Consider the following 219246-nt stretch of genomic DNA (forward strand, 5'->3'; position numbering starts at 1 on the left):
CACATGGACGGAGTCATTTCTTGAGCATATGGCACCTGTTCCATACTAGGATTTAGGCTCCTTCTTCATTTCCCTTTATTTCAAGGGAATCATGGCCATCATGTTCTCCCTCCAACACGTTGCCCAGACATTTCCATTGGCTAGAACTCTTCCCAAACCCAGCTTACACCCCCCTACTGGTGTCACTTGCTAGATCAGTGAATGGCTGAGCAGAAACACAGACGTCTCCAGCCACAGGAGTTCAGGTAGTGGATGCCTAAGCCTTTCGCCACTATCTGGGCTACCAAGTTCACCACCCCTTCTCCTGTCCCCAGAAACAGGGGTGAGGCAAGATGGGAATAATTCCTATGGCCCATGTGCATTGCAAGGTACTGGCCTTCCCTTGAGTAAAATGGTTTAATGGTGTGATGTGCCTGCAACCCTGGGAGCTTGTGCTGCAATTCCTGTCAGCTTCCACTAAGCAGGGTTAGACCAGGTCACTACTTAAACAAGAAGGCTTCACCTTTCCAGGCAGTGGTGTTGATTATTCAGTTGGCTGTAATCAGCCCTCTGGATCAGCTGCGGACCAGTGCTGCAGAATCAGCACATCTTTTGGGCAAAAGGCAGAACTGTGCTCTGACAATTTCGATGCATTTAAGATGGTGCAGCACTATTGGTTAGAACAAGGGTAGTAATGAGAAGTTGCAGAAATTTTATTCAATGGATTTATGAAAAATGGCTGCTTTCTATGGAAAATTGGAAAACACCAAACATCTGAAAAATTTTAGCTTACGCCATGAACTTCAGTTGAGAAAGGCCTCCATGGTGTGGCATCAGAGTTGCAATTAGGGTGCCCCATGCTCCCATTCTTCTCTACTCTAATGGCCAGGTTCTCCAACTGGCCTCACCACAGCCCATCACCCAGCATACAGAACATGGTGCATCATGGAAGATGTAGTGGAGCCAGGGAACCCAGCCCCTAGAGAATAGAGATGAAGCAGCTGAACTACCAGCCCCGAAGCAGCATTTTCAGCCTTCAGTTTTTCCCCCACCAGAAAGCCCCTTGAAAGGTTTTGGGGAAAGGTTTTTTTTTGGTATAGATTTCTATACTAGTATTTTTTTCCTGATCCAGCTCTATTGTTAATAGCTTTGTTTTGACCATATTCTAGCTTGGGTAATGAAACCCCACCTAGTTCCAGTCCCACTGCAACAGCACTGGGACATGGTATTTACTTCCTGCCCTAAACAGCTATTACACCCATCCACAGTAGCTGCCCAAGCAGTGGAACATAGCTGCATGTCAGTTGCGGGGGCAGCGATCCCTGTACATTCCCTTACCTGCTTCACAGGCCACAGGGCCGTTTTGTGTCTGTAAAGACTCCTCAGATGATATACATGACATAGAAACGCAAAGTATTAGTATCCCAACACGCAGGAGTTTATAGGAGAGAGAAGCCTAACCCAGCCCCTCCTTGAAAACTTCCAGTCTGGCTCCAAGACACCACTGAAGTCAGTGGAGTCTTTCCCCTGACTTACAAAGCCCACTATTTCAACCCATCTGTTTTACAGGCGCCTGGCCGTGCCGGGGACGACGTCTGTTAATCTGATGCACAGGTTGCTCCTGAAGCCCTGCTAGGACAGAATACCTGACTGGAGTCCAGGGAGCTCTCTGCATCTGGGGGGTGTAGATCAGAGGTTGATTATTAACAGCAATGGGCAGTATGGGGGGGCGAGGGGAGGAAAGAGGAAACTGGAAGGAGGAAGGGGAGGGAGCAGCAAGAGTGATCCAGGACACACTATTGTGCCCTACAGCTAGAATCTCTTCTGGAAACCCTGTTTCTTTCACCCGGGCAAGAGGCTGAAGAATCAGATCTCAAGGTGGAGCCTGCTGCCACCTGGTGGTGACAATATAGTACTGCACAAAAATCATACAGCAGATCAGAGACACAATACCGATGACCACCACTTAAACGGAACCCAGTCTGATCACATACCTGGTTTCTCAAAGCAAATTCCGTGCCTGGGGGGCTCTCGTGCTAGCATTTGGGTTAGATTTTTTTTTTTTACTGGAGCATTTCCATTACCAGATTACTCTGCCTTCTCCCTAGTACCATTCACAATTCCTTCCCTCATGCACGAGCACTCTGGAGGCCCTCACTTCTTTCCCTTCCCAGTAACCCCATCCTAAGATGCTTGAATTCGTTGGCTGGGATGAGTGGCAAGAGCTGGCAGCACTATCGCGAGTTTGGCTTTACTGTGGTTTCCTGGATTTAATCTTTTCATGCACGTTGCCCTCAATTCGTGCAGCGGTCAGGGAGTAGAACAGACAGTAGCTAGTAACAAAACCCTTGACGAAGACTGATACGAGTAGACCGAACAGATCAACCAAAACTGCAGTATAAGAAGGAAAAGGATTTATTTTGCTGTTGTGATCAGAGGATGGTGCAGATGAACTGAGAAAAACACCCCACTTATTGGCTACTCTGCAGCCAGGTAAGGAGGGAGACAATTCAACTACAAATGGCCCCAGTCATCTTGTCTTCAGGTGGTGTTTTTATGGAGCAGTTTACATTAATTTTGTAGTGTTCTGTAGGGGTCTGCAAGGGTCTAATGTGGGATCCCCCCCCATTGTATTTGTAAATATGGGAATGTGGTCAAGTGTGAACTTCACTTCACCAGTAAAGTTCATCCCTTTTCATTTGTTGTGGTTCAAGCACACTACCGAGAACAGTGTGACACTGAGCTTTTGGAACCATCCTGAAAATCTAGTCCTCTGGTTGACATGTCCAACCCATTAGCTGGACAGTTCCCGCAGCATAATATGAAGATTACTGAAGAGTGTGGTGGGCAGGCACGTGAGCACACCCATACACACCCCAATCACCAGTTGCGCCATCTCACCTGGGCACTTGTTACACCCGAATGCGACAGTCAAAAAGTGCTGTGCAAGACAGTGACCAGGAAAACTCAATAGCAGTTTTCAAAACTCTGCGGATCCTGTATTTTTCCTTCCAAATGCCCAACAGCAGACTCTTCAGTAGAGGTAAAATTTTAACTGTTTTTAAAAGGATCACCTTGATTTAGAATTTTCCTTTTACCCAGAGGAAATAGACAAAACCTTTAGGGGTGTCTTTCAGCCTTTTCAGAAACGTTATACACCAAATTTCACAACAGAGTCCATATTTGGAACCCAGTTATAAACCCCTGAGACAGACCCAGGATTTCTAATGACCATATTAGCAGATTCCAAACTATATCCTCCACAAGGCACCAATTCTGGAAACACTTGTGCACTTGCTTAACTTTACCAGTTAAAACACACATGGTAGTATTAGCACAGGGGTTCTAAACTGGGGGGTCACAAGGTTATTACATGGGGGGGTTGCAAATGGTCAGCCTCCACCCTAAACCCCGCTTTGCCTCCAGCATTTATAATGGTGTTAAATATATTATAAAAAGTGTTTTTATAAAGGGGGGGGGGGGAAGAAATCACACTCAGAGGCTTGCTATATGAAAGGGGTCACCAGTACAAAAATCTGAGAACCACTGCATTAGCAGGATTGACACCTGCACTGATCATCTGATCTCAGTGCAATACATAGTACTAAGTAATCGTTCTATTCCCTTTGTACAATGTTGTGTAAAGCCAGTGGAGGCAATGTTGTGTATACTTAGCTGTGTAGTAACATGCAAAATGTCAAAATTAAAGAGATTCTACCACCAAAAGAAAGTTACAAAATAGAACAGTGCTATGTAGTTTCATTTGTTTATTTTAAAACATTAAACCCAAGCTGAATAGAAACCACAAGTTACATTTAGGTGTTTTTTTTTTTAGTATTTTCAAAACAAAAGTTACAGTAAAAAATAGCTACGGTACAATCAATAAAACTACAGAAGAAAAAGGAAAGATACAAAATGGGCTCACTTCAGTTTAACCCTCACAATTTAAAAACGTTTTAGGTAAGTGCAGGAATACTTGAAAGGAACTAGCAGGTCCAAAGGTTTAAAAAAAGTATATATTTATATATTATACATATATGTATATAAAGTGGTATGATATACAGCCATTATGGTTAAGAATAAAAACAAAAGAATTACAAAAAGGCCAGTTACATGTTCACCAGTAAGTTTCCGTGCACAGTGTCAAAAACAAAATTAAAAACTTCTCTCTTAAAGATGATAGTTAACTAAACCCACAGGGACTTCCCAGTTCACGCTTGCTAACAAGGGACCCGAGGCATATGATTCAACAGCTGGGCCACTAGGGTTTGATCCAAAGATGACTGAAGTCAATAGGAGTCTTTCCCATTGACTTTGGATCTCAGGCCCCTGGAGACATCTGCTGGTTGATTCGCAATGTGAACGTGGGAGGGAGGGAGTTTGGAATTGCATGAGGAGAGATGCGGTACTGAACGCAGAGTGCCTAGAAAGACCCCAATGGCAGGAGTTACCCTCTCTAGAATAAAACTTCACACTTCGCATATTGTCAGGTCTATCATTTTCCATTTCCTTTTGTCCAAGCCCTCAGATTGATGGGCAGTTTCATAGATCTCAGAAATAAATGATTAACTCATGCCTCCTGTCAATGATCCCCAACCCTCCCCACCGGTGGGTATCCCCCATTTTTACAAGGGGAAGCTGAGGCACAGAGACACAAAGTGTTTGCCCACAAAGTCACATAGCAAACAAGCAGCAGTCCGGAATAAGAGCGACAAGTCCCAGCTCCCAGTCCTGTGCTTTAATCACTGGGCAACTCTCCTTCTCCACACTTGGTGGAGCCACACACTGATAGCTGAGGGGCAGCAGGAGGCTCTACTCATCTGTTTGGAAGGTCGGCCCACGCTCAGGTTAGGAACTGAGAGCATTTAGAATTTTCTGCCTCCTGATGCTACCACACCAACAGTGCATAGGTCACTCCCCGACGTCAGCCTCTAGTTAAAGCGGGAGAGACTGGGAGTGCAAGGTGAATCATCTTGGGTGAAATGCAGGGCCAGGGCAGGGTGCCCTGCCAAGTCCTCTTTCTTGAGGAGCAGCAGAGTCTGTCCTAGTGATTGGTGGGGGAATGTTCCACCTGACTCTGTTTGCACAGTTGTGGGAGAGTGGGGCTTCTTGGCACAGTGCAAGTGAGTGGATGCCTGGCTTCCCTCAATACTCCTGGCTGCAGGCTGCCTCTAGCAAGGAGCCTTTCACTCTCTCTGGAATAGAGAGTCCACAGTGCTAGTGCCTCCCACCCACAGTCCCAGCTCTTCCAGGCTGCTCCGGCAGAAATACACCACCCAGGAAAAAGGCTAGAGGGAAGGAGTGCTAGGATAGCCAATATGCACTCTCTCTCTCAGTTCCTTTTGGATTTCTGGCCACATTCAGGGAACAGATCCTGGAGTTCCTGGTTGTGGAGCCAATGTCTTCCTGCATGATGCGCCAATACTATCCAGGTGTATCTTGCCTGGTAATGAAGGACCTTGCAATGCAAGGAAAGAAAAGGCCACAAGGAGGAGAGTTCCCTTCTCCCCCAAAGCTACACTGTCCCTTTAGGCACCATGAGGATCTCCATTTCCTTGCTTCATTCATCCCTCTGCTCCCCAGGTCCTGCCATGTAACCATCACCCTTCTGACAGAGGATGGGAACCCACCTACCCTTAAATCAGCTTTAAGGGGCCCGGTCAGCAGAGTGATGAGCTCCCGTTTCTCCCTCCTAAGGGGCAGTGTGCTGTCTCTTCACTGACCTCAAGCCTTGGCTGTCCCTGGGGAGAGAAAGAAACCGGATCTAGGAGTCAAAGATGGGTTTTATCTATATAAACATTTGTACCATGGACACCATTCTGCTGAGCAAGTGCCTACATCTGCTACCCACATCACGGTGCCAAGAATAATGAGCAGAGCACAAGGCCGGCCCCTGGAAGCTGTTCTTTCCGGGAAAGCCTGAGCTGTGCACATGAACATTACACATTCTAAGGGCAACTTGTGTGTGACCCCACCTCTGGGGCCATTCCAAAAACTCCCCTCATGCAAATCAGCCAGTTCAAAGCACTTAAATGGACACCCCCCTGTGCCCACAGAGCTGGCTATACAAATTAATGATACCTAATTAATAATGGGGAGAACTCAAAGAGGATGGGGGTAATCAAATCCCCTCCCCCGGTCAGGTTTGGTCACATGATGGATGCTGCGATCTCCATTTGAACCCTTTTATCAGCAAGTAAAATGAATTCAGTTAATATTACATACAGGATACAAACACTACAGTTATATTCCCAAGACAGCACAAGAAATTCACAGCCAAGTCTTGATTCGATTTCCTTTACAATTACAATGCAGTTCTGAACACTGGACACAAGAGTCCAACATGCTATTTACATTTCACATTGTGGAGATGTTGGTGTGCTAGAAAGGTCTCAGTTCCAAAATCAAAACATCGTTTGTACATGACGATGGAGTGGAAAGAAAGCAAACAAACCAGACAAGCCGATGACGGTTTGCACTAAAAAACGTAAGTCTTTGCTGCTGTCACCTTTCTAACCACACAGGAGCTGCCTCCTGTTTTGCTGTCAGCAAGGTGCCCGGAGATCAGAGTCTCTCAGTTCCCCTGAATTTTGGAGCCATGTACTAATAAGCAATCATGTGGCTTGGTTCTGAGATGATTGTGTGCTGTTGAGAAGTCAGCTGGGACAAGTCCCACATTAAAATGCAATACAAATTACAGAAGAAGAAAAAAAAGACACTCCATTTTCTTTTTTTTATACTCACTGTATCAGACTCCCATAACCAGTAGGGCCACTTACAACAGATTACTCTTTGCCAGTAAGCTCCTGCTGTTCACCTATGGGGGGTGGGGGAGGGGAGAGACTCTGGGAGATCTTGAATTTTGAGATGTCTACTTCTTGGCCATGCTGTGCCCACATGTGTTCATGGTTTGCACACAGACTATACCAGAGACTGGTCACTTAGACTACAGCAATCACTTCACACCCATACTAATGAGCACATGCTACTGGCTCTGCAGCAGATCCATTTGGACCAACCCCTAGAAGTGCCACACTGTTGCCCAATGACGCATATAAAAAAATAAATAGAAATGTGTTAAAATAGAGAGGTCCCTGCATCACATGCAGTGGGACAGCAGGGCTCTGTGACTCTTTACAAAAATGCAAAATCCATGTCAATTAAAGGAAGTCCTGGGTGGAACCACACAGTACACAGAGCACACTGCAGTCTTGTTCTGCTGGCCATGTAGAGAGCACACAGTGTCCCACAGAGTTCTTCCTTAATACACTTTAAAGTCACAGAGCACAGACCTCCAATCAGCAACTGGCTATAGCCTTTGAGCCCTGTTAGAATTTGTTCTGGACAGTACAACCGATTAAGCTAAGCCTGGGAAGGAAGCAAGCTAAGGCAGTTTCCAGCCTGGATTCTGCACTGAAAGGTATTGGCTCTTTGTTATTACCAGTATTGGCACTTCTGGCTCTGGCATGCTGCACCTGACTTCTCCTAAGGCCCAGTGGGAAAACCCATGTGTTCTTTGTACAGCAAAAGCTGCCAACAGATGCACCTGTTTGAAGTTTATTTCCTGCTTTATGCTCTTCCAACACTTACCTTACAGGACTAAGGCCATGCTACTGAGAGGCATGCAGCAGATTTTCGGGTGGTTCTTCTAAATCTAAGAGCCTGAAGTATTTGAGTCTGGGCTGCCTCTAGCTGACAGACAACATGGGAAACAGTCCAATCGACTAGGGGAAAAACAGGGATTTGTTTCTCTCTAAAATGATGAAGTGTGGTTTCAGTTTTCCCCACTCAGTCATACCAGCTGCTGTGAGCATCCAACTGTCCAGAGGCTTGTAAGCCAGCAGTGCCACATGCTTGCATGCCACCCACCATGCACATGCAGCTCTCACACCAGGCTTTAAGGGATCTGTGATGGAACATAACTAGCGTTTACCCTGAGACCTCCTCTCCCAGAAAAGCTGGTCAGTGTGCTACTTTTCTTCCTTCTTTCTTCCCCCTTCCTCCAAAGGTTGGAGGCTACTCCATTAGTGGCTTCTATCTATCTCCTTGAGATGTCTCAAAATATCCCTTTTCTTGGAGTATGCAACTCCCCCAGAGGAAGTATTGGCATCCTAGTTAATCATCCGTGGAATATACAAAATGTTCCCAGAGTGGTGATAACTCACCCCTAGTAAAGGGAAAAGGACAAGATCTGGAGAAGTCTGACATCATCGTCCAGAGCAAAGGCAGATTGCTAGGCTGACTGGTCCACATTATGGACATTCACTATACAGAGCAAACTAAAAGACGAGAAATGAGTTCTCCTTTGATGCATTCCAGATATTATGGTGCTAGATTTGAACCACGTTTGTCCCGTGGCCCACCTACGATGAATGAGATTTTGTACTTTACTTCTGTTTCTTGCTTAAGCCTCCCTAAGCAACTAGGTTAAGACAGCTTGCACAGAAAGGGAAAATTCAAAAGGACGATTCTTTTACCGACTTGAGTACAAAGTTCATATCCATTTATCGCACGGCTGCGCGTTGGAGTCTTTGCTAGTAAAAAGTGGTTTATGTCCTGTAGAGCACCATTCTTCAACAGAAAGTAGGATGCTGCCCCCTGCAGGGACACTCCATTGCACCGTGGCCCACGCACAGTGTGCTAGGAGATACTAGGAGTTTATTCACATGTGCCTTGTGTATGGCAGTTAGTGGTTAGCAGTTATGACCAGGGGAAAAAAAAACCCACAAAAACCCAACACCTCCCCCCGCCCCCAACATTCACGTTTTAAGACTCTTGTTTTTTGATCCTGGAGCGCAGAACCAAGGAAGCAGCAACCTTGCTGCTCTTATGACAAGCTTTGGGCTGAGGCCCTGGGATCCTCCTCTAAAGCCAATGCCTCGAGACTTGACTTTTCTACTCCAAACATTAACGGAAGAGTCCAGCAATCCGTCACAATAACTCCTTGCATTTGCTATATGTTCACTGGAGCTTATCATCTCTCTTGCTCTCGCAAGTTGACTGTCCCATGAGACCTAGTGCCAGGCTAGAGATTTGAAACTATTTAGTGCAAAAAACCCTAAGTCTTGCAAGTCTTTTCCCGGAAAAATTTGGCACCAAGTGAATTGCTGGCTCCTGTGTGTTCTGTGTGCACCCAGTCTCACAAAAGCAGCACCCAGAATGCCATGTGAGTACAGGGGCTTCCCTGATGGAGCAGAAAGGTCAGGCTCACAGCAATGGGCAGGCAGGGGTGCATCTGGGACAGCTGGCTGGTGCTGAAAACCACCTACTCCTCAAGAATGCAAAAGCTGGTTATAAAGAGGAAAGAAAAAGCTTATTTAAAGTCACCAGAGGCGAGAGTGGAGCCCAGCTAAAAGTAGGTATTCAGTGACACAGGATGAGGGCCTCCGCACAAGGTATCAGGCAAGAAGACTAGGTGCACACGAATTAAGAGTGTACATTGGTATGGCTTTCCTGATCTGTACAGTATAGCCATGGGCTCAGAGCCTCTGCTTCTTCAGTGCCCTGCAGACTGAGTAGCTCCGCTGGATCACCACACAGAACTGAAGATCTGCAACATTTTTCCACCCATTTCCTCTGTGGAATGGGAGAGGGTAGGGGAGACAGAAGTAAAAATATTTGCAAATGTTTCCTGATAGACTGTTGACAAAGCTGGTCCCAAGTAGGTGAATCCCAGACAAACTGGTGATCTTGTGCAGGTGCTTGTTCTCTCTCCAGGTACAACTAGGTATAGGTTTAATTTGAAAGGGGCTTCCATTCAGATTGGCAATACACAGGTACCAGGTTGGAGAGGTTGTCTGTATTGGAGAAGCAGGAGTTGCACTGGGTTTGGGACAGGAAAGCAGGGTTGTTCTACACGGACAGCACAGGGTAGCAGCAGTTGGCACATTTGTTTAGTTTTACCACGTCTGCGTTATGTTTTTAATGCACACTGTCAGAGTCTGGGCGAGGTTGGTTGGTAGCGAGGTATTTGGCTCTCATGCTGGAGGTGTACTGGAGGAAGACAAAAAAAAAACACAGTAAGTCAGAATGATTGATGTGAACTCTGAAGACTATTAGCACCTCCTAGCTAACTTGTGTTGGTGTTTACAGCTTACCAATGAGCCTTGAGCATGGTCCTCTGAGGCTCTAACAACCAATCTTTCATAGGCCATTACGCAGTCAAGTCCGAGTGACTAACGCTTTTACTCCTGCTACAGAAAGAGAGGCTGGCTGAGGCCTTCAGCTAAGGACTAGCTGATTTAGTCAAGCTCCCTAGCAAGATGGAAATACCAGCATCAAGAAGCAATATACATAATTTTATTCAAGTATTTTGAACACAAGAGAAGAATGTGGGTGTAATGCATGTATAAAAACCCACCTGTCAGGATTTCAGTGGCTCAGCAGTCAGATTGCCACTTCAGCCCTGTAGAAGATGGTGAGGTTGGGGTGGAGGTATGTTTCATGTTCTCAGGAGAACAAAGAAGATGTCAATAGACCATATGCATCATGACAAGAATAGCTTAGAAGAGGACAATGAGGTTATGCACAGGGCAGTCATCTGTCCACAAAGGATAACCACAAGGCTGGAACTAGACTGATATCCACTAACAATAACTGGATGGTTAGTATCAAAACCTGGCTTTGGGCACAGGTTTTCCTACAGCCTGGCAGTAATAAAGACTGATTCTGGAGTGAAGGTGGAAATTCATGGTGGCTAGATTATTTTTTGAAAACAGCTCCAAAGGAATCTGATAGCTGAATGATATGAACTCATCCAAAGCATCTTCAGTTTTGCTACAACACAGCAATGAAACCCTCAACACCAAGACTTGTACACAGCAGTAATGATAGAGACACCGCGCCTTCATGCCAGCTTAAAGCTCCCACCATAAACATTGTTACTGTTTCCACGTGGAATTTCATCTTGTGTCACCATGGGGTTAATATGCTTTACAGCTGGACAAAGAGAAAACACAGATGTCAGCAGAGTTAATTCCTGCTCCCCTCCTTTACAAAGAGCTGCTATAAACTTTGTTTTTACTTCCTGATAATGCTGTTCACAAACTGATTGTTCAACCATTAAGCTGTGTCACTTAAAGTAGCAAGTTTACCTGGCCAAAAAACCAGATGTGTAGTTATATAACTAAGTGTAAACATTAAACTCCATTATGATGAATCTTTCCCATTTGACAAGACCATTGTGAAGTGTTCTGTACCTGCACAGCAGAGACCAGAGCACTATGTACAGTAACAGCATTTTGCCATTATTCCATCAGTATCTAGGAATAAAAGTGTATCATAGAAGAGCTCACCACCTCTGAGCAGAGCACAGGGATCCCCAGTTGTATTAGCTTGTAGAGATGTTGATGCTTTGTTTGTATACTCACTGACTGCTCATTTTTAAGTGCCTTCCTGCATCAGAAATGTTCAGCCTGAGAGAGGACATGGGTGTTGTGGTAACAATGACCCAGCCCAATACTAGCATATAAACATAGAAGAGTGTCTGTCTCTCTCTCTCTCTCTCGGGTCATCTTATCTGTGCTCTCACTATTGAGAAAAGGACTGAAAAAGAGTCTAGCAGTACTATGGATGATGTTCTAGACAGGTGTGTCCCAATGCCCCCAAAAATAAAGAAGTTCAGGACTCTGATAGAAACACACAGAAGAGTTAAATGCAGTAAGCACAACAAAGTTCTCCTCCGAGGAACCCATACAAGAGTAGAGTATTTCAGGGACAGCAGGCAGAGCTGGATTTCCCCACTGGCGTCACTCAAAGCAGGAGTCTTAAAAAGGTGAATTTTTCAGACAGTAGCACTCCATCTGTGTTGTGCGGGTGGGTGAGAAGCAGGGCGGGAGAAGAGAAGTGGATGACTGCACAAATTCAATCCACCAAGGTTCTTAAAGGCAGTGTTTAGATAAAGAATCTAGGAACACATTTTTCACATCCCTTCCTAGAGAGATCATACACGTAGACCTGCAGCCGCCATCTATAGAAGAATTGTTGAATCAAAAGAACAGCAATCTAGTGAGGTGCATTAAAGGATGTACCAGATACACCCAGTGGCATGCAGAGGCCAAAAGATATTGAACCTGCTCCAATTTATCCACGATACAGAAGTCTGAATAGCACCAAGAAATAGAATAATTCAAACTAAAGGGAAAATTGGATAGAAAGTAAAACAGAAGGTATTGTTTTAAATTCAAGCCTACCTTAAAACCACCGTAAGATGTCATACAAGCTGATAAAAGCCATGGAAGTCAGAGTTAAGGCTGATGTTCTCAATTCATGCATATTGCGCCTTAGGTTGTGTCCACATTAGAATTTTTAACCAACTTCGTAACCAGTTACAGGCAAGGTTAGCTCTACATAGGGTTGTGCGTCCACACACAACATAGTTAGAACTTGGTAGTAAGGCAGCTAACAGTGTTTTGCTCTTCTGGAGTCAGAAAGACACATGATGTCTTCTTGTAACCAGGTCACTTCACTGTTTTGGGAGTGCGTACGGAACCCCTAGCAGAATTGGCTAGTCCTGAGAGCACGTTACCCCACATGCTACAGATACTACTCCTGCATCGCACTTCCGAGGCAGCACAGGGGAAGAGCTCAGAGAGATGCTAACATCAAGGCAGGTAGATGCAGGTGCCCCATTGGTGATGTCAGGAGAACTGCCAGAGGGACACAACCTGAACTGTGTTACCTGTAACCATCCAACTACGTAGAAAGCCACTATTAAGAGTTATAGTGTGGACAGACATTTGGGGAAACAAAAAACAAAAAAACAGTTCACAGCTAAGTTAAAGACAAAGTACCATCCTCAAGTCAGTGTTAGCTGGACATTGCCGGTCTGTGACACAACCCTAACGTTATTTCAAGGTAGACTGTTGTAGTTAATTTCCTTAAAAAAAAAAAAAACAACAAAAAACAGCTTTCATAGAAGGTTATAAAATCATGTATTATGGATCCTTCCAGCATTCTGGCTAGGACTCTCCAGGTGCCTATATACCTATATTTATTCTTTTTAAAACCACATAAGCAATACAAATTTTAACATGTATTTTCATCATTTTGTTAGCTACCATATCGGGCCATCATGAACCACCCAGTAGATGGATATTTTGATTGTCCTGAGGTCCTGTGCTTTGACATACATCATCGATCATAACAGTCAGCGAGAACTACTATAGTACTGTGTACATTTTTGTGTTTTAGCATTTCTGCAAAAAAAAGTGTACTCTCCCCACCCCCAATGAATTAACCACCCCCCCCCCCCACTATGGGGGAAAAAAATGCAGACAAGTTCTGCAAGCACACATTGGTTAAGTAGGTGCCCAACAAATACACTTTGCAGGCACAAAAATTCTTGGCCGCAAAAAACTGACGTGCACAGAGTTATGACTTTAAAAGGCCGTATTTGAATGTAAACCAGGTAAATCTTGTGGTCTTTGAAGACCACTGGTACTTCACAGCTATCACAAACTATACTGCAAGACTGTACCATGTATATGCACCACTCCCATCCAATATAACCCCTGGGGGCAGGGGAGGAATACAGTACTTGTATACGGTGGCTCCCTTTCAAAAATGCTAAAAACCCAAGGCTTACCCTAGTTTAATTAGCTGCAAATTGAAGCTTCAAGGCTTGTATTTTATTTATTTTTAAAGTTCGACCCAAGTATCTTAGACACCTTTGGGTGCAATTAAAAACAAAACAAAAACAAAACCAAAAACCTGCCTTTTTTCAGGGCAGGGAGACAGGGCCAGCCAGTGGATCCTGAAATCGCAGAGTTCTAGTTTTTAAAGAGAACTATAGTTAGAAGCAGGGTTTAAAGATGAGTGCAATTTGTGAGATCTTTGAGAGAGTGCAAGAACCTTTTATTTTTGCAAAGCCACATATGACTCTTGGCCTGACCTTGGTACTCAGAAAAGATTCTAGGCTGAGACTTTGTCAAGTTTCAGTCCTGAGAATATTTTAAGTCTCGAGTCAAATCCCTGTAAAACAAAAGTTTACAATAAATAGTGTTGATAGACCCTTAAATACAATGCTGCTAAGAGCGCCACTATAATACCTGCAGGAATAAGGAAACAGGAAAGCACCAAGCTCGGATGCCCAAGGAAGGTCTCTGCAAGAGTGCTATAAGAGTGGAGAAAGCTGTGACATTCTGGAGAGCACTAGCATCATGCATTAATTGTTCATGTAGATTTCCATTCATACACTGTCACAGAGTGCACCAAGGCAAAACTGTATTTCCCCCCCATAATTCAGCCAGCATCTTAGAAATCCCCAAGCACATCACAAAGCAGAGCAGACAAATGGCAAGGCGGCAGACCAAGCAGTGACATGAGAGAATGGGTATCTAGTGTGAGGTGACAGCAGAGAAGCCCCAGCAGGAATGGCGGATGTGGAAGAGGAGCAGCAGTTTTATGTACAAGTATGCTGGGGACAGGATGTAAACTGTGGACCATACCAACCCAATTGGAAAGAATCCTGCATTCCAAATGGTGCTAATGTTTCCACTTCGTTTCAATGGTGATTAGAGTTTTCTTTGGACTGAGCGCAATGTACTTTATCCAGTTACAATGTGTTGCTCAGGAATTCAGATTACACACCATACTCCTCAACTCGACCAAGTCGCACAGTTCATGAGCTACAACTACAAGACCTGGTACCAACCACTTACTCATTGCTACTGCAACTAGTTCTGGTTGCCGACCACTATGGGGAGGGAAAGAATACGGGCTATCCTGGAGACTGGTTGTAACAGCAGCATATTAATTCCTCCGACAATGAAGCAGTGCAAGGAAAGGACTCACTGGCACGCCATCCACAGTGTATGCAGGAAATTGAGGGAATGTTTTTGGCATACGGAAGTGTTGAAACAGAACTAGGCAGAATCAAGAATTTTAGGGCTTGTGTCTGGACATCAGGGGAAAGTTGCTTACTTGTAACCCTGAATGCAAGGATAAAATGGAAAGCTACATATGTGAGCTCGCAGTACAGCTGGTGGTTCTAACAAGCAATGTGTAGGAGCAATTGTTTGGTTTTAAGAGTCTATGGCAGAATCTAATGAAAGTGGCAGAAAAATCTCTGGTTTTAGCACATGCCATTGTATCAGTGAGCAAAGGAGTAGTGATAAACGCTCAAGGGAAGCCAGAGGTGGTAACAGACAGCCAGTCCTTATTAAAAGACAGCTATGTTGGATCCACATTATCGTTACCAAGTGGATACCCAGGATGGGGGTAATTCTACCTTGTGCTTAGTGTGTGGAATACTTTTGGTTTGGCACACTCTCTGGTGCCAAGTGTAGATACTCTTCTTCAACTTGGAATCTGTGGATTAAAGCAGCAGTGACTTTGGCTCCACTCTGAGGTGTGGCTCCCTGGCAAGGCTTCTTGTATGCATTCCGACAGCCACGGTGAAATGTTGATATTGCTCCTTTAGTCGGCACCAGAGCACCCTGGTTAGCTTCAACCCTTGGCAGGAGGGAATGCGGGGAGGTGCAGGGAGAAGGAATGTGAAGAAATAAGGCACTGGCCTAGGGTAAATAGTGCAGGGATGGAGGGGCGGGTGGGAGTGGAGGAGGGGTTGAGCGAGAAGGACCTTATTTCAGTACCTGTTCCATTTGAGGGCGCGGTTACCAGTACGTCCGTGCACTGTCCGAGGGCTTAAACTGCCAGCTCATATGGCTGCTACTGTCCATGGCAGCCAAATACAACTGTGATGATGCAGGAGAGAGAGAGAAAAAGAGAGTGCAGCCTCAACGTGCATGAAAAACACAGTGCAAGCAAGTGACACGCTGTGGTGTGTGCCAGTGATAGAGAGGGCTCTACCACCCTACAGGAATAGCCCTGGGACAAGGAGGAGAACGATGAAAGGAATGACGGGGAAAAAAGAACAGATAAACAATGCAGTAGGTGATAATCCTAGAAGAGCTAATTTTGTCTTGGTTTTCATAATCTGTTTCCACAATCAAAGCGGAGCAGGATACTTCAGTCCTGGCCATGCACTGTCTCTTTACTCTGCTTGGGTGGCTCCTTTTTGCAGATCTCTGACCCCCTCAAACAGGGGCGCATGAACACAGATTTTTTTCTGTGCAACCCCCAACAGCAGAAATCTTTGCTGACTAAATGGGCTCAGCCTTTTCTTCCACTCCTGAAATAGCCTCAATTGCTTAATACAGAGATCTGCCTACATAGACTCTGGAGCATCCTCTCTACCCCACTGTCTGCCTAGGTGGCAAGCACAAAGGGATCCATTCCCTTTCCCCTACCCATGTGGTGTGTGAACACCCTCAGACAGTCCCTTCCACTCTCTGGGGTTTCTGAAGGAGAATGTACATCCCATTTCCTCCTCTGCTTGGGTTCCCCCTTGTGGTCCAGGTAGGGAAGCTGATACATTCGCCATCCCACCTCCCACACTTAGACATAATGTCCCCCCGCATAGCCCTTCTCTCTGGCTGCCCCAAGTTAAATTCCTTTGAAAACACCCTTACCAGCATCTCTCCTCAGAAACAGATGGAAGCACCAAGATTTAGCTCCACATTCAGGGCCATTAATGCAACCAGCTACTGAAGAACCAGGGAATCCTCTCCTCATGGTTAGAGCTCCTGCAGAAAGAAGCCTCCTTTTTCTGAGGCAGAAGAGCTATGGGGTAGGAAATGCTGTGTGGCAAGACCTTGCCTCAGAGGAATAGGATGAACAGGTCTGTGCAGTGTTAAAGGGACAGTGCATTTGCTGTAACAGAGAATTCCAGCAATACAGCAGCAGTTTATGACACCGCACTGAAAGCTGCGGCTGATCTTTCTCTGGAGCCAGCTCCATTACCCAGAGCAGATAATGCTTTCTAAGCTCAAGTGCTGAATGTCAGGGACCTGGAACAAGTGTTTTTTTTTTTCCATTCTAAGCAAGCTTCAAGAAGTTTGGCCAGTTTATGAGAAGTATAAAAATAAGTGCTGGCATTCCTGTTTGCCTCTTCTAAATTTAGAAGAGAGAGTCTTTTGTTGTATGAAGGCCCCACTCAGTGAACTGAGCTTAGCCCCTATGGTGTGGGTTTTCATTAATTTTAATGGATGGCCTGTTATGTATGCTATGCTGCATCCTCAGGAACTGTTAGCAGGTTGGTTAGTTAGCATTCTGATGGCCCATGGCAAAAGGTGGTATTGTGGTAATGAGATTACAGCATCTGGAGAGAGAGGTGAATACTCATCTAATTTTTTTTTTTTAAATGCATAAATAAAAATCCATACTTTACTCGATAGATTAAAATGGCTCAGAGGCCACTTCAAGCTCCTGATTACCAAAGAACCTTCCATGAAAGAATTTTTTCTCCTTAGGAAATTAGATACAAAAGAATTCGAAAGTTGTGAAATGAAAATAAAACCCTTCAAAAAGGAAAACTTCATCCTCTTGTTTTCACAGTGTAAGGTAAGGAGAGATTCCGCATTACCTTTGGGTTTACTGGTTCAGCAGTTTATTTTGCAAACTTAAAGGATCGACCCCACAAGCAGTTAGTAACTGTGTGAGAGAGACACCCATCTCACGGAAGTCACACAAAGTTACTCACAAGCTTCAGTGGTGGCAGGATAGGCCAAGAGCGATTTTTATATTTAATTTGATCTTTTTCATACATACCATGCCCCAAGTAGCATCTGGGCTTTTATTTTCAATGGCAGCTTAGACATGCCTTGTCTGTTAAGTTTTTCACCATTTATGGACCAGATCTTCTGCCTTGAGCCGCATAATCAGCTCCCCCTGAAGTACATAGGAGTGGCATGTGCATATCCCCAAAGCAGAACTTGGCCTCGGATGTTGAAGCAGAGAGAAGCAATAAAGACACTTACTGAGGGAGGTGGAGACTCCCGGCCAATCAGAGGCGTGTTCTCACAGCGGGGATTCTGGAAGTTTGCATTCTGGCTCCTATGAAAGGGAAATATACATGGTGATAAAAGGACACATGGCCCATTCCCCAGCAGAGAGACTTTGGAACTGGCACAGGATAACCCACAATGCAGGGCACTATTACCTCCCACAGACGCTCACTGGAAGCATCATAATTCAATTCCCTGGAATGCTTTCCCTACATGCCAAATGGGTCACTTCTACCTTAATCAATGGGACACTAACATGGGTGCCTGTCCATCTCAGAGTACACTCGTATTCCATTTATGAAGTACTCATCTCAGAGTACCTGCGATTTTTTTTTTTTTAATGTAGAGCTAAACGAAGCCATCCTCCCTGCTCAAAAGTTAACAGCCACAATAAAGGTGGGAGAACGAAATAGATGAACCAATCCAACACAGACAGTCCTTGCAGCCAGCCAGACACTCCCAGGGCAGGAGCTCTGTAGAAGGGATACCTCAACTCAGACTGCCCTGCCTGAACTAGATGGATCTGGAAAGCAAAGACTGTTGACCTCAGCTGCCTTGGGGAGGACAGTCTAAAGCTGCTGTCATGTGGATTTCCACCACTTGGGAGGCTTAACACTTCTCTTGCAAAGCAGTTACTTCTGAACAGTCTTTAAGGAACAAGGCTCGTAATGAAAACTGGTGACACTTAACGCCATGCCTTCCATAGGCAACACTGTAAATCCTCTAATACAAGGCAACTCAGTATTTTCTAGTCATCTACCTCATGTAGTTATTTCTATTAGAGAACATAAACACTTGCCAATGCCGCAAGTAAAAAGATCACTAAGATCAAGCGATATAAACAGAACCTTTTATCACTCTTCCTCTCAGGCTTATCACACTGCTGTTAGTGAGCTTGTTCATTTCCCAGTGCAGCTGCTGCAGAAAGTGTACATTAGCTATGCTGTGCAACGGACACCCGCAACAAAAGTACCAAGCATTTTGGATGGAGATAGCTACAACATGGCTCCTCTCCTCGGTCCTGGCTACTCACATGTACTCCGTGACAGGAGCATTGCTGACTGTATGCGCTGCCGCTGGAATGCTGGTCTCACTGCCATAGCTACTCCCACAGCTATAGAGGCTGGGCATGTGCACCCTGTACAGATTATCGTGGGTTTGTCTGTTCCCTTGCGCAGCAGATTCCTCCTCCCCATCATCATTTGAGCTCCTGTAGGAAAGAAAGTTTATCCTAATAGCCTAGAATTGTTATGTTAGTGGGGCCTGCAAGAAACCAGAGCACATGGTAATCCCAGTAACCTTCTAATCCTCCTCCACACATCCCCCCTAACAGCCAGTCAGCGTGTGCCTCAATATGGCAGCATAGATACAGACCCCAGCAAGCACCTCCTCCCCAACCACTAGAGTGACTCAGGCCTCCCACAAATACCATCTGGACTTTCTCAGACTGCAACATTTTCCATATTGTCCCAAAGTCCTTCCCACAGGGCCTGGCAGATAACGCAACTCCACAGCTCCCCCAACCATATAAACTGGAGTGTGGACACACCCAAGAACACTCAGCACTTGTTTAAACAGGGCACTGGTTACAGTATTAACCTAATACCAGGTCTCCCTCATACACCATACTGAAGTTGCACTTTGCCATGCATGTCTATTTCTTGAACTGATTTCCAGAGGTCTTCCATGTGACATACCACAAGATAAGAAGGTTGATTCTGTAGTAGTTCTATACCATGAACTCCCACTGAAGACAATGAGAACTCCATTCAGAGTGGCTACAAAAAAGGTCCCTTTCTACTTCAGTGTGTAGAACAAAAAATTTTTTGGAAGCCAGTGCAGTAGGGCTTAGCTACTGTGGGATTAAGGCATTTTTGCCTAGGCTATTCCTTCTTATCCTAAACAGAGCCCTTGCTACTTTAAATATCTGATTTTGATGTATTTGTTTGGACTATTGTTCTCTTGGGGTCAATGTTCATATCTATACCTTTGGGGTTATAAAAGGTAAGTCTCATCCTACATTTTGTAGGAATGGAAGGATTGATTTGATGAGAAACATGAACTTTATGAACTGAGTTAGTTCTTAGTCACTTTTTTCAAAGGAGAACTGTACATCAAGCTCTATGTAACAATGGTACCACCTTATTCAACAGATCTCCCCTTTGTGTGCAACAGTTATATATTTGTTAAAATCTGCAGATGTATTTTTGCTATTTTTACTCTTAAGCCCTGCAGAGCCCCACAGCTATGAGAGGGACATCTGAATCTTATTTCTTCCCGGATAACAACATTGCCTAGTAATTGGAAGAATCTGTTCCATCTGTGTAAACCCAGTGAAAACAAGAGATTGGAAGAATTTGCCCTGCAGAATCTTCACTACTAGCAACAATGCATGTGGGGGAAAAAAAACACAACACAGATCAAGTTTGCAGTTGGGAGAAAAGTTTGTTAACAGGACACATTTAATATGCAATCAATGAGAAAAATCACTTCTCGGGGCACTGCTACACACCAAACCTTCAGCTGAAGGCCAACTGGAAGTCAAGCAGAATACCCAAGGGAGAAACAGACTAGTAAAACTATTCTCTACCTGCTGACTTAAGATTTCAGAGAAACCACATCTGCTTCTTTTTCCTCTGAGCTGTCTAAACCGAACACATCTTGTTTTTCCCTGGTGCAGTATTCCTTAACCACCTTGATTCCTCTTCCCTCCCTGACATGTAGTCCCACCCCTAGCCAAATGATCTAAAGCAGTGAGCAACCTATCAGGAGCAGACAACATGCGCCTCCAGTGAGGTTGTCATGAAATGATAATACCTATTTTTTAAACAGCACTTTTCAATCAGATTTCAAAGCGCTTTACAAGAGAGATCAGTACCATTTTCCTCATTTTACAAGATGCAGGAATCTCATATTCTGAGCCACACAGTATAGCTCATTGTTAGGCCACTGGAGTCGATTTCAGAACAGTGTGTGTTTATCAGAGGCATAGGTGAACACTAGGTTACTCCTCAAACCGAGCCATGTAATTCTGGACTAAGCAGGTGACAGCAACAGAGCTGGCTTATAAATCTGAAGAGAGACACACCTAACCCCCCCATATGCCTGGTATGTATATCTTAATCCTTGGAATGCTGTTCTAAATATTTACAGAAATCAAACCACACTGCTAGACCACTTAAGATTTTGTTGATTATAATAAAAAAAAATCTAGAATTGCTTTTAGAAAAAGAGTGTGAAAGGGAACACTAGGCAACCTCAAATCCAGACACCACAGTTCCCACTAGCTGAACGCTGTACACATTACGTTAACACTGGCAAACCCAACAGATTGCAAGTCAGTGTGGACTCCTGCACAGCCTACACCTCTGCTTCAGTTTGGAAGAGCAGATACAGGTATAATTGCCCATCACTTGAATAGGATGGTATGGAAATTTTCAGGCTATCGCAATATTACATCACGGTTGCGCAACTAATTAACCTAATTCTGGCCCTTCCAATCCCCCTTTATGATATTCTCAATATAGGGATATTGGATACTACACTGGACAAGTCAATTTCTGATAGGAAACATTCCACACTGGCAGGGAGCTGGACCAAACAGAATGACATCTCCAATGTCTAGGATTAGAAGACAAGTTATCGCACGTCTTGTCAGTTGCTGTTAGTGTCAGTGCCACAAGGTGACAGTAAAGTTTTACTAAAAGGAGGCAGATACTGTATTTTACCCCTAAGAGAAGCCAGTCCCTGAACTGGGTGCAGAGAGTACAGGTCCCAGCTTGATAAGTAGACCTGCTGTTTACTGCTGCACATGGAAAGAGCATCAAGACCTCCAGTTGTTTTCTGAAGACATACTGATATATTTCCAAGTGCCCTTTAAACACAAACCAGGAAGGGCAGCCCTCACCACCCCAGGAAGTCTTCCTGATGCATTTGAGTGCCTCTAGTTCTGTACACTGAGCCTTGGACACTGTTAAAATCACCTAAATCGTATTTAGAACATGAACGTTTGTTGAACACCACAGGGTACTTTTCAAACAAATGAAAGCTAAAACGCCAATGCATCATGTTGTACAGAAACCAATGAGATGACAACTGGCCCTATGACAGATGGACCAATATATCCTAGTCTCATAACATAAGAATGGCCATACTGGGTCAGACCCAAGGTCCATCTAGCCTAGTATCCTGTTTTCCGACAGTGGTCAATGTCAGAAGCCCCAGGGAATGAAGAGAACAGGTAATCAAGTGATCCATCCTGTCGCCAATTCCCAGCTTCTAGCAAACAGGGGTTAGGGACACCATCCCTGCCCATCCTGGCTAACAGCTATTGATGGACCTAGCCTCCATGAATTTATCTAGTTCTTTTCTGAACCCTGTTCTAGCCTTGGCCTTCAACATCCTTTGGCAAAAAGAGTTCCACAGGTTGACTGAGCATCTCACCTTTAGTTACCACCACTACATATCCATTAGAAATAGCAACAGGTCTCAGATTCCTTTAGTGCCACAAAATAATAGATGCACTTTTTATTTGGTCATCTCATTACTGCTGGGGCCATATCCTGCTCACATTAGTCATGCAGTTAAGTCCCATTGAAGTCAGTGGAATTGAGGGAGTAAGGTGAGCAGGACCTTATCCTCACCACTTCAGGTCTCTCTCCCAGTACTAGGAAAACACCCCTCCCAGTAAATGCGACGAAAGATAATAGGTATTGTACAGTTCAAGTACTGCTGTCCTCTGCCACCCTAGAGCTATACCATTAATCTCTAACTCAGACTAATAGAAGTCTCACTCTGCACACCATCAAATACCCTCTATGGTGCCTATATACAGAGTTATACAGTAAAAAGGTTCTGATTTAAACTGACCAAGTTAAGGCCAACAAATCCTCCTCCCTTTGGGCCTACGTTTTATAACATCTTATCCCTCATGCTCTTAAAGCACACATGGTAGCTTTCATTAGGAAACAGCTCTATAACCCAACAGTGTGAGCTGACTGTATCTAATCCCACTGCTTACCTTTTTTGCTGCCAAGTGTGCGGGATGCTGCACACAATGGAACTGAACATGAGAGCCGTGACAAAGGAGAAGAGAACCAGGTAAATGAGCCCTTCCACTCCATCATAGCAGAAGCCTGTCAGAGCCTGGACGTAATCCTAAAGGGAGAAATTAAGCAGAGCCTCTTGGGTCACCATAAAAAGTAACACTGCAATTTCCATATTCCAAAAATCCCATCACCTGGATTCTGGCTCACCACCTAAAAACTGAGCCATTTTCCACAATGCAATTTGCTAGGTTTCACTGGACTCAAGGTTTTTAAAAGCTAACCAACCCCCTTGTTTTTACACAGGGCTCCATTCAGGAACAGATGTACAGTGTATTCTCAGCCATACATATAAAAAAGGAAGATCAAGATAAGTCTGCCTGTTCCATAGTTTCACTATTACTCATGAAATCAGTAGATGTCAATTTCCAGTTCTGCAGCTCTTCCACCCAGTGCCCCACTACCCTTGTGCACAGCTAGACCTGGACTATAAATTTAACTGTAGAAGAAGTAGCAAAGCCAAACCAACGGTCTACTGTATTTTGATGCGCCAGAGGTACTCTGACCTTCAAAGAGCTCAGCACTCTGGGGCTCTGTATCCGCACAAGACAGTGGATATTTGTCAGCTCCAGACACTGATTCTCCATACTCACCAAATGAAGACTACGACAGTCTACCAGTGCAGTCAGGTGCTGCAAATTGATCTCGGTGGAGTTTAGAACCTCCTGTATCCGAGTAAGGTACTCCTGTAAGCAACAAGCTAGAGATTAGTAGAATAAAAGGGCTTTGCAAGAGCTTACTTAGGGCCTCATGTTGAGGGGACACATACTTTACTTGTCCAGTGCTTTCAGAAGGTAAGTTCAAGATGTTTTACCTTGGAGGTGGGGTACTCTCTGATGGCTGACCTGAGCAGCTCCAACACATCATCCTGCATTTCCACCAGGGCTTTGTGACTTCCTGACAGCTTCTATTCAAAATGAACATGAACATGGTCAGTCTTGAGGGGGAAGCCAGGCTATGCACAACAGAGGAATTTAGGAACTGCCATTGCCAAGTACGGAGATATCATCTACGTGACCGGTGAGCCAGGGTAAACTAGCAGCATCTCACAGCTGCAGTGACACTCCACATAACCCACTTCTTCAGCTCTAAAAGCACAGGATGGAATCAGCTTTCTAGTCTGTACTTTTTCTGGTCTCCTCAAATATACACAAATACAGCCAAGGTCAGATTAGTGGGAAAGAAAGTGATTCCACTCAAGCTCCACCTACAATCCCAAGCTCCTCCCACACATAGCAGCTAGATTTTTCCGTAAAAAATTATCAGTAGTGAAATAAAGAAAACGTAGAAAACACACCCCACTAAGGTAAGTTCACACTCTTCAGCAGCATGACCAAAAGCGTCTCTGATGGCATGATGCCACATTTTAAGGAGATTTTAGGCAGGCAGAACGTAGTTACCCAAACTGCATTTTATCTGGAAGATTAACATCTCTGCTCTTGGGAAAAAAGTGCCGCATAAGCAAAAAGTAAAACTATGGTCCTGACCACATCTCATCTGAGCAGCAGCACCTCCAACAACACTGTGTGTGCCTGACCTAAGAAATGTGAACCTCTTATTGCACCAATACCACTTCTCACAGCCCCTGGAAAGTTTCCCAGTCAAGTACTGACCAAATCCAACCTTGCTTCCCTTTGGAGAGCTGAGGAGATCACAACCAGAGATTGCACAACTACAGGCCACAAGCTAAAACCACCATTAGATCTGAAAGTCCTTTCCTTTTACCAAAGAAGGGATGACTCAGCTGAGAAAAGCCCTGATGTTTAGACCAAGCTAACAATCTCTAGGACCGATTTAACATTTTAAATCCAGCCTCACTGAAATGCAGCTTGTGGCAACAGAAGGGTGTGAGCTGAGATACTCACCTGCTGAAAGGGGTTTGGATATCCAGCATTACAGGCAAGGTAATAGCGCAGAGTATCTATCAAGAGAGAGAAATAGAAATCAGGCTATATTTATTTTTCCCCCCCCACTCTGAGCCTTCTTATGCTTGCTGCAAGGGAAGATTTAATTCTAAGAGCATTAGTAGTGATACGCTGTGTGATAGGCAAAGTGTGAGCGGACCCACTTTCTTCCCTCCTCTGTGGTGTTACAGAGCATGGAAGACACCAAAGGGAAGTTGGCTACATTCTGCAATAAAGGAAAAGCATGCTAAAAGCTGACCCTATTGCATTTTTTCCCCCCAATAAATAGAGTGAGACTTTCCCACCTATGCAGGAAAGTGAGCCATGAGGACAGAACCACTAATGCTGTGCAGAATCAAAGCAGCCACCATACTCGGTGGCACTCAGACAAGACACTGGGCTGGAGTCTGAGATTTGATTTCTGTGATCCTATGTTAGGAGAAAGAATTACACTAACATGGAAGAGAGCGCGCACACCGGTGCGTATGCTACACATCTGCCGTAAGCACAGCTGCCTGAACACACATTTTTACACAAGAGAAAGAAAGGAGACATCTTTGCAACATGGATTTACTCTGCCTTACTTGAAGGAGCAGCTGGTTATTAAACAGTACTCTGTGGAGGGGATGTAGGGGGGGGCACAGCCTGGAAAGTGCCTGAGGAAGAAATGGAGGCTGGAGCTGCAGAATGGAAGACTTCTAGCATAAATTAGAGATGAATCATACTCTTCCCTTACTAGTATTTGCACACTTATTAAAACCCAGCTTTTAATCATGCACTGTTTCTTTCATACCGCTCTCCTTGCTTGCTCAGAAAGGTGCTTTCTGCACATAGCCAACAGAGTTTACTGCAGGTTTTACCCACAGGAAAACTCCTCCTGCAGTGGAGCATGCCTGGGTACTGGAAACAGGGGTGGTTCTTGCGAACAAGGCAATATCACCAGACTTCCTCATAGCACCCCTAAACGTTACTGAAACTTGCCCTGTGCTAAAATCAGCCTCTGACAGAGTCATGCCCTGCCAGCTAGCCCCAATACAGTGGCCACCACTAGCTGGGAAATACAGTTAGCCCTATACATTGACAGGTCAGCCTGTCAAATGCATGGAAATGTAGTCCTGATCCTTCTTTTTAGGGTACGCCGGATACCCACCTAGACCTCTTCAAGGGCTTACCAGTTTGAGGGATGGAGAAATTAGCACATGCAAGTTACACATCAGGATTCCCTTAGGCCATCCTTGATGAGGCCACAGAGGGGATTTTTGTAAATGACCCTTTATCTTTCCACAACTCCCATCCCTTCAGACTCCTTTTTAACGTGTTTACAGATCTCAGTTCCTCTCCAGCATTCATTTTGCCAACCTCTCTTGCCTCTTCTCAGAATGGAAGGCAGTTTAGAATAGCCATGCATAAAACAGACAACTCTTCTCTACCACACACAAAAATAATAATCGGGGCATTTTGCAGATTGATCTTTTTCCTACACACTATGAAGACTCATTGAGAGAGAAGTGACTTTTCCAACTACTCCTCACTGTGGGACTCAAAAGGAAAAACAGAGAAAGTAAAAGCCATGTGAGGGAGCCAACAAGTAAGATGAGTAGGCCTGCTCCTGCTGCACTTACCATCAATATTGCATGCACCTTTCATCGTGCCTGTATGCACACTGGGACTGAGCAGTACAACGCAGCTTGTCAGCTCCTGCATGCTAGCAATGGAACCTGACAGCTGTTGTTTATAATTCATTAGCCTACTTTGGGACTGCTTCCACCAGCTGCTCCATCTCTCCCCATTGAATTTTGCTCTGGGACGACTTATCTACAGCTCAGCCGAGCCATTAAACAGCAATTAGTAAAAACCGGGCAGATAATAGGATAGCGTGTGCTACTGAATGGATCATGCCACGAGTGGATTGTGCGCACACTCTGAATCAGAAGGGATTGCTTATTCCCGGCTTACATTAGCAAACAGACCTTTCCTGAGCAAGAATATCATACATAGTCACTGGGCTGTTTTATCCCCAACTTGAGGGTACTGTGGACCAGGGCCGCCCAGAGGGAGGGGCAAAGGGGGCAATTTGCCCCGGGCCCCGGGCTCTGCAGGGGCCCCCAAGAGAAGAGCGGAGGCTCCCGCCTCCGCCCCTCTCCTGGAGCCTCAGCGCATCAAGCGCCGAGTCTCCGGCCGAGCCCCTGAGCCCCGCCCCGCTCCGAGCCGCGTGATGAGGGGGCGGGGCTGGGAGCTCCAACAGGGCCTGAGCCCCGCCCCGCTCAGAGCAGCGTGGGGAGGCGGGGCTGCGAGCTCGGGCTGAGCTCCCAGCCCCGCCCCTCACCACGCGGCTCTGAGCGGGCGGAGCTGGCCCCGCCAGACGCTCGGGTAAGAGGCTGGGGCGGGGAAGCGGGACCCACCGCGCCGCCCGGCGCAGCCGGTCTTGGCGGCGGGGCCCCTTCTGTTCCGGGACCCGCCGCGAAGTGCCCAGGCCCGCGGCGGGACCCCCGCCGCTGAATTACCGCCGAGACCGGGCTGCGCCGGCGGCAATTCGGCGGCGGGGGCTCCCGCCGCTGGTCTTCGGGCGGGTCCTGGAACGGAAGGGCCCCCCGCCGCCGAAGACCCCGGGCCCCCGGAATCCTCTGGGCGGCCCTGCTGTGGACTGCCAGATGGAACAGCACCAAGTTGCACAATCCCCACCATGCCCATGAAGCTTCACATGGCAAACTGTCCAAAAGCTTCCCAGTCATATTTTGGACACTGTGGGCCTGGCATCAAAGTTTACTGGCTTCAATTCATGTGATTACTAGTGCTCTGTTCAGAAGTGAATTTCTTCCCCATCCACCCCAATCTCTGGATTGTGGCATCCTAACTACTAGCTCGTTTTGGTGGTAAGACATTAGAACCTACTGACTTACCCATTTTATGAGAGATATCTAAACTGCCAGTCATTTAGTCTAGCAAAGATTGTAGGAGTAGATTCTTTACTGCACTGAGCACAGCTCTGCTGCAGGGAAGAAGTGGGGAAGCCTGCTGAGAAGCAAGTTGCGGCTCCCAGTGCAAGTTTGAATATCTGCTCCAAACTATGGACTTGCATAAAATCCCTAAATCACCCCACGCTAGCCAAGGACAGATATTAAAGTGCTCTGCTCCTGCCACACCCCCTTTCCAGCCCCTCACTCCCTCCCCCCACCCCCTCCAGCAACCCCTTATGCTGGAGATAGATTAGCACATGGGCTGATGTGGAAGGTGGCTACATCACCCCAGCTGGCTTTATGCTGGCATTCAGCTGGGTTCAACCTTGTTATAGGCTGAAACTGAGGTGTGAATACTTCCTTCATTTAAGACTGCTGCAAGGGACAGATAAGGGGCCACACCTAAAATAAGGCTGAACGAACATAGGCAGGGGGTAGAATAGGCCAGCAGAGGTTAAGCTTCCCCTGTGGTGCAGCGGCCGACACTCTGACTTTCAGAGCACAGATGCCTGGGTCATGGTGGCCCCCCTCCATCTGCTGCATCCCTCCTACTGGTGAGCAGCAAGTGGTAATTAGGGGTACCTGGGGGCAGCGAACAAGTTGGGTGGGGTGAGCACTCGGCTCAGGGAGAGGGGTGGAGAGCAGAAGTGGCGGGGACCTCGCAGGGAAGAGGGGTGTGGAGGAGAGGAGGGATGAGTGCGGCAGGCAGTGGGGGACTAGGAGCAGGGATAGAGTCACAGTCTGGGCACCAGGGGAGCTTTCAGCACTAGGGCCGGTCTCCCCAAATGCGGGAGGCACACATCGCCCATGCGAATGAAGTCTGCCTAGAAACTAGCACCACGTGGGCAGAGGGTTCCACTGGATATTTTTCTGAGAACAAGCACGTATGCGAACACATACAGGTTGAAAGAAGTTTGAGCATGTAAGTGGAGAAACTGCTCCTTTTGTTCTTGGTTTCTCCTGCATTCAGAGAAGCAGGACTTGGTCTATTCCTTATAAACAAACACGACTGCATCCAAGAAAATACCAGACTCCATCATCCAGTTGGAAGTAAAAATTGAACACTCCCAGTTTGACTAGTTGCTCTGGTCCAAAAGGGGTAACGGTGACAAAGAGTTTTCATACACAAGGGGAATTCTCCCAACATCTGTCCAGAATACGGCCCTCCAATTCTGTCAGCTGCCATAAGCACATTGATGGCAACTTCATCGGTTCTCAAAAGTCATCTTTCCACCCCTTCAGGGGACATGTCAGTTTAGTTTTATCCTTTCAACCAATCCCTAAAGTCTGGAGGTGGTTTTTGAAACTGGCCTTTAAGCTGTTTCCAAGGGAAGGGTCATACTTGCAGCTGCTTGTGCCTGCTGCTGCTGGCAGCAATCCTCCTGACCCACTTTCTATGGGAAAAGGAAGATAAAGAGCAGAAATAAGGCAAGGGAACAATTTGATAAAAGCGTCAATTGAAATCCTCCCTAGAAAGGAAATTGAAACAGGCTACCAGCAACAAATTAACTTTAATCTGCTAGAACCTGCTTCTCACTTCTGCATATGTAGAAGCCTTACAGTTCATAATTTTATAATGTGATGGTGTTGAAGCCCAGGAGAATTGCAGTATGGCCTCTGGGTATGCACCTTAAAACTAGAGGGAATTCTGTATGCTAGGATGGTCAGAGAACAAGCAGCATGGGCTGTTTACAAAAGGTCACTTTTGTTAAATAAATAGAGTCAGACCTTGGCCCAACTGGCTTGCCATAAACCTGCAACTCTTCGGCCATTCCTCACATTTACCTCACTGGTCTCTCTCTGCATTTCACATACTGTGCTCTGAAGAGATCATAGTAAGAAGATGCACTGTCTCCATTCAGTTTCGTTACTGGGAACTGTGGAAGTTTCAGTGGTGATAATTAAAATGGGAGAAAGTAGCTTCCCCCCCGGTAGCCATACTGCCCAAGTGGTATTGTCACATTCCCACTTACTATCTAGTTTCCTCAGAACTAGGGATGGACAGAAAAGGGAGGTTTTGCATGGTATTTATACAGCTTTTGAATAGAAGGTTTCAACCTCACCTCAAGTGGGGGGGGGGAGGGGGGGAGAGAGGAAGGCAAGCAGAAGTCAAACTTTTGGTTAGAAAAGGACTAAGTTAAACATCAGTCAACCTGATTGCTGTTTGACTTACTAATTAGCTGAAGCTTTTTAAGGGCAAGTCAGTGAAACCACAAAGTGGAATCTGGGTTCTAAACTTGGTGAAAAACAAAAACCCATTCATAGCTCTGAAGACTCAACTGTGTCTATGAACCCCATACAAACTCCAGTAGTGGCAACAAACCGCGGCACCTCCTGCCCCATGCCTCAACCCTGACTATCTCCAGGGTTCATTCAGTCTGGTTTCTGTGCTGAGATAGTCAGTAAGAGGCCATCTAGGCTAGCAATTTTTGCAACATGAACATCTGTCCACTAATAACTGATGAAAGCCAAATTCACTTCACACTGACCACTGAACAGCAAGATATTCACAGCTTTCAGTCTCTGCCAAACTTGACTGGATTTGAGGTGAAAAGCTCCATTACCCACCCCCTAAGCAATGTAGGCCCTCAGATAAGATAGTCTGATCCAGATGCAGCGAGCCAGTAAAATAATCTGGAGAGAAGTCTTCTTTTTGGCTAAAGAGATTATACCTTTTTATTTAATGTGATGTAATAAATCATTTGGTAGTAACAATATCAGAGAAAGGGAATGAGGCTAGAAGATGGCCTCCTGCTTTAAGAATAAACATGTTGGCTGCACCATGGCTTTTTTTTAAAACTAGCAAAAAGAGGTGATTATCTAGTCAGTGTTCAATTCCATTGGCTCTCTCTCAATTAATGAATACCAGATAAGCCAGACACACACTAGCCTCACACAAAATGATTAAGTTTCTCTCCTCTTCTAGGAGATTTGTTTTAAGAATTCTGGTCCATTTTTTGCAGCAGTAAATAAACTGGAGTCTTCCCTTTAGCTCAAGAGTGGTGACAATAGTGATGCTTTTAATCAGATTATTTCCAGTGCCATTAGTTCTGCTTAGATTTGAAAACTGCTGAAAATACTAACACAGAAGCAGTTTTAGTCCTGCTGCCCAGCTTCTCCAGGAAAATACCTCCTTTTCCTAGAAAGGGCCTGCAATTTACACACAAGTTATTGCATCAAATAAATGAACCTAGGCCACACAGCTACATGGACAACCTTGGACTGCCTGTCATGTCAGCAGGGCTGGGAGGCTGCCTTCTTAGCCCTCTGACTGAAGAAAAACGGGGAGGTGACCTGGCATTACCAAGACTCTGCTTAAATTTGGATGGGGCACTGATTAAGTTCCAAGAAGGGAGCCTTATCTAGGCATCAGCCAAATAGACTGTGTTTCAAGGGCAAACACCTGTAAGGGTGATAAAACCCACTGGGATCCAGAGTTTCTTTCATCCTTGAACCAACAAATAGGGTACAAGTACTGAAGACAAGTAAACAAAATAAGGGATATTCTGAACTTAACCTTACTGTTGGGAAAAAACAACAACAACATTTACCTAGCATGGTTAGGAGTAATGCAGAACAGGATGATAGCCAAAGGATTAGTACAAAGTAAGCCTCCTGGAAGAAGAGAGAATCTTTTCCTAGTTGGTGTTCTTTGCACTACACACTTTGTATACAGTTGTTTTCACTGCTTCTTTTGCATAGTTAGCTAGTCTCCCCACCATTTAAAAAAAAAAGGGTGACTATTCTGAATATACTGGTGTGTAAGGGAAGATTTCCCAGTATTACACTCGTTAGAGAGGTCAGCATTTATTTTGCTGAACTTAGGGAGATGAATTAAACCTTCCATCAAAGTTTGGTGTCACATGGATGCACTAGTGCAGTTATGATGTAATGTGTCTTTCATACCTGGCATTACTAAAAATGTTTTCTAGGTTATATTTCTGATATCACACTTATAATCCTGCAGCAGGCACTTCATGAGTCCAAAAATTGTCAGAAGTTAAAAACGGACATACATACATATTTGCATTCCTTTGTCTGGATATTGGAGGCAATGATTAGTGTCTTGCTCATTGCAATTTTATATTTAAGAAAATTACTAGAGAAGAAAGAAGAAATAGACTAAAGAGAGAGTCCTGCTTCAAGCTGATGATACGCCTTAAGTTACTGTTTTTAGATGCACCCTTGCTGGTGCACATCACACACTTGATAATGAGGACAAGGGCTATCTGCCTAGCACCCTGGAAATAGGAATAGGAAATGCAGTTGCAGAACTCGTAGGAAGAGACTAAACTTGCATCACTTCAAGTTTAGTCTCTTCCTTGTGTTTAGCCATTTCCTCCATGCAGTCCAATGTGATGGAATGCTCAGGAATGAAGCCATTAAGACCAACTCATTGCTTAAAAAGGGAGAGGGAGCTCATGAACAAATTAAATCACCTCCCATGAGCCTTGGTTGATCTTTTAGTGACCCAGTACAGAACAGGCCACACTGCTAACTACAATCTCATGGCAAAGCCTGTAGTTCCTACTCCCTTCAGTGTCCCATTTAGACCCATCTACTAGCCTTATGGAACCTTCAGAACTGCTATGCTAAACTTAGTTGTGCTGGCACAACCAACTATGATACCCATTTAATTGAAGGGTCTGCTGCCCCTATTGAGGAGAAGCAGGAGCTTCAACTAGCAGCAGGAATCTTAACCTCCAAAGCAATTATTCAGTTTGGGAAAATTAACAGGCTCCAATCAGGCAAGGTCAAGTGAAAGAGGAACATACAAGGTGCCTCCTTAGGGTGAATTCCTTTGCTTTTTCAGGGTTATCTTCACTGTTATCAATGAGCTATTAAACTGGTTCCCGGTACCGTACCCATGCTGTAACTGCATACAGCTGAATCAGTGAACAGTCAGGAATAGCTGTTTCCCGTCTACCCATTTGTCACCTTTAGTGAAAATTAAGAGCAGCTGCCTAGTGTCTAAAGTCAGTCTTGGTCATCTTTTCAATTGAGAGATCATTCTCATTTTGCACAGGCCTGGATCACTGTGCAAAGAAATGAAATAAGGCAATGAGTTCACTGTGATTACAGGGCTCCTGTAGTTAAGACTTCTATAAACAAAGGAGCTGGAATCCCTTCCTTCCTTTCCCACAGTGTTTGATCAATAAGGCATTCCAAGATTGAGACTGAGGGTGAGAATATTAACAGACTTTTACACAGAATTTTACCTCCTTCCACAAACATTTCCTGTTTCCAATCTCTGAACCACCAGCCATCAGCAGAGTAACGTTTCTAATTCCTTATCAGTTTCACAGTACTCTGTTAATAGCAGAGACACAGATATAAAACAGCAACACACAGCCAGAAGGCTGGGATTTGGAGCTTTATACTTATGAAATTTCTTTAAAATGTTTCATAAAACAAAACTGAAGCTGCATAGTTGTTAACATCTCCCTTTACAGGCCAATCCTAATTGCTCCCTAGAATTATGTTTGACCATAAAGAGAGCTGGACCGGGGGGGAAGGGATAGCTCAGTGGTTTGAGCATTGGCCTGCTAAACCCAGGGTTGTGAGTTCAATCCTTGAGGGGGCCACTTAGGGATCTGGGGCAAAATCAGTACTTGGTCCTGCTAGTGAAGGCAGGGGGCTGGATTTGATGATCTTTCAGGGCCCCTTCCAGCTCTGAGATATCGCCATATATATATTTTGACTTGGAGCATAAGATAGATGTGTAAGATAATCATCAAAGCAGCATAGGGTCAGGTTAACTCTCTCATCCAGCCCTAAAGATCCCTCTTCTTTAGGTTGAGAACAGAATCACATACCAACTGAATAGCCAGCCACTGCTCTCCAGAGGCTCATACAGCAATCGGTTCCTCTACCTACTACTGGATCATAATTCTGAGCAGCAGTTTAACAATGTGTACTTTCAGCTACTGGAGCTCAAATTGGAGGCCCCACTCATTTTACTATGCTCCTCCATCTAGATTGGGAGTGACAAATCCAAAAGCCATTAAAGCACCGCTTACGTAAAGTGCTCCATTATCCCTTTGTCATGAGGGTGTCATGGTGTGCGGCTGCTAAGTGTAATAAAAGTGGCATGAGCTCTTGCTTCCCATGGCTATGAGGTATTTATGCAATGACCCCAAGGCAGGAAAACCTTGATTGCAGTAACTAATCATGTGTTTTCAGGAAGATTTGCAGGATTTATTTGGAGGGTGGGCTGAGAAGGTCAAAGGCGACATTTTCTATTTACCTGGCTGAACCCTTCTATTTTAAAGGCAGATGAGAATTAACGACAACGAAAGCTGTATAAATAGGTTAGCTTGTAAAACTAGGCTGCCAGCTGGACTATGTTCTCTAGAACCCCCACAAAAAGTCTTGCAAGGAGTCCAACACTTAATGTAAACATCACTTTTTGCTAGAGTGCAACTATCCAAATGATCAAAATATTTTAAGGAATACTATTTTCATACTTCAGCTTGCAACCTGGCGTCTCCGGTAAATCCTTTTACACAAATGTAATCGCTCCTAATACAGGATAAGTACACAAATTAGGATGATTCTGGTACAACAATCAGCACTGGAATGAGAACAAAACCGGCACTAAGTAGTCGAAGTTAAACACTATTCTGGGAGGGAAATTCATACTACTCTCTGCAATGTTGTTTTGGCCCGTTTGGCTGCTGAACTGAATATGAGAGGGTCCAGTTTACATTCACAACCAGAAGAAATAGAATCTCCTTTAATTAAAAAGGAATCTTGGATGCTAGGAAGTATGGAAACAGCCAACACAAGTCTAAACCCCAAATTCAGATTTCCTGCATCTATGAATTTCCATTCACAGCTAAAAAGAATTAAGACACAGAATGAAAAAGGAGAGGTCACTGAATGTGTGTCTGAAAGAAAAAAATTGGGGGGGGAGGGGGAGGTTCCTGTAGGGTCTTGGCTTTTCAGATCCTGAATTGTCTCTGCTTTCCCCAGCATTTTATCTCCGCCTCAAATACTAGGCCACCAGCACTACCCTCAGTCCCAGCTTCTGCTACTATGCTGAGTATCTGAGCCAGTCACAATCCTAGTACTTACCAGTACTGAGCACTGCATGATCCTCCACTATTTTAGAGATGTAGGCATCAGGGTTAACACAGAAGTCACTGGAGCCCTGGAGAGAAGAAAAAGGAACGTCAATTACACCATACAAAGGCTCAGCCATATCTATGTCAGGGAATCCTCCATTAGAGGCTCTCGAGCTTGGGGATACGCCAGAAGGCAGGCCCCATAAGTCATCTCTCTCCACCTCCCGCCAGAAGCAGTTTCTACAGATCTATTGCCCAGCCTTGCAGCAGAGTGGAGCTGGGATACTAGCTAGCAAACTGCACTATGGAGGTATAGTTTCTGAACCTGTTTCACATGTTATTTACTAGGACAGCTACTGAAAACCAGAAGTCCCGTGAAGACACAAGCACTGGGAGTCATTTATTCATGTGCCCAATAAATCTGCAGCGTCGGGTGTGGGAAAGTTGGACCAGAGCCACTTACCACTGAAACAGCCAGCTCCAGACCCAAGGATCCCCAACTGACAATTAGAGCAAGCACCCCTAGAAGACACACCCTGCAAAAGGAACAAGAGACAGATAAGATGGCTGATATATTGGCTCCAATTCAAACACCCAAATGCTTTAAACAAGGGCTTCTTGGAATTCAAAAGTAATAACCAGTTTTTCATTTGTGTAATTAGCAATGTGAAAGAGACAGTCCTAGCGTCTTGTATACAAATTGTATTTGGAATACAAAACCCTGCATACCAGCATGCATTACTTACACTAAGAATGAAGCAGTCCAGGGCCATAGTAACCAAAAGTAGTAAATCTAAGAGGTTGTTCAGTGGCCTGTATCATTTGATTGGAAGCCTCCCCCCCACAGGCCTCTATCCAGTTCCTAGCAGGACACTGACAGCCTCAGCAAGGCAATCAAGGATTAAATGGGCACAGAGGCTAGAAGCAGCCCTTAGAAGCACATTGGCAAGGAGATGTTTGTATTCCTGTCATCTGTGCTGGACCTACTCTTTGGGGAGAAGACTGCTGTTTTAAATAATGCTAATCTGGCATCTCATGAGAACAAGGATGTAAAAGTATTTGAATTCCTAAAGTAGAGAGGATACAAGCAAGGGAGGCATGTCCAGTGTTACACACTAACAGGCATGACTGGATCCCACAAAAAGCCCCTTCCCTCTCCCACCACCCCCTTCATTACTGGTCTTGACACTTGCTAGTGGAAGTAAGAAGGGGATGGGGAAGAGACCAGATCTACCTGGAAAGTTACTCCATGTTTTAGATATCACCCCCTTCCCCAGCTGTCCTATTAGATTTTCTAAATCCTCCTCTGATCTACCCAAGTACTGCCCTTCACCTAACCTACCTAGTCAGACCGTTTTGCAGCATCATAGGTTTTCCACTGCTCTTTGGAAATGACAGACAACAGGACTTTTGATCTAAATAGTAAAAATCTGAATAAGATTTCTGAAATAAATTGGGCAGTCAGCATTCAGACACTGCTGGGCAGCTTTTCAACATGGTGCCTGTGGATGGCAACATGCAAGTCCCCTCAAAGGGAGTTCTGAAATTCATTCCTTACATATGGTCCTGACGTTCCACCCCCAAACAAAGCTAGTGGGCTCCACCACAGTCAGTCAATTCCTAGTCTTCCTGGTGTCAAGTACTCAGAGAAGCAAAGGAAATAAGATCCAACGCACAGTATATCAGCCCACAGCTCAGTCAGAAAAGAGAGTTAACATCTATTACACGCTAGATTCATAAATTCCTTGGCCAGAAGGGATCATTGTGCTCCTCTAGTCTGACCTCCTGTATAACACAGGCCCTAGAACTTTCAAGAGCAATTATTTTCGGAACTAGAGCATCTCTCTTTTAGAAAAACATCCAACTTTGGTTTTAAATTTGCCCGTGATGAAGACTAATGCAGGACCCTGGGTAAATTGTTCCAATGGCTAATTACTCACACTGTTACAAGTTTACACCTTATTTCCAAGCCGAATGAGTCTGGCTTCAACTTCAAGCCATTGGATGAGTTATCCCTTTCTCTGCTAGATTGAAGAGCTTGGGAACAAATATTTGTTCCCTACATAGATATGTATAAACTGTAATTAACCCCTAAGCCTTCTCTTTGGTAAGATACAAACCCTCTAGCAAGAGATACTTTCACATCTCCAAAAAAACCCATCAGTTCTCCCAGTTTAAGAGAAACCTAGATTCCCAACCCATGTGCTCCATCTTTTGGGCCAGAATGGACTAGTTGAGATATCCTAGCAGAATGATTATATTCCAATAGCTAGCGGAGGAGCAGAAGCCACTAAATGTACATTAACAGTACCATTATAATCTGGGGAAGAGGGTGGATGAAGAGGAAAGGTGGCATTAGTAATCATAAACTAGTCTACCGGTTATCCCAAATTCCAGGCCTCTGGAATTAACAGTATGAGTGTACAAGAAGTCAGAATATAATGGCTGTTTCATAAAAAAGGGAAAAAAACAACTGTTCATGATTGAGATCTTTACCTTGATATTCATTGCCATATTTTGTTAAAGTAAATTAAATACCCAGTGCATTAGGATCATCTGAATAGTAAACCAGGGAAGAGCTATTAGTTTTGTTGTGTGATATCAGACCCAGATTAAAATAGAAGAAGAAAAGAATAGTTTTTTTTTTTTGCAATTCATCAAATCAATAAAAAAAAAAAAATCAGCATAAAAAAAAAAAACTTTGAAAAAAAAAAGCTTTTTTTATACACTGCATTATATTAGTATGCGGTGTGGCTTATTTCATAAAAGAAATGAAGGCTCAGCAATACACAACCTCTGGACAGTACTCTGCTATCCAGCCTGAGTCTTGCTCCACTTCTGGGCAGAGTGGTTGTGAAAACTATCAGATTTGTATATTAAGAAGGTTCTGCTGTATTGTGACATATGGATAAGGTGGCGTTGTAGACTGACATGTTCAGTCAATCAGTTCACTATGGAGCATTTGGTGTTTTAATGTAAGTGAAGGGGATTGGGTCAGTAACAGTTTGACTAGAAGATCTACAACTGGCATTTCACCATCTTGCGTGGCTGTAAAACACGAGTTCTTTATTCTGTGAACTTCCTTTGGGGAATGCCTTAATTTGAGACTCTGGCTAATAAAGAATGAGTTTCTAATCTGAACTGCGGGTTTACCATCTGTGCATACATTTGCAATTTTGTCCCTTATAACATACCAGGCATGTAATCTGGCAGGTAACTAAAGTCTGAATATACAATGCAATTACTACCATGCTAGGGCACTGTGATAAACATGGCCAAGGAGCCATCATGGTATCAAATTTCCATAATGTTTGCAGATACAGTGTGATCCTAGCCAAATATGCAAGGATGAAAACCATGTCAGAAGATGGCTGGGGGAAATACAGTTTTATTTTAACATGATGCCCCAGCACGGTCGAAATATCTGCAATGTACATGTGAATAAAGTTGATGCACATGACTAGTTCTACTCTCACTCACTCTCTCACTCACTCACTCCCCTCCCCCACCCACCCCTCTTGCTTCGCAGCAGTTTCAGTGGCCTTCACAGTGAAGTTTCATGTCTAGTATCAGAGAAGCAGCCGTGTTAGTCTGATTCTGTAAAAGCAGCAAAGAATCCTGTGGCACCTTATAGGCTAACAGACAGTCTATAAGGTGCCACAGGATTCTTTGCTGCAGTTTCATGTCTGCTGAAGTGTCACAGCCAAGGCCAGAGGAAAGGTAATACGACAAATCAGGCATACTACCAAGATGTGTGTTAAGGTGCAAGGCTGGAGACTGCATGCACAATATTAATAACCAGGTTTAAACCCCACCCCCATACACCTATCTGGAGCATCAATGGATTCTTCTTTTTTAAAAAAGGCCATTTTAAATCTTGAGAGGGTCTTCAATTGGGGTGACAGTACCATGCATTGCAGCTTTCCTGCCTTGGGTAAGTGAGCCAGAAAGAGGTTTGCGGTGCTAACTATTGGAATCGAGGCACTCTCAGGAATAAACTTCCTTGTCTTTTTGACACTAAAGCTGGATGTTAGATAGATTTCTTCTGCCCCCCCCCAAAAAAAATCCTGTGACTGTATCCCAGATGTTGTCCTAACCCTGTCAGTTTAGAGAGGCTCTGCAGCGCTAGCTCGAATTGGTAAGCATGAGATCAGCCATCATTGCACTCTACAAATACTACTCAGCAGCCCATGCATGGATCCAACGGCACAGTCCAAAGGACTCAACTTGCTATTGTTAATCTTCTGCCTGCATCTCCTCGAGAACTGTCTCAGTGACAGGACTTACCCAATGAGAATGGCCTTGGAATTTCTAATTAGTCCAAAGAGCACCAGCAAACAGATCAGTACATGGAATAGAAGTAGGCCCAGGTATCCCAGCCACCTGCAATATATGGAAACATAGTCTGAAGACAAAAATTGGTGTCTAGAGAAGAGGCGAGCATGTCTTGAGAAAAAACACTTGGCTCTCCCCCACCACGGTCAAGCCTAGCAAGTAAAATTCACTACTAGTTACTAATGATGAACTGCACTACTCAGATCACATAACTAGTCTAGTGTCCTCAGCTAGCTTGCTCTGGTAAACAGGTGTGAGAAAGTGTTTGCAAGAGTGACCAAAGCATTAAGATGTTCAATAACATGCTTCAAACTTAAAAAGGTGACTGGTCTACACAGCTGGACACTATACAGAAAGAGTAAATACAACAATAGTCCATGAAGTTTAGTTTGATCTATTTCTGCCTAAAGAATAAGAGCACTTCTGGACAGAGGGGACTCCTGGAGTACCTCTGAGTACAGACTATCTATTCATTTCTCTCCCAAATAGTGATGGTCAATTCTGCACATCTCCAGCGGCGGCTGCGTAACAAGGCCTCTGTATCGTGACTGCATTATAGAGTGTGGCAGGCCTTCATCTATAGAATGTCCAGAGAGCGAGGCAGCAAAGTGAAAAAGCTAACCCCATGCCAGCACCAGAGTGTGAGCAACACAACTTAATGGACTCTACCTGCAAAAGTAACACTCCATCTGCTGATTAAGTCAAGTCACATCTGTTCTACTATGTTTTTACCAAGACTCGGCACACTTTTGCTCAGGAAAACAACCCCAATAAAGACAGATCTAAAACCCCTGCTGGTGTATAACAAACCTATAGATCAACTAGCTGGAAACGTCTTTACAAGTTGATCTGACCTGAAAGACATAAGCTTTAGCATCCATCCATCATGGCCCAACACACACGTCATATGGATGTCACATCAACGGTAGAGGCCAACATGTTGCTCACCTGTACCAGTCATATAGATCAATCTGAACAGCCAGTTCCTCTAATGACAGTTCCTCATTCTTCCAGAAAGGGATCTCTGTTGTTTGCCTAACCAAATCATCCAAGAGGCCCTGGAGTTTCTGGATGATGTGCAGGTAATCAGTCCGTTTCATGAACATCTCCTCAAGGATCAGCAGGTTCGGCTCTAAGGTTTGGTTCAGGGCCACTGCAGTGTCTAACACCTGTGGATCAGACAGAAGAACAAGGGGGTGGGGAGAGAACCATTTACAAGAGACTCTGCCAGTCTACAAAGAAAACGAGGGAGGGTGGAGATAGGGATTATCACTGCCAACAAGTGAGAGAATTTCCAGATTACTGCACCAAGGCTCTTCCAGACTCTGGGACCATCTATCTTCACAGGTAACTTACAATGAGGGAGTCACAACTTCTGATTCATTTGGCACTGAAGATGGAGGTAAGCCACAAAATACCACCATAAACCTAGAGAAGATTCACCAGGGCTGGGCAGGAAAGAGAATAAGCTTATTTCCCTGCTTTTAATCAGGCTCCTTTGCTTTACTTTGGGATGGATTGCAAAGCAGAGGCTTCCTTTTAAGCCACAAGTCAGCGTGCACTGGAAGCCCACTGTGGTGTTGGGATAACAATAGGTAGACCAAGACTGCAGAGAAGTAACAAAATGAAAGCCCCTAGAGGCAGCATACCTGAAGCACAATATGGCAAATCACCATATTTATTAACAGTACCATTTACTACAGAGCTACTGTTCTCTGCTTTTGGCCTGGCACCTCTTCTGCAGGCGGAGGAGTGCTAATGAGAAGCTGTTTTTAAACCACACACAATCGTGAGAGAGCACTTCTTCATTTAACATGTTTCTAAAAATATCAAAGCAAATTGGACTGAAGAAATTATCTCCCCATTAATGGAAATTGTGGCAAACACTTCTCAATTCAGAGACTAACAAAAGAAGGACAGACTGATGCAGATGGAAACATCTGCCTCACACACCTCAATTCCTTGTACAGTCCTTCCCTGTACTTACCCGGTCTTGGACCCCAGCCACTGTGCGGTTTGCATGTCGCAGTGAGTATGTCAACCGGTGGATGCCGTCACTGGTCTCCCCATTTCCATAGAAGCCAACAGCGATGCCAGCGCTGTGGACAGAAGAGCAAGGAAGGGCTGGTTTACAGCAAGAGTTTATCTATGCAAGTTACTGTTGTTTCTTCCAGCACTCCTACCCTCCCACCAGGATTTCCCTCAGGAGGAGAGCAGCATGCTTTCAGCTCTGGGGTAATGACACTATCCCTATTCACTAGGACAGATGGAAAGATAAGGAACTGATTTGGTGACCCTGAAAATCAGATTTGATATGCTACAAGTGTAACTGTGGGCTCTGTTCAGCGTCTCTAGGCTGCGTGACATGCACCCTTTTGTTAGGGGTAGGAAAAGAGTAGTTTATGGCCCAGCTATGAGAGTTAGTTGCAGGGCAAACAGAATTCAAACCTCACCATGGGCTATCTGGATTATCATCTAACCAAATTCTCCCGCCCCAAGAACTACCCTGAGGTACTGCTGTGCACTGCTAAATAGGTGCCACATTCCAACCCGTTCACACTCACTGTTGAAAAGCCTTACTTAGGCCATGTCTATACAACAGAGCTGCAGCTGCACCGCTGCAGCGTGTCTGGTGAAGACACTCTATACCAATAGGAGGGAGCTCTCCCATCAGCATAGAAAATCCACACCTGTGAGTGGCAGAAGCTATGGTGGAAGAGCTCCTCTTGCCAAAGTAGCGCTGTGCACATGAGCACTTAAACCAACATACCTCATGTCGCTCAGGCAGGTGTCTTATTCACACCCCCAAGCAACAGAAGTTATCCTGACATTACAACAGTAAGACAGGCTGCAGTGTAGACAGAGACCCCATGCCTCAGGCATGTGTGCACTAATTACTTTGCTCCAGACCCATCTTATTAACCCCTCCTCTTTATTCTAAAATATAAAACTGCATCAGCATCTACTTTGACCAGTCCTCTCACAGCATCAAGGTTTCTAATGGGGATTATGGTATTAAGATAGCAGGGACTTGTAACCACTGAGGCACAAGTTTAGAAAAAATAAAAAGTTGATGTTCAAAGCACGAGAATTTAGTTTGGAATCATTCAGACTCTTACTGATATCTAACCTGGGCTCTGGTCACACAGACCCATTTTCCAGTCAAAACTATGATTAGTTCTTTTGGAATCCATTAACCAAAAGGAGGCAGAGCATGCAACCAAGGAACAGCAATGGAAATGGGACGGGTATCTCCAAGTCAGTGACACCTCCTTGCTTCCATCAGGCAATCACACCAGAGAGACTTTCAGTGATTTCCCTTTCCATTCCTCCCTCACCCAAATCCATCCACCCAGTTCTGTCCCCAGTAGGATGGGGTGGGGGGGGGGGGGAGAGGGGGTGAGGAAGAGAGAAGGAAGGTATGGAGTCAACTTAGGCAACAGGTTGCCTAAATTATGGCAATTCTTGTGTTTTTTTTTTTTTAAACTTCTTGTTCCCATTTCAGATTTTGGGCCTTCACACAAAGGTGGGAAAGATTCCTGGTGCTACGGTGGCCCTCAAGATGCCATGTTTACTTGTTTCATTGGGTGTTTTTAGGTCTCTAGCTAGCATCCAAGCTGAACATCTAAATTTCTCTCCACCAACTTTCTGCCAGTCCCTGGGTTACAGCCACTGCCCTGGAGGTTTGATGGTGGTATAGGAAGGAAGTACTCCAAACAAAAATCTTCAGAACCAGTCTGACAGTGTTGCTGCTATATTCAGCAGAGAGGTCACTGAAGGACATTAAGCACACCCTCCTCCTTCCAGCATTTACCTTTTTAGAAAAGGACATCAAACATCCTCAACAGTAGGCAGCCAAGAATGGGCAATGGGCAGTGGGAGAAGAGCGATAGTGGACTTTTGCACATGGATCCGTCCTGGCAAGTATGCCAAGCTGTCTTCCAAATTGCTAGTTCAGATAAATTCCTCCTTTGCGGCATTAAAAAAAATAAAAAATAGCCCCCTCTTCCTAGTCTTACCATGTTAAAAAGGTACAGCAGGACAGCGTATCTAGCCCTGACTGCATCACTACTTGTTCTCACAGACGCAGAAAACAGAAGCAGAGATCACACACTCATGCAGCTGCTCTGCTTCCAGTCTGTCAGTCCCATGGATTTTCCCAGCAATCAGGACCTTCATAAATTATGAAGGGCTTGGCCTGTAAAAGCCTTAGTTGAGGAGTTTTCCACAGAGGGAGTAGCTGACCTACATCTTGATTGCTTCAGGAAGAGGCAGAAGGCATACAATTCTAATGACATTTACAGTCCTAGTACAGGAAAGCGATTCAATTCCCATGAACTCTTTTCCACAGAAGCATTTTCATCATGTAAATGGAATTGGTAATTATACAGAGAAAACCCTCCAGATTCCTCCCCTGCTGGAATTTATCTTTGACAGTAGCTGTAACTCCAGGATGAGTGTTAGTCATGAGCAAAGCGAACTAGAAGCTGACAGTCCAGGGCTATGTCCTATGTGAGAAGAAGCTTGGAGCCATGCCACTGCACTACACACATCAGCCCCGCCAACCCCATGTTTAGTAGCCAAAGAAAGTAGCTGCGCACCAGGGCGGGGGGGGGGGAGACAGACACTGAGCAGATTGTTTTGTCGTCTAAATTGAGTCCGTTCTAGACCATTCTTAAGAATGGAGCAGCGTAGATTTGATCCCTACAGTTTTTGTAGGGCCACTATTTTGCAGCAAACCACAGCTGCATTAGAGTCACTCCTCCAGAACAGACTTGATCAGTGCAGGAGTCAGCTGCTTAGAAACAGCACCCTTAAGCAGTAGGGGACCCTTTGTACTTAATAAGGGGGCACAGCCAAGTGCCTGAGCCAATTTTACTGTATCCTGTTCAGTTTATAAATACTGACTCTAGACAGTTGAGCAGCCAGCCGCGTAAGAGACGGACATACGCTAAGCCGTCAGAGGGTTCCAGAGCTGCGGGCACTAGAGCAGTGGTTAGTCTCTTGCTTCCCTGACAAAGGAAGCAGATGTTCACATGAGTGCCCTTCTCCCACCAAGAGACAGCAACTTCCATGGGAAGGAAATCTATTAAGACATTCAATATCAGGACTGGAGGATAAAGGAAATTCAAAATTAAAAGATACCACTGAAGTCTGCAAGTCAAGACGTCTGTCATACATCCACTGTGGGCTAAAGACGGTATTAATTATACCGCCACGAAGAACTATTCAATCCCGTTCTTTGTCAATAAACCACTGAAATACAGAAGTTCTTTTTACAGAAGCAAGTTTCACAACATGTCCGTTCCTTTTCCTACCATAATGGAGGGAAGGAAGCTCAGTGCCTGCAAGGGTTGCTGTGCTCTGGTCCCAGCTGTGAGAAAGAATGAGCTGTCACAGGTCAGGGGAAGGCAGCTGGAGGAGATTAGAGAGAAAGTAATGGGGATGCCACTGGGGAATCCTAGCCAAAAGAAGTCTGTCTTAGTAAATATTCTTACCTAGATTTATATAAGACACTAATGTAATAACTGCTTAAAGAAAGTACATTGAGTACCATAGCAGAGGCACCTGTCCTGTGGGGCTGGCAGGGGGTGGCTCCCTGCTCCCAAGTGTTGTGACCTCTATGGTCGCAGGGCCACTCACTCAAATTTGGCCCCACTGGCAGCCTGTCATTGTGACAGAGGGGGGGCTGGGCCAAACCTGAGTGTGACACCCCCTGCAGCAAGGAGCAGAATCCAGGCAGCCCTGCAGGACAGAGCTGTAGGAGTCACCACTGTGAGAAGTCTGATTTCAGGTGCCCATCTAAAGCAGCCTTTAAGTGTCAACATAGATGCAGAGTGCTGACAACTCCAGGTAAAGTCATCTGAAACCTGGGCTCAAGGCAACTCAGCTTGGGCACCCAAAAATGGTGGAAAAAAATTAGAAACCACTTTTGAAAAGTGTGTCTTAGCAAGCATTTGCCTGAAGTTTGTAGGAGCAGTTGGGGGGGGGGGGGTGTTGAGGCCACTGGGCTCTGTAAATGGAGGCACTATTTGCCATCTGCTGGAAAATTTCTTTTCTTTGCATTAGAACGTAAATATTTGTTCTATTACACAAACCAGATATGCATTGGAGAACACAGGAAGGTTCTGAAGAGGTATATTCTGTGGTTGAGTGTAAGCAGACCTGCCAATTGCAGAGCACTGTGCTCTAGGGCTCAATACTCCCACACCTCACAGTGTGAAGGAGACATACTTTGCACCACTTAGCATGACTCCTCCCGGCAAGAACAGGCTCAGTGTGTGTCAGGGACAGAGCTACAATGAGGTAGTCACATTAGAGCCCATGGAGGTTATGGGAGCCCAATCTGCCTTAGTCACTAGAGTAGTTATAGGTTTCAGAGTAGCAGCCATGTTAGTCTGTATCCATAAAAAGAACACGAGTACTTGTGGCACCTTAGAGACTAACACATTTATTTGTTATCTGTAGTTATGCCAGTCTACCTACAGGCAGGCAGGGCAGGAAGTGGCCCCCAGCCAGCTGGGTTCCCACAGAAGCACTCCTGCGCCTACCCCAACCGCACCCCACCACAGCATGAGCTGCTTGTGGTGATGCTCAGACCACACCTGCCACACTATGCTTTTGCCTGTTCCCCCAGGCCCTTGCTCTGGATTCAGACCATGGCCATTGCTTCACGCAATGAAGAGCTCATCCAAAAAGTTGCAGGGCCTGCACAAGGGGCCAGGGGGACCCAGGTACTGTTGTGGTGGACAAGTGCAGCCCCTGATCAGAGTTCATCTCTTTATTCTGTTACAAAGTGCTTCTCCTAAGTAGGCTAGATTCACAGGTGCACTCTAGCGCCTATGTAACTCTGATAATGATTTTCCATTGTCAACTTAGCGTGTTTAGCCAGTCAAACTGGGTTTATGGAGTGGCCCCAAAGTAACTGGAGCATAGCAGTTACCTGTGCCTCATTAAGGCAGGATCAAACTCTACCTGAATAGCGTATCTTAGAGGTATTTTGAGAGGTTAGATATTGGCGAGGGCTGGCTCTTTATTTACGTCAGGTAACATTTCTATAAAATGTAAGCAGACAACCCATAATAATGTAAAATGGATTGGATATCAGGATCTTTGAAAAGTGCTGAGGAGGTGGTGGTTTAAAAAAATTTTTTTTTAAATAACTTGGCAGTATGGATCCTTGTTTGGTTTTGTGACAGAGACCACATTTATGACACCATTTGTTTGCATTTAGTGCCCAGCGACATGATTTGTGAACACAAAGCAAATGCTGCTCGTGCTCAAATGGCAAGTGTTCCATGGGCAAGATTGTGGGTGTGGGTATGAAGATTCGGGGTTTGATTCCCCACTGAATTACTCCCCCATCTTTTACAGCGGTAGTGCCAGTAGAGCTGCACCAACTTGAAACTGCAGGAACAATGGTGACGCACGCGCTAAGGCTTTTTGACCTACTACATGTGTGCTTTGGATATGCTTTGCTACTTAGTTAGAAGTTCAGCACATAAAAGCTGAGTTACAGGTGTTTTATACATATTGTATCAACATTTACTAATGCATGAAGTCTCAACTGCTGTTGCACAGATTTTTCCATTAGATAAAATGTACTGGTAAAGCGTTAGTTAGGTTTTGAATACAGGTGCTTTACCTTACTCAAACATCCAAAACAAGATAGATTTTTGGAGACACTCACACTGACAGAATTACCAACTTGAGATCATGTCTGCAGAGCTCCTGCACCATAAAATTTAGCACTAGCTCACTGAACAGTGAGATTTTTGTATAAACGTGTGAAGAGAACTTGCGTTTAGACAGCCTGCATATTGTGTTGGGGTATTTATTGACAAGACACATACGTTCTGATTTTCCATGTTGGTAAAGGTAAGCAACATTTGAGGATTTCAGAATTGGGAAGGGGGACCCCTAATCTATTTTTGCATCAGGGCCTTCACTACGCTCCTGGTGTGTCTCAATCAGTTTTCCTATCCAGGAGGAAAACTACTGTAATATTGGGCCTTCAGGGTGCAGGGCTTGAAGTGAGAAACACACTCACGCCCCCAATGTGCAAGACTGATCACCAGGCTTCCTAAGTATTCAGAAACGACAAAGGCAGCTCATGGAGCAACTGGCTCTCTGGGAAGAAGATACTACACAGATGAGTAAGTCTAGCAATGTTGTTATTTGGAGTGCTTATATAGTCCAGAGTTAGCTTATTCTCAAGTAGGAGGACAGCTATCAGTCACAACTGTGTTCTCTTTATTTGAAAGGAGATTCAATGATTAGACATAGTGAACCTTTCACTGTCTGCACAGCCAAGCTATACATTTTCATCTTTGCACAAAAGTGGTAGCATCCACTCCTCACATCATCAACAGTCCATGTTGGCCAGCTTTGCTAAACAAGCAGAATTTCTCTGTAATCATCCTAGAACAAGCCAGAGGTCAATTACATATTCTTTCTCCAGCTGCTGGAAGACAGACATCTGGAGTAGTCGTATTCCCAGTCACCCTAAAATACATTGGCATCTGCCAGTCTGCCACCTTTAGTTCTTCGAGTCCTGCGACAGAATATATACCCAGTCAACTAGTCTGAATAGCACTACAAGCTAATCTGACATCTAGACCCTTTTTAAAGTGCAGAGAAATCAAAGGGTTGTCCATACTGTGTGTGTTCCTTAGCCAGCCATAAACTCTCCTGTACTCCCACCTCTAGCAGTAGGATGTCTGAAAAAAACAGGCAATTTACCAGAGCTGCAGGTTGCAAAAACCGAGAGAAAGCAACATTTGGACAACACCTTCAATCACCACCAGCGATTATGAACTACTGTTTCATGAGCTAGCCAGTTATCAATTCGGTGGGGTGGGAGAGGGGCAAATGTAAAATAAATGAAGAGTCTAGCAAGAATTTTCCTGAGAGGAAGAAGGAAAGAAGAAGATATTGCTTGGACAAATCACAAACCTTTGCTGTAATGACACACTCCTCTCAATTCATGCTTGACAAAAACAGCTAGACTATCACACATTGAAGCAGCTAGTTGAGATTTCAGAAGAGATTCTCTAGATTACTTTCAAACACCAGTTTTTTGTGGGGTGTATCAGTAGTAATTTTGGTGCAAAGCCTTAACCTTTTACCTGCCTACTTTGGGAGGCACGAAACCCACAACAACAACATTTCCCTTCTCACCCTTTCTACAGTTTAAAAACCTCACTACTGCAGATGTCTTGGACACAAAACCACTGCATAACAATAGCTACCAAGAGCCTGCAGCAGCAATTTATAAATAGCATCATTTAAGCTCCTATAAGAAAAAGTTAGGAACACAGCACTTCCAAATAAATTGGGAGTTGATGTTCATGCAGCTAAAGCTCCTGGGTCCACGAACAAGCAAGGTGACTGGGAGTTTAGATTTATTCTCTGAAAAAACTATTTGCCTCTCTTTCCACTCAATACATCTCTATTTGCCTAGAAAGGCACAGTTACTCTCTGAACAGAAGCCACTGTGTGACAAGATGCCAGCCCTTCTCAAACATCGTGAATCTCAGCCTTTAAAGGTGAATCCATCCCCAGTTTTCTATGCTCACAATAGAATGCACTGGTCTGCTTCACTGTGTTTGCTCCAGCACTTCAGAGGGTTTCTATTCTCTTTGCCCTGTGCCTGGAAAGAGAAAATGTGAACATGTACAGAGTACAAGCTAATCCCTTCTCAGGCAACTAAGCCCCTTATCCACAGAATACAGCCCCGCCACCATGCGAACCTGAATGCTGCAGTCCAAACAGCCACCTACTCACCAGGTGAGGAGAAAAAGGGGGAAGGAAAAGACAATCCCCTCCCCATTTCTCTCCCTTTGCTTTCCTCAGAAGTGAAGAATTCCCTGCAAGTTCAAACACTGGAAGGAGGAGAACTATAAACCAAAGCAAAAGCCCCATAATGATTCTCCCAGGCTTCTAGCTGTTCACAGTGCTGATTCACTAGAACTGCACCTGATCAGTGTTTTCAGAACAGCACAAGTGAAAATTTAGGCCTGATCTGACTGACATAGTAGTTTTGCATGGTCAAGGAATGCATGATCTTCTCCCAAGTATTCTCAGAATACTTTAAGAGTTAGAAACAATGATGATGCATGGTAATCTAATACTGTAGAGTTGCATAGTATTTCTAACCATAAATCACTACGACCACACCTAGGAGATCATCTCCACAGCAGGACTAGTTTTGGGAGTATGCACCATGGACACTGGAGACACTGATCAGCCCAAGTGCTGTCAAGAAAGGGCAGAGACTGATCTACATGCAGAGGTACTTACTCACAGTTCACAGGCTGCAGTGTATTGTTTTTGCCACACTGTCCAAATGAAGCCCCAGGTTTGTTTCAGAAATTGTTTAACTGAGTTCTCTATTTCCTAACTCCTGCCACTAACTTTTTGGAAGGCAGGGTTCCTGGTCTGCACCAACCCAAAAGCAGAATCCAATAGGACTGTATTATCTTTCCCCATTATCCACATGCTACCCATCTCCCCCATCTCCCTCAAATGTTTCTGGCATTAAAACATTAGTGGCTGACACTAGCAACATCACCAGTGATCCTTAAGGCAGTGCAGCAGTCTTACCGAAGGGATAAAAATGGAGCAATCAGGATTGCAAGCACTGGATACCATTTACATAGGAAGAAATCCTTATTCCAAACTCCAAGAGGAAGAGCCATGCTTTTTTACTCCTAAATCCACCTAACCAATATATTTATTTCCTTAGGGAAACCTGCTTCCAATGTAAATTCCTGACTAAGCCTGCATCCATTTTAATTAGGTGATAAGCCTCTCAGGACAGGGTCCTAGTTTAACTGCTAGTAAATGGCAAATACCTTGCTGCTATTATGGCACTTTATAGTCATCATCATAATGACTCAAACCATTATGCAGTAAGGTGTGGAATAGCAATCAGAAAAGTCTATGCTGGATTTTAAAGTTAGGAGGAGTACACTAAAAGAGAGGAGGCTGTTTCCAACAATACCCTGTATCCAATATATTGAGTCACTGCGTCGGTAGCTGATGCTCAGCATATGTATGGTGTGGGAGGGATGCAGTGGAGGAAGTAGCAGTGACAAAATTGGTGACGTTAATTTACCCTACCGACAAAACGTAAACTCACCTGCAGACAAGGGTCGCTATGATAACACACCAAGCAGTGCAGCAGCAATCCGCATTTAAGTGCTCTTCACTTTTTCGATGGCGGCAGCACAGCCAGAATGAGTAGAACAGGAGGAAGAGGAGATCCAGAGCAAGGCAGGACAGGGCAACACCACCAAACAGCAACAAAGCCTGAGGAAGACAAAAATAAATAAATAAAATAAAGAATCAGTTACATCAGAGGCACCTCCACAGCATAAACACATGGCAGACAGATGATTTATCTGAGTCCCAGGGATTTTGCACTCATGGAATGGGTCACAGACTCCTCCCCTTGACACAAGACTTTATGGGCTTGGCTACACTTGTCTGTAAAGCCACCACCAGCGCTGTAACTTACTCCCCGTCCACACTGGCAAGGCACATACAGCGCTGCATGTACTCCACCTCGACGAGAGGAATAAAGAGAACAGCGTTGCTGTTGCAGTGCTGGGGTGCCAGTGTAAATAATGATTAATCTTACTACGCTGTAACTGACCTCTGGAACCTTCCCATAATGCTTTTAAGTAAAGATAACACTTTGTTTTGTTGTGATGCCTCTCTTTGTTTTGTTGTGAACTCAGGGCTCCTGGAGCTGCTTATCTAAAAAACAAACAGCCACTGTTTGCAGTGAATGAGCAGAGGCAGGGGGATCCCTTTGGAATGTCCACAGCTAGTGTTTGCTTGAGGAGAGAAGCAGGGGGGGGGGGGTCAGTTTTGGAGCAGCTGCTTATCTGGTCTGTGAGGAAAAAAACAAAGAAGGCTATTTGCATTTAGTGAATGAGACAGTGGTGGGGGGAGTGGCGGAACTTGCAAGGCAGGGAGCTGACACTGTCAGCTCCAAAAATCCACTCTGTCTCCCCTCTCTGTCTGCCCACGCTCCCTGTCACACTCCACCTCACCCCCCTCTTTTGAAAAGCACATTGCAGCCACTTGAACGCTGGGATAGCTGCCCATAATGCACCAATCCCAACACCGCTGCAAATGCAGCCACACTGCCGGGGTGGCTCCAGGCCCCAGCACGCCAAGCGTGTGCTTGGGGCAGCATGCCGCGGGGGGCGCTCTGCCGGTTGCCAGGAGGGTGGCAGGTGGCTCCGGCAGACCCTCCACAGGCGTGCCTGCAGGAGGTCCACTGGAGCTGCAGGAGCAGCGAGCGGTAGAGCCCTCCCCGCGGAATGCCGCCGTGCTTGGGGTGGCGAAATGGCTAGAGCCACCCCTGCACACTGCAGTGCTGGTAGCTGTCAGTGTGGCCACACTGCAGTGCTTTCCCTACACAGCTGTATGAAGACAGCTTTAACTCCCAGCGCTGTACAGCTGCAAGTGTAGCCAAACCCTATGAAACTAAGGCCTTGGCTACACTTGCAAATTTGCAGTGCTGCAGCAGGGTGTGAAAACACACCCTCTCCAGCGCTGCAAATTGCAGCGCTGCAAAGCGCCAGTGTGGTCAAAGCCCCAGCGCTGGGAGCACAGCTCCCAGCGCTGTACGTTATTCCCCACAGGGAAGTGGAGTACGTACAGCGCTGGGAGAGCTCTCTCCCAGCACTGGTGCTTTGACTACACTTAGCGCTTCAAAGTGCTGCCGCGGCAGCGCTTTGAAGTGCAAGTGTAGCCAAAGCCTAAGCTTATTCATTAAACAGATACATTCACAAGTGGATGTGTGGAGTAAGCCACAAATAATGAATGTACTATTGTCTTTCTGAGTCTAAGACACATGAGTCAAGATTTGACCTTTAATCCAGAGCAGAGATCAGTACTGGGGCAACTGGTCGAACTGTACAGCTACCAATACAAGAGTTTGTTCCCATTTCTGCAGGTCTCTTAATCTTCACAAATAAAATATTCCCTCCAAAATAAATGGTAGAGCAGGGGTCGGCAACCTTTCAGAAGCGGTATGCCGAGTCTTCATTTAGTCACTCTAATTTAAGGTTTTGCGTGCCGGTAATACATTTTAATGTTTTTAGAAGGTCTCTTTCTATAAGTCCATATTATATAAACTAAGCTATTGTATGTAAAAGTAAACATGGTTTAAGAAGCATAATTTAAAATTAAATTAAAATGCTGATCTTATGCCGCCAGCCTGCTCAGCTTGCTGCCAGTCTGGGGTTCTGTTCACCTAGGCCAGCAAGCAGGCTGATCAGGGCCTGCAGCTGGGACCCCAGACCTGGGGAAGGGGATTCGGGGTCAGGGAAGAAGGCTGAGTGTGTTGGGGTGGAGGGGTCAGGGCAGAGGGCTGGCTGTGTGTTGGGTGGGGTTCAGGGCTGGGGATGGGGTGCAGGGCAGAAGGCTGAGTGTGTGTTGGGGTGGAGGGGTCAGGGCAGAGGGCTGGCTGTGTGTTGGGTGGGGTTCAGGGCTGGGGGATGGGACTGTGGAGAAGCAGGGCAGAAGGCTGGGTGTGTGTTGGGTGGGGGGGGGATGCAGGACAGAGGGCTGGGTGTGTGTTGGGGTGGTTCAAGGCTGGGGCTGTGGAGATGCAGGGCAGAAGGCTGGGTGTGTGTTGGGTGGGGGGGATGCAGGGCAGAAGGCTGGGTGTGGGGGGGTCAGGGCAGAGGGCTGGGGTGCTCGGCTCGTAGGGGTGCTCCCTGCCCTGAGCAGGGGGCTGGAAGGGATGTGTGCCCTATTCCACCCTCTTCCCCAAGGCTCCATCCCTACTTCTCTCTGCATCCTCTACGGAGCTGTGTGCACACGGCTGCTCTTCCCCCTCCCCCTTGCTAGGACCATCAGCCGATTGGTGCAGGGAAGGAGAGGGGGCGGGGAAGGAAAGCACCACGCTGGGGGAGGACCAAGCTTCTGCCTTCTGCCCCCACAGGGGAGAGCAGTGGGCGGGGGGGCTGAGTTAGGCTGGGGGCCGGGACTGAGGCAGGCAGCTGCGTGCTGCTCAAAAATCGGCTCGTGTGCCGCAGGTTGCCGACCCCTGTGGTAGAGCAACACTAACACTAGAAATCCAAGTGCATGAGTGGGTTTGAAACAGGAGGGTGGAATTTATTATCCACACTTGAAAGAGAGTCTCTGCTTTTAAAAATCAATCCCCAGTGCAGCAGTATCTTGGAGGCTCAAGCTGGGCCTGTATGGTCCCACATACTGTACAGAGACAAAAACAATTATCTAGATAATACCAATGGAGATGGGAATATACAATAAATTTGAAATGCTCACAATCAGAACTAGTTTGTGTGTCTGCTTCTATTAATGTCTGTGGTTTCCTTCAACAATACCCAATTAGAAACACGAGTGCAGTGTTAACGCCAAATTTCTCATCAGAATCTCAGTAAAACTAGATTCATTAACAAAAAACAAATGCTCCATTCAGAACATTCTAACCTCAAATCCACACTTTTCCACATTAATGTAATAAACGAGATTCTTCAGCTGATTGCATTTAGTCACCAACATCCAAATTCTAACCAGAAAGCAAATAAAATTTAGGAATGGCTTTAATATCTGGAATGGGGCCCAAGGATTTAGTGCTGACCCAACAGTCCTAGTAGACTGCAGTTTAGATACAGATCTGTACCAGCATGGGCAAAACAAAGGATTTTTAAATCAATGTCATCTCCCTGATCTCTCTCTCCCCTCCCCTCTTCTCTCACTACAATCCCACACTATATTACAAAAGAGATTTGTGGTGGTTTTTTTATTTAAAAAACCCCCACACATATAACTCCTACCTGGTCAGACAACTGAGCTGAGGAACGTTGCAGTTGCATGAAATGTGGATTTAAGCAAGGGCTGTTACACCATGGACAAAATGCCAAGGTAACCTCAGGGAGGGTTTATAGATTGTATTTTCCTTCCCACCCTCTTTTTGTTTTATAGCTACCCCCAGCTGCATTAGTGTCCTGGGAAGTCTTGCAAGCTGCACAGTTCACTGTACTTCCAATCAAACTTGTGTCTGTGTTGGCACAACTTGGTACTTGTCAACCATACATCATGAGATTTGCATCAGTTTACAGCCTGTCTGTGGGACTGCAAGTAGCCCACATGGCAGCATAGTATAATCATCAAGGCTTTGACAATAAATCCACAGCATTTGCCAGAAGAAAATAACTACAGGTGATTAATGCATACCTAACAAGACAGCACAGAAAGATATACAGATCATACCAAGAATCACACACATAGCTGAATCTATCAAAATGGGGGCAGGGAGGACAGAAGGGAGAGTTTATTCCCTTCATTAGATCATACCACATGGTGGGTGTGCTGTTAAGAGTTTCTGAACAGAGAGGTGTCTTCAACAGGGCAACTGTATTCCCACTTCCCAAGGCCTGCCATCTACCAGCATATAGTACTCAACTAAACACACCTGCCATACTGAGATTCCGTTACAATACCTAAGGTACAGTCCCAGGCAAACTGCACAAGAAAACAAAATTCCCCCTTCAATGGATACGCTCAGAGAAGCATTACTGCCTGAAACAGGAGCCTCACTAATAATCCATCCCTTTCCAGCACACCATAGTCTTTCTTCAATGGTGAAGGTTTCACGCTGCAGCTCAGCATGCAGAGATATCTTCCCCCATAACAATGTTTGGATGCGACAAGCGACTAGAACCAATCAAAAGAGTCAGGACTGTGAAGTGAAGTTTTAAATTTGTTTCACTGTAAATATTCAGCTGAATGGGAATGGGAGTATGCCAAGGTTCTGTGTGTTCATGTCAGAGAGAAAGTGGGTGTTTTCAGCTAATGGACATACATGATTTCATTTTTTTTATGGTGTAAGACTGGAGTTGCTAATCCTTCCAACAAAACAATTTAGGACCCAGAGACAGGATGGCAGTGAAACAGGGCTGCCCAAAGGATTCCGGGGGTCTGGGACAAAGCAATTTCGGGGGCCCCTTCCATAAAAAAAAGTTGCAATACTATATTCTTGTGGGGCAAATTGCCCCACTTGCTGCTGCCACCACCACCCCCCCGGCTGTCCTGCAGTGAACGACTAGCTTCAACTGAAGACAAGTCAGTGCTTGCTTGCCAGGATTAAACTACTAGTATTTAAAGAGGGACTGCAAGGCAGGATAAAACCCTTAGTCACTTTATCCTGCAACACTAAATCTGGGACGCTGTTATTCAAGGCTACATTATTCTGAGTAAATTTAAAATTATGCACTTGGCTTTTCACCGTGGAGAGCAGAGATTCCTCAAGCTATCAGAACCATTATCGTAAATGATGCAGGAACCATACTTATCTGGAGACAGCCTGAAGGGGCAACATTTTACCACTGGAGCGACACTTCTGGCAGAAGCCAAAAATTGAGCAGTCCTTGAATGCGAGTGTAAATCTAAGCAGTATCAGACAGATTGGCAGATGTAGCTACACTGTAGCAGCAACCTTTCAAAATAAAAACAGTAGCAGTGCATACGGAAGCAGTGATTGTGCAGCACTGCTAGGATAGAAACAACCAAATGAAACTGGTTTCAGAGAGATTCAGTACTCTGGAACTGCCATCCTTTGAGTCTGGAGTGGACAGCACCACAGGCTTTGTGCTATTTAAAGGCTGGCCTGACTCTAGGACAGGTCAGATAGATTCCTGGTGTTGAGTACCATTAACAAAATAAACAGAAGCAACAAGTATCCAGATCCCAATGCCAAGAAAGGGAGAAGTCCCAAAGCAAGAGAGGGTACCAGGGCAACAAACTGCCACCACTCAGTGGATGGCTAGCACTATCTGGGCACTTGCAAGATCATCCACATGACCCTACTGAAGGGACCATCACTGTGAAGGGAGAGGGTAGTTCAGTTTCCAGAACGCTGCACTTCTTGACCTCTACTAAGATCACATCAACAGGGGAGGGGGGGTAATTAGTGCCAAGGGTAACTGGTTTTATTGATGCGCACCCCTATCCTTTGGAAAGAGCCGAGGCCATCAACTCGTCGTTCTGAGGCCAGAGGTTCCCCAACTGTGATCCAGAGAGAGATAACTGGTCAAGTGGTTTTGGTTCTCCTTTTTTTCTAGCTGCTACACAAAATACTTTAACAGCAACTTCTTATATGGAGAAGTGATCTGTGTAATAGCATATGGACAAGAGGTCTACAAGGTAACAGGAGAGAAAGTAAGATGATCCTACCTGTAAGGGAGCTTGAGAAGCCCTCACCTGGGCCACTAAACAGCTTCAACATGGTAACTTTCAGTCACTACTCCTCAAATCAGAATTTAAACTTGCGGCCTGGAAGAGAAGAGCTCCCCATCTAGTCAGTCAAAGCCAATCCAGTGCCCAAAGATCATTTTTAGGGATAGACAGAGTATATTGAAATCAAAAGATCCTTCCCTCTGAAAGGTTTTGTAACAGAGGGTAGGATGACGCAGGTGCAAGGGTTAACATTTCCATTTAGTTTGCAGCTATGGGTTCCCCACTTTTGATTTTACAACAGTAAAAGGGAGGATTTTATTTGCTTAAAAAAAAAACCACACATTTTTACTGAGCAACCAAAACTTGTTCAAAGATTGCTGCTGCAGACAGGAGGAAGAGGTCTGGAAGGTTGGTTTTGGGCACACAATTTCTTATTTCAAGTCCTATTAAGGCTACATTAACTTCAGATTTCCCCCATTTCCTGGTGCCAGTTCTATTTACTGGCAACAACTGGCTGCTGTGCCAGTGAACAGATTAAAATAATCTCCCGGGGGATACACCACTATTTTAGTAAAGAATGGAGCTTCACTAAAATCTTCCGAAGCAGGACACTAAAGCCTTCATGTATCCTTGAAAAGCAACAGCATAAAGTACTTACTGGAAGAGCTAACTTTCCCTCATCACAACCTATCGATCCATGAGTGAGTCAGTCATTTTCACTACCATAGTAAAATATAGTGCTAGTTATATGGCCTCAACACCAAACCAAGAGAGATGCACTTGATCTGCATATTGGACTTTCCATAAGGCCCAAACTAAAACCACCCACTTACTTTACACTTCAGGAACACTTCACCTGCATTACAGTAGTGGATGAAGTGTAACTGTTAGTGAGACGCTATCCAGTCTACAGTGACATTTGGTCCAGACTAAACTACAGAGACAAGATTTCAACGAGCAAACTTTCTGAGTTAGGTGCAGTGATAAGAATTTGGCTGCAATATACTTGTGTTGCATCTTCCACCCATGAGCTAAAAAATTGCTTCTGCTTAAAATTCAACTATTTCAGTCCAGTGGACAGTTATGGGTTTTAAACTAAATGTCTACAGTTTGAGAGGGTCCCAACAGTACAGTTAGTTTAATCACTGCTGGACTGTGAACTATTTATAGTTTACTTTATAATTAGCCTTTGCCAGAAGAAAGCTTTCCCTGGAATCTATGACTAACGTTCCTTCCGGATATACACACAGCAACTTGAGATATAAAATAAAAGCGGGGCGGTTAAAGGAGTGTGGGAAGAGAAAGATGCTCATCCAGAAGAACAAATGAAGCAAACTGGTCCACTGCCAATAGAGCACTCATATCTATTTATTCCAGTGAGTGATACCAGTAAGGAGTGTGGTGGGGTGAGAGACACGACATCCTGAGGATATAAAGTAGCCCCGGAGCTATTTCCTCCACCTTTGCCTCTGGTACAAAGAGGGCCAGCACACCTCGCTCATTAAGAAGCCCAGTAGGGAGTCCCATTTCTCCTATCCACTGCAAACACTAACCATCGCCTTTCAGTGCTGACAGTTTCTTAAAGCTGGTAATGTGAAGGAAGCAGCTGACCTTCCAGCTCTTCCCCAGACCATGCGATAGTTTATCTTAATTCACTTTAGTAGGTTTAATGTATTGTAATTAGTCTGCTTTAAGTGTGCAGCTTTCATTAATTCAGATTAATTTTCCTGAGTGTCTGCACATAGATTAACTGCAGTCTCAGGGCTTGAGTTTGACTAAGCATCCATCACTGCCCTTCCCCCTGCCCCTCTGGCCCCCATTTTACAATGAATACATTCAGCACTAGAGGCCTGTATTCCAGTCTGGCCAGTGTACATGAGACAAATTGTTGCCGCTTAAAGGTACGTGGGCTCCAGAAGTTGACTAGTCAGAGGTCTTGCCAGATCTTTGTAGAACGCCAGGGCTGCAACAAAGGGTGATGCAGGTAAGGTTGGACCCCTTAATTACCACAGGTCACATGGGGGCAAGGTCTAGAATTCATTCCAGTGGCCCCCAGTACAAAACAAAATGTTAGCTAATAAGAATCCAAACCACCCAGTACAAAGGATTAATTTAGCATGAAGCTGGTATTTTCTCTAACTGCACATTCAAACCCAAGCCATACTAATCAGCAATGGAATACTCGTGTTCCAATGGGTTAAAATTAAACTACAACCTATTCTTTCCCTCAGTTCTTACCACACACTCTAATCTCCATTTTACAGCAAGGAAACACTCCCTTACTGTAAGGGTGGGGGGATCCCTCTCAACTGGTTACTCTTATCCTGTTTCTCTGTAATGACGGCTGAAAACCTCCACACGCTATGGAAAGAATAAGACACTCTCCAAATTCAGCTTCTATGACAGGTCCCCACAGACTAAAATCTTTATTAAATGAGGCTTAGCTCAGAACTGGCAGCTTATCAAATGAGATTCTCGCTGAAAAGGTGGATTTCCTTTCTGGGGCTTTTGCAAATTCCCTTCCAGGAATCTAACAAAACAGATGCATCAGTGTTAAAGCAGTTATTTGTATTCCACTTTTGCAGGATTGGGATAAAAATGGTCAGGGGAATGGGCCTTCACCTTCAGAAGCTACCCCTTTCCCATATTCCCGATGGTACAGATCAGATTGGTAACATTGTTTGGAGACAACCTGCAGCTATCTGCAATACTTAAGATAAAGGGACTCTCCACTGGCAAGGGGATAGCCTAGAGGACCCAAGGGGTCTCTTCCATCACTAGTGTGTATGGTTCATAGTTCCATACCTCAACTACTACAGGTTTATACCATTTCTGACAATGTAAATACACAATGGATTAGCACATCTATTCCTGGCCCACAATGGGTTCCTCCATTTGAAATGTTACCTCCTTAGACAGACAGTTCTACTTTGTTAAAAAGTTAAAACCAAAACCTCCTCACTAAGTAGTTTGCCAGCAAACTAGAAACTGGAAAGCAGTTGTGATGAACCAGGAAAGTGTGTTTATTAATACAGTACAGGTTCCTGTGTGGTTGTTTATGAGGAGTTACTTGCTATGGAGTTAGATCAAGAGGGAGAGGTAAAGAAACCAAGAACAGGTGAAACAATGGCCCAGATAAAGAACACCCCCGCAAAATGCAAATACCCTTTATAGCCATGAGAAAAGACTTCACAGGCCCAGACCAGGTGACATGCTGAGAAGAGCGATCAAAGGGAGCACTAAACTCTTAACCTTGGTCTATGCTTCCAACTTCTGTTGGTATAACTACATCGCTCAGCTTTTGATTTCCCACACCCCTGAGTGTTGTAGTTATACTGACCTAACTCCAGGTGCAGTAGACAGCACTATGCTGACAGGCAGGCTATTCACATAGACATACATATCACCTCTCAGGGAGGTGGAGTAACTACACTGATGGGAGATACTCTCCCATCAGCATAGGTAGCATCTTCACCAAGTGCTGCAGTGGTGCAGCTGTGCCCCTGCAGTGCTGTAAGTGTAGACAAGCCCTTAGAAAACTTCAAATGCTTTAGAGAGGAAGTTTTGGTGAGTAGGGGAGATTACCCAGCGTATCAGTGAAAGAGCTCACAAGCTGACACAGACTGGGAGATATAGGACCTGACAGCAGGCAGGTTCTCTAAGCAGGCCTAGGCATCTAGCCGAGGAGCAGCTAAGAGCCACGTGGTTAGGTCTCTGTGCTACCTTTAACCCACATCTCTGAAAGCTGTATTCCTGCTGTTAATATTAACACTGTGAGAAGCAGCTTTGTGGTGCCTGACTATTAACCACTAATCTCAACTCCCAGGGAAAAAAAAAGTCAACCACAGGGCTTAAATGCCAACTGGACCTGCTGAAAGTCAGGGTTGGTACACAGGGGGCTGTAACCCAAGTCTTGGTGTAAGGGTGGGCAAGTTGAGAGACTGAGGCCTGCCACCTATGGGGTGCACTCAGGGGAGACCCACAACAAGGACAGCAGTACAGTTAGTCCAGTTAAAAGAAAGTATTAGTGTCCATACAAGTCAGAGACAAACAAGCACTAGCCGTTAGCCAGGTAGTGCAAGCTCCACTGCCAACACTTCCCCCCCAAACACAGCTCTGCTTATGGAGTTCAATTCTGCTATTCCAAGTCTGAATGTCTCAATGGCAAGACTCAGTGGTGCCAAGCTGCCTGTTGTGTACACAAAGCACTAGAAACGTACCAAGTCATTTTTACCCAAGCACATGATCCAAACACTAGCGGTCTTAAATATTTTAAAGGAAGGAAAAAATACTTCTGGGTGGAGTCAGTGTCTTAATCCCACTCCTCTCCTGCCCCACCAGCCAACCCCCTTCCTGTAAGTCTCTTCATTCTAAACATTTAAATGGAATTAAAAAGAGGCACCCCAATTTCTACCAGTTCCAGTCCTTGGGTCACTGGAGGAAGTGGGGGGGAGAAAAAAAAGGTACCACACACATCCAGTGTCTGCACATTCATAGAACTAGCTCTGTACCAAAGCCAGAATTTGAAGCCAAGACTCCAGATGTAAGAAATCAATCCTCTCTCATACACACACGGAATTTCATTTTGAGCTAGCCACTGATTCAGCCCTTCACCTCTTAATTTGGTAAACTCCTCTGAGCATCTACCAGACCCATGCACTCCACACATAAAAGAAGAGAGAGTAGTTCAGGCATGAATAACTAATAACTCCTGGCACACATGGAGATTTGTTACCACCTACTCTCACTGAAGGAGGTTTGGCTCATGACATTAGTGTTCCCGGTTACTAGTGTGACCACAGTTAGCAATGTCATGCATAACGGGGCAAGGGACAAGGTGAAATGCAGAGTCTTAATAGTCTGTTCCCGACACCCCTCTGGAAGTGCTAGATGTATGTCACTACACACAGAATGGTGTCATTAGGGAGACCACCTGCCATCCCAATTACAGGGCAGGCACTGCTGAGGTCTGAAGGAAGTGGTAGCACTTGGTATATAAGGAATACCTAAGAGATGGTCCAGACGCTACTGGAGACTAGAAAAAGAGAGTTAATTTATTCTCCCTCCTGCAGAGTCTGTTTTTGTCCTCAGGGAGTATGGGATCCTCTTAGAAACCCTCTTCGACCTGAGCATGCACCACACTGCATAACTTCAAGGGCGCTCTGCTATGGCATACTTGCATCCAGCAGAGATAGATGGATGCAGCTCTCCATAATTGTAGTCATCCCTGCTCCTCTGGTCAGCCCAGAATGCCTTTCCCAGTGAACTCTGTATATAAAGAGCCCCCACCCTTACCAGTATGAGGGCAAGAGACCAAATTCAGGATCACAGCAGTTTGTTCCCCTCCACTGTGGCCAAATGATTAAAAGATTACTTTAGCTGGAACTGCGTTTAAACACAGTTTAAATTACTCCCTGAGACCCAGCATAGATGGGGCCTTTAAGAGAGGGCTCTCCCCAAAGTGGGCAGAGGTGGAAAGTCACTGATTTTTCCCAATGGAGACAGCCTGTGAAGGTCACTATCTGGAAGTCAAATACGAAGGTCTGGAGGACAGCCTTACACAAAAGAACAAGGAGCAAGGGCAGCTAGCCAGATCTACATGGGACAGAAACAAAACAAGCTTTATCCAGTCACAGAAAGTTAGCTGAATGGAAATCCATCAGTGAAGAAGATATTTTTCCATAAGTGTGACAGCTGTAGATAATACAGCTCAACCTGTTTCCCTTTAAATACAAATTAGGCTGCTTTGAGTATCTTCAAGGATTCAGTACCATATGCAGTATTTGAAAAGCTCTGCTATGGAAAGAAGCCACTTTACAGTGTATGTCTTAAATATACACATGCACTTGCAGATCTAATTAGTGTATGCGCACATGTGTGACTGTTCTTCCAATATACCTTGTTCTCTCTGCTAATGGCATCTCCACCTAAAAACAAAGCCATTCCTCAACATTGAGTACCTCACTATTTGGAGGCTTATCAAGAGAAGCTGAAAGGGAAGTGGTTTGAATAGATCTCATCCTGTAACGAACGCAAAAGAAAAAAGCTTCCATAGAAGAGTGAAGACTACACAGTTTCCATCACAACAGGAGTTTTGGTTGTGCAGGTTTTTTTTTTGTTTTGTTTTTAAGTGCAGATCTACTCTGAAGAACAATGGAAAAAAAACACCCTATCACACTTTGGGGTTTGAAGTTTGCCACCATTAATGGTGTTCCAGTTTACAGGGACGGGGGGAGGACATGCTAGTTACCAGTCCTACAAACTCACCTCATTACAGAAGAGTCAAGCTGGGCTCTTCCTTCTTTCCCATCGCCTCCCCTAAAAAGCTTTGACAGAACAAATCATATCCTTTGTGATCTCTCTCACCCCTTGCCTTCAAACAATTTTGCACAGCTGTAGCAATGCTGTTGCTTAGGCACAAGGGGGAAAAGAATCCAGCTCACTTCCCGAACTCAGATGGCTCATCAGGGCTAATAGGAATTAAAAAACAGTAAGATATATTTTGCCCCTAAACTGAGCAGATGATGATTTCACGTAGGGAGCAGATCTGCCAGACAGAGTGGTGCTATTTTTACCCAATAACTTTTCAGACTACAACCATGCTTTATATGGCAGGACTAAAGAATGACTTCATTACAGTCTAAGTATCTACATGGGGAATAAATATTTAATAACAGGCTCTTCAGTTTAATGCAGAAAGGTATAACAATCCAATGGCTAAAAGTTGAAAATTCAAACTGGAAATAAGGCACACATTAAACAATGAGAGTAATTAACCACTGGAACAATTTACAAAGAGTCATGGTGGATTCTCCATCGCTGATAATTTTTATATCAAGATCAGATGTTTTTCTAAAATATATGATCCAGGAATTACTTTGGGGATGTTCTCTGGCCAGGAGATCAGACTAGATCACCACAATGATCCCTGCTGGCTTTGGAATCGATGACTTTCAGAAGTTTGCACAAGCGGAAGAAGGATGCCATCAAAGGTGGCGTTCATTTCTCTCTGCAACAGTTACTATTTGCAAAAACACAGCAAACATCTGAGTATGTTCAAAGAAGTTGTGACTTGACACAAGGAATTATAATTCTTACCATCAGAGTGGAATTAGAAGTAATGCATAGCAGATGCTGGTGAAGCATCACAAATTTATTCACATGACAGATAGGAAATGGGAAGAGTCCAGGGCTAGAGAAGCGTGGGAATGTGATGTGCCCCTGGAATGTGAGCTCTATGCTGTGCCAATGGGGTTTATGGGGTCCTTAGATCATTTCTAGAAAGACGTTTCACCTCTGAAATGATGACATACAATACTGCTGTGAGGAACCATTTGAAGAAATTCATCTTAATCCTCCTTAGGTTTCTAAATATAAATTTTTTTTAGAGGTCCACTGCTGTCTACTCTCTGATCAAAGATAGCATTGAAACAGTTTTTATGAGGCTATGAAAGTTGTGTAGTTAGTGCAGCCTGCTAACTATGGAGGACCTTCCACAGATGGGTGACCTTCCACAGACGAAATACACACAAATCCACTGCAAACCAGCCCACTCGACCCTCTCTTTTAAAATAAGCCATTTAAGGCCAACTTTAATAGGGTAGCTGCTCTGGAGGAAGATGCCAGGTTTTAAACAGAAAACAGAAGAGAAAAAGCAATACTTCTGTGATGGTAGGTTATTTTAAACTATGACTCGGAGGACTGGAGAGGGGAGGAGAGATAATACAGACCCCATGTCTACTGACTATGTGGAATTTAAGTGACCCAGCATGAATGAACAGTGTAGCAGGCTGTTACAGATATACTGTGTCTAAATGTCTAACAATCAAGTGCAGCACTCTTCACTTGAAATGGGCACAAATCTTCAGAACTTCCCCTTCAAAAGCATTTGTAGCTGTATAGGAAGGAATTTTTCTCCTTGCCTTCTGGCATGGGTTATTTGGGGGAGGAGGAGAAGGGGGACCACACAAAAAAGGTAAAGCTTGTTTAGGTGCAGGAAAGGAAAAGCTTTTCCCATCTGCTCTCCCCTTTACGGAGTGGGGACGAAGAAGAGGGAGGAAAACAGCTCACAAAAGGATATATGTCTACACTACTCACTAAGCTCCAAGACAAAGGCAACTGATTTAGCATTAATGAGCCTTCGACTCTAGAAATGAACAAAACAAAAAAACCTTTACCACTTAGAGCCTGTAACATACAGGAAGCAGCAAGATCAAAGCTATCAAAGCCAGCCAAGACCCACCACAGTCACAGCTGGAGACACTGTTTCTGCACCACTGACAAGACTGGAAGCCTCATTAACCACTTCTTTGTCTCAGCACTGCAGACTAGGAAAAGCAGGCTATACAGCTGAGAGGCCTGGTGCAGGCTCCTCACCAATTGCTGGAAGTGACTAGGGCCTCCAGCAAGCTACACTAAAGGGAAATATAGTTTTAAATAGAGACACCTTCCTTCACTTAGCATCACAAAACTCCAGACATCTTCTCGGCAACCAGAGGCAGTCGGACAGTATGTCCCTAAGATGAGCATTCTGGCAAGCGGTCAACACTCATGATGAGTCACTCTGCTGCTTCTGTCCAGTTATGATCATCAGAGAGGACCATATGCTCTTAAGTATCATTCATAAGAGAATAGATAGGCACTGAAGTGAGATACTTTTAGATCCAACTATGTAACAGCAGCTTGAGAGCAGTTACAGGGTAAACAGGGTGCCACAAGGCGGGGGGGGGGGGGGAGATCTGCTTCTAGAATAATCATCAAGAATGGAAGTCTATAGTTCCGCCACTTTAAAAAAGTGGCGTTGAAGTTGATCCCCTTTCATTCAAAGCAAAACTATTAATTTATGTTACAGCTCATCTGCCCATGAAGTTAAAAACGGTCAATGCCAATGGGCCTAAATATTATAGCCACCAGCTTTGTGTAAGTCTTCAGGCATGTGTATTCCTCCCATTGCACAATTCCTCTGCCCTGCATGCAAAGTTCTGCGGAGCCTGCAGGATACTGGACTATCTCACAGAACAAGTTTCTTCCCGAAGTGAACTAAATAGACTGAACAATTCATTAAATAGTCTGCAGTGTTATTTGCACTAGCAACCAGAAACATCTAAATGACAGGTAGACTAGAAAAAACCACCCACCCAGCCCCCCTCTAAGGATGCCTCCAGCCTGCTCAGGACAACACCATCACTGGAATTGCTCCTGCATAGATGGTTCAGAACAACTATTTACACGCAGTAAGTTTCCCGATCTGTTTCACAGGAAGGGTTTTCCTGGTGTCTGTTTAGAGGCTCCACCTACACTGGCCTCATAGCTGTGTCTGAAGAGCGACTGTCTAAAGTGGTTTACAATGCAGTCTGACAAGACTAGTGTGAATGGAGCCAAATCCCATTTAAAAAAAGTTTCAAATATTTTAACATCCATCCACAGCAGCCAGTCAAACTTTGTCATAACGCAGTTTAGCTGAAGCCATGTTTAGACACTGTTCCTAAAACACAGCTGAGACAAAAGACGACTGGGACACTACTGTTCCAATAACCTCCCTGGAGCTCGGAACGTGAAGAAAGCTGGTGATTAGCCTGCCATTTAGAGTCAGATTTTAACCTAACTGCGCACAGCAGCGGGCTTGCAAGCAGAGACAAAGCAGGTCCTTTCTCTTCCCACCCATCCACCCACTTCTATTCCATATCATAAAGGGAGGGCAGCAGTACAACACTTAAGCTTAAGTAGCTTAGAGATAGGCTTCTGAAATGTACAGATATAGCCAAAGGAGCACAGAACTCTTTTCCAGGCAGACCTGAAGCTAGAGACCGGGGTGAGGCAAAAAGAGAAGAAAACAAAAAACCAAAACCTACCAAAAACTTGTAGGGAGAATGCACTTCAACATTAACTCTGCAAATCAGGGAGGAGAAAGCACTAAGCAGCATGCATGCAGTGGGAAAGGGGATTAGAAAATTAGCTTGAAAACATGCATCTAGTAAAGTGCCATAGTCTGCATGGACCCTGAATCTTCAATTTTATTAAGAGGTTTAAACAATAAACAAAAACACACAAAAAAATGAACGGTACAGAGTTTAAGCATAGAAGTTTCCGGTTATCAGGGAACAACATACAGATTATCAAGGGATGCAAAGTTTGGTTTAAGATCGGATGGCATAAGGAATACATAATCTGCAATATCCCTGACTAGGGGTAAAAGTTAATGGGTCAAAGTACAGACATTAAGATATGAGGGTATGTTGTTCATATAATGGCTATGTTCAGGTGTGGAGTATAATGAGTGGATATGAGGAGGAGGATTACTACACGCTCTCCAAGAAGCCAACATGGTACAGGTGTCCAGATTTCGTAAGACAAGGGCAAGCTGTGTATACTACATGCCTGGGACACAGTCATACACCCAGGGCAGCACAGGTCTCACATGTCAAATTTCACTAGATTCCCCTCCTCCAGCAGAGCTCTGAGTTCTGCTCAGCTAAAGGGCTACACTGGCAACTTTTCAGAAGCTCTCATATTGCAGCAGATTGCATGAAACTCCAATTGCATATGGCAGCAATGAATCAGGAGAGACTAGGTCCCATCATACTAGGATGCAAGAAGCCCAAATATCAGTGGGGCAATTGTCCAGTAAACTGTGATTGACTGTTTCTGCCTTGACTGCAGAAGGCTTCTTTCTGCTATTGAGTCTCTCCCTCAGGCTTGTGTATGGACTCAGTTGTGTAGATCTATTATTCTTACTCCCCTCCTCCCACAGGGAAAAAGGGTAGCAAATACAGCAGAACCTCAAAGTTATGGACACCTCGGGAATGGAGGTTTCTGAAGCATTCATAACTCTGAACAAAACGCAGCTCCGGCTCCAGCAGTCCACACTCCGGGCCAGGTTCCAGAGGCAGCTCCCTTCCCAGGTAGGGCAAGCTCGGCCCCTTCCCAACTGGGGGTGGGTAGATGTCTCTGTGTAAGTGTAAAAACTGTACCCATTACAGGAAAGCAGCGTAGATCCCAGTGCTGCTCCTGCCTGCAAATCTCAGCCTCTTCAACTCCTACCTGTAAGTGGATACCCTGCGTGTGGGGGTGGGGACAGGCCACCCAGATGGGCCTACCTTTAAAATGCAATACAGGCACAGTACAGTATTTGCTTCCTTCCCCCCCCTCACCTGCTGCTGCCTGATTGGTTACTTCCAGTTTCACTGTCAGTCTGTAGCTCTGGTGTTCGCATCTTTGAAGTTCTACTGTAAGTTAAATGCTTCAGACTGATCAAACTAGGGACAGAGTTATTCAGTGGGCAGTACTGCCTCGATGCTGTGCTGCTGATTGGCTGATAAATTTCACAGCTGCACAGCAACATGAAAACCTAATGAGGTGGGAGGTTGGCAGCGTGCATGGGAGCTTGCACCTCAATCCTTCCTCCGCTACATGCCTGCTTCGGCACTCTGGATAATCATAATAATGATCTTTCAATCCAGAGGTCAGGGGAAAAAACAATTGCAGCAGGCAGCGCCTTTGCACAAAAGCGGAAACAAAACAGTTGAATCGTGTCAGCTTAAGTAGACACGATTCAATTTTAGACAAGCACACAGCATGATCCTGTTCTCTTCTGTTCCCTTCTCTTCTCCCCCCTGCCCCAAGAGGTGAGGCTGGGAATACAGTATGTGGATTTGCAGAGGAGGAGGGAACAGAAGACAGACAGCCCACCTGCTTCCTCACAACAATGCCAAAGGCTGCTCAAGACACCCGTTCACCACCAGTGGGCCAAGCCAGATCTATTATCCTATTTACAATGTTGACACTGTAAGAATGCTACCTGAAAATGAGTCACAGTTTAGGTAAATCAATTGTAAAGCAGGAACTCAAGCACTGACCCCCTGAAAAGACAGGTTGCTGGGCAGCACTATCATCAATGTAGATTTTTCTCTCCACTAACCAAGAAAGGGAGCACAGCAATCACAGAATAGCAAGGTGCAGCTCTGTTCTAGATTCCCAGACTGCAGCGACATGAGTCAGACCAGAAGTTTTTCCAATATCCAACAAGCATCGTGTTCTCCCAGATTCAAGTGCAAGGAGGGCTTGTAGAATTGGCATACTGTGCTATGTTACTTGATCCAGTGGTTTGACCACTACAGCCATACAAAAACTGAAACAAGACATGGTCCACTGCCTTGCCTACAGATTGTAACAATTCCAGGGTGCCCAACTATAGGGACATTTACCAGGTTTAAGAGGCAAAGACCAACCACGTCACTAAAGATTTCCTCCAATAGCCCCCACCTACCAAAACCAGTATTAGTTGGTAAGTGATGAGACATGACTAATGGAGAAGACCTGACTGAGGAGGGGGGAAAACTGCTGCAACTGGGGAAGAAGGAGATGGAGATAAAAATATACTGAATGACTGCTTTCTATGACTAACAGACACCATGGCGACAGGCACCTTAGGAGCTCTAGTTCAGGGCTGTGCCTAATTTGCATAAAGTGGAGCAGACTGCACAGGACTACTGACACCAGCATGAAGGATACCCCGACCCAAAATCTGAAACCAAAATGGAATGACCTTTCTACAGGCTACATCATATATGGTCCTGGACCGGACTGTGGAACTCCTTAAGTCGTTTGGGTCCTGAATACCTGGAGAAAACCGCCCATCATTATGGAGCTGAAAAGTAGATGAAGTGGTTGTTCTCTGATCTGTGTGGGGAAAGAGGTTCTCTAAACTAGCGGTTACCAAACATCTGCAGAAAGCTGTCTGGTCACACGGTTCTGGCTTTCATCCTCTTTCTCAACTAAGAGAGCAGACTGAAAGGGATAATTACATCAACAGGGCTGTTTCCACTTTTGTTCACTTAAAAAAAAGTAGTCACACTAAAAATACATCCACAGGTACATTTGATACAAGCAATTGAGACTGGGTGGGAAAAGCATCTATGCCCCACTATGAAGATGGGTGTTATGAATGCAAGTACTACACATCTAATGCTGGCTAGTCTCAAGATGCTGTCTTGTCCTCTTCCACCAGGCTGCAAATAATCTAAGAGCATATGTGGAGGAACACACACACACACACACACACACACACGACTGCTGGTTTTAAAAGCTACTACAGTACTTTCAATGAATGGCCACTACATGTTGTAAAAATCCATTAACACACTGTCACCACCTTGGCCTCTGCATCTGCCCCTGACCATGACAAATGGATATGAGGCAGGAGAGGGGATGAGAAAGTGCCAGTTTCTCTTCCCTTCTGCCATCATTCATATAACTGACTGTATGCTCAGGCTGCCTGCAGTCCTAGGACTGTAATGCCCCTCCCCCAAAGCAATGGGTGAAACAGAGTTCTGAAGATGGAAAAGTTCTACAGTGCCACAGCTTGTAATGAAACTCAAAGCAAGTCTTAGAAAAATGGGCAAGGTATTGAAACAAGTGAGAGGTATTCCGCCCCCCCACACACAGCTAAATGGGAATGTCACTAGAGCTCCAAGCACTATGTGAACTCTACTAGGCAAGCAAGGCAAGAAGGTAGTGAAAATGGAAATAACTTTTGAAGAGTTACTGTACAAACAGATCTGAAAAGACATTGAAGACAGCAAAACTGAGTGCAGAGATACAGTAAAGTGGACAGACAAAGATTAGAAGCAGCATTTGTCATCACTCAAAAGCAGTAGCTATAGTTAGCATACTCAGAATCATTGGATGAATAAAGTTTGCAGCAGTAACTTACAAGGCTATTTCCAGCTCCTCAAAGCAAAAAAGTTAGAAGTGCAATTTTAAGAAGTGGTGTCTAGCACTGATGCAGCGTTTAGCTCTCAGTGTTAGATACAACCCTTGAGTGCTCTCCAGGGGTCTTATGCTGATGTAGAATTTCCCCACCACTACCACTAGAGTGATGGAAATGCTACAGTGGACAGGCACTAGCGATTAGTTATGCTATTGTGTAGACCTGCTCTTAGCAGGCTTGGACAACAGTGGCTAACATCAGTTGCCCGTCTATTCCAGTGCTCCCCTGTTGCTACTGCCAGTTTATTTGCAGACGTAGAACCACCAGTAGCACCCTGGCGAAATTTCAGCACAGAGGCCAGTGTAGACATTCCCAGAGATAAGTGGGAACTGTAAGAACAGAAAAATAAAAGGGAAGAATGACAAGGGCCACATTCATCAGGAGGTACTCCTCAAACGAGGGTCTGACTCAGCTCTCTGTGGAGCCCATCACTACTTACCATTTGTACAGTGTTTGATGATATCAAAGCACTATCTTTATATAGTGCTACTTGATCCATCAGTTAACGTCACATATCCACTAGAGTTGCTGTCTAGCCACCCACAAGAGAAGTTGGAACAAACTTCAACTCAGGGACAAAGTACATTATTGCTGACTGAGTATTTCTAGCCCCCAGGAGCAAAGGGGGCAAGCTTTGACCCTCAAAAACAGAAGTTAGGAAAAGGTGCCCCTTAATATCTAAATACAAGTGAACAGCTGCAATAGTTAGAAAGCTGTATTCAGCTCAGAGGAGTGCATCCACTGCTGTTACTCACGCTACTAGGTTAGCAGCAAGTAAAAATCCATAACTGATCAAACAGTTCAAAACTCCTTAAGTGATGGAGGTTATACAGGCTTTGCTCTCAGGGATATTGCATTGTAATAGCACTCTATAGCGTTTCCTCTCAAAAAGCTGTGGTGGGTCAAGCTGGTTCTTACTAACTTGTGTACAAGGTCTTCAACCAGGTTCAATCAAGTTAGAATAATTAAGATCTTGAGAGTGGTCTTTTCACCAAATCTTTTAACCAGGACAGATAAATTTGAGTGCAGGGTTTTCCCCACCAGCCAGAAAACTCCAGTAGTTTTTGTACCAGTTGTACAGCTAAGCCATGTGAAAATACCAAATCAGCGTGTTGTCTATGGCCATATGTGGCCAGCATCTCTGATGTCAGGACCTTGGTAGCTCAGACAAGAAGGCCATAAACTACTTACTCCATCTACTGTACCACGGTGTTTAAGCAAGACTTCTCCCTTCCCCTTGGTGTATTGTTTGACTCCTTAATGATCTCTTCACAACAGAGAAAGGCGCTCCTACGTTTGGAAAGCACCTATCACATTGTGAGCACTATTGTAGTATAACTAGCTATATGAGTAGCCTTTCTAAACTCACGCTTAGCAAAACGACAAAAATCAATCAGGGTATTCCAATATTAAGTCCACAGAACTGCTCTATTGACACAAAAAAGTCTGTCTGCCCACGTTACCGAGGAGGGACTTCAAAGCTGAAATGTTATTCTCAACTCCTGCCTACATTATGGAAGGCATTTTCTATCTCACAGCTACTGTCTCCCAAAATACCTCACGCTCATGTTGTGGGAGCAATTGGAGGAATGGCACAGGTGCCTGGTAATCTGTTGTTTTGACAGAGATACTTCAAATGGTATTGTGGCATTGGTTTTTAATCAGCAACTCCCAATGAGAAAATTGTTAAGTGGTGAGTCTTGTGCTGAGCAGCACCTGCAGTTTGAGAGGGAAGTCTTCTCATGTGACAGTGCACTGCCACACCCACCATTTGTTACCAGGTACAACTGAGGCACTCTTACCATTACCCACAGAATCAGGCTGCAGCTCTTTCACTGGCAATAGGGAGGAATCATCCACATTCAGACATGTTCACCACTGTGCTCTCACCACACTCTCAGATAGAACTTCAGAGCCACATCCCAGCTATTTCTATTGACCTAGCAAAGAAGAGATTATTGGGCAGTATTCACTGCAATGCACAAGTGCGTAGGAAATCTAAGTAATCCATAATGTCTACCGCTTTGGCTATACCACGCTCTGACATATGAGCCCATGGAGCTCTGAGCATCTAGTTTAACCCTCTCATACCATGGCATTGTCAGAGATGGAAAATCCTTTCATCCAGATGTTCTGTATCTTTTAAGACAGATTATTTTCATTTCACCTAGTGGTCTACCAATATTGTAATATTTAAAAACACTATTGACCTCAATCTTTTTATTAAGAGTTTACTCCACTTGCTTAGCCACACATGGCATGTATATTAAACCACAATTGCCTGAACTGCAATTTTCCTTTCCAAATGTGTTTTCTGGTTCACCACACAGATGTAGGCTACAAATCATATTAATAAAGTTAGCTATTCTATAACCTATTAGATAAATAGCTGACAAAATTTACTGGGTTGATATTGGCATGATGGCCACAAGAACAAATACACAATGAAAAGAATGGGTGGCACTTAGGACGAAACTGGTCATGTACCATCCCAATCATTGCACCACAGTTCTGGCTGGTACAGTGCTAGTAAAAAAAAGTCACCACCAAGCTTTATGAATGAGCCCTACTGGAAGGCTGAACATGGGCCATATATAAACCAGTCTGAAGAGGGCCGGATATGGAGGAGAATTACTTGTAAAAAACATTGACAAATGCAACATATTACTTCTGCCCCTATGTTAACCACCATCTACAATCCTTTAGCTACTCTGCAGAGAGCCAGCCAAACTTACACTTCAGGTTGAAGGTTTTGGGCAACCTTCCTCAAAAAGCTGTATTTCTATAAACGCCTCCACAGAGGTCTGGTTTCTGGAGGCATCACTAAATGGACCAGAATCAAAAAGGATTTGCACAAAAAGTTGTTGCTTTTTGGCACCATGCATTAGTGGTGAACAGGGTAAAGAATGTTCCACTTGCCTGTCTGTTAAAAGGTACAGCTCAAAGAGGCAGTTTGTAGCTATCATGACTGATGAGTTCCTACTCAATAAGCCAATCCCCATCTTCCCCTTCCTTGTTCATTATGTGCTGCCCAACTCATTTCCAGGTTAGGTTCTAGCAGGAAGAGCTACTTCAACCAGAAAAGAAATATTGAATTCTGAGCATCTACAAGTCACCAATACTGCATTGCATTAAAAAGCAATAGCTACTTGGAAATAAGGCTCCAGATTGAAGGAAAGGTGCTGTTATTTCTAATACTCCTAGCCTATTTGAAAGGCTGCTCCCTCCACAGTTACATTTTAAATTTCTCCCTAACGTTTTATAAACAAAACTAGTTTTGGTCTCAGAGAGGCAGTCTCAAAAATCAGACCATTCCTGCCCAGGCTCCTCCAAGTTGGTCCTCAAGTAAACATCTGATACTTTACATATCAGTATTTCTTCCCAAAATTCGGTTCCTGGGAGAGCAAAGTAGAAAAGAAATAAGACTGAATATATTTCTTTATCAGGCCTGAAGTTTCTATGGGTACACAGGGCTGGAAAACAAGTTTTACCGAGATGGACAGGCTAGAATCACCTCACAGTCCTGCATCTTCTTTTCGAGCTCATGACTCTTTTAGAGGTGTAACTCAGCAACAAGCTGCAGCATACAGCCAGAATCACAGCAACAGGAACCCACCGAACAGAGTGCACTCTACTTTTGAGAATAAGCGGAGTTAGAACTCATGACTTCAGGAAAATCACAGAATGGGGGATATTCACCATCACCCCCCCCACACACAGAGGGAGGCAGCAGCTGAATTAGTGTTTGCTTTGCACACCTCTAAGGGCAGCCATACAGAGGTGGGAAGAGGGCCTAAAACAAGTTGTTTGGAGCACAGAAACAGTGTTCATACAGAGATCAGGAGCGTAACAGGGCAGGGTAGATAGTCTAGTACTGAGAGAGCAGATCATGAAGAATAAGTGAAATGCATCAATATAGGAGTGCTCCAACACTCACACAAAATAAACCTACAATATGAAGGCACGAGGGAGCCACCGTTATATATGATCTTATCACTTCAGAAGCTTTAGTAACCCCCACTGATCTGCAGATGCGTGCATGCACCCACAAGGCCTGCGTGACAGTGAGCGTATCCACCTACATGAAGGTTTATTTCATGATGTACAAATCTGGCAACTGCTCAGACAGCTGTGCATTAAGAACAGTTCAAATAAAGAATTTGTATGTATACTTTCAGAACACCCCCTGGCAGAGCCAAGATGAGCTTCCACAGTTCATGGGTTGTTCCACCAGTGTGGCATCCCTTATGGTTGCCAGGGCTTTAAGCACCACATACAGAAGGAAGGAGCAACAGCAACACAGAGCTCTTTGTAGACATGCTGGGTTTTCTTGTGACTATTTAATAAACGCAAGACAGGGAGAGGAGAACTGTTCTCAGAGCTACTATTGTGTTGTTTACATGTTATAAATGACAAGTATGCGACAAGTGTGGCCCTTCATTCAGAGGAATGAGATGCAGGGACAGAAGGGAGAATAGGTCAGAAAGGAGCACGCTGATCCTTGTTTCTTACCAGGAGTACTCCTTGTCCGACAGGAACTCTCTAGCCCACACAAAAAAGCCTCAACAAGTAACCAGAAACTAAAAGCGCCTGTCATTGGTAGTATAATGGTTTGTTCTACTGACTTTACCACTTCAGCTGCACTTCTGACTTCAGAAGAGAAACCCACAAATAGCAGGAAACAACAAGTGTACATGCCAAGTCCAGAAGTGCGGTTTTCTACGATAGCTAAAAATTAAAAACCACTGTTTTGTAAAGGCAGAAATTGTTCAGGAAGCTTTTCATAATACCAGCATGTTTTCTGCATTTTGCCTATTGATTGAAAGATAAACCACTCCAAAGGGGCATTTGACACTTCACCCAGAACACCAACGGCTTCCTCCAGTCAAACATTGAAGCCCCACTTGTCATGAGAAAGTTACCTAAAGCATAGCTCCACAATACACCCATCTCTTCCTTGAGGAAGAAAGGAGATTCATCAGCTTGCCACTGATTTAGTGAGAAACCATACTCATGCCAGGTCCTAGCTACCGGACTACCAAGGTAAATGTTTAGCACTTCACTGTCAAAGTGAATTGTGTACAATAATTCCTTCACTGTACAGTAACTCCTCACTTAACACTAGCTATGTTGCTGAAAAATACAACTTAAGTGAAACGATGTTAAGCTAATCCAATTTTCCTATAAGATTTAATGTAAACGCGGGGGGTTAGGTTCCAAAGAAATTTTTTGGGAGCAGACAAAAGGCATTATATACTGTACTGTACTGTGGTGGGGAGGTGTCCCTGGCTTACCCCTGGGGCTCAGGGCTGGGGGTGCAGGGTCTGGGAGGGAGTTAGGGTGAGAGAGGGCACTCAGGGCAGGGGTGCGGGAGGAGTCACCCAGGGCTGGGGCAGGCAGGATGTGCAAAGCACTTACCTGGGGCACTTACCTGAAGCAGCAATTTTCCCCTTCAAAGCTGGCTGGAGAGAAGTGGCACTTTGAAGGGGGAAGCGCTGCTTCTCTCGGGACGCTGGCTGCACGGCTGCCCCTGCTCCTCCTGAGTCCTCTGGCCCATGCTCACAGGGCCGCATTCTGAAAGGAGCTTTAGAGCTGCAGGCCAGGCCCTGCAGCCCTTAAAGCCCCTGCGTTCCGGGTGGCCCTGCCTGCAGGGCGGGGCGTGCGCAGCTTCCCCGCTCGCTCCTTCCCAGAAAGTCCTAAGCGCTGCCAAAGAGCTGTTTGGCAGCAGGGGAAGTGCTGGGAGGGACGGGGAGGTGGCGGCGAAGAGGAACTTGTGCAATGCTCCCTTGTATAAAAAAAGCCAGCCAAACAATGTTATAAGGGAGCATGCACAACCTTAAACGAGTATGTTCCCTAATGGAGCAGCGACGTAACTTCGAAACAACATTAAGTGGGAGGACGTTAAGTGAGGAGTTACTGTATTGATCTAGAAGCTCTGTGCCTTGGTTTCCCTTATGTCAAGAGGTATTCAGTGTCAGAGCTAGGATTAGAAGTCAAATTCCCAGCCCGCCGTTCAGGCCACTAAACTGTGCCTCTCACTAGTAAGTAATTCCTCAGAAAGCAGAGTTTCTTTCCACTCCCCTTAACTCCAGAATCTCTTCCTATCCTCAGTTTTAGGGCTTATCTGCACAAGCAAATGTAGAGTAACGGGAGACATAACATGGTCTGCACACTGCAGGGTCTTGCCTATATAGACAGGTGAAAACCATGTTATGGCGATGAGCTACAGCCCGTGTCTTCTAAGGTTGTTCAGAAACACTGGTTGGTTATTTACACACAAGACCAAAATGTGTCCCAACAAGTTCAGAGCACTGATGTTGTAACAATCCCACAGAAACATACAAGTTCACAGCCAGGTTACTAGACAAACTCATAATTAAGAGGAGGCGGCCCCATTAATCTCTTCCATCGGAATGTCATCTTGCTTCCCAATTATAACACCCCTAAGATGTGCTCTTTAGTAGAGGATTAGCTCAGCCCAGTGCTAGGTTTTGGTATTGATCTTATCTGAGAGAGGGTACTATGGAAGTGACATTTGTTTCATAGCACCTAGGAGCCCTCACCCTGAACCAGGACATTTATAATCCATGTATCATACCAGTGACATCTCCTGAGAGTTAAACCTGAGATGCCACTGAAATACCTAATGGTAAACTGTTCAATGTATTGACCTGGTCTTAAAAACAAACAAAACAAACCACCACCACTCTCATAAAGCGCCACACTGTGAATGATACACAAATAAGAATCCCATAAAGAGAATTGTTGAGATTATACAGTTAAGCACAAGAGAATCAGGAAAGGATAATTCAATTTTCATTCAGCATGAACTGTGCCACCTTGTGTGTATAAGGTGCAGGACTCTTGTCACATGCTATTACTCAGGTACCATTTTCTCTACACCCTTAGATATTTGTAGCATCTTTATATTATACTTAAGCCACTTTCACTATCATAAATGGTCCAGTATATTTTTATTGGCTTTGACTTCTTATATAATATCTTAGTAGTTTGATTAAAAAGCAAATGTGTAATAGATTACAAACAGTACAACCTTACTCAAGTGCAGTTCAATGGATGAGAGAGCTAGCTAGGGAGTTAACTGAACTGGAATCCTCAGTAGCCTATGCATAGCATCAAGTTTTCAACATTACTCTGTTGTATGTTATCCAAGAAGGGTTACGGTGTGCTTTTTATAAAGTTGACTCGCGTCCTGTCTAGCATAGACAAGAGTACGTAGACTGTGAACCACTTAGAGGTTGTGAAAAAAAAATACTATTGTAGAGAAGTGGAATATGATTGTTTACAGGACCATTTTAATGTACACACATGGGGCAGAGGTAGGACTGCACAGAACCAAAACTGTTCTACGATGGCATTGCATGGTTCATAAACCAGGAAAGATTTGTTTTCATCAACTTTTACATTTTGAAAAAGCTCTACTTCCCCAGTACTCAAAACTACTCAGCTTGCAAAAGAAATTGGCAATAGTAAGTTTCTTAGCTATGCACTTTGCAAGCGAAGTGAACCATCCAAACGGTCCCCCCCCCCCCCGAAAAAAAGAAAATTCTCTTGATCGAAAATTTTCCATCATCCCTACAGTTTGTTGGTTTTAAAACCAACATTCTGTATCTATATGGTCTGTCTTTAAAAGACAAAAAGGTGAACTTCCCAAGGTGCCCGCCCAAATGAGAGGAAGAATGCCTAGAACATCCAACTTCTCTATTGTATTAGAAGTAGTCTGTCAAGACAGAGCATAAACAAGGGTGCATTTTTATATTTCTTTGCTTCAGTTAAAGCAACTGTAAAAAGTGCGCTACCTCTTGTTGCAAGCACTGCTAGCACTAACTTCAGTCTCTGCACCCAACCCATTTTGGACTCCAATAAAATCCTTCTGCAATTTACTGGTATAAAGAGGAATCTAACTTTTCAAGCAGCCCCAGCTTTTCTATTCAGTAAGGGCATGAAAATGTACAAGACAGCAGATTTATAAATCACTTGATTATAATTTCAGAGGGAAACACTCTGCTCTTATCTGCACAGCTTCAAGCTGCCCTTGCGATGCTAATCCAGTAACAGGCTAACACTTTCAAAGATGCCTCAGAGGGATGCTGTGGAGAATAAAATCCTTCACCGTTTGGTTTTGGTAGTTTCTTTGGAAACATTTCCTTCTGATGCAGCATCTGTTTCTCAGGGTATATCTTCACTGCTGAGTGCTGCTTGAACACACTTCCCTAGGTTTATAGCTATTTATAGGCAGGGCTGGGAGTGCTACCTACTAAGGTTGCCCAACACTCCCATTGTTTTTACAGTCGCTTATAACTTTGCCAAACTGTTTACACTGAAGTCTGCCCAGCACAGTGTCTACCTGAAGCTGAATTTTTTTTTGAAAGATTTAGCCAAAAGGGTTCAGTTGTTGCCAAGAACAAAGTTGAGGAACATAGATTTAGGGCCTGTGGGCCACAGGGATGCACCTTTCGCTGTTCCTGTGAAAATCCACCCAAATTTGGCCAGGCATTAAGCCTTAAAAAAAGGCTGCAGTTCACACATGCTCAGTAGAGACTTTACGATTTAGTAGCCAGTCTTCAAAGATTCCATGTGGTCTCCACATGCTCTATCCCCTCACAGCACTTGGGGCTAACCAGACTGCAATCTGCATCTCCAGAGTAACGACCTTCCCTGCAATTGCTGCTCTAGGCCAGGACTGGGCATCAGAACAGAGAGCCTGTCACTCCTGTGCGCTCAGTGACCTGTGACAAGTCAGGGCTTGTCGATATGTCTAGTTAATAAATGGCAAGCTGGGGCATGAATGTATAATACAGTAGCTTGCCACACAAAGTGGCTGTGTGGACTCTTCCACTGAGGGCTAAAAGCTCTGTAATGTACCTTGACATAGTTCCATTTCAAGCTTCTAGTGTACAGCAGCAGGGTCCACACTAGGGTGACCAGATGTCCCTATTTTATAGAGGGAGTCCCAATTTTTAGGTCTCTTATATAGGCTCCTATTACCCCCCACTCCCTGTCCTGATTTTTCACATTTGCTGTCTGTTCACCCTAGCCCACACAGCCAGTCAGTATGCTGTATACTGACAACCTGGCTTGCCACACGCTAACTAGCCACATGCACTAGACCAGTGGTCACCAACTCATCTATCCTGGAGCCTCTGCCAGTTGATCACAATCTCCAGACTGCTAAAAGTTGCCTCTGATCCTGACTGAATGGCCCCAAGTCCCTCTGAGCTTGTCCAAGTGCTGCTCCAGGTGAATCAATTGAGGAGCTGAACTTGACCTGGCACAGTGGGGCTCAGGCAGGGCGCCTGCCTGCTGTGGTCCCCATGGGTTCCCAGAAGCAACTGGCTGCTGGCATGTCTCTGCAGCCCTGGAGGGGCAGAGGGTCTCCATGCACTGCCTGCGCCCACAATTGCTGCCCCCACAACTCCCATTGGCTGCTTCCTGGCCAATGGGAGCTGTGGGGACAGTGCTGGGGACAGTGCACAGAGACCCACTGCCCCCCCAGAGCCATGGAGACATGCCAGCAGTCAGCCACTTCCGGAAGCAACATGGGGCCACGGCATGCAGGCAGCCTGCCCAAGCCCCACTGCACCGCAAACTGGGAGCCGCCTGTGGTAAGTGCCTCCTTGCCTATCTCGCACTCCCTCCCGCACCCCAACCCCTTCCCCCATCCTGGAGTCCCCCTTACACCCAAACTCCCTCCCAGAGCTTTCACCCCAACCCCCTGCCCCAGGCTCAACCCAGAGCCCCCTCCCACACTCTGAACCCCTCGGCCCCAGCCCAGAGCATGCATCCCCTCCCTACCCTGGTGAAAGTTAGTGAGGGTGGAGGAGAGCTAGTGTGACGGAGGGAGGGGGCAGGGTAGATCCTGTGTTGATCTTAAACTTAAAAAAAAAAAAAGTGGTCTTGTGTAAAAAGAGTAGAGACCACTGCAGGAAAATCTTAATACTGGAATTTTCTTAATGCTTGCTTTGCAATCTTAATGTAGTCTAGGTGTGATTTGTACATATGTATTTGTGAGACATAAGAACGTAAGAACAGCCATACTGGGTCAGACCAAAAGGTCCATCAAGCCCAGTATCTTGTCCTCTGACACTGGCCAATGGCAGGTGCCCCAAAGGGAATGAACAGACAGGTTATCATCAAGTGATCCATGCCCTGTCACCCAATTCAGATTCTGGTAAACAGAGGCTAGAGACACCATTCCTGCCCATCCTGGCTAATAGATTCATGGAAGATAGCCATTGATCGACCTATCTAGCTCCCTTTTGAACCCTGTTATAGTATTGGCCTTCACAACACCCTCTGGCAAGGAGTTCCAGAGGTTGACAGTGCATTGCGTGAAAAAATACTGTGTGCTTGTTTTAAACCTGCTACCTATTAATTTCATTTGGTGGGCCCTTGTTCTTCTATTATGAGAAGGAGTAAACAACACTTCCTTTACTTTCTCTATACCGCTCATAATTTTGTAGACCTATCATATCCCCCCTTAGTCACCTCTTTTCCAAGCTGAAAAGTCCCAGTCTTATTAATCTCTCCTCCTACGGAAGCTGTTCTATACCCCTAATCATTTTTGTTGCCCTTTCCTGAACCTTTTACAATACATCTTTTTTGAGATGGGGCGACCACATCTGCACACTATTCAAGGTGTGGGCATGCCATAGATTTATATAGAGGCAATATGATATTTTCTATCCCTTTCTTGATGATTCAACATTCTGTTCACATTTTTGACTGCCGTTGCACATTGAGTGGCTCTTTTCAGAGAACTATCCACAATGACTCCAAGATCTTTCTTGAGTGATAACAGCTAATTTAGACCCCATCGCTGTATAAGTATAGTTAGGATGATGTTTTCCAACGTGCATCACTTTGCATTTATCAACATTAAATTTCATCTGCCATTTTGTTGCCCAGTCACCCAGTCTTGTGAGATCCTTCTACAGCTCTTCAGTCTGCCCGGGACTTAACTCTCTTGAGCAGTTTTGTATCACCTGCAAAATTTTGCCACCTCACTGTTTACCTGTTTTTCCAGATCATTTATGAATATGTTAAATAGGACTGGGCCCAGATCCCTGAGGGACACCACTATTTACCTCTCTCCATTCTGAAAATTGACTATTTATTCCTACCCTTTGTCTCCTATCTTTTAAACCAGTTACCAATCCACGAGAGAACCTTCCCTCTTATCCCATGACTGCTTCTTTTGCTTAAGAGCCTTTGGTGAGGGACCTTGTAAAAGGTTCTCTGAAAATCTAAAGACACTATATCTACTGGATCTCCCTTGTCCACATGTGTGTTGATCCCCCTCAAATAATTCTAGTAGATTGGTGAGGCATGATTTCCCTTTACAAAAAAACCATGTTAACTATTTCCCAACAAATTATGTTCATCTATGTGTGTCTGACAATTGTGTTTGTTATGATAGTTTCAACCAATTTGCCCGGTACTGAAATCAGGCTTACTGGCCTGTAGTTGCCAGGGTCACTTCTAGAGCCCTCTCTAAAAACTGGCGTCACATTAGCTATCCTCCAGTCATTTGGTACAGAAGCTGATTTAAATGATAGGGTACAGAGGACAGTTCATAGTCTTGCAATTTCACATTTGAGTTCCTTCAGAACTCTTGGGTGAATACCATCAGGTCCCAGAGACTTATTACTGTTTAGTTTATCAACTTGTTCCCAAACCTACTCTAATGACACCTCAATATGGGACGGTTCCTCAGATCTGTCACCCAAAAAGAATGGCTCAGGTTTGGGAATCTCCCTCACATCCTCAACAGCGAAGACCAATGCAAAGAATTCATTTAGTTTCTCTGCAATCACCTTATCTTCGAGTGCTCCTTTAGCATCACAATTGTCCACTGGCCCCACTGGCTGTTTAGCAAGCTTTCTGCATCTGATGTATTTTAAAAAATAATTTCCTATTACTTTTGGAGTCTTTGGCTAACTGTTCTTCAAATTCTTTTTTGGTCTTTATTATATTTTTAAATTTCATTTGCCAGAGTTTATGCTCTTTTCTATTTTCCTCATTAGGATTTATCGTCTACTTTTTAAAAGGATGCCTTTTTGCCTCTCACTGCTTCTTTTACTTTGTTGTTTAACCACAGTGGCTCTTTTTGGTTCTCTATGTTTAAATTGGGGAACACATTTAAGTTGAGCCTCTATTACGGTGTCCTTAAAAAGTTCCCACGCAGCTTGCAGAGATTTAACTTTTGGTACGGTACCTTTTAAGTTTGGTTTCGCTAACCTCCTCATTTTTGTGTAGTTCCCCTTTCTGAAATTAAATGCTGCAGTGTTGGGCCACTGTTTCAAAGAGATACACAAAGCAACATGCAAGATAGCACTGGATGCGTGTATATCCAAACAGCTATTTAAAACACACAGCTGGAAGATAGATATCTTATCCAAGAACTGTCCTTGGTATCCAGGTATGGGGAGGGAACATCTCCCGCAAGCCTCTTTCCTCAACATTGGAGACTTGGTCTCCAGAACAGTTACCATTTCCACTTTGCATTTTATTGAGAAATTGAAGCTACATACTGAGCGCAGATTTAAACAGGTTTTCCCTGCATTTCTATACAACTATTTCCACCACACTGCTCAGACCTAGTTCACACTTCACCTTGAGCATTTGAGAAATGCTCAATCAGAACAGGAAAAAAAACTTTCCTCTTATCAGATTGGAGCCTCACTGTTAAGATTAGCTAGCTTGAAACATTGTCCCTAACACTTCTGGGGTTTAATTTAAATTTTTTAAACTGAAGATAAGTGTCAGCACTTCAGGATGGGGAGAAGCATTACTCACTAGTGCAGAATAAAAAGGTTCAATAAGAGGAAATGAATCCACTCTATTTAGGCTGTGGAAAGCAGAATGCTCCAAGTTCACATGCCATAAAGCCCTTGAAAAGTCATGTCACTCTGATTGCTCCAGACGGTTACAGCACTCCAAGTTTCCTCATGTTCAGCACCAACTGTACAGATGATCAACAGTTCTGAAGACAAGCCAAATTCTGGCTAGAGGGAACAGCCTTAATCCTTCTATCTTGTGGTGTCCACCTAGCTTTCCACACACCAGTTGGGATCAACACCGTCATGCTGCGTTCACACCCTGACTTGCCACACTGTCGTATTTTTGCAGTAATATTATGTTCACAGCAGAACTGTGAAAGTATTTATAAGTCACAGTTAAACACATTCATTTCAGATGTCTCGAGCAAGAATGCAGCTAGGCATATCTTGCTTGAGAGAATGAAGTCCTTCGCCAGGAATAAGTTTGGCAAAGTAACGCGGAAATCAACGTACTTAGATCAACTTACCGTGGTGTCTTCCCCGCAGTGAGTCGACTGCTGCCGCTCCCCAGTAGACTCTGCCTGCGCCTCTTGCGGCGCTGGAGTACAGGAGTCAATGGGAGAGGGCTCTGAGGTTGATTTATTGCATCTAGACTAGACAAGATAAAATTGATCCCCGCTGGATTGATCGCTGCCCGCCAATCCGGCGGGCAGTGTAGACATATCCCTAGTCTTTCTTTGCCCCACATTGGCACAAGAATATTGGTGGGGCAGGGCAAAAGGTGGGAGCAGAAGTTGAAAGTAGTTGGGTAAGCAGAAGCCCAACTTGACAATTTTCATTCCCCCTCCTGCCCCCCTGGGCCTTCTCTCCCCTCCCAAAAGAAGATGGGGGTCTTAGCCACATAGAAAAAAAGTTTAAAAGCTTAAACTTTTGAGGAAAATGATTTTACTACCGACCACACGAGACCTCCAGCATACATCTCCCAAGTTGAAGTTCCCCATAAACAGTTTTTCTTCCCAATCCATTAGACAGGCACTTCAATCATGTTAAATATCTTCCAATGTGGATTGTATTCTTTGGGGGTTGGGAAGAGAAAGCTGAATACAAAGGTGGTTGGGGGGGGGAAGGGGCAGAAAAACCTAAAGACCACAACAGAGCTTTTAAAAACGTCTCACTGCAATCCATTCCCTCATCAAGATGCCCGAGAGGCTATGACTACATTACAGAGCTTGCAGAGGCACGGCTGCCAGTGTAGATGCTCTAAGCCAACAGGAGAGAGTTCTCCCATTGACTTAGCTACCACTGCTCGCAAGGGCTGGAATAATTATGTCAGCAGGAAAACCTCTCCCACCAACATCGCGCTATCCACACCAGCACTTAGATCGGTGTAAATTAAGTCACTCAGGTGGGTGGCTTAGTCACACCCAACTGACATAATATATACACAAAAGTAACCTATAGTGTGTACATAGCCCTAGTAAGGTATGCTGTGATGGGGGGAGGGAGAAAGAGGGTAAGTGAGCAGAAAGTAGTCCCTCTATTGACACATAAGTAATGGGCCTGTGATAAGTCTTAGCACAGCACTAACAGGCTAGTATTTGCCTGGAATACCCCCACCCCATCAGCAGGTGTTAACCCATTTGGGAAGATTTCAGTGAGTCTAACAGCCAACTGGTTACACCATCTGAACATAGGAGGTGGTGGAAGCAATTCTCTAGCAAAAGGATTTAAAGCACAGCCTTGGGGTAGGATCCCCAAAAGCAATGAAACAGAGGTTTGAGTTGAACACACCACACACAAGGCCAGTATGTGTTGACTGTTTCTAGAATAGGTTTGGAAAGGTACCTGCTCACAAGAACATGCTGCACACGACTGCAGGGTGCACAGCACATTTCATTGTCGTCGCCCCAGTAGCTCCCTGGTATGCAAAACCTGACAGAAGACAGTTGGCAATAGTTACATGTGTGACGCAGTCTCGTTAGTCTTGATGAGCCTGCAAAAAGACTTGACAACTCAGCTATTTACGGTTGCAAGAGCAACCAATAGGCCATTTTTGTAATGAGGACTACTAAAGAGGACTGGATTCTGTTCTCTCACATTTTACATCAGCTTCCAGATAAGCAAACCAAGATCCAACCAACCCAAGAAGAGGAAACAAAAAACCAAAACACGCAACCAAGTTTGGGAACGTAGTCACAACTGTCTTCTCACACACAGTTATGCAGAGATAGTTATACTTAACTCCAGAAACCATGTTTTAATACAACACTTCAAGCTCAATTTGTGCCTCTTTAGAGTGAGTCCAAAAAAACCCTATATTAGCTAACACATAAAATCCTGGTGAATACAAGGACATAAAAAGCTGTAGTCTGACTAGAAGGTTGTATTCTGAACGTCTGTCACTCTGTATTTACCCTTCCTATTTCTACAGTACAGAGGATATTTCCATGCAGATAGGATCTTTGTTTCTTAAATTCATCATCTGCTCAGTCATCCTTAAGTAGACATCATAAACCTGTTTATGGCAGTTATTTAGATCATGGAAGTTATTATGCTTTCATGAGATTCATTCCTGAATGTAATATGACAAACAAACTTTGTTTTCATGTATATATTTGAGGCTATCCCAATGTAAAGTGGAGGTGAACAACTGTATCCAAAGGCAGAATTTGATCATAAGGAACGGGATTCTCTCTACCCCCACATACCCTCCAGAGTTTTCCCTGAAGCATCTGGGGAGGGGTGGGGGTCTTTGTTTTCATGCTTCTGCTCATACTATTGTAAAATCACTGAGAATCTTAGGGTTGAATGGTACCGCCTGCCATTTTTCAGGGCTCTTGGAAACATTTTAGTTTCAAGTACAGCAAGATGAAATATGCTTAGTCCAAAGATCAGGGTGTGGAAAATGACAAGTCCAAAAACCATATAACCACCCCATTCCTTTATCCTCCTGTTTGTAGCTTTACTGCAGCTATGATTCAGAAAGAACAGAAGCAAGAGAAAGAGTTTCAGATATGACGAACTCTGAAACGCATGACTAACCCAGCTTGAACTAGCAGAGTCAACTACGTGCCTGGCATACGTAACTCTGCTTGGAAACCTATTTGCAAGAGAGACAGAAGTAGGAGGCTATCTTGGTGTCTGCTGGAAATAAAAGTAGACCACAGCCAAGATGCTGCATAAAATAATCTTAGATCCCATTCCTTGGAGGCAGTTGAGAAAAACCTACAAGACTCTTTCCTGCCTACCCAAGTACTGCTTAATGATGATATTTGAAGGGCTTTTAATACACACTCACACCACAAGTTCCCCTTCCACAGTATAGCAAAAATGTCTACGTTCAGTGGTTAGCTTCAGTTCCGTTTGCTGATCAGGGAAATATATCTCAGCACCACTAGTCATGTTGTGCTATAGATTGAGCCCCTACAAATCTGCAACATAGGTGGTCTGATGGTATGTTTGCTAGGATATTTCCCAGATACACCCTATCCAGGGAAACTGTGCTAGAATCCCAAGAACCATCACCATTTTTAAATATGGTTGCAACTAGTTCTTGTCTCAGTAAGGATCAGGCTTTTAGTAGACACATCAACTTCAGGAAATATAGCTTCCTACAGAGGTGTAGGGGACACAGAGTTGTTGAGCACTTCAGGAGACAAAGAGATTGAGGCAACTCATGGGAAGGGTACAAAGGGTCACGTGCCCCTCCAGCAGCAGGCCTGGAGGGGAGAGGACAGGGTGGGCCCCGCGCCAAAAGAGAAGCAGCACAACCAGAGCCTCTTCCAGCCACGCTGCCTGGGACACTGCCCAACGCGGCGCAACAGCTGACTGGGAGAGCATCTGGCTGCAACAGCAGCAGGCTGCCCCCCCCACAGGCTCAGCTTCTGGGGACAGCTGCTGAGTGAGCAGGAGCCCCCCCCCCCCGACATGCTTAGAGTCAGCTCCTTTCTCCAGAAGTCAAGCCTGGGCAGGATGTGGGCTGCCACTGCCGCCTCCCCAGCAAGACTCTCTCACAGCCAGCTATTGCTGTGCACAGAGCATGTGGGGCGGGGTGGGGGGATGACTCCTACTTGGTCAGCCACTGTCCCGGAAGCCAAGCCTGGATGGGAGGCAACCCACTGCCTTGGTAGCCAGGTATTCTCCCAGGCAACTGCTGTGCTGCTCCAGGCAGTATCCAGGAGTGGTTCCAGGGCCTGGCTGCTAGGGAGAACAGCTGAACATGCTGGAGGAGCCAACACAGCAGGAGGACATACCTCTGCCCCCAAGACAACATGGGTGGGGAGTTCACATGTCCTCCCCTTTAGCTGGTGCACCCCCAGGGCACCACTCATCTTCCACAAGCACGCAAATTAAAAAATAAAAAAAAAAGTCTTGCTACACACAATAAAAACAAAGCTAAATATCTGCTTTGTTTTCATGTGCTTTAATGCACGTTATGAAGTCATTACACAAGCAAAAAAACCATGATATATAATCCAGTGAATTCCAAGCAACAAGGGACCAATATCAGAGCCAGCCAACTGATAATTGTGTGCATCCCCAACATTGGAAACTCATGCAAGGCTAGCCACCTAGTTTGGGGCCATGGTTACATTACACCAAGGTTGAGACGTGATGAAAGAATAGTTGATGTACACACACACTTTTTTTTAATTTTTAAATTAATGTTTTAGAAGAGTGCTTGATATTCAGAAGATTGGCAAACATGTCAAGAATTGTTATGCTGTTCAACAAGAACAGGCTTCTGAAGGGGAGAAATTTCAGAGGACAGTTACAAAAAACTGTTAACTAGATACACTACAATAAAGGAGATACAGATAAGGCCAGTAAATTTCTGAAGAGGCATTTTTTAAACGACAGCTTGCAAAACATGGGGAAGTCACTCACATTCCAGTTTTATTTGAGCCTGGTTAACCAATATCCTTACAAGTGTTTTGTTATCTATTTATTTCACCAATGGGGTATCGTCAACAAGAAAGTTATAGTAAGCACAGGAAAAAAAACCCATTTTAATTTAGAAACTGGGTTTCAAGTGCTAGTCCTAGATTATACTGTCACCTGTTCCTGACCAGGACTAGGGCCTAGTCCATGTTGATTGAAGACCGATTCAGCGCTGTCCTCTGAATGATTATTACTGCTTGGACTGGTTTTGTAATTCTGTGCTGCACTGGGAAAGTGTCAAAAATGGGTCAACCAAGAGGGGGAGGGAAGAGGAAGATTCCATGGCTCACAAGAGCCCATTACATGGGTATTACAGCAGTAGCTCAGAAGCAGCAGCACTGCAAACAAGGTTTCCTTGGGGGCTAAAAGTCTGTCTGCTATAGAAATGCTTTACAGGTAGCTAGCTGTATTTCACTGGATGCAAGAATGTGCAGGCCAATAGACAAGGATAAAAGAGGTGGGGAGACAAAATGTTTCCTCATGTGTAGATTTGGCAAGTAATTCTCTGGGTAAGAATTTCATATTGGCGGGGGGGAGGGAGGGGGAGAAAGGAAGAGGAAAAAAAACGCAATTCAAATCAGTAGCAAGTTCACCTACTTTCATTCATTCAATACCCTGCTTCTTCCCACATCCAACAGCTGAAGCCCCCACAGCCCCAGGAGAGAAGTCTGGCAGGCAATGCAGAGGCTAAAGCTAAGCAGGATGAATAAAAAGCAGCAGAGCCAGGGGAAGTGTCCAACCTGGTTATTTACACCCCAGTAGAATGCTCCTAGCATTCTGTACAGGCTCACACTGCAGCTCTAGGGCTGCATTCTAAAATGCACACACTGGGAGCATATCAATCCATCCTGGTGGAGCATATGTCCATTCAGCGACCGTCTCTCCAGCAAGGGGACTGGACACATTTTAGATTAATATTAATAGAGGATAAGCCCAAGGCTGTGAAAGAGCTTAATATGCTTTTCCTAAGAGCCTATGTTTGAAATTTATTTTTCCTTTAACCTGCAGAAGACAGAAAAAGCTCAAACCAGCAGTCAAGAGTTTCAGTGACAAGCCTGTTAAAATACTCTGCCTGCAGTGATCAACCATCACATTTGATATTCCAACCTCTCTCATGCCCAGCATGAATTCTATCCACAGTGGATGAAAGGTGATCACTTTAACTCTTTAGTGAACAGCCTGAACACCACAATTCTACAGTTAGTAGGACTGAGTCTATTTGGTCAAGTTATTAGATTTGCCACCTGGGTAATAAAATCCCTTAGACCTAGATCAGTCTAGGAGTGCTCCACAGAGAATTTTCAGTTTTAGACACTGAAACAAAAATGTAACCTTCCATAGCTGTGTATTACACAGACTTCTGAATTAGTGGTAGTCCAAGAGATTGCAGAAGCAGGCAGCCTTATTACATTAATAAATAATGGACTAGTCAGAGGGAACCACACAATTTGAAACACTAAAGGGAAACAAATCTTTGGCCAAGGTCCTGCAGCCTTTTGAGAGAGAGAGAGAGAGATATTAGATATAGATAAAATAAATAAAAAGACACACCCTTATCCAAGTTGATACTCCATTAAAATCAGGAACAAAACCACAAAAAGTTCTTGTTACCTGTGCGCTCTCTGCTTTCCACTCCGCCTGGGCATAGATACATGGGACTAAATAACCAAGTTCACAAGTGAATAGAACCACACACGTCATTTTCAGTTTCAAGGGGGGGAGAAGAGGACACATTCTAACAACTGATTTTTGTGAAGACATTTCCATCCATAATGAGTTATTGCGTCTCCCCACCACCCATTCCCAGACTTCAAAATAGATTTCTTACACTTGAGGCATGAATAGGCCTATTTATCAGATTTGTCTAAACAGAACAGTGACCAGACAGCTACTTAAGAGTGAATAGGGATATCACTTTGGTATTGTCCACACTACTCTAATCAAGGGAGCATTAGTATAGACAGGCTGCCAGTGCTAGTTTAGAGGATAGTCAGAACTGTCCCATTGTTTTGCATTTGCTTCCTCTATAGGGGAAGGAATCAAGTAGCTACCATCTGTACTGTAACTGGATGAGACGTTAAAAAAAATCCAGCCAGCCACCTCTTCCACCTCAGAGTAAACACTCACTTTTAAAGTCAATGACAACACCTTTTCTACACTAAATTGTTACTCCCATTGTTGGGAACCTTCTTATAAAGTTATACCTATAACAGTCAGCACCAAACTTGGCAGATGATTTTTACTCAAAGAAGGAAAAAAAATGTTATAAAGGCCCTATTTGCTTTTATATTGAAGGACTAGCTGATTGCACATCCCATGAAAGACATGTTTGAAGGCACTCCACCCTTTCCTCTTTCTGCTACTATTCAGTGTCAGGAGGCAAGATGTTGTCAGAGGTCAGTCATCAACAACTCCCAGTCTCTTCCTTAGTTTCTGTACACATTGACAATTTATTTTGAATGCAGATCTGAAAGCTAAACCAAATCTGATTAAAAGCCTATTACGTGCACATCCCCTGGATCAGACCTTCAATGGTTTACTAAACAGAGTGTTCCTAGGTATTGGCACACATGCTATGCTGTTTAATTTGAACCACCCCCCCCCCCCCACCACACACACACTCTCTCTGAAGGAGCAAACCACCAAAAGATTTCCCCAATGGTCTTCAAGTTATCATTGTAGCTCTCACCCTTAATAATCAGGGTGCTGAAAGGACACTACAGGAGAAGGGTCGGGGGGGGGGGGGCGGGGAACACAGATGCCAACAGCAGATATGTTCTCCATCACACTCTGGTCTGACATGCCCTAGACACGGTCACTCAGACCACTAACAGTCAGATCAAAGCTGGCAAGGGAATGCCAACACCTTTTACGCAGCTGAATACAAATGCTTTCTGAAGCTGTTACAAAACACATACCAGCAGCCTTTGAATACAGAAACAGCTAGATACTGTGTAACAGGCTATCCAAAATGCTGACTTAGCTACTTTCATTCAATACCCTTCCCCCACCCAACTTCAACAATTTCAGTTCAGCTTGAGGCTTCCAGAGAACAGGCAGAAATTGAAAACAGATTTCTCCTAAAGCACAGCTTGAGTTTCATGAATTCTATTACTCTCAACTTTCTCAGCATTTCCTGGAGGGAGTACAAGGGGGAGGGAAGAGCAGGAGGCCAGTCATATCCCACCCTTTCTCTGACTGAGCTTGCCTGCAAAAGCAATATACACCAAAACCCTCTTGCCATAGTCTTCTCATCCACCCACAAGAATGTCAGATTGTCTTTAAAGATGAAGGATTCTGAAAGGGGGGGGGGCACGAGGAAGGGGGGAGAAAAGAAATTTGCTAGTTCCTTATGAACTGCAAGCTAGTTGAATGCAAACAGAGGACAGGCCAGCAGTTCCAATCTGCATTACTTCTGCAGATCTCTGTCAGTGAAAGCATGTGCTTCAAACATCAGCACTTTACTATTAGCTCACTCCAGATGCAAATACCCATTAATATCAACATCAGCAAGCCACTTTTGTTTTACCAGGACACTGAATCTTCTAAGAGACTGAACTAGAATTCCACGTATACCAGGTAGTGCCTACATACTAACCCACCAAGGAACAAGAGGTGAGGTGAGGAGATGACCAAAGCGCACACATCCAAACAAGAGGAAGACGGTAGGAAAAGTCATTGAAGGGAGGGAAGGAAGAGCTTGAAGCAACAGTAGTGTACACATGGGGAAGTGTTGCTTTATACTTTCAACCAGATGGTATATTTAAGTCATAACCCCATGCCCCATTATTAGATGTACTTTTAGTTTGTAGATTACTAAAATCATGAATCTTCAAGGGGCAGACAACAGGGAATTAGCTAATTTGTTTAGATAAGCAATTAATTATAGCTCAAGTCAGTTTGGGATCATTCATGAATTTATAAGTGCAACTATTTGTTCACAGTTTTGGCATAACCACTTTTACCTTTGGTGCCACCCACCCACTCTGTCTGAACAAGCAACACACTGTACACATAGGCCAATAAGTGTTCAGGTGAACCTCTCCCATGAGGAAGCACTCGATTAGTCAAGAGAAGTTGGTTTCAACTTGAAGTTGAATTTTATAATGAAGTTTTAACTCCAACTTTGAATGGAAGGCTTGCTTATTAAAGATCTATGCAGCATGCACGAACAGAAGCATTTTGGAGGCCAAAAGGAATTTTCCCTGCACACAGCAGGGACAAACATCAATATTAGTCTACCCTATAAAAATGGACTTATATACTACCTGAAATGAAACTTCTCATCTTCTAGAAATGTGGTGAAGCTAAATTAGATGTGCACACCTAGGCATGATTTGGTCATCCAGGAAAAAGTATTATTCCTCATCCCTAGTCTCCATGCCTCAAAGGACCCTCTCCAACAGAAACTTGAGGAATATCCCCTACTGCACCATCTTGGGCAATCTGCATAACACTTGTATTCGGGATCACATCAATAACTGCTACTCAGATTATTCAACTGGAATTGACAGTTGTCTGATTTGAATGAGATGTTGATTCCTGTGAACCTATAAATAATCATTGCAATATTAAGTATTGACATCCACAACTGTATTCATTGTTCAGTTTATTGATGGGGCACTTGTCTTAAAGAACCCTTAAAGCCTCTTCATTGTTCTGAAAACATGAAAATCATGTTTCTTTAAAAGGAAATCAAGCTAGCAGCTGACTTGTTATAGCTGATTAATACAGATAACATGCCATTTGCATCAGTGTCAGCACCACTCAAACATCCCATAATCACAAAAAGAGACCTTACTGTAATGCATATGTGGTAGCCAACTGGTTTCATATCACTGTATCCCAATGCTTACATAAGAGTAGAAATTGGTGCAAGAACCTTAACCGGGCTTCTTAGAGTTCAGTATTTAAAACATGAAAGTTAACAATCTATAAGTTTTTGGCAGCGAAAGTATCCTTGCAGCATTAAGCACACATTAGCACAGGTTTTCTTGTGGGGGAGGGCAGTTAGGTCACCAGACCCTGAGGCCTGTGGGTTCTAGCAGACAGACCATGACACACACAGCCTATGAAAAAGGAGAAACAGACTCATGACCTTCTTCCTGATTCAGCAACTGGACAGGACTTCAGGTCCAGGGAGGGTCCCAATTCTTCAGCTAGGGTTGAAAACAGCTGGGCATACTGAGGACCCATAAGACTGAGTGCTTGTTCTGAGCTGAACTGGTAACTGCAAGGAATCCCCTTAAATGAGTTGGTTGCAGGATTGCTCCTGCTAGAATCCACACGAGGGTGAACCCTGGTAAGCTTATTAGCAGGCATGTCACTTCTTTTATTGTTAAAGATTTTCTCTGTAATGCTTTTTACCTTACAAATAAAGTAGTCTTGCACAAGAAGCATGTGGGGTATCTTGTAATGGTAGGAATTACACCTGTTGACCCATCTCTGAAGAGAAAACAGGAAGTGTCCTTAGGCAACTTGTGTGTGCTGTGAATGATAGTGAAGGCAGGGAACTGTGTAGCCTGGAAGACATTCCAGTCAGAAGGGAGAGGTGCACAGATCTACTTCCAGAAAGGCAACAGCCAGGAAGCTGGAAGCCTGAGAGCAGGTGTCTTTGTTGGGACACTGAAGGGGAACTACAGCAGCAGTTGCCCTGAACAGTGACAGTCCCCATCCATCACAGCACTGAAGTGACTTCTCTTCTGGTCCTGTGTGGAGCACCAGTACCTTGTGCACTCTGGAATGTGCAAACTGAAGACAGGAAGTCACCCCCCCCCCCCAAGATCTTGTGCAGAAATAGTAATAAAAGATTTGTCTAATAAGAGGACATCAAACACCGAGAGTGAAATCTGACTTAAGGGGAAGCCAATTTTTATTCAAAGTGATTTTTGCTCACATGTCAAACTCAGAGCTAAACCTCTCCCCATTGCTTCAGTTAAGGAGAGCCTCCAGTCCTCATATGAGTCTTCTATAAGGAGAGCTTCAGAAGGATGGGGAAAACCAAGACAAGATTCTGCATTCCCATTATTTCCAGAGTAGTTAAAAACCCAACCTGAAGCTCAGATGTTTGGATATCCAAGGAGCCAAAACCTGCACAAACCCAGGCATACTGTGCCATGCTCCTCCCCATTTCAAAATCCCCTTTACTGGAAAACCAACCCAAGCTGCAGGACTGGAGATTGCAACTTCCACTTAATATCAGAAGACCCAACAGGAAAACAAGAAGGGGAGCAGGGGACCTAGCAGCTATCAAGAGCTCATTCTTATGCCCTTTGTAGAAATTAGTCTCACACACACCTCAGACATAACTGACTGAGGCCTGGTCTACACTTGGGGCGAGGGGGGGGAAATGTAAGATATGCAAATTCAGCTACGAGAATAGCATAGCTGAAGTCAACGTATCTTATTTCAACTTACCTCCCGTCCTCACAGCACAGGATCGATGGCCGCGGCTCCCCCGTCGACTCCGCTTCCGCCTCTCGCCCTGATGGAGTTCTGGAGTCAACGGGGAGCGCGTTCAGGGAAATCTATCGCATCTAGACAAGATGCGATAAATTGATCGCTACCCGCCATGGACGTACCCATAATCTCAATCTGAGGAGCACCAATAGGTTTCTCTCCCAACATTAATACTCCCCTGGCCTTCAGGTCTATCTTCCTTCCCCACTAGCCATAGCCATTTGTAATTTCTGATGGACTCCAGGACTGGAATGACATACAGCACACTACTGTGAGCTCCACCACAACAAAGGCCTGCAGAGATAACAGGTGGCACAAGACAGCAATTCAGGGCCTTACCTTTTGCGCACGGGTAATGAAAAAGCAAGCTACTACCTCAAAAGACCAGGCAGATACTAGACCTAAACCTCTGTTTACAATGTTCAAAAGGAAATCTATGCCCCCAAGCACTGGTGAGAAGGGACAAGGAAGCAAGAAACTAATCCTGGTGCACAGCTCCTTAACACACATTTCAAAGCCGTGGATTAATTAGGGCAAAGCCACCTAGATTCCCACCCTTAATCTCCAGTGTCACGTCTAATGGGATATATTCTTCTGAGTGAGAATTTCTCACTCTCTCAGAATGCAAAAGAAAGTCTATTAAAAAAAATCCCACACAAGCTTCTGCTTGAAACTGTACTGATGTATTGGCTCAGAATTAAACATTTAAACAAGGGCTTTGCATAAGACATAAGGCAAGAAAATGCCTATCCAAAGAAAGGCAAAGCAGCAAAGGATGAAGAGCAGAGTCAGTTCTGCTTGCCATTCATTCATCCTCTGACACCAGAAGTCAGTTTCAGAAGCTAGATTCAAGAGTCCTCTGGCAATGTAAAATTGTGTTTGTGAGCTGCACCTAATATACTACCCAAGCCTTCAGTTTTTGCCCTGGGAAAGAGGGATAGAAATACAGCCACCTCTAAACACTGGAATATTTATACCCATCTGTACTCAGATCTGAAAATTGACAAGATTTATAGCAATAAGCAACACTGCCCCCCAGCTCCTCCCCAACCTTAAAAAAAATAAAAAATAAAAAAATTTCATATAGCAACAGGCATGATTCCTTCTAGATATACAAAGTGATAAGTGCACCATGTTCAATTCACCAGGCCAAGGAAATGAAGACCATTTCAGGAACTCTCAGCATTTTGAAACACAAAATAATTAAGACCAACAAGATCACCCTCTTCCAACACTTGACAGCTGTCTGCTTAAGGACTACACCTACACTATAGGCATAACTACTTACTTAAACTCCAAAAAGGAAACAGAACTAGTAAGACAAATGCAAGCAGCTCAGTGCAGAAACACGACCAGAGGATTTATAAATAAGGCATCAGTTTGTGATTTTTTTTAAAAAAAGATTTAATTCTTAAATTTGACCTACACCAGATAAATACAAGGATGTAAAAAGCCTGACCATACTCTGCAAGAGTCTCTCCAGCAGGAAAAAAGGGTTTCAATTTACATCAGCTGATTAGACTTCTAATGCTTTTAACTTAAGTTTTTATTCCAGCTAAGACCCAGCCGGATACTTTCTAACAGACATATGCTCTGTAAAGATTTCCTAAAACCAGAGCTCAACAGTTCTGGTAAGACAATGTGCATTCTCCAGAATGAAGTTAACATTAATCCCACATTCTGCCTTGATGAGATGGGCAAGAGTTAGACCTTCCTCTAGCCAAGTAGCCATTTGCATGCACCATGATCTGTTAAAATGATGCATTCTCAGCAACTGTTGTTCTGATTAGCTTACCCCTAATCAGAAGTTTGTTGTTTCCAGCAACAGACAGTTCTCAGGGGACTAGCTGAAAATGCAGGGGTGCAGCCTGGATCAGTGAGCAAGGGACCCTGCAGACAGAAAGCTGGCAAGAGTTCACTGTCTCCTGACTATACACACCAGATGTTGCTACAGAGCTAAATGCACAGCCCACACAAACCTCAACTTGCATGGTTTGCTAGAAAAGCTTTTTAAATACCTTATGTTGCTACACCATGCTACCACCTCCACACCCCTGTATGAACAAAGAATGACAATCAGGCTGCAATATCCATCCGCTGACAGAGGCATAATAGCTACTCAATTTTAGTCCATGGGAAACTGGGGGAGGCACCACAGTTTTGAGAGACCTAAACGCAACTTTAGCTTCATTGGAGAGCAACAATGAATGGATTCCCACAACCCAGCCTCTCCTGATATTACAGAAAATAATTAATGCTACCTCAGGCTAATAGAACTGACCTGGAAAACAGGCCATCTATCCTTGAAAGAAACTTCAAGACTAACCCATCGAGAAGAGGCAGATTACCCTCTGACTTTGAGCCAACTGGTAACAGGACAAGAACACATCATCCAACTCCATGTGTTTTGAATTTACAGAAATGCTCTTGGGTTTCAGGATTGGAGTGAGATGCCAATACAGTAGAGGAGTTCTACAACAATGTCTCTAATCCAAGTTCTTTGGCAGCTTAGTCTGCACCGAGTTTCTCCATCCAAGAAATACTCAAAAAAAAAAAAAAGTTACGTGTAGGGCGAGGACCTTGTACAGCCAGAAAGTACCAGATGGAATCTGTCTTGCTGAACTCCCTCCCGCCTCAAAATCTACACAAAAAAACATGCACTAAACTGAAGTCTGCAAACCAAAGCGAAGCATCAGTAGAATTTAACATAGCACCAAGCTAGTCCATCTCCAGAATCCTGGTACAGCAAGCTGACCATTAGCCTGACTAGCAGAGTTGCCAGACGGTACTACAACAGACGAGCTCTGGTAGAGGTGGAGGTGTACCCAAGGGAACAGCTGGGTGACATCACAGTAGGGATTGCCCCCAGAGGAGAGAATTAGTCTAGTGTAGACCCAGTGCCACCATCACTTCAACTCCATCAGTGGTGGAAAGAATGGCATAAACAATTGTTTAACTGGGTTATCACCATGTCATCTAACCTTGTTCAGAGCAGGTATAGGTGACATGACTACTCAAATGCCAGAGGCTGCCTGCACTCTATCTATTCTAGACCGCAATTGTGAGGAGGCCTATTCTAGCTCCTTTCCAAGGAACCACACAGGTGGTAGTAATGGTGGAATTTAAGAAAAACAGTTTAGACAAAGCCTATGATGCTGTAGTTAGATCCTTTTAGAACAAAATGCTCTACAGGTGCAAGATAATCTAGTCACAAGTGAAATAGACTTCAGTGGACTTTGCCATTTTGCAGTGATTCAGAGATGTTTTATCAGCTTTCTGCAAGAGCTAAATTGAGGTAATGACTAAGGCATAAAAGTAAAGCTGTGGGTAAGCTTTAATAGCCCTTATTTGTTCATAAATAGGCTTAGCAGAATTCTTTAATTGACAAATACCTATATTTTTTAAGCATTTATCAACTTAAATGTTCAAAGTTGTGGGAAATTAGAGAGCGGTCAGACATTCTTTAACACTAGTAAACAGATTCAGAGAGTTAAAGCTTTATAACTGTTAAAATATACAACTTGTCAACATCTCATGTCAAAATTATAGAAAGTAAATATCCTTAAATCAAATTCTAATTAGTTCTCAAGCAGCATTTCTTATTTTGCCTACTTATAAACTTCAATCAATGGAAATATGTCAGTTTGTGTGTGTGCGTGGTGAAATCCATGTTTGCCAACATTACCAATCAAAATCTAATCCTTCCAAGTCTATTTATAAAACACCACACATCCGAGTGCTTACAAGAGTTAAGAACAGTTATAGTAAAATACGTTAACAGCTACTATTGAAGCTTCCCTTTTGATGGTATTGGTACCAAGCAGCAGTCACTCCTAGGACATCCCATTAGCAACAGCTCTGCTGTGTTAAGAAGCCTCTTAAGGATTTCAGCTCATCCTTCCAGTAGGCAAGACATTCCTGAAAGAGGCTTCTGGCTAGCTCTACTCTCAGCACCATAAATTGAGTGGTGGAACACTCAAGCCACCTGGGCAAATAAATGAACAGCTTTTACATTCCTACATTGCTTTAGTCAGGGACAATAGCACAAGCTGCAGAGAAACCTTACCGATCTGGTGGACTGGATCCAAGGGTAATTTGACAGCATTGATATGACCATCTCCTGGAAATTCATTAAGACAGTAAAAAGCATAGGAACTGGAGATAGTACTGCACTGTCAAAAGCAACATAGGCTCGGTTCCATTTCCCACCTTATGACTTGCTGCAAAATAAGCTTTAAAGGAACACTGCAGTATGACTCAGGAGGAGGATACAGCTGAAACAACTGCTTATAACTCAAGATATAATGGTTATACCTCACTGATCCATGCAAGGGGTGAACTGGTCTATCCGATAGGATACCCCTGGGCAGGGTTCTCTCAAATGCGGCCACCATAGGCTTTTCTTGCTGCCACAGCTTTCTGGGTTATGGGAGGGAGGGGAAAAAAAAAAAAAGAGAGGAAGTAACCCTCCCCCAGGGCTACCAGCAGGGGCTGGTCTCTGTCCCCTTCTGGAGCCACAAATTGTAGGAGCAGGCGGCCAGTGTGAGTTCCCCACCTTCCTGGGGAGTGTAGGGCTCGGGCTTCAGGCTTAAGCCCTGGGGTGGTGGGTGACAGGCTCCACCCCGCAGCTGCAGGGCTCCAGGCTCACCTCTCCACACACTCCCGGCCCTCACTACCTCCTCCAGTCCTCACCTGTGCACCAGGGGCCACAGGCTCTCACTCTGGGCTCACCTCCCCCATCTCCCCTCCCTCCCATCTATCCCCCTATCATCTCTTGGTCCCCTACTCACCTCGTCATCCAGAGCTTAATTTGTCCCTCAGCTTGAGTAAATCTGCTGTGAAACGTGATATTAACAATTATACAAAATCTCATTTTTCACAGCAGACTTACTAGCTAGCAAGTCTTAAAAAAAAAACCCAAAACAACCAAAAATCACACACACCCCACCAAAACATTCAAAGCACCTTGTGTTTCTATTCTGTTTAGGTCCAATAATGAATAGACAACTGAATTTTTTTTTACTTGAGTTTGAAAAAAACCTTACATCAGTTACAATGATTTGGACATGTGCATATTTATTTGTTTTTCACAAAGTTAAAGTATTTTAGGAAAAATTGTCAGAGCGGCCATCAGCAAGAATTAGCGGCCGCACTCTGGGGCCATCCAAAAATTTGTTGTGAGAACCACTGCTCTAGAGAATGATTTCAGTAGATGCAACCCTCAAAGCAACACATGGAAACCAGAAACATGAAAGTAGAGTCCCTCCCCAGAAACAGAAATACCTCTTCCCTCATCCTAATCTAGTTAGCAGTTGCATAACTACTGTCTCCTTTCCTTGTCTCCCCTAGTTACATATCCAACTCTATATATGGAGGAATGCACAATCTACTGCAATTGACGTGAAGCATTTAAAAGGCCACTACGGACTTTAGGTAGTAACACCAGTAGAGAAAATGAGAAGCTCTTCAATAACAACCAACCTAACCCACCCTGGAGGGCTCATTCTCCTCTTCCCGCACAGCCTGTTCTAACCTGTCAGTTGAACATATAGTGAAAGAAGATGGGAGGGCATGAAAAGCCAACACCACAGATTGTTTAGAGTCTTTCAACAGCCAACAGAGGGTATAGCCATACACACACCCACACACACACACCCCTGTGTCAGACAGACTATGGCACACTGTTGCCACAAGGATACCTCATGTTCTCAGACAAAAAGGATGTAGTCCCAGTTACAACACAATGGTCACAGCTTTCTCCAGGCAAACAAGCATAGAGTATTCCCTCCCCTCAGAGACAGGACAGCACTGTCTCACTACATGCAGAACAGAGCCACCAATTACAAGCTCCACATGTGCATACACAAGGGTCCCAGTAGACACAGGAAGGATTCAGACTTCAAAGACAAGCAGAATGGATTGAACTTAAAACCACCATGAGCATTACACAGGTTTCAGCAGACATCAAATAGAAACCATTTAGCACAATGGAAGCTTACTCATTACACTAATCATAGCAGATGGAAAGACCTATTTGGATCTTGCCAATTCACCTGAAAAAAAAAAAAACAAAGCAGCCACACTACACTTACAAAACACAGGCTACATCGATACTATGTTTGATATGCCACCATTCTGTGCTACGTTACAGTGGCCATTAAAGCCCAGGCATTTCCTGTATTCCTATTTGGATGAAACAGGGTGATCTTGAAACTGTTCTCTTGTATCCATCTTTATTAGTCTATTTAAGGGAAACTGCAAATATCCTCTTTTCTTCAACTAAGAAAGTTCTTCTCCTCCCCCCCGGGCTGATGAAGGAACAGGATGCAGTTTCCTTAAGAAAATATTTCCATTCCAATTCTGATTTACTCAGAAGCCCTGCTGGTAAGTGTGTGGATATCAGCTCATGACAAGGGTCTAACTATCTAGTGGCTTAACAATTCTCAGGAAACTGATAAAAGCATATTCTCCTGTCCTTTCTTACTGAAGATAGGAGAGCAAAAGGATAGAGTGCACCTATGACGTTTCCAGCATTACTGTCAGTTCCAGTTAGCTACAAGCTGCCACACTGCATGCTTATATTTAATATAGGTAGTTTTTCCTAGGTACTGAAAACCAGGGGGCAAGGGAAAAACGCACCAGCAGGAAAACCAGGGGAGCAGGGGAAAATGCTCAGAGGAAAAAAAACTGCAAATTCCAAGAACCAGTTTAAACAGAAGTGCCTATATTAAGTACTTAAAGTGCATGAAGAATGGAGCATGTTAAGTTACTTGTGTTGTATTAAGCAGGGGGAGGGAGGGGAGATAAGTCAGTGTGAACTGTAAATGGAGCAAAAGGATATTTGAATTCATACTCAAAATACTGATAAAACAAGCATTCAAACCAGGAGACCTTCAGACCAATTTATAGAGGAAGGGAGTGTTTGCAATGTTACTTTGACCACCAGGTTAAATTTTCTAGTTTTACTGTATTATATTATGCTTTGCACACATGCACGCAAATCATTGACATGTCTTTCCATTTACAGAATCAGAGCATCTTTATTACAGAGTCAGCAACAGGATGGAACACCGCTACTATCTTTACATTTGTTGATGGAGCGGCAGAGGTTATGTGCTATACATAAACAGCACTGAAGTAGGCAGGGTTGACATTCAAAACACACAACTTACATCCTTGATTTCTGGTTTGACAAGAGTTAAAATAGCCATATAGCAATGGCAAAAACAAGTCCTTAACTAGCACACACTCTTCTTGCATCTGTGTGAGGCAGGAACAACAAGAGGTTTACCAACCCCAAGAGACTTCACTGTCACACTAAGCCTCAACAGAACGACTGTGAGAAAGTATTTTATAATACATGCACAGAGGATACAGTACTTGGAAATACTGCTTCTATTTTAAACTATTAAAAACAAAACACAAGCATATCAGATATATATTCAGTGATTGACTAGTGTGTTTCTTTCATAACAATCCAAGAACAGTTTCCCCAACCTACACTTGTGTTTCTCCTCTTCAATACCTCACACTCTTTGTTTCACTACAGGAGGCAACTACCTCAGACCAAAGAAGTGAGCTAAAATCATTGGAAATATGTAGAGGGTTTTTGTTTTTTGTTTTTTTTTAAACAAAAACATTGCACATCTTGATTTCTCCTCCAACCAAGGAAATTCAGACGAGTTAAGAAAAGAAAGACCAAGGTTGAAGCTCAGAAGACAATTTTGCTCTCAGATTCATAGACATTTTTGTAGCCAACTACCCCCTCCCACAAAAAAACAAACAAAAAACACATATGAGAGAGACCCAAGAATAGTCTTTGCTATAATCAATCCCGCAATCTGAAGCTACTTAAAAATAAAAATACTGCTAGCTAAAATATTCCTATAGCATCTCTCTTTACAGTAGGGAAGCACTGCTTAGATGCCTTCCCATTTCTGCATTATGGTATTGTGGTGCCCTACAGAACTAAGTATATATTCAGTGAAGCAAAATGGTGTTTTCAAAGCCAAAGAGTGTGGCACAATGAGGCAGTTGAATCACTGCAGCTCCAGTCTAAGATGGCAGCAGAGAACACAGATGTTAGAATATACAGATCCACTCCACTATCGTTCCAATTAGATAGCAAGTCACCTAAGTACAGGGTAAGCAAGGCAAAGGACACAAGTATCCTGCCAGTGTCTTCTCACACACTTGGTCCTATGTAGCCACTAAGCCATCTGTTGTCTACCAAGCATTTTAGATGGCTTCAGAAAGAGAGACTGAACATGTCACTGAGTCCCAACAAAGGCAGGGTGCTGAACTCTCTGAACCACCGCTCCAATCCTACGTAGGATGGGCTATTTTGTACAAAGTGGCACCCCAGCTGTTAGGCAAGCCAAGGACTTATTCAGCCACAGGACAGAAGGCAACGCGCTTGTGCCTCACCTGGGCAGCATCACCCTTCCAGCCCCGAGGAGCCATCTCCCCATCCCCGTTTGGCAGCTGGGCCCAAGGGGCTGGTGTTTTACCCTCCCCGAGAGGAGGAAGAGCTTCAGCTGCTCTCAAAGGAACTCAGGGTCTGCGCTCATTGTTCCAGGGGCTAAATAATTTCCTGCCTCTCTCCGGTGGCGGGGGGGGGGCGGGCGGGGAGAACAACAGAAGAGATGTATTATAGACTACAGGCAAAGAAGACAACCTGCCCCACGGCTGATCTACCTCGGGGTGGGGTGGAAGATGCCCTCCGGTGGGCCCCCCCCCCGGATACCCTCCCCCACCTGCCCCTGGGCGGATCTACCCCGGTGGGGGCCCCCCGCAGGACAGACACTGCCCCCCCGGGGTGGATCTACCCCATGGGGTGGGAAAGGGGCAGCACACGCCAAGCCCCCCGGGGGCTGCCTGAGGAGACCCTCCCCCCACAGCCGGCCCCTCACCTGCTGGTACTCGGCGTCCTCCGGGCGGAAGTCGGCGCTGGCGGCCTCCCAGCGCAGGCTGAAGTGCGGCAGGCGGTGCAGGAGACTCACCCACCAGGGCGGCGAGTAGCTGACCCCCGCCATGCCCGGCCCGGCCCGGCCCTGCCGACCGCTCCCTCCGAGACCCGAGCCGCGGCCCCCGCTTCACCCGCCGCCGCCTGTCGCTGCCATGAGGGGGGGGAGGGAAGGAAGGAAGCGCCGCCGGCTCCGCTCTCCCGCGCTGGCTCCCCGGACTCAGGCGGCCGGGCCCCCGCTGCTGCCGGGCGGCGCCCTCCCCCGCATGGCGGTGCCGGCTCGGCCCAGGTGAGCGGCTCCCTCCCGTGCGGGCTCCGCGCTGCCAGCCCGGGCCGCTCGCTCGCTCGCTCTTTGTTCGCGGAGACTCCCCGCCTCCCGGCTGGCCCCGCCCTCCCGCTTCCCATTGGTGCCGCCCGCCGCCGCCGGCCACGCCCCCGGGCGCCTTCCGTGAGACGAGTGTGCGGGGTCTCAGGCCGGGGGCGGGGGGCTTCGGCCCAGGCCTGTGGCAGCGACGGGCCACGGCACCATCATCCCATCAGGTCACTGCACCATCACTGCTGCTCCTAAGGTGACCAGGTGGCCTGATTTTATAGGGACAGTCCCGATTTTTGGGTCTTTTTCTTACATAGGCTCCTGTTACCCCCCACCCCTTGTCCCGATTTTTCACACTTGCTGTCTGGTCACCCTAGCTGCACCATCATGCCACTGCACCGCACCATCGCCACCATGCCAGTGCACGATCACGCCGCACCACTGCACCACCACGCCACTCCACTGCCACGACACTGCACCATCATGAGACCACATCACTATGCCACTGCACCGCCACATTGCTGCACCGTCACATCACATCACATCACGACATGGCCACCATGCCCATGCATCATGATACCACGGACACCTCTTCACTGAATGGCCACCACATACCCTACCACTGTGCATTGTCATGGCACTGCACCAACACCACACACGCCAAACCGTGCAACCATGCATCACCAACACAAGCTGTGGTACCACACACCTTCATGGTACTTCTACACCACCATAGGATATCACAGTATGCACCAACATGGGCCGGCACCAATGTTCCATCTAATTTTTCCCACCCATGTGCGGAATGAATTTTGTTGTGTAACAAAATTCATGTGGCAGGGTGGGGCTGAGGGGTTTGGCAGGGGGAGGGGCTCAGAGCTGAGGTAGAGGATTGGGGTGCGGGGGAGGGGTGAGGGCTCCAGCTGGGGGTGCGGGCTCTGGGGTGGGACTGGGGATGAGGGGTTTGGGGTGCAGTGGGGCTACCCGGGGCTACAGTGGGGAGAGAGGACTCCTCCCAGCTCTCCCACCCCGCAGCAGCAGCAGGTTCAGGGTCAGGCTGGATCAAGGTATCATGTCCCTGAACCATTATATGCCAAATACCATCATTACACTCTATTACAACCATTCACTGTTGCTCCATATTACTCTGCAGGTGTGTAAGCACCATCACCACCACGCTTCAGTACGTCTTTCCACATCACCATGGCGCCGCCATTACATACCTGCAACTTCTCATCACATCATTACATTGCCATACAAGTGCGTGTGACATTACTTACTCATGTAATGCTGACATGTCTTTGACCTTGCCTTCTCTAACATATATACATAGCAATATATACTGAAAAACAAAAAAACTAAAACGCTACCCAAACAAGTTACTCCAGTGCTCAAGTTTCTGCCCCAGGGAAGAAGATGAGAGAACAAACAACATGTCATAGATGTATAGTTACATTACTTAATGTACTACTGAAAGGCACTCAGATACTACAGTGATGAGCATAGCATAAGGAACCATGTAGAACAACAGGTGTTGCTATGAATCATCATAAGGCACCATCGTACATTATGGAGAGCAATCATACCACTGTGCAACATTAAGCAATCTCCAGTTCTGGGATTATCACAAACACTCCACACCCATTCCAGAATTTTACTTTCTTCCCTAATGCCTCATCTACAAATAAATAAATAAATAACAAATCAGTTCCTAAACTCTTTAAATGGTCTACATTACAAAATGTAATGTCAGATTTTGAGAGGTATTTAGGCACCTAAATGTACCTATCTGCATCATGTAGTATATGTTTGTACAGCACCTAGCACAATGGGACTCAACCTGGTTGACATCTTTAGTCATTACTTCTAGGTAAATATTGGAATAATAAAATCATCTAGTTATAGTTAAACCCCTGGTCAGCATGATATCAACTAATTTGGTTCTTCACAATCATATTTGTGCACAATAACCTTTTGTACTACAGACAAGTCTAAAGAACAAATGTTTTAAAGGAGGAAGGATGTGTGTACAATTTCCAGAACGTGTGCAATAATCCTAGAAAGTGACAGAGAAAGCAACAAAATTGAAAGTTAACTCAGAAATTACAATTACATCTTTTGGCTAGCAGGTTATTTAACAGTGATAGCTAAATGTAGAGAAGCCATCCTCTGCATCTCTTCCCACATCTTTCCTCCTACTCCCAATCTCTTCTCTCCTGCCCCCAAAATCAAACCTGCACAGTGCAGCTGATGCCTAAATCCAGCTCATTTTACTTCCATCTGAAGCTGAGCTCTCTGCACTAAGGGAAACTAAATGACGCTTAGTCAGTTTCATTCTCTGTGCTAGGAGAGCTGTTCTTAAAACTTGACAGGAGCTAGAGTTAAACTGACTGTGCGCTCGTCATGTTCTACCAGAAGAAGAAACACCAAAGTGTTCAGTCCTCCCACCCTTCTTGGGCAAGAAACAAAAACACAATCTAAAATGGTTGTGTTGATTTCTCACCTGCAGTGCTGGAATTGATAGGTTTTTTCCCCCAAATAATCAATTTGAATATAGGTCAAAATTAGGGCTAAACTCTGCCAGATTCTCTAAACAGACTATTTGTATGTAAAGTTCTTTGCCCCAGGTATGAAATTACAGATCCTCTGTCTTTCTCCATTTCACTAGTCAATAGGAAAACAGTATTAGAATAATTAGATGGTTCTCAGAAGACAGAGAAGCTAGTAGTGGGATAGCTCAGGGACTGGATTCATGCCCAGTATCTGAATCAGGGTTGTTCAATATATTTATTAATGGTTTGAAGGGGAAAGTGGATAAACTGTTGATGAAGATTACTGACAATACAGAACTATTTCGTTTAGGAAAAACTAAGGAGAATCATGAGTAACTTCAGATGGATCTAAGTACATTAGGGAACCAGGCAGCACTGTGAAAGATGATTTTAAACTTTCATAACTGTAATGTAATTAATATTGGGCAAAATAATCTAAACTTGTGCATGCTGAGGGGTTCTAAATTTGCAGGAGTGCCCGAAGAAAGAGAACGAGGAACATATGTGAGAAATTCAAAAGTAAAGAGGATTGGATAACTCTGATCTTTAAGAACAAGCTACCTAAGCTCATTAAAGGTTAACCCAATCTCACATTAATTGCTTGCAAGGATCAGTACAGAATGTCCTTTTTCCTTAAACACAAATGTTGTACAGCATTCCACATTCATGTAGGTACATTATCTAGAGGAGGGAGTACTCTCCTCTGAAGCACCAAAACATTGAGTCTTAGTTAATGATAGAAGCAGAATAGTGAGCTTGATGGAGTAATACTCTGATCCACTTTGGCAAATATGGTCAGTATTTATACTTTTTCAAATGTAATATAGAGTTTTTAGTGAGCAGCAGGTATAGTATGTCAAACATAATACAGACGAATAAATAAAGTCAATGGTTTTGTTTATTCCAAATTGAACAAGGAGTTACTAGCATACCTCGTGTGGTGTACAGAAATGCACAGATATGGAACAATGAAGACAAGAACTCCAAGGGTGTAATCTTGACCCCCATAAAAGTCAGAGGGTGTTTTAATGTTGACTTTAGACTCAAGTATTTAGAAATAGGCAAGTGTTAAAAAGTATTAAGTCCCCATCCTACTTGTTTATTAGAGGTATTTATATGGCCCTCATCCCTGTAGTATCTGAGCCCCTCATGATCTTTAATGTCTTTCTCCTCACAACACCCCTGTAAGGTAAAGTACCACCGTCAGACCTTTTTTTCAGATGGGGAATAGAGACACAGAAAGACTTGCCCAGAGGAAGTCTGTAGCAGAGCAAGGACTTGAACCTGCTAGGTATCTTAAGTTCTCTCCTGAAAACATGTAAACACCTTAACTGTTGAAATTCATACCCACTTTTCTATCCTCCAAACCCATTCACGAGTTTTTTTTTTTAATAGTCAGATTCCAAGGCCAACATGAGTCATTTTGCTAATCTCATCTGACTTGCTGTGAAACACAGGCCATAAAACTTCCTCAAAATAATTTCTACAGTATATTCAGTCATTCAGGTTCCCATTGTCTTTCCAGATCTTCCATTCATATGGGTAGGTTCCAGACAGTCCTTTAACAACCCATTCATACTTCCCCAGTCAGTTATGTGACACAAACACCTCATGTCTTCTGCTCTGCCCCAAGAGCAGCTTTTAAACTTTCTAGCACCACTGGGTAACAAGCTCTAGTCAAGCAAGTCACTGCCATGAATAGAATTCATACAAATATTACAGAGGATTCCCACTTTGTCACATCTTTTCCCCTCTGACACAGAACCAAGCAGGGTCACTTTATCCAGTCACCCGGGGAAGTTCAAACTCACAATTATTATCATTGGATGCCCAAACCAATTTCCCATCCCCTTGATAGCTGTCCTACTAGGCACTTTCAAGATTCTTACAGCAGAGTTTTCACAACACAGGACACAGCAATTTCACACTTTACCTTAGGTCTTGAGATGACACTAGTAGCGTGCACATGACATGCTCTAGATCAAAAGGAATTATTGTGAAGAAGTTCTATGGCCTGTGTTTTACAACAAGTTAGACCAGATGATCACAATGATCCCTTCTACCTTCGGAATCTATTAATCCAAACAAATTTCTGGCATTCTTTAGGTCCTGAGCCAAAGCCCATTGAAGTTAATTAAAAGACACAAATTACATGGGCTTTGGACTGGGTCCTTAATTTGATTTGGTGGACAATCAGTACATAAATCAGACCCTTGCATTAAATAAACCCCTAAATATTTAAGTATGAATTGACTATTATGCATAGCACAACAGATCATGTGTTGTGCTCTTAACAGAGTCATTCATACATTGTGACTTACCTAAGGTCTTCAACCTGATTAAGCTGGAGGGTCCTTTCACATTCTCTAACAAACAAAAATTAAATAACACTATTTTTAGATTCAAAAAGTAAGAAGTGGAGTGTATCCTCTTGGGAAATGTACTGAAAACTAAGTAAATTATCTGACTAGCTTCAGGACCTTGCAGTAAATAGGGATGATAAATAACAAGCAGCCAGTGCCCACAAGCAGGAACAGTGGAAATCACAATTTCACCAGCCTCATTACAAAGATTATATTGTTTTCTATGGAGATTAAAACTTGTAAAAAAATGTTTGTTGTTTTTCATTATAAAGGAATGTTCCCATATGTAAGTGAATTCTTACTGTAGAGAGGCACGTGGTCTATTATTATTGCAGGAGCTCTCAAACTTTTCTATAGTACAGACCACATTTTAATACAGAGATCATCTCATGGACCACCTGCCTCCCACTGGTAATCACAGGAACCACGCATTCTCAGCTGTGACTGTAGAACATCCTTGTGGCAACACATGAACTGATTACATGAAAGAGTGAACGCAACATGTTTTAAGTATAACTTAGTGCAATTTAGCAGCTGGAAAAAATAAAACAGCCAGCACCATGTGACCAGCCAGTTTTTCATGAGCCACCAATAAGCATTCCACAGACCACAGTTTGAGAATCACTGGTCAATTTAAATAATTTTAGAATTAGGAGCAATTATGACATAAATCAAGCTACAAAATCTGTAAATAGCTTAGTTTCTCTATTTGAAAATGAGTATAAAACCTACAACTTTATCCTCTAAATACGAGCAGATGAGTATGGACCATGGACACTTTTATTTTCACTGAGAGGTTTTACCATGTTATCCAAAAGCAATTTAGGATTTTACAGTGTCTGCACCAGTATAGCTTATATAGATATGGAAAGCAAAAGACTAAAATGGGCTCTTTGAAAAACTAGGATAAAATGTTAGTTTCTGTAAATGTTTTGAAATATATAGTTGATTTTAATGTCTTTTTTTTTTTTTTTTTACTGAGAAGGGGCTTTCTGCATAGACCAAAACAGTTTAAAGGAATCCTTATCATCAACGGTAAGTAGATTTTAAAACACAGAGGATTCAGGGCTAGACATACAGTAGCATTGCTAAAAAGGAGTAATTATGAACTATAAAAGCCCAGACCCTTCAGCCCCTTTGTAAGAAAAATTCCCATTTTCCTGCACAAGGACTGCAGGATTCTGGTCAAAGTGTTTTGCTTCATTTTGTTTTGTTTTGTTTTAAGTGCCATCAAGGAGGAGGCAGACATTATTTTGGATTCACACATTTTAAGATTTTTTACCGTTAGTTCAACAAGCTGCAATTGACAATCCTAGGACAAGTAGCTGACAGAGCTCATTGTGAAAGCTGGAAATATCCTCATGCAGGTAACCAGTGGCAAGGTATTTATGTCTCATAATTATAAGCTGAAATGTTCTTGGTTGGAATCCGGCCTACAGATGTTCCTGCCCATGGACAGAAAAAAAATCTCTTCTGCATCCACCAAGCTCTCAGTCAGCAATAAATTGAACATAGAGCCATCAAAACAACATTGAGACCTAGTTTGACAGCACTGCTGTAAATCATTCCAAAGTATTTCAGTCTGTTTGAATTACAACAAGCTGAATACAATTAAGTAAGAGTATAAATGACAGAATAACAATAGTATCATCATGAGGATCAAAGTGGTATACAAGCTGTCGCTCCTGTAGGCTGAAGAATGGTAGTAAACATGCCTCACCTGCAGTTGTATGCTACAAGAGAGAACTGGACATAAAGATGTTGGAATGAGGGCTGGGTTAAAGGGAACAAAGAGGTATCAATGCTTTGAAGCTGCCTCATAAAATCAGTAACAGGTGTAAGGGAAAATATAATGCAGAGAAAAAGATGCACTCTTTAATCTAGGACAGTTGCTCTTAACTGTTCCGGATTACCTCTTTCAGAAGTCTGATTTGTCTTGCGTACCCCCAAGTTTCATCTCACTTAAAAACGACTTGCTTACAAAATCAGGCTTAAAAATACAAAAAAGTGACAGCACACTATTACTGAAAAATAGCTGACTTTCTCATTTTTACCATATAATTATAAAATAAATCAATTGAAATATAAATATTGTACTTACATTTCAGTGTATAGTTTATAGAGCATTGTCTGTAATATGAAATTTTAATTTGTACTAACTTTGCTAGTGCTTTTTATGTAGCCTGTTGTAAAGTAGGCAAGTATCTAAATGAGTTGATGTACCCTCTGGAAGACCTCTGCGTACCCCGAGGAGTATGTGTACCCCTCGTTGAGAACCACTGATCTAGGAAGTAGAGATCAAGTACAGTATTTAATACTAGGCGTATTTCTATTATAGAGGAGCTATGGTATTTCCTATGATTGAAGGCAGAAGGGACTCTGATCGCTTAGATTTTTTTTTATCTCTTACGTGAGCCTATTTAGGTAATTCTTGATTACATGAAAACCAATGGCTGTCGGCCCCCATTGATTAGTTTTTAGTGGCCTCTTCCCCGTCTAATTTTTCTTTTAAAGGGTATTTCTCCCGCTATCACCAAAACAAATGAATAGAATAACCACAATAGCCACAATAGGAATAGAAGACGCAAGTAATTCACCTTTACATAAAAAAAGTTCCGCAATCAGTTGGAGCCAACTTCAAATGTCATCTTGTTAGATGGCAATCCTGCTGAAAAAATGGTCCTTGAGAGATTTAGTTACTTACAGTTTGCTAATGTGCAGCAGTAGCAACAATTTTGTAATTCATTAGCTTTGTTAAAGATTCACCAGATACAATCAGTCAATCAATCAATAAAAGGAACAGATTTCCAAAATGAAAGGTATTGAAGAGACAGTGAGATTAAGGCCAATGTAAACCTTCAAAACAAGACATGCAACAGGGTGGCCCACTTCAGCCCATGATATAGCTTGAAAAAATGCAAATAGACCTAGTAAATATAAAAGCACTTACTCTTCATGGGACTCTCTTGCGTCAGCCAAACCATTCGTACATTTTTCTTTACTTATTCAATGTAATTCTTTCTGGTTGTGCTATAGAAGCATATTACGCAACAAGTAGGCCCACACCCCTGGATGTTATGTTTTGAGTTTGGATAATTCAGACTATATCATGCTGTGAAGCCCATACTAGCGTATTGTTTATCAGATCTTGCATGTGGTAGGAAAGATTTTACCCCACATACAGATTTAAAAAATGCAGGCTTGTACTGTGACTAATGCTAGGAGGTCATTTTATGACCCTCTTGAGGCTGGGGGCTAAACTACAGGACATCAGTGAGAAGTCAGTATGACGTGTATTTCAGCAGCATTTCTGCCATCCTACTCCATCTTGGGAAATGCTAGGATGCCACCTTCTAATTATGCAAAATCCAAACTGACTTTGCCCTTGCCCCTCCACAAATTATATGCCCTATGTCAAGCCAGGACCTTCTCGCCTGCTGAGTCAAATTGTGCTCCTGGGGTCAGGGCTGGGAAACTGTAGGATTCCACTCACTGAGCTTCCTCTGCATTTTTCTGTTGAGCGGAAAAACCAACCACTACCCAGAGGCTGGTCCCCAAGCCCCACAGATCATCCTGTGCCTCCATATTAGCCTTGGGTCCCCATAGTCCCTACTCCCTCTAACGAAGCCACACTGCCAGGGCTGTCCCCTCAGCCCATCCTCCCTTAAGGGGAGTTCCCCAGCACGGAGGAGGGAGGGGCTGAAGCAAGTAATACATGGCTACAGGGCTTTCCTCTCTTAACTGCAGTTATCATGGTCGTCTCATTTCCTGGCACTGGTTGATTTTCCCTCTTCATATAGTGGAATGCCAGCTCTCCCTATTTTCCATGGGACTCTTCACCAAGTCGCTCTTTTTAGCAAAAAACAGAGACACCCACGCACAATTCCTTCTCTCTTATCTCCCAACACAGTTTAAACATCCAGAAATGATGGGGATGAAGGCAGATTAACCCCAAATCTTTGCAACCCTGGGATTCTTATTCCTGCCTGCTTTCTAGCAGATTGCGGAGCCTACTGCTAAGTGTATTGTTCTGTGCATTTCCACCATTGCCTGGTCTTAAAGCAGAGCGCTCCATGGTTCTGGTGAATCCAGACTACTCCTGCAGGCATTTTGCACCAAAAAATTAAAAATTCTGCACACAATATTTTAAAATTCTGCACATTTTATTTGTCAAAACACTACATAATCATGCCAGTTTCAATTATTTTGGGAATTTATTTCAAAATACCTGTCAGCAAGTATGTCTGTAACATAGGATGACCAGACAGCAAATGTGAAAAATCGGGACAGGGGGTGGAGGGTAATAGGAGCCTATATAAGAAAAAGACCAAAAAATCGGGACTGTCCCTATAAAATCGGGACATCTGGTCACCCTACTGTAACAATACAGACACCCACAAAAATTCCCCCAAAAGTAGAAAGTTAAAGAAACCCCTATGACAACCTAGTTTCTGTTCTCTGCCGCCTCCCCGAGCCCAATCAGGGGTCAGACACCTACAACCTCTTTCCCACTCAGAACCCAGCCATGCCCCCATGTCAATACACCTGAACTCCCTGGGCCCCAGAGCCCAGTCACAGGGTCCCCTCAGATCAGATAACCACACCCCCTCCCCACAGAGTCCAGTCAAGGGACCTCCTTGCCCAGACACCTGCCCACTCCCTCCCAGAGCCCAGCCATGCCCCGCCCCCAGCCCAGACACCTGCCCCATTACCCCTCAGAGCCAGGAATCCAGAGGGAGAAACAGCCTGATGCTGGGTCCAGGGCTTGTGTGAAGTTTCCTGTGCGCTGCCATCTCCTTCTCTCAGGGTGTGCGGGGAACTGCAGCTGCTCGGAACCCTGTAATTCCCTTCCCTCCCTCTGGCAGTGTCTTCTACGGTGAGCTGGGCTCTGCTGGGTCCAGTGGCCCCTAGTGGTGGCCAGCAGCATTGCAGCCATTTCTCTGGGGGAAAGGAAATTCTGCATGCACAATATCAATTTCTGAAAAATTCTGCATTCCGTAGTGGCGCAGAATTCCCCCAGGAGTAATCCAGGCCCAGGTTAGTCTTAATCCACCCATAATAGGAAAGGAGATTACTGAGAAGTCAGTCCACTTCTATCAGCATCAAGAACCCAGGAAACCTGCACACTTCATCTTTCTCTGCTTACAGTAAGTGCTTCATGCAGTTGGCATGAAGTTTCTTTTTAGTCTTACCCTTGCATTTTATGCCATAACACAGAGATACAGATGAAACTTCTTGTTGGCTGCACAAAGCAGGAAAAACTGAGGCAGTGGCAGTTTTGGTTTTAACAGTACATTTTCAGGATTCTTCCTTTCAACAGAACACCAGAAACAAATATGTGACATATGAATCTATCGTCTCTGCCAATTTCACTTGTGCTTTGGACAGAGTCAAAGAATGTCTTTCATCCTTAATTCCCCTCCTCTCTCTACTTACTTAGATGAGGACATTAGGAGTAGAGTTAACACAAACTTTACCCCATTCCCATCTTCATTTTTCTACCACTCCATCTCCTCATTTGTCCTGTGGAACATAAAAAGAGGGACTAGGCACACCTGGTGCAGCAAGACAACCTCTGGCATAGGGTTGAACAATGACCCAACTGAAAATATAGTGACCACATCTTTAATGCATTATGAGTTAGGGTAATAACGCAATCAGAGGCAGTTACTGATGCAATTATGCATGAACAATTAATTTATAAACATAAACTTTATTTATAAAGTTCAATAATTAGAGGATAATATATAGCAATTGATTTTAAATCCAAAAGATCTCCGTATAAATTATGTACAACATTTGCACAGTTCTAAATAAAATATTTAAAAGATCATAAAATATATTTGCTCTTCCTAGTGTTCCAAGGTTAATACATTTAATCTACATTAAAAACTGCTTTTGTTTGGAATTGTTTTTTTAATTCTTTGCAGAACACAATAAACATATCAGGCCTAGATGCCACGTTTAAAATGTATTTACAAGCATAGGCACTTCAGGACCAAGAAGAAAATGGAGGAGATGTAGTCTCAAGAAAGTTGTATTCTGACTAAAACACACACAAACGCACACTAATGTCCATTTTGTCATCCAATAGATTTAAAATGGGCAACACTGGCACAGAGAGCACTTCTACAACAGCAAAATGGAAAATTTGCAATTAGATTAGATAGGTTATAATGGAGTTTAATTTTAATTCAGGCCTTGAAGCCCTTACGAGGTTATCAGTGCCTTCTGCAGCAAACATTTATTTCTCAGGACTTGAATGAATTTTTATAGGAACTGTGTCTAGACAGGTCTGAGCTACGCTGATTTTCATTTCCTGGTCTCCATGGTGGGTTTGCTGGGAGAAAGAGGATGTAGGGCTGTGATCTACTTTGAGTATTCCTTCCTTCAAGCCTCCTCTCAGCTTTTTTGTTACTGACACTCAAAGACATATAGGAATAAAATAAAGCTCGCAATGTTAGTCGGTGTTTATATATTGCTTTCAATGTATTCCTTTAATAAATAAAATAAAATAAAGCAACAGTAAAAGCTACTAATATTGTAGCTTTTTCCTTTCTGCCCATATCAGGTCAGGGCTCTGATATAAAATGAATGCAGTTACTTTCCAAACTAAGAGGTGAGCAGGAGTGCAGTACTCAAGGGAACATCATTTTTTTGACAGCTCAGATTTCAAACTTTAAATTAGTCTCCCTCCAAACACATTTTGATTTCTCCCACCCTACACAAAGTTGTGTCTCCTTTACCCCGAACTCACTCTGTGCGTCAGAGAGATATTCCCTCCACTCTATCCTGGAACTTGTCTGCTGATGCTAATATCTGACTGCAAATAGCCTTTTAAAATGATTCACTGCTTAGTGAATATGAAAGCCTCTCTGCTCTGTATCTGGTTCCTAATGCTTTGTTATATAGCACTTTATTGCTGCCTACTATTTTAAGAGAGTATTCTATCCATTATATTCACCATCCAAGCATCTCCCCACAGAGTAGAGGCTGGGAAGCCATTCTGGTCCAGTCTTGGCCCTAGCACATGCCATGTACCACACACTATCCCCTTAATCGGTCAGAGCCCTGAGCTCTTTCTAGTCTCTACAGGCATATCCATGGCACTTAACCACGGTGTAAGACCTAAAATTTTAGACATAAGCAACTTTTACAGACCTACCACCACTTTAACTAGCTGACAATCTCTCTCATAGTTTATGTGACTGTTTCAGAAAAAGAAGGAAAACATCTTCTTTCAGCTTCAGCCAACATAACTGTTTTTCTCCCCTCCCCCGATGATATCACGTGACTGCAGTAACCGCAGGAATACCCTATCCAATGGGAGTGTAAATGACATTCTACAGACTGCATTGGGTATGGAGAGCTCCCAACAACTGCTGCTGGAAATAGTGCAGACAGCATTTCCACTGATGGAATTAAATGAAATCAGCTGCACTGTGCTGCAGCCATCCAGTTTCCTCTTTGGCTGAAAGTACTGGCATGGACTATGATAAACCTCAGATAAAGCACAGTCTCAGTCTCCTGATTGCAATGAAGAACTGACTTATTAGTATTCAGCATAACAATGCTGACTGACTTTTAATTTAAAAAAGAGAAGGAGGGAGAGAATGTGATAAAAATCTTATATCTAGACGTGTGGTTTGGGTGTACAAGGGACTCAAGAACGCCTGGATGACATCCTTAGCAAGCAGCAACTAAATGCAGTGTTAGCCCTCTACTCAGGAGAATGGGTGGACTCCCTAAGAATCCTATTGAGTTACCGAACATATTTACAGAATATTTACAAACATGCGACTGCTTTCTGATGTATGCGACATCTATTTGTACTCCTGCTCAATCAACACTGAATGAAGGCGCATTTAAAAAGTATATTTTCTTTAGTTACAGTCAGCATTAGAATGCAATATTCCTTTTCACGCCCCACAAATTGCATGTGTGTGTAAGCAGTCCTGTGATTTATTGACAGCTCGACTTCTCTGCCACTATGGAGGAAACATGGGACAAGGTTAGATAGAGGACTGAGAATCAAGAGCGCAACAGAAAGTCGGTGTGGCCTTGGGTAGGTCACTTAACCACTCTGTGCCACAGTTTCTTGATAATAATCTTTACCTCCTTCACAGGGGTGAAAAATTCATTAATGTTTATAAATCATGTTATGAACCTCAGATAGAAGATGACATACAGGTGAAAAATAATTTCAGATTTTATAATACAGTAGTGTTCAGCAGATTGAGCCATCTGTATAGATGACATTTCAGACATTGAAAAGTACAGTAAGCTAAAACAGAACACATAACAGTGTATTTCCTCTGTGAAATATTTTCACACATTAAAGATAACCTTGCATAATCCACTTGTGGTTCTGCTTTGCTCCACTTACATATCGAAGGATCCCTCACACAACACTCCCCACCATTATGCATTCTCTCCATGGATACTATTATAGTAAATGTAATGGGTTACATGGTTACATATTTCACAGACAATGCAGTACACAATACGTACTATAAAATACATAATTGGTAAATGCAATAATTTAAGTTCAACTGCAGACACACTTATGGTATAATACACTTATGACAGAGATAGCTTTCTAAAAGCCTTAAACTAAGTTCTGCACATAATGGATATATTTAGCACAAAAAAATAAAATTAAGTATCTATTAAATAAATAGAGAGGATCTTATGACATTGGTTTCGCTCAGCACAGACAAGCTGATGATCACAAACATGCATTCGAGAACACTGTGCATGCATCCTCTTGCCCAATGCATGCAGTTCCTTCCTATCTCTATCTTCATCTCTTGTAGCCACATCTACTCTACATTAAAGTCAATGGGACTATTCACATGAGTAAAAACTGGACAACAGTTGCAGGATTGGGCCTCTAGATTGTAAACTCTCTAGGGCAAGGACCTTCTCTTCTTTCCTAACTGTGAAGCGTTATGCACATCAAAGCACTGTAAGGATCCTGCTGATGCACAACTATTGAACAGTGTAATTCCCCCATTCTCAATAAGAACAGGAAAGAAATACAGTAATGAGGTTAGAGAGATACAGTCAGTAGAGAGGTTATATAAAACTGAATGATTTTTCATGGCTGAAATAACAATGGCTTTAAGGTGACATTGCCCCTTTTAACCCTCTACTTGCTTTATCTTGCCAGAAAGAAGAAAACATTTTCTTTTGTTTGTGAGCCAGGCCTGCAGAAGGGAATGAGAAGAACCCCCCCGAACTTAGAAGTGGGAGTAATTTTTCTTCACCAGCAGGGATGGAGAGACTACATTATCATCCGAATCGTCTGAGTGAGCCTCATCCAAAGGCGGAGAGAATATGGGCTGCAACTGGTCCTGGGAGGACAAGACTGAAATAACCACAAAGAAGACAGGGGCATCAATAAACATCATTGACAAAACCAGGCCCTTGTGGGAAGTATAATATCTCTGGGCCAGTAGATTACCACAGTGACCTACTGTTAAGAATAATTCTGTTCCCTCTTTTCCTGCATACAACTCTTATCTTTCCCCTTTCCTGAAAGAGCATGGCAAGCATTAAACTGACATACTGACCATGATTGATTTGTCTTATTGTCACGAAATCTTCTCAAGTGGTTACACACCATAAAATAAAGCAATTTGAGACCGAAGTCATCTCACATCATAAAAACAGATATTTATTAGCAGGCTAGAAAAGGAAAAATTGACCCAAGCAAGATCAAGTTAAGTGGAAATGTCATGGAGAGGCCTTCAGACAGTCATGCATAAAGAAATGGGAGACAGATGGCTGAGGACAATGATTTCTGAGTCGCAATGCACTATAAAGTACCATACATAAATATGTAGGTACAGCATGTAAATATTAACAACAAAAAACTGTCACCAGACTATGTTTTATCTTTTTAAAAAATTATATATATATTTTTTGGATGAATGGAGGAAGGTCCTTCACTTAACTTGATGGCATTCTTCTATAGACTCCCGGAAAGAAAGAAAAGTACTAAGAATGTTGCGGGGGGAAAAGTCATGCATGCAGAGCCCATGAAATGGGGGACCCTGGCACGGGGGGAAAAGACACACAGAGCCCCTGCGAGAGGGGGCTGGGGGATCGGACAATTCCCTGAAATAGAGGGGGACGGGAAGATGGTACACAGGGACTTTGTGTGTGGTGGTGGTGGTGGGGGGGACTGGAGGAAAGCAAGACTCTTCTGGTGTGTGTGCAATGTGTTCAGCCTACAGAAGCTATCAAGTGTGCACCCCCGCCCCCAGTTAAATGCACCTATGTACATTCTGTGTGGACTGCTGCTGAAAAGATGAGGGAAGATTTTCAGAAAAATGGTTTATGAACTAATAATACTGAGGATAGTAGCAAATAAAGGGAACTCTCAGAAGCTGACATAGTAATAAAAAGATGCGACTCCCACAATAAACTGCTTGTTTCTAAACGGTCAGTCTTTGCCTCTCTAATAAGACATACCTGATCCATTTACCTGGTAACTTTGCTGGTACATACTATCTTGCTCTTTTTCCCCCCTTTTTGTGCTCCTTTTAGGTTTTAGGCTCCTTGGGCTCACTCTAAGTCTGTGTTTGTACAGAGTTTAGCCCAATAGGGTCCTTATTCTGATTGGGGTCTTTGGGTATTATTGCAATACAAATAAATAATAATCACCGCTAAGCAGCTTGAGTTAGTTTAGCTGTGTTCCGAGAGTCCATTATATACCACTACAGAGGTGGGAAGAGATGCCACTCTAGTTAAATCATGAAGCCAGAAATGTAGAGCTCCACCCTGAGATGGAGAAGGAAGTTATAAACCAATGAGTTTCACATATTGTGGGTTGTCACCCTGTAGTGAGTCGGTGTGGCTCCCCTCCTGCCCAGCAGAGGGAGTGCCCCAGCAGATACCCAAGTGGGCGGAGCCACTGCTGCCTGTTCCCGCCCCCCGGAAGTCAAGGGGCGGGACAGGAAGTATAAAAGCCGGCCGCCAGAGCTCAGTCAGGGCCCAGCCGCCGCAGGGAGCAGACATGCCGCTGGGAGCTCGCGACTGGGAACCCTCCAGGACTCGAGGCAGTTGCCCTGACCAGCTGGAGCTTCCCTGCGCCCGCTACGAGGAGGAGCCGCTGGAGCCCCCCCCGCACCCGCTACTGGGAGGAGCCGCTGGAACTCCCCCGTGCCCGCTACGAGGAGGAGCCATCAGAGCCTCCCCGTCCCTGCTGTTACCCGGAGGAGCTGCCCGAGCATGCCGGGCCGGACTTCCCCGAGGAGCTGCCGGACCTGCCACCAAGCCCTGGTTGAGAGGAGCCCATGCTCGTTGACTGGCCTGGAACCGGTGCCACAGATGAGGTAGGCCCTGAGGGGGAAAGTGGAAGTAGCCCGGGGGCAGCTGACCCCAGTCAGGCTACAGACACATACGAGCCTATGTCAGTGTGTTGCGGTCAGGACCCCACTGACCTGCAGCGGTGATAGCCGCTGCTAGGGCCCCGGGCTGGGACGCAGTGGAGTGGGTGGGCCTGCGTCCCCCCTGCCACCCCACTCACGGGTGGCAGTTTTCCCCCTCACCCAACGCTCAGGTGTAAGGACCTGGGCCTATATATGGTTTGCTGCTCAGCCCCTGCACCAAAGGGCCTGAGCTTTCCTGAACTCTTTGTGGCTGCTCAGCCCCCTGCACCAGAGGGCCTGAGCCTCCTTGAACTGTTGAACTGAGGACGTGTAGTGAGCTGGTGTGGCTCCCCTCCTGCCCAGGAGGGTAGAGCCCCGGCGCAACCCTCTTACACACCCCTAATCTACACAACGTTATGGGAAGGAACAAATGTGACTGAACAAGTAGGATCTTATTGAATACATTTAAAAATCAGTCTTTAAAGACTGTTTGCTTATCTTCAGAAAGTTCTGGACTTGAAATAGTTACAGAAGTCACAGGAAGTGAAGGCCTTGAATAAAATATCACTTATTTTAGCATTTTCCACACAGTGAAATTTTACCTCTCTATTTATAGCTCAATCTAGTTTTTCAAAGAGAAGGTTAAGAGGTGACTTCATTAAAGTTTATAAACTAAATACCTATATAGGGAACAAAAATTTGATAATGGGCTCTTTAGCCTACCAGACAAAGGTAACAGGATCCAATGGTTGGAAGTTAAAGCTAAACAATTTCAGACTAGAAATAAGGCACACATTATTAACTGAGGAAAATTAGCCATTGTAACAATTTACCAAGGGTTCTGACAAATTCTCCACCATTGGCAATTTTTAAATCAAGACTGGATTTTTTTCTAAAATATATCCTCTAGTTTAAACACAAATTAATTCAGGGAAAGTCGTATGGCTTATGTTATAAGATGGTCAGACAAAATGACCACAGTGGTTCCTTTTGAATCAAGTAGAGACAATACAATGAAAGCCAAGATGCCACTAAACCTGAACTGATTCTAGCCTACATCCAAGTCCTCTTTAACACTTCAGCATTTACAAGTCATCTGAAAAGAATGCCAAAGGACAGGGTAACTAAATGACTTCTTGCAAAATGTATTTCCACAGAACACTTACAGTGGATCAAAAATATAGAGGTCATCAAATGCAAGTTTGAGGTTGGAAGATATGAGGTGAAGAGCTCATTCAGCAGCTGAATGATTTAAAGCTATCAAGTCCCTTCATAGGTGTGAGATGACCAGCAAAGAGCATTATTGCACTGAGGGCCTATTTCACTAGCAGATGATTAGATCAGGCATCAGCTAAGAGTTAGGGTAGTTGAACTTTTAGTGAATGGATTTAAATGGTTAAATTATAACCAACTGCAGAATAGTCAGAGTCACTCATCAAGAGGGTATTTATGACAGAGCATTCTCCTTCGTTCGGTAGTTAGCTGTATTTGCCTTTTGGGAGGATTTGGTTATGCTATCTATAAATGACCATGTCTAAAGGCAAAGAGTCCAAAGAGACATGTAGTATCGAGCCCGAAAACAACCTCTGTTAGATTTATATTCACGTGTATGCTTGCTCTCTCTTCAGTGGCAAGCTAAATATTTTCTAACCTCCAAGAGTGTTTTGAAAAATCTGCCACTTTCTTAGGGGCAATGAACAAACACCCCTTTGCCTTCCGCCTCTTTCTTCCAATACTCACCAGAAGAGGGCTGCAAGGAGGAAAGTTTGTGATCCCTTGATCTCCTCTCTCCCCCTTCAGCAGTAAGTTCCTCCACAACTTCTTCACTGGTCACTTCACTGTCTTCATCATCTGGAATAATTCAGCAATCAGAAACCTCATGACTGCACAGTGATGGTGCTCTATTATTATTAATTATTTGTATTATAGCAGCACTAGTAAGCCAGATTTTCTAGAGTAAAGTTATTTTTATTTACCTGGTCTCCCTTGTACTTGTAGACAGCTGAAAAGACATTACCACATCTATCTGGCTGACTGGGGATGCTTCTTTATGATCAGATAAATCTATTTCCTTTATGCAAGAAAGGTGAAATCCTCCCAAGTCCCAGCTTCTCCATGGTTGAAGTCTGAAATGTCATGGAAACTCCCAAGGTACATCTACATGCTGGGGCTGAGCTGGAAGCAGACAGGCTGCACAGAGGAACACAATATCCTCTTGGATACTACCCTTTTACCCCTAGAGGTGGTCACTCCAACTCAAGGTTGTGACAAACAGGCAGGGCAGTATGTGGGGAACTTGCATTCACACTGTCCGGGTATCTATTTTGTGGTTACAAGATTTCAAACTTCAAGACTACCAATCTTTCACTAGACCTAAAGCTCTCTTTAAAAATTGTGAGAGTGCCCATTCATAGCCCACATACTTCTGAACATAGAGGGAAATGAGATTACCGGGAGAGGTTGATGTGAAGGCTGAAGATAAAGGTTTCCTGAGTGCTGATGAGATTTGTTTCTTCTTCCTATTGGAAACAGCAGGGAATGTTCTTTCACTTGAAGCTCTGGAGACAGAGGACCTGCAAAAGATGCACTGCATTACCATGAAGCAGGAATCACTAATCCACCTGCAGAGCTGCAGGCAGGAAACATGAGACAGATACAGTTGAAAGACAGACAGACAGAAACTATAACAACTCACAGAGATGACAACATGTAAACCAGAAGAGATTGCACAGGTGGACTTTATGTTACAACTACCTCCTTGTTTCATCTCCCAAGGAACAATGTTGGGCAGCGTGGATGACGTGAACCTGCTCTGTATTACTTTATTGATCTATGGTTGTCCGATTACTTTATTGCTTTATATGCTCTATGACTGTCTGATTGCTGTAAGGATGCTTCCTGACTATATGATGCTAAGTCAAAAGGGGCTTTTAGGAAAAACAAGCAGGAAACAAAAGTGATTCTGGCAATTACAGGCCAGTCAGCCTGACTTCAGTACTGGGCAAACTGGTTGAAACTATAGTAAAGAACAGAATTGTCAGACACATAGATGAACATAATTTGTTGGGGAGGAGTCAACAGGCTTTTTGTAAATGGAAATCATGCCTCACCAATCTACTACAATTATTTGAGGGGGTCAACAAGCATGTGGACAAGGGAGATCCAGTGGATATACTGTACTTAGATTTTCAGAAAGCCTTTGACAAGGTCCCTCACCAAAGACTATTAAGCAAATTAAGCTGTCATGAGATAAGAGGGAGGGTCCTCTCATGGATTCATAACTGGTTAAAAGATAGGAAACAAATGGTAGGAATAAATGGTCAATTTTCAGAATGGAGAGAGGTAAAGAGTGGTGTCTATACTGGGGTCTCTACTGGGACCAGTACTGGTCAACATATTCATAAATGATCTGGAAAAAGAGGTAAACAGTGAGGTGTCAAAATTTGCAGATGATACAAAACTACTCAAGATAGTTAAGTACAAAGCAGACTGCGAAAAGCTACAAAGGGATCTCACAAAATTGGGTGATTGGGCAACAACATGGCAGATGAAATTCAGTGTTGATAAATGCAAAGTAATGCACATTGGAAAGCATAATCCCAACTATATATATAAAATGATGGGGTCTAAATTAGCGGTTAAAACTCAAGAAAGAGATCTTGGAGTCATTGTGAATAGTTCTCTGAAAACATCCACTCAATGTGAAGCGGCAGTCAAAAAAGTGAACAGAATGTTGGGAATCATTAATACGGGGATAGATAAGACAGAAAATATCATATTGCTTCTATATAAATCCATGGTACACCTACATCTTGAATACTGAAAATAGATGTGGTCACCCCATCTCAAAAAAGATATATTGGATTTGGAAAAGGTTTAGAAAAGGGCAACAAAAATGATTAAGGGTATGGAACAGCTTCTGTATGAGAAGCGATTAATAAGATTGGGACTTTTCAGCTTGGAAGAGAGACATGATAGAGATTTATAAAATCATGACTGGTGTAGAGAAAGTAAATAAGGAAGTGTTATTTACTCCTTCTCATTATACAAGAACTAGAGGTCACCAAATGAAATTAATAGGCAGCTGGTTAAAAACAAACAAAAGGAAGTATTTCTTCACACAATGCACAGTCAACATGTGGACCTCTTTGCCAGAGGATGTTGTGAAGGCTAAGACTATAACAGGGTTCAAAAAAGAACGAAATAAATTCATGGAGGCTAGGACCATCAATGGCTATTAGCCAGGATGGGCAGGGACAGTATCCTTAGCCTCTGTTTACCAGAATCTGGGACTGGGTGACAGGGGATGGATCACTTGATGACTACCTGTTCTGTTCATTCCCCCTGGGGCACCTGGCATCGGCCACTGTCAGAAGACAGGATACTGGGCTGTATGGACCTTTGGTCTGACCCAGTATGGCCGTTCTTATTTTCTTCAAGAAAACACTTCATGAGTCTTTAAGAAAACGAGGTCCGGGCTATTAATTGGTCTGAGAACCACGGCTCCAATAAAGTTAAAAGACTGATTCTGCCAGGGCTCGGGGCCTACGATCAAAAGGATACTAAAAAGTTTAAAAGTCCCTCATACTGGCTTGTCCAGAAGAACAGGTCCAGACACAGAGGGGTTCTGCAGAGGGAGCCTGAAGAAACTGGGTTACCTGGCTAACATCAGGGGACAGGCCTGCACAGAATCGTAGGGCTGAAAGGGACCACGAGAAGTCTTCTAGTCCAGTCCCCTGGACTGAAGGCAGGACTAAGTATTAGGTAGGCCATCTCTGATTCTACAGCCTCTCTAGGCAATTTATTCCAGTGCTCAACTACCCTGACAGTTAGGAAGTTTTTCCTAATGTCCAACCTAAACTGCGTTTGCTGCAATTTAAGCCCATTGCTTCTTGCCCTATCCTCAGAGGTTAACAAGAACAATTTTTCTCCCTCCTCCTTGTAACAATCTTTTATATACTTGAAAACTATTATCATGTCCCCTCTCAGTCTTCTCTTCTCCAGACTAAACAAACCCAATTTTTCCCTCATAAGTCATGTTTTCTAGACCTTTTAATCATTTTTGTTGCTCTCCTCTGGACTTTCTACAATTTGTCCACATCTTTCCTGAAATGTGGCACCCAGAACTGGACACAATACTCCAGTTGAGGCCGTATCAGTGTGGAGTACAGTGGGAGAATTACTTCTTATGTCTTCTTTACAACACACCTGCTAATACATCCCAGAATAATGTTTGCTTTTTTTCACCCAACAGAGTTACACTGACGACTCATATTTAGCTTGTGATCCACTATGACCTCCAGGTCCTTTTGACAGTATTCCTTCCTAGGCAGTCATTTCCCATTTTGTATGTGTGCATTTGATTGTTCCTTCAAAAGTGGAGTACTTTGCATTTGTTCTTATTGAATTTCATCCTATTTACTTCAGACCATTTATCCCGTTTGTCTAGATCGTTTTGAATTAGAGTCCGATCCTCCAAAACACTTGTAACCCCTTCCAGCTTGATATCATCCGCAAACTTTATAAAGGTGTACTCTCTATGCCATTATCTAAAAATGACTGATGAAGATATTGAACAGTACTGGACCCAGGACCAATCCATGTGGGCGGAGGCACCAACTTTGTGATTTCCCTGGGGGTGCTAAACCCGTGCTTCGCCACAGGCCCCGCTCCCACTCCACCCCTTCTCCCAAGCCCCCGCCTCTTCCTGTCCCATCTCCACCTCTTTCCGCCCCACGGCTGAACAGCTGATTACCGGCAGGTGGGGGACACTGGGGGCGAGGGGGAAAAGCCAATCCGCAGGGCTGACGGTGAGTGCTGAGCATCCACTATTTTTTTTCTGTGGGTGTTTCAGCCCCAGAGCAACCATGGAGTTGGCACCTATGCCTGTGGGACCCCACCTAATATGCCTTCCAGTTTGACTGTGAACCACCTTCTGGGAACAGTTATGTACCCACCTTATAGTAGCTTCATCTAGATTGTATTTCCCTAGTTTGTTTATGAGAAGGTCATGAGAGACAGTATCAAAAGCCTTACTAAAGTCAAGATATACCACATCTACCACTTCCCCACTATCCACAAGGCTTGTTATCATGTCAAAAAAAGCCATTAGGTTGGTTTGACACAATGCATGTAAACTGTTTATTGTTTTAAAATCCTTGTTCTCTTGCTCTATGCAGTGTTCCCACTATTAAAAATACACCATACAGAGTTTAGAAAATGCTTTCTGGTCACTCATCATAGACTATTTGTCACAGGCAGCCCCCAGAGTGCAGAGGTGTAGTGGCTGGGGGCTGCCTGTGACAAATAATCCTGCTGAGGAAGTCAGGGTTAGTACATAGGGATATTAGTGTGGGAGAATCATATGATTCCATTCTGAGAGAGGAAAAAGCTTGGGCTTGTCACCTGAGGGGTGAGCTCTGACAGTAGTGCGGCTTGCCCTGTAACCATGATAGCATCTAAAGCTTTGAGGACAGTAAACCATGGAAAGAGAGGAAATGATTTTCGATACAGTCGTACATCTAAAAAATTAACAAATCTGTGTTCCTGCTGAGGAAAGCCACTGGGCTGCACATGAGATTCCATTCTAGCCTTTTCCCCTTAAGATTAGGGCTTTAGACTCCCCTACACTAGCCAAGCACAGTAGCCCTGAGCACTGATTACTATACCTTTCACATATGTAACAATCATTTTCTACACTTATTTTCCCCACCTCTAAAGGACAAAAACAATGAGAATACCTGAGGAGATTACAGTTGCAACAAGAACCCTTGCAGAAATAGAAGGATGGGGAATTTTTGTTGCATGCCCCTCCTACGCATTTTACTTGTGAACTGTTCATACTGAACATACCTATTGCTCCAAGGGGCTCTCTCTTTTGCTGCCTTGGAGCCTCTACTACAATTTTACATCGATATAGCCATGCAGATAAGTAACAATACTGTATCCTGGTGGAGACACCTGCTCCTGACTTACCTTTCCTCATGCTCTCCTTTACGTGCTAAGTGAGCCCTGAAAACTGATTGGATGAATGTCACAACCTCCTCATCCTCCTTGAAGTCAGAAGACAAGCTCAAAGGGCTGGACCCGTGAGACATGTTGGGGCCCTGCAGTGTAAAGAGACCATAGGAAAAAATTAGCCTTTTAACAAATTCCTTGCCAACATAACCGCACCTTTGACATTTTTATTATTGATTGTGAATGTGGTGTCACCGGGCAGTGAGCAAGCATTTAATTTCTTTTGGGTTGCAGCCCAGGGGGGTTTTACTAGACTTCTATTGATCCAATGACAATCTGTCATCATACAGTTGTTAAACAACTACACAACAGATAAAGGGTAGGCAGCTGAAATGAATGTTAAATGATTTCAGTGGTATTGTGGGCAGGACTCGTCCTCAAGCTAAGGGAGTTAAGGCAATCTCTAAAATGGGTCTGACCTCTGTATAAAGCAGAAGTTTGTCAGTGCCGCCAAACTGAGCTGAAGCTGAGCTTAAATATTATAATGTGTAGTGAGATGGAGGGCCTGGCTAGAGAATTCTTCATTCATTTTAGAATCCCTAGATCTAAATGGCTACTTAGGAAACCAGAAACCAGCATCTAAAATGTGTAATCAGGGAGGAAGTCTTTTTATATTCAGAGCCTGGCACTCAGGGCCAAGTGTGACATGATTTAAGAAATACACTGCAAATCTTCAGCAGAGCATGCTGGATACCAGACTCCAAATCAACCATCATTTTCAACTTCTTGTTTCTAAAGCACGATGAGTAATGTTTGCCTAGCACTAGGACTCCATGAGTGCAGGGTGCAGTGCAGCTTTTGAAAAGGCTGCACCCTAACAATATAACCCTTTACTCTTACTTGATGACAGAACCAGATAAAGAAAGCCAGCAGCTTGGATACAGGTGGCAGCTTACTGCACAGAGATACTATGGCTTTATTTCTCAGGAGGACTATGAAGTAGATGGGCTTAACACATTTTGGAATTTAAATGACACCACACACCAAAGTATTAAAAAAGCCCGCTGGATGAGTTACAGAACCAAACCTGGAAGGCTTGGAAGCCTAGTACTTTGCATTGTAAACTGACTGTAAATAACGGGAAAATGAAGGAGCACATTGTGTCTATGTCCCCACTTGCCCCCACAGTTACCTTATTTCCAAGGCTATGCATGGCGGGAGATTTTCGCCTGAGTGTGTTATTCAATAACAATTTCTGCCGAGCTAAATGTCCCCTGAAAGCTGCCTGAATCACAACAGCCGCCTAGCAGGAAGAGAGATAAATGGATGTTAACTGCCTTGAAAGATAGCAGCTACAAATTAAAGTAGTGTCCAGAGGGAAAAAGGCATTACAGGAGAGAGAACTATTTTCCCTGTGCAATGACAACTGTTTAATGTGCAGGCATTTCCCCTCTAATCAAGAGGCACCCTTAACCACTTCACATGTGCTGGTCTGGAATCCAAAAGGGTTCCAACCTATAAATTATAAAAGAACTGCACAGACATACAACTCCACAGTAAATTTAACCTGAGAATCTGCACATTATGGAGCCTGTCAAATGCAATTAAATTCAAGCTACCAACATTAGCCCATATTTCACAGATACAACAATGTAGTCATATTCCCATCTTAGATCCCAGCTATCCAGCAGGTGTTGCTGCTTGATAACATCATCAGAAACCAAGTGGAGTCTGGCAAATATTCTGGTGATTATGTTAAACAAACGTTCTTCCTCTCTGCTAAGGGATTTTAATTCTGAACTAGGTCCTCAAATATCAGAAGATATCAAGGGTATAAAATGACATTTTAAAATCGCCATTCTGATAGATGTTATATACAGTTTCACACCGGAAGAGCATGGAAAGAGCTTTGGCACTTCTCATCCTTCTCTTTACTAACCTACTCAAAGCAGATTTTCAAAGGCTAAAGAAGAAAATGCATATTATATTATGTTGTGCTAGCTGAGAAATAGTATACAATCATGCCATTAAGAACTCTATTACAATGAGGGCTGGTCATAAATTTTCTATCAACCCTGTCAAAACAGTTGAGTTTTCAACAATTTTTTTTTTGTGAGAAATGTCTGCTTTCTGTGGAAAATTTTTGATTGTTTTGTCAAAAATCTAAGCACCTGTTAAACAAACTACTTCAATTCAGCTATTCAGCTATGTTGCCTCATGGGAGCTTTATTTCAGTCTCCTCCAATGCCCAGTGTCCTTTATGAGCTGGGCTACCCAGCTGAACTATATCTCCCATGATGCACCCTACCCAGGGACTTGGGTAATACAATGGCCTTCCCTCACCATGAGGGGTGACTGTGGTGCATCATCCAGGCATCAGGAACCGGGTAGGAAGTAGCTCAGGGAGACTAGTTGTGGTATCAAATGGGGTGTTTTGGGGCAGATTCCCCACTGACGGGCATATTTGCCACTCACAGGTCCCTGAGCTGGGATCCGGTGGAGTAGGTCCACCTACCCGACCGCCACCCACTCTGGGGTGATGGTCCACTCCCCTGACAGGCCACTAGGCCATGCAGCCCCACATAAGGGGCAGTTATGCTGACTCAGGCCACTAGGACATGCAGCCCTGAGAGAGGGTGACTTTACTGACTCTTGCCACTAGGCCATACCGCCTTGCTGAGCCAGGCAGCCACAGTGACTCTGAGCACTAGGTGATGTACCCCGGCCGAACCAGAGAGCCATATTGACGCAGGCCATTAGGTCCCATAGCTCTGTGGGAAGGGGTTGTCACCCTGACTCTAGCCATTGGGCCACACAACCTTGAGAGAGAGAGAGAGAGCAGCCACAATGATTTTTACTGCAAGGCCACACAGTGATGTTTCACTCCATATTCTTTATGAAAATATGCTTATGATATGAATATGACATAACTGAGATGTACTTTATACAAGATGGGTCTTGTAAGATATAATTGGAAAGGTTATAATTTACTGAATTGATTATCCAATTCATATGCCTATATCATTTGTATCTAGAGCTAGGAATATTGACTATGTATCTGTATTTCAACTATGCTACTTTGGGTGACGTCTACTGCTAACACTACAGGTAGAACAATGGAAAAGCCAGACAGGGTGGATGGCCCATCAGCGAGGACAATGGACTGTGAAAAGGGTTGGCCTTCCTGCAGCCATTCCATACTGCCACAGACTCATGCAATACTTGCTGTGATACTACAAAGTCAGGTGGTCTTGTCACCTGATACTAAACATTACTGGGGACTTCTTGTAACTTTCCACTGGGGGGGTGTCAAGTTTTGGAAACAAAGGATTCCCGCCTTATTTAAAGCCTATTTAAGGGTGGGGAGGAAGGCAAACGTGGCTCCTCCTCTCCATGGCCTATCTGCCCAAGAAGAAAGACTGCTAAAGCCACCTGAAGGGAAGGCAGGGGGGAGTCCAGACTGAGACAGGGGTCCAATCTGAGAAGAAATATAACTGGAACTCTGAACCTCAGAAACTTTGCAACCTGCCTAAAATAACATTTAGGGTAAGAAATTACATTTTCTAACTTGTTTTTTAAGTATATTGAGCTTAGCTTGCATACTTTGTTTCATTTGTTCAGTAATCTGCTTTGTTCTGTCTGTTATCTCTTATATTCACTTAAAATTCACCATTTGTAGTTAATGAACATATTGCTTGATTATGGTGAATTCCCCAAGAGGGGACGGGGCATGCTTGCCTTGCGACAGGCACTTCTTAATGAGGGCTGTTTCCATGTCAAATGTCTACATCCAGCCTTTTTGAAGATAAAAAGGCTGCAAGAATTATTTTATTGTAATGGGAAAACTTTTCTCCATCTCACCAACAGTTCCTTATACTCAAAAGTGCCAGAACCATTTTTGCTTCCATTTTCCAAAAGGATGCATCTTTTGGCAGAGACCACGTATAGAAAATCTGAACTCAAAAGGAGAAAGTTTAGGTAAGTAATGAACAACTGAAGAGAGGATGTCAGAAGGTAAACTGTCACACAACCTGAACTATTAGTATAGCAATCACTAGTGCTCCTGCTCATAATAAAATCACTTTCAAAATTACATAAAACTACTTGTTTATACTTTTTTATTACAAAGTGAACCTGAATTGTCATAGCAGCAAAGAATCCTGTGGCACCTTATAGACTAACAGACGTTTTGCAGCATGAGCTTTCGTGGGTGAATACCCACTTCGTTTGCTGCTTTTACAGATCCAGACTAACACGGCTACCCCTCTGATACCTGAATTGTCATTTTATTGGTGCGATACACACTCACCTGATCCAGAGCAATTTCTTCTTTCTGAAATGGAGAAAACTTCTAAATTAACATCATAAGGATTTATGGCTTTTATTTAATAAAAGATTACTCCGAAAGGTCTCATATTTTCTTACAGCTACTACAAAGACATCCCAAAACAACTGAAAAGCCCAGTTTTTCTTCCCTGGGGAAGCTTTTTGGAATTGGATTTTTTGGGGGATTGTTTATTCTTTAGCTTGATAGTGGATTTTTTTATGTTCCCCTATTTCTAACCCCTGAAATCATGGATATAGAGATGCATAATTTACTTTGTTTGTTCATAAAACAAAATTTAATATAAGCTATTCTTTTAATTTGTCACGTTATCCTAGCTGGATGAAACTCAGGCTAAGGAATTTCCAGGTTTGCAGTGATGGTTTAAGTGGCACAGAATCATCCCTCTGAACCATACTGAGTTACAAAGACCACCACTCATTTTAGCTCCACATATACCGACAGTATTATCCTACGTGAACCTGGACTGGCCACACCATTTACTTCTGCAAATTACTGATCTCAGAAACGCTAAGCCATGGAACGGATTTCCCCAAAACTTTTTATAATACCTTCCAAAATAATTTAAAACCCCTTTATTTCATGCACTTTACTTTATTATTTTTCATTGCATCATTTATTTTGCTTCTGTCACACATTTTAAAAATCAGGTTCTCACATTTGGGCCCTGACTGGTTGTGTTATGAAAAGAATGTCTTAATTCCACTTCTTTCTCTGTCCTCAACATCCTGAGCACTGGTTTCCAACTCTGGCACTTAAATACAAGTTCCAAAAACTTGTAATGTCTTGCATTTCTGGTTTATCTCACTTACGGTACTCAGAGCTGGCTGGAAAATAGGTTTTCTTTCTGAGAAAAATGTTGATGAAAACGAAAAAAAAAATTCCAAGTTATCAATTGAAAATTTCAAATTTTCAGGGAAAAATCAAACATATTTAAATTCTGAAATGTCACCAGGGTGCCTGATGGTAGTTGTAGTTTGGGTTCCTCATGCTCCCTTTCTCCTCTATAGGCTGGGATCCCTGGTAAGACAACATCTTCCATGGGAAATCTCTTGGTGAGGGAGGCCATATACTAGGGGAATCACATGTCTGTGATGAGTCAGGGGAGAAGTCAAGCTGGAGAGCCCAGCCCAGAGGAGGATGGGAACATGAGTCAGTTTAACTACAATTCCCAAGGAACAGTGCAGCAGCATTTTAGAATCAAAATAGTTCAGTTTTTAGCCAAAAATTTAAAAATACTCAGTTTCTGGGTTTGTTTTTGGTTTTTTTGGACAAAAATATCAAAATTTTCCACAGAAAGCAGACAATTATGAAAAAAGTCATTTTAATAAAAAACCAAATTTTCCATTAAAGTACAGTTTCAGTGGAAATTTTCAGACCAATTCTAGTACTCTGTACTCCTTTATCCTAGTCCTGGCTACTACAGACACCTTTCCTATTAATTCAGTCAAGTCATGCCTGCTCCTAGCAAAATTCACATTCACTGTTAGAATGCCAGCAGAGTTTCCAGCATACAGGATGACAGAAATGAAAAGAACTATCCTTAATCAGTGGCCCTGAAGAAATGAGAAATATCCAGGGGAAGAAGGAAAGTCAGACATTTAGTTATGCTTGCATCGGTGCTCTGATTCCTGATGCTCATCAGCAGCCTACTCAATATCCAGAAATGAAGGTGAAGTAGCAGGAAATTAAAAAAAAAACAACAACAAAACCTCTCTGTCCATTTATAAGAATTTCACCTTGTTTCTGTATGCCTTCCACTGGCTCTGGATGAGTTTGGCTGCTTGTTCCTTCCTGTTGTCTTCTTTGCCCTGATGAAAGCAGGCAAATGAAGGCTGTGAAGGCAAAACACTTGAATGTAGTGTACATACTAAATGGGATTGCTGGCATGTGATTCTTTCTGGAGGTGTAAGACAGCAAGGACTGGAAAGAAAGAGGGAGATCAACAGGAGAAGAAATCATTTCCTCACATGATGTAGGGAAGTTGGAGCAGAAAATCTCATTTTAAAAGATATCTGCATTTGTTACATTCAGCTCATCATTTGGAAAATTCGTTCAGCGAAATACACTCCTCACTTGTCTTAACTGTGAACTGGATGTGAAATTAGAGTTTTTTATTTAAATATCTAAAGGTATATTATTGTATGTATTTTTTAGGTACCCATTCCCATAGTGGCGGTTACTATCTTGTTGAAAAATAACATAACTTGTAATGCAGACAACTTGAGAACATATGCCAAAGGACCTGATTTTGCAGTCCTTTCACAGGCAAAACTTGCACTAATTTCCACTGGAGTTTTGCAAGTGTAAGGACCGCATGACTGGTCCCATACTCATTTGTTTCAACTTACTGATGGGATGGCCATCCTGAAACACCAACAAGGGGAGCCCAATGTAAATTAACACAATCCTGTTCCTCTTTATACTGTTAACAAATCAGAAACTTGGAAAGCAAATGAAAAGTAAGGATAAAAACAAAGATCTCCCTACTTCAGGTTAAAAGGGTATGGTTTTGTACTCTGTCTCAGGCAAATCACATGACTGATCCACAACATGTCAATCTCAGTCTCATACAATTACCTACCAGGAAAATATTGAAAGAATTCTCACACACTGTAAAACCTAAAACACTATACTTGTGTGAGGCACAAAATGTTGTGGGGAAGGCCTCACAAGGGGAGCAACCCAAGCAGCTACTAAAAAGCTACAACCAGGCAAAATGCCTGGACCAGACAGCCTGCTTGTACACTTTAACAGAAGCTGCCCAAAAGAGATTAGTCAACCGTTACTAGATGTGTTGACTATGCCCACCTAATTAACTTCTTAGCAGGCTCTCTTAACTTGGCCATGCTAGCTCCATTTGTCAACTCTAAAAAGACCCCACTGCTGTAGTTCACACAAACCTACCACATTGCTGTATAAAGACACAAAACCCTTGCCAAATTGCTAGTAATGCAATTATACAAGAGAACAGCCACTATTATAATCCATGAAGACCAACCAGGTTTTATATCAGGAAGATCCACTCTCTGCACTTTTGAAATATTTAAGACAGCCTTTTTGTCAATATTTAATACAGCAAAAATGATAGTGAAAATCCACCAGCCCAGGCATAAAACCAATTTTTCCACCTTACTAGGAGGATGGTAATGAAAATGTCAGTGATATTTTACTAATCAAATCAACAAAAAGTCATAAGCAGAATTTGAAGATTGATTTAATTCATTCTCCTACCAAACATTTTACAATAACATAGAAAGTTTATTTTACATGAGAACTGAAAAGGGCTTTGTATTCTGTTGAAAGGACTTATTTACTTACACACTTTAAGAAAATTGAATTATGGACCTAAGTTTATTAAATGGATCATTTTCTATTCAAAGCTACAGTGTATTATTAAAATTAAACATAAATAGGAAAACAAGAATGATTAAGAACAATGGGCACAAGACCTGTATTTTCAATCAAAGTACTGATATCGGTCAAAAAATCTGTAGGTTTCGTTTGTTTGTTTTTTTAAAAGTTACTTGGAATTTATGACCCTATCTAATATTCATCAGTCCACAACACAGAACGAAAAACTGACCCAGACAGAATGGCATCTTATGTCAAAAACAACATCCTCCTATGCAAGCGGGCACTCTTATTCATATTATGTTGTTATCCATGTTCTGGTGTCTATTTTTCATTACACAGTGATCAAAACCACCAGCAATATTACTTACTTGAAATTTCCTATCACCGCAGTCTTTTGCTGAAGACAAATACTGCATAATTCATGACAGCATCACAGAAGTAGGAACTAGCACCAAAAAAATCATTTTTCGATTATAGACTAAAAGAAGCTAATCCTAATGGGAAAAGTCACACACTTTTGGCAATATAGAAAACAGAATAATAAAAAGAGATATGTGGTTCAAGGGGCTAACTGGCCAGTTATTGAATCTGAGACCAATTCATGCAATATATACAAATTAATAAAAAGTAATAGCCCTTGGATCTCCAGGAAAATATGTGCAATATCAAACAAAGAAAAAGCATCAATATAATATACTAGCTTTATTTAGGAAATCTTTGCACAACTGTGCAAACTGCATGATGATAACATTTAGTAATAATACAGAAACAAAAGCTGTCAAAGCACAAACCTTCTAACAGATACTAATATTTCTGTTCATGCTCCCGAGGATTTTATTTTTAAATTTGTTGGGTATTAGTAAAAATGCAGATGCGTGGAAGAGAATCATAAGGCTCTGCAATGTATTTCTCTTTGGCGGTGTGAAACAATGTCCAATGTAAACTAAATGTACTACTCTATATTTTTAACCTAAAAGTATCTGCTTGAAGTGTTTTTAGCCCCACAATTCTTTTTTCTGTTTAAAAAATAATCTTTTCAACGTGTGAGCTCTTGTAATACTGCACTGAGCAAGCAAGGACCAGCTTTACATTAAGGGTAGACAATCACCGTGAAGCCTACGGACAAAATTTTGGGTAACCAACCACTGGAACAATTTACCAGTGTAGTGCATTATCCATCTTTAAATCAAGATTTGATATCTTTCTAAAAGATATGCCCAGAAATTATAGATTTGATGCAGAAACTACTAGGTGAAATTCTACAGCCTATGACAGGTTTCAGAGTAGCAGTCGTGTTAGTCTGTATCCGTAAAAAGAACAGGAGTACTTGTGGCACCTTAAAGACTAACAAATTTATTTTAGCATGAGCTTTCGTGAGCTACAGCTCACTTCTTTGGATGCATCCGAAGAAGTGAGCTGTAGCTCACGAAAGCTCATGCTAAAATAAATTTGTTAGTCTTTAAGGTGCCACAAGTACTCCTGTTCTTTCTACAGCCTATGTTATGCAAGAGTTAAAATCTACCAATCTATTAAATTAAGCCCACTCCTAACACACCCAGAGGGCTGCAGTCCTTACTCCAGCAAAACTCATAATGAATTCAATGGGAATTTTGCTTGTATAAGAAGCTGGGACCAGACTGACAATGGTATTTAAGCACCTAAAAATGCAGATAGGCACCTTAGGCACTTTTATATATTCACTAAGTTAGTTAGGTGCCTAACTTCCATTGAAAGTCGATGAGAGTTAGGTGCCTAACTCAGGTGCTTTTGTAAATCCCACAAGGTGCCTATCCGCATCTTTAGGTGTTTAAATACTTTTGTCAATGTGGTCCTCAGTGAAGCCTGCAGGATTTGGCCCGTAAAGTACAACTGTTTCTAAAAGGATTAGCGACAAAAGGGACTGCCTGCTGACATTCTTCCCTTGAGGACACAAATGCAAATGAAAGGCACATCCAGGGAAATTGTAATTTACAAATGAAATTGGTTTAAACAAGCAACAACCTTCCTTGGTTACAGTTTAAGTTAGTATATGAAGGGATCTGAAGAAATCACAATTGCGTTATGGACCTAAATATCTATCAACCAGAAAGACTTCAACTGCCCAATTTGTAAGGGTACAAATGGGATGCAAGAAAGAATGAGGTTATACCTTGTTTGGCGTTTCCATGGTATCATCTGCAGTTTGTCTCTTGTCTTCATGTAGTTCCGCCTCCAGTTCTCTCACTTTGTGTGTAAGGCTCTGGATTTCCTCCCTACAGTTAGGAGTGCAGAGTTATTTATAGCCAGAACTTTTCTGCTGTACAGGAGCACACAATGCATGTCTCCATAGTGACAGATATGGAAAATGAACTCACAAAAAGAGATGTTACAGTACTGAATTAAAATTAAACAGTGACCAAGGTCACAGTGATACTTTTGATGCTATTTTTTATGCCGCTGCACCTGACCCAATAATTCAGTGACTGGCAGATACAAGATGTGGCAAAATTGTGTGTTTTACTTTGGCTTGATGTTAATTTCTGATTGATGTAACAGGAACACATTTTTTGCCATGACTGTTTCTCTAATGATCGCTGCTCAGTTCGAAATACTGTAACTCCTCTAGTGGATGGGAAACCACACTGTTAGGAGTCAGGGTGGAAGGGTAAAGTAGAGGATCTACAGCTCTCTCCTCATAAGCAAAAAGAAGGACAAGAAAAGGTCATCCAGACTAACACACTAGCTTTTCAAGGTTTACTTTAATCTAGGACTGTCAATCGCAGTTTACTCATGCAATTAACTCAAAACAATTAATTGAGATTAACAAAATTAATCATCATCAATTGCACTGTTAAACAATAGAATACCAATTGAAATTTATTACATATTTTGTTTTTTTTTCTCCATTTTCAAATATATTGATTTCTATCACAGCACAGAATACAAAGTGTACAGTGCTCACTTTATATTATTATTTTTATTACAAATATTTGCACTATAAAATAAACAAAAGAAATAGTATTTTTCAATTCACCTCATACAAGTACTGTAGTGCAATCTTTTTATCATGAAAGCGTAACTTACAAAAGTAGAATTTTTTTTGCTACATAACCGCACTCAAAAACAAAACAATGTAAAACTTTAGAGCCTACAAGTCCACTCAGTCCTACTTCTTGTTCAGCCAATCACTAAGACAAACAAGTTTTTTATATTTACGGGAGATACTGCTGCCTGTTTCTAATTTACAATGTCACCTGAAAGTGAGAACAGGAGTTCGCATAGCACTTTTGTAGCCGGTATTGCAAGGCATTTACGTGCCAGACATGCTAAACATTCATATGCTCCTTCATGTTTCGATCACCATTCCAGAGGACACGCTTCCATGCTGATGATGCTCATTAAAAAAATAATGCATTAATTAAATTTATGACTAAACTTCTTGGGGGAGAATTGTATGTCTCCTGTTCTGTTTTATCTGCATTTTGCCATATATTTCATGTTATAGTAGTCTCGGATGATGACCCAGCACATGTTTGTTTTAAGAACACTTTCACAGCAGTTTTGACAAAATGCAAAGAAGATACCAATGTGAGATTTCTAAAAATAGCTACAGCACTCGACCCAAGGTTTAAGAATCTGAAGTGTCATCCAAAATCTGAGAAGGACGAGGTGTGGAGCATACTTTCGGAAGTCTTAAAAGAGCAACACTCTGATGTGGAAACTATAGAACCTGAACCACCAAAAAAGAAAATCTATCTTCTGCTGGTGGCATCTGACTCAGATGATGAAAATGAACATGCGTCAGTCCGCCCTGCTTTGGATCAGTATCAAGCAAAACCTGTCATCAGCATGGACACATGTCCTCTGGAATGGTGGTTGAAGCATGAAGGGACACATGACTCTTTAGCACATCTGGCACGTATCTTGCGATGACGGCTACAACACTGCCATGCAAATCCCTGTTCTCACTCTCAGGTGACGTAAACAAGAAGCGAGCAGCATTATCTCCTGCAAATTGTAACCAAACTTGTTTGTCCGAGCGATTGGCTGAACTAGAATTAGGACTGAGTGGACTTGTAGGCTCTAAATTTTACATTGTTTTATTTTTGAATGCAGTTTTTTTTTGTAAATAATTCTACATTTGTAAGTTCAACTTCCATGATAAATAGATTGTACTACAGTACTTGTATGAGGTGAATTGAAAAATCCTATTTCTTTTGTTTTTTACAGTGCAAATATTTTTAATAAAAAATAAATATAAAATGAGGACTGTACACTTTGTATTCCATGTTGTAATGAAATCAATGTATTTGAAAACATAGAAAACATCCAAAAATATTTAAATAAATTGTATTCTATTATTGTTTAACAGCACAATTAATCGCGCAATTAGTTTTTATTGATCGCTTGACAGCCCTACTTTAATCCTACATTTCAGTTCTTCCACCATATTCCTCAGTCCCCCATCCCTCCAGACACAGCGATATCATTCATACTGCAAATCACCTTCCTCCAAAACTTATTCCAAAATTATCATCATTTAGCCAAAACAGTTCTGCCCAGATACCTCATTTACTCATCGTTCCCCACACTTCATATGACATTCTGCAGATTTTGAACCACTTGGTATGAGAACTGTGTCATACTCAACTTTATCAGTCCCTTTCAAAATTGGAAAATGTCTCTCAAGGTACCTCAAAGTCTCCTCTTTTTCACTCTTTTCTTTCTCCATCTCCTGCAGCTTTTGCAGTTCCCTCTCCAATTCAGTCTTTGCTTGCTGTAATTGCTTCACCTCTGAACTATATGAGAATAGGGAATTAAGCTCTAAGGCAATGTTTATATAATTTGCATTTCAGTGCATTAGAGGAATTATTTGTTGCTTACACTTCTACTGTTGAATAACATTTGTTTTGTTTAAACTTGAACAGGAATTTTATATTTTAAATAAGTATATATTTGTCCATATAACACCACACACTATGGTATACATGGTTTAGATGAAAAAGGACTTTTTGCATGGTATTGATATTAGGTCTTTGTCCATGTGCATCTTTGCACTGAAGGATCATATTAACATACAGGCTGCTCTGTGCACACATCTAAGCACCTGGTAAAGTTAAGCTGTCTCTCCATGCACTGACAAACACAACTACTGTAAGAAATAGCAAAGGAATTCACCTGCTCAGTTGGAGGGTGAATGCCAGAGTATAGCAGAAAATGAGAGGTATGTTTCAGAGGAGAAAATGGTAGATTAGGTCAAAACTTCTGTTGCAAAATTCTCACAGCAAAACTGAAAAAGGTTCGCAAAATGATTTAAAGAAGTAACTATGAAATTTTAGTGTTCTTCAAATGTTATCTTTCCAAAAATTTCATTAGCCTTTAAAATTCTTCAGAAACATGCAGAAGTTTCCATTTTTGATGGTCAATCTTGCCATTCATTAATAGCAACTTTTTACAAAGCTGATATGATAGAGTGGATTTTGAAACCTTTTTTGCAAATCCAGCCAAACCTCTCCCAAAACCTTAATTGCTCCAATTTTGTTTAAAATGTGAGAAACTTTTCACATAGCTCCTTTCATGATACAATGTGAAACACTTCAAACCTATGAAAAGACTGTCTTGTCTACACTTACCGGAGGATCAACGTTGTGGCGATCGATGCATCAGCGGTCGTTTTAGCGGGTCTAGTGAAACCTGCTAAATCGACTGTCGATCGCTCTCCCGTCGACTCCTTTACTTCACTGGATTGAGAAGAGTAAGGTGAGTTGACAGGAGAGTGTCTTCCTTTGACGTCGCACAGTGCTGTCACCACAGTAAGTAGATCTAAGCCAGTGGTCCCCCACGCACTGCCCGTGGGTGCCAGGGCATTTATGTGCGCCCGCCTAGTGCCTAGCAGGGGAGAGAAGCCGCAGCCCCGCGCCTGCCGGGAACAGAGTACTCCGGGGCTGTGAGCACCGGTGCTCTCTGTCTTCGCGGCTTCTCTCCGGCTTCTCTCTTCTCTCTGGATTCATATATTATGTAATATTAAATATCATGGTTTTTGTATTATTTAATGTACAAATACAAAATAAGCCTTGAGAAATTGTTGGCGCCCACCACACTCTTCTGAAAACATGAATGTGCTACTGGCCACAAAAAGGTTGGGGACCACTGATCTAAGCTATCTTGATTTGAGTTACGCTATTCACATAACTCAAATTGCGTAGCTTAGATCGACTTTTCCCTTTAGCGTAGACAAGGCTAGAGACTGTAACATCCCAGACAATAGTCGGACTTACTATTTGCTGGCCAGTTGATTTTGAAGTGCACTCCTATCACCTTTCAGTTTTTTCACTAGCCCTTGGAGACGCTCACATTCTTCAAGGGGATCAGGTTCTTGAGTGTCTGGCTGATCCAGCTGTACAGAAGCTGAAGGTGGCAGAGCAAGCAATGGTGATGTGCCATTAGCTGATGACTGCAATCTGTTGTTCTCCATCTCATGCACTTCCTAGAGGTTCAGGGGGGAAAATTGAAATTTTTCTCTTTCTGCTTCTATAAGATATGGGGAAGAGGGGGACAGAGGGAGGGAAGATCCTCATCTGGTATAAACTGACTTCAGTGGAGCTATACTGATTTACACCAGATGAGGATCTGGCCCAGGTTAGGAAAGACGAAAGGAAAGCAGGATCAAAGGGAGATTAATCTTAAAGCCGCAGCTATACAAGATGAGTATGACACAGCAGAAAAGGGAACAGTATAGATAGCTGTTCATATGTATAAGAGAACGCACCAAGCTGATAGATACTTGGAAGGATAAGGCACCATGAACACAGATCAGTGACTTTATGTTTTCTGTTCTACCATTGATAAGACAGGCTATATTATTTCTGTCACTCACTTTTTCCAGTTCTGAAATCCGCCTCACCAGCCTCTGTCTGCTCCACTCATTGTAATCTAAAGAAGGTAACAAGGTTTTAAACAAGAAGCTGGATTGGTGAGACACAAATCCCTAGAAAAAACGAAGATTGTGTCCATTCAGAAGGTCCACCTCATTGTAGGAGACTTAAAACCAGCTTTAGAGAGGATGCCTTGAGAGATGGAATGGTCTAGAAATGTTTGACATCCTACTCAAACCATTTCAGGCTTCAAATTAGACCATTTAAACCAGTACAGTATATTTTTGGATGATGGAAAACAGGGCTTTATGGGGAATGTCTTGTTTCTCCAGACTCTCTGAATGGATACAAGCATGGGTGTCAAACACATGGCTCCAGGACACTTTCCTCCAGTCTGTAATTCCCTCTGATTTAACAAAGGGGGCTGGCCTACAGGTGCCTGCTGTAGCTCAAAGAGACTGGGAGGGAGCTGGAGCAACTGGAATTGAGAAGGGAACTCATGCCTGATTGGGTACCCCACTACCACACACCAGAGTGCAGCGTTCCCCCATCTCCCCTGATTCCTACTGCCACATAGCCCACAATGTCAAAGAAGGGGTGCTCCTCACTCCCCCTTCAGAGAACAGCACCCAGAGGGGAAATGCCACAAGGGTGCGGGAGGGAAAAGAGAATGAGGAAGACTCCCTAGAGGCAGTGGGAGATTGGATTGTGGGTAAGCAAAAGAGAGAAAATTGACAAATGGGGATGGGAGGTGTGTGAACGGATTGTGGCGGGAATGCATAGAGGGGTAAATTAGGGTTTGTCTACACATACAGCAGTGTAGCTGCACTGCTGTAGCACTTAGTGAATATGCTACCTAGGCCAACAAGAGAGCTTCTCCCATTGGTGTAGGTACTCCACCTCTCAAGAGGTGGTAGCTATGTCAACAGAAGAAGCCCTCGTGTCAACATAGCGTTGTCTACACTGGGTTAGGTTGATATAACTGTGTCGCTCAGGGCTGTGGATTTTCCACACCCCTGAGCAACGTAGTTATTCCAACATAAGTCTGTAGTGTAGACCAAGCCTTAGTGACCAGTAGACGGACAGTTTCACAAAGGCATTTACTTTTTCAAAACAGAATGTAATTGTCTTCCAGTATGATCTGTAAGTTTGCCAGCTACAGAGACACATTCTGCAGTCAGATGAGGCAGCAAAATGTGCCCCTTGCTAGTGACTCCTGGCCCACAGACCCTAACTGAAAAGGTAGTTTGGTCTACTCAAGGAGCCAGTTTGATGCTCCTGGAATAATAGTTACAGACAGCTTGCTGCCCATTTTCAGGTAAAACATTTGCAACGCCTCTAGGAGCTGTATCCGTATTGCCATGTAGTCTATGAACTGTGCCTCTCTCTCACCTCCTTTCTGTGTATTTGAAGCCTAGTTCCCTACCCTAACTTTTCAACACATACTTTTTGTTTTGGTGGAAGCTGGGGAACTGCTCAGCACTCGGTCTAGATCTGCTTTCAGGCTCTTATTTTCATCCTGCAGCTCTTTGATGTTTTTGGATAATCGCAGAACAGCAGCATTCAGCACCTTCAGCCGTTTCTGGGATTCTCTGCTCTCTGGAAGGGATCTGTGCTTGGAAAAGGGGACAAGAGCAGGGGTTTAGCCTCCAACACAGCACACATAGGCAGTAACTACAAACAAATGAGAAAACGCCCCACATTCAATAAACAAGCAGATTGGGGTTAGGAGAGGGAAGGGTGCATTTGGGAAGAAGGAGCAAAGCATTACAAGTAATTTCTAAGCTAAATTTTCAGACATGTTAGTGCAGCATTCAGTTATCAGTTATCTTTCTCCTTTGAAGGAAGTCCCCTACCAAGCTTATCTCTCCACTTATAAAGATACATTGGAATCAACACTAGATAAGAAACAGACTTGGAGAATGCAGGCAACATGAGTGTGGTGGGAACACCAGGAAACAGACAAGTTAGAGACTACAATGTGTTCAGAGCCTCCAGAACTAGATGATGTTGCTGCACTTTTGCGTTTTAATTATTCTATTGGACATACTGAGGGTAACTCAACTTCCATTGGAAGTGGTTGTAAAGTTTGTTCCTACTACAGGATTCCTGATGACCTGGAACAACTGCTTTGCACTGCTATGGGAAAGACCCAGGTTATAGAGCAACCTCCCCCAGCAAACCATGCTGAGAGGCCTAACGAATTGACCAAGCCCTGCCATGGCCAAATGCCAGTCACAATGGCCAATACATAAAACAGTTTGTGAGGAAGCCACATATCTCTGCACACTGGAATACAGTCACAATGGCAGCCTACTGGAGAAGGGGAAGACAGTCGTGGATATGGCATACGCAGTATGAAAAGCTGGGCCCAGTTCACTCTTAAGAGGTCTACGAAGGGAAACAAAGTGAAAACAAACAACCGAACAACGACTGCCCCAGAGAGAAAAATGGGGAGATGACAGAAATGGTACCTGCATCACTCAATGCTCATTATTTCAGGCAGCTGTCAAGTTAAAATAAACAATCACAGAGATGCAGATTGCGTGGAACGGACCATACTGAGGAGCTGAAGGTTTTTTAACTTTGGCAGCAAAGGGACATCACACCCTCTGATGCCAGAGCAATTTAGTTATTTTTGGAGAAATGAAAAGATAACTGCCTAGTCCTTTTTATGCATCCTGCTCAACAGAGAGTCAAAATGTACACATAGTTCTAAAAGGCAAGGGTATTAAGATTCAGGAAAGGAGAGACTAAACACACTATAACTTAAGTCCGGAATGATCCAGGCAGGCACCTTGCACCATAGTTCTGACCTTCGGCATCATTTGCTATTCCAGCCCTTGACCTTGTGAGTAAAGACTTCTGCCAGTCATGCAATTGGCAGAGACTGTCCTCACCATTTTTTTTTGAGCTATGCACAAATGAGGACTAGAAGGAAACCTGATGACTCATTTTCACCTGTAACGTAAATTGAATGTGATAGCCTTCAGCACTGAAAGGCAACTTCTTTAACTCACTGCATGCCTGAGCCAAAATAAAGGAAATATTTTTAACAGTGACAAACTCAATTCCAGTTTTTAATCCACCACAAATGACAGAACAGGGGAACAGAAGGAATATACAGTATTACCCATCCACAGTTCTGGTGGAATTGCATTGATTTTAACAGTTATGCCAAGGATTAAAATGGCCCATTGTGTTTCAGATAGGGAAGCACAAGCACACTCTGAAGTACTGAGATATTATCTTTCATGCTCAGTAGATCATCATCCTCCCTGTCTAACCAGTACTCTGCCCTCATCTTTCATGTGGCTGGACTAACACTGCCTTGCACATCTGCACTTACTTTGCTCTCTGAATGTAATTTTACTCCCATGTTACTCACATTCATGATACAGATTAAATTAAAATCATACTACACTAGATACTTTGAAAGCAACCTTGAGCACTGCTATATTCCTATCTTCATTCTACTGCACAGACCTTTCTCTATCGTCTTCATGGTAGCTTCCATCACTGCTCCAGAATCTTTATCTTCATGTCTATAATCTCCCTGGATATCATCTGGACAATTTTTAATTTACAGTTTAAAACTATTTTAAGAATACAGATTCCTCCAAAATATCTCCTTCATCTCCCCCCCAATATTCCTCTCCAATATGCCCATGTTGGAGCAACACTCCTGTCAGCCAAGGAGGAGTGGACATCACTTTGGGTAAGGGCCAGAAGGGTATTAGGTGCTCACATCCCCCACTCACAAGCTAATTTGTTGTCTTGATTTTTCCTTTTAATTTTTAATAATGAGACTAACAGCACTACCTATATTTAGGTAAACTGGAAGCAGTTATTGTGCAAGCTTCCTCAACACCGTTTAGCAATTAACCTCAAGCATGACCTACAACCCCCACTATTCTAATCCTATTTTTATAACCCTGCTATAATAATCCTGATGATTATATGATTATAATCCAGTTCTGCTGATTCTTAGTTTAGAGGGCGGGTATATCATATGGTACTTTTATTTATTGTAATTAGAGATGTGCCTGAGCTGCAAAGTTGGGATTTGGATCTGATTTTTCCCAAATGCTTGGCCCAGAACTTTGGTTCAGATCAGTGGCTAATTTTAATGCTGTAATATTTCTTATTAATCATTCTCCAACTCCCTGTGTGCCTTTGGTTGGGCAGGTGACACACTATAAAGTTATTAATATTTTATATTTTGCCTTTGTGTTTTATTTTTAGACTCACTGCAGTATGTTTTGCTCAGCATGCATCTCCTCTTGATCCCTGGTCCATCAGGGACAAGCACTGGTAAACTGGCCTAAGGGTATGTCTACACCACAATCAGGAGGTGTAACTGTAGATCATGTAAGCATATCTGAGCTACCTTTGATCTGTGTACCTGTCCTAGATCAAAGCTAGCTCGAGTGACAGTAGCAGCGTATCTGCAGCAGCAGTGGCACAGACTAGTTCCTGACCCTGGGTACATACTTGAGTGGCTAGCCCATGTTCATGCCCATGCTAGCTTGCGTTCATGCTCCTGTGGCTTCACAGCTATTGTTACTCAAGCTAGCTTTGATCTATCTAGCTAAAGCACAGCTAGCTTGGGTATGCCTACATGAGCAGCAATCACACAACCAGACATGTATGCAGAGACACTGCTCTATGTCTCACTCTTACGACATCCTAACACCTCCTAACTGCTACCATTAATCTATCTCGGTCATACTGTGGACCAATGCCCCTGCACTACTGGATTATTTTCACACCAAAGCACTTTCTTTATTTGCAGCACACATTCTAGAGTAGTCTACATAAGTGACTTAAATGTGCACAAATCAAATATCCAACAATCTCTATACATGTAATGTTGCCAGGAGAAGCAGTTCAATTTTGGGGGTAAAGAAATGGATTTTCTTTTATGAGGAATAAATGCTAGAAATTCTTTTTTGAGCTTTCAATTGCTCTGCTTTAAAATGTTTTGCTTCGTTTTCAAACAGCTTTAATATTTGGTTTCCCTGTAAAGTAAAATGTATTTCTTTGTTCTGTTTGACAATGAGAGTGTTCTTTTGATGTAGTGTCTCTTTAGAGGGATCCTGTTTTGGTGATACAGGATGGGAATTTAAAACTCTAATTGAGATAGATGCCTTTTGTTTTCCTCATTAAAAGCCCATCAATTCAGAGTGATAGATCTACCGTGGAAGCAACATGGGCATGACATGCGTGCTGTGAAGTCAACAGAGGTAGTGTGGAAAAGCAAATCCACCAGTATCTAAGTTATGAGACAAACAACAATTTACATGCAATTGTTTTCCTTCACTTAGGATAGTATACAAAGTATATACCAAAAACATATACATGCACATGTCCCAAAAGAAATAAACATACTTTTTCCCCACAGCCTCAGATTTTGCCAGCAGGGTTTGGAGACGACGAATCTGAAGTATAAAAGATAGATTGCCTTAATGGACGCAGAAAAGACTTAACTATTGGAAAGCTCAGAATGCTAACCTACTATGCAGCGTCTGGTAAGTGAAAATAAAAGCAAGATCCTTGTGGCATTAGCACAGGTAACAATGCCATGGCCAAAAAAGAGTATGGTCCTACTGGCATTAATTTGGATGCTGTGCTCAGAGCTGTACACTGTATTAGTTTCATTACTTGTCTTGTTTAATTAAAAATAGGTTTTCTGCTTTACATCAAGGCTTTTACAAGTACACCTAGTTGCTGCTTTTATATATATACAAAACACACACACGTGTCTACTTGACTTTCACACACAGACAGATACAGCTGGGCTCTAGGAAACAAGTGTAAAACTGTTCAGGGTTTCTACTTAGAATCTATAATTGAACCTCTCCTCCCGTTTACACGGGCAGGGGCCTCACCAGATGTACCTCCTCATAGTAGGTCTCCATAGCAATCCTCATCTCTTCCAAATTAGTGGTCTTCACATCTGTCTGGAATTTACTGAAAATGGAAGAATACAACAGTAACCTCAGGAGATCTTATAAGGAAGGAATGACCACTAATGGTTTAAAATATCTGGGAAGGGTATGGCGAGAGTCACATGTGGTTATGACTTAATTCATCTTTCCCAATGAGTCAGAGAATCTAACTCCATAAGAAAATGGATGTCCAATTCCCTTCCCCCTCTTGTCCAATATATTTCCTTGCCCCCAAAAGAATCATACTTGATAGTGTTGTCTTTCTCTTTGCATTGCTGTTCCAGCTTGAGAATCTTCTGCTTCAGCCCATTGATTACCTACCGAAAGGAAAGTACATGGTTCATCAGTTCTAGAGAAATCTCAGACTCTCCAGTCAGAATTCCTGTTTCCCAGGAATCCCACTTCATCTTTCTAAAGCCATCTAATCAGAAATATTTAGCCATATGTATAACAGGATAAACAAACTGTAAGCATTACTGCTATCCTTAGAGGGAGAGAGTTAAATCAGATGCCTAATAAACAGCTCGTTTAAATATAACCACTTTAAGAGGTGAGTGCAAACACTACTAATACATAAGCATACAGTCACAGAAATGTAAGGTTGGAAAGGACCTCAAGAGGTCATCTAGTCCATCCCCATGCTGAGGCAGGACCAAACATATCTAGACCCAACAGGTGTTTGTCTTACCTGTTCTTAAAAACCTCCAATGATGGGGATTCCACAACATCCCTTGGTAACCTATTCCAGTGCATACCTATCCTTATAGTTAGGAAGTTTTTCTTAATATCTAACCTAAATCTCCCTTGTTGCAGATTAAGCCCATTACTTCTTGTCCTACCTTCAGTGGACAAGAAGAAGAATTACTCACCATCCTCTTTCTAACAGCCCTTTCTAAGGTCACCTCTCAGTTTTCATTTCTCAAGACTAAACATGCCCAGTTTTTTTAACCTTTCCTCAAAGGTCAGGTTGTCTAAACCTTTTATTATTTTTGTTGTTCTCCTCTAGACTGTCTCCAGTTTGTCCACATCCTTCTTAATGTGTGGCACCCAAAACAGGATCCAATACTCCAGCTGAGGTTCACCAGTGCTGAATAGAGTAGAACAATTACCGTCCATGTGTTACACACAACTCTTCAGTTTATACACCCCAGAATGATCTTAGCCTTTTTGGCATTGTTGGCTCATCTTCAATTTGTGATCCCCTATAACCACCAGATTTTTTTGCAGTACTGCCACTTGGCCAGTTATGTTCCATTTTGAAGTTGTGCATTTGAATTTTCCTTCCTAAAGATAGCACTGTGCACTTATCTCTAATGAATTTCACATAGCATGTAGTCACTAAATAAAAACAAACTTTGATAATTGCATCCATTCACTGTTAGGGGGCGTGGGAAAAGAAGTGGAGAGTGCAAATGTACATCTACTCTGCTAAATTCAGGGTTATGAATAAGCTGATGTATTGATGCAAACACATTCATCCCGAGGATGAGAAAAGGCGCTTTAAATTGCTGTTAATTCTAGACCTTTGTTACAGGTCTTATATTTGGCAATAATGAAGACATCATTTATATGACTGCCTAATTAAACTGTATGGTCTCCTCCTGTATCTTGGATATTCTTCTACTAGTAAGCGTTCAGCTGGAAAGGAGAAAATCATATTTGAAGGTGCAGGTGAAGAAACAATTACCCATCTAGTATCGTTCTTCTCTGCCAAAGTCTGGGCAAAATCAGAGCCCTGTAACAGAAGACAACAAAATCAACTTAGTTTTGTTAAATTCTTCTTCAGCTTCCTCCCTGCAGATTTTCCTCCTAGCCTCCAGCCCACGAACATGTTCTTACACTCATCTAAGGATTTTTTGTGCCACCCATTACAGTAAAGACCAAGAATTTCTCTTCTAGGCTCACTGGTCTTACAATAGGGTTTTCCTTCTGCTCTACAGGTGAGGAGGCAGGACCATACCTGCCATTCACTGTGCACAGGGCTTGGCTCTCCACCATCAGGTAAATAACTCAGTATGTGGGCTTAAATTTGCCAGTAGAAATGACAATTATCTTCTCCTAAATAAACTCATCTATAAAATATGACATATGCTGTAAGTTGTCCTTGAATTTAATTTTGTGCTTCCAGTTAATAGATAGATTGGAACGGCAAACTTGGATACACAGAACAGAAATCATCAGCTATTTCTCTGTCTTAGGCAAGCTCGCCATTACTACAATCAGACTAGAAAAATGATGGGCGCAGGGGCAGGCCTGATTTAGTATTACCTCCTGTGCTCCCCTACCACACTTACCTTGAAAGTTCCTAGAAACCATATTCAAGTTGGAGCCATCATGTTACAGACTTTTCATGTCTGAGACATGAGTTTTTTCCCTTACTGACTCAGAGCAGGCTGACCTTTTAGTTTGACACTAAAAATTCAAAAACACCACTTTCACTATCTTGCACTAATACTGTAAACTAACATCCTGCTGTCAGCTATGCTACTGGGAAAGGTTACAAGACTCACCCTGGAAGGATCCAACAGCTGCTCAATTTGTCGATCCTTCCTGTTGTTCTCCTCCTCCAGTCGTCGGATCTTTGTTTTCATCCGATCCCCCTCACTTTTCTGAACCTGTATTGTCTAAAATGGAACAAAAAAAAGAACAGGTTCATCTACAAATTCTGCCCAAGTTCTCCAGGCTTTTACAATTAACTCACTCTTGGACACCAAGAGCAACCCAATTAAAATAGCTAGCACTCATGATGAAGAAAAAGCAAGAAGAGGACCATCATGTTGGATTAGGACTGATTAAGAGGGGAAGTTGCAGGGTATGGAGAAGAGGGGGGGAAAAAAGAGACTTCAATGGAAGGGCAACTTTACTGGAGCCACTGGAGCAGCCAAGATGATTGTCTACCGGTACCTCCATCTCAGCTCCTTCCTCTAACCAAGAGCCTGGCTCAGCTTTGCCCAGGAGTCAAGCCCAACACCCATCTTCATGTACACATAGACCCAACTGGCTGACTTTTAATCACTAAAAGAATAATCAGGGGCTGCTATGGAAATTCAAGTGGCAAAGGAACCAACCCCAATCAACCTTTTCAAAGTCCAGGCAAGGGTTTGTTCAGTCTTTTGGGTATACTACATGGCCTCCCACATCTAGAAGAACTGACTATCACACCATTAGTAAAATGAAATATCTTTAAATAGGCATGGTTTCAATTCAGTCCATACATTACTGAAATGAAGAAGCTTGGTGGCTCTTCCAGGTATAGGCACCAGACCCTGCTGATCTGGTCAGGGCTGGGTACCCACAGATGGATGAGGCAGAACATAGGACTTTTTCTATTCAAGTAGCAAAGCAACTGTACCTTCTTCAGTTCAATAATCTCATCATACATATCTTCCTTTTCTTTGTAGTCAGGTGTTCCAGGGATGTAGCCTACAGAAAGAAAGACACAAAATAAGGAAAACTCTTGACAAAAGGAAATCTAAAACAGGCATTTCTTTTTCTGAATGACAATCGCATAGATAATAAATAATGCTTTAAGAGCATGAATTTGAATTTAGTCAATTAAAAAAAATAAACTGAAAACAGAAAGAGTTTCAGCTGCTGCAGCTGCACCTGAAACCCCTGTCAGATTTTGGGGGCAATTTTTTCTTTAAAAAACAACAACAACACACCTCTCTCCCTGCAGTTCCTGTATGAAAGATGCACACAAAAACAAGACAAACTAATGGACCATATAATGGAAAATACTGAAACCAACAACTTACAAAAGCCACACAATACTTTGGAAAAAAAAAGAGAAATGTGTACTTTTCTAGCCTTGTAAGTTATAGGAATCGTAGGTGTTACTTGTAACAAAATTTTCAGACAGGTGTGATTTTTAAATAATTTATTGCTAAAGGGAGAAAAAGCAATATTGAAGTGTGTGTGTTCCTTTTGATTTTCTCATACAATCAAACTGATTTTTACACAGTAACATAATGTATCACAAACACTTTATAGAAAGAAGTAATGAAAGGAGTCAATACTTCACACAGAATTTCAGGTAGGCAGATGTCTTATGTACTTAAGTTGCTAGAAATAAGGAGAGCAAGCACCATGTGACCAGACAGCTCACAGAGAACCACCTTTTGAGAGTTTGTTCTACGGGTTAGAACTAGAGGAGTTGCTTACTGAAGCAAGGACCTTAAACAAAACAATGTTGCCTAATTTCTGAGCTCACCATTGCTAGAAGAACGAGCATGCTTTGGCTTTTTCATGCCTAGAGCTTCCTTTAGATATTCTGGAGTGCTGCTGGAAAGGTTAGTCCGTGCATGTGCCACATCAAAGTCTGATTTCAGGGCCTGGCTCATACCTGCTAGTAATGAGAAAAAAGAAACAGATAACTATACATTAAATTCACCCTGAATGAATGCAACAGCAAGGCCCAGAACAGCTCTGGCTGCCTCTACGAACCCCCACTAAAAACAAATACTGTCAAGAATTATGTAAGTCAAATTCATTCCTAACAAACGAACCAGACACCAGCAAAGTAAATTCCAGCTAGGCATCTAATCAAGGACATATTTCTGTTTGGAGGCATCCCAGAGCCTATAGGTACTCAACACTGAAGAGAAAGTTATGCAAATATTGATCAACCAACAAAAATGGTCTTAAGCAAAGTTTTAAATGTAAAACATTATGGTGGACCAAATGCAACCCTGAAGTAAACAAGATTAATTTATACTGGACTGAATGGAAGCTGAACCCACTTAAATCAGGACTGCATTATAAACCCTATGAAATTTCACTTGCAGATGTGGATGGAATTACTACACTGATACCTTGCTTCAGAGATCCTAGCCACATCTGCCTTGGTGTTCTAGCCATTGGGTTCTCATGGTGTATGATCCCTGTTCCCTTCAAGGACCTCCAAACTGCAGCCTTTTTAGGATGCAGGTATGTGCTGGAGATATATGGAGATTCTAAGGCAAGGGAAAATATTTCATAGCATTAATACAGTTCATGTCAGAAAACAATTTTCTCCTTCTTGAACATAATCCCTGATACAGTCTTCCGAATTATCAAAATACATTTTATAACACCTTAAATGCTTAGCTCTTAAAAACAACAACAAAAGGCAAGTGGAACATAGCCACATCAAAATAAGAAAAAAGTCCGCCTTCCAGAAATAGTTGCTACAGAGATGAGTACGTTTAGAAAAAGAGGAATAATCACATGACTTAATATATACCGACATATTTGTGCGTACACTTTAAACACATCTATCACCCATAAGAAATATACACACACCTAAATTAATACATTGAAATGATCTATTAAAAAGAGAGTATACATATATGCTCTACCTACACAAAATATATTGTATGGCTCAACAGAAGAGAACACTTTTACGTGCAAGTTTGTCACAGCCTTTATGACATCAATAAAAGCATAGTCAAAAGTGATGTCACAAAGGCCATGACAGAAATAAAAGTACTATTTTTAAGACAAATTGATCATATAGTCATAGGTAGTTCAGAAAGAAGAAGGCGTTTATAGGTACAAAGAAAGGGAAGCACCTAATCAAAACCTAGCACATTAGAAAAAGTCCCTGTTTAGAAATATTATATACTATTTATAAAACACATAAACATAAGGTATGAAATACAAATTCCCAAAAGATAAATTGAATATTAGACAGTTTACTGGGAATGGACTTAAAAATGAATAAAAGGTTTTATCTGCAGTTTATAGATATTAAGGATTCCATGACAACAGAGGGCAATTTCCTTAACCGCAGAATTATAGTGCTAAATGAAAAATGGAATGGCTTAAATCCTTCTGTAGCCTCCATGACCCAGATACTCTGCAACCCACTAGGTCCATTGGATGTTAGGATGCACTGCTTCAGTACTTCTAGACCCCAAAACTTTGGATCTCTTTCTGCCCAGGAACAGCAAAGGACACAGCATTTCTTCAAGGAAATAAAAGGCAAACAGTGATTTTATCTGCAAACTGCTTGCCACCACAAGGGAAAAGTGCATTACTACTCAGTTAGTGCCCAGCACAAGAATCTCCAGAAAACTGTAAACTCCAATCCAACTCCTAGAAAAGTCAAATGTCTCTTGTTATAGAATATAACACTCAGCTGGGAAGGCTTCACATTCCATAGGAGAATCACAGATGTTCTTATTTTGGGCATCTTTTCAAGGTGTTGTGTTCCATGGAGATCAATCTCATTCAGGACAAAGAAGACAGAAGAAAAAATTTGGTAACACTTACTTGGTGACTTTGGAGGTTTATGAGAAGTTTTCTTCTTCCGTTTCTGGAAGAAAAAGAAAAATAGGCTTTCTGTATTCAAACTCTCCCATTCCTAAAACACCTCAACAAGTAATCTGAAAAACAGAAACTGCAGCCACTTCTAATGGGGAATCGGCAGAGATCTAATAAAACAATATTAACTCGCTTAAGAAACAGGACTGTAGTGCATGACTACATGTAGAACAAAAGGGATTCAACATAGCTATCCCAACTGGTCTAGTTTTACCAAAGTTCAAATGCCACTGTAGCAGGCTACAGCAAATGAATGAAAATAAATGCACGCCAGAACAAAGCAACCCACCACAATTAAAGTGCTGCCCCACAATGGTGCATGCTACAAAGCCAAAGCTACCTATTTTTGCTCATTTATTGAACAACTCTGTGAGGTTTACCTGTCTATCTTAAATATGGAAATCAGCAAGTCCTTAGAGGTGCAGGACTATTACAGGGCAGAGAATGGAGCTTACAATTCCCTAAAAGATGGAAGAACCCTTACTTGTTCAATTCAACTAGAGCGTACTAGACAGACAACTTAGGGTCCCTTAACTTGATGGTATTGAGAAATTCCCTGAATGTAATTTACAAAGTGTTTCAGACCAAGCATGAGAATTTTGAAAGACCAATAATGTTTGGAATTACTGGAGCCCCCCACATGTCAAATTCTTTGTTGGAACAATATAGTTAGCTCTACTTTCTAAAGTATCTATCAATAATCAGTAGACATAACTGGGATATGCTGTGTGGGGTACAAGCAGATTCTGAGAAGTTTTTTCAAGTGTTTACAAAAAGCACATTGATGATAAAACTCACCATCTCTGTGTCAGATTCATAGGTTACAGCAGACAGACTGTCATCTCCCTGGGGAGTAGATATGTACAGTATAACCTTTTCTGCTCTTTAGATGGTTGGTTAATATATAGATCACCAGAACTTAAATAATACCCGTTTTTTATAACAATCACTGCAGTAAATTCAACTGTGTACTCTGTCACTGCATTTACAAAGAGACAGTGTAGTTGGGAAACATTTCCTAAAGAGGAAGCCTCTGCAAGATCTGACCCTAAAATGTTGAAAACCTGAGCTACAGCAACCTGGACTGCTTATTCACAATATCAGACAGTATCAGTAGGTGTAGAATGAAAAATCACTGCAGAGTGATAAATCAATTTCAGAAAAGGTAGTAACATAAGGATTACATATAAAGTAAATGACAAATGTCCATGGAAACCTTAACATTTTCCTAAGCATGTAATAAAAATCTCACTTCTCATTAAATAACATTTCTATTATTATTTTTAAATCATCACTATCTTTTCTTTGACAGATAGTGACAATGCTGGGTGGGATGGCCAGAGCAGTTGGTAGGAAGGCCAACTTCATATCTTCATGCCCACTTTTCAGTGCCTTTAGTCTAATAAAAGAGTATAATGTACCTGTAAGCCTCTCTCTCAAATAATTTTGCAGTTAATAAGTAGTAACTATTTTTCAGTGTTCATTATATTCTAGATGGAATATGACCAGAGATGCTCATATTAATCACAACACTCTCCCACTTACAGGGTCTCCAAAGAGTACTGGGTGGCTAATTAGTTCAGTATTAACACCTTAGCACTTATACACTGCTTCACATTTTCAATTTCAACATTAAGCAACCCTCACAACAGCCCTGAGAGGGAAGTATCACCATCCTCATTTTAAAGTCAAGGAACCAGAAGCATAGCAAAGTTCAGTGATTTTACCAGGGTTAGGCAGTGAGTCAGTGAAAGAGTCAGCATTGGAATTCAGAGAGAAAGGATTGTCCAGTGGTTAGGGCACTTACGAGACCCGTGTTCAGTTCCCTACTCTGCCACAGATTTCCCTTGTGACCTTAGGCAAGTCACTTCGCTTCTGTGCCTCAGCTTCCCTTCTGTAAAATGAGGATAACAGCACTTCCCTACCTCGCTGGGTGTTGGGAGTATAAACACACTAAAGACTGTGAGACACTAAGGTGATGGTGGCCATACAAGTATCTAAAATAGGTAGATGGATAGGTTTCCCATGTTTATCCCTTCAGATCACAGTACCTGAAAATAACTATTGGTTTAACATTGCACCAACATAGAAGAGTACGATCTCTTCATACTGAGCCAATGGATGATCTTTGCCTACTTGTCATACACGAGTATGTCCAGGCCAGAAGGAAAGTTTGGAAAATTTCAATTTCATATGATTTTCATGTTATGTTGCCCTTGCAGAAAGGACCATGCAATTCATTTCCGCTTGCTGCTGGCTTCACTGGCGCTTACAGATGCAGCTCTGTTCCTAGGCAAGATCCAGATCTAGCTCATTGTGAGAAGCAGGAGAAGAGGTAAAGCAGATTTTAAAGTGTTGGCTGACAGGAAAGAAGGCAGCATAGAAAATATTAAGAACAGATAAAGCAGCTTTTCGGCCTGGCTGAGTGCAGGTAGGCATACATTTTATACACTATGCCATACAGTTTTTAATTTCCTGGGTCAATGTTCCTAGCAGCATACTGACAGGTTATTTTTGTTATTCTTGGAGCATTTTATCACACTGCTGGATATCACTATGAAACTCCATCGGCTACGTTAGCAATTAGATAGGGAACAGCAGCAACGAGGACAGATAAACAACAGCGGGTGAGAAGCAAAACTAACTAATGTGCATATAAATCTTCAACGGATAGAATCTCCTACTCCTGAAAACCTGCATCTCCTTCTCTCCTTGAGGAGGTTAAACAAAAGGGACAGATACAAAGACTGTGCCAGATAATAATAGAACAGTATGGCTTTCAGCAGATGAACTCAAGAAGTCTAGTGCAATGGAGGTGACAGGGAAGTAATTTTACAGATAGGACACTAAAGCACAGACAGGGGAAGAGTTCTTCCCAAGGTCAAGAGTGAGCTGGTGGCAACAAGGGCATTAGCACCCAGGAACCCTTACACCCAATCCTAGAAAGAGTTTTACCACATATTTGCGCATCCAACACGTGATAACATTTTGACTGAACTGCCACAGGTTTCAAACCCTGGTTATATGGCATCTTCACAACATGTGCAAACCTCGCTACAGTGTGAGGAGGCATCGACACCGAGTTGCTGAGAAATATCGGATCAAGAGGAGTCAAACCACCAGGCCACATCAGTACCTCAGTGCATGACACTGTCATCACATCCATTTAGAAAAAAAACTTAACCCCGTCTCTTGTCAGCGGGGAAGGAAGAGCACAATATCACTGGAGTCTTCTCAAGAGGTGCTCAGAAACTATGGTGATGGGAGCCAAAATAGGAACTGAGCTAGATAGTTCCTTATCACACTCCATGATGTCAAAGCCCCTTGGTGTCACCACAGCATGCACAATCCCAGGCACATCATATTAAGAATGTATAGTAAGGTGTCATCACTGCAGTGTCCTCGTTGACATGATGATGCCCCACCTTACATGCTACTGGAGAGAAGGTTGTACTTGCCCCAGGGACTCTAGGGTAGTGGGCATCCCAGTCCTACCCTTCAACTCCCACAGCCTCTCCACGCCACACCACACATCTGCCCCGGTCCCATTGTCCCCCATTCCCATCTGCCCCGGTCCCATTGTCCCCTATCCCCATCAGTCTTGGTCCTGTCCCTGGTCCCAATGTCCCCCTCCCCATCTGCCCTGGTCCAAGTCCCAATGTCCCCTGCCCTGGTGCCTCTACCTCCGTCCCATCTCCTCCTGCCTCAGTCCCACTGTCTCGCAACCCCTGCCCCAACCCCACTGTCTCCAGTCCCGGTCCCACTGCCCCCCTCCCCATCTCCCCCGGTCCCAGTCCCACCACTGCCCCCCCTCCCCATCTCCTCCCGGTCCCACTGCCCCCCCTCTCCATCTCCCCCGGTCCCAGTCCCACTGCCCCCCCTCCCCATCTCCCTCAGTCCCAGTCCCACTGCCCCCTCTCTCCATCTCCCCCCGGTCCCAGCCCCTTTTCCAGCCGCTCCCATTCGATTCCCTCGGTCCCCTGCTCACCAGCTCCCCCTCCGTGGCCGCCTCGCTGGTTGCTAGGGACATGGCGCGAGCGGCGCTCAGGGAGCGGCCGGATCACAGGAGCCGCTTCGGGGGAGCGGGCTCGGCAGGGGCATGTCACCAGGCGGGAGGGAGGACAGGGCGGCCTGAAGGGCAGCGACCGGCGGTGCCGGCCTGGATCGAGCCCCCTCCCCTCACAACTTCCGGGTTTCCGAGTCCATGGCAACCAGCCGCAGCAGCCGCGCCAATACCCGGATGAACAGGGCACGGGACGCCCGGGCCAAGAGTCTCTGCGCCCGGCGTTTGGGGAAGCGGCTTCGTCACGGGGCTGGGACAACCAAGTGTTTGCTCGGAGTTGGGAGAACACAGAGCAGGGGAGTAACGAGGTCAGCTGGGGAGCCAGCAGGCAGGGGCTGGGGAAGCCCTACTGATGGGGTTACCCAGGCAAGGGCCAGACACCCACACAAGGGCCCCACGCACAGAGTCTGGCCTGGCACCCAACATGAGGGACCCTCCTCTGGGCCCTCTCCAATAGGACCATGGTCAGATGCTGATCCCCATGGAGGGCTGGTTCTCAAGGCCCCCCGTGGATCCTGATGCTGGCACTCAAGGCCATGTACAGATGGCACCGGTGGGTCTTCATGCAGTCTGGCCAATGGCACAAAATCTGGTCTTTTTCTTATAGCCCCAGGTCCAGACGTCAAAGGATTAAATATGAATCTCAGCCCCCCATCAACTCCCTGTGTGGCCGTGGACAAGTCAGTCAGCTGCTCTGTGCCTCCTTTCTCCATCTGTAAAAGGGAGTTAATACCTCATTCCTGTGTGTGTGTGTGTGAAACCTAATTCATGAATGTTTGTATGGTGCTTTCAGATCCTCTGATGGAAGGCACCACTGAAGTGAAAAGTATTATTGGTATCCTGGTTTCTATTATTCACCATTATATTTTTTTTTTCTTTCAAGCATCGCATCTTGCTGCAATTGACACACAGATGACTGGGTCTACACTCCAAAATTTCCCAGTTACTACCTACCACCAGTTCTACCACTGGAAGTGCTAGTGTAGACTGCACTCTTGCAGAGTCCAATGTGTATTTTACCACCTTGTTGTCTAACCCTACCCAGAGAAGTTCCAAATGACCTTGTGGTAAAAAAGCCAGCACTGTTACTCATTTATGCCAGTGCTCTTATAGTTGATACCAATAGTGGAACTGAGCTAGTAGTAGCAACAGTGGGAAAATGTTGGGGAAAAGGGTTATTGTAGGCATACGTATCTTTAATTTCCTAAGGCCCAAGCACAGGACCTATTGTGGGACAGTGGCAATGACAAGGGACACAAGAAAGCTAGCCTCGCTGCATTTACATTACTACAACATTTAAATTACACTTCTATAACTAGTTTCCAGATTCCACATGTCTAGTGTTGATAATTTACACCTCAAGCTTGCGTGGGGATAGCATTCTCTCTCATCATGAGGGATAGCTGAGAGGCATGATCCCACACAACGCGCTCAGGATGGGGATCTATCTCATTTGTTAAAGTAAGAATAATACAGTGAAAACCAGCAAACCCTAAACCCAATAAAAAGAGCATTAACCTGATGTCATTAAAAATCATATTGGGATGACAAACACCAAAGGGGCTTTGTAAATATTTATGTGGAGCAATAGTGCCATCAAGTGGTCCTTCAGCAAGCAGAAATCCCCAGAGGTTCTCAGGGTCTTGCTTTCAGAAAAAGAGACAGATTTCTGAATTCAGATCAAGTGGGAACTGTCCTTCCAGCTCACCTCTCACAGAGTCAGCCTTAGCATTTTTGGACAGGCGTATAGTTTTCCATTCCTCAAATATAACTGCCTCCTGACCACTAGGGCCAGCCTGATGATTTGGGGAGGTGAGATTAATGAGATGATTCTTTGAGATACACCCCAAATGTAACTGATTTCTCCTCCATAAAGAACCGTATATGATCCTTAGGTCCCCTCTACCTCTCAAGCCTCCTGCTGTATAAATGGAGCTTAACTGTTTGTAAAGAACCCTGTGCATAGCTGCCAACAAGTAGGCCTGGGCTGCACACAGTTTTTTAAATAGATTTAACTGTTTCAGTTAGAAGTGTGATAGTCTAACAATATAGTTAAATGGATACAATCCCTAGTGTGGACACAGTTATATCAGTATAAGCTGCCTCACACCAGTATAGTTTATACCCTTATGGGGTATTCCTACAATCATCACTGGGGCTCATCTTGATTAGGAACATCAGGGGAAGAACTTGCCTTGTCTCCGCTAGGATTTTACCTTTGCGATAGCTAATTGGAGATAGCTCTTGCAATTGAAATCCCCTCACACACACCTTTTATTCAGTGAAGCCAAAGATAAAGTGCCAGTGTACACAGGCACTCTGATTTAAACCTGACAGAGCGCCATAGCTTGCTGCTACTGATGAAAATTGCTATGATCACTCTCAAACCAGTAAAGCGTGTCCACACAGGGGTCTGCACCACTTTAGTTAATACCAGTGCAGGGTTGTGCGCAGAAATGCCCCCGCCCCCCACTATCGGTACAACTTTACCCCCAGAAACCCCCCGGCACAGCCTCCCACAGCCCCGCCCCCATAGTCCCGTAGCTCCGCCCCTTGGCTATTCCGCTTCTGCGCCGTTTTACGACAGTAGGTGGGAGGCGTGGTTGGCGGCCGGTCTGAAACCGGCGCTGTCTGTGGTGAGGTGGGTGCCGCGGCCCGACTCCAGAATCCCTCAGTCAGCCCCGTTCCCCTGCTCGGTGCTTCCGGGGGAGACCTGACCCCCCCCCCACCGCGAACAGAGAGCCCGGCGCCGCGGGCCGCTCCTGCAGCGGGCGTGGGCCGGGCGCTCCCCCGGTGCTGCAGGGGGAGGTCGGCTGGAGCGGGGCCCTGGGGCGGCAGGCTTTCCTCGCCCCCTGTGCCTGGAGCGAGATCCCGGACAGCTGGGCTCCAGGGAGCCTGCGGAGCAGCTGTGGGTAGATGGCTCAGCCCGCGCGCTGAAAGGGTCTGTGGGCCAGGTCCTCAGTGGTATTTATTTGAGATCCCTTTGAGCAGGGGGTTCTCAAACTGGGGGTTGGGACCCCCTCAGGGGGTCACGAGGTTATTACATGGGGGGGTTGTGAGCTGTCAACCTCCACCCCAAACCCCTTTTGCCTCCAGCATTTATAATGGTATTAAATATAAAAACAAGTGTGTTTCATTTATTGGGGGTAGGGGTCACACTTAGAAGCTTGCTGTGTGAAAGGGGTTGCCGGAAAAATTTTTTGAGACCCACTGCCTTTGAGGATTTGGGCCTGTATCCTTACATCATCCTGGCTCCTGAAATAGTGTGAGTCAAATAGAAAGTATGATTTAATGTTTGTAAAGCACTTTGAGGCTAAAAGCAGCAGAATAAATGTTGCTTGTTACCAGATTCAGTTGCAAGCTTTCAGATGTAAAGCACTGTCTCTCTTAAGGCTTGTCTACACTACTACGCAGGGTTGATCTAAGATACGCAACTTCAGCTACGTGAATAGTGTAGCTGAAGTTGACATACTTAGATCTACTTACTGTGGTGCCTTCACTGCAGTAAGTTGACAGCTGATGCTCCCCTGTCGACTCTGCTTGTGCTTCTCGTTCCTGTGGAGTACCGGAGTCGACGGGAGAGCACTCAGCAGTCAATTTATCGCATCAGTCAACCCCCGCTGGATCGATCGCTGCCTGCCGATCCAGTGAGTAGTGTAGACAAGCCCTTAGATTTCACAGCAAAGTGTGTCTACCTTGTACCTCCCTACTTGACTTTCAATGTTGCCTTGCTATGGAGATGCACTTCCACTGAGTTTGTTTCTCACATTCTTTTACCAGAAGAAAACCAGACACACTATGGACAGGGAATGTTCTCAGCTCCTGCCGTCTGTTTGTGCAGTTCTAGGAGACTCAAGGCAACTTGTTGCAGATGACACCTTTCTAGAGAAATTTCTGGACTGGTTTAAGACTCTGACTGAAACAGGTAATTTTGGCTGTCTGGATTTGGCTTATGCCTCTTGGTAGCCAGAGGGATAATCACGGATGTGTTTAAGAAGAATTAATATTGTACATACCACTTGGTTGTACCTCTAGGTTTTAAATAAAATGGTAGCTTGTCTGAGGGTGATAGAAGCATCCCTCAATTTGGAGGGTGCTGTCTGGACACTTTCATACTGTAACAAGAACACACACAAGCTTTAAAGGGAAGTTTTGTTTCACTTCTTGTAAGTGGCTGAGATTCTTAAGCTAATAAAATATTAATGTCTGTAAAAGGGCTGGTGCTTTAAACGCTTCTGAATCATTGTCCAACTGACAACTAAGTGGGTACACTTTATGCTTGTTGGCTTTTAGGTGAACCTGCTAGAACTGTAATACAAAATAAAGATGTCCTAGAAATGATAGTCAATTGTTGCTCCACCTTCCATGGATGTTTCTTCCCCAGAATCTAGCCTGCTGCTGTTACAGGAGAATCCATGCTTGACAGAGCTCATCACGTGCGTGCTGAAACTGAAGGATCCAAGTTCTAGCACTCTTTCCTTTATTCTGAGATTAACAGGAATATTCGCGGCCTCTGAAAGCTGCTTCCAGTATTTACAGGTAAGTTAAGGCTTAAGCGACTAATCACAGAAGCACTTCCACTACTCAGCTTTTGTCGACCTCACCTGAATAAAATACAACTATAGTTATGTAGGGTTATTTTCTAGTAAGAACAATCCAGTCCTGAAGTCATTCAAGCATTGAGTCCTGTTGCTAGAGTCACTCTCTGGGATTGTCAGAGCAGACAGAAGGCAATAAAAGCCGCTACTTGCTCATCCTTGCATGCAACAGGGTATGTATGCAGAACACAGCTGTCAAATGCTTGGGAGAGGGGAAGAGAAATTACATGTCTCAGCCCCAAAACTGAATATAGAATGACCACTTGTATGACTGTCTCACATTTGTTAATCTCTTTTGAGGCATGTGACAATAAGTAAACTGTTTTCAAGGAGTTGTGTGTACATGCTGCTATGCAGGTACTATCTTCAGTAGGTTTTAACTTTGCATTTCCTGAATTCTGGTTATATACCATCATTCAAAATTAATCAGTTAATTTACATGGCTTAGTGTCAGAACTCTGCTTTAAAATGTGCTACCAAAACACATTTATAAAAATCACACATGACATTTTAGCACAAAGTATTTCATCCCCTGTGAGCTCACTATTTTGGACTTCAGGATGATGGATAAAAATGAATTAATCACTCACTGAAAGTTGGTGGTTGCCTACAGACCAGTGATCATGACTCACTTATAGTCAATGTAGGCAAACAAAACAGCCCCAGCCAGTAATATATTTATGGGCTGCTTCAAAAGAGCTAATTTCCAAGGCTGAGAAAAATTGAGCAAAATTGACTGGGAGGAAAACTTAGATAGAAAAATGTGAATGGAAATTGGGAACTCTTTTTAAGAAGAGTTTAAGATGGCCAGAAAATCATGATTCCTCGTTCAAAAAAGAGGATAACTTTGGCTAAAAGCCCATACTGCTTCAGTGGTGAAGTAAAGACAGCAATTAGAAATAAAAAGGCAATATATTAAAAAAGGGGAAATAGTAATCAATATAAACTAAAAGTTACAAAGTGTAGGAAATTGATAAGAGAAGCTAAAGACTTTAGAGGAAACTCAATGGCTGGCAGGGCTAAGAACAATAAGTATATTAGGAACAAAAGACATCCGAGCAATGTTATAGGCACATTTCTAGATGAGATGGTAAAATTTTTAATAATTCACAAAAGACAAAAGTGTTAAATAAATATTTCTATTCTGTATTTGGAAAGAAGCAGCATTATGTATTCGTATCATATGAAGATGAAGTACTTTCCAGTTCATTAGCAACTGAGGAGGATGTTAGACATCATCTACGAGGCATACACATTTTTAAATCTGCAGGTCTACATAACTTTCCTGCAGAGTCTTAAAAGCATTGGCTGAGCAGATCTGTGACATGCTGGTTTTGATTTTCATAAATCTTGGAATAGTGGGAAAATCCAAAAGACTGGAAGAGTGCTAATGTTATCCTAATATTAAAAAAAGGCAAGTGGGATGACTTAGGTAGTGGTAGGCTAGTTAAGCTGACATGAATTCCAGGCAAAATAATGGTAGAGCTAATAATGGAATTCAGTTGATAAAAATCAAAAGTTAGGAATATAACTAGTGTAAGTCAACCTGGTTTTATGGAAAACGGGTCATGTTAAATGAATCTGATTTAATTCTTCTGCAATTAAAAGTGTGGTTGATAAGGTAACTCTGTAGATGTAATATACTTAGACTTTAAGGCATTTGACTTCTACCACATAACATTGTTTGCAAAATTAGCACTATACCATATAAAAGGAGCACACTAAATGGATTTACTGGCTAACTGACAGATCTCAAAAAGTAGTTTTCAATGGGGCATCATCACATGGGAGTGTTTCTAGTAGGGTTCCATAGGGATCTGTACTAGATATACTGTTCAGTGCATTCAGCGATCTGGAAGTAAATATAAAAAACTGCTGGTCAAACTTACAGGTAACAAAGATAGGTGGAGTGGTAAATAACAGTGAGGACAGGGCAGTCATACAGAGTGATATGGATCATTTGGTAACCTGGCCCATTCAAACAAAATGGGTTTTATTACAGTCAAATGCAAAGTTACACATCTATGGACAAGGAATGCAAGCCATATCTACAGAATGGGGGGGCTGTATCTTGGAAAGCAGTGACTCTGAAAAGGATTTAGGGCTCAAAGCATAAGCAACTGAACATGAGCTCCCAGTGTGATGCTGTGCCAAAAGGACTAATGTGATCCATAGCTGTACAAATAGGGGAGTAGGAAGGTGATTTTACCCTTCTGTACAGTCTTAGTGAGACCAATACTAGAATACTACATCCAGTCCTGGTGTCCACATTAAAAAAAAAAAAAGGTGGTTTAAAAATTAAAGCAGGCATAGAAGAGAACCACAAGAATTATTCAGAGGACAGGAGAAAATGCTTTACAGTTAGAGACAAAGAGTGCAATCTGTTTAGCTTATAAAAAAGAAGACTGAGGGTGGCTTGATTACATTATTTAAGTGCTGTCATGGGAAGAAAGAACTGTGTACTAAAGGGCTCTTTAATCTAGCAGAGAAATACATAACAAGAACCAATGGCTGGAAACAGAAGACAGATTAAATTAGAAATTAGGCATAAATTTAACAGTGAGTGTGATTAACCACTGGAACAAACTACAAAGTAGGGGAAGTAATGAATTCTCAATCTCTTGATGTCTTTGGATCAAAACTGGGTACCTTTTTGGAAGGTATTGTTTAGCCAGACACAAGTTATTCGGCTTCATACAAGGGTAACTGGGTGAAATTTAGTGCTCTGTGATATATAAGAGGTCAGACTAACCGGGCTCCAGGATGCTTTTCTCAAACTGGGTGCATTGTGGAAGGAGGAAAATAAACCACATAAAGCCATGGTATACACCAGTATCTCTCCTTCAATCTACACTAAATTTACAGTGATCTAAACGCATTTTGGGCAGTGGTTTAATTTGTGAAAACTTATACATGCTTCAGACAAAGCAGCTAGTATATGCCAAATTGATCAGCAAACATTAATACATTAAGCCAGACTTGCAAACCCACTAAACCATGGGAATTCTGACTTAATGTAGGCACCACTTTCTTGTCTCTGCCATATGGTGTGCTTCAAGTAATAGCACACAATAATAATAATTTTATCTAGTGTTTTTCATCTTTAAAGTGCCTTGTAGTGTGTGTCTTCTAACAGCATCCTACAGCAGAGGCTGGATAATAGTAGCTCCCCAGAAAGATCCTTTTAATTTAAATTGCAATAATGGAACATAGTTTTTCCTGTGAGTAGGACAGGGTGGGGACCCAGCAGTTTCAGTGTGCCTCAAATATGAGGGAAATATGTTTTTTTAAATCCCCTTGTTTTGTATGGTGGTAGCTGAATTTAGAGTGTGCTCTAAAGTCAGATCGAGGCCTACAGGGAAGAGAACACCTGGCTAGGAAACAACCTCATGGGGCTGTTATAGCCTTAGAATTTTTCCTAAAGTTCTAAAAATCTCATTCAAATGGTTAACATTTCTCTCACTCCTGGTTAAGCATGTGACAAATGTTTTCCCTAGATATGCAGAGCACCTTTTATTAAATGTTTTAATTAGGTAGGGTTTCACTGTGGTGGTTATCATCAAATTGATACACACAGCTAACCTACAAGCCCCAAAAACTGCTTGCTGCATAGTTTACTTGTGTTCTCTACTCTTGACTCAGCAGAGGGAGCTGTTGATCAGTCTCTTTGGAGAGGTGGGGCCTCTCAGCAGTGCTCTGTGGGAAGAGGCATCTGTGCGAAGCGGCTGGGTCCAGGGGGTGCACAGCATGGTGCAGCACCAGAGCTCCCTCCATTTTTTGTACAACTGTGGTGAGCATTGTTTCTTGCCAGTATTCTTTAACTTCTTAAATCCTTACTGTGCCTTGGCTATTGTAATCTGTCACTTAAGTGTTAAATGAGCAGAATCGTCGTAGGATATTATGTTTAGATGTCATTATTTTACTTTGAGAAAAATAAAATGAGGAAACAATGACAGAAGGGACTTAAGCTGTTGTAAAAGTTAATCGTATTGCTTTATTTTTATTACACGAACATATGTATTAAGGTTCCTCAATATAAAAAAAATAGCCTCCATGTTGGAGGGAGAAACACACACCCAATAGGCAAAGTAAAAATAGTGCATTAGAAAGCCGCCAAAATTCTTATTTGCAGTCTATTGGAAATAGTTCAGGATTATTGTACTCTAGGGAAATTAACCCAGGTTTCGTTCCCATGCACTTTTAATTGGGCTTGTAGATTTTACTCAATGTGGGCAGTCCTATTTGTATTTTATATTCAAATAATCCACTAGTCTTTAATAATTAATGGCTGGTAACTTAACTAGGTATCTAATAAAGACTGTTAACATATACAGAACATCTTAACTCAGATCAGTTTATCAGTCTAAACTAAAACTAACAGCCTCCTCCAGCTGTCAGTTCCTACACCCCGAAGATTCTATTCATTCTCTGTAAACCACAGTAACACATCCTGAATGGCATAAGTGGTAGTAGTGTGCACTGCGCTATGTCGGCGGGAGAGTATAAGCTGCCTATCACAGCCCCTATAATCTTGCAGGTGGAAAACAGAAATTTTACAATACCAGCCATTGTCATTTTTATTTCCTTTTCCCCCCCATATGGTCAATGATGGATAGACTGCCTTTTCTCAGTCTGTTCATGTGTAACATTAAGTTTTTCTTTTCATTTTAAACTTTACATTTTAATTTGTGAGAGTTACTCAGAAGTAAGATGATACATGATTGGATTGCAATGAATTCTCCAAGCTGCAACAAACCTCTTGTTTCTTTGCGCGTCATGGCTTTGTTGTTGTTGTTTTTCCTTTTACATAGGAGCCATAGATGTGATCTTCACTCTGCAGGGAGACCCCAGCCTGTTTGTGGCTTCAGCTGCCAATCAGCTTTTAGTGCACATGCTCACCTTCTCTCTACAGTCATTCCAGACTAAACCTGTAAATATAAAGGACTGTGATTGGCCAATATGTGCTCAAAAGCTTATAGTGCACATTGAAGAGTCCCTTAAATCCAACTCTGCCTCTCGTATCAAGCAGTCCTTGAAGCTGCTAACCAGTGTGTTTGGTTGCTGTCATGATCTGTGGACTGAAGTACTTTGGTCCCGGCTATCAGAGCCAATTGTATATCTCTTGGAGGAGGAGCCAGTCCACGCCGGGCACTTACTGGTGGACCTTTTCCTTAGCATGGCAAGGTAAAGACCTCTTTGGAACTTGGATTCATGCAATACTGTCCAAAATGTTACAAGAAATGTGGTTGTCTTTTCCAAGGGTGTTCCCCAAAAATATGTTAACACTTCTTTCTTTCAGGTCTCCTGTGTTTAGCTGCCCTGAATGTAGCCTGTGGACATCAGTAACGTGTGCTCTGGAGCACTTAAACCCAGCTCAAGTTGGTCGTTTGGCAGTGGGAGTACTGAAGCTTCAGGAATGGTATGAATTGTTGGTATCAAACTTTAAAAAGCTTTCTTATGTTCTTGGAATATTATTCTGCAAATCTTTTAATAAGTTGTCAAGTCCCTTTCTGATTGTCAGTGTTCTATATGAGGAGAGAAACTTTGTAGTGCAACTCACTGCCATTGGTACAGAAAGTGTGTCCAGGAGCTGGACATGCTGGTGGTTTGACAGTCCAGTTCCAAACTGGAGGTACAGGAGAATCAAATGCCCTGTACGTGCTCTCAAATCCCACCTACAGTCAGCCAGCCTCTAGGGTCAGAATGGCAAACTTTGTTTTTGCTCTCTAGCGCCAAAGTTAACATTCAGAGTAGGCATTATCTTGAGTGCAAGTCAAACACGACTTCCCTCTATTTCCTTCCCCTTCACATATGCTGTCTAATAGAAGTACCCTCTCTGCTTGCCAGCAGAAATCACCATCGTTGCTCTAGGGACTTCTATCTAAACCAGAAATGTGAGGAGCAATTAATTTATTGTAAATAGGAGAGAATTATTGGGTGCACATGATCCAGTGTTGCAGGTTAAGTAATGCCTACACTCTGAGTATATGACATTGTTTAGATGGGAAGAAGGTCACCCAGGATTCCGTCCCTTTACAATCATAGAATATCAGAGTTGGAAGGGACCTCAGGTGGTCATCTAGTCCAACCCCCTGCTCAAAGCAGGACCCATCCCCAGACAGATTTTTACCCCAGTTCCCTAAATGGGGCCCCTCAAGGATTGAACTCACAACCCTGGGTTTAGCAGGCCAATGCTCAAACCACTGGGCTATCCCTCCCCCCTTCTCTTGGAAAACTTCACACCAAAACGAGTCAGCTCTACTGCAGTGACATTGCTTGAAAACCACAAAGACCTTTCTCCTCCCTCTCCTGGCTTAGCGCAGGAAGCTTGGGACAGAGCTTGGCACACATGGCAATGTGTTACTCTCCCACCAGTACCAGCCTGATTTAAGGCTGAAAGAATTTACTCTTGTGAATTATGAATTTACTAATCAGAATTTGGGGGCAGATGCTTAGGGAGAACAAATTGTTGTGTGTTCACTGCTACTTCTTCCTTTGAAGCCCACAGGCAGTAAGGATCCAAGCTCTGAGTGTTGTTCTTCAACCAATGGACTGTATTCTGAAAGCAGCCTCCCAACCCTTGGAATACCCAGGTATAATAGTTATAGACAAGTGAAGGATAAACAACCAATCTGCCTATAAAGGACAAGACTGTATCCAGAAGGAATGGGGGTATGAGTATCTTTAATGAGTGGAGGGAAGTGAACAACTGAAGTAACAACTGTTGTGTAAGAGTGAGACTAAAGTCAAGAAGCAGTGTTTGTGATATAGCTGCCAGAGTATACAGCAGGGATCAGGAACATTTGGCATGCAGCCGGGCTGCTTTGTTTACTAGCCGCGTCCGCAAGTTCGGCTGATTATGGCTCCCACTGGCTGCGGTTCACCGCTCCAGGCCAATGGGGGCTGCGGGAAGCAGTGCGAGATGAGGGATGTGCTGGCCTCTGCTTCCCGCAGCCCCCATTGGCCTGGAGCGGTGAACCGCAGCCAGTAGGAGCCGTGATCAGCCGAACCGGCAGACGTGGCAAGTAAACAAACCGGCCCAGCCCGCCAAGGGGCTTACCCTGGCAAGCCGCATGCCAAACACTGCTAATCCCTGGTATGCAGTATTCTGCTGAGGGAAGGGTCTTATTCTTCAGTGAAGGATGGCACTAAATCCATTCCTTCCTTTACTTAAAACTCTGTTGCCCTCTCTATTTCAAACCCATTGCTGTACTCTAACCTCAGTTCTCTCCTCCTTTCCATCTCCAGGTTTGCTGAATAAGTCTGTGAATGATTCTGCCACTGTTGAAACTCTTCTGTCCTGCAGATCCTCTTGTGCTAGCTTCCTGTGTCAGACGTTGGCTCATCTGGAGGAGCTGCAGTACCTGGTAGTGGTCTGGGGAAGGAATGGGCTACTTGAAAGATTTCATTAAGATAGGCCCTATTGTGAAAATCTGCAACCAAACAGAACAGGGAGAAAGGTTGGCAGTGGGGACTTTCCATTGGTGACACATCTAGTTAAAGAAGAAATCTTCTCCCATCTTGTTTCTACCTCACTTGCAGAACAGGCATATTTAAGCTTTAAAAGAAGGCTGCATTTAGCTTATGCATCACAACCATCACAGTGGATTTGAGGCTACTGTCTACCACGTCAGTGATGGCAGAGAGATGATCATCTTTCCTCCTTCACCCACCCATACCAAGTTTGCCATCTAGCACTGCAGAAGTTTCTATTCATAAGTTTCCTTTCAGATTCTGAGGTCTCATCTATTGTAAACCCTTTTTTAAATTGCTTTCTCTAGTACTAATAGTAACCCTCCCTCATTTGTGCAATAGCTTTTTGGAGTGTGGGAGGAAACCTGTTCATAACTATCAGACTTGTGATACCACAGGGATGATGCCACATTAGAATGAAAGAGGTTTCTGCCCATCCTATCCAACTTCTCTTGTAATAGAAAAATACATACACTGCATATACAAACACATGCATGAGGTATTTGCTAGAAACTTATCTGCTTTCTCTCTTAGACCTGCTTGCCAGTGGATTTGCCCCATATACCTTTGCTACAGTCTGTAGTGACAATATTGCAATTCTGTATTGGCCTTGCGGCTCCAGCATCCTGTCTGGGAAACAAGATCAGTAGAATTCTGATTGGTTGCTTCAGAGTTCAGCGGTCAGCACTTGACAGCCTGGGCGCGCTCTCTCACTGGGAAAGTGAGTGTTTTCCACGTTTTATGCTTCAGTGTATTTACTTATTTCTGGAATTTGTAGCCATTCTGGATTTGTAGCGGTGCAAAGTGTCCTGTACCCATTTCCTCTCTCAGCCTCTGGGTCTGGGTCCACCATTTTGAGGTATAAGAACAAACTGTTTCCCAAGTTTGTTCAGTTCTGGGCTTCTCAGCCCATACATCAACTTCACCACTGACTCTTCATCACTGTTGGTAAGTTAGAGCAATTAGTGATGAAAGCAGTTTTTATAGGTAGGCCATTTCTTTTCTCCCCTGCTTTCAGAAATAATGTATTTTGCTGTTTAGTGGAATTACACTTGCTTTCCTCCCCTACAGATAGTTCTGTAATAAATATTGGTATTTCAAGAGCTGATTTGTCTTTTTTTTCTGATTAGTATTGATCGTTGGCTATCACTTTTCCTGTGTTTCAGGTCACAGTGTATTCATGGGAAGTGTATTTGACATCCTCCTTGCATACCTGAAGAGTCCAGATACCAGTCCTACTGTAAGTACAGAAAACAAATCACTGAAGTGATAGTTTACTAAAACAGTAATTCTAGTGTCATTAGGATGTGGTTCTGAGAAACTGTTTGACACCACAAACAACTGTACTGGAACATCTTAAGAGGCCCCTGTCTCAGCTCTGAGTGACAGAGGAAGTGGCTCAAGAAATGTGATTAAGCCATTATACAACTGTTTCCTTTCAAAGATATTGAACACAGTCAGGAGTGATTGTACCCAAGAGTAGTGTCACATCACACTTCCCTCAATCTTGGGGTTTCTAGTACTTGGTCCTGGGTTTGCCAATGTTTTTGGTATTACATTATTGCATTGCTGAGATGACTGGAGATTTCCTGCTGGTTGAGACTCTGGAAAATTAGAAGCTGGTATTAAGAGTAGACACGTTCCAGGAGCCTGCTAGGAAAACAAGCAGGCACCATTGGATTCTTGATCTAGGCAATGTTTACCAGCAGCGTAGTTCTTGATAACAGAGGATGTTGGGTTGTTATCCCTAGCAGTTTGGCTACAATTGAAGACTAAGCAAATGTTATCCAGTGTAAATGCAAAAAAAATGCCTCCTCGTGAAGTGAATATTAGAAGGGCAGCCTCCCTCTGATTGCTGTAGCCCTGCTTTGTCGTGTTCTAGGTTCTGAAGAAGTCATTTCAAGCAACACTCAAATGGCTGGTGAGTTTGTCAGAGGCACCCAGCTCCAAGGATCACTGGCAACAGACTGAGCAGTTTCTCCGAGGTAAGGAAACTGTTGGGGGTAAAGTCAAACTAATGGCATAAAGTATTCCAGCAGTAATGGGCAAATAATTCCAACAGAGAAGTAGTCTCGTATAGAACTGCTACTCTGCCTGTCTTTCACAATCCCTATATTAGGTGCACATATACTTACATATAACACTGCTTGTTGGAGCAGTGTCCAATAAGATGTGGGATCTCTGAAGGAAGTATGCAACAGCAGTAAAAGATATTGCATATGATGATTTAAAGGATGCTAATGTTTAACAAAAAAAAATTGCTACTACTGACTTGGTCCCTTCCTGTTGAGCTAAACCTATTGCTTGCCATGTGCAGATCTGTTTCTGGTGCTGCAGAAGCGTTTGTGCAGCCCTTACTGGGAAGTACGGGACTCTGCCCTGGAATTTCTCACCCTCCTGGTTAAGCATCTGAGAGGTAAGTGCAGAGAAATTAACATTTTAGATTTGAGGCCTATCACCACATCCAAGCATTTAATACCCAGAACCCCTCCTTCCCCCCCCCCCCCCCAAAAAAAACAAAAAAACCCATCGCACCCAACACTTTTGAGTGGCCTAAGCCATGAGAAACCCTGACAAGTCATCCGATAGGTTTATCCTGTTTTCCCACTGTGGTCCCAGTGCTGAGTCCTCCTGAAGTTCCAGACAGAGCAGTTTTAAGGAATTTGACTAGGAGGCAGTGAAACAATGAGGTATGGAGGGAGGCAGTTCATATCTGTTAAAGGCAAATAATAATGTCCCCCTTCTCCAACAGTGTCTCGAAGTGGAATGGATAACGTTTCACTGAGCTGGCAGTGGGGCAGGATTTGGGGGGCTTGCACAAGAGCACACACCTGCATGGTGCATAGGCTTTCTGCCCACTGCAGAGTCACCCTCCATTCCCCCCTTACACGGCAGAGGCCCAGCTCTGAGGCCAGCATAGTTAACCCCACAGTAGCTCAGTTCCTGTTTGATGGCAGAGAGGAAAGAATTAATTTCTTTTCCCTACTTCTGTCCTCAAACCAAAGTGGAACTCTCTAGTGCGCAACCCAGCTGCTTGTCCTAGCACACAGCCTCTGGCTCTGGGCCTTGAGAAGCTCACACCTGTTTCATGGGACCTGCAGACCCCTCACTGGCACTATCAGTTATTCAGCATGTGTTGGGTAGGTTCTTTAAAACCATCAGGGCTAGACATTCATTTTTAAATAAAAGCCTAAATTCAGCAAGCTGAGAGTAAATACCCACTTGCCAGGGAGAGGTTCATTTGCATGCACACCAAAGGCAAGTAGATTTTCTGAGCTCTAACAATGGGGGCGGGGGGTTGACTGGAATTCAACAAGCCCGTGGTAGTGCACCTGTGCTCTTATCAGCAGTTGTCTGGTCTGCACAGCAGCTCAACTCATTCTGCCGGCAGACGACATCCTGGTAAGACGAGGGGCTGTTTCCACTGGACACAGTTTGGCTGGATAGAGGAATAAAGCCTTTCTTTGGATTTCTGTATATTTACAGAGAAGGAGGGGTTCAGGCAAGTTCTCTTCTCTTCGGAGGTGCCCAAGCTCACAGAGGATCTTCTTGAGGACCCAGAGAGTTATGTGCGAGCAAGTGCTGTGACAGCCCTGGGACAGCTGTCCTTCCTCACCCATCTCATCTCAAAGAAGCCTGGCCTAGAAAATGGAAATATTAAAGAGGTAAGGGAGGGGGAAGATAACCCACAGCAGAATCTAGTAGAACTTCCCAGGAGCAAATAGGAGATTTTGCAGCCATTAACTAAGATGCTGAAGCACTAGAGAGAAACTGGAGTGTTTAGAACTCTTTAGCCAAGAGTTTCCATTTTTTAAAACATGTTCCCTCCTTGTTTTCTCATTCTTAGAAAAGCATCGTAGCACAGCTTAAAGAAATCTTATCAACAGACTCAGAGGGCTTCCCTAGAAGAGCTGTGATCAGGGTCTTCATTGACTGGCTGAGAGAAGGCCACCCAGATGTACTGAAAGACACTGAGCAGTTTGTCTCCAGCGTGCTCCAAGCTGTGAACAGCGATTTAGACTGGGAAGTTAAAGCTGGTGGTTTGGAACTGGCTGAAGTTTTCTCTGCCCAGACACTTGGACGGCTTGGCCTTGCTGCATGCCCATATGCTGCTGTCTTATCCTCTGCCACCCGCTCCACTCATCTGAGTGAGTCTCTGCAGATATTCTGCCGGGTGAAACTGTTTGAGTTCCTGTTTGGTGCTTTGTGTGACTGTGACAGGCCAGTGGCTCAGAAAGCCTGCGATATCCTCATTGCCTTGAAAGCTGAGCTCTGTGATGAGAGCAGCCTGAAGGAGGGAACAAGTGCAGGCTTGTCTACAGAAGCACGTGGTATTGCTTGGTTAGAAGAGACTCTGAGGAGATGGAGTTCCTGTGCCAAGCCCTGTCCCAGAGGTGATGCTGATGAGGCTGGATCCCAAGACCCAGACGGTGTGCTGCTGGTTTTGAGAACAGTGGACTTAGAAGGGCTGCACAGGTCTCTGAACAGAAGTAGTGACCACATTGAGAAGAGCCCTCAATCCCTCTTGCAGGACATCCTGGCCACTGTGGGGACCTTGGAGGAGAATGAAGCTGACTGCTATTAAAGTCAGTGGCAGGTTCTTGCTTAGAGAGGAAGCCATTCCAAACTGGTATCTGGCTGCAGGAGAAGTTACTTGCTACCCAAGAGTAGAAACCAGACCTTGCAAAAGGGGAAACTGTTAAAGAAAGGCCCAGGAGGAGGACTCTGTCTTGGACTGGTCTGAACAGTGAGGATGACAACTTGGCTGGCTATCAAACGGGTTAGACAGTCATTAGTGGCATGTTGTCCTTGCTAGCTGTGGCCCAGAATGCAAGGAATTTAAATGAGAGAGTAGTTAAGAGGTGCAGCCAGGGAACTATAACACAATGTATTTTAACAAGTGATTGTTAAATACAGGGTCTGTTTGAATTCAGACTCTGTAGTCACTGCCCAAAGTGTTTTTTTTTTTTTAAAAAGTCCAAAAAAGCATCTGTTTCATTTTAATATACCCTCACGTAAAGAGAAAAGTACCCCCCCCCCCCCAAAAAAAAGTTTTAAAACTGATTTAAAGTGCTGGTGTAAACAAGGTAAAAAAAATCTATAAACCCTTTTTTAGAGCCTGGTTGGTTAAACTTGCTGAAAGCTGGTTCAAGTAGACTGGTTTTAAAAGGGTTCTATCCATTTTTGCTTTGTCTACACTACCACTCTAAAATCAGAGTCCCTGCTATAGTGAAGGGCCTAGAGGCAGAGGAGAACATTTAGGGAAGAGTCATAACATCAGTGTGTTGAATGTTTCCTGTAACTGTGGCAGGAGATCAATTAAAAATTACATTGGCAAAAACGTTTCTGACTTCTTCCTGCACAGGTTCCTAGGGAGAAGATGAGATGCGAGGTGCAATACACTTGCATTTCAGTGACGCAGGGGCAATTGCAGTTGCTAAGCCTTCAGAGTGCTCTAGTCTCCATTTCAGAAAAGCTGGAATGACTCCCAGTGGGAGAAGGCGGCTTTGGCAGCTGGAGCTTTTTGATAAAATGGCAATGTGTCAGACTTGGGTTTGCCTCAGCCAAGTCAACAAACCTCCTTAATTAGACACCTAGCAGCCATACCCAAAGTGGCAGGGCTGCTTTCTGAGGACAATTTGACAGCTTTTAGAAAGCTTGGGGGAGATTTGTAGTTTACAACTTCAGCAGCCCAAGAAGCGACACTGTATTAAAACCTCTCCTCTGTAGTGAAACAGCACAGCCATGGCAACAGTGTCAAACTGTACCTAAGCCCCTTGAGCACCGATGTGAAACTATACCATTCCTGGTTGGCAAGGTAAGAACACGCCATTCCGTTTAGGCTAATGGAGGATACTGAAGCTCTCATCCAGCTGCAGTGTCTCAGGAGGAGAGGGTCTCAATTCAAATACCCTCTCATTCATTCCCTTCTGCCAACAGCTGTGCTAGCCAGTGAAGCAGCATCCCAAAGTCTGTCTTTTTTTAACAGCTCACTGGCAGCAATGCAGGGAGGCTAGACATAGGTTTGACTACTTAACTGCTGAGGTTGGAAATTTACAACATACCCTTTAATGAATTTAGACAATAAGCTTATCTGCCACGCTGCACACAGCTTTCAACATAAGAGCTCCAGCTCTCCTATGGCAACTGGAAGGAGCAGCCTTTGATGACGATATACAAGCCTTGGGCTGTATCTAACTGAAGAAAGAAAAAAAGTATAATAATAAGACCAAGATGGCCAGATCCTTACCCTACATGGCACTTGCAGAAGCTGGGAGGGTTAGTCAAGAGGAGTCTGGATAATTTAAGGAAGCGTAGATTGTTTCACTCAACTGCTGCAGCCGTGTCTGCTGGATGGATTGTTCTCCAAAGCTAGCACCACACACGTTGCAGGGCATTCTCTGACCTGTTTAAAGGGCAAGAGAGCGGGGTTATTAGATCACAACCAGGGACACTTTTTAGGTAATGCCTTTCATTAAAGGAATCCAAACTACCCAAAGAAAGACAAGTACAATTACCACCTTTTACAGATGGGGAAGGTTAAGGACTAGAACTCAGGTCTCCTGCTTCCCAGGCCACTCAACTCTACCTGTTTTGTTTCCTCTGTGTGTCACTTTTAGCTAGAAGTGATGGTGAAGCTAAGTTTAGGGCCCTGCCTGCTTGTATTCGGAAGCCACCTTACACAGTGCATGATTTATATGCCACCAAAGAAAGACATAGTCTGGAGTGATGGACAGGGAGGGCTACTTACATCTGCAGTGTGAATTAGCATCTTATTCATCCTTCTGTCTGCAAGTGGAGGTGACAGGAGGATTAATTTTGGAACTTTCATAAACAGTATTGTACTGAAAAGCTCTCAAACTTCAGCAGTTAAGCTAAAAACAATACTGACTTTTGCACAGCTTCCATTTCGTCTGATCTTTCTGTTTGACCTCCTTTATTGTTCCTTGCATGTGTCTGTTCACTGCACTCTGTTCTTCAAGACTTGCGTTAGTGCTGGGAGGCTGAGACTGGAATCACATATCCAACAAGAGGGGGGAAGAGCTGAGCAGCATGAAAATCAGCAGCATAACAGCAAAGTGGCAGGGAGGTGGAAAGATCAAGGGAGGTAAAGAGCAGCAAAGAAAACCCTACTTTCCCTGCTGCAGAAAAATTCAGCTAGTGCTCACGGATGTTACAAATCTTGTTTAAACCAAAACCTTAGCTGCCTGACTTGTAAATGAACACCATGACACAGCCAGCAACTAGTGCATTCCCCTAGGTGCTTGTAAGGGCAGAGAGCCAGCTCAGAGAGGAATTGAAACTGAGTTCTGGCACAACAGCCTCAGCCACTGGGCTCCCCCCCCCAGGTGTTCAGTTTTTAGAGTTAAGTAGAATGTTTTCTTACTGCACCCTTGAAAAGAAAAGCCTGGTTCATGTCGTGTCTCTATCTCCAGAATGGCATATCCTAGACTTGTTCCAGCCCCCCAAGGAGTTCTGCCTTTGCTGCTGAAAAATGCCCCAGTGCCAACAAAAATCCAACAAGCAAATTTAAAATAAATGAGCCTCCTACCTTGGTCATCTAGTGTTGTTCTATAAGCAGAGAGATCAGTGCCCGTGGCCTGATCTGCCTCCTGGCAATGGTTTACCCTTCCCTTGTACAGTGATGTCTCCCCCAGGACATTCTGATCTCTTGGTGAGTCAGGACTGTAAGTCCAAACCCTTGCAAGGCTTCCAATTTATCGAGCAGATTAAAGTTAAAGAACTACTCTTGTCCTGCAGCAAGAGCATCATCCCAATCCCTGAATATATTCTGGTATAGTCTGCTTAAATTCTCAACACCGTGGCAGTTTGCCTATATTGCCCTTCACTCCTGAGCTCCAGTGATCACAGCACCTCATGATATGGGCTTTTCCCAAGGAGAGTGCCTTGCTAAATTCATAGCAGACCCCTACACTCTCACCCCCAATGCAGAGACCAGGGTTCGGCTCAGACAGAATCTTCATCAGGGCCTACAGAGCACATACCCTGCCTGTTCAGAAATATGCACACTGAATACACCACCACAAAACTGCAGGTTTTGCTATCTAACACTTCAGCCTCTAGGCTGGGGTAGTGGTCTCCTTAAATTGTGTATATCCAGAGTACTGACAGCAACAGCCATCATTCATGCTGGGGAAGAGATTTTGTAGGTACGTGAACAAGAACAAGTGCTCATCAGCATTCATAACACGTGTTATGGTGGAGGGAATCCAGCAATGCCCACACTGCCTCGTTTTGGGGGGGCCACTGTGAAAGCGCTGTAGCTTTTATAACTTAGAACATTAGCTGCTGCCGTAGGGAGCCTTTTCCATACACACAATACAACCCATAAGCAAAATTCCCCATTGCCATCAGCTATTAATCTGAGTAATAACTTTAGGCTGCGGCCTGTTGTATCCACATTTAGATTATAAAGATGCATCAGAGCAGAAGCTTATTTCACAGGAGCTTTTTCTAAACACTTGCAGTATAAGTCCTATTGCATGATATATAAGGGGATGTGAAATTCATTACTTCTTTATTCAACAAATTTCAGCACAGCTTGGGAGAAAGGATTTGTCCCTTTATTGGCTCATGCAGAGTCACCAACAGAGAGCACAGGAAAACAAGCATTTTTTGCTACCAGCAGCTCTGCACTGAGATGTCTGTGTCTGAAGAGATGAAGCCTGTTGCAGAGTATGGCTTGGACGTCTCTGTTAGAACTGTACTTCTTAGTATGCAAAGCCACTGTTCGCAAAAGCAATTGACAAAGGCCACAACAAAGGTGTTACTGCTGATTCCCCCTGTATAAATTCTAATGCGATTTTTCATAGTGAAACTGCTGAACCAGTTTCCTTCCCATAGGTGGGTGGTTTTTAAAATGTAATCGTCACACATGCCTGTAGAAATGTACATTCTTCACCAGAGATCTGTTTGTATTACATATATGAGACACTTTCAAAATGACATTTTCCTTTAAGAGATATGGGTTAATGGAACAACTGTATTCATTTATGCTCTGCATTTGACCAATGAATACAATTGTTACAACTGGGTGGAGAATGTTCTCTGGATTTTAAATAGCAAATTAAAACACACCCATGTGTTCCTGCTGCATTACACAGTTTTAAAATGCACAATGAGGAGCAAAAAAGGACTTGCCCACACATAAATTGCATCACTTTTTAACTATGCTAGTATGGTTAGAGTAGTACAATCTCCTCCCTCATCCCCTCCCCAGTGTGGATGCAGTGACCCTGATATAATTAAAGTGTTGCAACTTTGCTAGTGTAGATGCAGTCATACTAGTATAGCTTATTCCCATACAGGAAGGACACAAGCTATCCTGGTAGAAAAGTTATTTTGATACCATTTAACTGCATCCACACTGGGCGTTGGACAACAATTTCTGTTTAAATTAAAAAAAAAAAATCGTATCCCTAACCAACGACTGTACCAGCGTAAGCCCTGTATGTAGACCAGGCCCAAGACATTTCCAAGGAACATTTATCATAGCTATAGCACAGTGCTGTGACTAAAACCAAAACTTTAGATAAGATCCTAACTTCACATTAGTAAATGTATCGGCACATCTGTGCCGCTGTAAGCTTGTAAGCATAGACATGGCCTCAGCCCTCCAGCCAAGTCACACACAGTCTATATGTGAAATAAAAACTCCTTCCAGTTGAATGGGGGCCTAGCCCAGAACCCTTCAGTTGGCCTTTCTTTCTTGTAGCCCTCCCTGGGCTCAGGCCCTTAATTAGTCCAGCAGTCTTTAAAATGGCATTGGCCCTGGTATTGAACTATACTCCATGGCTCTCTTCTTAGAGGCAATGTCCTCGCCCTCTCTGGGCCCAGCTTTTCTGCTGGCAACTAAAAGAGTTCAGTTCCCCTTATGGGGTGCATCAAAGTCCAGGCCACTTTCCCAGTGGTTGGTGGGCAGACCCAGGCCCGCCCTGAATTCCAGATCCAAGCCCAAGGACCCTAAAGAAAGTAGCCATCTGCAGTGTCCTTTTAACTAAGCTGCCCCAACTGCTATGATTCCCTGGGCCACCTTTCTGTGGCCCCAGCATGTTCTTCACCCTTATCTCAGGACCTTGTCCTAGTTGAGTCCCTGCCACCAGCCCAGAGCTCCTTCTCACTCCTGCCAGTCTCTGCCAGCACTGTTCTGTCCTGTAGCTCCCTCAGCCAGTACACATTCCTCCAGCTCCAAGGAAAAAGGAACTGCGCTCACTCTGGCCCTGCAGATCTTCTTCTACTAGCCTGCTGGGCCCTGATAGGGGCTGCAGGGAACAGCCATTCTGATTGGCTGTGTTCCACACAGTCACTCTAGGCAGCTTGGAGGACCCTCTCCACTGCCCTTTGCTGGAGTGGGTTGTGGCAAGGCCAGGAGGCCTCTAGCCAGGGGACCTCAGGGCATGGTCCACCCCGCCACAATCCCACAGTCCTAGGCAGACTTCATTTCTTCCACTTTCACAAGTGAGGCTCCCAGCTGAGTCCCAGGCTATGCGGAGACCAGATTGAAAGAACTGAATAAAGAGACAGGGCATGTCTAGAGTGGGAAAATAGGTCACATGATCGCAACCAGACACACATTTTAAAACATGACTCACCCTAACAGGATTTTAGCTGGGACTTCGCACCTAGTGAAGTTAAAATGCATTAGCTAACACAACCGATTTTCCTAGTCTAGGCATGTCCCTCCACTAGGATAATCCTCATGCACTGAAGATACAGTTTAGTGCTGGAATCCATCATTGTCTAATATAAACCCCTTCCATGAGAGTTAGGCACAGATTACAATTCTTGTTATATTCTAATAGAAAGCTGCATTTCAAAAAACAGCTGTGGTTGCTAAGTGACAGCATTTGTACAAACCTCTCATATTCACTAACCCAAGCTCTTAAAACCAAGGAAATGAATAGCTACAACCTTCATAAAACTGAACATGGCCCACACATAATCAAACATGTTCTTATCAAGCACAAAGAAATGTGTATTTCATCATAACCCAAAGTCTTTAACCCAGGGTTATTCTTTAAGGTTGTTGGGCTGTGAAAGAAAAAAAACCCACAACCAACGCAGGTCCACAACTCCCACTGAAATCAGTGGCTGTAGGTTTGGGCTCCAAGGTCTCCACAGCAAAAACTGTTAATTTCATTTCATTTCATCCGATTTTCTTGCAAAAATAGCTGGTGCATAAATTTTCAAGACGAGCTGACAACATGGCAAGTTTAGTAGCTACGAGCCATTTCTGAGCGAGAGTGAGACAAAAATTAACATTTCAAATGAGGGGGTTTGCTTGTTTGTATTTAATTACTTGCAGCTCAGCATTCTTGGTGTCTAGGGTCAATCTGGCAATTTCCAGGCCAAGCCAGAGTGATATGGGGTTCTAAAATAGAGCTTTACAGTAGGTGGTGGTTGCAGTCTCACCCCGGGAGAGATTACCCACAGCTTTCTATACAGGCTATGTTTCACAAGGAAGATTCCTGCAATATTCATGACCTATGATAAATATTCCAATCATCTCCTGGGCTTACGGGAGCTTTGAGGGACTCGTGCTGGTTTCCTCCATTCATCCCAATTCCCTGAGAGCCTGTTAGAGGTCCAATATCCTCACAGTCAATGTTGATAAAGTGATAGAAAATCATCTTTGGTATTTTAGATGTAAGCCGAGGGATAATTGGGCTCGACAGGGTCTGATCCAGCTGGGAGTCTTTTCAGTGACTAACGGAAGTCAGATCTGACTCTTAGCAAACAACTTCTCTTCATTTGTTTCTTTCAAAATGCCATCAGTGAGCCTCCTAACCCAGGTCTGGGGTGTGTGAGGAAAAGAGGAAGAAATGACACAAGTGAATCCTTCTCACCAATGAGAGAATCAATCCCGCAGTGTTTTTCTTGCAGTCCAATACATATAATTTTACGCACACAAATCACGGGCACTTTATACAAATGTCGAACACCTTTGAAGCCTGGGCCCAGTTTGGCAGAGTAGCATTTTCTTGGGATAAATAACAAATCCCACCAAAGAGAAGGGCAATTAATTAATTCAATTTCTCTGTCTCAGGAAATCATCTTAGTATTAGACAGCATAGTTTAGTGGATAGTGCACTAACCTAGCACTCAGGAGACCTAATTCCTATTCCTAACTGTGCCACTGACCTGCAGGAGCAAGTCATTTCACCTCTCTGTGCCTGTTTCCTCTCACACCCTTTGTCTGTCTTGCCTATTTAGACTGTCAGCCTTTCAGGATAGGGATTGTCTCTTACCATGCACTTGTACAGTGAGAAAGGGGCCTTTAGGTGCTATCACGATACAATTAACAACAGGCAGACTGCTGCTGAGTTCTCAAAGGTAACACAGGCTGTGAAGGGCCTATATGCTTTAGTGAAACTTGCATTGGTATAGACATGGGAGACCTGTGTAGCAATGCAAATTCCCTAATGTAGATAGGTCCTAAGAAAAAAAGCAAGTGTGATTCTGATTGGGAGATGCCACCTTTCGGAGTTTAATGCCCATAAGGCTGAGATGTACAAATGAGAATTACTGGAGGGGATCAAAATCAGAGTACACTCAGAGCTCACTCACCCTGGGTATTATGTAACTTCACAACCTCACAGAAAAACCTTGCATGGCTGATGCAGTGGCCTTGTTGGAAGCAAAGATAAGGCAGCTGAATCTGTCCACATCCAATAATCAGCGGGACAGATAGGAAGTGACAAAGGAAAGGCACCACCTAGAAGTTAAGGGAAGTGAGAAACTTACAAATAGATATGCAGAAATATGCGGACACGCAAGCCTGCTGCACATGTACAGGGCCGGCTCCAGATCCCAGCGCGCCAAGCGCACGCTTGGGGCGGCGTCCTACGGGAGGGCGGCAGGCGGCTCTGGTGGACCTCCCGCAGGCATGCCTGCGGAGGGTCCGCTGGTCCCGTGGCTCCGGTGGAGCATCCGCAGGCACGTCTGCAGGAGGTCCACCGGAGCCGCAGGACCGGCGACCGGCAGAGCGCCCCCCGCAGCGTGCCGCCCTGCTTGGGGCGGCGCAAATCCTAGAGCCGCCCCTGCACATGTACACAGATCCATGAATACAATATCCACACAGGTACTGTATAGATACTGCAGCTAGGCATTCAAGCCAATATGAACATGTTCATCTCTCAACATGCATCTTTGTGAGTGGAATACACTGGCCTAGTGCATGTGGACAGGTTTCCTTCAAAGGGGTGATCCAGCCTCCTATCCTCACACCCCTAAAGACATTCTGTATGGAGCCAGGGTTCATTATATATGGCTACAAAGATATATGCACATGACCACAAACCCCATGTCAACATGGTAAAATCTTTTAATCTTCTTCCCATACCAGTAAAATGAGGTACTCTTCTATGTCCCATCCAAAGGCCGCACTCCTTGTACATCCCCTCTGCACCCCATCCATAAAGGCGGCATGCCTCGGTATGTTCCCCATGGCCAAAATCACTTCTCGCCACTCAAGAAGAAAATCAGAATGCCACTTACTGCATGGTGCATATCAAAGCTCTGTGTAACACGGGTATCTATGTTCCACAACACATGCTGGCTAATGCTTTGGGGAGGGTTGTACCTACAGGCATCTGTCTTGACCTCACAGCAGATACAAATGGAACCAGCTCAAAGATATGCCACATGTTCTGTCTGCCCGAGGAAATACCATATGCCAAAACGTGGCTGCCCTCCACTCATAACCTTGTGTAGCACAGGCAGGAGGGCCTCCTATTCTAATCATCACTACAGACCCTGCAGCATCACAAAAACAAAGTCTTGGATCCAATTGCTCTGATTCCCAACTTCACAGACACGGGACCAGCAGGAATTAGCCCTTTCTGCATTTCTAGATTGGGACTGTCTTCTCCTTTGTTTATTACTAGATCAAAGATGTGTCTCCATGGAAACATCTTAGCTCCTACAGTTTCAGTACTGTGACTTTAGATCCTGCTTATTGTTTTCAGCTCTGTTTTTAAACTGGCGCCTTGAGATTAGATATATCAGCATTCACTTCTCTGCGTAAATGATTTGATTAGTAAGAACTGATAATGTGAGCAGCATACACATGCATGGGTGTGTAATTAGCATGTGTGCGCATCCATGACAGACTGGAGCAGAGCCAAAATTCAAGTGTGCATGCGTGCCTATACAGATGTTTGTAAACTTGTGGGTCTCCCTTCTGATGGGCACAGGTGTACATAAGAGAATGGAAATGTGTGTGTGATCGTGAAGGCCCACGTGAGTTTTGAAGCTTGTGAGCTTTTGCATTTGGCTTTAGCTGGAAGGTTGTAATTGTTCTGTTGCATCTGCACCTCAGCATGCATCTAGCACCTCTCGACAGGATTACTGTACCTTAAAACCACTGGGAAACTTCAGGCTGCACAGATTTGCTGGTACCCACCTACTCACGGAAGCATGTTACATCTGTGCTCCCAGGGCTGTTTCCTTCTAGTGTAATTCAAAGTGGTGGTGGATGGATAAAGCCATAAATAGTTTGGATCTGGGATCTAGGCGACAGCCTCTCTTTCTTTGCTTTGTCCTCCACATCTCAGATCTAGCTGGGCATCTGACAGGTCCCAGATTTGTCCACTGAGGAGATGAGACAGTGGAGGTGCCTTCTGCGCGGTAGTTTGTCCCCACCCCAGTCCTGCAGGCCTTGGAAGAAGTGGGCTGTGAAGGGGGGAGTACTGGGGGGGAGAGGGGGGCTAGGGTGACCAGACAGCAAGTGTGAAAAATCGAGACACAGGTGGGGGGGTAATAGGAGCCTATATAAGAAAAAGACCCAAAAATCGGGACTGTCCCTATAAAATCAGGACATCTGGTCACCCTACAGGGGGGCTGATTGCAATGCTATTACTAAATGAGTCCAGAGATGGTAACAGACACAATAGACAGCAAAACAAAGAATACGGTGCGTTAAATCCTGAGCTGCAGGGAGAAGGGACGGCCATTGACATGCATGCCTGTGCATGTCTGTGAGGCTGTGTACGTGCTAAAGTTTGGGACGATATTAACCCTTCTTGCATCAGAAGCTGCATCCATGAATTCCGTACTGAGGCAGCCCAGGCGCAAGACAAGGCCAGTGACTTTCTCCTTTTCTTCCCCTTGAAGCCCCGGATATCATGACTTGCAGACCTGAGCCAGCCCAGGGAGATCAGCCCTGGGATTCAGCCAGACTCCAGATACTTTGGCTGAGCCATGCCTGAAACCAAAAGGAGATTTTTAATTTGGTTTAAATTTCTGAGATCTCCAAAAAATAACGGCACAGACTGAAGAAAATTCGATTCAGGGTCGAGACCCACATTTTAAAACGCATGTCATGAGACGAGCAAAACAGGTAGGAGGCATCAAGTGATTTAACTGGCTAATAAGAATGCCAAGCCATGCCTAATCAATCCAGTTCATTACGGAACTGGATAATGCTCCCAACACTGCTGAGAGTCGGGTCTTGCTCCCACTGAAGCCAGTGGGAGTCTTACTGTTGCCTTCAATGGGCATAGGAGCAGGCCCTTAATTACCAACACAAATACATTTTTATAATCACATTAAGAAATTCCAGAGTAAAAACTGCTGTGTCAAATCAGGCTGCCAACACAGCCTTATCCCAGTGCACAGGCAGAATACGCTAGACATGAATGAATGCCACAAAAGCTGTACCCTGCTGTGTCTTATGGCTTAATTATGGAACAGAAAGCACAAAATGAAGGGATCTGTTGGGTTAATCAATGTTCCGAGTACTCTGACTGTGATAACAACAGTTACAGTCGATGGGGGCCAGGCACATACATTTTAAAAGCACAATATTTTGTACTCACATGTGCTGTATTAATTCAATCTGGTTGTAACAATTGCACATGGGCATTATGCACAACACCACACCAAGGACATCACCACTGTCATTGAGCCAAATACAAACTAAGGTGTAAGTTGATCTTAAGGAAAAATAACAGCCTCACTTACATCAGGCCACAAGTGAGGTCAAAACAACAAAGACGTTAACTCAGACTGAAAGTGCAACAGGCCAAGGGTCTGATCCTCCACTCTTGCACCGTGTATGGTCATTTATATCTGCACTGAGTGCACAATGGATGTCAAATGCTACACCGTGCAAGTGATTGGAGGATTTTGGTTCAGTAGCATCCTAACCCCCCGCCCCTTTGCACAGGTGTAAATAACCACGTAAGCAGCAAAGCAGGGGAGAAATCAGGCACCAGGGATATCCTGCATATAATCAGTTCTCCAAACACCTGTGCAGGATAATAGCTAGAAGTCCTTATCTTTCTCAGTGTCTACAAACAGCTCTCCTCAACTCCTCCATTACTTCACCTCAAACCAATTCTTATTTCCCAGTCAGCTTTTCATCAGGTTCATTCTCAGTCACAAAACTCTCTTTTTAAACTGAAATTCTTCCATGAACGGTATTTTGTCTGACTAGACAATTTCCTGTAATAAACTTCTTGTGTTTCCACCTGAGTTGGAGAAAAACTCTCAAAAGAAGCTTAGAGCAGGGACATTGTTAGGCAGAACCCTTCCACCTGCACCATATACACACCAGTTAGTTGTACGATCTGAATTCCATGATCTCACTTAATCGGGACCTTACTGTTTTATCAAGGGATGCCATCAGCGAGACAGTCCCAGAGCTGAAATGTTACAGTATTGGTTACCAACTGATACTACATACTCTGAGTAACAAAATAATCTCAAACACGTTTCCTATAGTTAAATAACCTGTTCGACGAGAAACAGCTTCTTTAATGCAACCCTCTAGCCCTCTACAAAGTACAGGATTCCACTCAAAATTTCTCAGCACTAAAGATCAACTATCAAACAATAGTACTTCAAAGGAAACATCTATCCTGCCTGTCTCAAATTAACCATGTTCTACTTAATACCTCAACCAAAAATAAGGAGAGAGATGCTATTTCTGCTGTCTTCATAACAAACCTCTGCAGAATCCCTTCTATATGCAGAGAAACTTCTCAGAAAGTATATGAGGTGTCCAGTGATCACTCAGGCCCAGTCCATAAAGGTTTTGGTGCCTAACCCTAGATATAGGCACCTAAGTCCCATTTTTAGGCACCGCTACAATTCACAACCCCCCCATTTGGCTGCTGCCTAACCCAGTGGTGCCTAAACTCATGTTGAGATTAAGATTTTTGCTGTAAAAGTTCTCTAGGTACCTTTGTTTCTGCCTCCAGGCATGAGCAGTGCTGCCTCATTCTAGACGTCAGGACCCCTCTCCACCGCCAGAACTCCAGAGCGATCCACAGAGGGAGATAGGCAGAGGAACATCTATCTCGCCTGATGAGGAGAAGGAATGTGAATAGAGATCAACCACCTCTCAGGTGAGAGCGCTAACCCTGAGGCTATGGGGTAGTCTGATATGAGTCCTCCTCCATCTCTCCTGCTGAAGTTGTTCCACTTGAATTCAATATTAATTGGACCAGACTGAGTGAGAATTGCCCTCCAGTCCAGTGGCTAGGTCCCGCACCTCAGAGGTGGCGAACACCTGATCAAATCCCATCTCCTTATCAGGCAGAGGTGGGACTTGAACTGAGGGTCTCTCATCCCAAGAGTGTACCCTAACCCCTGGGCTAACGGTCTTAAGGGAGGTCATCCTCCTCCTGCCAGCCTCCTCTCCCCCACTCGGCTGCCTTGTGTGGAGTTAGGTGCCTGCCTAACCTCCTCTCACAAGTCCTTTGGTGCACCTAAGCTGCCTGACTCCAGGAGAGGGTTCCCAGCTGTGGATTGTAGCCAGAGACAGGCACCTCCCAGCAGCCTGGATTTAAGCACCAAAGTCTGAGGGATGGGCAAGGCTTAGGACACTCCCCTCATCAGCATCTCCCATTGACTGGCTTAGCAGCTCCCCACCTACCATTCTGGCTTTTGGGGATCCCACTCTATCTCCCCTCCGACCCCCATGCATTGTACAGGGAGTCTAGGTGCCTAACTCAGGCTTTGTGGATCCCATTGTTGTTCCAGGGATTTTCTAGGGATCTAAAAGTTAGTGGTGCAATGTCCAGGTCCCTTTGTGGATCCAGGCCTATGTACTTGCAAGAGCTCAGCTCTGTGTCCAAGACCAAGTGCTGTGCATAACAACAAACTTCACAGCACCCCACCCAGACTCTCTGTCTGGGATGCTTAGCCCTTAAAAGGCACAGTCCCCAGTACCACAGGAGACACATAACAGTGCCCAAGCTGTAAGATTCCATTTTCCCCACGTACAAATCCTAAACATTACCCATGCCCCCTCTCCCACCCCCAAAACTGAGTGTCTTATTAAGGGATTGGTACTAGGATACAGATCACCTCAAGGAGAGCGATCAGACGCAAAGTATCCACCTCTTAAAACACATCATCTTGTGAGGAGCTTGGATACTATGCTGATGCCATGGTATAAGAACCTGGATCACTATTGGGCGAGGTTCTGAATGGCACCTCTCCGGAGGTACAGCCCAGGGTGGAGCAGAGAAAGCAAAGATGGCTTGAAGCCTCCTTTGGGCCTCTGGAATTCTGAGCCTGGCTAGAGGCATATTTGTTCCCCAGCATAAACCAGAGCAGCCCCAGAGGCTGCTCCAATTTACAGTAGCTTCCCACAGCTGCTTATAGGCCATTCCACCAACCCAGCAGGGGAAAAGTGATCTCTAGCCACATACCCTCTTGCCCTATATTGCAGGCTGCACAGGGGACCAGGACAGGCTATACACACACACACACACACACACACCAGTAGGTGATAATCAAAGAAAACTGCACTTGATACATTTGCAAGAGACAGTCCCACGCATCAGCAATCCTCAAAGAGGCACTGGGCTTTGTTGACCTGTGGTGCATACTAGCTCCGGGACACCTGCATTTTCAATCTAATTCGCTAATTGGCAGAAGGGAAAAAGCCATTTATCTACAGGTGCGAGATTAGCCAAGGCTTACAAATTGAACTGCCTTTTGGATTGCATAAATCCTGGCCCCTCTCTGGCAGTGCAGAGTCGCAGACATGCACGTCCACACCACAGCCCACACGGGTTCTTTACACTTGCCATGTCCATTACAGAAATTAAAACCAGAAGATTAAATGTCCCCTAAGAACAAACATACTGGATCAGAACATTGGTCCATCTAGCCCAGTATGCTGCCTGCTAACGCCTCAGAAGGAATGAAGAAAACAGGGCAATTTAAAGTGATCCCTCCCGCCGTCCAGTCCCAGTTGGAAGTTGAGAGGCACCTGGAGCATGGGGTTGTGTCCCTGACCATCTCAGCTAATAGCCATTGATGGACCTATTCTCCATGCATTTATCTAACTTTTTTGAACCGAGTTATATTTTTGGCCTTCACAACATCCCCAACAAGTCCCACAAGCTGATTGTGCGTTGTGTGAAGCAGTACTTCCTTTTGTTTGTTTAAACCTCTTGCCTATTAATTTCATCAGATGACGCTTAGTTCTTGTGCTATGTGATGGGATAAATAACAGGTCCCTATTCACTTTCTCCACATCATTCATCATTTTACAGACCTCTATCATATCCCCCTTAGTCATCTCTTTTCTAGGCTGACCAGTCCCAGTGGTTTTAATCTCCCCTCACATGGAAGCTGTACCATGCCCCTAATCATTTTTATTGCCCTTCTCTGTCCTTTTTCCAATTCTAATACATCTTTCTTGAAATGGAACCACCAGAACTGCACACAATATTCAAGATGTGGGCATACCATGGATTTACATAGCAACATTATGATTTTTCTGTTTTATTATCTATCCCTTTCCTAATGGTTCCTAACATTGTTAGCTTTTCTGACTGCTACTGCACATCGAGTGGATGTTTTCAGAGAACTATCCACAATGACTCCAAGATCTCTTTCTTGAGCAGAAACCTGGATCAGGGCCCCACTGTGCTAGACATTAACACACATAGCAAGCTCTTATTGTTCAAACAGACAAGAAGAGGGGAAACAAAAGCACAGAGAAGAAGAGATTTCCCCAGGGTCACACAGCAGGTGAGTGGGAGAACTCAGAAGGTCTCCTGACTCTCATGTCAGTGCCCCATCCACTAGGTCATGCCACCTCTACCAATGAGGGTCAGTTGAGAGGTACCCTTCCAAGCAGAGTTTGTCATCTTTTAATGTTTTTCAAGGTTGTTTAACTGCTGGTGCTTACAGTGACTCCAACAGAAGGGTAGTCCTCCAGACATCCAACATAACACTTTAGAACTTCATGCCAAGGGAATTTCTCCTCAGAAACAAGTGATCTCAAGGACTTTAATACAAAGTCTAAGGATCCTCCACCTGATGTTTTCTATTGACCTGGAGCAAATGTACATTTAATCTACCTTTCCTAAGTCCATGTGCTGGTCCTAGTCTTTGTGGTGTTTGTCTGTGCCAGGGGGAAAAGATTGTATCTGTTGGGTGGCCAGATCTTCAACTGCTGTAAGAATCATGTACCACGTCAGTCATCTCCCGGACTCAGACTCTCAAGATTTCTGGTGGTGGCTTTAATTTGTTCCTGGATTCAGGCTCCCTACACATTGGTCTAACAGGAAACACTCACACAGCTGTCTACAGCAGCTGACACACTGGCATCTCCCTTCCACCTTGTAGTGATCACCACTACGATTTTGCAGTGAGCTCAAGCATCTCTGGGCACAATGTCAGTGACTGGTTTAATAAGGGTCAAGTACACTTCAAATCCAAGGAGAGGAAAGAGTGGATTAGGTGCACAGACTGCCCAGTCACTGTCTGACAATATCCACTCTGAAAGGAAATAGCTGCTGTTCCGGCTAATCACTGCCCTGCAGTTAATTAGGTGCCTCTGATCAGCCAAGCTTTCTGCTGACTCAGGTACCACTGCCAAGAATTAAATTGAGTTTGAGTTTTTATTTTCTATTAAATCAAAGGAGGGCAAGTCACGGACAAATTCTCCTGGATGAAATTCACCACGGAGTATGAGCTGACCAGCAACTGAGGAGCTGTAGCTTTAGAATGGCACCTAATCTCTTGAGGTTTGTAATAATGCTGCTTCCATCTTAGAAAGAAATCATGGGGTACATTTACACTGCATTTCAAAACCTGCTGCAGTGAGTCTCAGGCCGGGGGCTCATGCGACAGCACTAAAAATAGCTGTTTGTAGACATTCAGGATCAGGCTGGAGCTCAGAATCTGAAGCCTGAGGAGGAGGGCGGGTTTCGAAGGCCGAGCTCCAGCTCAGGTCGCAACATCTACATGGCTGTAGCCTGAGCCCTGCTGAGTCTGCAGACCTGAGCTCTGAGACTCGCTGCTGCTGCAGGTTTTAAAACACAGTGTAGCTGTACCCACGCTGAAGGTCTTGAAGGAAAACAGAATGGCACAACTGGCAAATTTACCAGCATCCTCGTCCCCAGAAAACGTCCATTGCACAGTCAGCTCCGGAGGAAAAACAAACACATTGAGCCTAATCCTCGGAGGGCCATAAGTCAACGTATCTTGTCGGAGATCAACAGAGTGTTGCTAATTGGGGCAGAGATTCAGCTGCTGTTAGAGTCCATATCTCCCGTTGCCTCTCGTATCTCTCTCTCTCTCTCTCACATAGTGTGAAAACAGGCCATGGAATGAGCCTTCTCTTCACTGCCACTTCTCCCTTCCGCTAGCTCTAGCATTCAGAGCCTCACCCCCTTTGTCGCTATAGCCAGGATCAAGAGCCTGCCAAAGCCACCTCTTGATTTATTTCCTTGCTCTCTCGTGTCCTGCCTACAGCTGAGGGTTTTACAAGTGTGGCAGGGACTGGAGGAGCTGGTTTAATTACCTGGGTCCACTGCAGTTTAACACTTTGCTGCCCTCACCCAGTTTGCACCCCAGGGCAGGCAGCATTAAGAGGACTGCGCCATGTAGGACTACAGAGGGTAGTAGTTCTGCCTGTTGCCTTAGCCAGGCCATGCCTTAGGCTTTGTAATGCCATGGTTTGGCTGCTCTGATGGAGACAGAGCATTGTATGTGGCATCCTGTCCTTTTCTGGAACCACACTGCTTACACCAAGATTGAACACTGCCTACCAAGCTCCTGCATTGCCTGCAGGTGTCATTTTGAACTGACAGCATTTGGCCCACAAGCTACACTTAGACAACAAATTCTGTGGTGCAGCTTCTCCTGACAACCCTGCCTGCTACTTCTACCCACCTTAGACAGAAAGACAAGGCCCCTATCAGATGCTTTTCCTTCCCTTCCCTGCTTATTAGCTTGCTAAGATCCAAATGGGGGGTCAGCGTCCTGGAGAATAAAGCAAGAAACAAAGGAAATGAGATCAATTTCTCTAACGTAAGTAACATTTTCTAGAACAGCTATTAACTGACTCAGTGTTCCTGGTGTAAAATAATTCACAGGGACAGAGCGAAGCCCCCAGTCCACGTGGGACACAGGATGGGAACGGCACAGTGTATATTAGAGCCAAATGCAAACACCAGCTTTCACACTCCTGATCTTGTGATATGCTGCAGAACCAAGTATGCAGAGCGCTGGTCTCCAGGCAGATGTGGCTTTATTAATTTCTCATTAGAAGATGACATTCAAGAGGGCTTTAGTACTCCTGGGCATCATCACATGGCTCAGCCCCAGGCTCATTCAGGCACACGACTTCTTTGCTCTCATCCATCCCCCAATCCCTGAGCTACACACACGACTAGCCATCGGGGCTAGGGCAGAATTGAGACTATCCACCCTGGGCATGGTCAATGCCATCCCAGCCTAGAGCCCTTACCTGAAAGCCTCCTCCCTGAGGCTAAGAGGAGACATTGCTTTCCCTACACTGTTCCACCAAACCTCTTCCCCCATCATCTGGGCTGACACCTCCCTGGGCTGAGAACAGCCAGGGCACTGCTCTTCCACAGCATGGGATCCTGGGATGTCCTGGAATGACTATCCCACAATGACTATCCCTTCCAGGGGTTTGTAATTGATCCTCAATTAGTATGTCCTTTGAGAGGCAAAAGTGATCAAAGCAAAGTCCCTCCCCCCACTCCCCCGCCTGATGGAAACGCTCTTCTGACGCACCACAGAGCCGAGCCAGAACTCCCGAGGATCCCCGTGGTCGTGTCAGACCCCATAGACTGACGCCAGGCCGTCTAAACGGCACCCCTTAACCGCAGCAGCGCCGGTGTGACCAGACCCTGCCCTGGGCTCGGAGCCTTCGGAGCTGGCATCGCTGCAGACACGTGCTCCGGGAACCCGAACCGCAGGGAGAGACATTCACCCCGCCACCCGCTTTGGGAATCTCCCGTGCGCGGGTGCCCTGGGTGCGGGGGGAGGGGGGGCGCTTCGTGGCCGGCCAACGCGGCCCGTTTCCTCCCCGGGAAGGCGCAGATCCCCCGCCCCCCGGTCTCGCAGCACCAGCTCTCCACGGACCCCCCCGCCCCAGAACAGACGTCACGAGTCCTGGAGCCTCCCCGTCCCCACTCACCCAGCGCGTGTCTCTCGCCTCCGCTCCGGCCCAGCCGCTGCAGACCCGGCGCCGACCGCTGCTCCCCCGGGTAAGTCCCGCTCCTGCAAAGCGGCGCCCCGGGCGTCCCCGCCTGCAGCCCGGGATCCAGCGGCGCGGGCCGCCCCTCGGAGACAGATAACGGGGAGGGAGAGACGGTGCGGCCGAGGGGAAATGCAGCCACCCCTGCGGGGGATTAACGCCGGCGCGCCCGTGCTGCAGCGCAGGGGAACACATGCCGGTGTGCAGAATAGCGAGCTCACGCCCCTCGTGGGGAGAGCAGGTCCCTAACTGCCCTGAGCGGGACCCCTCTGCCCCGAGGGGCTGGCGCTGCCACTGCAGGCTGCTCTCCACCCCTGGGTCCCTTCTGGGGCTCCGCCTGGTGCCGGAGAGTCTATGCCGCCGGTGTCTCCTTTCCGGCCGGAGCTCCCCCCAGGGTGGGAATGCAGCCTGCAAGGGAGTCCCGGGCAGCCGCACTGCCTGCCTGGGCTCCAGGGGCTGGAGGCTGCTGCCGGAATGTTCCTGCAACAGCTGTTCAGGAAGGCGGGATTAGGATCCCGGTGTAGCCCAGGCGCCCTGCCCTGCTACCTTGGTCTCCGAATGGCCAGGGAGCTGCTGCAAGGGATGTGCTCCCCGTGCCTGGCTGCTAGCACAGGGGTGGGGCAGCCCTACGGCTTAATTTGTGCCAGAGCTGAGCCCCTGTCCCTGGAGGCTTGGCAGTTCATGGCCCCAGCACCTCCGGGCTTGGCAGCAGTTATGAATGTAAAAAAATGGCTGGACCACCAGCACCTCTTTCATTACAAGGGAAGCGCTGAGCAATAAATTCCAGAATAGGAGTCAGATACATGGAGGCGGTAACATTGAGGAGCCCTGAACCCCAGCATGAATCAAAGCAAATGCTAGCCCCTTGTCATCAAAACAAGGACGTGCTTTTACATTTTCAGTTTATTTAAAATAATTCTTTGAAGATATGCCTTATCAACTATGCTTAAGGGATTTTATGCAAGAAAAATGCAGTCCAGTGCTTAGAGCACCAAGTTAGATGAGATCTGGGATTTTATTCCCAGGTATGCCACTGGCTATGTGGCTTTAGGCAAGTCACAGCAAGTTGGTGTGCCTCAGAGTCCTAATTTGCAAAATTGGTAAAATAACTCAGCTTGATGCAATAAGCAAGGTATAGTTTAATGTTTGTAAAATACTTTGGGCATCAGTGCAATGCATCTGTATTTAAATAAAAATGAAATATTACCATAACAACTGTCAAAGGGATAAGTCAGAGTACAGATGTGTATGTTAAACCATTATGATAACACTGCAATTTTATTTAAACTTTTAAAACATTCAGGAAACTACTAGGGGCCGTCTGTAGAAGCATTAGGTCTATCTACACATGTTTAGAGAAGACTAAGGTGCCCTGAGCGGTGAATGGTGGTACTTCAGCAAGATTTTTCTATTTAAAAAGGTTCTGTTAGATGATCTGGTGTGTGTGCATATTTGGTTATCAGTTGCATGTGAAATAGTGGCATAGTTTGCTATGGGACAGGGGATTGCTCTTGTCCCCTGACTTTTCACAGCTCTATATGCTCTACCGTGTCTTCCAATCCCCTCCTGACTTTGCAGGATGTAACACACAAAACATTCTATCCATTGACAACTTTGCCCCTCTCCTAGTTTTGACACCCTGATATGAAGTAGCCAACAGTATCTCCTATAGGAACAAGGAAGGGAGAATGCAGCCACACCACCATATATACACACACAGTAGCATTTTCAAAAGCACAGAAGTGACTTAGGCACTGTTGAAGGTGTTACCCATACACATTAAAATGAGCACCGGAAGAAATAGCCTATTAAAAACTGAATGAAATGACCTACTCACCAGTTCTTTTGGTGACTATTTGGTCCAACACTATATAAAATACTAACAGAGACAGTAAGTCCCACATTTCATTCATCCTACCTGCTGGAGGGTTGTGAGGCTGTAATTAATGTCGGTAAAATATTTTGAGCTCAGCAGACGGAAGGTGCTATAGAAGAGGGCAAAGAATTATTATAACATGATCCATCGGGAAACAGAACGTATAAAACCCTTGAGAGAGAAGAATGAAGTTAGGGTAATGGATCTGCTTAATACATATTAATACCCGAAGGAGTCTGTGTTGGAATCCACCCTTTTCTCCTTTTCAATAAATAAAACAAAAGCAAGGGGCTCCCCGTGAAACCGTTCAACCTTATCTGTATCTTTAGGCACCTAAATACCATTACAAATCTAGCCCTTAATCCTGCAAACCTTTACTCATGAGTTATTTCTTTGACTTCAATGCAGCTAGCTGCATGAGATGATTCAGTAAGGACTTGGAGGATTCCCTCCCCCATGCAATAATAAAGCAGACCAATAACAGGTACAATGCGACCGGTAAATTGTCTTACCAGTAATGCATATGTATGCATGGGAAACCCTCTCAGCGATGGGAATGACTCCTGCCAGGGAGACTAAATGAAGCATCTGTTTCAAGGTGACAAACATTTGTAATGTCTCCAGGAAAATAAGTCTGAGCAGAATCAGGTGGTAACTGTGGGGACAGGACTCTTTAATCTACTCTTATGGCATGAAGCACACAAGGCCCTGCACCTTCAGTAGTCATTTACCCCAGTGCAAAGTGGGTGTAAAACAACAGTCCTGATTGGGTGGTACTTTCCATTGAGACAGTAATGATGAGTTGGGCCCGGGTGCATTTTATTTTCTCCTTGAGCAGAGGAGCCTGATCTTGCAAGGTGCTGAGCACCATCAATTTCTTCTGAAGCCAGTGGGAGTAGTAGGTCTTCACTACCCCTCAAGATTGAACCCGGCAAAAAGTTTGTACTCCTTTGACCTCAACAGCTAGGCCCACTCAGGGCACGATGCATCAGCCTAAGCTCGGGAGTATGTGTAGGCAAATACCACTGGGGCCAGGGGAATGCAAATTTTGTTTGCATGAGGGTTAAACACCCTGGCTTCTCTTAGTGCTCTCCCTTCCTCTCACAGACCTTGACTCTCCTATACATCAAGAGTTCAGCCTCTTAGTCAAAAAGTCTTTTTCAATACATGTCAACAAATTGAGCAAATTGCCTTCGGCCTTGCATCTCCCTTTGTACTGGAAATAAGAGGATGATCTGAAAGCAGCAGTAGCAAGCACTGATTGCAGATCTCGGGAAGGGACCTACTGAGTGATTAGAGCATTTGCTGATAATTAGCTAATGTTCTTTATATGCACTCTGGCGTTTTCATTTAGGTTGATAGGCTATGAATTTTCTGCACTAGGACTACTTATTTACAGTAGAGCACCTAATTTAACCAATTAATCAGTTTTAACAGACTCAGCTAGCATCCCTCAGACATTCAAAGTGCCTAGTTAAATTAATTCACCTCTAAACACTTCACAGAAATTCAGAGGGGAAGAAACAAAATCCCAAAGATCCCTTCTCTGAATCTGAAATCCATAGTGTGTATGAAAGTGAGCAGAACAATGTATAAAAGAAACAGCTTAGATGGTGGTTTTTAAGTGACCTAAACCCAGCTTAGGGCTAGATCATGGAAAGTGCTGAGCAAATCCCATGGGTGCTGGGCATTTTTTCTCCCACCAGACCAACATTACATATAATCTGTTCAGCCAGGGCCCAATCCTGTCTCCTCTCAGTACTTGTGCTGTTTTATTCTACATATGTTCTCAATTATGCCGTTACTGTCACCTCCAAAACACATCTATCCTAGGGAGAAATGTCAATATATTGAGAATAATTTACAGAATTAGAACAAGAATAATTCATAAGTAATTGTCAATTACAGGGAATAATTTATAGGTAGCTGATTTACAAAGAGAATAATTTATGAGCAGCTGAATTGCATGTAGAACCATTTATGGATAACTGTCAGCTCTGGAGGGAATATAATGACTATACCCAACTGAGAGATGAAGCTGTATTTTTAGGGAGCTTTCCTGGGGAAAATATCAGCCATTAGAACAAAGTTCAAGTCACGAACTCCCCAGTAAAAGTAGTTGTATAATATGTACAATATGGTGTGAAGACCTGAGGTACCAACAAAAGCCACACTTACACCACAAACAGCTAATGTTCTTCTCAGAAGGTCCCATCTTGTGGCATCTGCTCATCCAGATAGCAGTGCCTAGGCTGGAGTCTTACAGCTCATCTTACAGCTCCTGTAAGACTTCTTCAGTGCTCCAAGTCTTTGCTGGTCTGGAGCGTGAGAGATGAAAAGCCAAAGCCTTTGGTTCTATGTGTGTGTATATCTCTAGGCAACCGTCAATCCACTGGATCAGGGCGTGCACGTCAGAGGTCTAGTTAGGTGCCTGATGAATCTGCTTATGGCTGACAAGCAGAGTTTGAGAGTGACAGCTTGTTACAAGTTTCACAAATCCATGTGTTGTCTGAAATGGAGACCAAGTTTGTAGCATGCTGCTCTTTTTTTCTTGCTTTGCTTCCATCCTCTGGATCAAAGCCGCTTCATGTTGAGCTGCACCCAGTGCCAGATGTTCCCTCCAGATTGGATGGGTTTGTGCGTGCTCCTCCCAGCTTTCTACATTGATGTTGAACGACTTCATATCATTTTTGCGCACACAGTCGTATCACCATATAGGGCGACTCCGCTTTCTAGAGCCGTCATGAATCTCTGTACAAAATATTCTTGGGAGATATGGTCTCCTCCTATTCTCCCAACATGATCGAGCCATTGCAACTTCCTCTTCTTAATAGTGGTTTCTAAGTGTGTCAGTGCTGCACGCTCCAGCACCTCTGTGCTTGGTATTTGTCTTCCCACTTTATTTTCAAGTTCTTGCGCAGGCATCTCACATGGAAGCTGTTCAGTCTCCTGATGTGCCTAGAGTACGTAGTCCCGTGTTTCTGAACCAGAGAGCAGGGATGCCAGCACGCAAAACTCATAGATTTGCATCTTCACCTTGGTCAATAGTTTGCAGCAAGTGGGATGCTTTTCTAAAAGATCTTCTCTAGGAATTATGTTGGGGAAGTTCAATGGCCTGTGTTATACAGGAAGTCGGACTAGATGATCACAATGGTCTCTTCCGCCCATGGAATCTATGGATCCATCCCTTGGCAGATCCAGAGGGCTGGGCACAGTGTTGTAGATGGTTTCTGAATGTAAAGCTTTGATTGGAGTAGGCCCCCACTGCCTCCCTCCGTACTACTGTGCCCTGTGCAATCCAAGGCATTGGGGCTGTTGGAATCCGAGGCTTGCAGACACAAAGAGATACTGCTCATCCTTTGCCCTCTCTGGAGCTCTCCTTTTCAGCCTCAGGAAGGCCACATGGAATGAGTCACTGTTAATGCTTGTTTACACACGTTAGTCTTTCCAAAGGTTACTTGTTTAGTTGTAAAGCATGTAGGACATACAGAAAAGTATATAAATCGTATATAAAATTTGGCCCATGGTATTTATTAACAATTAATGAATTATTGTTAGCGCTACCCTATAGGGCCTCACGCTAACTCCACAGAAATACGGCTGCAGGTGCCATTATCTAGCTGTACACATGGAGGTGGTGTTGCATTTGCAAGAGTCAGTTTCCTGGTGCAGCACTCTTGGCTGGGATGCTGTATTCCCTGTGCTGCAGACATGCCAAGATGTTTATCACGGTCTTGTCTCCTGCATTTCAGAGACACAAGCTTTGGAAAACTGAGCTGTGTGTTCTGCTGGTTTCCTCTTCATGGACAGGCTGTTGGCATCTATCCCCAGCATTCCTCAGTTTTCCTTGACATGGTTTCACAGCTGTCAAGGAAATGCTTCTCTTTTCTGTTTGAATATTTTCATTCTGTTGTGTCCAGCCGACTGGGCAGCTCCTTGAACCAAGGACTCAGGAGGAAGACTCCCAACTGTGAGCTATGTTGACCACGTTTGCACTGCATGGCTATTTCCACAGCACTGACAAAGGCCCAAAGTCATTTCCCAGCATGCCCTGGGCTCAGTGTAAATTATAGAATTATAGACTTTAAGGTCAGAAGGGACCATTATGATCATCTAGTCTGACCTCCTGCACAATGCAGGCCACAGAATCTCACTCACCCACTTCTGTATCAAACCTGTGTCTGAGCCATTGAAGTCCTCAAATCATGGTTTAAAGACTTCAAGGTGCAGAGAACCTTCCAGCAAGTGGCCCGTGTCCCATGCTGCAGAGGAAGGCGAAAACCCCCCAGGGCCTCTGCCAATCTGCCCTGGAGGAAAATTCCTTCCCAACCCCAAATATGGCGATCAGTTAAACCCTGAGCATGTGGGCAAGACTCATCAGCCAGACACCCAGGAAAGAATTCTCTGTAGTAACTCAGATCCCACCTCATCTAACATCCCATCACAGGCCATTGGGCATATTTACCGCTAGTAGTCAAAGACGAATTAATTGACAAAATTAGAATATCCCATTATACCATCCCTCCATAAACTTATCAAGCTTAGTCTTGAAGCCAGATATGTCTTTTGCCCCCACTACTCATTCAGTTCCAAACTTCTTGGCCATTTCCTCTCTACACATTACTTTTACATTCACAAAATCTACCTATGTATCTGTTTTAATTGTATTTAATGAGTATTGGGTTCAATAACCACTAATTTAAGGAGTCCCATCTGGGATGGATAGTCTTGGACAGCATAGCTGAAGTCAACATACTTAGATCTGTTTACCGCGGTGTCTTCGCTGTGGTAGGTTGACTGCTGATGCTTCCCTGTCATCTCCGCCAACGCTTCTAACTCCAGTGGAATACCGGAGTCAACGGGAGAGCGCTCGGTGGTCAATTTACCCCCGCTGGATTGATCGCTCCGCAGGTAAGTCTAGACATGCCCCCAGCGAGGAACCTGGAAATAACGTAGTATTCTGGGAATATCATGCCTTTCGGCTGCAGGCTTTGATTTGCAGGGTGTTTACCTCCTTGTAACGTTTACTGCATTGCATGAAGGTGCTCAGACATTACAGAGATGGGGCCCTGTAAGTATCTAGCTAGATGGCTATGGATAAAGCAAATGAATGCCTTACTGTTAGTGTAAAAAGCTGCTAGAGGAAGCTATCGGTAGTGGGCTCTCAGAACCCAGGAACTGTGTTATACGTTCTTGCCTGCCATCCACTGGTTCATTATCTATTAACTATTTACATATAGATAAACACAGAGTACTCCTGTAACAAATATTACCACAAAGGTATAGGACTCCAAACCAGCAGCACCACAGAACTCTGAGCACCCAGTGATCTCAGCTGAAATCGTTAGGCAGATTTACCCAAGTGCAAATCCCCAGGTCCCCTGTGAGACTAAATGCTGATGATTTGATTCACTTTCTACAGGCAGTGCCACAGCCCCAGGGCCTGTCAGCAATGTTGCAGTGCAGACATGCTCAGGAATTCAGCTTTGGGCCCCGAGCTCTGAAGGACGCACTCATCTCTACCAACCCTGCCCTCCAGGAGCTCTATGCCAAAGCCTTCTCCAGCGCAGAGAAACTTTTCCTCTCCGAAGCATACAACCCTCAGAGGACACTCTTCTGTACTCTATTGATCAGGACTGCCTTCGACTGGCTCCTCAGCCATCCTGATGCCCCTGAGGACTTCGAGACCTTCTATCACTCCATGTTAACGAAGAAGCAGAGTTTCTGCCAGAAGCACATATACCTGCAGCCGATAGGTAACGCAGGCCAAGAGCCACAGCTTCTTTGATGTGGGACACCTTTAAAGAAACGGGAGTTAGTTTTTTTTTAAACATTGTCAACACTCCATCGTTACCTCAGCCTCGTCTGTCCAAGGGCTGAGACTGTGAATGGCCAATGCCACAGCAAGGCCTTTTTGGACAACCTTTACATTTGGGTAACCTGCGAGTGATCATGCATAGTGGTGCTAAGGGCTGCCTTCGATCCACAGTAAAGAGCCATTGCTGACAACTGGCGATTGGGTCCCACCCCAAGGGCATTATGTGCCCTTGGGAGCGGTTTCTCCATGTATAACTGGAAAGAAATACATACAAAATGGTGAACTAAGAAAGTGATCCCAGAGATACGCCCCCACACACGGCTAAGCTCTCTGCCTGGCCTGCCTGCCCCCAAATGACTTCCTGGACACCCCACATAGAGCTAACTTCTTTCAGTGGCCTGCCCTGTAAATGACTAGACAGATACTCCCCACAGCACCTAATCCCCTAAGCAGCCTGTCCCTGAGAAACACCCCCCAGTCTGAATGACTAGCTGCAGAGAGACCTGGCAGCCGCCCTGAAAGACCCTTGCAGAGCTAACCCCTTACCATACCTTTGACTAGCCCTAGAGAAATCCCTTAAGACATTTTGACCTGCCCCTGTCATACAAGTAACTGACATCGATGCTTCTGCTCTTAGATCTAATTGAAGAGCCTGCTGGGATCTCGCTGCTGGATTCCCTCAGAAGCTGCCTAGAGTCTTTCTTCTTGGGCCTTCGTGTCAAGTGCCTTCCCTCTGTTCCCATCTCCTCCATCCGCTGCTGCCATCGACAGAGCCAGGATTCAGACAGAGTTCAGCTCCACACAGGTAAGGAGGGATAAGAGCGGAGCCAGCAGAGAAGCCCGTCTGGCACACTGGCTCATGACAGTCTCGGCCCACATCCGCTCCCTTAGGAAATGCCTGTGATCTCACTTCTCTGCCTACACAGAGGAGGAAGGGAGGGAAGAGGGAGAAATCCTGTTTCCATGGAAAACCCAGCTTTTGGGACTGCAAACCACCACAGTAACTAACCAGGAGGGCAGTGCTCATCATACTTTTTCCTCTAGGTTTTTATTTTTCATAGTTTTTAATCTGTAAAGTCAGTTTTGCAAGGTAAAAGCTGCTGCTCACCTTCCCTCAGAGAAGGTAACGTGCTTTTAGATTTCGTTCTGTTTGACTATTTTATGTCATTCCCTCATTTGTTGCCTAAAGCCAAATTAAATGAATGCCTGGGGTGGGTTAATGCACTAGCCTTTCACATGAGGAAATGGGAGTTCAAATAGCAGTTAGGTCTCAGGTGCAATGGGTTTGCTGGTTGCCAGGCTAGTGTTGCGTGACCATTGGTCCACAATGCAAGACTGCCACGCTGCTTGGTACAGCTGGCAGTGCATGCTCCGGAAAGGCCCAGTGCTGGAACAGTAGGGCTGTTGCAGGTCAGGGCTGAGGTGCCCACAGGGAAATTCTGTGCTCTGACCCATCCTTCCTTTCTTTCATGTGGCTTGGCACAGGATTCACTCATTGTCTCTTTGTCCTTAGAAATCCCTTTTAGCTTTATTCAGTGCAGCAGCATCTCTAGGGAAGCCAGGTCTACTGGTGCTCAGAGTAGAGGGAATGGGTGATAAAGAGCAAGGAAGAGGACCACCCCCTTCACCCTGGATATTGAGTTCAGCACCTCCACCAGCTTGTGGCTTGGACTCCAAGTTCCATCCCAGGGACAGTAGAAATGGGGGACTGGATTTTTACCTTCTCTCTCCCCTTTATCCAGATGGGATCCTGACCTTCTTGAAGAACAACAAGCCTCCAGATGCCCTGTGCGTCCTTGGACTCACTCTCTTGGACCTGTACCCTTGTGAGACTTGGAGTTTCACCTTTGGCAAATTCCTGCCAGGACAAGGTGCAAGTGACATCCCGTATTCTTCCCATGCGGGGAATGAACAAGAAAGCGCTTTACCTTAAACCACTGCTTGGAAGGCAGAGTAGCCAGGTCCTCCCCCACAACTTCAATCAACACCCCAGTCGTAGGAAACAGGATTTCCCAATGTAAGGCATGGGAGCTCAGGGCTCAAAGCCACCAAGAGGCTGTTGGTCCAGGCAGGGAAGGCTGACTAGCTACAAGCTGGTGGCTAAACAGTAATAAGTCACCAGGACCAGCTGGTATTCACCCAAGAGTTCTAAACGAACTCAAATGTGAAATTGCAGGACTACTAACTGTCATCTGTACCCTATCATTTAAATCAGCTTCTGTACCAAATGACTGGAGGATAGCTAATGTGACGCCAATTTTTAAAAAGGGCTCCAGAAGTGACCCCGGCAATTACAGGCCAGTAAGGCTGACTTCAGTACCGGGAAAACTGGTTGAAACTATAGTAAAGAACAAAGTCAGACACATAGATGAACATAATTTGTTGGGGAAGAGTCAACATGGTTTTTGTAAAGGGAAATCATGCCACACCAATCTACTAGAATTCTTTGAGGGGGTCAACAAGCATGTGGACAAGGGAGATCCAGTGGATATAGTGTGTTTAGATTTTCAGAAAGCCTTTGACAAAGTCCCTCACCAAAGGCTCTTAAGCAAAGTAAGCTCTCATGGGGTAAGAGGGAAGGTTCTTTCATGGATTGCTAACTGGTTAAAAAGATAGGAAACAAAGGGTAGGAATATATGCTCAGTTTTCAGAATGGAGAGAGGTAAATAGTGGTGTCTTCCAGGGGTCTGTACTGGGCCCAGTCCTATACAAAAATGATCTGGAAAAAGGGGTAGACAGTGAGGTGGCAAAATGTGCAGATGATACAAAACTACTCAAGATAGTTAAGTCCCAGGCAGACTGCAAAGAGCTACGAAAGGATCTCAAAACTGGGTGACTGGGAAACAAAATGGCAGATGAAATTCAGTGTTGATAAATTCAAAGTAGTGCACATTGGAAAACATAATCCCAACTATACATATAAAATGATGGGGTCTAAATTAGCTGTGACCACTCAAGAAAGATCTTGGAGTCATTGTGGATAGTTTTCTGAAAACATCCACTCAGTGCGCAGAGGCAGTCAAAAAAGCGAACAGATTGTTGGGAATCATTAAGAAAGAAATAGATAAAACAGAAAATATCATATTGCCTCTGTATAAATCCACGGTACACCCACATCTTGAATACTGTGTGCGGATGTGGTCGCCTCATCTCAAAAAAGATTATTGGACTTGGAAAAGGTTCAGAAAAGGGCAACAAAAATGAGTGGGGTATGGAACAGCTGCCATAAGAGGAGAGATTAATAAGATGACTAAAGGGGGATATGATAGAGGTCTATAAAATCATGACTGATTGGTGGTGTGGAGGAAGTAAATAAGGAAGTGTTGTTTACTCCTTCTCATAACACAAGAACTAGGGCCCACCAAATGAAATAGGCAGCAGGTTTAAAACAAACAAAGGAAGTATTTTTTCACAGTGCACAGTCAACCTGTGGAACTCCTTGCCAGAGGATGTTGTGAAGGCCAAGACTAACAGGGTTCAAAAAAGAACTAGATAGATTCATGGAGGATAGGTCCATCAATGGCTATTAGCCAGGATGGGCAGGGATGGTGTCCCTAGCCTCTGTTTGCCAGAAGCGGGGAATGGGCAACAGGGGATGGATCACTTGATGATTACCTGTTCTGTTCATTCCCTCTGGGGCATCTGGCATTGGCCACTGTCAGAAGACCAGATACTGGGCTAGATGGACCTTTGGTCTAACCCAGAATGGCCGTTCTTATGTTCTTAAGCCTTTAGGGGAGCACATAATCCCACATTCAGTGCAGTAGAGGGTGAAGGGCTATTTTGGATGAAGCTAAGGCAGTTTCCCATCATGGGGCCTAAGGCTAAGAGGACCTGTCTCACTTTTATTTGTCTCTTTCTGTAGAAGTGGGTGTCTGCAGCTTTGCCAGGTTTTCTGGCAGTTTCCCCCAGCCAGGCTGCACCACCTTAAATCCAGCTACCAGGCGAGAGGAGCTGCGCGAGGTCACCGAGAAGGCCCGAGACCGGCCGTTGCTGTTCAGTGTGCTGGAGATGGTTCAGTGTTGCAAGGTGCGGTTAGCAACCTACACAGAAGCCAATGTCCTGCAATGTGGGGGTTATGTGACAGCAGCTTGTGACAGTTCCCTGAAAGAGGAGTGACACCAACCTAGCAAAAGCCATTGAAAGTTCCAGCAACGTTCCTATGCTCACATAACACTTTACACCTTCAAAGCACTGCTTGAACATTCCCCACAACACCCCTGCAAGAGAAGTCTAGTAGTTAGAGCAGGAGCTGGGACTCCTGGGTTGTAGCCCGGGCTCTGGGAGGGAATTGGGTCTTATCTCCATTTTACAGATAGGGAGAGGTCACGCGATTTGCCTTACTTCACTCTGCAAGTGTGTGGCAGAGCTGGGATTAGGAACCAAGTCATTTTTGGCTCCCAGTCTCATGCTCAAGACACTAGACGGTACTGCCTGGCCGGCAGTAGGTGGATGAATGGGTAATACCTTCTCCATCCCCGAGTCGTCGTTCGTAGTCTGGTAGTCTATTCACAGGCAGCGTAGCAGAGTTGCGTATCCAACGTTGTGATGGATGCAGGAGGCAAGGTGTATGCAATTGCATCTCCCTCCAGTGGCTGGTGTCCACAGCGGAGGAAAACCTGGCGCTAATCCCTGCCAGACCTGCCTGTGAGAGCTCATCAGAAAGAGCCCGAGAAAAGTTTACACATATCTCTATAGGCAAATATGTTCATAATCCCCATAGGCATCTCCACTCCAGTGTTCCCTCTGAGACATCTCCTATGCTCTCCCCAGCTGCGCTTCTGGCATGTGGTATTTCCTCACAGGGGTGGCCTGTGAGCAATAGTAGCAGCTCCTGCTGCTGCAGGGCTGGCTCCCTCCCTCTCTGCTTCCCCAGCTGGCACTTGGCATTCCCTGCCCTGGGCTCCTTCCCTAGCTCCCTATGGATCAGATTGGGAGAGAGAGGCAGCCTGACCGGATGGCAGGGGAAGGAGAGAGACTCTCAGTCATCAACATCTTTCATGCTGGACAACTGCCCAGGAAGTTGAAAGCAGCAGAGGCTGTCCAGAAGCTGGAAGGCTGGGAATTAAGTGGGTCTGGTACTAGCTCAGGGCAGCTAACTCAAATTGTATTAGCCTGGGCTGTGGCACGGAAGGACCCAGGTTCTGTCTCTGGTAATAACTTGGGGTGGGCATTGTTACAGATGTGGGTCTCTTAACTGTTCCCCTCCTGCCCCCAGTGGAACAGTATGTGTCCCTCAGAGACCAATGGCACAAGTCACACCTCCCCTTGAAGGAGAAGGTGATGCAAGTGGCTCCCTAGTGTTCCTGGGACTATGACTCGGGCTGTACCAAATTCACAATCCATTTTCATCAATTACACAATCATAGGGTTTTAAGGAACCTATGTTTCGGATTTAAATAGCTGAAATCATGAAATTTCACAGTGTTGTAATTGTAGGGGTCCTGACTCAAAAAGGAGTTGGGGCAGGGGAAAGGGGGTGTCGCAAGGTTATTGTGTGTGTGTGTGTGGGGGGGGGTTGTGGTCCTGCTACCCTTACTTCTGCGCTGCTGCTGGCCGAGGCGCTGCCTTCAGAGCTGGACTCCCAGCCAGCAGCTGCCCAGCTCTGCAGGCAGCACAGAAGTAAGGGTGGCAATACCGTGACCCCCCCTAAAATAACCTTGTGACCCCCCTGCAACTCCATTTTGGGTCAGGACCCCCAATGAGAAATGCTGATCTCCCTTGTGAAATCTCTGTAGTACAGGATAAAAGCACATAAGACCAGATTTCAGTCCCGGACGTGTTTTTCATGGCTGTGGATTTGGTAGTGCCCTACCTATGCCTGTGTGCCACCTAAAGGATCTTCTCTCAGCTCCTTACTAAAACATCCTCCAAACTCTCCCTTCTCAGCCCATGCATGGACATTGCCTCTAGGGACAGTCTGGGATTCAGGGTACTGAGTTCCCCTCTCGCCCCAGAAAAGGGTCATCCCTCTATGTCAGGGTTGGAGTGCATTAGTGGAAAAGTCTGTCGCATGTCCATGATTGAACAAACAAGGAGCTTGGATTCCTCTTTCACCTCCCTGAACGAGGCAGGATTGAGCAAGAGGAGGTTGTGGTGAAAGTTTGGTTGGTTGGTTGGTTTTTAACAACAAAGCGACTTTGTTTTCCTGAAAGGTTACGTGTCATGAGATCTGCCACCTGATTGGCCTGGGGAACTGCAGATGGCTACAATGCATCATGCAAGGCGTGCTGAGTTTGGACGAAGCATTGCTGCGGCCCCCGGAGCCCTGCCCAGTTTGCCTCAGGAAACTGCAATACGTTGCGGGCTTCAAACTCATCGAGCGCTACAGGGTGAGAGACGGACCGCTGAGCCCTCTTGGGGCAAAGGGGTAAAGCAAGACGTTCTCCAGCCAGGTAGCCCATCTGCGGATCACACCTCTGGCTGCCATGTTAAAGTAAGGGCCGGACTTAGAAATACACAGAGCTCTCTCCTGGCATTTGGCACGAGTTACAAAGATATTTAACACAAGATCCAAAATAGAGAGGGTGGGTATCCCGTACACATTCACTGTGACTAATTCTTAGCACTTTAAACACAATCTCCAAAGCTCTTTGCAAACAATAATATTACAACACCCGAGCACAAAACTATTCTCCCCATTTTACTAATGAGAAAATAGAGGCAAAGGGAAAGGGACACGAGCAATGTGAGGAGTGTGGTTAGCGTGTGGAAGTTCCTGGGTCCCAGTCCTCTGCTCAGACAGTGCTGTGTGACAGCAGGGTTTCCTGGCCCATCAAGGAAATGCTAATAGCACAACTAGCTTTAGATGCCATCACTGCCCCTTAATGCTGGAAATAGTATCTCCCTTGAATAGCTAAAGCGCTGGACTCTAGTCTTAGGACAGGTGTATTACGTAAAGCATCAAAATAAGCAAGCCTACAACTCATGCTAAATGCCCCATCTTCTACATGATTTTATTAGTTCCCTAGCACATGCATCATCTTCAGAGACTGGATTTTTCCAGGCTTGCCTATTTTAAACTTCGGTGCATTGAATGGTCACCTTGTATAAAGTTAGCTGTGCCGTTCCAGGAAGTTTTCTAGGTTCTTTTCTCCCCTGCCCCAAGTTCTCGTTCAGCTTGGAAGTCAGACACATTCACACGGAAGGACTTCACCATGCTTTGGGGAGAACACACTACCCGGTTGTGCTGCCAGTCACTGAGATGGCGAGGCTAGAACTAGGGCTCTTCATCTAGATCTTGGGCCATCTGCTCTACATCCAGAACTGAGCGGTCCTCAGACCCGGCCTCTCTGGGCTGCTGCTAACACAAGCCAGAGCAACACTAGCAGCCAAGTGCCCTCTGCAAGGCAGAGAAACACAATCTGAATTAAATGTTTCCATACCTGGTTTCCCTCCGCACCCGTTTCATTGCCGTAACTACTGTAATTAACTCAGCTTCCCCGCAGCCACCCTGAAAGAAACCCCGAAAAAGAGGAGCCAGCTCGCTCCTCCCCCACTACTGACACAACTGCCTCCAGGACAATAAAGACGCCACTTGAGTCGACTACATGCAGGGCTATATAGTGGAGTTGTGATAATATCCATAAGGGGCTTATAGGGCCAGCATCAATGCAGTATCTAAGTGCCTAGAAAGACAGGTTAAATGGCTAACATGACAGCAGAGGGCACTGAGCCTATGGAGGCAAAATCATACCAGAAAGCAAAGTTGCTTGCAAAGCACATTCTGAGAGGCCAGGGCTATCCAATGCCCTGCATTTGCAATCAGCTTTACCTTGAGTTATTGCTTCTTCCAGTTGAGGAACCAATCTCCCTAAATTGCACAACAGCCCAGATCAGAAGCAATATGGCTAATGCCTGGCACAAAGCTGTGCCTTCCCCATATCAGATAATGCTGCCAAGGCCAGAAACGGCAGCACGGGCCACGGGCAGAAGGGGCAGCAGGTGGAGGTAGGCAATCTTTCCGTAAGAGGATGAACTCTGCAGTTAATTGATTTGAGTTTGCACTCAAATACGCTCTATTTTGACATCAGCCAGGGTTTGTTTTATCTTGACCAATTTAGAGCAAAAAAAAAAGTCCAGGCTGCACTTAAGTAACACAAAGTTTCCCTGTTTCCCTTAGTGCGTCACAAGCTGTTCTGCGTGGCGAACATCCCCCTGCAACATTTCCCTTCAAAACTCTAGTATAGAAGAGAAACTGAATAGCGACTAACTCTGGGGCACTGAGTCTCAGAGCCTGAGACTACAGATTCGGGCTTGCGCAATGACACTAAAAATAGCCATGTAGATGTTCCTGCTCATGCTGGAGCCTGAGCTCTGAAACGCAGGGTGGGGGTAGGTTTCAGAGAACTAAGCAGGAACGTCTATGCTACTATTTTTAGTGCCGTAGCGCAAGCCCCTGCCTGTAGCCCCGGCCTGAGAGAGACACTGCTGCGGGCATTTCCGTGTAGCCAGACCCTAAGGGCTTGCTCGGGCTAGCTGGAGTGAGAGCAGTCACACGGCAAAACACTCAAGTCTCTGCAGCCCCACTGCATTAGCACCCTGCTGGGCCAGTTCACAGGGCTGTCTCCAGGCATCAGCACAGCAAGCAGGTGCTTGGGGCGGCCGAGAGGAAGGGGTGGCACGTCCGGGTCTTCAGCGGCGGGTCCCTCAGTCCCTCTCAGAGGGAAGGACCTGCCGCCGAATTGCTGCCGAAGAATGAAGTGGTGCGGTAAACCTGCTGCCGAAGTGCCGCCGAATGCGGCTTTTGGGGTTTTTTTGGCCGCTTTGGGCGGCAAAAACGCTGGAGCCGGCCCTGCCAGCTAGCTCAAGTTTAAAGCACCAACTCAAGCTAGAGATGGGCGTGCAAACAGGAGCTGGGTCGGGCAATGCTCGAGTTACAGTTCGAGCTAACACTGCAGCAAAGATGAGCCCTAACTTACTGCTCGGCCAGCCCCAGCCGTTGGGAAGAGAATTGGTTAATAAGACCCATTAATGGATTAATGATGCTCAGATTGGGGTGTGGCAGGACTTGGCTTGAAGCAGGGGATATCCCTGTCTCTGTGGAGTTCATTCCCTCCCTGGCTGATGTAAATCAGTCCTGCTAGGGCTGACTTCTCTCCAGTTCACTATGAAAGATATTTTTCCTTTCCCCCCTTCAGAATGCAGCAAATGGCAGTTAATTGCAGATGATGACACCCCAGCAGTCCCTTAGGCAGAGGCTTTATTCTCTCTGCCCTCTGCAAATCGCTCAGTTCCAGTTTTCTCACCTATAATCATCATCACCAGGTCAAACTGCTCCTGCCTAGCCTACTGTGCACTGATGGAGATGCCACTGCTGCGGACGAGGACAGGCTGACCCTGTACTAAACTCTGAGTAGCACTGTTCCCTTGTAATGTCAAAAAGTGGACTTCAAGCAGTGCTCAAGTGCATGCTGAGCAGGCAGACCAGCTGCCTTCCCAGGGCCGTGGATTTCACAGGCTCCTGCAGATAAGCGTGTGCATCATGCCCCCAACTGGCTAAGCAGCAGAATAGAAAAATGAAGCTAAAACCACACAAACCCTTAAATAGCTTGTTTAAAATGCACCACAGAGTCTGAAAGATAGAAAAAGGATTCCACTCCCCCCGGCCCCCATGACAGGGATTTCAGGGACAACTCTTCCCTCTTCTTGACTTGAAATGAGCAAGACCTTAGAGCTGGTTGAATTTTCCTGTAAAAAAGATAATAATGCAGATTTGGCAACACCAAAGCATTTTGTAACTTCATATCAGTTTCACCTAATCAAAATGTTTCATTGACATTTTTGAAATTCTAAGTTATTTTTGGTTCTAAATGACCGAGTTTTGAATTTCCTTCAATTTGATATAAAAATCAAAAAGGTTTTAAAATGATCAGGATCAAAAGTACATGTTTTGATTTGTCAAAACAAAATGTCTCTGTTAATCTGAAGTTAATTGTTTCCCCTACTTTTTGGTTTGCCAATTTAAAACAAAAATTTAGTTGTCAGGTAGACCCAAAACGTCCCCCCCTCTCCCCCCTCGAATTACCTGCGAACAGAAACATCCCTTATTCACACATCTCTACCCAACATCTGTGTGTGGATGTCCTGGCTTCAGCTATCTTTTTGTTTGGATACATGTTTCCCCCCCTCAGGTGGTTTTAGACTGAGTGGTTCTGATTATTCTGGAGTTTCACTGATGTCTTAAAGAGCCATGATAAAATCCAGGGTGTAGCTGCAGCTTTCAGACAGCATCACTGCCCCTCCCTCCACTCTGGCCCCTCTGCAGGCTCTGATGCATGGTCTGTTGAACACGTGCATGGGTGGTCGGGGTGTGTGCACAGCTGGCTTTAACTGTATAATTGTGATCACAGCAAGGCGGAAAGAAAGTCTTCCCTTGGCATTTTTTCTTGGCTATAGGGGATCTCAACTGTTCAGATGCATCCCTGTACACACTCCCGGCTTGAAGTGGTTCCCATTATCTACACAGGGTTTACAGTTTGGATCAATGGCTCTCAGCACCCTCACTATACAAATTGTTCCCGCACCCTGGCCTGTACAAAACTTTTTGCCAGGGCTTCACACAGAGACTGAAATAGGGAACATGGCTGCCTTGCCTCCACCCACTCAACTTGGTCTCCGTATTGCTTCTGTCACTGGCCTGGGGAAAGAAGGCAATTATAGAAGAGGGAATGGAAAGTTCTGGCAAGGGACCTCTGCAAATGCTGATAAGGCCTGGAGACTTAGCCAGAGTGCAACACTGATGCCCTCTGCTGGACCATGCACAGCACCATCCTCACTAGGAGCAGAAAGCACAGTACACTCACATAATTCATACATTAACTGCCAGCCCCATGCTAATATTTTCTAACTGCTACCACTGTATTTGCTTGAGGAAGTGTATCGCTTTGCAGAGATACCAGCTGGGGAGTAACAGAAAACAAAGGTAAAATACATCAGTATGTGAGAAGATAGGAGTGGGGGATGTGAACACTAAGGAACAAAAAGAATCAACATGTATGCCAGCTAAATAGACAAGGAGACCAAATTTTATCAGTTGGCAACTGTCAAGTGCTTTGATGAATTCCCAAAAGCCTAAGGAAAGTGTGCCAGAAGCAAGCAGCTGTTTGACATATTACAGCATGAAACATTTCTGAGATTTCCTTTTAAAATATTATTTTCTATTAATTCTTTCCTAGAGCCCAGCCTTTCCTTATATGTATTTCAAGTGAAGAGATGAAGAGCTGCTCTTGAGGCTGAAAATGCATGCTAAATAGGAATGAACGTGTTCGGGAAACAAGACTCCTTAGCTTTGCCTCAGGAGCATTTATATTAACGTAACCTAACTTCCTCTAGAGAGATGGCACTTGTTTTTGTGTTGCCTTTACACAGATTATATGGCACACAGATTCTTGCAGCAGGGGTAACACCAGGGGAGTACACAGCTACTTCTCTACCATCATCTGTAAGGTACTCATGCGGAGTTTAGTCCCAGTCTTTTCTAGCAGCAATGACTGCAAGGAATGGTGCAGAACCACAGGCTGTGAAAGCATTTTTAAGTATTCCAGGCCCAGTTTCACCTGAATGATATTTGGATGCTAGAAATGTTATTCTATTCTTGTTACTGTACGGTCAAGATTTTAAAAGGTGCCTAGTGATTTGGGATGTCTGAGTTTTGGGATGCCCAACTTGAAATGCCTAAAAGGGGCCCAGTTTTTAGAGTGGGTGCTCAGCACCTCCTGGAAATCACACGCCTTTAAAGTGTCTTACAAACACCCCAGAATTGAGGGACCTGAGATTACTTGGCACTTTTGAAAATCGTGGCCAACTTACATTGTTGCGCTAAGTCGCTCTAACATGAAAACCTTTTCCCTCACCACAGAAACTCTATGCTTGGATACAAACTGTATTGTCTACCTGGCCTAGTCAAGAGTCAGACCTATCAACATCAGAGGACCTCCTGCCATTCAGCTCAGACTCTGGGATGTGCTGTGAGAATGACTCTGAGCCTTTAACTTCCCTGTCTGAGCCATTGACACCAGACACTTGCAGCCAAGCCTTTTCCATTGGGCAGGAGCTGGAGCACGACCAGCAGTTTGTTTCTCCGGCTGACACGCACAGCCAGCCGCAGCTGGGCAGGACCACCAAGTCCACAGATATCATTAAAGATTATGAACTATGGCTGGAAACATGCATCGCTGCCCTGGAGAAGAACGTCTCTGAGGAGGAGCTGGCTCAAGTGGACAAAACCGTGGATGCCCTGGCTAAGTGGGAAATGTTTACAGGGCAGCTCCCCACCATGAGGAAGGATCTGCCCTTCCCCAGAGACAACGCAGGGCTCAGGAAAGTCCTGGGAGACAAATTCTCCTCCTTGCGGAGGAAACTAAATTATAGAAAACTGTCCAAAGCTGAATCTTCCCCTCATCGCTGGAGTTGGGAGGAAAACTAGCACTGGTCTGACTTGTCCTTCCGCAGTCCTTGCTCCTTTCTGGGCTGGGAAAAGCAAGCTCAGCTCATCATTTTGATTTAAGTTTTGTTACGATTGCCATGCATTTGATCCTTCTCACCAGAAGTTACTGGCTGGCTGAGAAGGAAACGAACTCCCTACTGAAATGAAAGCTGTTTCTTTTTCTGAGGTTCCGAACTTGGAATTTGTTTCAATCATTCTGGTGCTTTAAGAGCTTATATATATGAGAAATTTGCACTGGTTTAACCCAAGATGCGACTCCAGCAATGCACAAAGCCCTGTGTGGATGCTCATGTTTTGGTATAAAAGTGGCTGGGAACTGATGTTAAATCAAAACAAGCGTGTCCACATAGGAGTATGTATCAGCTTAACTAAAACTGGTTTAAAAACGGATGTAAGTTAAACCCATGCAAACTTTCCAGTATAGTCATGGCCTCAGGCTACTGAGCATTTGAGCTCTAAGCATGGAAACTGTTTCTTCATTGTGTTTTATACCAAAAGTCTATTTCCAGCCATGTCCCTGGCCCACACATTGCAGATTGCACCAAGCACAGGCGCAGAGCTGAAGCTTTCTAACCATAGCCCTGTGGAGTCCGGGTGAAAAGCAGACACGTGGTCTGGGGGAGGCAGAGTGGAACAGGGTTTAAAAGAGAACTGGATACATTCATGGAGGTTAAGTCCATTAATGACTATTAGCCAGGATGGGTAAGGAATGGTGTCCCTAGCCTCTGTTTGTCAGAGGGTGGTGATGGACAGCAGGAGAGAGATCACTTGCTCATTACCTGTTAGGTTCACTCCCTCTGGGACACCTGGCATTGGTCACTGTTGGAAGACAGGATACTGAGCTGGATGGACCTTTGGTCTGACCCAGTGTGGCCATTCTTATGTAACAGGCACAAGGGGTACAGCAAACAAGCAAGCACTAAGAACCCTTTCTGCTTATCCAACATAATCAGTGGTGTTAGCTTAAAGGGAACTATTCATTCCCCTCCCTTTTTAGCTCCAGCAGCTGAAAAGCTGCATCCCGTCCTTTCCCCAAGATCCATAAGTCTCTGCAGCACATGGGTGCCTCTACTGAGAGAAGCTGCAGCAGAGCCCGCCTTTCAGTTGCTACTACATGCAATAACTTTTCAGTTATTTCTAGCTCGGCGCTCGAGAGGCTGACAGTTTTTCAAGCCCTGTAATAGTGAGAGACATGTGCTGGCGGAGGCTGACTCTCCCCATTATGGTCTCACTCAGAATTCCAACACTGATAATACACTCATCAACTTGCAGCTTAGTGGTCAGAGTTCAGATTGTTCTGATCTAAAAATACCTTTAATTCCCAACTGTCCAAAGCAGAAAGGAAAGTAAAACTGAGTCCATTACATTCAATGTGAGGGGGTGTTTCCTACCAGGCTGGAACTTTGGGCTTTAATGAGAATACTAAACATGTCCCCTGCCCGCCCCCCCACCTACAATCTGAGATTGAGAAGGCCACAATAACCTTTGAATTCCATGGGGGAGGGTGGGAGAGAAGGGAAGGGAGGTAGGGGGGTTCAGGGGAAGACACCTGAGGAAAACTTGGGGCCTGCTAATGCAGGTGATTGCAGGAGAAAATCTATAGTATCTGACCTAAGTTAAGTTCAGTTAAAGAAAAATGTATAAAAAAATTAAAACCAGCATGATTCATACAAAGAACAATGGGGGTTCTGACTTCTAAAAGACTAATGATGTCAATTACTGGAAAGGCATTTTTTCCAGTCTGCACATCTGGAATCCATGTTATGTGAACGCTGCGCCTGCTGCCGCCACCTGCTGGCTGTCTAAATACTAAGGACATTAAAAAAAATCACTCCATTTAAGATTCTTCAGACAAGCAGAAACTTTAAAACAAATCATACTTGAACTATAAATCCATCCACTATCCCAAATCTCGGTCTAGTGTTTCTTAAATACGTGACTATTTTTAACATGAGCTTATTCCTTTTTTTGCCTCTTTATGCAGGATCAAGCAAGAGCCAAGTTATAAGGCTGAATTTAAGACAGACAGTTTCCAGAGAGATATTACTAATGCAAGATGGTGATATTGCTAGATAATCAAGTGGGGAGTGTGGCGGAGGCAGTTCTTAGCTCTGACACAATTGCAAAGGGAATACTGGAGAGGAATGGCTAAGCTGAAGTGCAGAGATATGGAAGTCTCCCATGCAGACAATGGCAAACAAAGGGAATGCATAGCTATTCCCACTCACTATCTAGGACACTCCAAAAACAGGGAGGGGCAAGAAACCTGGGGGTGGGGGGCGTGCAAAGTGGGGAGACTCTGGTTGGCTATAGACACTTTTGCTTATAGTTATTAGTAACCTGTCAACAGTATCCCTGCTTTCATGGAAGAGTTTAGACCAGGGGTCGGCAACCTTTCATCAGAAGTGGTGTGCTGAGTCTTCATTTATTCACTCTAATTTAAGGTTCTGCGTGCCAGTAATAGATTTTAACAGGGCTTTGGAGCTGTGCTCCGGCTCCGCTCCAGCTCCAGGCAAAAACCTGCAGCTCCACTGCTCCGGAGCTGCTCCGCGCTCCAGGCTCTGCTCCAAAGCCCTGCATTTTAATGTTTTTAGAAGGTCTCTTTCTATAAGTCTAAAATATATAACTAAACTATTGTTGTATGTAAAGTAAATAAGGTTTTTTAAATGTTTAAGAAGCTTCATTTATAATTAAATTAAAATGCAGAGCCCCCCGGACCGGTGGCCAAGACCCGGGCAGTGTGAGTGCCACTGAAAATCAGGTTGCGTCCCGCCTTTGGCACGTGTGCCATAGGTTGCCTACCCCTGGTTTAGATCCTCCTGCTTCATGCTCCACAATCACAGAAATGTTTGCAATAGTATAATCGCTGATATAGCAACCGCTTACCAGTTCAGAGAATCTAGGATCAACTCCAGGTAAGGACTAAAGGAGCTCTGGAACTCAGAGCTTCACACATCCACATAGACAGCTGAAGAGGATCCAGGGCCATAATGTAACTTCAGGGAGATGGATGTAAAGCTGACGCTGCTGAGCCCTCAAGCAGCTGTACAATAGGGAGAGTCTGTACAATACAGATCAGTAGACTTTTGTTCATGCAGAAGTATCACATTCCTTTGCCGCAGATTCCACTCAGCACCAGCAGATAGATGTCTAGTGAAGTCCTCTTCATCAAGGCACAGTGGTGGACAGTCTTTCCTTCCCATTAAGAGAATTTCCAGTTAACAGAAACTACTGTGACAAAGTTCCTCCTCTACCTTGGTGGGTCCTGCGCTTATTGGCGGATTGCACACCTCACAGATTCACCCTGTGGGTCGGGAAACAGCCCAGAGACCTTCCCCTCTAGTAGAAGCCACAGTCCAGGTCAATTCCTCCTGTGTTTGATCAGGAGTCGGGAGGTTTGGGGGGAACCTGGGCCCGCCCTCTACTTCGAGTTCTAGCCCAGGGCCCTGTGGACTGCAGCTGTCTAGGGTGCCTCCTGGTACAATTGCACGACAGCTACAACTCCCTTGTCTACTTCCCCAGGGCCTCCTCCCAACACCTTCTTTATCCTCACCACCGGACCTTCCTCCTGATGTCTGATAACGCTTGTACGTTTCAGTCCTCCAGCAGTATGCCTGCTCACTCTCAGCTTCTTGCACCCCTCTTGCTCCCAATTCCTCTCCTCTGGCTCCCTCTGGCCTGACTGGAGTGAGGCCTTTTATAGCATCAGAGGGGCCTTAATTAGAGTCAGGTGCTTAACTGCCTCACCTGACTCTTAGCAGGTTAATTGGAGTCAGGTGTTCTCATTAGCCCGGAGCAGCCCCTGCTCTGGTCACTCAGGGAACAGAAAACTGCTTATCCAGTGGCCAGTATATCTCCCTTTGACTACTCTGCTGTTCTCAACTGGCCTGGGTCTATCACAACTTTTATTGTAATGCTGCTAAGCAGAGAGCGCTGTGTAGCCCCGGAGTTCAGAAATTGTTATTGGTCAGACTCACGGGCAGCTTATGTGCATGGGGACAGCAACTGACAGACCAACCCGGCAGTAGCCAATGAATGCCAAAATGGGGCATGGACACTGAATGTGCGGATTGGTGATGCTTAGCACTCACATAGCAGGTTTGATTACCAAAGGTGAGCAATGTCATTATCCCCTTAGTAAAGATGGAGAAACTGAGGCACAGCACGGGGAAGTGACTGGCCAAAGGTCCTGCAGAAAGTCAGTTTCAGAGCTAGGGCACAAAGATGCCATTCTTGCCCTTTCTGTGCATCATTGCTGAGGATGGATGGATGGAAAAGGGGAGGAGCAAACAGCCAGACTATTCCAACAGTGACACAAACTGCTATTGAATTAGATGAAGGCTGCCCTGTTAAAAGGAGTTATCCTCCCCTTTAAGTAGCAGTCAGTGCTATTGAGCACACAGAGTTTTCAATTACTTCCCCCTTAAACATCTTGATTAAGGAGGTGGGAAAGACAGAGGTTACAGCTAGTAGCTGTGGATGGGGCAGGGCACAAGATGAGGGGATTTGGAGTTTGGTTTTAGGAAGTTAATTTGAAGGACTCAATCAGCAAGAGGTAGATGAGCACTTTACACACACTGTAAGCCAAGAAAATTAGTTGCAACCCACTAGTGGGGGCCACAGAGTGTTAAAAATGGGTCAGGCACATACAGAGCTCCATTGTACTGTACATAATGGGTAGGAAAGCCTGGGCCTTTTGTACTAGACAGCACTTCAGACCTCAACTGGGGAGCCTTTGCATGGGGAAGCTGCATGAGGGGCACAAAGCTTCATGACAGAGGCAGCATTCACTGATTATTTTGGCAACATCGTCCATTATATTAGGATATTGTAAGTGAAAGCACAGCACCGCTACACTAGGTTGATTTGCATTCTAACCACGGCAGAGCACTCCTATGGGTCTACGGAGCTCCCCAGGATTCCAGGGAGACCATTTACAGCGGGGTGGGTGGCTAATGAACAGAGCAAGGAGAGGGAGATTGTCATACAGGAGAAGCACTGGCTGCTATCAGAGAAGCTTAAACTGCCCAAGAGCAGAACTTTACTTCTGGGAGGTTAAGCAGCTCCCTTTCATTGCTGCTCAGTTCCCAAGCTGTGCAGGGCTCTTCTGCAGCTTAAGTAGCAGCGTAGGGCCGGCTAGCTAGCCCTATACAACTCCCTACCCCTGCAATAACAGAGCTCCATTCCTGAACTGCTTAGGAGCCCTATCTGGCAGCCTCCCTAGAAGTCTTCTCTGCTGTACTACCACCGAGAGAATATCTTGCTGTCCTGAACCAAGTCTGGAACAGCCTTGGTTACTACCTAGCCACTTTCCTTGTGGCAGCAGCTCCAGGAAGCCCCCAACTGCAGAGGCAAAGACACAAAAGGGCGTAAAATAGTGAGGGGTGGTGTGCAAGTACACACTGGAAGGGGAGAAGATGACTGCCATTTGTTCTGGATTTATGCAGTCATCCGCCCAGCTGTATCATCATGCACAAGGGGCCTCACTTCAGAAATCTTTCAAGTGACAACCCAAGAGCAGAGATTTCGAGAGTGCTTTAGAGGTGGATCAGCTAAGGTTAGCTGGTGCCACACTGAGTGTCTGAATTCAATATACTTCCTAGCCTATTACCCAAAACCTCAGTGGTGGTTCCAGTATCCGTTATGTTGATACCGATAAACACTAAAAGCAGACAGACTATTTTTAAGCCATTCTTGCCATCTCGTAAACCTATAATTCTCCATACAGCACCAATG

General features: G+C 44.2%; 4 protein-coding genes and 2 long non-coding RNA genes across 34 annotated transcripts; 3 read left to right on the plus strand and 3 right to left on the minus strand.

The window, feature by feature from the left end:
• Positions 1–4536: 4536 nt before the first annotated feature.
• Positions 4537–103706, minus strand: TTYH3 (tweety family member 3). Of its 2 annotated transcripts, none has more exons than XM_039492094.1 (14): positions 103303–103703; positions 50337–50506; positions 41181–41292; positions 40142–40362; positions 39146–39241; positions 35322–35394; positions 34869–34944; positions 24796–24851; positions 23745–23837; positions 23524–23616; positions 22846–22982; positions 18859–19035; positions 17799–17874; positions 4537–9972 (listed from the first exon to the last, which is right to left on the minus strand). In XM_039492094.1, exons 1-14 carry the CDS (start codon positions 103423–103425, stop codon positions 9901–9903), a joined length of 1575 nt encoding a protein of 524 aa, XP_039348028.1. In that variant the 5' UTR covers positions 103426–103703; the 3' UTR covers positions 4537–9900. The 2 variants fall into 2 exon arrangements, with proteins under 2 accessions (XP_039348028.1, XP_039348027.1); XM_039492093.1 differs by lacking the exon at positions 4537–9972 and adding an exon at positions 15571–15674 and having other exon boundaries at positions 103303–103706.
• Positions 103707–109542: 5836 nt separating this feature from the next.
• On the plus strand, positions 109543–117883 carry LOC120373536. The gene is made up of 4 exons (XR_005585576.1): positions 109543–109618; positions 109809–109950; positions 116556–116648; positions 117756–117883. It is a non-coding gene; the product is annotated as an uncharacterized LOC120373536 (long non-coding RNA).
• On the minus strand, positions 113621–157964 carry IQCE (IQ motif containing E). 18 transcript variants are annotated; one of them, XM_039492079.1, is made up of 25 exons: positions 157720–157960; positions 154530–154577; positions 153681–153723; positions 152240–152380; positions 151639–151773; positions 150778–150848; positions 149936–150049; positions 149113–149160; positions 147672–147742; positions 147366–147447; positions 146866–146915; positions 142921–143084; positions 141477–141532; positions 140878–141086; positions 140233–140340; positions 139294–139398; positions 136770–136872; positions 133003–133098; positions 131228–131251; positions 128111–128221; positions 126937–127067; positions 122413–122534; positions 121702–121812; positions 117853–117953; positions 114083–114106 (listed from the first exon to the last, which is right to left on the minus strand). In XM_039492079.1, exons 1-25 carry the CDS (start codon positions 157759–157761, stop codon positions 114098–114100), a joined length of 2295 nt encoding a protein of 764 aa, XP_039348013.1. In that variant the 5' UTR covers positions 157762–157960; the 3' UTR covers positions 114083–114097. The 18 variants fall into 18 exon arrangements, 17 of the variants coding, with proteins under 17 accessions (XP_039348016.1, XP_039348013.1, XP_039348015.1 ...); XM_039492082.1 differs by lacking the exon at positions 117853–117953 and having other exon boundaries at positions 113621–114106; positions 157720–157961; XM_039492081.1 differs by lacking the exon at positions 114083–114106 and having other exon boundaries at positions 115967–117953; positions 133003–133074; positions 157720–157964.
• A 5-nt stretch (positions 157965–157969) lies between these two features.
• On the plus strand, positions 157970–174898 carry BRAT1 (BRCA1 associated ATM activator 1). Of its 7 annotated transcripts, none has more exons than XM_039492072.1 (14): positions 157970–158102; positions 161575–161719; positions 162179–162333; positions 166035–166182; positions 167204–167576; positions 167692–167811; positions 168894–168985; positions 169641–169759; positions 170400–170586; positions 171032–171105; positions 171748–171850; positions 172183–172281; positions 173352–173530; positions 173713–174898. In XM_039492072.1, the coding sequence occupies exons 2-14, from the start codon at positions 161593–161595 to the stop codon at positions 174448–174450; spliced, it is 2514 nt and encodes an 837-aa protein (XP_039348006.1). In that variant the 5' UTR covers positions 157970–158102; positions 161575–161592; the 3' UTR covers positions 174451–174898. The 7 variants fall into 7 exon arrangements, with proteins under 7 accessions (XP_039348006.1, XP_039348001.1, XP_039348000.1 ...); XM_039492067.1 differs by lacking the exon at positions 157970–158102 and adding an exon at positions 158329–158347 and having other exon boundaries at positions 166038–166182; XM_039492066.1 differs by lacking the exon at positions 157970–158102 and adding an exon at positions 158330–158347.
• Positions 167193–198029, minus strand: LOC120373535. Of its 3 annotated transcripts, none has more exons than XR_005585574.1 (6): positions 197423–198029; positions 195287–195353; positions 187073–187193; positions 176116–176271; positions 169612–169767; positions 167193–167320 (listed from the first exon to the last, which is right to left on the minus strand). It is a non-coding gene; the product is annotated as an uncharacterized LOC120373535 (long non-coding RNA). The 3 variants fall into 3 exon arrangements; XR_005585573.1 differs by lacking the exon at positions 197423–198029 and adding an exon at positions 195757–195805; XR_005585575.1 differs by lacking the exons at positions 195287–195353; positions 197423–198029 and adding an exon at positions 193309–193685.
• On the plus strand, positions 192894–213661 carry AMZ1 (archaelysin family metallopeptidase 1). Of its 3 annotated transcripts, none has more exons than XM_039492096.1 (8): positions 192894–193378; positions 200037–200155; positions 200667–201000; positions 201700–201867; positions 202805–202933; positions 204928–205091; positions 207218–207394; positions 212923–213661. In XM_039492096.1, the coding sequence occupies exons 3-8, from the start codon at positions 200697–200699 to the stop codon at positions 213487–213489; spliced, it is 1509 nt and encodes a 502-aa protein (XP_039348030.1). In that variant the 5' UTR covers positions 192894–193378; positions 200037–200155; positions 200667–200696; the 3' UTR covers positions 213490–213661. The 3 variants fall into 3 exon arrangements, with proteins under 3 accessions (XP_039348030.1, XP_039348032.1, XP_039348031.1); XM_039492098.1 differs by lacking the exon at positions 212923–213661 and adding an exon at positions 210203–210591; XM_039492097.1 differs by lacking the exon at positions 212923–213661 and adding an exon at positions 209185–209412.
• Positions 213662–219246: the final 5585 nt, after the last annotated feature.

Source organism: Mauremys reevesii, linkage group 10 (assembly GCF_016161935.1).
Source record: "Mauremys reevesii isolate NIE-2019 linkage group 10, ASM1616193v1, whole genome shotgun sequence".
NCBI lineage: Eukaryota > Metazoa > Chordata > Testudines > Geoemydidae > Mauremys > Mauremys reevesii.

Bases quoted from the DNA above. Each gene is read 5' to 3' on its own strand.
- BRAT1 (XM_039492066.1), top strand. The intron at 168,986-169,640 runs GTATAATAGTTA...TTCCATCTCCAG, and splicing joins CCAACCCTTGGAATACCCAG to GTTTGCTGAATAAGTCTGTG. The intron at 170,587-171,031 runs GTGAGTGTTTTC...CCTGTGTTTCAG, and splicing joins CGCGCTCTCTCACTGGGAAA to GTCACAGTGTATTCATGGGA.
- TTYH3 (XM_039492093.1), bottom strand. From the start codon at position 103,425: ATGGCGGGGGTCAGCTACTCGCCGCCCTGGTGGGTGAGTCTCCTGCAC. The intron at 50,507-103,302 runs GTGAGGGGCCGG...TGTCTTCCTCAG, and splicing joins AGGACGCCGAGTACCAGCAG to GCTTTGTTGCTGTTTGGTGG. The intron at 19,036-22,845 runs GTAAGCAGTGGG...TCTTTCCTACAG, and splicing joins CACACTTGGCAGCAAAAAAG to GAGCTCAAATGATGATGGGG.
- IQCE (XM_039492075.1), bottom strand. From the start codon at position 157,761: ATGTCCCTAGCAACCAGCGAGGCGGCCACGGAGGGGGAGCTG. The intron at 151,774-152,239 runs GTATCAGTGTAG...TCTCATTACTAG, and splicing joins GCTAGGATCTCTGAAGCAAG to CAGGTATGAGCCAGGCCCTG. The intron at 150,050-150,777 runs GTACAGTTGCTT...GTTCCATTTTAG, and splicing joins AGATTATTGAACTGAAGAAG to ACAATACAGGTTCAGAAAAG.
- AMZ1 (XM_039492096.1), top strand. From the start codon at position 200,697: ATGTTGCAGTGCAGACATGCTCAGGAATTCAGCTTTGGGCCCCGAGCT. The intron at 201,001-201,699 runs GTAACGCAGGCC...TTCTGCTCTTAG, and splicing joins CATATACCTGCAGCCGATAG to ATCTAATTGAAGAGCCTGCT. The intron at 205,092-207,217 runs GTGCGGTTAGCA...TTTTCCTGAAAG, and splicing joins AGATGGTTCAGTGTTGCAAG to GTTACGTGTCATGAGATCTG.